At 48.0% G+C, this 288,358-nt stretch overlaps 1 protein-coding gene across 1 annotated transcript; it reads right to left on the bottom strand.

Annotated features, from left to right (window-relative positions):
* Positions 1 to 143,645: 143,645 nt before the first annotated feature.
* Positions 143,646 to 269,400, bottom strand: LOC140398054 (CMP-N-acetylneuraminate-beta-galactosamide-alpha-2,3-sialyltransferase 4-like). The gene is made up of 12 exons (XM_072486266.1): positions 269,367 to 269,400; positions 265,495 to 265,725; positions 261,820 to 261,907; positions 261,144 to 261,191; positions 250,040 to 250,099; positions 249,837 to 249,937; positions 247,371 to 247,431; positions 233,835 to 233,930; positions 214,889 to 215,078; positions 155,336 to 155,467; positions 148,973 to 149,122; positions 143,646 to 143,660 (listed from the first exon to the last, which is right to left on the bottom strand). Exons 1-12 carry the CDS (start codon positions 269,398 to 269,400, stop codon positions 143,646 to 143,648), a joined length of 1,206 nt encoding a protein of 401 aa, XP_072342367.1.
* Positions 269,401 to 288,358: the final 18,958 nt, after the last annotated feature.

The following is a 288,358-nucleotide window of genomic DNA, read 5'->3' as shown; positions in this document are numbered from 1 at the left end:
GTATCTGTCCTTAGAATGTTCTCTCCCACAATGATAGCAAACCTCTAAACTTTGTGAGTGCCAATCACTTTTCTTCTTTTCCGGCTCTGCCGCTCATTCACTTCGGGAACTTCAAGCGGTCGCCGCTTCCTGCCATAACTAGTTCACCTCGCTCTGCAAGCTTTGTAATTCAAAAGCACTTTGCTCAGCACTTTCAGTCACTTGATCCAATTCAACCGCTTTGACCAAGGAAATCTTGGTTTCTGTGAGCAACTTCTTCTGAATATTTAGTTGCTGACCCCACAGACCAACCGATCTCGCAAAATGTCACTGAGAGAAGTACCAAATTCACAATATTCCAACATTAGTTGAAGTCTGGCTATGAAAGCAGATACCGATTCACCCAGACCTCTAATCACTGTATGAAATTTATAGTGCTGCATAATAATGGAGGGTCAGGGATTGTAATAGTCCCTTACTAATTACACCAATTGATCAAAGGACTTGGAGTCCGGAGCCTCCGGAGATATTAAGCTTCGCACAAGGTTGTATGATTGTGGGCCGCAAACTGTAAACAGTAATATTTTCTGTTGGTCTTCTGCCATGATTTCATTGGCAATGAAAAAGTATGAAAGCCTTTTGACATATTGGCCCCAACTTTCAACCTCCGGATCAAATGGATCAATTTTCCCAAACAGTGGCTTCGCTATTCAACTGCAAACGATCTTTTATCTTTTCAGGATTCTGGGAGACTTTTCCCCCCCCCCTTCCAATTTTTGAAGAATTTCCTTCCACTGCTTGATTAATTCTCACCATCATGGTTATATTGTGAGGAGATCGACGAGGCAGTGTTAAATGACAAAAGAGGTTTATTGAACAAAGAACTATATACACAGGACATCAAAACTACTATACAGGTCTTGTTCCCATGACTCACGGGATACCTTTGACCAAGTCCCAACAATCAGATCTGCACCTCACCACATGATAGGCTAACGTTAGAGTGCTCCATCCCCATTGGCTCAGGGCCCATCATGTGGCTCATGAATGATCACCCCTTTAAGGGGGCCACGCTACCATATTAAGGTTCAATTCCCGGTTTGGGTCACTGTCTGTGTGGAGTCTGTACATTCTCCCTGTGTCTGCGTGGGTTTCCTCCGGGCGCTCCGGTTTCCTCCCACAAGTCGAAAGAAGTGTTGTTAGGTAATTTGCATTCTGAATTCTCCCTCTGTGTGCCCGAACAGGCACCGGAATGTTGATCCTGGGGACTTTTCACAGTAACTTAATTACAGTGTTAATGTAAGCCTACTTATGACAATAATAAAGATTATTATAACCATCTCCCTTGACATTCACTGTTTAATCCCAAGTATAAACATCCTGGGTAACATTAACCAGACCCTGAACTGAACTAACCTTTACATACTGTGGCTACAAGAGCAGGTCAGAGGCTGGGAATTTTGCAGAGGGTAACTCACCTCCTGACTCCCCAAAGTCTGCCACAATCTACAATCATGTAATAGAATTTAGGATCATAGAATTTACAGTGCAGAAGGAGGCCATTCGGCCCATCGAGTCTGCACCAGCTCTTGGAAAGAGCACCAAACCAAGAGTGTGTTGGAATACAGCTCCAACAACACTCAAGAAGCTCAACACCATCCAAAGCAAAGCAACTCACTTGGTTGGCACCCTATCCATCACCTTCAACATTCACTCCCTCCACTGGCAGCAATGTGTACCATCTGTTCCACGTTGTGTGTAAAATGGCTACTGCCATCAAACCTTCATTTACATACCATGACATCAGAGGTCACAGGAAGTGAAAAAAAAAGTATTGGAAATACTCAGCAGGTCTGGCAGCATCTGTGAAGAGAGAAAGAGTTGATATTTCGAGTCCAATATGGCTGACAACAACATCCTGAAGAAAAGTATATTCGACTGAAAACATTAACTCAATTTCTTCTCCACAGATGCTGCCATTCCTGTTGAGTTTTTCCAGCATATTCTGTTTTTATTTCTCATTTCCAGCATCTGCAATGTTTTGTTTATTTATTTCAGAAGTCACATGACTATGGCAAGCAACAATGCGCAATGGTATTTATCCAAACATCCCCCTTTCCATTAAAAAAGAAAAAAAGATTGCGTGCTCTATTTTTTGATACTTATGTTATTTAGCCAATGAAGAAATTGATCAGTCATAAAAAGAACTGTTACTCCTTTCTCGCCTGTTCCAATTTTGTCTCTCCCTATTTGTTTTGCGGCAGTGCAGGCAGCCCGTCATTCGCCGGCGGATCTTGTAGTCTCGCCGCTGTCAATGAGGTTTCCAGTTGTTCACAACCTCCGCCACTGGAGAACCCGCAACGGGGGCCGTCGTCAGTGGGACCAAATGATCTCACCAGCGGGAATGCCCAGAATGTCCCACCCATTATCTTTAAAGTGTTCAGGTCTTCTTGTGCTACACATGTAAGTGTTGATGGCTGTTCATCCGATTTCCGCTGGCTCCTGAGGTAACTTTGCTTTTATGAGGCATGCTGTTGCCAAGGCGAGTGTTTGTGCTAATCTGTTGCATTTGTTGCAGGACGGTTGACCTCTGGGACTGATGGTCATTCAATTCCTCACTCACTTGGCAAAGTCAAATCTGCCTGACCAGCTGCCTCTCTCCTGTGAGGGAACAGCTTATCCAGTTGCATGTAAATCTCTGTGATTGCGGAGATAGGTCTGACCATTCATGTTCACCATGTACAATCGAGGTGACAACCTCTCCACACAGTTCCTTAGTTGCTAAGTGAGCTGACTTTAGTTGAGTTGAATGTTTCCAATCTTACCTGCTCTCCAATTCTCTGCTCTGGCAATGCTTTGGCAATTTTATCAAAGTGAAATTTGGCTTTCTGTTGCTTCACTTTGATTTTGTCACTCATTCCTGCTACTGCTTCTAGCTTCAGTTGATTTTGGGATGTAGGAAGAATAGTTTGGGTGCGGCATGACATTAGTCATAGGACTGTACTCCTTTCCATGCCTTCAGTACGTGTGTTTCTCCGCATTAAGAATGCCTTGTGCCCATGTATACTGGGACTAGTTAATTTTTTTATTATCCTTTGGCAGTTTTCACTACTGTCTCAGCTTTTCCATTTGTTTGGGGATCATGTGGAAATGATGTGTTATGCTGAACTTCACAATCATTCATGAAGTGCCTAAATTCATTTAAAATGATTTGTTGACCATTGTCGCCCATCACCGTATCAGGAATGCCTCACGCAAGCATTTTACACTCTCACTGATTATTATTGGGTTTTTTTAAATTTAGAGTACCCAATTCATTTCTTTTTCCCAATTAAGAGGCAATTGAGCGTGGCCAATCTACCTCCCTGCACATCTTTGGGTTGTGGGGGGGCGAAACCCATGCAGACATGGGGAGATTGTGCAAACTCCACACGGACAGTGACCCAGGGCCGGGAGCGAACCTGGGACCTCGGTGCCGTGAGGCAGCAGTGCTGACCACTGCGCCACCGTACGCCCCCCGATTATCATTGATAACAATCTTCTATTCTATACCACCTCCTCCACTCCCTTTCCAACTAGATAATCCCCTATACTTCTGCCTTTTTTCAGTTCTGTAGAAGGATCATTAGATCTGAAATATTACATGTGTTTTCCTCCACAGATGCTGCCAGGCTTGCTGAATTTATCCAGCATTTACTGTTGTACTTCAGATTTCCAGCATCCACAGTATTTTGCTTTCATCATTGATGTCAACTGCTCTAACTCCTAGTCTAAATAGTATTCACCTGTGATAAAACACTCAGTCCCAGTGAATGTGAGGATGTCTGCTTCAAGCTCTCTTATGGTCTATTTGGGATGGTATGAGTTTACAAGCAGCTCTTTAGATTGATGTTCATAGATCATAGAATTTACAGTGCAGAAGGAGGTCATTCGGCCCATAGAGTCTGCACCGGCTCTTTGGAAAGAGCAGCCTACCCAAGCCCTCACCTCCACCCCATCCCAGTAACCCCACCCAGCACTAAGGGCAATTTTGGACACGAAGGGCAATTTAGCATGGCCAATTCACCTAACCTGCACATCTTTGGACTGTGGGAGGAAACCAGAGCACCCGGAGGAAACCCACGCACACACGGGGAGAATGTGCAGACTCCGCACAGACAGTGACCAAGCCGAGAATCGAACCTGGGACCCTGGAGTTGTGAAGCAATTGTGCTAACCACTATGCTACCATGCTGCCCCTTATACGCACTGTTCATTATATGCACTGCACCGAATGATATGGTCCTTGATCTCAATGTTCATGTTTGGTCAGTGGCCTATTTGATCGAATCCCTGCCGTGCAGAAGGAGGCCATTTAGCCCATTGAGTCTGCACCAGCCCTTGTTCCGATAGAACACCCTACCTCGGCTCAACCTTCGCTCCTATCGCCATAACCCTACCTAACCCTTGGACAATTTAGCACAGCCAATTCGCATAACCTGCGCATCTTTGAACTGTAGGAGGAAACCGGAGCACGCAAAGGAAACCCACAGTGTCCCTGGTACTGTGAGGCAGCAGTGCTAGCCACCGTGCCGCCCCAACAAATTCTATTGTCCCCCTTAGACCCCTTGATGGCTTGCATGGATGCATCACAAGGACCAGTTATTTGGGAACCTATCTCATTGCTGTTGCATTGTATAAACTGACTGCCAAAATAGTCTAGAAAATAAACCATGACACTTCAAAAAGCTCTTGTTATCTGTGAGGCACTTTGAAAGATATGAAAGTCAGAATATAAATACAAGTTCTTATTTCATAGACACCTTTGTCATTGCATTCATTAAATTTCAAATCATTATACAATAAAGTCTAGCCATTCGCCACTTCTTTATTCATGAATTCACTACGTAAAAGTCCGTGTGCACCAGGGGGCGGGATCTCCATTCCCCAGCCACGTGTTTCTCGGTGGTGCGCATTTCACTGATGGCGGGATTCTCTCTTCCCGCTACTTGTAAATTGGATTTCCCATTGAAGCCACCTCATGCTGTCAGGAAACTTCTGCCAGTGGGAAAAGAGAATCCCAATGGCCAGAGAATTCCAGCCCAGGTCACCCATTGTTGGCCCAAATATTCGCTTATCCAGGATTTTAAACGTAAAAAATAGAAGCCAATTTTAGAAATGGCTGAAAAAAGGAAAAACGCCTAAATAATGTTAAAAAATGGAAGGCGTGTGACAATGGACAGTGTGCGCTGCACGTTCATCTTCTGTTACTGTTTACACCTGGGTGTTCCTTGATGCTGCGGTTTAATTCCTGATCACAGCCATATTGCCTGCAGGTATTGTAAGTGTGATAAATTTTACATTGCTCCTGTTTTATTAAACAATTTCTCCAGTAAATGTCTCTGTAAATTTAAGAAGAGCATAGTTTTTATTGCCTTTTGATCTTTTATACATGTCACATTTTCAGATGGTTGGAACCCCTCTAATGGACTCCCATCGTAAAGTACGTTCGTCATTTGTGATTTTGCCATTTACGTGCAAACTTCAGGACTTTACTATACTTCTTACTTCTTAAAAATTGACTTTGTGCTGTGCTTTACCATGTTATGGGCAAAATCCCCTGATAAACTGCTCTAATTGATAAAAACGGCTGCTTACACCATTTTTCCAGGAATTCTGTCACTCTCCTGCCAGTGTTCTGGTGAGACATCGAGAAAACCACACAGAAATTTAAGTTTGGAATCTTAACCAGTACCCCTGTCTGTACTTTCTATTATACATTCAAATATTCCATCAGGTTCAACAAACATTACTTGATATTCACAACTTAATGCTGGCTAACTCCCAACATTTCATGTCCTAACAAGTATTTCTCACATTTGGTAAGGAAATCAAGGGTATTAAGGGATATTGATCTAAGATGAGCAAGTGGAGTTGAAGTGCAGATCACCCATCAGCTAATTGAATTGAAGGGTTGAATTGCCTAGTCCTGTTCCAATGTGCCGCCCAGTAATTTCCCACTATCTGACATAAAACTGACCTGTTCGCTCCATGTGAACAGAGACAGAACATTTCAGCACTGTAGGTGCTCTGGAACAGCAAACATCAGCATTGAATATTGAAAATTCAAGCTTGTTGGCTGTGACATTATCATGAATGTAAAGAACTGCAAGGGTTAATTCAATGTCTAAATCAACCCCTAGATGGAGCGAGATGTACAACTATATAAGGCATTGATGCTAAGACTTGTGGATGAGAGGTTGAGGAGAAAGCTAGAGTACAAACTGAAGGAAAGATAGTGTGAGTGAGAGCAGATCATAGTTAATGTAATAGTGTGGTGGTTAGTAGTGTAGATGAGTGTAGATTATATGTTTATTATCAACTGTGTATTATATAGGAGTAAGTGTCGAATCCAATTAAGTAGTGTTAATAAATTTATAGCTTTGTTCAATTTAAAAGCATTTGTGGTCTTTGTGAACACTACGGCAACCATCCTGAATTTAGCTACATGATGAACACCACATTGGTTTGTCAGGTTCCTCACAAAGTCCTTCAGTATTCTGTGGAGTCTACCATCTGGACTTGGACCTGTCCACCTTTCATGCGCCTGATCCCTGTCATGTAAGCATTAACAGAATATATATGATAATATGTGACATAAATGATGATATATCACTGAGATCAGTCAATCATGTGTTAGATGCTCTCTCCAGAGAGATACAGGTTGGGGCACCAGGTTCAGGAGCAGCATTCCTACTTTGAAACCAGTTTAGATGTGGCATTCATAAAACTAGCTCAAGCAAATGCCAGAGTACGCTTGCAATCTGTCGAAGGGAAGATAGTTCACGCATATCAGTAATCAAGAAACACACTACAGTCTACAGATCAGAGGGGACCATCCAAAACATATTGGTGACAGTGCAGCCAACAATATAAAAATTACATTAGTGCCATTGACAGCCAGTGAAGAAAAACTTGATAACAGTTGGAACTTAAAACTCGATGGAAGGAGGAGGCAACTTGGAGAGGGGTAGCGATGACTGTACCCAGTGAGCGGTCCCTATCCCCTACACTGTGTCGAGGGCCTGCAAAGAGGCCAGAAGAGGGATCTATGCAAATGGAATTTCTTTTGATACCGAACAGTATCAAGCCTTCATGCAAAGGAGCAGAAGATTCAAGTCAGTTCTTTCCCTTATGCTGCAGGTCCAGTAGCAGATGCCGTTCTCCTCAGGCAGAAGGTGGAGGAGTCCATCATGGACATTGATATCATTCCACAGCCTTTGACACCACTTTAGCCCAAAGCAAACTTTCGTAAGTAATAGCATGTTTTAACCAAAGGTCAAAACTAAGTGAGGAATTGATTGAATTATTTCTCACTGACCAACATTGCCTAGCTAGTTATAGTGGATACAATGCACTAAAGGTCTTGGATCTTCGAGATGAAATACTTTCTGATTTTCTACAGGCAAAAGATGACCTGACTTTGAACCTACAAAAATGATCAAGCAGTCTAGTATATGACGTTGGCTGAGCTTAGAGAATTTAAGCAGTCCATAATTCAGTTAATTCAGAGTCTTTACATGACATTGTTGATTGAGTAGGCCCAAGGGCAGCATCTCCACCCATAAGGAAGCCCAGCAAACCGGGCGAAAGGGCACAAAGCCCCACAGCAGCAGCCATTTTGAGATGCACACGTTGTGGAGCAAAGAACCAACAAAGATGCTAGGACTGTTCATCAGGGGGCGTGAAATTGCCCAGTGTGGGAACACTCAACAAGCAAGATTTTCCAGCCTTTGACACGTCGGTATCTTCCGGTCCTGCCGACAGCGCACCCATGCCGTGGATTTCCCGATGGTGAGGGGTGCTTTCAACGGGAAACGCCATTGACAAGGGTGGGACCAGAAGATCCCGCAGCCAGCCAATAGCAGGCTGCCTCCCACCGCCACGGAATATGCAGACGTTTGCTCGGTAAATCCCATCGTACATTTTCAACATTTCTACAAAGACTGCATTTGCTGCCAATGCAGTGCATGTATAGTTGTACCAAAGTGACATCATTGTGAGCAATAGGGTCTATTTGCTGGTGATTTCTGGGAAACCACTGCTTCACTGCTTTTCAGCAACAGTGTTGAGAGTTACTTTTCCTTCTTATGAACATACAAATTAGGCCACTCTGCCTCTCAAGCCTGCTGTTCAATTCAATAAGATAATGACTGATCTGATTGTAACCTCAACCCCATATTCCTGCCTACACCTGATAACATTTCTAACCCCTTGTAAATCAAGTATTTATCTAGCTCTGTCTCAAAAATATTCAAAGGTTCTGCTTCTACTTCCGTTTGGGGAAGAGAGTTCCAGATGTGACATTATACAAATGTACAGCATGTGAAGAGTTAATGTTATGTTATGCCTAGCCACTGGAGGGAGCTAAGGAACATTATTATAAATTGCACTGGCTCTTAAGCTAAGGGGAGGATATTAGACTGGAGTTGACAAAGATAAGATTCATATTGTATTGTAGAGTTAGTTAAGATATAATAGTTATAATTAGTAGATAGAGATAGTGTTAGTGAATGTAGTTTAATTCTTACATGTATGTTTACTATTCGATACGTGCAAACTCAAATTTAGTAGTGTTAATAAAATTAGTTTAGTTTTTCAAAAGAGCTTTGTGTATCTTTGTGATCACTACGCCTTCCATCCTGGAAACCGCTCACAAAGATCACCATACCAGAGATTCAGGAACCTTGGAGAGAAAAAGTTTCTCCTCATCTCCATTTTAAATGGGTGATCCCTTATTTTAAAACAGTGGCTTCAAGTTCTAGATCCTCTCTGTCAATACCCCTCAGGATGTTAAAAGTTTTGATCAAGTCGCCTCTTACTCTTCTAAACTCCAATGGATACAAACCCAACCTCTCTAACGTTTCCTCATAAGAAAACTCACCCATTCCTGATATTAGTCCAATGAACCTTCTCTGAAGCATTTATAATGCATTCTCATCTTTCCTTTAGATAAGGAGACCAATACTGTATACCAATACTCCAGCTGTGATTTAACCAGAACAAAATCTAAGTCCAATTTTGGGTATGTTTAGCAGGGTGTTTCTCAGTGGCTGCAGTTTCTCTCCACCGAGGCCGCACTTAGAGTCATTTCCTGCTGAAGAGCCCAGCACCCCCCCCCCCACCCATAGTTTCATATTGCTGTTTAAAAGTGGATAGCGTACTTGAGGGGAGGTGTAGTGTAAAGGTTAATGGAAGGGATATGCTAATGTATGAAGTCGATGATGATGTATCACTAACTTTAGACTCTCTTAAGAGAGATAGAGAGGGAGGGAGGGATAGAGAGAGTGAGAGAAAGGTTGGACATACCATATTCAGGAGCGACATGCCTTCTCTGTAATCTGTTTGGATGTAGTACTAATAGATCTATTTTAAGCAAGTGCCAGAGTACGATGACTATAGTCTGTCTAAAGGAAAATTGGTCACGCTCACCAGTAACCAAGAACCATCCAAAACTGTGCCTCAACATTATTTCTTACAGATAGATATCTAAAATTGCTCATCCACAAATTGGCCTTCACGCTCCTCTGTAAACACTGAAACAAAGTCATGCCCCTTTCTGTAACCAGGCGGCTAATGTTTTGTTCATTGTTTTTGATTCTTGATTGAAGGCAACTTCCCATTTTATTCTTCTTCGCAATGCTTCACCTCACACATAAGCCTAGCTGTCTATTTTCTCATCATGTCCGTATTCTACCTTCTAGTACCTGCAGGCAGTTTGCTAACCCACCCAATTTAGGAAAGCAGCAATCTTTGATACCACACCGTGCTGATTTTTCAATAGCCCCAAAACCTCCCTAATGACTCGTTGTTCCTCATGTATTTTATTCAAACCTTTGTAACTTCCTAACAAGCTGTACATTTTGTGCCTGCTCTCATCTTGCCTCAGTTTATATTCTTTCTGGTACACTTCCGTGCCGCCGGTCTGAAATATTGTGTGAGGGCGCCGTGATATCAGGATCTGCACCCAATGTCTTCTTGCGCAATTTTACACACTTTTGGCTGGGATGTGCGCCTGCCTGAGTAACATCAAACTCTGGTCTTTGTGTTTGCTTTCTATTGGTAGGGATTACTCTCATGATTCACCTCTACAGTCTGCTCTATGTTTGGGTTACTTCCCCCTGCCTAACGATTCCTGTACCTGTTGTTGACAACTTCTGAAATCTCCATAGAGGAACAGGAGCAAGGTCATTTAGCTGTTCGGTCCTGCACACGCATTCAGGTGGACAGCAGCTGGTCTGCACATCAATTTCAGTTTCCATCCTCATTCCCTTCATCACAGGATAGACAGTTTAGCAACAAAAGCTGCCAAACCTCCCTCACCTTGTGGCACCTAAGATAGGAACAGACAGATATCTGCCAACATGTACACCGAGCTCAGCTTGTTGAATGTGAAGCAATCTGTGCAAACTCACATGTGGAAAATAGACACTGGGACCAGTTATGGGGTGGGCAGTGGGGGGGGGGGGGGGGGTAATGTTTGAGGAGCTGTTCCTCAGAAAGGCGCAACAAGCTACTTAAAAATACATTTATATAGCACCATATACAATCTCAGGGCATCTCAAAGTACTTTAGCGGCAATGAAACACATTTGGGGTGTAGTTCCCATTGCAATGTAGGAAACACAATATTTACACAGTAAGCTCCCACAACCAGGAATCCTTTTCAAAATAATGTGGTGGGATCTCTTACACCAATTTGAAAAGGCATAGAATCCATACAGTGCAGAAGGAGGCCATTCGGCCCATCAAGTCTGCATTGACTCTCCGAAGGAGCATCCCATCTAAGCACGCCCCAGCCTTATCCTCGTAACCCCACCTGACCTGCACATCTTTGGTCACAAAGAGGAAATTCTTGCTCCCTAGCCCTGTGCTCCTGAAAGAGGCGAATCCTACCTTGGGCTGGACCCTTTATACCCGTCTCTGCTGCCCTCTAGTGATGCTGTGGCTGTTACATCTGTCTGCAGTCCCTGGTGTATGTGCAGATGTATGCACAGATGTACAGATCACTACAGTCATGTCTAAGATATTAAAGACGAGGGTGGTAATGTGTCCAGAGGTGGCGATTTTCGGGGTGTCGCAGGATCCGGGAATCCAGGAGGAGAAAGAGGCAGATGTTCTGGCCTTTGCTTTCCTGGTAGCCCGGAGGCAGATATTACTAGCATGGAGAGACTCAAAGCCCTCGCAATCAGAGACTTGGCTGTCTGACATGGCTAGCTTACTCTGGAGAAAATTAAGTTCGCCATGAGAAAGTCTCTGTTAGGGTTCGCCCGGAGGGGGCGAGGGGGTTAGGCTAGCATAGATTAGGGGGGTGAGTAATGGTGGGACCTGTGGGAGAGGGAGGTGGTATTTGCACTATGTTAATGATTTCCTTGTTATGTACATTGTTGATTTTGTTGCTGTTACAATGCCAAAGAAATACCTCAATAAAATGTTTATTAAAAAAAAAAAGAATTTCCTCTTTGTGACCAAAGATGAGCAGGTCAGGTGGGGTTACGAGGATAAGGCTGGGGCGTGCTTAGATGGGGTGCTCCTTCGGAGAGTCAATGCAGACTTGATGGGCCGAATGGCCTCCTTCTGCACTGTATGGATTCTATGCCTTTTCAAATTGGTGTAAGAGATCCCACCACATTATTTTGAAAAGGATTCCTGGTTGTGAGAGCTTACTGTGTATTTCCCACACTGGACTTTACCGAGTCCATTTGTCCACACAACGCCAGACAGTACTCTTGATGACATCGAACCATCATCCCTACTACCACCGTTAAGATGCTCCAGCAGAAGCTGTAAGGCATTTGACCGGCTAGATTTGTAACGACATTTCAACACACGCACAAGACGGATATGGACATTTCTCACGATGGACTCACAACGCAGTTAATTGTTTCTGTATTACTTTTATCATTTTCACAGTGTGAAGATTTGCATATTCTCACCATTTGTTATGTACAGTTTTCTTGAAGCCAGTCTAGAAAACATGTCCAATAAAAGGTGGGGGGGATGTAGTGAATTGTACATCTGTACAACCATCTGCACATACACCAGGGACTGCAGACAGATGTAACAGCCACAGCATCACTAGAGGGCATCAGAGACAGGTATAAAGGGTCCAGTCCAAGGTAGGATCCGCTTCTTTCAGAAGCACAGGGCTAGGGAGCAGCAGCACACGGAGACAGCTCAGCATAGGCAGTTTACGTTAGTTTCACTGATCATACCGCTTGAATGTATTATATCTAGTAAAGCTCTGGAAACAGAACAAACCCATTGAATAAAGTATTTGTGTTAGCTGGAAGTCTACAATCTTTATTCAGACTTAGAGAATAACATAATGGCATTGGCAAACCCCTGCCAAATTCCCCACAGTTTTGGACATGCCCAGAACATGTGGACATGGTAGGCTGCCCCCCCCCCCCCACCCCCCCACCCCCCGCACACCTCGCACACTTGTCTTCCACCCTGAAGAATCTGCTCATCCGGGCCACTGTCATGTGAGCCCGGTGAATGACCTTAAACTGGATCAGGCTGAGCCTGGCGCATGTTGCGGTCGCGTTGACCCTGCTCAACGCGTCTGCCCAAAGGCCCTCCTCTATCTCTCCCCCCAGCTCCTCCTCCCACTTTTGCTTCAGCTCCTCGGTCTATAAGACCATAAGACATAGGAGCGGAAGTAAGGCCATTCGGCCCATCGAGTCCACTCCACCATTCAATCATGGCTGATTTCAACTCCATTTACCCGCTCTCTCTCCATAGCCCTTAATTCCTCGAGAAATCAAGAATTTATCAACTTCTGTCTTAAAGACACTCAACGTCCCGGCCTCCACCGCCCTCTGTGGCAATGAATTCCACAGACCCACCAGTCTCTGGCTGAAGAAATTTCTCCTCATCTCTGTTCTAAAGTGACTCCCTTTTATTCTAAGGCTGTGCCCCCGGGTCCTAGTCTCCCCTGTTAATGAAACAACTTCCCTACATCCACCCTATCTAAGCCATTCATTATCTTATAAGTTTCATTTAGATCTCCCCTCAACCTCCTAAACGCCAATGAATATAATCGCAGGATCCTCAGACGTTCATCGTATGTTAGGCCTACCATTCCTGGGATCATCCGTGTGAATCTCCGCTGGACCCGCTCCAGTGCCAGTATGTCCTTCCTGAGGTGTGGGGCCCAAAATTGCTCACAGTATTCTAAATGGGGCCTAACTAATGCTTTATAAAGCTTCAGAAGTACATCCCTGCTTTTATATTCCAAGCCTCTTGAGATGAATGACAACATTGCATTTGCTTTCTTAATTACGGACTCAACCTGCAAGTTTACCTTTAGAGAATCCTGGACTAGGACTCCCAAGTCCCTTTGCACTTCAGCATTATGAATTTTGTCACCGTTTAGAAAATAGTCCCCGCCTCTATTCTTTTTTCCAAAGTGCAAGACCTCGCACTTGCCCACGTTGAATTTCATCAGCCATTTCTTGGACCACTCTCCTAAACTGTCTAAATCTTTCTGCAGCCTCCCCACCTCCTCCATACTACCTGCCCCTCCACCTATCTTTGTATCATCGGCAAACTTAGCCAGAATGCCCCCAGTCCTGTCATCTAGATCGTTAATATATAAAGAGAACAGCTGTGGCCCCAACACTGAACCCTGCGGGACACCACTCGTCACCGGTTGCCATTCCGAAAAAGAACCTTTTATCCCAACTCTCTGCCTTCTGCCTGACAGCCAATCGTCAATCCATGTTAGTACCTTGCCTCGAATACCATGGGCCCTTATTTTACTCAGCAGTCTCCCATGAGGCACCTTATCAAAGGCCTTTTGGAAGTCAAGATAGATAACATCCATTGGCTCTCCTTGGTCTAACCTATTTGTTATCTCTTCAAAGAACTCTAACAGGTTTGTCAGGCATGACCTCCCCTTACTAAATCCGTGCTGACTTGTCCTAATCTGACCCTGCACTTCCAAGAATTTAGAAATCTCATCCTTAACAATGGATTCTAGAATCTTGCCAACAACCGAGGTTAGGCTAATTGGCCTATAATTTTCCATCTTTTTCCTTGTTCCCTTCTTGAACAGGGGGGTTACAACAGCGATTTTCCAATCCTCTGGGACTTTCCCTGACTCCAGTGACTTTTGAAAGATCATAACTAACGCCTCCACTATTTCTTCAGCTATCTCCTTTAGAACTCTAGGGCCCGGAGATTTATCAATTTTTAGACCTCTTTGTTTCTCTAGCACTTTCTCCTTTGTGATGGCTACCATATTCAACTCTGCCCCCTGACTCTCCGGAATTGTTGGGATATTACTCATGTCTTCTACTGTGAAGACTGACGCAAAGTACTTATTTAGTTCCTCAGCTATTTCCTTGTCTCCCATCACAAAATTACCAGCGTCATTTTGGAGCGGCCCAATGTCAACTTTTGCCTCCCGTTTGTTTTTAATGTATTTAAAGAAACTTTTACTATCATTCCTAATGTTACTGGCTAGCCTACCTTCATATTTGATCCTCTCTTTCCTTATTTCTCTCTTTGTTATCCTCTGTTTGTTTTTGTAACCTTCCCAATCTTCTGACTTCCCACTACTCTTTGCCACATTATAGGCTTTCTCTTTTGCTTTGATGCATTCCCTAACTTCCTTTGTCAGCCATGGCTGCCTAATCCCCCCTCTGATAACCTTTCTTTTCTTTGGGATGAACCTCTGTACTGTGTCCTCAATTACTCCCAGAAACTCCTGCCATTGCTGATCTACTGTCTTTCCCACTAGGCTCTGCTCCCAGTCGATTTTCGTCAGTTCCTCCCTCATGCCCCTGTAGTTACCTTTATTTAACTGTAACACCTTTACATCTGATTCTACCTTCTTTCTTTCAAATTGGAGATTGAATTCTACCATATTATGATCACTGCCTCCTAAGTGCTCCCTTACTTTAAGATCTTTAATCAAGTCTGGCTCATTACATAACACTAAGTCCAGAATGGCCTGTCCCTTGTGGGCTCCATCACAAGCTGTTCCAAAAAGTCCTCCTGTAAACATTCAATGAATTCCCTTTCCTTGGGTCCACTGGCAGCATTATTTACCCAGTCCACCTGCATATTGAAGTCCCCCATGATCACTGTGACCTTGCCTTTCTGACATGCACTTTCTATTTTGTGGTGCATTTTGTGCCCCCGGTCCTGACCACTGTTAGGAGGCCTGTACATAACTCCCATTATGGTTTTTTTGCCTTTGTGGTTCCTCAACTCTACCCACACAGACTCCACATCATCTGACCCTATGGCATTTAGTGCTATTGATTTAATTTCATTCCTAATTAACAAGGCAACCCCGCCCCCTCTGCCCACCTCCCTGTCTTTTCGATAGGTTGTGAATCCCTGGATGTTTCAATGGCAGTCCTGAACCCCCTGCAACCATGTCTCTGTGAGGCCTACCACATCATACCTGCCAGTCACAATCTGGGCCACAAGCTCATCTACCTTGTTCCGTACACTGCGCGCATTTAAATATAGCACGTTTAATTCTCTATTGACCGTCCCTTTTTGTTTTCTTAGTGTGGTGGACCTTGGTTTACTGAGCCTTTCCATACACTGTCATATTTTGTGGGATGGGGACTATCGTAACCTCTCCTGAGTTTTGTCTTTTCGTGCTTTTTTGTATTCCTAAGCAGCTACGCTTCCCACTGATTACTTCACCTCTAGGTTCCCTGACTTTCCCTTCCCCCCCACAAGCATCCCGCTCTTCCCCATATTGAGCTTGTATCCCGAAAATCAGCCGAATTCCCCTAAAATTCCCATAATTTCTTCCATCCCCTCCATTGGGTCAGAGACATACAAAAGTAGGTAATCCGCATACAGCGAGACCCTGTGCTCCCCCCCCCCCCCCCCCCACCCCAGACCAGCCCCTTCCAGCCCCTTGAGGCTCTCAGAGCAATTGCCAGCGCCTCTATTGCCAGTGCAAACAGCAGTGGGAAAAGGGGACAACCCTGTCCCGTCCCCCGGTGCAGTATGAAATATTCCAAAGTCGTCCTGTTTGTCCGTACTTGCAACCGGAGCCCGGTACAGCAACCTAACCCAGTCAATAAAGCCCCTCCCAAAACCGAACCGCTCCAGCACCTCCCATAAATACTCCCACGTAACCCGGTCAAAAGCTTTCTCCGCATGCATCGCAACCACTACCTCCACCTACCTACTTTCCGGGGGCATCATGATCACGTTTAACAGCCTTCTTACATTGGTCACCAGCTGCCTGCCCTTAACGAACCCCATCTGATCCTCCACAATAACATCCGGTACACAGTCCTCAATCCTGGAGGACAGAATTGTGGCCAGAAGTTTGGCATCCACGTTCAACAGGGAAATCAACCTGTAAGACCCACATTGCTCCGGGTTCTTGTCCCGTTTCAGGATGAGCGATATCATGGCCTGTGACATCATCTGTGGCAGAACACCTCTTTCCTTGGCCTCGTTAAAGACCTTCCTCAGCACCGGCCCCAATATCCCAGAGAACTTTTTATAGAACTCGACTGGGTACCCGTCCGGTCCCGGGGCCTTACCCGACTGCATGGCCTTCAAACCCCCCACTATCTCCTCCAGCCCGATCGGGGCTCCCAGCCCTTCTACCAGCTCCCCAGCCACATCCAAGAAGTACCTCATCCCCTCCGGCCCCGCAGGAGGTTCCGACCTATACAGCCTACAATAAAAGTCCCGAAAGGCCTTGCTCACCCCACTGAGTCCCCTACTTTCCCCATCCCCATCAACCACTTTCCCTAATTCCCTAGCTGCCTCCCTCTTTCTGAGCTGCTGTGCAAGCATCCTGCTGGCCTTCTCCCCATGCTCGTAAATTGCCCTTCTCGCCTTTCTGAGCTGCTCCACTGCCCTCCCTGTTTAACAAGCCAAATTCTGCCTGTAGCCTCCGGCGTTCCCTTAATAACCCTGCCTCTGGAGCCTCCTCATACCTCCTATCAACTCGTAAAATCTCCTTTACCAGTCTGTCCGTCTCTGCCCTGTCCGTCCTGTCCCTGTGAGCCCGGATCGAGATCAGCTCTCCTCTCACCACTGCTTTCTGCGCTTCCCAGATCACCGCTGCTGAGACCACCACCGTATTGTTTACCTGCAGGTAATTTAGCGTGCACTTCCTCAGCTTCTCGCACACCGCTTTGTCCGCCAATAGCCCTACGTCCAGCCTCCATTGCGGGCACTGCTTGCTATCCATACTAACCTGCAGGTCCACCTAGTGCGGAGCATGGTCCAAGATCGTGATTGCCGAGTATCCCGTGTCTGTTTTGTTATGCTCTTGACGTAGCATAAACTGCTTCCTTGATGTGCACGCTGACAAAGGAAGGTTCAGACTTGGAGATAGCTTTAACACGTTTATTAAACTATTAACAATTCTCCGACTTGGATTCGACTCTACTGTTAATCCTGCTATAGCTACTCAGACTGACGAACCAGTCTGCTACAATCCACGTGGTGGATGTGATGTTCAATCAACCCTGTGTCTGTACTCCCTGAGTATCTCCACTGGAAAGAGACTGAGCATGTGTGCCGTGTCCTTATATATGGGTTAGTGTAATGCCCTCCTGTGGTAGTGTCACCTCTGTGTGTATCTTGAATGCCAATTGGTCGTGTCCTATCTTACTGACCTATTGGTTGACTGTCTGTGTGTCATGTCTCTGGTGCTCCCTCTAGTGTCTAGCTAGGTGTAGTGTATGTACATTAACCTTTTGTGTACTTGCAGTGATGTATATCACCACAGTGTCCACCACCCCAGCCAGTAGGGCCCTACCCAAAACAAAGAAATAGATCCGGGAGTAGACCTTATGAACGTGGGAGTAAAAAGAAAAAGAAAATTCCTTCGCCCTCGGCTGCCTAAATCTCCATGGATCCACACACAATCCCCCCCCACCCCCCCCCCCCACCCCCCAAATCCTCCCCCCCCCCCCCCCCCCCCCACCCCCCGACTGCTCCATAAACCCTTTCAGCTCCTTTGCCATTGCTGGCACCCAGCCCATTCTCGAACATGACCGGTCCAGGCCGGGATCATTCACAGTATTAAAATCCCCTCCCATGATCAGCTTGTGCGAGTCCAGGTCCGGAATCTTCCCTAGCACCCTCTTTATAAAATCTCCATCATCCCAATTTGGCACAAATACATTGACCAGAACTACCTTCATCCCCTGCAGCTTGCCACTAATCATGATATATCGACCTTCCACATCCGAGACTATTCTTCCCACCTCAAATGTCACCCGCTTGTTAATCAGGATCGCAACCCCTCTAGTCTTTGTGTCCAGCCCCGAGTGAAAGACCTGACTGACCTAGCCCTTCCTCAACCTTACCTGGTCCACTACTCTAAAGTGCGTCTCCTGTAACATTACCATGTCCGCCTTCAGTCCCCTCAGGTGCGCAAACACATGTGCCCTCTTAACCGGCCCATTTAGCCATCGAACATTCCAGGTGATCAGCCACCCCCTTGCTTGGGCCCGCCTCCAGCCTCTGCGCCGCACCTCCTCCGGCCCACCCCACGGGGGCCCCCACCCCCGACCTCCAAAGTGTCCCTCCACCGAAGCCCCTCCCTCGTCAGCAGAACCCATCCCCCCTCCCATGCCCAGCAACACTACTCTAAAACCTAACCCATCTAATAAACTAAACGTCTGCACACCCCCACTGTGCTTCCGTGAGCTAGCTCGCCCGCTAGCTTGGTGACTATCACCCCCGGCTCCAAGACGTCTCCCACCCATTGTTCCCTCACTCCCCTCTCCCCACTCGTGCAAACAAACTCCCTTATCTAACAATCCCCAAACAAATACCAAACAGCGAGAAAACACAAAAGAAAAAGCACCACCCACCGAAACTCAAACAGGCACATCTCCATCCCACAAAAGTGCACATCAATAAAAACAAAAGGGACATTGCCAACACCCACCGTGAAAAAGAGCCCAGAAACGAAAAGTCGACTTTCCCGCCCCCCCTCTATTTCTTAAATGGAACCCCCAAAACAGACACAAAGCAATAAGAGAAGGCATAGGCAATTTAAAACAGGAAAACAAAACCCCAAAACAACCAAGGGGAAAAAACAGAAAATGAATGGCCCAATGTAGGCCAACAAGTTGTCTCAAAGTTCAAGAGTTCTCAGACCCCCACCACTCCTTTTCTTTTTGCAAAGTCCAGCGCCTCATCGGGCGACTCAAAATAGTGATGCTGGTCCTCATGCGTGACCCAAAGACACGCCGGATACAGCAGACCGAGCTTCACCTGCTTCTTGAAGAAAATAGACTTGACTTGGTTAAAGCCTGCCCTCTTTCTCGCCACCTCCACGCTCAGGTCCTGGTATGCCCGCAGGATGCTGTTGTCCCACTTACAACTCCGCGTTCGCTTGGCCCACTGAAGAATGCATTCCTTGTCTAGGAACTTGTGAAATCTCACCACCATCGCCCTTGGAGTGTCCCCCGCTCGCGGCTTCCTTGCAAGTGCCCGGTAAGCCCTGTCCACCTTCAACGGTCAGGGGAATGCCCCCTCCCCCAGCTGCTTTTTGAACATACCCGCTACGTATGCCCCAGTGTCTGCTCCCTCAGCCCCCACTGGGAGCCCGACAATTCTGCCGGCGGGACCGCTTCTCAAGGTCCTCCACCTTCCCTAGGAGCCTTTTCTGCTGTTCCCGAAGCATCCCCACCTCCAGTTCCACTGCTGTTTGATGCTCCTCCTGCTCCGCCAGCGCCTTCTCGACCTCCTGAATTGCCCGATCCTGGGCGTCCAGTCTACGCTCTAGTCGATCGATCGATCCTTTAATTGGGTCCAAACATTCCCGCTTCTGCCTAGCGAAACCATCCTGGGTGGCCTGCATCACCGGGTCCAATGGTCGCTGCACTGCCACCCCAGAGGTCCAGTCCTCGGCCATACTATCTCCCGCTGCAGCTTCAACACACCTCAGGGCTAACTTCTTATTTCTGCCCTTTCTTGCGCTTCTGATCCTTTGCTCCATACACTAATACATGGAACGGTGCCCAATTGTCTCTGCTTTCAAGTCCACCGTTCAAAACCAAAGAAAAGTCCGGGGGAAAGGTCCAAAAGTCTGACCAGAGCGGGAGCCACCAAGCGTGCGACTTACTCCTCCATAGCCGCCACCGGAAGTACAAAGAGGAAATTCAGCATGGTCAATCCACCTAACCGGCACACCGACTGTGGGAGGAAACCTAAGCCCCCGGAGGAAACCCACGCAGACATGGGGAGAACGTGCATGCCACACTGACAATGACCAAGGCTGGAATTGAAGGAAGCTGAGACCTCAGTTTAATATCTCATTTGGAAGATGGCGCTCCCTCAGTGCTGCATTGGAATGTCACTCGAGGTTTTGTCAAAATGTGAGCTGAGTTTTCAGAGTACATTGTTGACTGTGGATTGGCCTGAAACTTCCTCAGTGAGATGAATGCTCTTCATAAAAATATTTATTGTGATTACAGAGCATCAACCAGGCAGAGGAAAGCCTCAAGGAAAATCTGTGGAACTGTAATAACATTGAATTAACACAGCATTGTGAAGGTATGTTGTCTACTAATTGCCCACTCCACTTGTTTATCATTGTCATTGCCCCAACTAATTCACAGGATGGAGCTGATTATTAAAAATGGATCATTTAATTCCATTTTTGGTCCTTTATTGATCTGTTCTTTTTTACCATCAGTTCTCAGTATACATATTGACCAGTGAGGAAGATGGTATTGATATGCGGCAATACCAATAACAGGATTAATGACCTGCCATCAACTTGGCACATTTACTGAACCTTCACTTCGGGTTCTTTGCCCAAAAAATGCTATCATCTTGATGTAGGCTGACTGGTTCAGATCTAGTAACAGATAACTGCCTGAAAACTGTCCTGGGAGGTGAGAGAATATCGCGGACAGGAGGAACAAGTGCATCAGATTCCCCAAATCCACCCAAAGCATGAAATCGGCAATTACAATATTTTCACAAATCTGCCTGTGGGTTCATTTGAACTGAAGGGAATTTGACAATTGAGCACAGCTCGAATATAAAATGGGAATACCAGCCAAGCACAAGATCGTTTTTTCCTGTGCCCCAGTTTACCGCTGGAACTATTTGCGGATTCTCCATCAGTGTGATCTTCCGCTTCGCAGGCAGCGCACTCACGCCCGCGGATTTCCCGACGGCGTGGGGGTGCCCAAAACGGGAAACCTCATTGGCCGGCTTCACAGGACAGAGGACCCTGCTGCCGACGGAGCTCACCGCACCAGAAAACGGTTGCGGCGGTACGGAGAAACCTGCCCTATATTTGTGCAGTTTTGTGTAAAGCTGTATGATTCAAAACTACTCAGTAGTGCCAAAGTCCTTCACGTGTTATGTGGAAATCCTCAAATTAACCGTAACATTGCTAAGACTCATTCACTCACCCATTCATTAATTCACTCACTCATTCATTCATTCACTCATTCATTAATTCATTCATTCCTTAATTCATTAATTCTGAGCAAATATCTAGCTGCAATCAGTGTCTACGTGGCTCAGACATAGCATAGATGAAGTAGGGATGACAGAGTGAGAGAAAGCCTTCAAGAGAAGGCCATTAATCAGCTCACTGGAATAGCAAATACCCGCCATCCCCATGGGTCTTGTAATCACTGTAATTACTAACATCAGGGATTTGACAAGGCACATTTTCCAAATCTGTGCACTCACCCTTCAGCCAGATTAGAAAGTTATGAGTCTCCCGCCATCCCCTCTGTTCTGTTAATCATAGGTCAAAGGTTAGTGCCGAGGGTTAACCTTCAAGTTAGTACTTACAGTTACATGCAGCTCTAAGATTCAGGCTCATGTTAGACAAAGTATTTAAGGTAGGGGCTGCAGGACCTTCAATTTCCTCAGGTCAGGAGTTTCAATGTAGACCCTTCCTCAAGTGTTTCGGAGCAAACTGAAGTTTAACTCTTTGAAGAACTGAGAAGCTTTTTCCCATTAAAGTAAAAATAAACAATAGGACAACAGAGTACAACCATTAAGAGCTAGTTTAAAATTTCACGCGCCAGTGATTCATTAACGCATTAATTTTATAGGCCTTCTAAAATATTAAGGAGAGGAATTTTCAATGGAAGCATTAGATTCTTGTACCACAGAAGCAGCTCGCACCTGAGATATGCACATAGCGAGCAGTTTCATCCTATTGGCCCCTACACACCGATATGATCTTACCTGAGCATAGATGTGATGGAAATGTTTTAAGTTATTATAGATTTGGACAAAATGGATCCAAGGAAGATTTTCATTGTTTACAGATCTTAAGCGCGAGGCACGACATTTCGAAATTGATCATTGATGCTGCACAGATGGAAACCATTCTGCCCATTACACCTGTACTATCTTTTTAAAAGAGTTACACAAATAGCCACATTCCTCAGTTTTCAATAACCCAACATTTTATTTTTCCTTTTTAGGTATTCATCTAAGTTATTACGCAGGGTTTTCCAGAGGCAACAGGGGACCAGTCACTGGACAGGCCAAAACTGGGATGATGGGGTGTTTGGGAATACCCCCGCATTGCCAGTCATTGAGACCCAGAGTCACATTTTATAGGTATCAGCCAAATACATGGTCACCACCAATTAAGGATGGCGACATTCCCCTGAGACTACCCACCCAATCAGAGGGCTGGCAGATCAGCAGCCACGGCAGTGCCAATGGGAGTGGTGGCCAATGCTTGCACTGCATCTGGAGGAGGAGGGTGCGCCGATGGCCGTGTGCTTTCAAAGTAAGATCAATCAGGCAGGCCTCGGTGGGGGATGGTGTGAGGGGGTTTCTGAGGACTGTTAGCACAATTCAATTGGGACAGCTATTACAACCTCTGTAGAGCTGTCATGGGCCAAAGAATGCCCAAACGTGGGCCCCCTCGCTCCAGCCCTCCCACCAGGTTTTAACTGGACATCTCCCCACTGCTGATAAAACCCCAGCAGAGCTAGGAGGAGGCCTTTCATTGACCACTTAAGTGGCTCAATTGGGCTCCAGATGGGTGAGCCACCTTTCCTGTGCTGGCAGGAAGTCACCAGGCACGCCACCCAACACCTCCATGTGTCTTTTTGCCAGCCTTTCTTTTTGAACCAGAGCCCAAAGCCCCATGAAATTCAGATCATTGAATCTGCTTCTACCTCCCCGTGCCACTCCCGCCAATGGGAACATTTCCTCATGATTTGCTCGAGCGAAATCCCTCACCATTTTAAACAGCTCTGTGAAATTTCCTCATGCCCTTCAGTTGCAGTCTGGATACTTGCTGAAATTGAATACATGTCATCCCATTGCTGAATTTGTCAGTGTCTCACCCAGTTTCTGGGGTTGGAGCGGATGCATTAGAATGATACCAGGATGAAAAGGGTTAAATTATGAGACGAGGCTCCATCGACAACTTTGCATTCCCTTGAGTGTAGAAGATTGAGGAGAGATCCCATTAAAGTGTTTAAGATGATTAATGAGGTTGATAGCGTTGATAAAGAGAAACTATTTTCTCCGGTGGGGAAGTCCAGAGTAAGAAGACAGAACCTTATAATGAAAACCAGGCTAAGGACGGATTGAAAGTGGTAAAGCCGGGATTGATAGATATTTGTTACATTCAGGGTTCTGGAGCTAAGGCAGGTAGATGTGAGCTCTGATCGGACCAAATGACAGAAACAGTTTGCCACATGTCCAAAACAGGGGAAAAATAGAGGAAGTTCAATAATCAACATCACAAAAACATACCACATTTTCCTGGATTCTGTATAGAAATTGACTGCTGTGTTTCCCATATTGCAACAGTGACGAGAATTCAAAGCACTTTGTTGACTGTAAAGAGCTTTGAAATATCCAGTGGCTATATAAACGCCAGCCTTCCTTTCTAACATCTTTGCTCCAGCTCATTACAAACAATTCTCACTGCCCCATGTTCTCCATGTGTACTGTTCTGCTGTGAGAGACTGTGGCTGGAAATTCCGGCCATTCCCGCCAGGGGTCTTCCAGTCCTGCCGACGGCGAAGCCCCGCTGGCCAGCGGCGCCACCAGAAGATCCCACCGCCGGCCAATAGCGGGCCCGCCTCCTCGGGGGGATGTAAAATCCCGTCCTCTATCTACCTGCTTGTTTGCATGTACATGTGTGTATATGTCTGTGAACATGTTTGTATGTGTGCACTATATGAATGTGGTAAGCTGAACTAATCGTTTGGAAATGCCAAATTGTTTTCGCACTGCCCCTTTAAGGGTAAGCAGACTGCGTACAGTCTGAACTCCCCAAGGCCACCATTGCCTCTTTTTAACTTCCTATGTCTGCTTCGCTGTGACCCTCAGATATTTGCTCGCCTCCTGCCCCGTACTACAGGCCTGTTCTCCATTTTCCCTGCTAATAGCCAGACTATGAAATCATCCAGTCAACTCCCCAGTCACCACAGTAGTCGTGACAAATTTCTTTCATATTTATGGCTGAGGCAGCCAGCAGATTGAGGCAGTGGAATATTGCCCAGTATTGTTCCCAGCCTCCCTGGGTGATTTAAATGTGAGGCCTGGCGAGGTCACTCCCTGTTTGTTGGCAGCTCCTCACTCTGACTCCAAGCCCATGTTGAACTTATTAGAGAGAAGGAAGTGAAACTTGACATCGCTGACACTTAGCACCCTCTCCATATCCTGTCTACCAGACGATAATAATATACCTACTATATGTTTAATGACACCGCCATATTTAGATCGTTTATTGAAAGCGAGATATCCTTTGCAGCTTGGTCTGTGTTACTTTCTCGCTATGTACAGGGCTAACAGGGTCTGACGGCAAGTTTCTGCAGGAAAACAAGGAGGAATGCATCCCGTTCACCTTCCCCCACCCCCCATCCCACCCCTTTCACCCCCAGAGTAGGTTGCGACCCAATGTAAACTGAACATTCCTGCGTTTTATAGGAACTTTGCCCAAGGGAAAAACTGAAGTTTAAACTCCCCCCAAAACACTCCTCACATTTTTAAGAATGGGTTTTGACAGTAAATACAGCATTTCTGTAACAATGCCACGATTGGGAGTCTACAGTTTTCAGTGAGTGTATAAATACACACATTAATTTCCTGGCTTACTCAGTGTTATAGATAGTGTCCTACTGCCCCCTGCTGCCCAACAATGAAGTGGAGATGCCGGCGTTGGACCGGGGTGAGCACAGTAAGAAGTTTTACAACACCAGGTTAAAGTCCAACAGGTTTGTTTCAAATCACTAGCTTTCGGAGCACTGCTCCTTCCTCAGGGGAATGAAGAGGTATGTTCCAGAAACATATATATAGACAGATTCAAAGATGCCAGACAATGCTTGGAATGCAAGCATTAGCAGGTGATTAAATCTTTACAGATCCAGAGATGGGGTAACCCCAGGTTAAAGAGGTATGAATTGTGTCAAGCCAGGACAGTTGGTAGGATTTCGCAGGCCAGATGGTGGGGGATGAATGTAATGTGACATGAATCCCAGGTCCCGGTTGAGGCCACACTCATGTGTGCGGAACTTGGCTATAAGCTTCTGCTCGGCGATTCTGCGTCGTTGCGCGTCTTGAAGGCCGCCTTGGAGAACGCTTACCCGGAGATCAGAGGCTGAATGCCCTTGACTGCTGAAGTGTTCCCCGACTGGAAGGGAACATTCCTGCCTGGTGATTGTCGCACGATGTCCGTTCATTCGTTGTCACAGCGTCTGCATGGTCTCGCCAATGTACCACTATTCGGGACATCCTTTCCTGCAGCGTATGAGGTAGACAACGTTGGCCGAGTCGCACGAGTATGTACCGCGTACCTGGTGGGTGGTGTTCTCACGTGTAATGGTGGTATCCATGTCGATGATCTGGCACGTCTTGCAAAGATTGCCATGGCAGGGTTGTGTGGTGTCGTGGTCACTGTTCTGAAGGCTGAGTAATTTGCTGCAAACAATTGTTTGTTTGATGTTGCGCAGTTGTTTGAAGGCAAGTAATGGGGGTGTGGGGATGACCTTGGCAAGATGTTCATCTTCATCGATGACGTGTTGAAGGCTGTGAAGAAGATGTCGTAGTTTCTCCGCTCCGGGAAAGTACTGGATGATGAAGGGTATTCTGTCGGTTGTGTCCGATGTTTGTCTTCTGAGGAGGTCGGTGCGGTTTTTTGCTGTGGCGCGTTGGAACTGTCGATCGATGAGTCGAGCGCCATATCCCGTTTGTACGAGGGCATCTTTCAACGTCTGTAGATTTCTGTTACGCTCCTCCTCGTCTGAGCAGATCCTGTGTATACGGAGAGCTTGTCCATAGGGGATGGCTTCTTTAATGTGTTTAGGGTGGAAGCTGGAGAAGTGGAGCATCATGACGTTATCCGTGGGTTTGCGGTAAAGCGAAGTGCTGAGGTGACCATCCTTGATGGAGACGAGTGTGTCCAAGAATGCAACTGATTTTGGAGAGTAGTCCATGGTGAGTCTGATGGTTGGATGGAACTTATTGATGTCATCGTGTAGTCATTTAAGTGATTCTTCGCCGTGGGTCCAAAGGAAACAAATGTCATCAATGTATCTGGTGTATAACGTCGGTTGAAGGTCCTGTGCTGAAGGTCTTGTTCAAACTTGTGCATGAAGATGTTGGCGTATTGGGGTGCGAATTTGGTCCCCATGGCTGTTCCGTGTGTCTGGATGAAGAACTTATTGTCGAAGGTGAAGACGTTGTGATCCAGAATGAAGCGGATGAGTTGCAGAATTGCGTCTGGAGATTGGCAGTTGTCGGTGTTGAGTACTGAGGCTGTTGCAGCAATGCCGTCGTCATGGGGGATACTGGTGTAGAGTGCCGAGACGTCCATTGTGATGAGGAATGTTCCTGGTTCAACTGGTCCATGGGTGATGAGTTTCTGTAGGAAGTCCGTCGTGTCGCGACAGAAGCTAGGTGTACCTTGTACGATGGGTTTCAAGATGCCCTTGATGTAGCCAGAGAGGTTACTACACCGTTCAACCAGACGAAATCGAAGTCCTCAGCAGAGAGCTCAATTTCTGCACCACCACCAAAATGGACCCCATCAGTCTCACGGCAGACACGGAAGAATTCTTCAGGCGAATGAGGCTCCGGGAATTCTTCCACAGACCCCAAGAGACCAACAGCGAACCCAAGCAAACTATCAATGAACCAGAACAGCAGACCGAGAGATCTGCGGTGCGGCAACCGAAGAGGAAAGAGTCGATTTGGACCCCTCCGGAAGGCCGCTGCCCTAGACTCAACATATATGCTCAAGCCGTCAGGAATCGCGTCAATGCCAGATTCATCAGTCGCATTCGCAAGACAGCCCCGAACGTCACCCAAGCACAACGCAATGCCATCCGCGCTCTGAAGACCAACCGCAGCATCATCATCAAATCAGCAGACAAAGGAGGTGCCACTGTCATACTGAACAGAATGGACTACTGCAAAGAAGTATACCGACAACTGAACAACCAAGAACACTACAGACAGCAGTTACCTGCAGATCCGACCAAGGAACACATACGCCAACTTAACAGACTGATCAAGACCTTGGATCCAGATCTTCAGAGCACCCTACGTGCTCTCATCCCACGTACTCCCCGCATTGGAGATCTCTACTGCCTACCGAAAATACACAAGGCCAACACACCAGGCCGTCCTATCGTTTCAGGCAATGGGACCCTGTGTGAGAACCTCTCTGGCTACATCGAGGGCATCTTGAAACCCATCGTACAAGGTACACCCAGCTTCTGTCGCGACACGACGGATTTCTTACAGAAACACAGCACTCGTGGACCAGTTGAACCAGGAACATTCCTCGTCACAATGGACGTCTCGGCACACTATACCAGCATCCCCCATGACGACGGCATTGCTGCAACAGCCTCAGTACTCAACACTGACAACTGCCAATCTCCAGACGCAATTCTGCAACTCATCCGCTTCATTCTGGATCACAACGTCTTCACCTTCGACAACAAGTTCTTCATCCAGACACACGGAACAGCCATGGGGACCAAATTCGCACCCCAATACGCCAACATCTTCATGCACAAGTTTGAACAAGACCTTCAGCACAGGACCTTCAACCGACGTTATACACCAGATACATTGATGACATTTGTTTCCTTTGGACCCACGGCGAAGAATCACTGAAACGACTAAACAATGACATCAATAAGTTCCATCCAACCATCAGACTCACCATGGACTACTCTCCAAAATCAGTTGTATTCTTGGACACACTCGCTCCATCAACGACGGTCACCTCAGCACTTCGCTTTACCGCAAACCCACGGATAACCTCACGATGCTCCACTCCTCCAGCTTCCACCCTAAACACATTAAAGAAGCCATCCCCTATGGACAAGCTCTCCGTATACACAGGATCTGCTCAGACGAGGAGGAGCGTAACAGACATCTACAGACGTTGAAAGATGCCCTCGTACAAACGGGATATGGTGCTCGACTCATCGATCGACAGTTCCAACGCGCCACAGCAAAAAACCGCACCGACCTCCTCAGAAGACAAACATCGGACACAACCGACAGAATACCCTTCATCGTCCAGTACTTTCCCGGAGCGGAGAAACTACAACATCTTCTTCACAGCCTTCAACACGTCATCGATGAAGATGAATATCTTGCCAAGGTCATCCCCACACCCCCACTACTGGCCTTCAAACAACCACGCAACCTCAAACGAACCATTGTTTGCAGCAAACTACTCAGCCTTCAGAACAGTGTCCACGACACCACACAACCCTACCATGGCAATCTCTGCAAGACGTACCAGATCATCGACATGGATGCCACCATTACACGTGAGAACACCACCCACCAGGTACGCGGTACATACTCATGCGACTCGCACAACGTTGTCTACCTCATACGCTGCAGGAAAGGATGTCCCGAATAGTGGTACATTCCATGCAGACCATGCAGACCATGCAGACGCTGCGACAACGAATGAACGGACATCGTGCGTCAATCACCAGGCAGGAATGTTCCCTTCCAGTCGGGGAACACTTCAGCAGTCAAGGGCATTCAGCCTCTGATCTCCGGGTAAGCGTTCTCCAAGGCGGCCTTCAGGACGCGCGACAACGCAGAATCGCCGAGCAGATGCTTATAGCCAAGTTCCGCACACATGAGTGCGGCCTCAACCGGGACCTGGGATTCATGTCGCATTACATTCATCCCCCACCATCTGGCCTGCAAAATCTTACCAACTGTCCTGGCTTGACACAATTCACACCTCTTTAACCTGGGGTTACCCCATCTCTGGATCTGTAAAGATTTAATCACCTGCTAATGCTCACATTCCATTGTCTGGCATCTTTGAATCTGTCTATATATATGTCTCTGGAACATACCTCTTCATTCACCTGAGGAAGGAGCAGCGCTCCAAAAGCTAGTGACATCGAAACAAACCTGTTGGACTTTAACCTGGTGTTGTAAAACTTCTTACTGTGCCCAACAATGAAGTAATGTCACAGCTTTCAAGGATGGATGATGACTAGTCCCCACACACTCCTTGCTTCCTGTGGGTTTGTGTATCGAGAGCTGGGTGCAGCTAATAACACCGACACTTTGTCATTTTGTACGTTGCTGCTCAGCTGTGGAAGTGAGGAGCATGTTTTTCAGAGTGGTTCAAAACAAAACAGCAGAGACATCACACTCCAGTGGCCTGCTGTACATTTGAATCATAATGCCAGACACTACATATACTATGTAACAATGCAGAATTAGACCCCAATTGGAGTATTGTGAGCAGTTTTGGGCCCTGTACCTAAGGAAGGATGTGCTGGCCTTGTAAAGGGTCCAGAGGAGGTTCCTGGAATGAAGAGTTTGCCATATGAGGAACGGTTGAGGACTCTGGGTCTGTGCTCGTTGGAGCTTAGAAGGATGAGGGGGGATCTTATTGAAACTTACAGGATACTGCGAGGAATGGATAGAGTGGACGTGGAGAGGATGTTTCCACTTGTAGGAAAAACTAGAAGCAGAGGACACAATCTCAGACTAAAGGGACAATCCTTTAAAACAGAGATGAGGAGGAATTTCTTCAGCCAGAGGGTGGTGAATCTGTGGAACTCTTTGCTGCAGAAGGCTGTGGAGGCCAAATCACTGAGTGTCTTTCAGACAGAGATAGATAGAGGGTGGCGCAGTGGTTAGCACTGCTGCCTCATAGCACCGAGTCCCAGGTTCTGATCCTGGCCCTGGGTCACTGTCTGTGTGGAGTTTGCACATTCTCCCCATGTCTGCGTGGGTTTCACCCCCACAACCCAAAGATGTGCAGGGTAGGTGGATTGGCCCATGCTAAATTGCCCCTTAATTGGAAAAAAATGAATTGGGTACTCTAAATTTATTTTTTTTAAAGACAGAGGTAGATAGGTTCTTGATTAATAAGGGGATCAGGGGTTATGGGGAGAAGACAGGAGAATGGGGATGAGGAAAATGTGATTGAATGGCGGAGCAGACTCGATGGTCCGAATGGCCTAACTCTGCTCCTATGTTTTATGGTCTTATTGTCTTATGGTCTAATTACTGTTTGTTCAGGGTAGGGGTTGCTCACTGCAACTATAGGGAGTCACTAGGTCCAATTTTAACTCACTCAAACCCATTTACCTAAACAGGTAAAATCAGCCCTTAGTTTATTCAGGATAAGGGTCCTACTGTTTATTCAGCAGAGTAAGGGTTACTCACCATGTAAGTGTACCACATTGTGTTTTAATCACTGAACAGTGTAATCATTTATCTATTTAACATACTTTCTCATTGCAGAGTTCATCCTGCTATTATTTTCAAAGTTATTAATATTAATGTAGATTGTGCTTTGCTGAATGACTCATTGGTTGAACCTCACAGTCGCTGGACACAGCTGCAATACACACACCATCTGGTGTTTTGCTGGGATCAGTGCTTTGTGTGAATGGAGCTGGATGTTGTTTTACTGGCGAAACAGTTTTAAAAGATTTGAAGTCAAACGTCATCTGTTCACCAGTGGGAAAAGTTATCCAGAATGTTTCCTATTGATTGTCGACCCTATTTCCGAATTGACGGCCCTTTGTTTGAGTCAGAGTACAGAGAAAGACGATTCCGTCAACCTGCTCAAACATTCTGTCACACACACAGTCCTGAGGATTCATCGGTTTCCCAACATTTTGCAGTAATCCAGAACAAAGTTACAGGCAGTTGATTTAAAGCCCCCCCCCCCGCACTCCCCCGCCCCGCCCCCCGCACCCCACCGAGCCACAAGCACCCACTTCCAATTACAGATGTGTCTTCAGGAGTTGACAAGAAAGGCTTCAGCTAATATTGCGCTTTGCAGCCAGTGGGCTCGATTCTCCAGCCTCGTTACGCTCTCGCTCAAGCGAAATGAGGCCGGTGAAAAGCGGGAGAGGCCAAAAATGAGAACCGCGACAAGCGCCAAATAGTTTGCCATGCAACCGGCCCTCTCCCGTAGGAGAAATCGGGATCCCGCTGTAGCGTGGCGAGAAATCAATTATCACCCCTTAACCTTATTTCCATACAATTAATGGGAGTCACCCCTTATCCAATGGCCTTCCGTGATTCAGCGGCCACCCCAGCAAGTGGTCACGCCGCCGCCGATTAATACTCCTTTTGAAAAACATGTACCTGGTGCAAGGGCTTTTGTGGGAAGTCGAGAGGATGCACAGCCACCTTTGCTCACAGGCAAAGAGCCTGGAGGCACTGGGCTTTCCACCCCAGTGCTCGGTGGAGAGTGGGGACCTCAGCTGCGAATGGGCGACACTCGGCTGGGCGTTAGGGACCCTCCACAGGGGTAGGTCACCATGGAAATCAGGGAGCAACCGCGTGCGGCACCACCATGCCAACTCTTGGATCGTGTACCCGTTCCGGGGGCAACCCTTGTCCTTGCCCCCCTGCTCCACCAACCATCCATCAACCTCCATCAACTGCCGAGGCCATTGGCTGAACACAATTCAAATGAAAATGAAAATCGCTTATTGTCACAAGTAGGCTTCAAATGAAGTTACTGTGAATAGCCCCTAGTCGCCACATTCCGGCGCCTGTTCGGGGAGGCTGGTACGGGAATTGAACTGTGCTGCTGGCCTGCCTCGGTCTGCTTTCAAAGCCAGCGATTTAGCCCTGTGCTAAACAGCCCAATTGCGGTTAAGTGAGCACTTCACCACATCCCAAGTGGATTCCCGTGGGTGGGCGGGCCAGGTAACATAAGCACCCCATTGCCTAGCATCCTAATCTGACCTTGCTGCATGGAAGCCATGATGTGGAGATGCCGGCGTTGGACTGGGGTGAGCAGAGTAAGAAGTCTTACAACACCAGGTTAAAGTCCAACTGGTTTGTTTCGAATCACTAGCTTTCGGAGCGCTGCTCCTTCCTCAGGTAATTCACCTGAGGAAGGAGCTGTGCTCTGAAAGTTCGTGATTCAAAACAAACCTGTTGGACTTTAACATGGTGTTGTAAGACTTCTTACTGATGCATGGACACTGCTTGAATACTGCGGGAGGCAACATCACATGCGCAGCAGCAAACATCCGAACACCCAGGGATAGCTCACAGTCTGGGGACATGTCCACGGCTGGAGGGTGTGTGAGTGCCTCGGGGAGGGGGGAGATGCCTGGTGAGATGGGCCAAGGGTTTGGAGGTCCGCATTGCAGATGAAAGTGACAAAGGTAACATACTAGTTGTGCACAAGGGTGTTTATTGTGTAATACAATTCCCCACTTTCCCGATAATGCCACCCCCTCTCCCCCACCACCCTTCACTGCCAACCTACCCCACCCCCATCTCATTCACGCTTCCTCCGGTGTCCTCAGTGATCCTCGACGTGCCTGGCCCTCCTAGCTCTACGACAACATCTAAGTGTGTCCCCAGGATGCACATCAGAGGTGGAGGCAGCCAGCTGCTTAAGATGTCCTGTGGCCTTCGATCCTGCTGGCATTCGCCCCCTGGTGTCTCTGGGGCCAGAGGGCCCGGGCTCACTTGTCGACAGCACATGCACAGCCCTGTCCAGTGTGTTGGCTGTCAGGCGTAGCTTCACCAGAGGGGTGAAACCCAGGGAGCTGGTGCCCACCCTTACCATTCAATGGGTCGAGTCCAGAATGGCACCCGGCACCCCCTTCTTCCGCTCAGTGTCCATAGGGCCCTAGGATTCACCTTTGGACGGAGTGGCAGCTGGTACGAGCCCCGGCTGTTCCTGCATCACCTGGCCCTGCCAGCCCTGGCGGTTCCCTGATGCCTGCAACATCGTGTCAACTCCTTCGGCGATGCTTCTCAGTGACTGGGCCATGCTCTGCAGTGCTTCGGCAATGCCCACCTGTGGCAGGGACAAACTCCGCAGCACCTCTGCCATTCCCATCTGAGAACAGAACCTCATCAAGGTCAGCCTGGTACTGGGTCATGTCCCGACAGTGAGTTGGACATTCCGCCGAAACCCTCAGCCATGGCCATCACGACTGTGCGACGCCTGGGACACATTCGCAAATGGTGCTGACATCGCGCACTAAGCTCTCCACTGCGGTTGCCACCCTAGCAGTGTCAGCTTCAGTGCCACTCATTGCCGGCGACATCTCCTGCACCCGAAGCCTCTGGGATTCCTCCAAGCGGTTATGGCCCATCTGGAATGTCGCTGACATCTCCCACTGAATGTCCCAGCCATTCCCTAATGTCTCCATCAGCTCCGGGATGATCTCTTCCACAGGCTCAGCATCAGGCTGGCTCCTGGGATCCAGCATATCTCTGATCGCTGCCTGCCTGGGGGTTCCTGCCTCCATCTGATGTACATCTGCAGCAATGTGGTGCTCACCAGATTGTGTCCCAGGACCCTGAACACTAACATTTCCCACAAAAGTGCGTGTATCTGCGCTGATGGAGGGTGGGGCTAACAGCTCAAATGCCTCAATCGTCTCTTCCTCAGAGCTCCCATCTGAGGTGATCTCGTGGGAGGCTTGCGAGGGTGCCGTCGGCTGAAGGACCTGCGGGGGAATGGACATGTGGTCAGTGGGAGGGATGGGTCAGTCAGGAAGGCAATAACAACTCACGATTGACAAGTCCTCCAGGTGGAGCCCAGTGGCTCCACAACTTGCGGCATCCACCAGCCTCCATGTGGGTGACCGCTCTGACCTCGTCATCCCCATCACCTCCAGGGCCCGTTCCTCGAAGGTGGTGAAGATTCTTATGTCCAGTGTTCCACCACCAGTCTGGACCCTCTCCCAGAGATTGTGGGAGAGCTTTTCCTGAGGAGACACAGAGAGGGACATCATTAGCCACACATGTGGTCCACAGTGAAGGAAGGGTTGGGGGGTGAAGGGAGAGAGGGAGTGGAGGGAGGGTTGGGAGTCACTTCCCTCTGGCTGACCCTCCGGGACCCTCGAGGGAACAGGCCACCCCTCCTGGCCTCTACTGCATCCAAGAGCCTCCCCAGATCTGCATCCGCGAATCTTGGGGCTGGTCTCCAAGGCGCCATTGTTGCAAGCTGGCTGGTGTTGGGCGAGCACGTGAAGCTTAAAAGCTGCTCGACCTAGTTAGCGGGGAGCTGGCGAGCGCGGTGCCGGCGAATCAGCTGGCGAGCCTTCATTTGCGGTGATAAGCCCATGGGGCATCGTTAAGTGGACCAATTAATGTTGAACAGTGTTGCCGGCCTCACTGGGCCGAACGTCGGGGAGCTCTCAGCAGTTCCCACTCGCTCGCTGCCAGACTTTGAAATCTTTCCTGAGAATCGCGCCCAATGAATTACTTTTTGAAGTGTAGGCACTGTTGTACTGCTGGAAACGCAGCAGCTAATTTTCACACAGCAAGATCCCACAAAAAGCAATGTGATGATGATTCGACAATCTGTTTTTGGGATATCGACCGAATATTAGCCAATTGATCGGGGATAAGTCCTCCTTCCTACCTACGTTCTCTTCGAAACTGTGCACAAAATCTTCAACATCCAACCTGAGCACGCAGATAGGGTTTAACACCTCATCTGAAAGACAGCGCTTCCAACAGTGTGGTGCTCCCTCAGCACTGCACCAGAGCCTGGAGTGTAATTCTGTCCAAGGCGAAGGCCCAAGGCCTGGAGTGTGATTCTGTGACTCAGAAATTCCCAACTAAGGCACTTCCGACATCAATGAATATGAAAACATTGAGAATGGTCTTTAAAAATGTTGATTTTGCCTTCACTGCCCAAGTTGAATTTTCAGCGTATGAAATTTCCATAATGTTACTCTCAGTTTAGTCAGCTCAACTGGCAGGGCAATTTTTAAAAATCAACATTAGGTCAGTCGTAGGAAGCTGTTCTCAATCAGATTAATCTGAAGTTCTCATTAATAAACAGAAGTAGCGAGACATGTAACATTCCAAACACATCAGGTCACCAAGAGAAGATGCCTCCCTTCACATGCAGTGAGTCCAGGGTTGGATTCTCCTCACAGAAATCAGCAGCCTGATTTGCATCTCTCGATTCTTATTTCCACTGAGGTAATTGGAAATAGAAATGGGGTAGATGTCAAAGTAAGGATCTAGACTCCAGGTGCCCAAACATGGGGCTGGATTCTCCGCCGTCGGGATGCTCCGTTTTGCCACGACGGCGTGGGGCTGCCCCACAATGGGAAACCCCATTGACAAGCCGGCGGAACGTAGAATCCCGACGGCGTGCTAAACCAGAAATCTGGCACGGCGGGACGGCGAAACCCGCCTAGTTTCTCAAAACCAGGTGAGAAAAGATAGCGACATGATTCAGATACAGTTTCTCCACTCTTCACTGCCAATGGGTCAAAATTATGGAGCTCCCTCCCTAACAACACTGTGGGTGTACCTACACCACATGGATGGCAGCAGTTCAAGAAGGCAGCTCACCACCACCTTCTCAAGGGCAACTAGGGATAGGCAATAAAATACACCGACCGAGCCAGCGACATCCACGTCCTGCGAAATAATTCAGAATAATTGTTTGACAGGTTGATTGGGTGGATTAGAGCTGGCAGCTAATTGCAATGATTCTTCCGATACATCAAACTCATGCAGGGTATTTCATTGTTTTAAAATTCAAGCTGTATTTTGATTAGAAATATTCAATACAACAGATGTTATATAGTCATGTTTCCTGAGGCGGATATGATTGGCGGAGTTTCCCAAAGTGGATTTATCCAGTAATGTGGCTATCCAAGTTTCCCATCAATAGGAGATAACAAAAACAGCAAGAAGTCAAGGTGCAAAATTACTGCAAATGCTGCATACCTGAAATAAGAAGGGAGTTAATGTTTCAGATCAGCGACATTTCATCAGAAGTGGGGGAAAGACAGTTCACCCCCCCCACCCGAAAACAAAATTGGCATGGAACATACCCTCTCCATGCCAACCTACCTGGCATCCATAAAACGCCACGGGCGGGTTTAACACGGCGGGTTTAACACGGGCGGGTTTAACAGAGGCAGTGGTGATCTCTGGGAAACCCTTGGTAGCTGCCGACCATCATTCTCGGCAGCATTGTTTTAACAATTGATTTTATAACAATCCTAATTGACCCTTGATTATATATAATTATATAATCTAAGGCTGAAGGGACGATCCTTTAAAACAGAGCTGAGGAGGAATTTCTTCAGCCAGAGGGTGGTGAATCTGTGGAACTCTTTGCCACGGAAGGCTGTGGAGGCCAAATCACTGAGTGTCTTCAAGACAGAGATAGATAGGTTCTTGATTAATAAGGGGATCAGGGGTTATGGGGAGAAGGCAGGAGAATGGGGATGAGAAAAATATCAGCCATGAGCTCCCGTTGTCCACGCTCTCACGCAGTTCCCATTGACTCGGAATGTAAATGATTCGCGTTCATAAGTAATATTGAATCTCTGACACTCAGGAGCTGCTTGAAGGGACTGTCAAATGGTCGGGGCCCCAGCATTCAGAACTGCTCTCATTGACTGACAAGGAGCCAATGACAGGTGCTGCAGCTCCACACCCCAAACTATTGGAAGCCCCATCTGACTGAGACACGGGGCGCAATTCACCCAAAGTATTTCCAAATCTGATCCGCTGCTTTAGGCAGGGTGTTTCTCAGAAGCTGAGACACCGCTATTCAACATCTTTTGGCGCCTCGGTGGGTTTCTCCCCATCTAAGCCATATTTAGGAAGTTTTCCTGCACTGGGAAGTTGAGCTCGTCAGCAAGACAGGCTGCTCAAAGATTGGGACGCCATTTTGAATGCCGACCCTGATCTCTACACCCCCCTTTCAGGACCACCCCCAACCTTTCTTTCGCCCCCTCAAAGCCCGCCCTCACCATCCCTTTCTTGGGCATGGCCCCCCCCAGGCCCCGATACCTGGCAGTAACAACCTGGCACCTGGGCACCTTGGCACTGCCAGTCTGGCACCCTGAGAGTACCCCTGATATTCTGGCAGTGCCAACTGGGAATCCCCACATTGGCACTGCCAGGTTGCCCGGGAAGCACTGCCGGGTGCCAGGCTGGCAGTGTCAAGGTGCCCATGTGCCAGGGGAGTGCCAGAGTGCCACCCTTCCCTGACAGAAATTATCTGAGACGCTCTAATGGCCTGGGAGGCCCCCCCCCAAGGTGTGATGTTCTTTGCTTTCTGAATGAGGATGGATTTGAAGTGTAGTGTCTCACAAAGAACATCAAGCTATGTTTTGAACAAAGCTAATTTATTTACACTACAACTAAATAGGTTTGACTTGCTTGCTCTGATAGAAAAGATAACAGATTAACTAAAACTATAATTCTAACTACAGAGCTCCTGATAACATGACTATTCTCTATCTCGCCTAACAACCTTTCCCCTGAATCAAGAGTATAACGTGATCCGCGTGTATGCGCTTGATTTCCATCTGGTAGTTTAATGCAGTTACCGTAAATTGTTAACCCTTCATTATTCTTGCAATATACGTATTGTCACATCACCCTTTCTTTGAAGTTGTTTGGATATGCCCATTCAAACATATTTACAGTACATGTTGCTTCTTAAGGTTATATATGGTTTCACTGTTATTGCCCAGTAGTTAACAATTGTTCCATTCTTTTTTCACAAATTAAGACTATTTGTTTTTTTTCTGAGGCGTGAAGATCTTTTCAGTGCAAACTTTTCTTGCAGTTGTGATTGTACCAATGCTGGTGTCATTGTGTTCTCGGCTGGAATGATGTCTTCCTGGCATACTGTTAGAGTTGCTTTGGGTAGCTCTGTATCTATTGTGATGTTTGGAAATGTGTGTTGAGTCATCTTCACCTTAAGAAGTGCTCTGTGGTTTCTCCTTAAATTAGAACCCTTTTCCGTTCATACTACATAGGAATGCGGAGCTGCCTGGAGTCTTACATGTGCCATGCTTGACCATCCATTCGGAAGTTGTGCTGTGGCAGCATCACCTTGTAGCGGTGATAGAATGTTTTGCTGTTCTATCATAGTACTTCTGCTGTTTCCTTTTGCTCTGTTTGATTTTTTTGGATTGCGACTTCGTTCTCAGGATTTGTTGTAGTAAGACACGGTAACATGGTACGTATCTTTAGATTCATCAGCAACTGTGCTGGCAAGCATCCTGTCAAAAGTGGTGTCGTTCTGTAGCTTAACAACGTTACGTTTGGGTTGCTGTTGGAATCCCAAGTATTCTTAAGTAACTTCTTGGCAATATGCACTCCCTTCTCAGCCTTTCCATTGGACTGTGGCTGAAGTGGGCTGGAGGTTACATGCTGGAAATCATACTGTTTGGAAAACTCAGTCAATTCGTTGCTATCAAAACGCGGTCCATTGTCACTCATTACGGTGAATGGGATGCTGTGCCTAGCAAATATTTCCTTTGTAGCCTTGATAACTGCCTTCAAACTTGGGTTGGGTAGCTTGATTATCTCAGGATAATTCGAAAAATAGTCAATGACTAACAAGTATTCATTGCCTTGAAAGAAAAACAGTTCAATGCCTACTTTTGACCATGGAGTTGTGATGATTTTGTGCATTGTCTGTGCTTCCTTCTGCTGATGGGACTGGTTCTTCCGACACGTTTCACATTGTGGAACTAGGTTGATACTGTCATTGTTGATTCCCGTCCAAAATGCGGACTCACGAGCTCTTCTTTTACATTTTTCCATCCCCAGTTGGCCTTCATGCACCTTGCTGAGGATCATTTGTCGTAAAGAAGTCGGTATTACAATACGATTTTGCCTGAGCAGGAACCCATTTTCACTGCTTAGTTCTGTACGTATGTTTCGGTAGTTGGAACAAGTTCCTTTCGGCCAACCATCTGCATGTACTTTAACACTCATTGGATAATTTCATCCTTATCCTTACATGTTTCTTCTTTGATTAATTTTGGCAACTAAAAAATCCTGGATGCATCTGGATTGGTAAAGATCATGGCACTTGACATTTCACCAGCACCTTCCTTCCTTTTAGAAATCGGGTAGTGTTCCCGCTTAATATTCTGATTCAGATTGATACAGATTCTCAGGTCACCATTGGCTTTCTTCACACAAACCATAGAATTGACCCAGTCAGTTGGTTCTTCCACTTTGGTGATTATCCAATCAGCACGGTAGCACAGTGGGTAGCACTGTTGCTTTACAGCGCCAGAGCTGAATTTGTTCCCGATCTGCATTGATATGCAGAGTGGTTTAGCTTATGCCATTTCGCACACGTTTTCGTATGCAGGGCATTTTTTGATCTCATGCACGATGATGCCACCAGTTATACGTCATGACGCTCATGATGTCATGCGTAAAATCGCTGGCGTCTGGAGCACGTTTTTTTTTTAGGTGCGCCACTGCATTAATGGTGTCGATCACGACGTTAATTTTCCCGCCACTTTCTCTGACTAACATTTCTGAGAATTGATTTCTGGCAAGTTCACTTGCTCTACACATACTGATTTTGCATTCTAATGTCAAATGCAAGAACCTTTCCTGCAGTTTGTCACTTATTACTCTGTAGACTACCTGATCTCGCAGAAGTGAGTCTGGGAGAATCAAAAAATTACGGGCTGGATTCTCTGACCTCGGGCCAGGTCGGAGGATCGCCGGGCCGGGCGCAATTCACGTGACGCCGCCCCGACGCCGGTACACCAATTCTACGGTCATCGGTCGTGCTCCCCCCCCCCCCCCCCCGGCGATTCTCCGCGCGGGATGGGTCGAGTGGCCGCCAAGATAGCCCGACTCCCGCTGGTGCCGTTCACATATGGTCTTACCCAACAGGACCTTGGCGTCCATCCTGCGGGGGGCGGCCTGGTGGGGGGGAGGGAGGATCCAACCCAGGGGGTGGCCTCCACTGTGGCCTGGCCCGCGATTGGGGCCTACTGATCGGAGGGCAGGCTTCTCCTGCTGGAGGCCTCTTTTACCCTGCACCGGCCCCTGTAGCTCTCCGCCATGTTGCGTCAGGGCCGGCGCGGAGAAGGAAGCAAGTGCACATGCGCAAATTCGCATCAGCCGCAGTGCGCATGCGCAGACCCGCGCGCCCGTTTGACGCCGGTATCGGCAGCTGGAGCTGCATGAGTCACTCCAGTGCCGTGCTGGCCCCCAGTGAGGCGCAAGATCGCTGTTCCTGAGGGCCTGTTTATGATGGCATCAACACTTAGCCTCACGACCAGAGAATCCCGCCCTGCATGTCTGTGCTTTAAGCCTGAGATCCTTTTTGCAGCAGTCAACCGTTTCACCTGCTCTTTGCACTCTTTGCCTGAACACATACCATTCAAACATTTCTGGCAGTGCTTGTCAAACTTTTCAATTACTTTGTTGTACTTTTTTTAACTGCCTCGTCCTCAAACCGGAACGATTTCAAGCGCTTGCGAGCCAGCCACTGTTCGAAACAATGCTATTTTGCACTGATCGATGGCTGCTTTTCAGTCTAGGGCAGAGATCTACAATTCAAACTGCTGCTTCAAATTGCGCCAATTAATGTCTACTTTACCTGAAGTACGAAATTGCCCTGGTGTTTGGAGATCTTCCATCTCAGCTTCAACTGGGATTTGCTTTGACGTCGTCGTTGAAGTCAGACACTGGTTAGAAATTTCAAGTTTTGTTTCACTGAAATGTTTGTAAAACTTCTCTTCTCTTGCTGAACCTTTCCACTTATCGTAAGCATGTACACGTGGTACTTTACGATGTTCACCCCTGGTATCATGTGATGTTCTTTGCTATCTGAATGAGGATGGCTTTGAAGTGTAGTGTCTCACAAAGAACATCAAGCTATGTTTTGAACAAAGCTAATTTATTAACCCTACAACTAAATAGATTTGACTTGCTTGCTAAGATATAAAAGATAACAGATTGACAAAAGCAATAATTCTAACTAGAGCTCCTGACAACATGACTATTCTTTATCTCGCCTAACAACCTTCTCCACGAATCAAGAGCATCACGTGATCCATGTCTATGCACTTGATCGCCATCTAACGGTTGGATGCAGTTACCGTAAATTGTTATCCCTTCATTATTCTTGCAATACACATGCAGTCACACATGCCTGATCCACGATTGTGGAAACCGGTGCTAAACAGCGCCCGATTCAGCCTATTGGCTCATTTAAATATAAATATCTGATTTACGCCACACCCCAGGTGACTCTTGCGAGATTTTGCGCCTGGCGCGAAGCCCGATTTGGGGCTCTCCCATGGTGGGAAGCTGCACCTAAGGAATGTTGTGCTGCTCAGGTGTTTCCTCTGTAAGAACGCGAACCTGTCAACATCCAGGCAAACTATTAATGGGGAAGTTAAGCAGTGGGCATCAAGGTGAATTCAAAGTGACACAGTTGGCAGTGGGGGTGGGTGCAGCTTACAGAGAATTGATCATCCAGCCACATCTTTAACACTGGAGTTCCCACTTGGAAAGTTATCAGCCAAAACTATCGATAAAAGTTCAGCATCAATCGACCAGCCTATAGAAGCTTTAGCACATCCCAAACTGTGACCATGTGATGTGGAGACTTCTCCATTTGCGCTATATGCCAGTCCAATGATTGCAAATATTTTGTTTATTAAATGGTCAAAGAGTCCAGGCACAGTTAAAGCACTTGCATCAAAATAATGAGATGAGATCATTTTGCAGATGTAAGCTGGCAATTGGGGTCCAGTTGAAGAGTAGTTAGATTGTTCCAATTATACACCACTGAGCTGAACGATCCGATCATGATCTGAATGGTCAGTACTAATTACTGAGTAGTCAGTACTAATTACTGAGTGGTCAGTACTAATTACTGAGTGGTCAATACTAATTATTGCTCATTTAAGTCTCAGAGAAATGCCGAAAACTCTTTGCAAATAGTTTAGCACCATAATTGACTACACCTGGTGTGGTGCTGGCTGCGGAAATTCCCTCTTTATTTTTGTGGTTAATCACAGATTGGATCAAATCAAAATGGCTTCAATTTATGGTTACAAATTGGTCCCTGACTGAGTTAAAGGTGATGGACACAGGGTCTGTGGTGGAGAAGTACTTATTGTAAAGGAGATTGTGTACAACCACTCACCGCCACCCCCCCCCACATATGGGACAGTTCCCCTTCCTGAATTTTGGAAATTAATCCGACTGTGAATTTAGGAGAAGGTGGGTGTTAACAGGATCTTGTTTGGTCAATGCAAGCTGCAAACATCTCACAGACCCAAGAACTCTGCTAGTCATCAGAGCTAACCTCCCCGTCCTACTGGCGGCCCTTAATAGTTAACCTGTAGTTCCAATGGTATTACTGAGGGGAAATCCTCTCGCACTTTGCAGATTAAACCTCTAACTGCTTTATCCTGCAAACACACAGCCTCTCGGATGATGGATATACTGAATATGTTCATTGTCCAGAAGAAGAGCAGTGAAGGAATATCCCATTAAATCAGCTGATTGATCCAGCTACTTACTCTGTCCTTCCTTTAAATACTGGCAAAGTGAAATCTCAGACACAGGACTAAGTAATTGCCATACTTGATGCTGTGATGGATTGTTCAAGAAACACAAACCTGCCTCAGAATTTTGCAGCGTTGATGAGTGGGTGATTTTAACCTAACTCCCCCTTGAGAAAGTGTAACCGGTGCCCAGGTTCTATTTCCCCTCAAGTTGATTTTGTATCTGATGCACGATCAATCACTACTGAAGTGAGATTGTAGTCCAATTGAAGGCTTTAATGAACAAGTAGTTACCCCAGCAGCTCCGGTACAGAATGACTGCTGTGGGTGAAACACAGACTCTTATGCTCCGCCTGCTGGGCGGAACCACTCATACTACAGTATAAGGTACATCCCACCTAGGTACCGCGATACCGCTAGTATAGCCGACCACATTCACCCCCTGTTTAAAAAAGAGTCCGGCAGGGGTGCTGGCCTAGCTTTTACAGTGGTAGAGGACTGCCTGTCGGTGCCTTTACATGCAATACGCATATTTACAGACAATTATTTACAAGTTCATTTCACAATGAAACTATCAGCCAGTCGGGGGCCCTGGTCATCCTCTGCGATCGTCGCAGTCCCGGCGGTGATGCTGGCGTAGGCTTGGGCATCTGTGGCTCTGGGAGCGTATCGTCTTCAGCTTCATCGCATCCGGATGGGGCCAGTGGGAACTCGGATCCTCCTGAGAAGGGGACTGCGGTGGTGTGCGCCGGTGAAAAAATGGTTGGGGTTGTTTGGCGGGGGTGGGGGGGGGGGGGGGGGGTGAGGGGGGGGGGGATGCAGCAGGGGCCAGAACCCGGAGGGAGACCTTGTCTTGTCAGCTGTCGGGGTGCGCCACATAGGCATACTGGGGATTAGCATGGAGGAGATGTACCCTCTCGACCAGTGGGTCCGACTTGTGGGGCCCGTACGTGTTTGCGGAGTAGGATGGGTCCGGGGGCTGCCAGACATGTTGGGAGCGAGGTCCCCGAGGAGGACTTCCTAGGGAAGGCAAGGAGACGTTCATGAGGTGTTTCGTTGGTAGTCGTGCACAGTAGTGATCGAATGGAGTGAAGTGCATCGGGGAGGACCTCCTGCCATCGGGACACTGGGAGATTCTTGGGCATTAGGGCCAGTAGGACAACCTTCCAGACTGTCCCGTTCTCCCTCTCTACCTGCCCGTTTCCCCGGGGGTTGTAACTGGTTGTCCTGCTGGAGGCAACGCCCTTGCTGAGCAGGAATTGGCGCAGCTCGTCACTCATGAAGGAGGACCCCCTATCGCAATGGATGTAGGAGGGGAAATCGAACAGGGTAAAGGGCTTTAATGACGGTGGCAGCTGTCATATCAGGACAGGGGACGGCAAAAGGGAACCGGGCGTACTCATCAATCACGCTGAAGAAATACGTGTTGCAGTCGGTGGAGGGAAGGGGCCCTTTGAAATCCACGCTGAGGCGTTCAAAGGGGCGAGAAGCCTTCTCCAGGTGCGCTTTCTCTGGCTGTAGAAGTGCGGCTTGCACTCCGCGCAGGTTTGGCAGTTTCTGGTTATGGCCCTGACCTCCTCGATGCAGTAGGACAGATTGCGGGTTTTAACAAAGTGGAAGAACTGGGTGACCCCCGGGTGGCAGAAGTTGTCGTGGAGGGTCCGGAGTCGATCTACTTGTACACTGGCACAAGTGCCGCGGGACAGGGCATCAGAAGGCTCGTTAAGCTTCCCGGGATGATACAAGATCTCGTAATTATAGGTGGAGAGCTCGATCCTCCACCGTAAGATCTTATCATTCTTAATTTTGCCCCGCTGTGCAATGTCAAACATGAAGGCTACCGACCGTTGGTCAGTGAGGAGAGTGAATCTCCGGCCGGCCAGGTAATGCCTCCAATGCCGCACAGCTTCGACGATGGCTTGGGCCTCCTTCTCGACGGAGCAATGGCGGATTTCTGAGACGTGGAGGGTGTGTGAAAAGAAGGCCACGGGTCTGCCCGCCTGATTGACAGTGGCAGCCAGAGCTACTTCTGATGCGTCGCTCTCGACCTGAAAGGGGAGGGACTCATCGAATGTGTGCATCGTCGCCCTGGCGATGTCTGCTTTGATGCGACTGAAAGCCTGGCGGGCCTCTGTCGATAGGGGAAAAACCGTGGACTGGCTTAGAGGGCGGGCCTTGTCCGCATAATTGGGGACCCACTGGGCGTAATAAGTAAAGAAGCCCAGGCAACGTTTCAGGGCCTTGGAGCAGTGGGGGAGGGGAAACTCCATGAGGGGGGGCATGCGTTCAGGACCTGGGCCTATGACTCCATCATGCAATACGTAGCCGAGGATGGCTACGCGATCGGTGCTAAACATGCATTTGTCCTTGTTTTCGGTTAAGTTAAGGATTTTTGCAGTATGGAGGAATTTGCGGAGGTTGGTGTCGTGGTCCTGCTGGTCATGGCCGCAGATGGTAACATTGTTGAGGTACGGGAACATGCCCGCAGACCGTACCGGTCAACCATTCGGTCCATCTCCCGTTGGAAGACCGAGACCCCATTTGTGACACCAAAGGCAACCCTTAGAAAATGGTAGAGCCGCCCATCTGCTTCGAACGCAGTGTACTTGCGGTTGTCCAGGCGAATGGGGAGCTGGTGGTAGGCTGATTTAAAGTCTACTGTGGAGTAAACCTTGTATCTGGTTGACCATTTCAGATATGCGGGGGAGAGGGTACACGTCGAGCTGCGTATACCTGTTGATGGTCTGACTGTAGTCTATGACCATCCTATGTTTCTCCCCGGTCTTTACAACCACCACTTGAGATCTCCAGGGGCTGTTGCTGGCCTCGAAAATGCCTTCCTTTAGTAACCGTTGGACTACCGACCTAATGAATGTCCGGTCCTGGGCACTCTACCGTCTGCTCCTGGTGGCAACGGATTTGCAATCGGGGGTAAGATTTGCAAACAGGGAAGGCGGGTTGGCCTTGAGAGTCGCGAGGCCGCAGACAGTGAGGGGGGCATGGGGCCGCCGAATTTGAATGATAAACTTCGCAGGTTACACTGGAAGTCCAGTCCCAGGAGTGTGGCAGCGCAGAGATGGGGGAGGACGTAGAGTCGGAAGTTATTGAACTCCACGCCCTGGACCATGAGGTTGACTATGCAGTACCCCCGGATCTCCACAGAGTGGGACCCAGAGGCCAGGGAGATCTTTTGTTCAATCGGGTGTAGAGCGAGGGAGCAGTGTCTTACCTCTTGGGATGGATGAAGCTCTCCGTGCTCCCAGAGTCGATCAAGCAGAATGTCTTGTGCCCATTGATGAGTACCGACGTCGTAGCAATTGAAAGCGTTCGGGGCCGAGACTGGTCCAGTGTCACTGAGGCAAGTTGTGGCAGAAGCTGAGAGATCTCGTTGGGCGACACGCGGCCACCCGAGTCGGGGTCCTGAGACGTCATCCAAGATGGCTGCCCCCATGAATCGCACATGGCCTGAGAGGAGAGGAATGGCAGCGGGCCCGGTTCACCTGTGGAGAAAGCGGCGGCCGACCGGGCCTGGCATACTGCCACGAGGTGCCCCCATCTTCCCGCAGCCCTTGCAGATTGCGGATCGGGCTGGGCAACGTTGGCGGGGGTGTTTGCTTTGCCCACAAAAATAGCATTGGGCCGCCCCCCCCCCCCCCCCCCTCCGCCCAGGGTTTCCTGGCTGCCGCACTGCACAAGCTTGTGGGGAATTTAGGGGTGCTTTGGAATCGGCTGGGGGTGGGGTTCACCCTGTTCATGCGGGTACCGCACAGTCGGGAACGTAGACCTGGGTGTTGTGGGAGGCTACATCTCGGGAGTGCGCAAGTTTCCGTGCCTCTTTAACCCCTAGCATGTCGTTTCCCAGCAGTCGCTGGCGGATTTTAGAGGACAGCATGCCCGCAACAAAAGCATCCCGTATTAATAGTTCGGTGTGGTCATTGGCTGAGACTTGTGGACAGTTACAGTTTCTACCTAACACTAACAATGCGCGGTAAAAATCGTCCAGTGATTCCCCTGGGTTCTGCCGTCTGATGCTGAGCGTCTACCTGATTCACAGTGCGGACGCAGTGCCCTTTTAACAAAATCATTGCGTCCTCGAAACTATCCGCGTCTTCGATAAGCATGTAGATTTCTGAGCTCACCCTTGAATGGAGGACTTGCATTTTCTGTTCCTCCCTGGGGTAGTCGGGGCCGTCCTGATGTACCCGTTGAAACATGCCAGCCAATGTTCAAAAGTTGCTGCTGCATTTGCCGCGTGGGGGTTGATTTGTGGACAGTCTGGCTTGATGCGGAGAGCAGCCATTCTTCAAATTTGTTCATTAAATTGATGCACGATCAATCACTACTGAAGCGCGACTGTAGTCCAATTGAAGGCTTTAATGAACAAGTAATTACCTCAGTAGCTCCGGTACAGAATGACTGCTGTGGGTGAAACACAGACTCTTATGCTCCGCCTGCTGGGCGGAACCAGCAGGCAGGTTCCATCACTCATGCTACAGTATAAGGTCCATCCCACCTCGGTACTGCGATACCCCTAAGATAGCCTACCACAGTATCAAAGGAAGGTATGAGTATGGAAGGAAGGATGGGGAAAGCATTGTAATCTCCCCGGTTCTCTCAGTGTGTCAACCAGCATCTTTGAGGAGGGGTCCGTCATCACTGTTTACAAATAGAAAGATTCCTTGATAATTATCAAACAAAGCAGATTTCTCAATCTGAGGTCGACATTGGTGACACACCCCTGCACACTACAGTCCAATGGGGGACGGTCTAGCTCGCTTGGCTGGATGGCTGGTTCGTGATGCAGAGCGATGCCAATAGCCCGGGTTCAATTCCCTCACCGGCTGAGGTTATTCATGAAGTCCTTGCCCCTTGCCTGAGGTGTGGTGGGCCTCAGGTTAAATCACCACCAGTCAGCTCTCCCCCTCAATGGGGAAAACAGCCAATGGTCATCAGGGACTATGGCGACTTTACTTTACTTACAGTTGCAGTTTAGGCACATACCAAACCCATACTCACCTACTCCAGATTCCACCCTGGGTACAGCTCAACAGTCCAGGCCTCCGGAGGTTTCATCTGAGGAGCGCCACACCTCAGTCAAGGGGCAAAGCTGAGAAAGTGGGGCCTTCATCACGAACCAGCCATCCAGCCAACTGGAAAACAAGAATCGGCCTGTTGGATTGACACCATAAATTACTGCAATGTGGGTGAACCCCAAGCTGCGAAATTCCTCTGGGGCAGATCGAACAATGAGGTCATGCAGCATTCTCTCACCGTTAGAATGGGTTCACATTGCTGGTGGACAACGCTAGTCTGGAAGAGTATCAATTAAATACATTCAGAACATTTACTCAAGGGAGCACAGCTTCACAACGGAAGGTATGGTCAGACAGTATAGAGGGAGCTTAATTCTGCTTCTTATTTTGAACACCTCGGTCAAATTCTCCCTGGACTTTCACTGCTGCAAGAGAACAACTCCAGTTTCTTTGGACTCTTCAGTCAAGTCCTTCCCGGGTGTCATTCTAGTGTATCTCCGCTGCCCCCTTCTCAATGGTCTTCAAATCCCTCCTAAAGTGCGGAGCCTGGGACTGAAAATAATATTCCATCAGGAGGGCTGCACCAAACTTGTAGAAATCCCAAGTGTGTCGATGATTCCAGAACATCCCTTGCGGCACTGAGAACTGTTTACCAAGACTCTGAATTGCAATTCGAAATGTAGCATCAATTGGAGAGAAAAGAGGAAACAAATCTCAGAGCCTGAGAGAGGGGGGGGTTTGAGGAAGATTGTGACCAAACTCTGCTCACTGGTTCAGAATGATCTAACCGACAGGCAGCAATGCTGTGCGCTGAATTCTCCATCTCAGCACCAAAGTGCCGGCTCAAACGGAGAATTTGTGGGAGTTTTACGACCAAACAATTGGCGCTGATCCCTCACCGATTGCGGGACCGGTGAGGGGCTAGCAGCAGCACCGAGTGAAACTCCCGGCTCCTGCGCCGAAAACCGATCCACACTGACCATCACTCACTAAAACACAGTCACTCAATGGCCCACATGGATTCACCAGCACACAATATCTGACAAACACAGACTGACCATATTCACTGACCGACACTAACTGGAATGGCAAGCTGATGTACCATCAATGACGACAGATGAGAGTCGGAAGAGTAAACTGTGCCTTTAATCAGCTGAAAGATACCTGCTGGCAGCCGGTCCCAGAATGAGGGCAGGGCTGGAGGTTAGCGACCTTTATACTTGAGCCCGAGGGGTGGAGCCAGCAGGGACAAACCCAGACATGTAACAAGCAGTAAGAACAGTAAGTACAATAAGTAAGAACAGCATGTACAATATAATACAGCGGTTTACCACATTCACCCCCTGTTGAAAACAAAAGAGTCCGGCGGGGGTGAAGAGGACGGGTTGAATTAGAGATCGAGTCTGTCGGGGGCTTTGACCTTCCGCTGTGATCGCCGCAGCTCCGGCTGTGGTGAGGACACTGGTGTCGGATGAAGTGTTGAGGCCTGCTGATCCAGGAGCGTGTCATCTTCCGGATAAGTAGCAACGGAGGAAGACGGTGTAGAGTCGTGAGTGGCAACAGAGGGAGACAGTGTAGAGCCGGGGGTAGTGGTGATGGTCGCTGGGGAACCTGCGGGTGCCAAGTCCCGAAGGGAGACTGTGTCCTCCCGCCCGTTATGGTGTGCCACGTAGGCATATTGGGGGTTAGCATGGAGGAGAAAGATCCGTTCAGCCAGGGTATCCGACTTGTGACTCTTTGCATGCCTCCGGAGGAGGACGGGCTCTGGGACCGTCAGCCAGGACGGGACGAGACCCCTGAGGTGGACTTCCTGGGGAAGACAAACATTCTCTCGTGAGATGTCATATTGGTGGCGGTACACAGGAGCGACCGAATGGAGTGGAGCGCATTGGCAAGGACCTCCTGCCAGCGACAGACAGGGAGACTCCTAGACCATAGGGCAAGAAGGACGGCATTCCAGACCGTCGTGTTCTCCCTCTCCACCTGTCCGTTTCCCCGGGGATTGTAGCTGGTCGTCCTGCTTGAGGCGATGCCCTTGCTAAGCAGGAACTGACGCAGCTCATCACTCATGAAGGAGGAACCCCGATCGCTATGGATGTAAGTGGGAAAACCGAACAAGGTGAAGAGGCCGTGCAGGGCCTCGATGACTGTGGCCGAGGTCATGTCAGGGCATGGGATGGTGAAAGGGAAACGTGAGTACTCATCAATAATGTTGAGATAATACACATTACGGTCAGTGGAAGGGAGGGGCCCTCTGAAATCGATGCTGAGGCGCTCAAAAGGGCGGGAGGCCGTTACCAGGTGTGCTCTATCTGGCCGATAGAAGTGCGCTTTGCACTCCACGCAGACCTGGCAGTCCCTGGTCATGGTCCTGACCTCCTCGATGGAGTAAAGCAGGTTGCGGGTCTTGCTAAAATGAAAAAAACGGGTGACCCCCGGGTGACAGAGGTCATTGTGGAGGGCCCGAAGTCAATCTACTTGTGCACTAGCACATGAACCGCGGGATAGGGCTTCTGGGGGCTCATTGAGCTTCCCAGGTCGATACAAGATATCATAATTATAGGTGGAGAGTTCGATCCTCCACCTTAGGATCTTGTCATTCTTGACCTTGCCCCGCTGCGTATTATTAAACATGAAGGCAACCAACCGTTGGTCAGTGAGGGGAGTGAATCTCCTGCCGGCCAGGTAATGCCTCCAATGACGCATAGCGTCCACAATGGCTTGGGTTTCCTTTTCGACGGAGGAGTGTCGAATTTCGGAGGCCAAGAGGGTACGGGAGAAGAAAGCCACGGGCCTACCCGCCTGGTTGAGGGTAGTGGCCAGAGCAAAATCAGACGCATCGTTCTCCACCTGGAAGGAGATGGACTCGTCTACTGCGTGCATCGCGGCTTTGGCAATATCTGTTTTGATGTGGTTGAAGGCCTGGCGGGCCTCAGCTGTCAGGGGAAAAATGGTGGATTTAATGAGTGGGCGGGCCTTGTCCACATAATTGGGGACCCACTGGGCATAATAGGAAAAGAACCCCAGGCACCTCTTCAGTTCCTTGGGGCAGTGGGGGGAGTGGAATTTCCAGGAGAGGGCGCATGCGGTCGGGGTCGGGCCCTCGGACTCCATTTTCCACGACGTAGCCAAGGATGGCTCGGCGGGTTGTGCGGAAAATGCATTTCTCCTTATTGTCAGGTTAAGGAGCTTGGCGGTGTGGAGGAAATGTTGGAGGTTAGCGTCATGGTCCTGCTGGTCATGGCCGCAGATGGTGACATTATCCAGATACGGGAACGTGGCCCGCAGCCTGTACTGGTCAACCATTCGGCCCATCTCCCGTTGGAAGACCAAGACCCCATTGGTGACGCCGAAGGGGACCCTGAGGAAGTGGTAGAGGCGGCCATCTGCCTCAAAGGCAGTGTATTAGCGGTCCTCCGGGCGGATAGGGAGCTGGTGGTACGTGGACTTCAAGTCAATAGTGGAGAAAACTCGGCACTGCGCAATCTGATTGACCATGTCAGATATACGGGGGAGAGGGTACGCATCAAGTTGCGTGTACCGGTTGATGGTCTGACTGTAGTCGATGACCATCCGGTGCTTCTCCCCAGTTTTGATGCCCACCACTTGGGCTCTCCAGGGGCTAGTACTGGCCTCTATGATCCCTTCCCGCAGGAGTCGCTGGACCTCCGACCTGATAAAGGCTTGTCCCGAACACTGTATCGTCTGCTCCCCGTGGCGACGGGCTTACAGTCCGGGGTGAGGTTAGCAAAGAGCGGGGGTGGGGCGACCTTAACGGTCGAGAGGCTACAGATGGTGAGAGGGAGCAGGGGTCTATCGAACACCAAGGTAAGACTTTTGAGGTGGCATTGGAAATCTAGACCTAGTAGTAGGGCAGCGCAGAGTTGAGGGAGGACGTAGAGCTTGAAATGTTTGTACTCGACGCCCCGTACTGTAAGGGTTACGACACAGTACCCACAGACTTCCACGGAATATGATTCGGAAGCCAGGGAGATTTTCTGGGTCGCGGGTAAAATTGGGAGGGAGCAGCGCTGTACCGTATCTAGGTGAATGAAACTCTAAATGCTCCCGGAGTCGAAGAGGCAGGTCGTCTCGTGGCTGTTGATCTGGACGGCCATCATGGATTTAGTGAGGTGATGAGGTCGAGGTTGGTCGAGGGTGATGGAGGCGAGCTTCGGAAAATGGGTGGGCTGATTGAGGGTAGCGGAGGCCATCGTACGATCTGGTGAGCAGGGGTTCCGGGAGGCGGAGGGGTGATTCCAAGATGGCGGCCCCCCGGGGTCGCACGTGGCGGATGGTGTCGAAGATAGCGGCCCCCACGGGTCGCACGTGGCGGGTGGCGTTGAAGATGGCGGCCAAGATGGCGGCCCCACAGGTCGCATGTGGCAGATGACATGGAAGATGGGGGCGGGCCACGCAGGCTACACGCAGCGCTGCTGGGTTTAGAAAAAGGTGGGGCCTGGCAGACTTTAGAGAAGTGGCCCTTCTTTCCGCACCCGTTGCAGATCGCGTTCCTCACTGGGCAGTGTTGTCTGGGTTGCTTACCCTGGCCACAGAAGTAACATTTCGGGCCACCGAAGTTGGTGGGTTGCTGCGTCGCACAGGCTTGCGGCGCCCCTGGGTCGGGTGATGGCGGTGCCCACGATGTCCACAAGGGTGCCGCGTGGTCGGAGGTGTAGGCATCCATGTGATAGAAGGCCACTTCCAATGAGTCCGTGAGTTGTACTGTGTTTTGGAGGTCGAGTGTCCCCCCTTCTGGTAGGCACTGGCGGATGTAATTAGATTTTATGCCTGCAACATAGGCGTCCCGGATCAGCAATTCGGTGAGCTTGACAGCCGATACCGCCTTACAATTGCAGTTCCGGCCGAGTACCCGCAAGGTGCGCAGAAATTCAGCTTGCGATTCTCCGGGGCGCTGTCGCCTCGTGGCAAGGAGATGCCTAGCGTACACCTCGTTGACTTCCTTAACATACTGCCCCTTCAACAGCGTTATCGCATCCTCGTACGAGGTAGCATCTCTATAAGAAGGAAAATTTGCGGGCTCACCCGGGAGTTGAGGACTCGCAGCTTGTGGGGTGGAGGAATCAATGCAAGATTCGAAGCAGCTTAGCCAGTGTTCAAACGTGGCAGTGGCGTCGGCTGCTTGGGGGTCCAGCTCCAGGTGATCAGGCTTCAGCGAAGGATCCATCTTAAAATTTTAGCTGATTAAATTGATTTGCCATCAATGAGGACAGACGAGAGTCGGAAGAGTAAACTGTGGCTTTAATAAGCTAAAAGATACCTGCTGGCAGCCGGTCCCAGAATGAGGGCAGGGCTGGAGGTTAGCGACCTTTATACTTGAGCCCGAGGGGCGGAGCCAGCAGGGACAAACCCAGACATGTAACAAGCAGTAAGAACAGTCAGTAGAATAAGTAAGAACAGTATGTACAATGTAATACAGTGGTTCACCACACAAGCACTCTGTCCATGATTCACTGACCCACACTCCCTGACCCACACTCACTGACCCTGGTGAGAGTGAGACTGTCTGGCCAGAGTGAGATGTCTTGATCTGCTGGAACAATCTCAGGTTGTAATATTGTCCAATCAAACATAAGCTGTTGTGTGAGTGTGTAAGTTGTGTAGATTGCGTAAGTGTGTAAGTTGCATGTACGTGTGTGAGTTGTGGAAGTGTGTAAATTGTGTAAGTCTGTAGGTTATGTAAGTGTGTAACTGGGAGAGTGTGTATGTTGTGTTAGTATGTAAGTTGTGTGAGTATGTAAGTTGTGCAAGTGTGTACGTGTGTTAGTTGTGTGATTGTATGAGTTGCATAAGTGTGAGTGGATATTTGTGTGAGTTGTGTAAATGTATGAGTTGTGCGAATGTGTAAGTTGTATTAGAGTGCAGCCAGTATGTGTGTGTAGGTTGTGTAAGTGTTTGAGCTGTGTGAGTTGTGTAAGTGTGTAATTTGTGTGTGTGAACTTTGTCAGTGTGTAAGTTGTGTGTGTGAGTTGTGCAAGTGTGTGAGGTAGTGTAGATGTATGAGTTGTGTAAGTGTATCAGGTGTGTAGGTACGTGAGTTGTGTAAGTTGTGCAAGTTATGTAAGGTGTGCATTTTGTAAATTGTGTATGTATTTGTGTAACTATTTGTATGTAAGTGTGGGAGTTGTGTAAGTGTATAACTGTGTAAATGTGAGTTTCATTTCTGATTTATTATTATTTTCTCCATTGCTCTATACTCTGAGCCACCACCACCCTCCTGTGACGGATTCCAGTAACTGCACCTGTATTTGTGAATCAAAATGTTACATCAAACTTTTGAACATATAATGACAGATACGATCCAATTAGAAGGCACAGAAATCTCAAGCAGTATTGTGTGCCTTATCAACATTGATTTACAAAAATAAAAATATTTTTGTTTGAATAGTTTATTTGATTCTTTAATGTCAGAAAGTTTTGCTTGGGCTGAGTTCTGGTTTAAAGTGTCAGGTGTATGCATCCACTAAACAACATTTTTAATTTGGGAGATTGGGTGGGACAGTGGAACTGATGCTGACTATTCAGGTTTTAGTGTCAGTTCCAGAATGGATTGAGGAAGGTTTCAATGAAATGAGCTTGGAATCTTGCATGGAGGTTGTTACAAAAACCGTACTTAACTTTTTGAGCTCAGAGGCCAGGAACTTCCACACCCGATTGGCTTAGAGGTTTTTGCACATAATGGGAGCGGGAGAGGGGACAGAGAGTGGCCCCAAAAGAAAGTCCCAGGTAGCAGAGAGCGACAGGTGACAGAAAACGGACCCAGGAGCAGAGAAACAAGCTCCAAATAGGAAAAGGGCTGCAGGGAGCAGACTCTAAGTTGAAAAATCAGCTAAGGTTTGGTGACTCCATCTTGCGGGGTCCTTTGGAACAGTAGCACCCGTTTAGCATGGTCCAAAACATGAAGTAATTTGTACCTGTAGTGCCTGGAATCCAGAGGAACAGAATGTCGAGAGGCGAGATTGAAATCCTACAAGGTGGGCCTCTGCTGATGACATCAGAATTGGAATGATTTTTGGAAAGAAGCTCAAGATGAGATATTTAAAGGTGATCACTGGAATCCCTCATGAGAGGGATTGGGTTTCAGTGAGATTGATTGACTCACAATGTTACTGTTGTCCGTGCGGATTTTCGAGTAATCCATGGACTCTGTTTTGGTTGCATTTGGTATTTATTATGCAATATTGTGTGTTTGTCCACAGTTTGGCTGTTAAATCATAGTGTACCTCACATTAACCCTGAATGTTAGAGTATGAGATAGATATTGTAGATTGTTTTAATGTTTTGACACTGTTTGTAAAGTTTATGTTTGTTTATTCGAAAAGCGTGACGTTTTGTAACTTGATTTAATGAGTGTGGGTCTCGAATCTCAAACGAAAGCAAAATATTGCAGATGCTAAATATGGATAAACTCAACAAGTCTAGCAGCATCTGTGGAGAGAGAAACAGTGTTAAAGTTTTGAGTCCATATGACCCTTCTACAGAACTGAAGATGTGTGGACAAGAGAGAATTGGGAAGTTGTCCCATAGACTAGTAAAGCAACAGCCTGGCATAATCAGACTCACAGTTCCTCCATCATGCACTCCTTCTGCTCACACTCTCCGGGTGGAATCTTCCTGGTCCCGCAGAGGCGGGCTCGAAGGCAGGACGGGAAGGAGATTTTGAAATGAAGGGGTTGGGTCAGAGGTCCAAGAGGACTCATCACCTGCCACTCGAGGAGCCTGGTGGAAAGCAGCCAGCCTGAATACCGTAGTTTCCGCCTTGTCAGCAGATTTGGGTAACTAGTGGGACCCCTGCAGTGGCAGAGGATCCCCCACTACAAGCCAAGCCCAGTGGGTATCTGCCGCCGGCTGTGGAGGGAGTCCCCCCCCATTGCCTTGTAAACTGACCCCTACAACAGCCCCCAATCGGAGCCACAGCCATTATCAGGCCTCTGCTGCTGCTGCCACGCTGTTCTGTGCAGGACGTCTCTTCCACAGCGATTCCCTGGCAACCTTCTTTGTAAAGTTGATGCTTTCTGTTACCTCCCCCACTGGAGGTGGTCAGAATCAATGGGAGGAATTCTTCATCCCGCCAGACCCGTTTTCTGCGCACCATCCCCCACCCCCCCGGCAGCGGGATCCTCCATCCCGGCAGCCGGCCAATGGGATTTCCCACTGTGGCCACCCCCACTCTGTTAGGAAATCCGTGGGCGTGAGTGCACTGCTGGCGAAGCGGAGAATCTCGCCGACAGAGAATCCTGCCGACGGAGAATCCCATCGACGGAGAATCCCATCGACGGAGAAACCCGACGACGGAGAAACCCGCTGACGGAGAATCCCGCCGACGGAGTATCCCATCCCGCCGACGGAGAAACCCACCGACGGAGAATCCCATCGACGGAGAATCCCCTCGACGGAGAATCCCATCGACGGAGAATCCCCTCGACGGAGAATCCCATCGACGGAGAATCCCCTCGACGGAGAATCTCGCCCAATGTTTTTGTTCCTTTAGTCAGTTTGTGAACAATATTCCTCAAAATCTAATGGACAATCTAATTTCAATAAAACCTGGCACACTCATGGCGCCGAGGTCCCAGGTTCGATCCCGGCTCTGCGTCACTGTCCGTGTGGAGTTTGCACATTCTCTCCGTGTTTGTGTGGGTTTCGCCCCCACAACTCAAAGATGTGCAGGGCAGGTGGATTGGCCACCCTAAATTGGCCCTCAATTGGGAAAAAATGAATTGGGTACTCTAACATTTTTTTTATGAGAAAAAAATATCTGGTAAGGAGACAGAGTATCGTCCAAAGCTGAACTGATAATTTTTTGGTAAAGCTGCAGTGGAAAGTAACTCTCCATCCCTCTCTCTGGGGCATCTCCTCATTGAGGGGTGAGAATGTGAGCTGTGTGTGAAGTGAAAATGGAAAATGCAGGAGGGAAGCAGAGAAATAAATCGAGCAGGTCTTGACCCTTCACTTCCATCAAACATCACTTCCAATCTTGAATCTCGATGTATCCATCGTTCAGTTTCCCCCTCACCGAAGATCCTCTGGGCAGCAGCACCTACCAAACCCACGACCGCCACCATCTGGAAGGAGAAGGGCAACTGACACATGGGAACAACAACACCGGGAGGTCCCCCTCCAAGTCACTCACCATCCTCACTTGGAAACATATCACATTGTTCCTTCACTGTCGCTGGGTCAAATTCCTGGAATGAAGACCATGAGGCATAGGAGCAGAATTAGGCCACTCGGCCCATCTAGTCTGCTCCGCCATTCAATCATGGCTGATATTTTTCTCATCCCCATTCTCTTGCCTTCTCTCCATAAACCCCTGATCCCCTTATTAATCAGGAACCTATCTATCTCTGTCTTAAAGACACTCAGTGATTTGGCCTTCACAGCCTTCTGCGGCAAAGTGTTCCACAGATTCACCACCCTGGCTGAAGAAATTCCTCCTCATCTGTGTTTTGAAGGATCGTCCCTTTAGACTGACATTGTGTTCTCTGGTTCTAGTTTTTCCTACAAGTGGAAATATCCTCTCTACGTCCACTCTATCCAGGCCTCGCAATATCCTGTAAGTTTCAATAAGATCCCCCCTCATCCTTCTAAACTCCAACGAGTACAGACCCAGAGTCCTCAACCATTCCTCATATGACAAACTCTTCATTCCAGGGGTTATTCTTGTGAACCTCCTCTAGACACTTTCCAAGGCCAGCTGTAAGAATCTCGGGCAACCCCTGGTCCCCTTGAACTGCAAAACCGGACTTTAGCCTCAGAAACTGTAAAATGGACACCTTTCTTGGCCAAATTTTTCCCAGCAAGCTTGGCTTGCAGGGCTGTCTGAGTGTGAAAGGAATGTTTGCAGCAACCCCCCCTGGATTTACAACTCATCAGTAGACAGACAGCACTAATTGGATCAGCAAAGAGCACAATGGGAATGCTAATAGCCCCGAAACTCCCCCAGCCAAGAAACAATGTGTTGGTAAGAACTCCTTACATATGATAATGACCTTGTCTCCATCGGAGCTGAAAAACCCATCAGCATAATCAAGTCATAATGGCAGCAATCTTGAGCGAATGGCAGACTCGAAAATCCCATCTTCTTTTTTTTTTAAAATATATTTAATTCAGGTTTTTTGGCCAAACATAACAATACGTAGTGTTTCTTTTACACAACAATAAAGCAATATAAATAACCGTGGCCAGTTTTAAACAAATAAATAAGTAATATATAAACAAAAACAAAAAACAAAACTAAATGGCAACTGCCTTGTCCAAAATAAATACTCTCCAAAAATACAATCCAACAATCCAATATACAATTACATATACCAAATACCTATACATATACAATAACATCCCTGAGAGTCCATCCGATTCCTCCCCCCCGCCCTACCCCCCCCCCCTCCCCCCTGGGTTGCCGCTGTTGTCTACTTCTTTTCCATTCCCTCTATCTTTCTGTGCGGTAGTTGACAAACGGTTGCCACCGCCTGGTGAACCCCTGAGCCGAACCCCTTAACACGAATTTAATCCGTTCTAACTTTATAAACCCTGCCATATCGTTTATCCAGGTCTCCACACCCGGGGGTTTGGCTTCCTTCCACATTAACAATATCGCGCCGGGCTACAAGGGACGCAAAGGCCAACACGTCAGCCTCTCTCGCCTCCTGCACTCCCAGCTCTTCTGCAACCCCAAATACAGCCAACCCCCAGCTTGGTTCGACCCGGACCCCCACCACCTTCGAAAGCACCTTTGCCACCCCCACCCAGAACCCCTGTAGTGCCGGGCATGACCAGAATATGTGGGTGTGATTCGCTGGGCCTCTCGAGCATCTCGCACACCTATGCTCTACCCCCAAAAATTTACTAAGCCGTGCTCCAGTCATATGCGCCCTGTGTAGCACCTTAAATTGTATCAGGCTTAGCCTGGCACACGAGGACAATGAGTTTACCCTACGTAGCGCATCAGCCCACAGCCCCTCCTCAATCTCCTCCCCCAGCTCTTCTTCCCATTTCCCTTTAAGCTCATCTACCATGATCTCTCCCTCGTCCCTCATTTCTCGATATATGTCCGCCACCTTACCGTCCCCCACCCATGTCTCTGAGATCACTCTATCCTGCACGTCCTGCATCGGGAGCTGCGGGAATTCCCTCACCTGTTGCCTCGTAAAAGCCCTCAATTGCATATACCGAAATGCATTCCCTTGGGGCAACCCATATTTCTCCGTCAGCGCTCCCAGACTCGCAAACGTCCCATCTACAAATAGATCTCTTAGTTGTACTACCCCAGCTCTTTGCCATGCTCCAAATCCCCCATCCATTCTCCCCGGAACGAACCTATGATTGTTTCTTATTGGGGACCGCACCGAAGCTCCCGTCCCTCCCCTATGCCGTCTCCACTGCCCCCAAATTTTCAATGTAGCCACCACCACCGGCCTTGTGGTGTATTTCTTTGGTGAGAACGGCAACGGCGCCGTCACCATTGTTTGCAGGCTAGTCCCCCTGCAGGACGCCCTCTCCAATCTCTTCCATGCCGCTCCCTCCCCTTCTCCCATCCACTTACACACCATTGAAACATTGGCGGCCCAGTAGTACTCACTTAGGCTCGGTAGTGCCAGCACCCCCCTGTCCCTACTACGCTGCAAGAATCCCCGCCTCACTCTCGGGGTCTTCCCAGCCCACTAAAACTCATAATGCTCTTCTCAATTCTTTTGAAAAAAGCCTTTGTGATCACCACCGGGAGGCACTGGAACACAAAAAGGAATCTCGGGAGGACCACCATTTGAACCGCCTGCACCCTACCTGCCAATGACAGGGACACCATGTCCCATCTCTTGAAATCCTCCTCCATCTGTTCCACCAACCATGTTAAATTAAGCCTATGTAATGTACCCCAATTCTTGGCTATCTGGATCCCCAGGTACCGGAAGTCCCTTGTTACCTTCCTCAACGGTAAATCCTCTATCTCTCTGCTCTGCTCCCCCGGATGCACCACAAATAACTCACTTTTCCCCATGTTCAGTTTATACCCTGAAAAATCCCCAAACTCCCCAAGTATCCGCATTATCTCTGGCATCCCCTCCGCCGGGTCCGCCACATATAGCAACAAATCATCCGCATACAGAGATACCCGGTGTTCTTCTCCCCCCCTAAGTACTCCCCTCCACTTCCTGGAACCCCTCAGTGCTATGGCCAGGGGTTCCATCGCCAATGCAAACAATAACGGGGTCAGAGGACATCTCTGCCTCGTCCCTCTATGGAGCCGAAAATAGTCAGACCCCCGTCCATTCGTGACCACGCTCGCCATCGGGGCCCTATACAGCAACTGTACCCACCTGATATACCCGTCCCCAAAACCAAATCTCCTCAACACCTCCCACAAATAATCCCACTCCACTCTATCAAATGCTTTCTCGGCATCCATCGCCACCACTATCTCCGCTTCCCCCTCTGGTGGGGGCATCATCATTACCCCTAGCAGCCTCCGTATATTTGTATTTAGCGGTCTCCCCTTCACAAACCCAGTTTGGTCCTCATGGACCACCCCCGGGACACAATCCTCTATCCTCATTGCCATTACCTTGGCCAGAATCTTAGCATCCACATTCAGGAGGGAAATGGGCCTGTATGACCCGCATTGCAGCGGGTCTTTTTCCTTCTTTAGGAGGAGTGATATCGTTGCCTCTGACATAGTCGGGGGCAGCTGCCCCCTTTCCCTCGCTTCATTAAAGGTTCTCATCAGTAGCGGGGCCAGCAAGTCCAAATATTTCTTATAGAATTCAACTGGGAGTCCGTCTGGTCCCGGGGCCTTCCCCGCCTGCATGCTCCCAATCCCTTTCACGACTTCCTCCGTCTCAATCTGTGCCCCCAGCCCCACTCTCTCCTGCTCCTCCACCTTAGGAAATTCCAGCTGATCCAGAAAGCACATCATTCTCTCCTTCCCGTCCGGGGGCTGCGCTTCATATAATCTTTCATAAAATGCCTTGAACACTCCATTCACTCTCTCCGCTCCCCGCTCCATCTCTCCCTCCTCATCTCTCACTCCCCCTATCTCCCTCGCTGCTCCCCTTTTCCTCAGTTGGTGAGCCAACAACCTACTCGCCTTCTCCCCATATTCGTACTGTACACCCTGTGCCTTCCTCCATTGTGCCTCTGCATTACCCGTAGTCAACAAGTCAAATTCTACATGTAGCCTTTGCCTTTCCCTGTACAGTCCCTCCTCCGGTGCCTCCGTGTATTGTCTGTCCACCCTCAGAAGTTCTTTCAACAACCGCTCCCTTTCCCTACCCTCCTGCTTTCCTTTATGTACCCTAATAGATATCAGCTCCCCTCTAACCACTGCCTTCAGTGCCTCCCAGACCACTCCCACCTGTACCTCCCCATTATCATTAAGTTCCAAGTACCTTTCAATACACCCCCTCACCCTTAAACACACCCCCTCATCTGCCAATAATCCCATGTCCATTCTCCAGGGTGGAAGCTGTTGTTTTTCTTCCCCTATCTCCAGGTCCACCCAGTGTGGAGCATGATCCGAGATGGCTATAGCCGTGTACTCCGTCCCCGTCACCTTTGGGATCAGTGCCCTTCCCAAAACAAAAAAATCTATTTGTGAAAATACTTCGTGTACATAGGAGAAAAACGAAAACTCCTTACTCCTAGGTCTACTAAATCTCCAGGGATCTACTCCTCCCATCTGCTCCATAAAATCCTTAAGCACCCTAGCTGCAGCCGGCCTCCTTCCGGTCCTGGGCCTCGATCTGTCCAGCCCTGGGTCCAGCACCGTATTAAAGTCTCCACCCATTACCAACTTCCCCACTTCTAGGTCCGGGATTCGTCCTAACATACGCCTCATAAAATTGGCATCATCCCAGTTCGGGGCATACACGTTCACTAATACCACCCTTGCAGTTTGCCACTCACCATCACGTATCTGCCCCCACTATCCGCCACTATAGTCTTTGCCTCAAACATTACCCGCTTCCCCACTAGTATGGCCACCCCCCTGTTTTTTGCATCTAGCCCCGAATGAAACACCTGCCCGACCCATCCTTTGCGAAGTCTAACCTGGTCTATCAGCTTCAGATGCGTCTCCTGAAGCATAACCACATCTGCCTTAAGTTTCTTTAGGTGTGCGAGTACCCGTGCCCTCTTAATCGGCCCGTTCAGCCCTCTCACATTCCACGTGATCAACCGGGTTGGAGAGCTCTTTACCCCCCCCCCCCCTTGACGACTAGCCATTTCCTTTTTCAATCCAGCTCCTCACCCGGTTCCCACGTAGCTGTATCCCCCCAACAGCGCCCCCCCGCCCCGACCCCCCCCCCCCCATACCAGCTCCCCCTTCTCCCCAGCAGCAGCAACCCAGTTAACCCCCCCCCCCCCCGCTAGATCCCAAGCTAGCGTAATTGCACCCCCCATGTTGCTCCCAGAAGTCAGCAAACTCTGGCCGACCTCGGCTTCCCCCCGTGACCTCGGCTCACACTGTGCGAGGCCCCCTCCTTCCTGCTTCCCTGTTCCCGCCATGATTACCATAGCACGGGAACAAAGCCCGCGCTTCCCTTTTGGCCCCGCCCCCAATGGCCGGCGCCCTCAGCTCCTCATCCTCCCTCACCCCCTCCCCCACGACATGGGGAAGAGAGAGAAGTTACAGGGTCGCAGGTTTAGCAACTTGGGAAGTCCTCTCTTCCCCCTTTTCCCCCCTTCATCCCACAAATTCACCCCCCCCACTTTTGTCCCAAACGTTCTATTTCTGGCCCGCTCACTCCAGCTTCTCCTCGACAATAAATGTCCACGCCTCATCTGCCGTTTCGAAGTAGTGGTGTTTCCCTAGATGTGTGACCCACAGTCTTGCCGGTTGCAGCATTCCGAATTTGACCTTCCTTTTATGCAACAACGCCTTGGCCCGATTAAAGCTTGCCCTCCTTCTCGCCACCTCCGCACTCCAATCTTGATATACGCGGATCACCGCATTCTCCCACCTACTGCTCCGAGTTTTCTTTCCCCATCTGAGGACCATCTCTCTGTCCTTATATCGGAGAAATCTCACCACTATTGCTCGAGGAATTTCTCCAGCCCTCGGTCTTCGCGCCATAACCCGATAGGCTCCCTCCACCTCCAGCGGACCCATCGGAGCCTCCGACCCAGTAATGAGTGCAGCATCGTGCTCACATATGCCCCGACGTCCGCCCCTTCTGCACCTTCGGGAAGACCAAGAATCCTTAGGTTCTTCCTCCTCGCATTATTCTCCAGCACCTCCAGCCTTTCCACACACCTTTTGTGTTGTGCCTCGTGCATCTCCGTTTTCACCACCAGGCCCTGTATGTCGTCCTCATTCTCAGCAGCCTTTGCCTTCACGACCCGAAGCTCCTGTTCCTGGGTCTTTTGCTCCTCCTTTAGCCCCTCAATCGCTTGTAATATCGGGGCCAACAGCTCCTTCTTCATCTCCTTTTTGAGTTCATCTACGCAACGCCGCAGGAACTCTTGTTGGTCAGGGCCCCATATTAAACTGCCTCCTTCTGACGCCATCTTGCTTTGTGCCTGCCTTCCTGGCCGCTGCTCTAGAGGATCCACCGCAATCCGGCTACTTTCCTCTCTTTTTTCCATCCGTGTCTAGGAGGGATTCCCTTCTGGTTTACCGCACAGTGTTATTTGCCGTTAAAATTGCCGATGGGGCTCCTATTAAGAGCCCAAAAGTCCGTTCCACCGGGAGCTGCCGAAACGTGCGACTCAGCTGGTCATCGCCGCACCCGGAAGTGAAAATCCCATCTTCTTAACGAGGTGTGGAAGACTGCGATCTCCCAGGACAATGGAGCGGGCAGGAAGCAGTTTACCCTGGAGGAAAACTGCCCGGAGACTGGAGCTGGCTACCTGGACCTATCAGGAGAAGAGGCGGGACCTGCGGGAACTTTGAAATGCTAACTGACATGCTCACACAAAAGAAGCTGGACTGGAGCGAAAAAACTTGGATTTTGGACTATAAAAAGGGTGGTCAAACGGCCATTCGATCTCTTAGGATCTTCTGCTCGTGCTGAACTCTCTGCTCCTACAACATCAGCCTTGGATTGTAAGTATCCCGCAGCAGCTTGCGAAGCTCCCGGGACTAGTATAGTGGTTGAGGCTTTGGGGAAAGGGGGTGCATGCTCCTATTTTGTCCTTCTAAAAGATTGCTAAAATTGTGTATGTACGTTTTACCTTGTGCTGCGATAGTATTCCTTCCATAGTAATAGTCATTAAAGTATAAGATAATTGTGTGTTTTCTGTATTTGGTGGTGGTTGATCTTGGCAATTAATAAATATATGTGTTTGGATTTTGGAATTGGAGTCTGTCTCAATTCCTTCAATCCCTCAACAACGAGCTCTAGCCAAGTCACTCTATTAAAATACCCCTTACCATAAATCCGGTGTCGAGAACTGAGGGAAATCCCTGGGCGATTCGAACCCGCTCACTCAGGAAAGGCTGCCAGGTACAGGTGGGCAGAGGTTTTTCTTTCCTCTCTCTCTTGGGGGCGCTGCTCAGGTGAAGCAGGCGCAGGTGGTAGCGAATCCACCGGTGAGAGAGAGGGTCACCCGGGCAGTGGTGGGGCTTGGACGACGGGGTGCCAAGCCTGGTAGAAGCCCACGGGGGTGGAGGTAAAAGGGGATCCCGCTACACAGCACATCCTTCCTTAGATACAAGGCCCAAGACTGCTCACAATACTCCAAATGGGGTCTGACCAGAGCCTTACACAGCCTCAGAATTACATCCCTGGTCTTGTATTCTAGCCCTCTTGACATGAATGCTAATATTGCATTTGCCTTCTTAACTGCCGACTGAACCTGCATGTTAACCTTAAGAGAATCGTAAACAAGGACTCCCAAGTCCCTTTGTGCTTCTGATTTCCTAAGCATTTCCCCATTTAGAAAATATAGCTAAATTCCTCCTTCCAAAGTGCATAACTTCACACTTTTCCACATTGTATTTCATTTGCCACTTCATTGCCCACTCTCCTAGCCTGGCCAAATCCTTCTGCAGCTCCCTTGCTTCCTCAATATTACCTGTCCCTCTACAGATCATTGCATCATTTGCAAACTTAGCAACAGTGACTTCAGTTCCTTCTTCCAGATCGTTAATGTATATTGTGAAAAGTTGTGGTCCCAGCACAGACCCCTGAGGCACACCACTGGTCACCAGTTGCCATCCTCCACCTGTTTGGTCACCTTCTCAAAGAACCCAATAAGGTTTGTGAGGCACGACCTACCCTTCACAAAACCGTGTTGACTATCCCTAATCAAATTATTCCTTTCCAGATGATTATAAATCCTATCTCTTATAATCCTTTCCAAGACTTTGCCCACAACAGAAGTAAGGCTCGCTGGTCTATAGTTACCGGGGTTGTCTCTACTCCCCTTCTTGAACAAGGGGACAACATTTGCTATCCTCCAGTCTTCTGGCACTATTCCTGTAGACAATGACGACATAAAGATCAAAGCCAAAGACTCTGCAATCTCCTCCCTAGCTTCCCAGAGAACCCTAGGCTAAATCCCATCCAGCCCAGGGGACTTATCTATTGTGACACTTTCCAGAATTGCTAACACCTCCTCCTTATGAACTTCAATCCCGTCTAGTCCAGTCACCTGTATCTCAGTATTCTCCTCGACAACATTGTCTTTTTCCTGTGTGAATACTGACAAAAAATATTCATTTAGCGCCTCTCCTATCTCCTCGGACTCCACGCACAACTTCCCACTACTGTCCTTGACTGGTCCTACTCTTACCCTAGTCATTCTTTTATTCCTCACAGACCTACAGAAAGCTTTAGGGTTTTCCTTGATCCTACCTGCCAAGGACTTCTCATGTCCCCTCCTGGCTCTTCTTAGCTCTCTCTTTAGGCCCTTCCTGGCTAACTTAGAACTCTCAAGCGCCCTAACTGAACCTTCACGTCTCATCTTTCCATAAGCCTCCTTCTTCCTCTTGACAAGTGATTCAACTACTTTAGTAAACCATGGTTCCCTCGCTCGACCACTTCCTCCCTGCCTGACAATACATACTTATCAAGGACATGCAGTAGCTGTTCCTTGAACAAGCTCTACATTTCAATTGTGCCCATCCCCTGCAGTTTCCTTCCCCATCCTATGCATCCTAAGTCTTGCCTAATCGCATCATAATTGCCTTTCGCCCAGCCAAAACTCTTGCCCTGCGGTATATACCCATCCCTTTCCATCGCTAAAGTAAACGTAACCGAATTGTGGTCACTATCACCAAAGTGCTCACCTACCTCCAAATCCAACACCTGTCCTGGTTCATTACCCAGTACCAAATCCAATGTGGCCTCGCCTCTCATTGGCCTATCTACATACTGTGTCAGGAAACCCTCCTGCACACATTGGACAAAAACTGACCTATCTAAAGTACTCGAACTATAGCATTTCCAGTCAATATTTGGAAAGTTAAAGTCTCCCATAACAACTACCCTGTTACTTTCGCTCCTATCCAGAATCATCTTTGCAATCCTTTCCTCTACATCTCTGGAATATTTCGGAGGCCTATAGAAACCTCCTAACAGGGTGACCTCTCCTTTCCTGTTTCTAACCTCAGCCCATACTACCTCAGTAGACAAGTCCTCATCAAATGTCCTTTCTGCCACCATAATACTGTCCTTGACTAACAATGCCACCCCTCTCCCTCTTATACCGCCTTCCCTGAGCTTACTGAAACATCTAAACCCCGGAACCTGCAACCACCATTCCTGATGCCATTCATGAAGACTGATACAAAGTAACTATTCAGTTCATCTGCCATTTCTTTGTTTCCAATTATTACTTCTCCAGCCACGTTTTCCAGTGGTCCAATGTCTATTTTTGCCTCTCTCTTACCTTTTATAGATTGAAAGAATTCCCTCCCTGACAGCACTGTGGGTGTACTTACACCTCAGAGCCTGCAGTGATTCAAGAAGGCAGCTCACGACCACCCTTCCAAGAGCAAATAGGGTGGGCAATAAATGCTGACCTAGCCAGTGGCCCCACATTCTGAAAATAATTTTTTTTTAAAAACGTTTTCTGTTTTTGTTCAGATTTCACAAACTCCCCATGGTGCTGCAATGCTGGGACTTGCCACTGGGTGGTGCTATTTGCTCAACGAATTATCGAATGTTTGATTTGATTTGATTTGATTTATTGTCACGTGTACCGAAGTACAATGAAAGTATTTTTCTCGGCCAAGGTTCTACGGTTAAAGGTACAGATGGAGGCTATTCAGCTCTCACTGCCTGTTCCAGCTCACTGCAAGAACAACTCAGTAAGTCTTTTCCTGTGGCCCTGTGAATATTCCTTTTTAAGGTCCTTTTGAAAGCCATGGTTGAATCTGCCTCTCACAAGGCAGCGCATTCCAGATCGTAACCACTCGCTTTGTCAAAAATATTTTGCCTCATGTTGGTCCTTTTCACCTTACATGAGCGTCCTCTCGTACTCGACCGTTCCGCCAGCGGGAGTAGTTTTTCTCTCTCTACCTATCTGGGCGGCACGGTGGCACAGTGACTAGCACTGCTGCCTCACAGCTCCAGGGACCCGGGTTCAATTCCGGCCTCGAATGACTGTGTGGAGTTTAGATTTTCTCCCCGTGTCTATGTGGGTTTCCTCCGGGTGCTCCGGTTTCCTCCCACAGTCCAAAGATATGCAGGGAGATGGATTGGCCATGATAAATTGTCCTTAGTGTCCAAAGTTTAGGTGGGGTTACTGGGTTATGGGGATAGGTTGGAGGTGTGGGATTAAGTAGAGTGCTCTTTCCAGGAGCAGGTGCAGACTTGATGGGCCGAATGGCCTCCTTCTGCGCTGTAAATTCTGTGATTCTATCTCGTCTGTCGAAACCCCTCGTGATTTTGAACACCTCTGTCAAATATCACCTCAGCTTCCTCTTCCCAAAGACCCCAGTTTTCCCAAATTATCCAGGTATTCACTCCGTCCCTGGATTTGTGAAGCCTTTTGCAAGCCTTCACACCATTCCTAAATTGTGGAAACCCACTGGATTCAATATTCCATTCGATGCTCTATGGTTCATTGTGACCTTTATTTCCTTTTCTGCTCTATGGCTCTATTTGTAAAGTCCAGGATCCCAAATAACAATTTGTGTGCACATATACCAAGGTTGAAAAGTGGATGGATAATTTGGCCATTGGCCAGATCCTGGACCTAGCCAAGGTGGTTATTAACAGGTCCAGGCAGCAGGTGGTTGATGGGGTTGCCCGATCCAATTGTCTGCCCCTCCGCTGCGGGTATGTTTGGGTCTGAGTGACCATGATAAGTGTCCACTGGTATAGACCCATAGAATTTTGCAGCGCTGATGGAGGCCATTCGGCCCATCATCTCTGCTCCAGCTCCCAAGAGAGCCACCAAGCTAGTCCCATTCCCCAATCCTGGGCGGGATTCTCCCATCTGGGGACTAAGTCTTCGTATTGTCTGCAAATTTACTGACCCACCCTTCAACTCCCTCATCCAAGTCATTAATGAAAATCACAAACAGCAGAGGACCCAGAACTGATCCCTGCAGTACGCCACTGGTAACTGGGATCCAGGCTGAATATTTGCCATCCACCACCACTCTCTGACTTCTATCGGTTAGCCAGTTCGTTATCCAACTGGCCAAATTTCCCACTATCCCATGCCTCCTTACTTTCTGCATAAGCCGACCATGGGGAACCTTATCAAATGCCTTACTAAAATCCATGTACACTACGTCCACTGCTTTACCTTCATCCACATGCTTGGTCACCTCCTCAAAGAATTCAATAAGACTTGTAAGGCAAGACCTACCCCTCACAAATCCATGCTGACTATCCCTAATCAAGTAGTGTCTTTCCAGATGCTCAGAAATCCTATCCCTCAGTACCCTTTCCATTACTTTGCCTACCACCGAAGTAAGACTAACTGGTCTGTAATTCTCAGGGTTATCCATATTCCCTTTTTTGAACAGGGGCACAACATTCGCCACTCTCCAATCCCCTGGTACCACCCCTGTTGACAGTGAGGACGAAAAGATCATTGCCAACGGCTCTGCAATTTCATCTCTTGCTTCCCATAGAATCCTTGGATATATCCCGTCAGGCCCGGGGGACTTGTTTATCTTCAGGTTTTTCAAAATGCCCAACACATCTTCCTTCCTAACAAGTATTTCCTCGAGCTTACCAGTCTGTTTCACACTGTCCTCTCCAACAATATCGCCCCTCTCATTTGTAAATACTGAAGGAAAGTACTCATTCAAGACCTCTCCTAACTCTTCGGACTCAATACACAATCTCCCACTACTTTCCTTGATCGGACCTACCCTCGCCCTAGTCATTCTCATGTTTCTCACATATGCGTAAAAGGCCTTGGGGTTTTCCTTGATCCTACCCGCCAAAGATTGTTCATGCCCTCTTTTAGCTCTCCTAATCCCTTTCTTCAGTTCCTTCCTGACTATCTTGTATTCCTCCAGCACACTGTCTGAACCTGGTTTCCTCAGCCTTACATAAGTCTCCTTCTTCCTCTTAACAAGACATTCAACCTCTCTTGTCAACCATGGTTCCCTCACTCGACCATCTCTTCCCTGCCTGACAGGGACATACATATCAAGGACACGTAGTACCTGTTCCTTGAACAAGTTCCACATTTCACTTGTGTCCTTCCCTGACAGCCTATGTTCCCAACTTATGCACTTCAATTCTTGCCTGACAACATCGTATTTACCCTTCCCCCAATTGTAAACCTTGCCCTATTGCACGCATCTATCCCTTTCCATTACTAAAGTGAAAGTCACAGAATTGTGGTCACTATCTCCAAAATGCTCCCCCACTAACAAATCTATCACTTGCCCTGGTTCATTACCAAGTATCAAATCCAATATGGCCTCCCCTCTGGTCGGACAATCTACATACTGTGTTAGAAAAGTTTCCTGGACACACTACACAAACACCACCCCATCCAAACTATCTGATCTAAAGAGTTTCCACTCAATGTTTGGGAAGTTAAAGTCACCCATAACTACTACCCTGTGACTTCTGCACCTTTTCAAAATCTGGTTCCCAATCTGTTCCTCCACATCTCTGCTACTATTGGGGGGGCGTATAGAAAACTCCCAACAAGGTGACTGCTCCTTTCTATTTCTCACTTCAACCCATACTACCTCAGTAGGCAGATACTCCTTGAACTGCCTTTCTGCAGCTGTTATACTATCTCTAATTAATAATGCCACCCCCCACCTCTTTTACCACCCTCCCTAATCTTATTGAAACATCTATAACCAGGGACCTCCAACAACCATTTCTGCCCCTCTTCTATCCAAGTTTCCGTGATCGCCACCACATCGTAGTCCCAAGTAACGATCCATGCCTTAAGTTCACCCACCTTATTCCTGATGCTTCTTGCGTTGAAGTATACATACTTCAAACCATCTCCGTGCCTGCAAGTACTCTCCTTTGTCGGTGTTCCCTTCACCACTGCCTCACTACATGCTTTGGCGTCCTGAATATCGGCTACCTTAGTTGCTGGACTACAAATCTGGTTCTCATTCCCCTGCCAAATTAGTTTAAACCCTCCCGAAGAGTACTAGAAATCCTCCCTCGCAGGATATTGGTGCCCCTTTGGTTCAGATGCAACCCGTCCTGCTTGTACAGGTCCCACCTTCCCCAGAATGCGCTCCAATTATCCAAATATCTGAAGCCCTCCCTCCTACACCATTCCTGCAGCCGCGTGTTCAACTGCACTCTCTCCCTATTCCTAGCCTCGCTATCACGTGGCACTGGCAACAAACCAGAGATGACAACTCTGTCCATCCTGGCTTTTAACTTCCAGCCTAAATCCCTAAACTCGTTTATTACATGCACACCCCTTTTCCTACCTACGTCGTTGGTACCAATGTGCACCACGACTTCTGGCTGCTCCCCCTCCCTCTTAAGGATCCTGAAGACACGATCCGAGACATCCCTGGCCCTGGCACCCGGGAGGCAACATACCTTCCGGGAGTCTGCCTCGCGACCACAGAATCTCCTATCTATTCCCCTAACCATTGAATCTCTTATTACTATTGCTTTTCTGTTCTCCCCCCTTCCGTTCTGAGCCCGAGAGCGAGACTCAGTGCCAGAGACCTGGCCTCTAGGGCCTTCCCCGGTAGGTCATTCCCCCCAACAGCATCCAAAACGGTATACTTGTTTTGAAGGGGAACGGCCACGAGGGATCCCTGCACTGTCTTCCTGTTTGTTTTCTTTCCCCTGACTGTAACCCAGCTACTCTTGTCCTGCACTTTGAGTGTGGTTACCTCCCTGTAACTCTTCTCTATAACCCCCTCTGACTCCTGGATGATCCGAAGTTCATTCAGCTCCAGTTCCAGTTCCCTAACACGGTTTCTGAGGAGCTGGAGTTGGGTGCACTTCCCGCAGGTATAGTCGGCGGGGACACCGGTGGTATCCCTCACCACCCACATCCTACAGGAGGAACATGCAACTGGCCTAGCCTCCATCCCCTCTTACCTTCCAGAATATAGCTGCCCTGTGGACCAACTGGACCTCCGCCCTCCGACTCTACACTCTCTGTAAACTCCTGGCTCCCTTCTCGCTCTTTGTGGAAATGTAGGAAACAAAATGAAAGGAGCACCTTACTCCCTCCTCACCTAATTCCCTCAGTCACCAAACTCTCACTATAGCACTCAGATGCACCAAATTCAGCACTCCCTCAGTCACCAAACTCTCACTATAGCACTCAAATGCACCAAATTCAGCACTCCCTCAGTCACCAAACTCTCACTATAGCACTCAAATGCACCAAATTCTGCACTCCCTCAGTCACTAAACTCTCACTATAGCACTCAAATGCACCAAATTCAGCACTCAGTTCAAATAAAGTCTGCACTGTAGGTGGGTCACTTTTATACTGTGAATCTAGCCTCTGAAAACTAGCCTAATCCAATTAACTAATTAACAAGCTCCAGCTGCAAGTACCTACAAGTAGAACCTTTGTTTAAAGCTTATTGAAAATTCACCTTCTTCTAAACCAAACAGCAACCTTTAAGTCAATTAACTAAATAAAAGAAAGACTAGACTTTAGATAAAAATGAACCCTTATACTCCCGCAGTCACCAAACTCTCACTGTAGCACTCAAATGCACCAAACTCAGCACTCAGTGCAAAAAAAAACATGGCGACAATCGCAGCAGGCTGCCTCCACTCCTGATATACCATCTGGGGCTCCACTGAGATATAGCGTTAGGGCTCTAAGGCCAGAAAGGTAGACACCAATTAAGTTGGCAAGGATGCGGGGCACAGTTTAGTGATACGGGTTAGGGCACGTATCTGGATATATTCAAGGCGGTACAGTAGTTAGCACTGTTGCTTCACAGCACCAGGGATCTGGGTTTGATTCCTGGTTTGTGTCACTGTCTGTATGGAGTCTGCACGTCCTCTCCGTGTCTGTGTGGGTTTCCTCCGGGTGCACCAGTTTCCTCCCACAATGTCCCGAAAGACGAGCTTGTTAGGTGAATTGGGCATTCTGAATTCTCCCTCAGTGAACCCGAACAGGCGCCGGAGTGTGGCGACTGAGGGATTTTCACAGTAAATTCATTGCAGTGTTAATGTAAGCCGACTTGAGACACTTATAAAGATTAATATTATGGAACATAAAACACCTGTGCACAATGTTACATCCTGTGTTGGTGCTCTGTCAGAAGGGTGCAGGGGGTGGGCGGGTCTGTGCTGGCCGCAGAGAGAGCGTGGGGATGGCGGGGGGGCGGAATGGGCAGACATTGGAGGTGATCGTGGCACAGGGACCGCCGTTCAGCCAGCGCTCACTGCTCCGGTGTCCCACCCCATTTCACAACCCCCCGCATCACAGCCTGGTATGGCAACTGCTCGGCCCAAGACCGGAAGAAACTTCAGAGAGCCGTGAACACAGCCCAGTCCATCACACGAAGCTGCCTCCCATCCATTGACTCCATCTACACCTCCCGCTGCCTGGGGAAAGTGGGCAGCATAATCAAAGACCCCTCCCACTCGGCTTACTCACTCTTCCAACTTCTTCCATTGGGCAGGAGATACAGAAGTCTGAGAACACGCACAAACAGACTCAAAAACATCTTCTTCCCTGCTGTTACCAGACTCCTAAATGACCCTCTTATGGACAGACCTCATTAACACTACGCCCCTGTATGCTTCACCCAATGCCGGTGTTATGTAGTTACATTGTGTACCTTGTGTTGCCCTATTATTATGGGCCAGGGTTTAGAGAACACCAAAGTATATCGTGGACGTTACCTGACCCACGACTTTTACTAGATTGTGGTATGGGGAGCACACGGCCCACTCTACAGGTGTGGTGCAGCAGAAATCTAAAAGTATTTTTTAAAGCAAAACAATGTTTATTCTATGAACTCAGTTAACCTTTTTAAAACATACAGTGAACATCTTAGCAACCATCAATTCAAATACAACCCCCAACGAATGCAACACTGTAAGTAATCCTTTAACTTTCCTTTTAACATCCATAAGACAAAAGCCCTTTTTACGGAAGCACATCAGGTTTAAATTCTCTACTGAGAGCAGTTATGAGGGGCATAGACAGGGTGGGTAGTCAGAGATTTTTCCCCAGGGTAGAGGGGTCAATTACTAGGGGGCATAGGTTTAAGATGCGAGGGGCAAGTTTTTGAGGAGATGTACGAGGCAAGTTTCTTATACAGAGGGTAGTGGGTGCCTGGAACTCGCTGCCGGAGGAGGTGGTGGAAGCAGGGACGATAGTGACGTTTAAGGGGCATCTTGACAAATACATGAATAGGATGGGAATAGAAGGATACGGACCCCAGAAGTGTAGAAGATTTTAGTTTAGACGGGCAGCATGGTAGGCACAGGCTTGGAGGGCCGACGGACCTGTTCCTTTTCTTTGTTCTTTGTTATCACTCTGAATTCACCAAATGATCTAGATGGCAGGGAAATCAAAATTATACCTTCTTTGGCTGGCTGCAGTTCCAACACTAAAACAAAACATAAAAAACACAAACACACCCAAGCTTTTCCTCAAAGCGAAACTAAAAAGCAGAGCCAGAAGTCAGCTCCACTCACACTCTGACGTCACTGCAGCCACTTGAGCAGACAAACATTTCTTCAAGTGACATTCCCATGACACCTCCCCACAAGAAAAATAAATAAACCATCAACTTCAAGATGGTTTCATTTTTCACCTTTTCACTATCCTTTAAGAAATGCACATAGTAAATATACTTTTTCGTTTAAAAAACAACACATGCAACAGGTATAATAACATTGTTCATTTTAGTTCTTCTTCCTCCACTGAACTCCTTCTCAATTAACAGTCTCTTTGAACAAGAAGGTCTCTGCATGATCCATCCATTTCTCTACGCCTCGGTATTTCTCTTTAAAGTCAGATACTTTAGTTCAATCTGATCACAGCGTCCCTTGTAATTCTCCAACACAGGAGCATTGGTTATCACAGCTTCCAAGCCTTCAAATGCCTGTTGAAACTCCGCTGTCCTGTGAAATTTTCGACATTTCTTCAGCAAGTCCATCAGTGGAGCAATCACAGTACACACATTTTGCACAAATGTTCGATCAAATCCACTCATGCCATGAAATCGCATCATTTCCCTTTGTGTCGAGGATATTGGAAACTTTTGTTTTCACATCCCATGGGACCATTTGACCCCGTCCAATTGTATGGCCAAGGAAAGTAACTTGGGCTTTTCCAAATTCACTTTTGGCTCGGTTTATCGCCAAACCCGCCTCCTGAAGTCGATCAAATTACTCCATCAGATGATTTAAATGTTCTTTCCATGTCTGGCTGAAAATTACCAGATCATCGATGTATACCGCACAATTGGGCAATCCGGAAACAACTTCGTTAGTTAACCGTTGAAATGTGGCTGGGGTGTTTTTCATGCCAAATGGCATAACTTTGAATTGGTATATACCATCTGGAGTCACAAAAGCTGAAATTTCCTTCGCCCTTTCGGATAAAGGTACCTGCCAGTAACCTTTAAGTAAATCCAGTTTGGAAATGAAAACTGATTGTCCCACCTTCTCAATGCAATCCTCCAAGCGTGGGATAGGACAAGAGTCCGTACTTGTAACTGCGTTAACTTTTCTATAGTCCACACACAACCGTTGGGTACCGTCTGGTTTCAGTACCATCACGATGGGTGAGCTCCATTGGCTGCAACCCACTTCAATTATGCCATTTTTAAGCATACTTTCAATCTCTTTGTTAACCTATGCCAATTTTAAAGGATTAAGTCTATATGGATGTTATTTAATTGGAACAACATTTCACACATCTACATCATGTATAGCCATTTTAGTACTTCCCGATTTATCTCCACAAACTTGCCCATGTGATAACAATATCTCTTTCAGGTCAGTCCGTTTTTCCTCTGGAGGGTAACTCAACAATTTATCCCAATTTTTAACAACATCCTCATTTTCCAATTTAATTTGAGGTATGTCAAATTCACAGTCATCTGGATTTGGTTCGTCACTTTGAGTTAGAATCATTAAAACCTCCTCCTTTTGCTCTCCTTCCCTTTCAAAGTACCTTTTAAGCATATTCACATGATACATTCGGTGAGTCTTCCTTCTATCCGGCGTTCTTACCACAGAATTCACCTCACTTAATTTCCTTTCAATCTGATAAGGTCCACAAAACCTTGCTTTTAAAAGTTCACCGACCACTGGTAACAATACTAAAACTTTATCGCCACAGTCAAAATTACGAACTTTGGATTTCTTGTCCGCTACCCGTTTCATCACATGTTGTGCACCTTTTAAATGCTGTCTGGCCAATTCACCTGCTCTATTTAATCGTTCCCTAAAATTAACACATAATCCAATAATGTAAGTTCACCTGCTCACTCACCAATTTTTCCTTAATCAATATAAGTGGTCCTCTTACCTCATGACCAAAAATTAGTTCAAAAGGACTGAATTTGGTTGACTCATTAGGTGCATCCCTAATTGCAAACATTACGAATGGAATTCCTTTATCCCAATCCTCTGGATAATCTTGACAATAAGCCCTCAACATTGTCTTTAATGTCTGATGCCACCTTTCTAACGCTCCCTATGATTCTGGATGGTCCGCAGTTGATTTAAATTGTTTTATTCCTAAGCTATCCATAACTTCTTTGAATAACTTTGAGGTAAAATTTGATCCTTGATCCGATTGTATTTCTGTGGGTAGTCCATATCTAGTACAGAATTTGCGTAACTCCTCCACAATCTTTTTAGCTGTGATATTACACACTGGAATGGCCTTTGGAAACTTAGTAGACACATCCATTATAGTCAAAAGATATTGATTCCCACTTTTCGTTTTAGGAAGCGGTCCTATGCAATCAATTAGGACCGTTGTAAAAGGTTCCCCAAATGCTGGAATTGGTATTAAGGGTGCTGGTTTTATCTCTGCTTGAGGTTTCCCTATCACTTGACATGTGTGACTAGATCAAGAAAATTTAACTACATCTTTATGTTATCCAGGCTAATAAAAATGTTTTTGGACTTTAGCTTGAGTTTTCCTTACTCCCAAATGACCTCCCACTGGTACCTCATGTGCTACTCGCAACACTTCCTTTCTATACCCTACCGGCAATGCTACTTGATGAACTTCTGCCCACTTTTCATCTGCCTGCATATGTACAGGTCTCCATTTTCTCATCAAGACATCATTTTTACGGGAATAACACTCTGGTATACACTCAGATTCCTCTTCCATGTATGCTTTCTGATGCATCCGGTTTATTTCTACATCTTTCTGTTGTAAGACCGCCAATTTTCCTGAACTAAAAATATCCGCCTCATCCTCCACCTGTTCTTTTCCAACCACCTGATCAAAAATCATTTCTAAAAATGGCACTTCACCTTTACTTTCACTCTCTGTTTTATACCACACCTGAAAAGCGGCCACAATATGCTCACCGCTCACCGTCTTTATTATAAATCTTTTTATTGGCATTTCCCATATTTATAAGCAGTTGTATATATACACATCACATATTTCTCGCCCGCGCTAATTTCCTATATTATACAGAGAGGTTTAGTTTGTCCTTCGTTCAACAGACCCTATGTGCATTTCATTGCCCACTGGATCGGTCTATGGTTCCCTCCCCTTCCCCGTTGTTCCCCCCCCCCCCCCCCCCCTCCCCTGGCTTCGGCTGTGCTTTTCTTTTATTTTCCGGACAGAGTGGAGAAAAAAAAAGAGAAAAAAGGGGGGGGGGGTAGCCTCGCCCCCACCTCTTGTGGTTCCCCCACCTTCCTTCCGCCTCCCCCCCCAACCCCCCCCCCCCCCACCCCGCCGGGTTGCACAGTCTTTTGGCACCTCATCTATCTTGGTGTTTTTAAAAGAATTCTTAATAGGTTACTCCTTGTTGCTGGTCTCAAACAGGTTTTGGAACAGCCCGACAAACTGCCCCCAAGAATCCAGGAAACCTTCCTCTGACCCGCGTGACGTACTTAATCTCCTCCATGTGGAGAAATTCCGAAAGGTCAGCGAGCCAGTCTGCAGCTTTGGGTGGTGCTGCCGATCGCCAGCCGAGCCGAATTCTCCGGTGTGCGATTAGGGAAGCGAAAGCGAGGGCGTTGGCCCCCTTCCCATGTGTAACTCTCGCTGCTCCGATACCCCGAAGATTGCCACTATTGGGCATGGCTTTACCCTCACCCCCACAACCTGGGACATTGCCTCGGTAAAGGCTGCCCAGAACCCAGCAAGCTTGGGGCAAGCCCAAAACATGTGGGTGTGGTTGGCCGGGTCCCTCTGGCATCGTTCACATTTGTCCTCCACCTCCGGGAAGAACCTGCTCATTCGGGTTCTGGTCAGGTGCGCTCTGTGCACCACTTTGAGCTGCATTCGGCTTAGCCTTGTGCAGGAGGAGGTGGAGTTCATTCTTCAGTGCTTCACTCCAGAGTCCCTATCTTACCTCTGTCCCCAGTTCGTCCTCCCATTTTTGTCTGGTCTCATCCAGTGGAGTCCGGGCTCTGTCCAGTAGCTGTCCGTATCAAGTCCTCTAGTAGTGTGGTTTCTGGGGCCCCGGGGTGCCCCACTGTCTCTTTACGGAGGAAGTGTTTTATTTGGAGGTGTCTCATTTCCTGTCCTTTTACTGGCCTCCACTTCTTCGTCAGTTTGTCCAGTATCACCAGTCTGTGCCCTACGTAGAAGTCCCCGACCGTCAATGTGCCCACATCCCGCCTCCATCTTTTGAAGGTGGTATCCAGTATGGCTGGGGGCAATCTGTGATTGCTGCATATGAGAGCCATTCGGGACATTTTGGCTATCCCAAAGTGTTGTCTCAGCTGGGTCCACGTTCTCAGCGTGGCCACTACCACTGGGCTCATTGTGTATCTTGTTGCGGAGGGTGGGAGTGCTGGTGTGGCCAGGGCCCGGAGGGTTGTTCCTTTACAGGATGCCTCCTCCATTTGTACCCAATCTGTGTCGGGTTCTTGTATCCATCCCCTCACTCTTTCTGCCGTTGCTGCCCAGAGGTAGTATTGTAGGTTTGGTAAAGCCAAACCCCCTTTGATTTTCCTTCTTTGCAGTGTCTGTTTGGGAATTCTCGGGTTCTTACCCCCGCCCCCCCACCACACACACACACACACACACACACACGCCATGATGAGACTGTCTACGTTTTGGAAAAAGGCCTTGGGGATGAAGATCGGAGTGGATCTAAACAAAAAGAGGAACCTTGGCAGTACGTTCATCTTGATCGTCTGCACTCTCCCTGCCAGGGAGAGTGGGAGTGAGCCCCACCTTTGAAGGTCTCTTCTTAATTCCTCCACCAGGCTGGTCAGGTTCCACTTGTGGATCTGTGTCCAGTCTCTGGCTATCTGGAACCCCAGGTAGCAGAATCTGTTCTGGGCTGTTTTGAACCGGAGCCCCTCCAGCTCTCTCCCTCCCCCGTTTGGGTTCACTGGGAATGCCTCGCTTTTGCCCAGGTTAAGTTTGTAGCCCGAGAAGGTTCCAAACTCTTTCAGCATTTGCAGTATTGCCTTCAGTCCCTCCTGTGGCTTCGAGACATAGAGGAGCAGGTCATCTGCATTGAGTGAGACTGTGCTCTCTGTCTCCTCCGGATTCCCTTCCAGCTTTTTGAGTCACGCAGGGTTATCGCCAGGGGTTCGATCGCTCGCGCGAACATGAGTGGGGACAGGGGGCAGACCTGTCTTGTTCCTCTCTACAGCTGGAAGTATTCAGAGCTGGTGGTGTTAGTTCGGACGCTCGCTTTGGAAGCGTTGTACAGGAGCCTCACCCAGGTGGTGAATCCCGCCCCTAGCCCAAACCATTCCAGTACCTCAAGGAGGTATTTCCATTCGACTCTGACGGAGGCCTTTTCTGCGTCCAGGGAGACGATCGCCTCTGGTGTTCTCTCCCCAGAGGGGATCATTATTATGTTCAGCAGTTACCTGAAGTTCGCTGTGAGCTGCCTACCCTTGACAAAGCCGGTTTGGTCCTCTGCGACCACCTCTGTTACACAGCCTTTTGGCCAGGACCTTTGCGAGCATTTTTGCATCCACGTTCAGCAGTGAAATGGGTCTGAATGATCCACATTCCATCAGGTCATCTTTTTTGGGTATCAGTGAAATTGTGGCCTACACGAGCGTGGGGGGCAGGGTGCCCCTTGCCAGTGAGTCCGCGAACATGTCCCTTAAGTGTGGGGCTAGGACTGGTGCAAATTCTTTGTAGAAGTCCGCCGTAAACCCGCCTTCCCCACCTGCATGGAGCTGATGCTCTCCATGATTTCTCCCAGGTCTATTGGTGCTTCCAGCTCCCCACCGCCTTCTTCCCCCACAACTGGTAGTTCCAGTCCGTCTAGGAACTGTTTCATCCCCGCGCCCCCGTTGGGGGGCTCGGAGCCGTACAGTCCCCGGTAGAAGGTCTCGAATGCCCGGGGTTGACCTCCTTTGGTTCTGTTACCAGTCTGCCTCTGCTATCCTTACCTGCACTATTTCCCTTGTGGCTGCCTGCTTTCTCAGCTGCTAAGCCAGTAGGCGGCCAGCCTTGTCTCCGTGTTCGTAGAAGGTCCCCCGTGTCTGGCAGAGTTGGTACACTGCTTTCCCAGTGGATAGCAGGTTAAAGTCCATTTGCAGCTTTTTTCTCTCCGCCAGCAGCTCTACAGTCGGGGCCTCGGAGTATTTTCTGTCGACTTCCAGGATGGAGTCCACCAGTTGTTGCCTGGCCTGTCGTGTTATGTACACTGGGACAACACAGGCTGCAATTGGATACAGCTTTAACCAAAAGATACTCCAGACCTTGAAGTTAGTTCAGTCTGATTTATTGAACCAGTAGCCCAGTTCTCTATGAGTTCAACTCTCTGCTAACCTAAGTGTGGTTACTCTATCTGACTGAACCAGACTAGCTCTTAGCCACGTGCTGGAGGTGTGACACTGTACATACACCCTGACTCACTCTGTAGATGTTCATCAGTGGGAAGAGGCGGAGTGTGAGTGCCCCGTGCCTTTTATAGTGAGATACCACCCCTGAGTGTCCTGCCTGCTCATTGGTCATGTCCTGTTCTCTGTGTTCATTATCTGCATGTCGGCATATCATGACATCTCCCCTTTTTTAAAATGTTTTGTTGGCACATGGGAACATACTAACATGTGGTGGCATATATTAACATATTTACAAGCGGTGGCATATGTGAACATATTTACATGTGAAGACAGCTGTCTAATGTGAGAAAACAGAACATAGCAAACAAAACAAATGTTCATAAGTCCAGTCTCTGGGGCTTGCGTCTGATCCTTGTCGACCGCAGGAGGGGTGGTGGTGGGGACGACGGCGCCTTGACAGGCGGGATGGAAGCCTGACTGGTGGCCTCGTAGTTCGAGGTATCAGGAGGTGGCAAAACAACGAACGGAAACGGAGAAGAAAGCGGTTGCGGGCAGGCAGCTTTGCTCAGTGCCCGTCTGTTTCGTCGCACAACAGAACCATCAGCCATACGTACAACATACGAGTGGGGCAGCCTGTCGAACAACAACAGCTGGAGCAGACCAGCCACCATCCAGTATCTTGATCCTGACAGTGTCAGCTGGGGATAACATGGGCAAATCGGTGGCATGAGCATCATAGTCCTGCTTTTGCTGGTTTCGGAGCCGCTGCACCTTCTGCAGCACCGGGAGGTGATCCAGGTTGGGCAAGTGTATGGCTGGAAGTGTCGCCCACACGTCCCTGTTCATCAGGAGTTGAGCCGGCGACATGCCAGTGGACAGTGGGGTTGCCCTGTACGCAAGCAGCGCGAGGTAGATGTCAGAAGCAGAATCCTTGCAGATGAGCTGTTTCACAATGTGCACCCCTTTTTCAACCTTCCCATTGGACTGCGGATAGTGTGGGCTGGAAGTGACATGTTTGAAATGGTATGACTTGGCAAACATAGACCACTCGTGGCTGTTGAAGCACGGGCCATTGTCACTCATGACAGTGAGTGGGATACCATGCCTGGAGAACGTCTCCTTACAGGCCTTGATGACGTCCGAGATGTGAGGTCTGAGAGCTTCACGACTTGAGGGTAATTGGAGAAATAGTCAATAATCAACACGTAGTCACGACCGTTCGCACAAAAGAGGTCGATGCCAACCTTGGACCACGGGGAGGTCTAGATTTCATGCTGCTGGAGCGTCTCCTTGCTCTGTGCTGGCTGGAAGCAGTAACAGGTCGCACAGTTGAGGACCATGTTCGAGATGTCCTGGCTAATACCGGGCCAGTAGACAGCCTGCCTGGCTCTGTGTCTGCACTTCTCGACGCCCAGGTGTCCCTCATGGATTTGGCGGAGCACCAAGCTCTGGAGACTGACTGGAATGACAATCCGGTCCAGCTTGAGGAGGATACCATCAATCACCGTCAGGTCGTCCTTTACATTGTAAAATTGAGGGCACTGCCCTTTCTGCCAGCCATTGGCGAAGTGGTGCATGACACGCTGCAAGACGGGGTCTTTGGCTGTCTCCTCGCAGATACAAACCACCTTCTCATCAGATGCCTGGTGGGTGCTAGCACACAGCTGCACCTGTGATTCAATCTGCCGGATGATTTCCAGCGGTTCACTAGGCAATGTGATGGAGCGGGACAATGCATCAGTGATGATGAGCTCCTTGCCAGGCGTGTACACTAAGTCAAAGACTTTGTGAGTTTGAGGAGGATGCGCTGCAACCGAGGCGTCATGTCGTTCAGGTCCTTGTGGATAATGTGGACCAGAGGCCTATGATCCGTCTCGACAGTGAATGTCGGCAGGCCATAGACATAATCGTGAAACTTGAGAATGCCAGTGAGAAGACCCAGGCATTCCTTCTCTATTTGCGCATACCTTGTTTCGGTGGGCGTCATGGCCCTCGATGCATAGGCTACCGGTGTCATCGCGTTGAAGCAGCACCGCACTGATGCCATCCTGGCTCGCATCTGTCGCGATCTTCATCTCCCTGTCTGTGTCGAAAAATGCCAAGACTGGTGCAGTGGTGAGCCTGGCTTTCAGCTCCAACCACTCTGCCTGATGTGCTGCCTTCCACTCAAATGCAGTGGACTTTTTTACCAGGTTTCCTAGGGCCATGGTGTGTGAGGCCAGGTTTGGGATGAACTTGCCCAGAAAATTGACCATGCCCAGGAAGCGCAACACCGCCTTCTTGTCTTCAGGAACCTTCATGGCTTTGATGGCCTTGACCTTGTCTGTGTCCGGGCGCATGCCCTGCTGAGAGATCTGGTCACCAAGGAACTTGAGTGTCGACATGCCAAAGCAACATTTGGACCTGTTCAGCTTCAGGCCATTGGCATGGACACGGCGGAATACCTGCTGGAGACGGGAAACATGCTCTTCAGGGGTCGTGGACCATATGATGATGTCGTCCACGTACACACAAACTCCTTCAATGCCCTCCACCATCTCCTCCATGATGCAATGGAAGATCTCTGATGCCGAGACAATGCCAAACGGCATGCGATTATAGCAGTATCTGCCAAACAGTGTGTTGAAGGTGCAGAGCCTTCTGCTGGACTCATCCAGCCGGATCCAACTGGGGCTATTTAGCACAGGGCTAAATCGTTGGCTTTGAAAGCAGATCAAGGCAGGCCAGCAGCACGGTTCAATTCCCGTATCAGCCTCCCCGAACAGGCGCCGGAATGTGGCAACTAGGGGCTTTTCACAGTAGCTTCATTTGAAGCCTACTTGTGACAATAAGCGATTTTCATTTCATTTCATTTTCATTTCATTTCATTTCATTTGCCAAAATCCATGTGAAGCATCTAACTTGGTGAAGAAACGTGCGTGTGCCATCTCACTGGTGAGTCCCTCCCACTTCGGGCTGGGGTAGTGTTCACGCATGATATTCTTATTGAGATCCTTGGGATCAATGCAGATGCGCAGGTCCCCCGAAGGCTTTCTAACACATACCATCGAGCTGACCCAGTCAGTTGGTTCGGTTACCTTGGAAATTATGCCCTGTTGCTGAAGATCCTTGAGCTGTGCCTTCAGGCGCTCCCTCAGCGGAGCCGGGACCCGGCGTGGTGCGTGGACCACTGGTCGTAGCAGAATCTTGTATCGATATGGCAGCGTGCCCATCCCGTCGAACACATCCGGATACTGAGTGAGGATGTCGTCAATGCCGGCCTGAAGATCCACATTGGAGGATGTCGTTGTGTAAACCCGCTGCACGAGGTTCAGCTGCTTGCAGGCATGCGCGCCAAGTAGGGATGCCCTGTCTGGCTTGACAATTTCAAAACGTAACCGTGCATGGGTGGAGACGAAGTGGTTGGAGACGACTAGATGGCAGGATCCCAGTGCCGTGATGGCATTTCCGTTGTAGTCCAGGAGTCTGCAGGCTGCTGGAAGGACCTTGGGGGGCTTCTTGATGCATTTGAAATCTGCCTGTGAGAGGAGGTTGGCAGAAGCACCTGTGCCCAGCTTAAACTGAATGGAGCAGTGGTTGACCTGCATCACCGCACACCATTCGTCTGCAGAATCCACAGCGAGGATGGATTGAATTTGTGATGAGTTGGATGTGGCAGATTCACATTTGGTAATGATACCCACACAGTAGGCGGAGTCCAGGCATTCTTCCTCTGGATCCATTGTGCTGCCAGGATCAGAATCCTGTAATCGTTGTTGCACACTCTGAACGCGCCCTCGTTGGAATTGGGAGCGCTGGCCCCTGACTGGTGGTGCAGACATTCACAAGGCTGCATAATGTCCAGGCTTCCCGCAGTTTAATCATCGCCTGCCTCTTGCAGGGCAGTGTTTCTTTAAGTGGGCGTTGCCGCAGTTCGAGCACGTCATGATGTCGGCGTCCTGACGCTCCGCGCGTCGTTGCACATGCGCAGTGCGGGTGTCGGCTGCTTCGTTATCCCGTTCGCATCACGCATGCGTGGGGCCCTGGGAAAAGCGCGCAAACTGTCCGCTTTCATCAATGCTGAGGTGCTGCATTGATGGCCTGCACCCTCTCTGCCTCGTGGGAGGCAAGTTTCCCATTTTCAGCTGATGTTTACTGGGCATAGCGATTGTTGGTGTGCTCATGCACTGTGCATGTTTCAATCGCGACTGGCAGGGTCATGTGCTTGATTTTCAGCAGCTGCTATCTCAGAGGATCAGAGTGAACTCCAAAAACGATTTGGTCTCTCATCATGGAGTCAGCAATATCACCAAAGTTTCAGGACAGCGCTAGCAGGCGGAGGTTAGTTAAGAAGGAGTTGAAAGATTCATCTTTACCTTGTGGACTCTGTTTGAATATGTAGCGCTCGAAGATTTCATTGGTGTCCATTTCACAGTGACTGTCAAACTTGTCCAGGATGGTCTGAAGCTTTGTCTTGTCCTGGCCTTCGGTGAAGTGAAAAGAGTTGAAGAGTTCGATGGCGTGATCACCCGCTGTTGAGAGGAGAAGCGCGATCTTCCTTGCATCAGATGCACCCACCCGCACCCCCACACCACCCTTCACCACCAACCCCCTCCCTCCCAGCCCACCTCCACTCCCCCCCCGGCCTGCTCTCTAATCATACATGTCGTCTTGTGTCTTGCAGGACCTGCTGGAGATGGGGCCGGTCCATCCAGTGTCCCCCGCCTCCAGCCAGAGCATCCCGGAGAGCAGAGCACTGACGGGGAGAGCAGCTCGAACACCAGAGCTCCGCTCAAGACTCAGGACACCCCGGGGCCCGGGTCAGAGGATGTCACTGATTTTACATCACAGCTGTCCCCAACACCCTCCACCATCGCAGAGACTCTCACCTCGGTGTGGTGATCCACTGTAATAGGAGATGTAAGGTAGGACCTGCACTACAGGTTCGCTGGCAGCTCCTGCCGGCTGGCTCCGCCCAGGGAGAACTGTATAAATATGCATGACCTCCAGTGCCCTGCCATTTCGCCAGCTGCAGCAGGAGGCCACGCACCTGACTGTAATAAAGCCACAGTTGTACCCAACTTTAGTCTTTGTGCAATTGATCGTGCATCAATTTATTACAGTCAGATTTTCCACAGAATGGATATCCGAATTAAGCCCAATCACCTGCAGCTGGATCCGCACTCGCCCGACGCCAGGAAAGACTTTACTCACTGGCTAGCATGTTTTGAGGCCTACATCAAGGCTGCGGACCCCGAACCAACGGAGGCTCAGAAGATAAACATCCTGTACTCCAGACTGAGCTCCAGCGTGTTCCCGTTGATCCAAGACGCCACGACTTACACAAATGCAATGGAACTCCTTGAGGAACAATACGCGCAGAAGGTGACCACGCTCTTCGCCAGGCATATACTTGCCACCCGCTCGCAACTACCTGGCCATCGAAGTCCATCGAAGACTTCTGGCGGGCCCTATTTCCACTTGTCTGGGACTGTGACTGTCAGGCCGTCACGGCCGCCGAACACGCAAATCTCCTCATGCGCGATGCCTTCGTGATGGGGTTTGCGTAGGACCGCATCCGAGAACGATTGCTGGAAGGGGCCACGCTGAAACTGGCGGAGACGAAAACCTTGGCGCTCTCCATGACGGTCGCATCCCGTAACGTACAATCGTACCTCTCCCGCCGCGCTGCCCACCCTTCTACCCCTTCCTACCCCTCCTGGACCCCAGCGACGACCTCCTCAGCCGGGGCCCTGCCTTCGCAATACGCCTGTGCCGTACGCCGATCCGCACACCTCGGGGGTCCTCGCTGCTACTTCTGCGGTCAGCAGAAGCATCCCCGCCAACACTGCCCGGCCCGCACTGTAGTTTGTAAAGCCTGCAGTAAAAAGGGCCACTTTGCGGCTGTGTGCCAGGCCCGCACAGTCGCTGCGATCGCGCCCGCTATCGCCCCTTCCCCCACGCCAGACGCACAATGGGAGCCACCATCTTCTCCTCCCGGGCCCATGTGCGACCAATGGGCACCGCCATCTTGTCCCCCTTTGGCCACATGTGTCCCATGGGTGCTGCCAACTTGTCCCGACACCGCAATGTGCGCACCATGGGCGCCGCCATCTTGTCCCGACCCCACAATGTGCGCACCATGGGCGCCGCCATCTTGTTCCCCACAGGGTCCCCAGTCATCCCGACATCGGAACTGCACACGCTCGCCACCCAAAGCATCCGATGGCTACCCGCAGCTCGCTTCGATGACACTGGACCAATCTCGCCCGCACAACCTGGCCACCGCGTCGACGACGGTTAAAATCAACGGCCACGCGACCTCGTGCCTGCTGGACTCCGGGAGCACCGAAAGCTTCATTCACCCAGATACGGTAAGGCGCTGCTCCCTCACGGTCCACCCTGCCAATCAAAGGATCTCCCTAGCCTCCGGATCCCACTCCGTCCCGATCCGAGGCTTTTGTACAGTCACCCTCACGTACAGGGTGTAGAATTTAGTAACCTTCCTTCCTAATCTCTGCGCTGCACTCCTGTTGGGCCTGGACTTCCAGTGCAACCTCCAGAGCCTCATCCTCAAATTCGGCGGGCCCTTCTCCCCCCTTACCGTTTGCGGCATACCAACCCTCAAGGTCGATCCCCCCTCCCTTTTTGCCAATCTAACTGCGGATTGCAAGCCCGTTGCCACTAGGAGCAGACGGTACAGCACCCAGGACAAAACCTTCATCAGGTCTGAAGTCCAGCGGCTGCTTTCGGAGGGTATTATCGAGGCCAGCAACAGCCCTGGAGAGCCCAAGTGGTAGTGGTTAAAACTGGGGAGAAACACAGGATGGTCGTGGACTACAACCAGACCATCAATTGGTACAAACAGCTCGACGCGTACCCCCTCCCACGCATATCTGATATAGTCAATCAGATTACGTAGTACCGGGTCTTCTCAACAATTGACCTGAAATCCGCCTACCACCAGCTCCCCATCCGGAGGTCGGACCGGCCATACACTGCCTTTGAGGCGGACGGTCGCCTCTACCACTTCCTTAGGGTCCCTACCGGAGTCACAAATGGGGTCTCGGTCGTCCAAAGAGAGATGGACCGAATGGTCGACCAGTACGGTTTGCGGGCCACCTTTCCGTACTGAGATAATGTCACCATCTGCGGCCATGACCAGCAGGACCACAATGCCAACCTCGATAAATTCCTCCGCACTGCCACTCGTCTCAACCTGACCTACAACAAAGAGAAGTGTGTGTTCAGCACGACCCCGTTCGCTTTTCTCGGCTAAATAGTCCAAAACAGACTTCTCGGGCCCGACCCCAACCGCATGCGCCCCCTCACCGAACTTCCCCTCCCCCTCTGCCACAAGGCCCTCAAACGCTGCCTGGGGTTCTTTTCCTACTACGCTCAGTGGGTCCCAAACTATGCGGACAAGGCCCGCCCACTCATCCAGTCCGCCCAATTCCCCCTCGCGGCCAAGGCACATCACGCTTTCGCCCGCATCAGAGCAGACATCGTCCTTGCCGGGATGCGCGCAGTGGATGAGTCACTGCCTTTCCAACTAGAAAGCGACGCTTCAGACGTCGCCCTTGCCGCCACTCTAAACCAGGCAGGCAGACCCGTGGCATTCTTTTCCCGCACCCTTCATGCCTTTGAAATTTGACACTCATCCGTCGAAAAGGAGGCCCAAGCTATCGTTGAAGCTGTGCGGCATTGGAGGCATTACCTGGCCGGTAAGAGATTCACTCTCCTTACGGACCAACGGTCGGTAGCCTTCATGTTCAATAACACACAGCGGGGCAAGATCAAAAATGATAAAATCTTGCGGTGGAGAATTGAGCTCTCCACCTATAATTACGAGATCTTGTATCGCCCCGGTAAACTCAACGAGCCCCCAGACGCCCTCTCCCGAGGTACATGTGCCAGCGCACAAGTGGACCAACTCTGGGCCCTACACGACAACCTTTGTCACCCGGGGGTCACTCGATTGTACCATCTGGTCAAAGCTCGCAATCTGCCCTACTCCATCGAGGAAGTAAGGCCAGTCACCAGGGACTGCCAGGTCTGTGCGGAGTGCAAGCTGCACTTCTACTGGCCAGACCGTGCGCGCCTGGTGAAGGCTTCCCACCCCTTTGAACGCCTCAGCGTGGATTTCAAAGGGCCCCTCCCCTCCACCGACCGTAATACGTACATTCTCAGTGTGGTCGACGAGTACTTCAGATTCCCCTTCACCATCTCATGCCCCGATAGTACGTCTGCCACCATCATCAAGGCCCTCAGCACCATCTTTGCCCTGTTCGGTTTCCCCGCCTACATCCACAGTGACAGGGAATCCTCATTCATGAGCGATGGGCTGCGTCAGTTCCTGCTCAGTAGGGGTATAGCCTCCAGCAGGACGACCAGCTACAACCCCTGGGGAAACGGGCAAGTAGAACGGGAGAATGGGACGGTTTTGAGGGTCGTTTAGCTGGCCCTACGGTCCAGGAACCTCCCAGCCTCTCGCTGGTAGGAGGTCCTCCCTGACGCTCTACACTCCATCCGGTCACTATTGTGCACCGCCACTAATAATACATCCCATGAACGTGTTTTCACCTTCCCCAGGAAGTCCACATCCGGGGTGTCGCTCCCGACTTGGCTCGCTGCTCCAGGGCCGGCCCTTCTCCGTAGGCACGTCCAACTTCACAAGGCGGACCCCTTGGTGGACAGGGTTCACCTGCTCCACGCCAACCCTCAATATGCCTACGTTGAGTTCTCCGACGGCCGCCAAGATACTGTCTCACTCAGGGACCTGGCACCGTCAGGTTCCACCGCAACACACACCCCCCCTACCAATGCGCCCCCCCCCCCCCACCTCCCACCGCGCCGCCAATATTGACCCCACCAGACCACCCCCGCCTCCCCTTTTCCGCACAAGAGGACGAGGAGGACTTCTGCACGCTCCCGGAGTTCCCCGATGACTGGCCAGCATCAGCACCGCCACCACCGCCATCGGTGCCACCTCCACCACCGCCAGCACCGACTTCGCCGCCACCGTTACGCCGCGCACAACGAAGCACCAAAGCACCGGACCGGCTGAACCTTTGACGGACTCCGGACCGTCAACATGGACTTTTCTTTCCCTACCACTGTACATAATTGCACTAATTGCATATAGTTTCACGTCACCCCTGCCGGAATCATTTTTAACAGGGGGTGAATGTGGTGATCCACTGTAATATGAGATGTAAGGTAGGACATGCACTATAGGTTCGCCGGTAGCTCCTGCCGGCTGGCTCCGCCCAGGGAGAACTGTATAAATATGCATGACCTCCAGTGCCCTGCCATTTCACCAGCTGCAGCAGGAGGCCACGCATCGGAGTGTAATAAAGCCACAGTTGTACCCAACTTTACTCTTTGTGCAAATGATCATGCATCACTCGGTTAGGCACTTAAGTGAAGAGGCTCCTGGGATACTATCTGGTGCGCAGCACACAGTTCATCCGGTACAACAAGTGGAGGTAGGAGCACCCGAGGGGCTGGACATTTGTAGGACAGGCCGGCCCCATAAAACCAGCTGCCATCCAACCGTGTGCAGGGGCAGGGGGTGGTGACGGCCATGCATGCCACCCAGGCCAACACCGCATGGGTGGCGTCCGCTGTGGAGGCCTTGGGGCGACGGTGGCCGAGGCCCAGGACTAGGCTGCCCTCTCACAGGCAGCCATGTGCCAGAGTCACCTGGACATTGCAGTGGCGCTCCTCGGCGTGGCCCAGTCACAACAGGCCATGGCTGGGAATGTCGGTGGCATTGCCCAGGCGCTGGCCGACGTAGTGCAGACACTGTACCGTCCATGAACCACCTAGGAGTAGCATTAGGGACAGTGTGGCCAGAACGTTAGACACCAGTTAAGTTACCACGGGTGTAGTCACGGGGGGGGGGGGGGCCGGGGGGCCTCGGGGGGGGGGGGGGGCGAGTGTGCCAGGATGAAGGCATCATGCACACTGCTCGGGTATCAGTCGCAGAGGTGCAGAGGTGTACGATGCATAGCTGATGGTCACAGACCAGCTAATCGTTCACTGAATGGAATCCCCTTTTGCTTTGTGTACAACGGCCTGCTATCCGCTGATGCCCGTGTGGCGACATGCATCCAGCCGATTGCTCCCTGGACCGGGGCAACCCGGTGATGGTGGTGAACCCCGCTGCTCGGGCATACTGGTGGGCTCGGTCCACATGGAAATGGATGTATTGATTCGCCTGGGCATATAGGGCCTCCGTGACGGTGCGGAAGCAGCTGTGCACCGAGGTCTCTGAGATACCGGACATGTCTCCACTCAGCAACTGGAAAGACCCCGTCACATAGACGTTCAGGGCGACAGTCACCTTGACGTATACCGGGAGCAGTTGTCCCTTCCCCCCACCCCCCCCCCCCACCCCCCCCGCCACCCCCCCCCCCACCCCCTGAGGTGCCAGGTGTGCCATCACCTGGTGATGTATCGCACTGTCTCCCTGCTCAGCCGGAGTCTTTCCCTGTCCAGCCGCTCCTCGAATGTCAGGCGGTTCCGATACACACAAGGCCTCATGTGGTGCCACCTTCGCACCTCTTTCCCTTCAGCTTGTTTTGCGGCTGGCTCTCCAACCTGGGTGACTGCCACCTGTCTCTCTGCTGCACACTCCGCTGCTACCCGCTCCACTGCTGCAGCCTCTATCTCCTTTTCGAGCGGCTCCGCCTCATACAGCCGCAGGGTGTCCCGCAGAGCTGCGATGACCACCAGGGCGGCCACCATTGCTGGTCGAACTCCAAAATCCATTGTCTGCAGGGGGTGAAAGGCCAACATGTTAGCATGGTGCTTACTCCCCTGCCCAACCAGTTTCGACGGGCGAGACGGTGGCCCCGGTTAGCACTGCGGGCTCCGCCCCACATGTCCCCCCCTCCCCACCCCACATCCCCTCAACCCTGGAGAAATCGGTGGCTGGCACCATGGGGGCATCCGGCCCTGGTGCCCATCGCTGATTCCAGGGCTATCATTGGCTGGCACTGCCCTCACTGGGGGTTGCCCAGGGTGGCACGCCGGTGGGTGGCGGTTGGTTGGGCGGGGGATTTGGGGTGGGGGTTGGCGGTGTGGTGGGAGTGGGGTATGGGGTGGGTGGGGATACTGACACGGCCTTGTCCCTGTGGGGGGGTCACCCCAGCAGCCCAGCTGTTCCTCCCCTCATCCCCCCTCCCCCAGCCCTGGCAGGGCCCCCGAACCACAGCCAGCACGGCGGCACGCTCCTCTCCATGTCCGACCTCCTCTCTCTCTCTCAGCGGCCACCATGCCAGGTTCACGACTTGTGAGAGCACACGTGGAACGCACCTTCGGGAACTCGCATGGTGCGCGGCGCCTTTACGCGGTTTTCAGGGTGACTGAGCATCGCGACTTGGCGTCAAACCGCCGCCTGCCGCGAGTTTGTCATCGGAAGCTATTCGCTGCCCAATCGCATTTTCCGATTTCGGCGTTGTTCGACGGAGAATCCTGCCCAAAGTTCCAAATTTAAAAAAAGGCGGACGTACCACCTTTAAATATGAACGATGGAGTCTTTCCACCTGAGGCAACAGCCGAGAGAAGGTCACGCACCCTGCACATATACTGATGCCACGCATCCTGTACATCCGTGATTTGGGAGCAAAATCGTGGAGAAGAGATTCTCCATTTTGTAGCTGCCCGCAAGCAAGCAACGGACTGTGTGAAGAACTGAAGATGGCTTATTTTGTAATAAAGAAGAGAGGGCTAGAGATGTATTATTCCTTGTGTCTGAATAAAGCTCGTAGTCTTACAGTTGAAGTAGGTGCTTTATTGTGTGAGTTTGTTCTCTCTCGAACACTTATACTATACATGACATCTGAGCTACCTGTCTGTGTCCTGCTCATCAGCTGCCATTCCTGTGTAGAGTGCCCCTTGACTTCCTGTTTTGATGATTATATATATCTCTGGTGCTCCCACTAGTGGTTACTTAGTTGTAGTGTATTTACATTAACCTCTTGTGTACATACAGTGATGCATATCACTACATACCCCCTTTTTTCTTTTTACATATTTTCTGTACGTTGTTAAAGAAAATTGTACAAGACAGGTAGATAAATGATATGTCCAAGTTGTGATGATATTGATGATTATACAGAGCCAATTAGTATTTATGAGTCCAATCTTAATTAAAAAATTTATGAGCCAAACTTTATGAATTTATTCGGTTGAGCTTTTTTTCTTCTTCTGGTGTTGACATGGTGATGTTGATATTGTAATTTCTTTGTGAATGTAATCAGTGTTCTTGTGTTTAAGTAACCAACAAGTCATCACGAGCTGTTTGAATGGTCGAACCACTGATGTTGACTGACGTGAACTTTTTTCTGTGCTTGTGGTATCGATTTAGTGTGTCATCTGCCTTGAAAGCTGGTGTGCTTGTTTGTTCTGGAGCAAATGTGAATTTGTGAGATTCGCTGTCATGCCATGGTATGTTTGTACTCTTGCCATTGTTTTGGACTGTACTGTTGCATTGTCCTTCATGTGCAGAGTTGTACCATGTTGTACAAGTCGTTATTTCATTGTTGTTGTTTCTGTCATTTCTGTCTTTGTTGTTTTCGTTGTTGTTCTTGCTGTTGTTTGTGTCGTACTTGGTGTTGTTGTTGTTGTCTTTTTTATGCTTCTTGTTGTTTTTGTTGCTGTGCTTGTCGTTTTTTGTTGTTGTTCTTGTTGTTTTTGTTGTTGCTGTTGTTGTTCTTGTTTCTGTTGTGCTTCCTGTGGTTTTTGTAGGTTGCGCTCAATGACTGTTCCTTGTGGATAATTTGAGTCATTCTCAAAGTTATTCGTGTCAGGGTCCTTTGTGGTTTCTGATGTTTCATTGTGCGTTTCTTCTTGAGGATTGTGAGAATGATCTGATGTTGAACTGATCTTGGTGACATCAGTCATTTGTGGTTCATTTGATTCCACTTTGCATCCTTGGTGCTCCTCTTCTGGTGTCAACATCGTCAAGATTTCAGTTTCTTGTAGGTTGTCAAGAGTAGATGAGGTTTTAATTGATGAGGTCTCACTAGACGCATGAGTGGTTGTGCTTTGATTGTCAAGTTCTTTTGTACAGACGAGCTGAGATCTGTCAGTCTCGCTGTGATCTTATGTATCTTGTCTGGGAATTGTGATTTCTTTGTCGCTTGTCTCACATACAGTGGGTAGACTTACATTGTCTTCTTGTTGATTATGTGTGCTGGGTAGACTTCCATAGTCTTTTTGATGTTCACGTGAGCTTGGTAGACTCATAGTCTGCTTCTGGTTGCTCAGATAAGGTGGATAGACCTTCATGGTCTTGTTCTTGCATGGTTTTCGCTATGGAGTCTTTAGTTGCTTCCATTTTGGAGTCTGTCAACGAGCTCTCTGTGGAGGCTTGCGTCACTCTCTCTGTGGAGTCTTTCATCACTCTCTCAATGGAGTCGGTCAGGACTCACTGTGTGGCGTTGTTTTCTTCTTGGGTATTTGACAGGTTGCTGTCATCCAATGTATCGATGACCTGCCATTGCATCATGGTATTGCATTCATCTACCATCAGTAATGTCATCTTGAGCTTTTGAACCATGTCATTGATGCTATGATTAGCATATCCGAATAACTCAGCCATGTCTGAATAGTATTTTTCGATTAGCAAATCATCTTTTTTTGTTTCGGATGTGTTATTGTGCTCTTCACGGTCAATGAAAAAATCTTCTTTCGTTTCGGATTTGTCATTGTGGTGTCACATTAGGTGGTGCAAACTGCTTGTTCCAGGATGCTGCAAAAGTTATTTTCAACTGCTAGTAGAAGTTCAGGCAATGTTGTGCCTTTTGAGGTTGAATTTTTTGGCTTTGTGCCTTTAAGAGTCTTGTTTGTGATTTTCGGGCATTTCCCCTTTAAGTGGGCATGGTCTGAGTCTTCTGACGTCATGACGCTCGTGACATGAAGTGTAGGAATCGATTGCGCATGCGCAAATCGATTTTCCTTTACTGTGCGCTTCTTCGCAAATTGCACATGCGCGGCTTTCGTATACACAGAACGATCTGCGGCCAAAACGTCTTTTTTCAATTGCGCATGCGCTGAACGGTCTTCGCGCAAAATGGCTATTTTCAATTGCGCTGTGGTTTCCTGCGCATGCGCAGAAGCAGATTTGCGTCTTTTGTTCCCCGGGCAGTTTAAAATGTGCTCCGAAGCCATTTTAATTGCTTTAGACCCGTGGAGAAGAACTTTTTCACTGTTCTTTCTAGGTCAACACTTAATGTTAGTTTTTTCTTGCGATCTGCACCTTTCAATCGCGATTTCCAGCATTAAACCTTTCTGTTCTGATAATGATTGTTTGAGTTTCGCATCACTCATTCCCTGTGCAATTTGGTCTCCGAGCATTGAATGTCTTAAAGCAGCATTGTTACTGGTGTTATAGTGATCTTCAAATTTTTTGAGTATTACTTCTAATTTGGTGTTGTCTTCACCTTTCAAGTAATTAAAGCAGTTATAGATTTCTCTAGCTTCATTTCCTGTTAGTAGCAGTGTTATTTTCATTTCTTCTGAGGCCATGCTCAAATCATTAGTTATGATATATAGTTCGAACATTTGTTTAAAAAATTTTCATCTATGACTTAAATTACCAGTTGTTTTCAGCTGCGGTGGAGTTCCAATGAGTTTCATCGACTCAGCGAAGTCTCCCCATGTTGAATGTCCGGTACAAGTTTTCTTCTGTTTTCGATCTTTCTTAGTCTGCACTTGTGTAATCTTCCAGTAAGGGCTATGAAGACTCCTGGTACCATGTATTATTCCGTGTGTCTGAATAAAGCTTGTAGTCTTACAGTTGAAATAGATGCTTTATTGTGTGAGTTCGTTCTCTCTCCAGCGCTATACGTTATACTATATGTTACATCTGAGCTGCCTGTCTGTGTCCTGCTCACCAGCTGCTGTTCCTGTGTAGAGAACCCCTTGGCTTCCTGTTTTGTCTATTATATGAAAAGAAAATCGCTTATTGTCACAATTAGACTTCAAATGAAGTTACTGTGAAAAACCCCTAGTCGCCACATTCCGGCGCCTGTTCGGGGAGGCTGGCATGGGAATTGAACCTGAGCTGCTGGCCTTATTCTGCTTTACAAGCCAGCTGTTTAACCCACTGTGCTAAACCAGCGCCATACATCTCTGGTGCTCCCTCTAGTGATTATTTAGTTGTAGTGTATTTGCGTAGACCACTTGAGTATGTACAGTGATGCATTTCACTACAAGAGACACAAACATGCCAGGATCTCACAACTGAATCAGCTGCAGAGAGATTCTCAGGAGAGTCCACGGCAGGACAAAGCAGTGCTTGTGTGAGGTGTATCTAAAGCTCCAGGGACTATGGTGAACAAACAACTAAGAAGAATCTGAAATCAGGAGCAGTAGAGAGATGATTTCTTGAGGTATGGCTTTAATTATGCCAATGCAAATCAGGATGCAAAACCAATGTGTGTTATATGCAGGGAAATACAGGCAAATCAAAGCTTAAAACCCGAAAATCTTCAAAGGCGTTTGAAGACGAAACATGGCGAGTTTGAGGACAAACCACCTATTTCTTTTCAACGGATGCAGGCAGAACTTAAATCGTCAGCTGAAGTCCTTCGCATTGGTAACATTGAATGACGAAGCACGTGAGATCGTGAGGACCAAGCAGACTCACCTGCCGGATTAAAGGTAAGCAATAATGGTGTGTCGCGGAGGTCGGCTGGCATGGGTCGCAAACGTCGGCCAATGTGAGTTCCGAAGGACCGCCAGTTGGTAGATGTGGGTCCCGGGAAAAACAGTTTGAAAAACACTGGGCTAGATTACTCTCATTCCATTCTTTTCCCTTTTAAGTCACTCTTTGGTCGCCCTTTGCTGCTTTTTAAACCTCTTGCAATACGTAAGCCTTCTCCGCCATTCCATGAGATCATTGGCTGACCCTAACTGTGGTCTTGACTTCACTTTTTATTTTTATTTAAAAAAAATTTTTTTTCATAAATTTAGAGTACCCAATTCATTTTTTTCCAATTAAGGGGCAACTTAGCGTGGCCAATTCACCTACCCTGCACATCTTTGGGTTGTGGGGGCGAAACCCACGCAAACACGTGGAGAATGTGCAAACTCCACACGGACAGTGACCCAGAGCTGGGATCGAACCTGGGACCTCGGCACCGTGAGGCAGCAATGCTAACCACTGCGCCACCGTGCGGCCCTTGACTTCACTTTTTTTTTAAATTCTCCCTGCCATAGTTCTCACACGAGGGGAAACCTCCTCTCAGCATTTGCACTCTCATACCCACCCACAGAATCTCATATGTTTCAATAAGATCTCTTCTCGTTCTCATCAATTCCATTGAATATGGGCTCAATCTGGCCAACCTTTCCTCATAAGACCAAGAAGCCTTCTGAACTGCCTCCAATGCAAGCATATCCCTTAAATAAACAGGCCAAAACTATAGAGAATTTTCTAGGGTTTGGTCTTACCAAAGTACAATACAGTTGCAGCAAGTCTTCCTTATTTTTATACTCCATTCCCCTTGCCATAATTTACCTCCTTAATTATTTGCTGTACCTGCATGCTACGGATTTGTGATTCCGTATACCCAGATCCCTCTGAACAGTGTCATTCTGTAATCTCTCCACATCTATACAATTTTCTGCTTTTCAATTCGTCCCACCAAAGAGGGTAATCTTATATTTTCCCACATTATACTCACAGAAACATACGACTTAGGACAGAAGCAGGTCACTTGGCCCCATGAGTCTGCTCTGCCTCTCGGTAAGATCACGGATGTTCTGATTTGTGGTCCCAAATCCATATCCTTGACTACTCCCCATAAACCTTGACCCCCATTGTCGGTCAAGCATCTATCCACCACTGCCTTAAAAATATCTAATCACCACTGCCTTAAAAATATCCAATCTCGCTGCCTCCACTGCTCCCCTTGGAAGGGAGTTCCAAAGACTCATGAATCTCTGAGAGAAAACCATTTCTTCTCATCTCTGTCAAACTGAGTTCCGTGGTGCCAATCTCTCCCAAACGACAAAGTTCCGGTGACGGTAATGTGCTGAGCGGCTCACATCAGGTGGCTCTCCTCCCACCTTGAGCCAAAAAAGTTAATTTCAGAGAATTTGGGCCTGAAAGCCCAACATAAACAACTCCCGAAGGTAAAGATTAACAGTGGTAAGGAGGATGCCGGCGAACGGGAGCTCGAGGGGTCGATGAGAGGGCAGAAAGGGGTGGAAAAGGACACGACCAACGGGCGGACGAGCCGGCGGAACCACGGGCGAGGTTGAAGCCCCGGCCGCCCAAGAGCGGGGAAGACCAGCAACCCGAGCATTGGCGCCGACACAAACAACAACCTCCCCACCAGGGGATGGATGGAGAAGCTTTCTAAAAAAGGAATTGGCCACCATGAAGGAGGCAATAAAAACGAGAATCCGCCTTCCGGTGGCTGCGATGTGCCAAGCGGACGCACATCAGGTGGCTCTCCTCCCAGTCGGACCCCATACTGTACATTTACGGGAGATTCTGGCCTAAAAAGCCTCCTAAATCCCACCCGAACACAAAAGACACAAAAGAGGATGGCGGCGAACAATAGATCGAGGGGACAGCGAGAAGTTAGGAGCAGCAGCGAAGAAAAGGGACAGGAACAATGGGCGAATGGACTGGCGGTCCCATGAGGCGAGGCGGAGATCCAGGCGAACCAGGAGGGGGAAAGATATCGGCAGCCTGAACAGCGGAACAGGAGCATACTACAACAATGCCCCCCCCCCCCCCCCCCCCACGCACACACACTCACACACACATACACAGGGGGACGGTTAAAAAAGGAACTGATTGCCATGAAGGAAGCGATCAGGATGGAGCTCCAGGTGATAATGAAGGAGTTGGTGTTGGAAGCGATATCCACCCTGCAGCGCAAGATAGAAGGCCTGGGACGGAAGGTGGAGGCCCAGGAAAGAACGATCCTGGACCTGGAGAAAGCATCTACGGATCAGAACGACAGGATTGTGGCTCTGGAAACCGAGGTGAAGAGGTTGGTGGCGGCCCAGGGGAGTCTAAAAGGGAAGGTTGAGGACCAGGAAAATATGTCCAGGCAACAAAACATCCGAATCGTGGGTCTGCCAGAGGGGATTGAAGGAAGGGACCCAACGGGCTAGATCGCCCAAATGCTGAGCAAGCTGGTGGGGAGGGAGGACTTTTCAAACCCCCCCGAGATGGACAGGGCACACAGGTCGCTACGGCCCAGACCCAAAACTGGGGAGCAGCCGAGGGCAATAATCGCGAAGCTGCACTGGTTCCAGGACCGGAAAAGAATCCTGAGAAAAAAATCATCTGACGGGCCATCAATCGAAGACATGCTCCTGGGAAGGGCATAGATTCAGGGTGTACCAAGATATTGGGGCGGACCTGGCAAAAAAGAGGGCCAAATTCAATAGAGCGAAATCGGTGCTCTACAAAAAAGGGGTGCGATTCGGAATACTATTCCCGCAGTCTCTGGGTGACATACCGGCTGAAAGAACATTACTTCAGCACGCCAGCGGAGGCCGACGAGTTTATTAAAATGAACGACCTAGAGGGAGAGCAGACACGGCAGCAATGAAAGGGAATGAGAGTGGAGGGCGGGCCGAAAACAAAGACTATGATATGGACTATGTTTTGACGCGGGACTGTGCTGCCTCGTTTTCGGGCTTGTCTCTTCTCACAGTTTGAAGAGTGGACCAGGGAAAGGGGAGCGAGAATAGGGAAAGCAGGCAAAGGGGTGAGATAAGGGGTGGAGAGGGATAGGTAAAACAGGGCCAGGGCTAGATCAGCACTGGGAGGGGACCAACATACTAGCAGAAGGCTAGCACGGGAAGACAGATAGTAAGGGAGGCCGTGACCAAAAGGGGGATGGGAACAGGGCAGAAGGGGGGGGAGAACACAGGGGCGTGGACAGGGGGGGAGGGGTATAGGGGAAGAGGAAGCGGGAACGGGGGGGAAGAGCAGGACAGAAAGGGAACAAAAAGATAGATAAGGGCAGGCAACGAGACAGACAAAGGCCTCAGCAGGCATGGAATAGGGCGAGGAACCGAGATGGCGCTGCAAGCAGCCACTTGGGACGTGGGCTCGGGAAGTAGCCATACTGATCAGCAAGAGGACGAGGTTTACTGAGACCAAGACGGTTATGGACCAAGGGGGACGGTACGTCATAGTCAGCGGTGTCCTGGAAGGGGCACCGGTTGTACTGGTAAATGTGGACGCTCCCAACTGGGACAACACAGAATTCATAAAAAAGACCATGGCGGAAATCCTCGACATTGACACGCACCGATTTATTAGGGGGGGGGGCGACTTTACCTGCGTGCAGGACCCACTGACTGACCGATCAAACCCACTGACTGACCGATCAAACCCCAGAACGGGGGGGAAAGACAGGCATGACTAGGGAATTGGGAGCATTCATGGAGCAGATGGGGGCAGTGGACCCAGGGAGGTTCCTACACTCGGGAGAAAAGGAGTTTCCGTTCTTTTCACAAGTGCATCGACTTCTTTGCAGTGGGGAAATTGGTGCTTCCAGGGATCATAAGAATATTCCGCGATCGTCATCTCCGACCACACTCCACATTATATGGACGTGAGGTTGGTGACAGGCCGCGCCCAGAGCCCCGCATGGCGGTTGGATGCAGACCTCCTGGCCGACAAGGCCTTCTGCCAAAAAGCATCACAGGCCATAGGCGATTACGTTAGTAACAACCAAAACGGGGAGGTCTCACCCTCCATGTTCTGGGAGGCACTGAAGGCCTTGGTTAGAGGAGAGATTATAGCCTACAAGGCAAGCAGAGATAGGGAAGAGAGGGTGGCCAGGCAGCAGCTGGTTGACTCCATTTTGGAAGTCGACAGAAAGTAGTCCGAGGCCCCAACCGTAGAGCTCCTGGCGGAGAGGAATAAGCTGCAAAAGGACTTTAACCTGCTATCCACCAGGAAGGCAGTGTACCAACTCCACCAGACACGGAGGACCTTCTGTGAACACGGGGACAACTCACCAGCTGAGAAAGCAGGCAGCCACGAGGGAAATAGCGCAGATAAAGAACAGCAGGGGCAGACTGGTAACGGAACCGAAAGAGGTCAATCAGGTTTCTACTGAGGACAGTACACCTCCGAGCCCGCCGACGGGGGCGCGGGGATGAAACAGTTCCTCGACGGACTGGAATTACCAGTCGTGGGGGAGGACAGACAGGGGGCTGGAAGCACCAACAGACCTGGGAGAAATCATGGAAAGCATCAGCTCCATGCAGGCGAGGGAGGCACCAGGACCCAGGCGTTCCCGGCGGACTTCTATAAAATATTCGAGCCAGCCCTGGCCTCACACCTAAGGGACATGTTCGGGGGCTCACGAGCAAGGGGCACACTGCTGCCTATGCTGACGTAGGCCACAATCTCACTAAACCCAAAACGGATAAAGACCCGGCGGAATGCGGATCATATAGACCCATTTCACTGCTGAATGTGGACGCGAAAATACTCGCAAAGGTCCTGGCCAAAAGGCTGGAAGGCTGCGTACCAGAGGTGGTCTCAGAGGACCAAACGGGCTTTGTCAAACACACTGTGAACATCAGGAGGCTGCTGAATGTAAGAATGACTCTCCCCCCCCACCCCCCCCGGACGCAGAAAAGGCCTTTGACAGAGTCGAATGGAACTACCTCCTCGAGATGCTGGAACGGTTTGGGCTAGGAGCGGGATTCACCGCCTGGGTCAGGCTCCTGTACAACGCTCCCAAGGCGAGCGTTCGAACAACCAACATCACCAGCGCTGAATACTTCCAGCTACAAAGAGGCACAAGGCAAGGTTGCCCGCTATCCCCGCTCATGTTCGTGCTAGCGATCGAACCCCTAGCGATAGCCCTATGGGACGTGAAAAGCTGGGAGGGCATCCAGAGAGGAGACAGAGAGCATAGAGTTTCACTCTATGTGGATGACCTGCTCCTGTATGTCTTGAAGCCGCAGGAAGGATTGAAAGCAATCATGCAGATCCTGAAAGAGTTTGGAACCTTCTCGGGCTACAAACTTTAACTTGTGCAAAAGTGAAGCATTCCCAGTAAACCCAAATGGGGGAGGGGCAGAGCTGGAGGGGTTCCCGTTTAAAACAGCCCAGAACAGAGTTATATTACGTTGTGTAATATCTTATTACTCATTTGCTTCTTTCCAAGATGATCCTTTACTCAATGTTTATTAACACTCGAAGTCTCCAATTAAAGCTAATTATTTGAGTAACATTAATAAATAAACTGTGAGTTTTTTCACTCTTCAACAACTAAACTAGAGATTAAATTAACAAGATTAAATATATATTAACTATTATTAACAACAACTGCACTCTGAGCTATCTCTCTCTACCTCTGGTCACTAGTCACTCTGTGGTGAACCACTGTAATAGGAGATGTAAGGTAGGACTTGCACTACAGGTTCGCCGGTAGCTCCTGCCGGCTGGTGCATCAATTTATTACAGTCAGATTTTCCACAGAATGGATATCAGAATTAAGCCCTATCGCCTGCAGCTGGATCCGCACTCGCCCGATGCCAGAAAATACTTTACTCCCTGGCTAGCATGTTTTGAGGCCTACATCAAGGCTTCGGACCCTGAGCCAACGGAGGCTCAGAAGATAAACGCCCTGTACTCCAGACTGAGCTCCAGCGTGTTCCTGTTGATCCAAGACACCATGAATTACACAAAAGCAATGGAACTCCTGAAGGAACACTACGCGCAGAAGGTGACCACGCTGTTCGCCAGGCATGTACTCGCCACCCGCTCGCAACTACCTGGTGAGTCCATCGAAGACTTCTGGCAGGCCCTAATTCCACTCGTCCGGGACTGTGACTGTCAGGCTGTTACGGCCACCGAACACTCGAATCTCCTCATGCGCGATGCCTTCGTGACGGGGATTGTGTCGGACCACATCCAAGAACGATTTCTGGAAGGGGCCACGCTCGAACTGGCAGAGACGAAAAGCTTGGCGCTCTCCATGACGGTCGCATCCCGTAACATACAATCGTACCCCTCCCACCGCGCTGCCCACCCTTCTACTCCTTCCTACTCCTCCTGGACCCCGCCGACAACCTCCTCAGCCGGGGCCCTGCCTTCCCAATACGCCTGCACCGATCCGCGCACCCCGGGGGTCCCCGCTGCTACTTCTGCGGTCAGCAGAAGCACCCCCGCCAACACTGCCCGGCCCACACTGCAGTTTGTAAAGTCTGCAGTAAAAAGGGCCACTTCGCGGCTGTGTGCCAGGCCTGCGCAGTCGCTGCGATCGAGTCCGCTATCGCCCCCTCCCCCACGCCAGACGCACAATGGGAGCCGACATCTTCTCTTCCCGGGTCCATGTGCGACCAATGGGCGCCGCCATCTTGTCCCCCATCGGCCACGTGCGCCCCATGGGCGCTGCCATCTTGTCCCGACCCCACAATGTGCGCACCATGGGCGCCGCCATCTTGTCCCCCACAGGGTCTTCGGACATCCCGACATCGCAACTGCAATCGCTCGCCACCCGAAGCATCCGATGGCTACCCGCAGCTCGCTTCGATGACACTGGACCAATCTCGCCCGCACAACCTGGCCACCGCGTCGACGATGGTTAAAATCAACGGCCACGCGACCTCGTGCCTGCTGGACTCCGGGAGCACCGAAAGCTTCGTTCACCCAGATCCGGTAAGGCGCTGCTCCCTCGTGGTCCACCCTGCCAATCAAAGGATCTCCCTAGCCTCCGGATCCCACTCCGTCCCGATCCGAGGCTTTTGTACAGTCACCCTCACGGTCCAGGGCATAGAATTTAGTAACTTCCGCCTCTATGTTCTTGCTAATCTCTGTGCTGCACTCCTGTTGGGCCTGGACATCCAGTGCAACCTCCAGAGCCTCATCTTCAAATTCTGCAAGCCCTTACCCCCCCCTTACCGTTTGCGGCCTCGCGACCCTCAAGGTCGATCCCCCCTCCCTTTTTGCCAATCTAACTGCGGATTGCAAGCCCATTGCCACTAGGAGCAGATGGTACAGCACCCACGACAAGATCTTCATCAGGTCTGAAATCCAGCGGCTGCTTAAGGAGGGTATTATCGAGGCCAGCAACAGCCCTGGAGAGCCCAAGTGGTAGTGGTTAAAACTGGGGAGAAACACAGGATGGTCGTGGACTACAGCCAGACCATCAATCGGTACACGCAGCTCGACGCATACTCCCTCCCACGCATATCTGATATAGTCAATCAGATTGCGCAGTAGTGGGTCTTCTCAACAATTGACCTGAAATCTGCCTACCACCAGCTCCCCATCCGGAAGTCGGACCGGCCATACACGACCTTCGAGGCGGACGGTCGCCTCTACCACTTCCTTAGGGTCCCTTTCGGTGTCACAAATGGGGTCTCGGTCTTCCAAAGAGAGATGGACCGAATGGTCGACCAGTACGGTTTGCGGGCCACATTTCCGTACTTAGATAATGTCACCATCTGCGGCCATGACCAGCAGGACCACGATGCCGACCTCGATAAATTCCTCACGCTGCCACTCTTCTCAACCTGACCTACAACAAAGAGAAGTGTATGTTCAGCACGACCCGGTTAGCCATTCTCGGCTATGTAGTCCAAAACGTACTTCTCGGGCCTGACTCCGACCGCATGCGCCCCCTCATTGAACTTCCCCTCCCCCACTGTGCCAAGGCCCTCAAACGCTGCCTGGGGTTCTTTTCCTACTACGCTCAGTGGGTCCCAAACTATGCGGACAAGGCCCGCCCACTCATTCAGTCCACCCAATTCCCCCTTGCGGCCGAGGCACAACATGCTTTCGCGCGCATCAGAGCAGACATCGCCAAGGCCGGGATGCGCGCAGTGGACTTGTCACTGCCTTTCCAACTAGAAAGTGACGCTTCAGACGTCGCCCTTGCCGCCATTCTGAACCAGGCAGGCAGACCCGTGGCATTCTTTTCCCGCACCCTTCATGCCTCGGAAATTTGACACTCATCCGTCGAGAAGGAGGCCCAAGCTATCGTTGAAGCTGTGCGGCATTGGAGGCATTACCTGGCCGGTAAGAGATTCACTCTCCTTACGGACCAACGGTCGGTAGCCTTCATGTTCAATAACACAGCAGGGCAAGATAAAAAATGATAAAATCATGCGGTGGAGAATTGAGCTCTCCTCCTATAATTACGAGATCTTGTATCGCCCCGGTAAACTCAACTAGCCCCCAGACACCCTCTCCCGAGGTACATGTGCCAGTGCACAAGTGGACCAACTCCGGGCCCTACACGACAGCCTTTGTTACCCGGGGGTCACTCGATTGTACCATCTGGTCAATGCTCGCGATCTGCCCTACTCCGTTGAGGAAGTAAGGCCAGTCACCAGGGACTGCCAGGTCTGTGCGGAGTGCAAGCTGCACTTCTACCGGCCGGACCATGCGCGCCTGGTGAAGGTTTTCCACCGGTTTGAACGCCTCAGCGTGGATTTCAAAGGGCCCCTCCCCTCCACCGACCGTAACACATACATTCTCAGTGTGGTCGATGAGTGCTCCAGATTCCCCTTCACCATCCCATGCCCCGATAGGACGTCTGCCACCTTCATCAAGGCCCTCAGCACCATCTTCGCTCTGTTCGGTTTCCCTGCCTACATCCACAGTGACAGGGGAGCCTCATTCATGAGCGATGAGCTGCGTCAGTTCCTACTCAGCAGGGGTATAGCCTCCAGCAGGATGACCAGCTACAACCCCCGGGGAAATGGGCAAATAGAACGGGAGAATGGGACGGTTTGGAGGGTCGTCCAGCTGGCCCTACGGTCCAGGAACCTCCCAGCCTCTCGCTGGCAGGAGGTCCTCCCTGACGCTCGGCACTCCATCCGGTCACTATTGTGCACCGCCACTAATAACACACCCCATGAACGTGTTTTTACCTTCCTCAGGAAATCCACATCCGGGGTGTCGCTCCCGACTTGGCTCGCTGTTCCAAGACCGGTCCTTCTCCGTAGGCACATCCGACTCCACAAGGTGGACCCCTTGGTGGACAGGGTTCACCTGCACCATGCCAACCCTCAATATGCCTACGTTGAGTTCCCCGACGGCCGCCAGGATACTGTCTCACTCAGGGACCTGGCACCATCAGATTCCACCCCAACACACCCCCCCACCAATGCGCCCTCCCGCCCTCCCACCGTGCCGCCAATATTGACCCCACCAGATCACCCCCCTCCCCTTTTCCGCACAATAGGACGAAGAGGACTTCGGCACGCTCCCGGAGTTCCCCGATGACTGTCCAGCATCAGCACCGCCACCACCGCCATCGGTGCCACCTCCACCACCGCCAGCAGCGACTTCGCCGCCACTGTTACGCCTCTCCCAACGAAGCACCAAAGCACCGGACCGGCTGAACCTTTGACGGACTTCGGACCGTCAACATGGACTTTTCTTTCCCTACCACTGTACATAATTGCACTAATTGTATATAGTTTCACGTCACCCCTGCCGGACTCATTTTTAACAGGGGGTGAATGTGGTGAACCACTGTAATAGGAGATGTAAGGTAGGACCTGCACTACAGGTTCGCCGATAGCTCCTGCCGGCTGGCTCCACCCACAGACAACTGAAAAATATGCATGACCTCCAGTGCGCTGCCATTTCGTCAGCTGCAGCAGGAGGCCACGCATCTGACTGTAATAAAGCCACAGTTGTACCCAACTTTAGTCTTTGTGCAATTGATCGTGCATCACACTCCAAACACGAAGAGGCGGAACTCGGCTTGAGCCTATTTTTTATACCCAGCTCTAGTGCTGCCATCTAGTGGTTGGCTCGCTGTTACTTCTGTATACTAACCCTTTATATACATACAGATATGCAGATCACTACATTCCCCTGAAGCAAGTGCCTTTTTCGACCACCAGGATTGTAGCTGACACTAACAGTCGGTATGTAATAGTGAGTGGATCCTCAGCAGGTACTCTGGTAGTTATGGTGAATGTATATGTCCCTAATTGGACATAAGGGGCAGCACGGTAGCATTGTGGATAGCACAATTGCTTCACAGCTTCAGGGTCCCAGGTTCGATTCCGGCTTGGGTCACTGTCTGTGCGGAGTCTGCACATCCTCCCCGTGTGTGCGTGGGTTTCCTCCGGGTGCTCCGGTTTCCTCCCACAGTCCAAAGATGTGCAGGTTAGGTGGATTGGCCATGATAAATTGCCCTTAGTTTCCAAAATTGCCCTTAGTGTTGGGTGGGGTTACTGGGTTATGGGGATAGGGGGGAGGTGTTGACCTTGGGTAGGGTGCTCTTTCCAAGAGCTGGTACAAACTCGATGGGCCGAATGGCCTCCTTCTGCACTGTAAATTCTATGATAATCTATGATAATTGGGATAATTATCAAAGGTTTTTCTATCCTCCACCCCTGATTTAGGCACACATCAATTGGTCTTGAGGGTGGGGGGGGACTTTTTTGACTTTGTTTTGGAACCGAAAATGGACCAATCAAGCCTAAATCTCTGGCTCTCTCGGCGATGGCGATGGTACTTCGAAGGTTCGTGGAGCAGTTGGGGGGAGCGGACCTGTGGAGAATCCTGCATCCACATGATCGGGAATTCTCATTTTTCTCACATGGACATAAGGTCTACTCAAGGATAGACTATTTTTAGTTTGACAAGTCTCTGCTCCTGGGAGTCAGACAAGTGGAATATTCGGGGATAGTGATCGTTGATCACACCCCACATTTGGTAGATCTGTAGCTGGAGAGAGATCCCATCCAGCGGTCTCCATGGAGATTAGATTGATGCTACTGGCTGAGAAGGGGTTCTGTGATAGCACAGCAGCAGACATGAAGGAGTACATCAGGTTTAACAGTAATGGATCGGACTCTCCCTCTACACTTGTAGCCGGTAATAAGAGAGGTGATCTCATATAAAGCACAGTTAGATAGGGCAGTGAGGGAGGAACGGCAGCGTTCAGTAGGAGAGATCCTGGAATCAGACTGCCGCTACTCAGAGGTTTCTCCCCCGGAGCTGTTTGCAGCCAGGAAACGGCTCCAGGTGCAGTTTGACTTGGTTTCCACTGGAAAGGCATTGAAACAGCTACGACACGCGAGGGGCACAGTATATGAGCACGGGGAGAAGGCAGGCTGTCTGTTGCCGTACCAGTGAAGGCGACAGGCGGCCTCTCGGGAGATTATGCAGATCAATCAAGGACTCGAAGGGTGGTTTAGTGGCAGCACCGAGAGAAGTAATTGCGGCTTTTGACGCATTCTCCAGGGATCTGTACAGGTAGGAGCCCCTGAGGGGGTGTCAAATAAGACTGAGCTTCAGGATAGGTTGCACTTTCCGAGAGTAGAGGAGGAGAGTGGGGAGGAACTGGAGGCAACGCTAGGACGAGATGCTACATGTGATTGGTTGATGCAGACGAACAAAGCCCGGGCCCTGATGGGTATCCTGTTGAAATTTACAAAACATCCTCTGACCAGCTGGTCGCAGTAATGGTAGATATGTTCAAAGATGTTGTAGCTCGAGGTTACTTGCCTGATTCGCAGGGTGTGCGGAGCACCTGGAGGAAACCCATGCAGACACGGGAGAACGTGCAAACTCCACGGTCACCCAAGGTCGGAAACAAACCCAGGTTCCTGTGAGGCAGCAGTGTTAACCACTGTGCCACCGTGCCGCCCAAGGCTTGAAGTACTGGCTATCATTCAGCCATTCCAGTTTCTAGGCAGCCCCTACAGTGCTTGTGGTTAAACAAAACAAAACAGCCTGCATCTGCGAGGACTATAAATTAACAGCAAACTAAACCACAAGGCTGAGCAGATGTCGTAGCTCAAAGTTAGAGGGTTTACATGTCAACCTGCCTGGAAGACATTCATGTATGAAATTGGATCTGACTAATGCATATCAACAGTTGACAGCTGAATTTAGATGAGGCCATGTAAATTTTAACACCTATAAAGGATTATATCAGTGTACACAGTTGCCTTTCAGCGTTTCATTAGCTTTCACCATATTTAATAGAACCATGGAAAGTGTATTACAGGGCTTGTCGCTTGTTCTTGTATATTTGGATGATGTATTGACTGCTGATGCAGCCGAAAAACTTGGTGAATCTAGGAAAAGCACTGAGAAGATTTCAGGAGGTGGACGTTTGCCTAACAGGAGACAAATGCACTTTCAGGCCAGCAAATTAGCTGATTGAGTTAGCGCGGCCCCTTTAAGGGGAAAGTCCTGGTGAGCCACATGACTGGCTTGAGGCGTATCACACGGGAACACCATGCAATGGGGGAAAAGCACAGGGATCTGGGAGGCAGAGAGAAAAGGCCTGTTTCATGACTCTGTGCCTGTGTATAGTTTACCTTTACTTCAAATCAATAAACCCTTCTTCAGTTATATTGCCTCAAGCCACCGCACTTAGCTTGGTTACCGCGTGGATGCCCAGGGATTGCATCGGAGGATGCTAAAAAAAAGTAGCTACAGAGATAGTGGATGGACTTGTTGTAATTTTCCAGAGATCCTTGGATTCTGGAAAAGTACCGGAGGATTGGAAAACTGCCAATGTTCACCCCTATTCAAAAAGGAAGGGAGACAAAAGCGTAACAAAAGGCCGATTAGCCTAACATGTATGCACATGGAAAATATATGCACCAATTCATGCCTAAGGGAAGAGGGGTTGAGCATCCGGTGTCCAAGCCGCCACGGATTTCCATAGGGCCGCCGGTGTGCGGTGCGAACCTTGATGCTGCTGCCAGCGGGGGACTAGAGCATAACGTTGGAATCGACGCCGGGCACCAATCCCGTTCTTTGCACTCTGCTGCTGGTGTTGGGCAGTGGACAATCCACTCCATTATTTCATTGGAAGCGGTTCAGAGAAAGTTCACTAGTATCTCCCAGTATGGAGGTAATATCTTATGAGCAAAGGTTAAACAGTTTGGGACTCTACTCACTGGAATTTAGAAGAATGAGAGGTGATCTCATTGAAACATGTGGGATTCTTAAGGGGCTTGACAGGGTAAATGCTGAGAGGATGTTTCCCCTCATGGGGGAGTCTACAACCAGAGGGAATATTCTCAGAACAAAGGGATGCAATTTAAGACTGAGATGAGGAGGAATTTCTTCTCTCACAGGGTTATGAGTCTATGAAACTCCTTGTAACAGAGAGCTATGGGGGCAGAGTCCGTGTGTATATTTCCACAAACATTGCACATTCACCTGATGAAGGAGCTGCGCTCCGAAAGCTCATGATTCGAAACAAACCTGTTGTGCTTTAACCTGGTGTTGGAAGACTTCTTACTGTGTATATTTCAGGTTGAGATGGGTACATTCTTGACCAGCAAGGGAATCAATTTTAATGGAGAAAGGGCAGTAAAGTGTATGTGAGGAATGTTGTGCCGTGGGGGCACTTTTTTCCTTCCACCTTCGCCATGGTCTCCACTATGGCGGAGACGGAAGAGACCCCCTCCACTGCGCATGCACGGGGATGCCGTGTGCGGCCGCTGACGCTCCCGCGCATGTGCCGCCCGGCAAAGTCATTTCCGCACCAGCTGGCGGGGCACCAAAGGCCTTTCCCGCCAGCTGGCGGGGCGGAAATCCGTCCGGCGCGGGCCTAGCCCCTCAAGGTGAGTGCTCGGCTGCTCAAGATGCGGAGAATTCCGCACCTTTGGGGCGGCGCGATGCCGGACTGATTCGCGCCGCTTTTGGCGCCGGTCGGCGGGCATCGCACCGATTGCGGAGAATCCCTCCCAGGATTTCCCTTTCATAAATCCATGTTGAGTCTAACATATTCCTGATTACTACTTGTTAGGCTAACTGGCCTGTAGTTCCGTATTTTCTCCCTCCTTTTTTAAATAGAGAGCTTACATTTGCCACCCTCAAACCTGCCAGAACTGTTCCAGAATCTATAGAATTTTGGAAGATGGCAAACAATGTATCTATTATTTCCAAAGCCACTCCCTGCGATGTAGTTTATCAGGACCCTGGCGATTTATCAGCTTTCAGTCCCATTAATTTATTTTCAGGCTACTTTTCAGTAATGCTAAATTCCTTCAATTCCACCTTCTCACTACACCCTAAATTCCTTTGATATATCTGGAAATGTATTTGTCTTTTCCTCCGTGAAGTCAGGACTCAAGTATTGTTAAATTGCTCTGCCATTTTTGTCCCCTATCATAAATTCTCCTGTTTCGGACTGTAAGGGGTCTATATTTGTCTACGTTAATGTTTTTCTTTTCACATACTTCCTGCCCCTACAGTGACCACTTCATCTGCTAAGAGGCTGCAGAGGTTGCAGAGCTATCAGCACCCTGGGCCAGCAACATTAGGAGCCTACGTCTTTGACTTAATTTGGCAGCGGGGCCCAGAGACATGTGCTTCTAGTGTGGGCTTGGGACCTGCTTCTCACCCCAATGTTGACACAGCACCACCTTCTACTAGCATTCCTCCATTTTACTTCACTGGAAAGAGGTAGCAGTGCTGAGGTACCCTCAATAATGACGCTCAGAGATTAAACTGTAAAGAAGGCTTTATTAGACGAATAACTATACTACAGCTAGAGACGAGAGCTGACTGTTACACAGACCATGAGGCAGGCCTTTATGTATGGCACCCAGATGGGCGGAGCCAGAGGCGGAGTCCCCAGGGTTCCAAGCCCGGTCTTAAAGGGGACATCACCTTACATGATGATAAGGCAGTAACCGTTCATCACATTCACCCCCTGTTTAAAAAGGAGTCCAGCGGGGGTGAAGTGCCATCATAGGTCCATCCGTCTCGGTGGCCAGATCGTCCTCCTCGACCTCCTCAATTCAGGTGGTGGTGCGGCGGGCACAGACGTCCCGGTTGAGGGCACATCCGGGAGCACAGCGGTCGGAGCTTCGGTCCGGGTCGAGGCAGAGGAACTAGGCAGGGCCAGGGGTAGCGGAGCCGGCGCCGGCGGGGTGTGTAAAGGGTAGGAGCTCACCAATGGGTGGTAGGGCCGGAAGGGGGTGTGTTGTAGGGGCCGAAGGGTCCTGTAGGGGCACAGCGCGGGAAGGGGCGTCTGTGGTGGAGGATCCAGCGGGTGCCAGATCCCGGAGGGAAGCCGTATCTTGCCTGCCGTCGGAGTACTCCACGTAGGCGTAACTGGGGTTGGCGTGGAGCAGTCGGACCTTTTCAACTAGGGGGTCCGTTTTATGGCTTCTCGCGTGCCTCCGGAGAAGAACAGGTCCCGGAGCCATCAGCCAAGGTGGAAGCGAGACCCCGGAGGTAGACTTCCTGGGGAAGAGAAACAATCGGTCGTGAGGGGTCTCATTCGTGGCCGTGCAGAGGAGTGACCTAATGGAGTGTAGGGCATCGGGTAGGACCTCCTGCCAGCGGGTGGTTGGGAGATTTCTCGACCGCAGGGTCAGAAGGACAGCCTTCCACACGGTCGCGTTCTCCCTCTCCACCTGCCCGTTTCCCCGTGGGTTATAACTGGTCGTTCTGCTCGAGGCGATGCCTTTGCTGAGCAGATACTGACGCAGTTCATCGCTCATGAACGATGTACCCCAGTCGCTGTGGATATAAGCAGGGAAACCGAACAGGGTGAAGATGCTGTGCAGTGCCTTAATCACCGTGGCTCAGGTCATGTCGGTGCAGGGAATGGCGAATGGGAAACGGGAGAACCCATCGATCACGGTGAGGAAATAGGCATAACGGTTGGTGGATGGGAGGGGCCCCTTGAAGTCCACGCTCAGTCGCTCAAAGGGGCCTGAGGCCTTCACGAGCCGAACCTTGTCTGGCCGATAGAAGTGCGGTTTGCACTCCGCACAGACTTGGCAGGTCCTGACCATGGCCTTGGCCTCCTTGGTTGAGTAAGGTAGGTTGCGGGACTTGATGAAATGGACGAGCCGGGTAACCCCCGGGTGGCAGAGGTCGTTGTGGATGGCTTGCAGGCGGTCCTCCTGCGCATTGGCGCATGTGCCGCGGGACAGGGCATCTGGGGGCTCGTTGAGCTCCCCTGGACGATACTTGATATCGTACGAGTAGGTGGAGAGTTCGATCCTCCGCCTCAAAATTTTATCGTTTTTTATTTTGCCCCGTTGCATGTTATCGAACATATAGGCGACCGACCGTTGGTTGGTGACGAGGTTAAACCTCCTACCGGTGAGGTATTGTCTCCAGCACCGCACAGCCTCCACAATGGCTTGTGCCTCCTTTTCGACTGCAGAGTGTCGAACCTCGGAGGCGGTGAGGGTTCGGGAGAAGAACGCTACTGGTCTGCCTCCTTGACTGAGGGTAGCAGCCAGCGCGATGACTGATGCATCGCTCTCTACCTGGAAAGGGATGGTTTCGTCCGCCGAGAAAATGGCGGCCTTGATGATGTCAGCCTTGATGCGGTTGATGGCCAATTGAGCCTCAGCCGAGAGGGGAAAAGTGGTGGTCTTTAGGAGTGGGTGGGCTTTGTCCGCATACTTGGGGACCCACTGGGCGTAATAGGAAAAAAGCCCCAAGCACCGTTTGAGGGACTTGAGGCTGCGGGGGAGAGGGAGTTCCTTAAGGGGGCGCATGCGGTTGGGGTCGGGACCTAGGACCCCGTCTTCCACGACATAGCCGAGGATGGCCAGCCGGGTGGTGTGGAAAAAGCATTTGCCCTCGTTATAGGTCAGGTTAAGGGCTCGGGCGGTCTGGAGGAACTTTTTGAGGGTAGCGTCATGGTCCTGCTGATCATGGCCGCAGATGGTGACATTGTCCAGGTACGGGTATGTAGCCCGGAAACCGTACTGGTCCACCATTTGGTCCATCGCCCTTTGAAAGACGGAGACCCCATTTGTGACACCAAAGGGGACCCTGAGGAAGTGGAAGAGCCGGCCGGCTGCTTTGAAGGCAGTATAGGGGCGGTCTTTTGGTCGGATGGGGAGCTGATGGTAGGCAGATTTGAGGTCGACCGTGGAAAAGACTCGGTATTGGGCGATCCGATTTACCATTTCCGCGATGCGAGGAAGGGGGTACGCATCAAGCTGCGTGAATCGGTTTATGGTCTGGCTATAATCCACGACCATCCGTTTCTTCTCCCCGGTCCGGACTACCACCACTTGCGCTCTCCAAGGGCTGTTGCTAGCCTCGTTGACCCCCTCTCCTAGTAAACGCTGGACCTCTGACTTGATAAAAGCCATATCTTGGGCACTGTAGCGCCGGCTCCTGGTGGCGACGGGTTTACAGTGAGGTTAGCGAATAGCAAGGGGGGTGCGACTTTCAGTGTCGCAAGGCAGCACACCGTGAGGGGGGGCAAGGGTCCGCCGAACTTCAGTGTCAGGCTTCAGTGGCTGCACTGGAAATCCAGTCCGAGCAGCAGGGGGGGACAGAGGTGAGGGAGGATATAAAATTTGAAACGGGTGTATTTGGCACCCTGGATCGAGAGATCCGCAATACAGTACCCCGTGATTTGTACCGAGTGGGACCCAGATGCGAGGGCTATGGTTTGGGATGCGGGATGGGTGCGTAGGGAGCAGCGCCTTACCGTTTCAGGGTGGATAAAGCTCTCCGTGCTCCCGGAGTCGAAGAGGCATGCAGTGTCGTGCCCGTTGACCTGGACCTTTATCATGGAGTTCTGCAGGTGTTTTGGCCGAGTTTGATCGAGGGTGATCGCACCCAGTCGCGGGTAGTCGGAGTCGTCAGCCGAGTCGGACTCGTAAAATGGCCGCTGCCGTCGGTCGCATGTGTCGGGTCGAGAAGATGGCCGCCGACCATATGGCCGCTCCCATGATTCGCACGAGGCTGATGACGCGTCAGAAGAGGGCGTATCGGGTCGGTGCGCAGCAGCATTGCGAGGCCTGCAGGCCTGAGAGCCTGATTTTCGGGCCAGCTGTTCTTTGTTTTTCTGGCCCCTGGATCTGGCCAGGCAGACCCTCGCAAAGTGCCCTTTCTTCCCGCAGTCGCTGCAGATTGAGGAGCGGGCTGGGCAGCGTGGGCGTGGGTGCTGGCCCTGCCTGCAGAAGTAGCATGGTGTGCCCCCATGGTGAGCGGGTCGCCGCGTGGCCCAGGCCTGTAATACGGTTGAGTCTGAGGAAGTCCGGGGGTGGCTGACAGAGTCCGCGGGGTACGTACCCAAGTTATGTCGGGCCACCTCCAGCGAGGAGGCGAGCGTTAGCGTCTCCTGGAGGTCTTTTGCCCCGTTTTCGAACAGCCGCTGCCAGATGTAGGTCGAGCGGATGCCGGACACGAAAGCATCCCTGATGTGCAGGTTCATATGGACTTCCCCTGTCACATCCTGATGCACACAGTCCCTGGCAAGCGCGGTGAGTTTTTCAACAAACTCGTCGAGCGATTCCCCCGAGCGCTGCCGGCAGGTAGAGAGCAGATGCCGGGCGTGCACCTCATTGACGGGTTTGACAAACCGCTTGCGGAGCAACTCAATCGCTTCCTCATAAGTCGTCGCCTTTTCGAGCGTGGCGGAGATTCTGTGACTCACCCGGGTGTGGAGTAGATGCAGCTTGCGTGGCCCTAGGATGGGAATCTCTGCGGAGTCCAGGTAGGCCTTGAAGCACCGCAGCCAGTATTTAAAAATGTCCTTTGCCTCCGGCGTTCGTGCTTCCAGATTGAGCTTCTCTGGTTTTAGGCCTGCGTCAATCCTGAATCTAGTTTAGTCTAATAAATTGAGGTACCCTCAATAATGACGCTTAGAGATTAAACTGTAAAGAAGGCTTTATTAGACTAATAACTATACTACAGCGAGAGACGAGAGCTGACTGTTACACAGACCATGAGGCAAGCCTTTATGTATGGCTCCCAGATGGGCGGAGCCAGAGGCGGAGTCCCCAGGGTTCCAAGGCCGGTCTTAAAGGGGACATCACCTTACATGATGATAAGGCAGTAACCATTCATCACAAGTGCTAAGATCCTGGATCAGACCTTAACATTTGTTAGGATACTGGACAAGAATGACAAACACTTTTTTTTTCAATTTGTAAAACTGTGAGAAAAGGATACTCTGCTCCAGGAGTGATTCCGCTGGCCAATAGTTATATGTTATATTAAAACAAACGTTATTATTAGCACAGGATTAAACTACATTAACTTCACAGAAAATAATTTACAATTGGCAGTTAAACAATTCTTTTTTTTGTTTGTATTGGTTTGTATTTTCTACTTACATTGCAGGGAACATAAAACAGTGACAAAGAGATCTTCACAAAATGACTATATATAAATATGTAGAAATTATTCTTGGGGCCCTGGTTATGGGGTCCCCTTATTTTGGCCACTCTCTCCGTGGCATTCTTATGCTGTGTGCATTGTCTCCTGGTGTTAGAACACATCAGGGGTGTTTTAGGTGCGACCTGGGCATACTGTTGGCAAGGTCATACCTTCGTGCTTCACTGCTATTTAGTCTATCTTGCTTTCCTACGTTCTGGCTGTTAATTTAATAATATTTATTGTCACAAGTAGGCCTACATTAACACTGCAACAAAGTTACTGTGAAAAGCCCCTAGTCACCACATTCCGGCGCCTGTTCAGGTACACAGAGGGAGAATTCAGAATGCTCAAATTAACTAACATCATGCCTTGTGGGAGGAAACCAGAGCATCCGGTGGAAACCCACGCAGACACAGGGAGAACGTGCAGTATCCAAACAGACAGTGACCCAAGCCGGGAATCGAAGCTGGAACCCTGGAGCTGTGAAGCAACAGTATTAACCATTGTGCTTTTGTGTTCTCTCCCCCCCTCCTCTTCTCCTGCCCACCCCGCGCCTTACCCCCACACCCCCTTCTTTTTGTTCCATTGGTAGCACCAGTTCTGGTTTTCTCCCCCTTCTGCCCATTGGTTGCTGGTTATGAACAGGTCTTGGGACAGGCTGGTGAATTGCTTCCACGTATTGTGGAAGCCTTCCTCTGATCCTTGAATGGAGAATTTTATTCTTTCCAGTTTGAGGAATTCTGCTAAGTCAGACGGCCAGTCCACAGCCTTGAGTGGCGCAGTGGATCTCCAGCCAAGCAGGAGTCTCCAGCAGGATATCAGGGAGACAAAGGTTAAGACATCTAATAATAATAATCACTTATTGTCACAAGTAGGCTTCAATGAAGTTACTGTGAAAAGCCCTGAGTTCCTCACCCTTTGAATACTTCTGGCTCTTCCGAAATGCCCAAGCCTGCCACTAGTTAGCAAGGCTCCAACCGCTCTCCCACAACCCTTGACATGGTCTCAAAAAGGCAGTCAAGAACCCAGTCAGTCTAGGGCAAGACCAGAACATGTGTATGTAGTTGCCCAGGCCTCCTTGGCACTGTTCAAATTTGTCCTCCACCTGCGGAAAGAATCCACTCAGGTGCGTTCTTGTCAAGTGCACTACTTTCAGCTGCATGCGGCTAAGCTCTGCGCATGAGGGGGTGGAGTTTGCCCTGTGAAGTGCTTCGCTCCAGAGTCCTCCCCCCATCTCTATGCCTTGCTCTTCCACGTATTCATGTCCAGTCGTGGGCTATTTGGATCCACAAGTATCGGAATTTGGTCTGGGCCAGCTCGAATGTTCAGTTTCCAGGCTCTGAATCCCGCCTGTAGGTTCACGGAGAATATCTCGCTCTTGTTCAGGTTGAGTTTGTAACCCGAGGAGGCTCCAAACTCCCTCAGGAGTTCCATTATTCCTCTATGCTGGCTTGGCGTTCGAGAAGTAGAGGAGCACGTCATTCGCGTAGAGTGAGACTCTGTGCTCTCTGTCTCCCCTGCGGATGCCTCTCCAACCCTTCGCTGATCGGAGAGCGATGGCAGTGGCTCAATTGCACAAATAGCTGTGGGGACAAAGAGCATCCCTGCCTCATGCCTCTGTGCAGCCAGAGCTGGTGGTGCTCATCCATAGGCTCGGCATGGGAACGCTGAACAACAGCATCGCCCGTGAAGTGAACCCTGGCCCAAACCCAAACCACTCCAGTACTTCCATGAGGTACCTGCATTTGACTCTGTCAAAGGCCTTCTCTGCATCCAGGGAGATCAACACTGCAATGAAGTTACAGTGAAAATCCCCTAGTCGTCACACTCCGGCGCCTGTTCAGGTACCCGCCGTAAAACATGTCGCCGGCCATGCGTGGACCCGACCTGCCAGATATTCCCCCGCTGGTCACTCCCTTGCCACCCCAAACCAGTCCCCCCAGCCCTCGCGGAAGCCCCCCAGGGCAGTAGTACGCCTCCCACCCAACTGTGGCAGTGATGGACATAGTCCGCAGCCTCCACGTCGGGTTCCCGCATGGCTGAGACCACACGTCAACCGCACGGTCGGGAACCCGGCCCATCGGGGGCGGATCATCAGGTGTCGCGCTCCATCCCAATGGCGTGGATCATGCACTGCGATTACGCTGTTTTGGAGCGGGCGAAGCATACAAAACCTGCGTCAAACAGGCGCCGACCACGATTTTGGTGTCAGAAGGGATTCCCCGGCCGATCGCCGATTACAAAATCGCCATCGGGGAACGGAGAATCCTGTCCCACATCTTTTGGGACTTGTGGGAGGAAACCGGAGCACCCGGCGGAAAGCCACGCTGACACAGGGAGTACGTGCAGACTCTGCACAGCCAATGACCCAGCCAGCAATCAAACCCAGGTCCCTGGCATTGTGAAGCAACAGTGCTAACCGTTGTGCTACCGTGCCACCCTTCCCGTGTCTCCTTCCCGGGTGCGGTGATGATTACGTTCAGCAAGCGTCTGATGTTCGCCATTAATTATCTGCCCTTGATAAAGCCCAACTGATCTTCTGCAACTACCTCTGGCACACAACTCTCCAGTCACCTTGCCAGGGTCTTCGGCAGGACTTTGGTGTCAGTGTACAGGAGTGAACACTGATGCCGTTGGGTCTTTTATAGGGAGCAGTATTATCGAGGCCTGTACCAGCGTGGGCAGCAGTGTCCCCCTTGATAGCGAGTCGTTGAACTAGCTCCTGAAGGTGCAGGTTCCAGTGCTGCCACAAACATTTTGTAAAAGTCCAAAGCGAATACGTTTGGACCTGGTTCCTTCCCCGCCTGCATGGCGTTAATGCTCTCCACGATTTCTCCCAGTTCTCGAGGTCCGTCCAGTCCCTGCTTTTGTCCCTACCCCACAACTGGCACTCCGGTCCGTCAAGAAACTGTCTGATCTTTACATGCCCATCTGGATGCTCGGAGGTGTACAGATTGTGGTAGTAAATTGAGAAGGCCTCATTGGCCTATTCCAGCTCCGTGTCTCCTGCCGTTTTATCTTTCACCTGCACTATCCCCCTTGTGGCTGCCTGCTTCTTCAGCTGGTGAGCCAACAGATGGCTGGCCTTGTCTCCATGCTCATCGAATGTCCCAAGTGACTGGTGGAGTTGCTGCACTGCTTTCCTAGTGGAGAGCAGGTCAAATTCCATTTGTAATTTCTTCATCTATGCCAGTAGTTCCACGGTTGGGGCTGTGGAGTACCGCTGATCCACCTCCACTACAGGTCGATCAGTCCTTGCCTAGCTACCCTCTCCTTCATGTCCCTGAGTGCCCTTATCACTGCTTTCAGAGTTTCCAGGAATGTGGAGGGCGAGACCTCCCCATTCTGGTTGCAGGAGACATTTCCATCGATGGCTTGTGACGCTCTCTCACAGAACGCCTCGTTGGTGAGGAGTGCTGTTTCCAGGGGGGTGCTGGGCCCGGCCCGTCTCCAACCTCACATCCACGTAGTGTGGTGCGTGGTCAGAGACTACTATTGCGGAATATTCCACTCCTACTACCCATGGAAGCACCGATTTCCCAACTACATAGAAGTCAATGTGGGAATTTATTTTATCAACTTCAGAGAAGAAGAAAAACAATGTTGGTTCTGAGGCTTTTCAGATTGGTGAAGATTCTGGATATTTTTACCAGTCCGTTGAGTCTCCTGGTGTACCAGGTGCCTACCTTGATGGGGGCTTTTATAACCCCCTCCTACAGGGTCAGCCATAACTTATCTCGTGGGAGAGACCATACACTCTGGGGAGCCATCCAAGATGGCCACCGTAACCTTCTTTGTTCCAGTCGCCTCCATGTGCGACCTGTTGTACCCAGCCTTCTCCCCTCCCCCCACCTGTTCCCCAATCCCCCCTACCTCCCCACCCCCACCCTCCTCCATGCCTCCCCTCCTGCCAGGCGCTGCCTCCCTTTTGATAGCTGCGCCATGCCCCCCCCCCCTACCCCCTCCCTTCTCTTACTTCCATATACCAGCATGTGTGCTATTATGGTGGCTCTCCCCCGGAAGCATTCCTTCCTACGCTATGCCCATTTTCTTTACCCCCCTCCACTCAGCTTGGAGTCTCTCTATCCTCTCCCCAACCTTTGAGGACATACAGGCGTTCTTTACATAGAACGACAAAAATGCAAGAGATAAATACATTTTTAGAAACAGAAAACAAAATTTAGACTGCTAGAGGAAAACTAGAGCAGGTACATTGTTCATGTGATGTATGTGTCCATCACTGCTGCTCTCCTCGCCCATTTTTCTGGACAAAGCTGTTTACTTCCCCCAGCATGTTGAAATAATGTTCTTTGTTGTGGTATGTCACTCAAAGTTTTGCTGGGCACAGCATCCAAACCATACCTTACTCTTGAATAGGGCTTCCTTACTCAATAAGGTGCTTGGTGCTTGGTTAGATCGGCCCCTTTGTCCTGGTAAATTCTGATCATGTGTCCTTCCCACTTGCAGGACCACATGGTCCTCACCCTGTTCAAGATTCTCAGGATTCGCTCCTCATCTTGGAATCTGTGGAACTTAGCGATGGTCATCCTCGATGGTACTCCTGTTTTGGGCCTTTGACGGAATGACCTGTGGGCCCTGTCTACTTCTGGGGGCTTGGGGAAGTTTTCTCCTCTGACCAGCTTCCCCGCAACAGCGCCACGTACGCTGTTGGGTTTCTGCCTTCCATGCCCTCCGGTTATCTGACAATCCTAAGATTCTGGTGGCGAGATCTTGGTCTTCCACCTACGCTTTGAGCACTCCCTGGGCCGCCACCCAACTTGCTGCTTCTTTTTCGAGCAAGACGAAAAACTTTCAACTGATACTTTATCTATCTCTGCTTGGAGAGAGAGATCTTGTCATGCAACAGCCTACAGATCTTGGATCTCTGTCAGACTATTGCTTAACCTGACAGCCTTTGGCAAATGCTGCTGCTTAGCACAAAACTCCCAGCAGAACAAAAACTAAACTTGCTACTACAGACCTATCTCCTCCCATTAAGTACATCATCTTTATCCCATTCAGATACGGTGATCTGCTTACCGAAGTCTAAACAAAAATTGTCTCAAATTATCTATTCTCCAGGGAATCTCCAGCAATCAGAACAAAATTCCATTCAGCCACTCTTTGTAAACACATACATGGTTGTAATGAATGATAATCTCACTTTTATGACGTCTTAATTGCTGCAGCCATAGAGTGGAAATGTTAACCTAGATTATTTAATTTTACACCTGCAACAGGTATAAAATACACTAAATATATACCAACTTCTCACATTCATCATAACACAAAATCCAGGTCCTTCCAGAGAGAAACAGGGATGAGTAAAGTGGGAACAATAGACACAGAGTGCTGAGTGTGTTAGAGAGAAAGGGAAAGGTATAGATACAGGCAAAGTCAAAATTCTTGGCAGCTTTGGTGAAAGCAAACAATCTCTGTCACAACCCCTGGGCTAGTGCGCAGTCAGTTCCAGTCCCACTTGACCCGAAATTACAATACACGTGAAATTAGATGTTATTTTAAAATACCTGAGGACCTTGGCTCAACCCAATAATGGGCAGGTTTGTAAATTTAATACAAATAACCTTTTTATTATTAAACAGTAATATAATTAAACTGACTATTTAATACCCCTTTCCAACTCACCCCACTCTACACCCACAGACAGACAGACAACATAGAGGGTAAGACTGATGGACAGGGAAGAAGGTAACAATTTTAAAAAGGATAAAGAGTGCTGATGCACTAGGATGGCTTCCAGTTAATGTCTTTCAGGAGTTCAAGCTTTTGCTTCAATGTTTCTTGTTTCCAGGCTTGAGGTGGACTTCTCAAGGCTGTCTCCTTCCTCTGGAGATTCAAGATCATATAAAGGAAAGACGTGCCAGGCACTCACTGGTTTTAGAACAATAAAGCAGTTCTTTACTTCAGCAGAGAGAGAGAGAGAGAGGGGGGGAGAGAGAGAGAGATTTTGCGTATCCTTTCAAAATCTTATCACTTCTGCCCAGCTCTATTAGAAGCATTACTCAGGAATCAATCACTGACTTGTCCACCAGAACACTGTCCTTGGCCAACCCACAGGTGGCCATCCAGTCAATCGAGCCGGCTTCCTCCAAAGTTAGTTCTTAAAATTCACCTGGCACAACGAGCATTTTGATCTTCTCCAAAATATAAAACCTGGAATACATGGTCCTTATCAGCAGGCTTTTTCAGCTTGAGTCCCCTACTTAAAGGCACATTCTAATTATGGAACCACAGTCCCAAAAATAAAAAAATAAAATAAAAGTTCATAGGAAAATCAAAAGGAAGGACTTTAACGTCTCAAAAATGATGTTAAGTGAGATATTTGACAATTCCAGCATTCCTGAGTTTCTTCAAAAACAGGTCTTCATGGGTGACATTGTGCACATTTGTCTGAAAAACAAAAGTAATCAGAATGATTCTTCAGTTGGCCACAAGCTCAAAAGTATAAGTGATGAATGACAAATAGAATAGAATAGAATTTACATTGCAGAAGTTGGTCATTCGCGTCTGCAACGACCCTTGGAAAGAGCACCCTACCCAAGCCCACACCTCCACCCTATCCCCACAACCCAGTAACCCAACCTAACCTTTTGCAGAAAGAGGCCATTCGGCCCATTGAGTTGCACCGACACTTCAAAGGACCACCCTACCTTGGCCCAATCCCCTGCCCTAAGGGACAATTTAGCATGGCCAATCCACCTAACCTGCACATCTTTGGACTGTGGGAGGAAACCGGAGCACCTGGAGGAAACCCACGCAGACATGGGAAGAACGTGCAGACTTCGCACAGTCTCCCGATCCCCATAACCAAGTAACCCCACCTAACCTTTTTGAATACTAAGGGCAATTTAGCATGGCCAATTCACTAACCGGCACATCTTTGGACTGTGGGAGGAAACCGGAGCACCTGGAAGAAACCCACAGATACACAGGGAGAAGATGCAGACTCCGCACAGACAGTGACCCAAGCCGGGAATCGAACCTGGGACCCTGGAGCTGTGAAACAACAGTGCTAACCACTGTGCTACCATGCTGCCCTGTAAAGAGACTGAAGAAAACAAAAAAAGTAGGGGGGGGGGGTAGTGGCACAGTCGTTAGCACTGCTGCCTCACAGCATCAGGGACCTAGGTTTGATTCCGACCTTGGGTGACTGCCTGTGTGGCGTTTGCACATTCTCCACTTGTCTTGAGCCCCTGCAGTCTATGTTGAGTAAGTGCACTCACAATGCTGCAGGAGAGGGAGGTCCAGGATGTTGACCCAGCGACAGTGGAGGAACAGCGAAATAGATGCAGATCAGGATGACATGTGACCTGGCGGGGAACATGTGGGTGGTGATGTTTCCATGTATCTGCTTCCCTTGTCCACTTAGACGGTAGAGGTTGCAAGTTTGGAAGGTGCTGTCAAACGACCTTGGTGAGTTGCTGCAGTGCATCTTGTATATGTTACACACTACCGCCACTGTCACTGTGTGATGACAATGATCCTGTCATCCTGGGAACGAATACAAAAAATTCATTTTCAACAACTGCTTCTTTTCAAACCCACATCCCCCAGCCGCATATTTCTCAATGGCGCACCGTTTGCTGGCAGTGGGATTTCCCATTGAAAACACCCCCCGCCCAAGGGAAACACACAGGCTGGACTACGCAACTACCGGATAATTCCACCCAATACCCTTTAATAACATCATGGGCTCAGCTTCCACATAACCCCTAATCACAGGCAGCTAAACCTTGCCACCAACTCCCTTTCTCTGTAATGCAAGACTATCTGATCTCTGCCTTTGGATGAACAATGGAAAGACCAATGTCATCATCTTCTGCCTCCACCACTAAGTCCACACATTCGTTAGCAAATCCATCGTCCTTTCTGACCACTGTCTCAGGCTGGAAACAACTGCGCTAACCACTCTGCTACTGTGCTGCCCATAATTCTTAGACACCCCTCAGGTGTCCGGGGGTTTACATCATGTTTGACCCTAAGCTGAGTTTTTGATCCTGTTCGCCCTTCACCAGAAATTGAACCAATCTCCATTTCTGCTCTTACCACAGCCCAGGAACCACTGAAACCCTCATCCCCACACCGCACTATTCACTGTCATGGTTGCTGACCAGCTACACAAACTGTGTGCCATTTCAGGCAATAAGTGTTGCAATTTAATGCTCTTGATTTTTAAAAGGCCAGAGGCCAATAATTCCAGCTGCGTTTGCATTACATTTTTAAAAAGATTTCTTCCTGTTGATTCTCTTAATTCCCATTTCTTTTGTTTTGCTATTATTATTTTATCCATGGATGTTTAATGGACATATACCTTTACATCGAGCAGAGGAATTCAAAAGTCACAAAATAGTACACGGTGCCAGCTTTCGAACAGCAGATCTCAGACTTTATGGTACCCGAGAGACCAGAGGAACTCGGTTCGATTGTTTGGCTGGTGGCCAATGAATTGGCCAAAAGGACGTATTCTGCTCAGTAACAGGCGGCGATTGGGTCGTAGCCAAGTGGGATGGTTTTCAGAGAACCAAGGGAAAGACATTGGGTCCTTGATGCTCAGAGAAGATGCTGCGAGTCTCTCTATCTCTTTCTCCAGAAAAGCTGCACAGCTACTGTTTGACTGAACCTACTGAGAACCCAATGAATCTACAGTAAAACCCATTCCAGACTGAAAGCAGAAACCTCAAACTCAAAGCTTAAACTGAGGAAGGTGTGATAGAAGACAACCATCTGAAACAAAGACTCTTATCCTTTTTACTTTCATTATTATTTTTACACCCCTATTTTCCCTTCTGTGTTTGTTTGTCTGTCTTGTGTGTAGGGGGTGCAAAAAAATTACAGAGAGAATTCCAGCTTAATGCACGGGAAATTAAACGGGAGCTGCCAGGTGCTAGAGGGGAGCTTAATCCCAGACCGTAACCCAGTTGCGATATATTTAAGTTTATACAGCCCCCGAAAATTTGAAGAAAGGGAAGTGGTAATTTCCTTTCGGGCATTTGAGAAACCAGCAACCCAAATGGAGTGGCCGAAAGAAAAGTGGACATTACCCATTAAAAGTAAATTGACGGGGCGGGCACAGGAAGTTTATACTTCCCTGTCAGTGGAGGGGTGTCTAAGAATTATGGGCAACATGGCAGCACAGTGGTTAGCACAGTTGCTTCACAGCTCCAGGGTCCCAGGTTCGATTTCCAGCTTGGGTCACTGTCTGTGCGGAGTCTGCACATTCTCTCCGTGTCTGCATGGGTTTCCTCCGGGTGCTTCGATTTCCTCCCACAGTCCAAAGATTAGGTGGATTGGCCATGTTAAATTGCCCTTAGTTTCCAAAAAGGTTGAAGTGGGGTTACAAGGATAGGGTGGAGGTGTGGGCTTGGGCAGGATGCTCTTTCCAAGAGCTGGTGCAGACCCGATGGGCCAAATGGCCTCCTCTGCACTGTAAATTCTATGATTCTATGACGAGGTAAAAAAGACTATTCTGTTTGCATATGTATTGATTCCCGAGGCATATAGGCAAATGTTTAGGAATTTAAGGAGACATCCGGGACAGACATATGGAAAATTCGAAAGGGTTACTCAGAAAAATGTTAATAGGGGGATAAGAGCATTGGGAGTTGAGACTACCTGTGAGGCATTGAGAGAGGCGATTCTCTTAGAAGAATTTAAGAATTCACTATCTTCTGTGATAAGAACCCATGCTGAACCCAAAGGGTGAAGACCATGCAAATAGCAGCAATAATAGCTGACGATTATGAGCTGATCCATAAATTTAAACATTTGTTCTGGCGCCGCTATAATTATGAAAAGGGTAGGAAATGGCAGTGTGAAAGGAAGGCAGGTAGCCAAGGTAAGGAATGGACAGCTGAGAATTCTCCAAGATCTCCTCCTCAGACCAGGAGGAAGGTACTGAGGGCGAAGGTGATATTCGAAGGCCTACATTTTACCATTGTAGTCCAATGGGATATGTTCAGCATATTGGAAGTTGTGAGGAAAGCCTATGGGACTTGTTGGAGTTCACAGGAGGATGCTGAAAATAGAACAAAAGTGGAGAATAGTACACGGCAGGCAGTAGCTCTAACTGGACTTAGGAGACGGGATTCTCCAATAATGGGGCTATGTCCCCACTCCAGCGTGAAAACGCGGGAGAATCACTCTGGAGTTTCCTGAAGAAAGTCCAGGGTGATTCTCCTACCTGAAGGGGGCTAGCAGGGCCCCGGAGTAGTCGTCGCAGCTCCGGCTGCCGATATGGGGCCCTGCACTTCTGGTCAGGGGTCTGCGTATGCACCCGCGGCGACCTGCGGCGGCAGACCCGCGCGACATGGCGGACCCACACCACGGACCAGCACCAAAAAAATAGCCCCCTCCCCCCGAGATCACGCGCGCCCACGGATCAGTGGCCCCCAATTGATAGCCTGACCATCTGTGAGGCCCTCCCCCAGTGAAGGATCCCGCCACCCCCCACCAGGGCGGCCACGGACTGAGTCTGTAGCCGCCACGCCGAGTTCCCGAAAGTTGGGACCATGAGAGTACCACGCCGTCGGGAGCTCGGCCAGTTACACTTGGAGAATCGCCGTGGGGGCCTCTGTCAATGGCCCCCTACCCGCGCCATGTAGACCAGATTTTGGCATCGACGCCCATTCTCCGCCCCCGCACCGATCGCGATTTCGCACGGAGGCTCGGAGAATCCCGCCCCTGAGGTAAACACGGCTGTGGGAACAGGTGTGATTAATGAGATAAATGAGAGATATACAGGGTTTTTGTCTGAATGGAGAACCACTCCATCTTCATCACCTGATGTAGCCAAACACACAACTATTTTAATGGACACAGGTGCTACGCAAACTCTCTTGCTGGAGAGGGATTTGTTTTTCCCTCCAGAGAGTTCAATGAAAGCTAAGGGAGTAGTGGACGGGATGTGTGGAGATTATTTGTGGGATTCTCCATCGGCGGGATCCTCCATCCCGCCGGCAGCACACCCATGCCCGCATTTTTCCCGATGGCGTGGGGTGATCCACAATGGGAAACCCTATTGACCGTCTATGCAAATGAAGAATCCCGCTGCCGGCGGGGTCGTGCTGCGCCGAAAAATGGGGCTGGGGGGGACTGAGATCCCAGTTCCACTGTATAAAGTACAATCGGAGTGTGATTTAGTATTAGGTCCAATAGTTGTCGGAGTGGTTAAGAAGTTACTACTGGACAGAGTAGACTAAATTTTGGGGAATGATTTGTCAGGAGTGAAGGTTGTAGCTTCACCCATGATTCCAGTGAGTACGAGGGAAGATAAGGAGACAGGACAATTACAGGAACAATTTCCAAAAATGTTTCCATTGTATGTGGTGACCAGGGCAATGGCTGAACAAAGTTCACCACCAGAGATTAAAGACATGGCACAATCAGATGGTTGAGTAGCTGAAACTATCCTTGAGAATGAGTATTATTGTGATGGAGTGTTTGTAGGCCTTCTTTAATTGAGGCCCAGGAAGTAGATCCAGCGATACATAGATTAACACAGTCACGTCTCAAAGATGTTGAGGCTGAGGGCATTCCAGTGGACTATCACATTAGAAACGGAGTTCTGATGAGGAAGTGGAGATATCCTCATAGACTAGCTGATGAGGAATGGACGGTTGTTCATCAGGTAGTAGTACTGCCCAAATATCATAATATCGTAGGGAATTACTGCAGATAACACATGAGATACCAATGCAGGATGTGTGAAAATTTGGAAAACTCTGGCCAGCTGCGTTTCAGCGGACAAGGTATCTATTGCTGATAAACTTCAGATGGGTAATGGAGAACGTGCAGCGATTCATCCAACAAATTTGCAAGATGACTTTTAGGAAACAAAGCTGCTTGTATATTGCAAACAAGGGAGGGAGGTATGTAAGCCCCCTTCCTGTTACCTCCCTTATTTCGCTTTTTGTTTATTTCGTCGTTATCATTTTTGATCCATGGATGTTTAATGGACATATACCTTTAAGGCGAGCAGAGGAAGTGAGGGATTCAAAAGTTACAATATAGTACACTGTGCTAGCTTTCGAACAGCAGAACTCAGACTTCTTGGCACCCAAGAGCTCGGAGGGACTCGATTCGATTGGTTGGCTCGTGGCCAATGAACTGGCCAAAAAGTCATATCCTGCCTGGCAACAGGCAGTGAGTTGGTCCTATCCAAGTGGGATGGTTTTCAGAGAACCAAGGAAATGATAGTCTGGTGCTGGATGCTCAGAGAAGAAGATGTGAGTGTCTCTCCCTCTTGCCAGGATAGCTGCATATTTCTCTTATAATAATAATAAAAATCACATATTGTCACAAGTTGGCTTCAATGAAGTTACTGTGAAAAGCCCCTAGCTGCCACATTCCGGCACCTGTTCGTGGAGGCCGGAACAGGAATTGAACCCGCGCTGCTGGCATTACAAGCCAGCTGTTTAGCCCACTGTGCTAAACCAGCCCCATTTATATACACTTTATTCTAAACACAATCAATAATACAAACAATCAACAACCAAATACCATCAGGTTTCAAATAGTTCGCCATTTTCTCCTTTTACTCCACTAAATAACCCCAGCATACCCTTCCCAATCAACTCCCCCCCCCCCCCCCCCACCCATGCTACCCACTGGCGACAGATCCTCAAATAGAGACAGAAAGAACTTCCATCTTATGTAGAACCCCTCTTCCCCCCCCCTCCGAGAACGAATCTTCTCCAATTGTGCAAATTCCGCCAAGTCCCCCAACTACGCCGGTACCTTCGGTGGCACGACTAACCTTCAACCCAGTTATATTCGCTGCCGGGTAATCAGAGAGGAGAAGGCCATGGCTTTCACTGAACCTTCTGGAGGGGAAAACAAATCCATCGCCCAGCAAGAGAGTGTGTGTAGCACCTGTGTCCATTCAAATAGTTATGGGTTTGGCTACATCAGGTGATGAAGGTGGGGTGATCTCCCATTTTGACAAAAACCCTGCATATCTCTCGTTTACCTCAATCATCACACCTGCTCCTACAGGGCAGTACGGTAGCATAGTGGTTAGCACAGTTGCTTCACAGCTCCAGGGTCCAAAAAGGTTAAAGTGGGGTTACGGGGATAGGGTGGAGGTGAGGGCTTGGGTAGGGTGCTCTTTTCAAGAGCCAGTGCAGACTCAATGGGCCGAATGGCCTCCTTTTTCACCATAAAGTATATGATGACATCACCCCTCTTGCCCTCTAGCAGTTCCAGCAGCTCTGAAACACCGAAAATCACCATCAAAGGGCACAGCATCATCTTCACCCTCACAATTTCAGACATGGTCTCGAAAATCGATGCCCAAAATCTTTCCCAACTTCAGGTACATATTGGGCCAATACCGACATACCCCCTAAATTGAAGTGCTGCCTTAGCTGGTTCCATATCTTGAGGGATGACACCACAACGGGACAGTTAGCATACCTACCTGGGGAAAACAGGAGGGGAGCCGTTGTCAGGGCTCTCATCCATGCCCCCACACAGGTGGCCTCCTCCACCTGCACCCACTGCAACTCCCCCCACTAGCATCACACCTTCACATTTGCCGCCCAATAGTAATACAGCAGATTTGGGAGCGCCTACCCCCCACCCACCGCCCTCTCTGCAAAAAAGCCCTCCAGATTCTAGGCATCTCACCTGCCCGCACAAATTCCAAAATTAATTGATCCACCCTCCAGAAGAACGCCTTTGAAGGGATTATCGGAAGGTCTGGAAACAAACAAAAACCTTGGCCAAGTGTTCATTTTTACGGTCTGTACCCTCCCCGCCAAGGACAGGGGTAGGACATCCCACCTCTTCAAATCACATTTAACACCCTCTATCAAACTGCTCACGTTCCACTTAAGCATTTTGGCCCAGTCATGGGCCACCTGAATACCCAAATATAGAAACCTTATCTTGGCCAGCTTAAATGGCAGGGTGCCCAAATTCGCACTCCTCCCCCGGACATTTATCGAAAATACCTCACTTTTTGCCACATTCAGTTTTGTACCCAAAAACGACCCCAAACTTCCCGCATAGGTCCACTATTTTCCCCATACACTCCAGCAGGTTTGAAACATGTGACAACAAATCATCGGCATACAATGACACCCTGTGTTCACTACCGGCCCTTACACTGCCCTTCTGCTCTCTTGACACCCGAAACGCAATAGACAACGGCTCAATGGGCAACACAACAACAACGGGGACAGCTGACTATTATACACCCCGATGCAGTCCAAAGTATCCCGGATTCATCGTATTTATTCTCACATTTGCCGCGGGGGCGGCATGTAGCAACTGCACACACAAAATGAATGTTGGCCCATACCCAAACCGCCCAAGATCTCAAACAGGCACCTCCATTCTAGCCAGTCAAAAGCCTTCTCCGCGTCCATTGATATAATAACTTGCAGCGCTTTATCTCTTGACGGGGTCATCACCACAATCAACAGCGGAGGCAGTGGCATAGTGGTATAATAATAATAATCTTTATTGTCACAAGTAGGCTTACATTAACACTGCAATGAAGTTACTGTGAAAAGCCCCCAGTCGCCGCATTCCAGCGCCTGTTCGGGTGTACAGAGGGAGAATTCACATTGTCCAATTTACCTAACTTCACTTCTTTCAGGATTTTTGCTGGCCCAGCCAGCGACGCCCACATCCCGTAAACAAATAAATAAAAGAAAACCCCCTGATGTTGCTTGACAACTGTCGCCTCTTGAGAAACCCCATCTGATCCTCGTAAACCACCTCTGGCACACATCCTTCCAGCAGCCTCACCAACACCTTAGCCAGCAACTTCACATCAATATTCAGCAGGGAGATGAGCCTGTAAGACCCACACGCTGTCGGGTCCTTATCCTTCGTTGGGATCAAAGAAATCGATGCTTGTGCCAGCGTGGCCGGTTGCAACCCCCGTGCCAGCGACTCATTAGAAATCCCCAGGAGATGGGGCGCCATCTCTGCGAAAAACTGTTTATAAAATTCTACCGGAAAGCCATCCAGCCCTGGTACCTTCCCCACCGCATTCCATTATCTTCTGTAATCCCCATTGCACCTCCAATCCCTGCCCCTTCTCTCCTTCCACGTCCGGAACACCAACTTGTCTACAAAATGCCCCATCTCCACGTCCTCCTGCAGGGCTCCGATAGAAAGCAACCCTCGATGCTTCATTCATTTGTTCCAGCATCACCACCAACCCTGTTCCCTCACCTGCGCAACCTCCCCTGTAGCCGCCTGCTGCCTCAACTGATGGGCTAGCAGCTGACTTGCCTTCTCCCCATATTCATAAAGCACCCCCTCAAGCGACAAAGCTGACCCACTGCCTTCCCTGTCATCACCAGGTCAAAGTCCCCCTGCAACTTCTGTTCTGTCAACAGCTCCTTGGTCCGGGCCACCAAGTACCGTCGATCCACTTTCACAGTGGCATCAACCAACCTTGTCTATCCACCCTCTCAACTTTGTCCCTGTGGGCATTGTCAGATATAACCTCACCCTGGGCAACTGTCTTCAATGCCTCCCAAAAAGTAGAGGTTGAAACCTCCCTGTTCTGATTAAGCTCCACATAGGCCTCTATCACCGGGCCACCTTCTCGCAGAACTTCTTACCTGCCAGGAGCGCTGAATCAAACCTCCGCCCAGATCTCTAAGCTCAGTCCGTTTCAAACTCACATTCACATAATGTGGTGCATGGTCTGAAATCACTATCGCTGCGTATTCCCTCCCCACAATCCCCGGGAGTAGAGAGTTCCCCATCACAAAAAATCAATATGGGAGTACACCCGATGTACATGGGAGAAGAAGGATAACTCACTCTCTCCCGGATGCCTAAACCTCCACAAGTCCACCTGCCATCTGGTCTATAAATACCCCCAGCTCCTTCATCATACCCGACCTGGCCATTGACTTGGGTCTTGACCTATCCATCCTGGGGTCTAACACACAATTGATATCACTCTCCATTATCTGCTGATGTGAATCCAAGTCCGGGATGGACGCCAACATTTTCTTAACAAAGTCCGCGTTGCCCCAGTTGGGCGCATAGACATTTAGTAACATAACTGGCGCCCCTGCCAAGATCTCACTCACCATCACGAACCTCCCTCCCGGGTCCGGCACTAACCTGCTCTCCCCAAATATCGCCTTTTTACTGAACAGGTTTGCAACCCCCTTTGGCTTAGAGTCAAACCCTGAGTGGAAAATCTTCCCCACCCAACCTTTTCTTAGCCCTTCACCCACAGATGTGTCTCCTGAAGGGAGCCCACATCCATCCGCAAACATTTTAGGTGTGCAACACCCGGGACCATTTAACCAGACCATTCAGCCCCCGCATATTCTATGTCACTGTGTTCACTGGGGGTTTCTGACTGACACCGCCACCACCCACCCCCCCCCCCTCCCTCTATTAAGGTCCACCATCCCTGACTAGCTCAGATCTCTCCCTGACACCAAGCTCCCCTCTAGCCTGGGCCACCCAAAATGACCACCCCTGTGGTCATCTTTGTGAGCCGTTTCCAAGATGGAAGGCGTAGTGATCATAAAGACACAAAAAGCTCTTTTGAAGAACTAAACTAATTTTATTATCACTACTAAATTTGAGTTCGACACTTATTCTAAATAGCAAACATACATGTAAGAATTAAACTACATTCACTCACACTATCTCTGTCTACTAACTATAAATATTATATCTTAACGAGCTCTGCAATACACCATGAATCCTGTCTTCTTCAGCTCCAATCTAATCTCCCCAAGCCCAAAAGCCAGTGCAATTTATAATACTGTCCCTTAGTCTCCTCCAGTGGCTAGGCTTACCATAACATTAACTCTTCACATGCATATTTGTATAATGTCACATCCCCCTTTCTTTGAGAAAAAGATGTTCCATTTTTGTTTTTTCCATACAAGGTTGGATGGCTGTACATTTTCTTGTTTAAAGTATCATACAGCATGTCAACAATGATAGAACTAATGTTAGATTTATAGATTTACAGATTTAATCTATTTGGAGGTTTCCTACGTCTTGTAGACCTTCTTAATGTTACAACATTGTTATTTGAATTGTCTGGTACATTTGACAATATAGCTTTTGGAAAATCATTTGTAGGAAATATGAGTTGTTGACACGTGGTAGCTGATTCTGTGAATGTAGCAGGTTGTTTAGGTTTCAATAGATCTCTTCTGTTTCTATGAAAACTCTTTCCAGATTCTCTTCTGATCATGTATGATCTTGGTGTGAGTTCATTGCGTACTTTTGCAATGTCTATCCATCTATCTTCAGGATTACGAATGCGTACAATATCACCTTCTTTGAGTGCAGATAGTGGTTTGAAATTTTTGTCGTAATACATTTTGCTTGTTCTTCAGATGCTCCATTTTTGACTTGTTCATTTTTGTTTGGAACAATTAAAGTTGGTAACGTAGTACGTATTTTTCATCCCATCAATAGTTGTGCTGAAATGGTGCTGGTGAATGTATATGCCCCGAACTGGGATGACTTGAACTTTATGAAGCGTATGTTGGGGAGCATTCCCAGACCTGGAGATGGGAAAGTTGGTAATGGGGGGGGACTTCAACACGGTGCTGGACCCAGGGCTGGACCAGTTCAGATCTAGGACCGGGAGGAGGCCGGCAGCGGCCAAGGTGCTTAAGGGCTTTATGGAGCAGATGGGAGGAGTGGATCCCTGGAGATTTACTGGGCCAAGGAGTAAAGAGTTTTCCTTCTTCTCCCATGTCCACATAGTGTACTCCCGGATAAACTTCTTTGTCCTGGGAAGGGCGCTGATCCCGAAGGTGGCAGGAACGGAGTATTCGGCTATAGCCATTTCAGGTCATGCCCTACATTGGGTAGATACATAGATACATAGAACATACAGTGCAGAAGGAGGCCATTCGGCCCATCGAGTATGCACCGACCCATTTAAGCCCTATCCCTGTAACCCAATAACCCCATCTAACCATTTTTTTTTGGTCACTAAGGGCAATTTATCATGGCCAATCCACCTAACCTGCACATCTTTGGACTGTGGGAGGAAACCGGAGCACCCGGAGGAAACCCACGCAGACACGGGGAGAACGTGCAAACTCCACACAGACAGTGACCCAGCGGGGAATCGAACCTGGGACCCTGGCGCTGTGAAGCCACAGTGCTATCCACCTGTGCTACCGTGCTGCCCACATGCTACCGTGCTGCCCACTGGAAGTAGGAGAGGAAAAGGAACAACGCCCACTCTGGAGATTAGATATGGGACTGTTGGCGGACGAGGGGGTATGTGTTAGGGTGAGGGGATGTATTGAAAGGTACCTAGAGATTAATGATGACGGCGAGGTCCAGGTGGGAGTGGTCTGGGAGGCGCTGAAGGCAGTGGTTAGAGGGGAGCTGATCTCCAGAAGGGCCTATAAGGGGAAACAAGAGGGTAAAGAAAGGGAGAGATTGTTGAGGGAGATTTTGAGGGTGGATAGGCAATATGCGGAGGCTCCAGATGAAGGGCTATACAGGGAAAGACGGAGATTGCACACGGACTTTGACTTGTTGACCACGGGTAAGGCAGAGGCACAATGGAGGAAGGCACAGGGAGTGCAGTATGAATATGGAGAGAAGGCGAGCTGGCTGCTGGCCCAACAACTTAGGAAGAGGGGGGCAGCGAGAGAGATCGGAGGGGTTAGAGACGAGGAGGGAAAGATGGAACGGGGAGCGGAGAAGGTGACCGGGGTGTTTAAGGTATTTTACGAGAGGCTATATAAGGCTCAACCCCCGGAAGGGAAAGAGGGAATGATGCGTTTCCTAGACCAGCTGGAGTTCCCGAAGCTTGAGGAACAGGAGATGACAGGACTGGGAGCGCAGATTGAGGCGGTAAAAGGAATTGGGAACATGCAGGCAGGGAAGGCCCCCGGGACCGGCTGGGTTCCCGGTGGAGTTCTATTGGAAATATGTGGACCTGCTGGCCCCACTTCTGACGAGAACCTTTCATGAGGCTAGGGAAAGGGGGACACTACCCCCGACGATGTCGGAGGCGACGATATCGCTGATCCTGAAAAGAGACAAAGACCCGCTGCAGTGCGGGTCATACAGGCCTATTTCCCTCTAGAACGTAGATGCCAAGCTTTTGGCCAAGGTGATGGCGATGAGGATAGAGGACTGTGTCCCTGGGGTGGTGCATGATGATCAAACAGGGTTTGTTAAAGGGAGGCAATTGAATGCTAATATACGGAGGCTGCTGGGGGTGATGATGATGCCCCCACCGGAGTGGGAGGCGGAGATAGTGGTGGCGATGGATGCAGAGAAAGCATTTGATAGAGTGGAGTGGGACTACCTGTGGGAAGTACTGAGGAGATTTGGATTTGGAGAGGGGTTCATTAGATGGGTTCAGCTCCTGTACAGGGCCCCGGTGGCAAGTGTGATTACAAATAGGCAACGATCTGACCACTTCCGACTATATAGGGGTACAAGACAGGGATGTCCCCTGTCCCCGTTACTGTTTGCGTTGGCAATTGAGCCACTGGCCATAGCGCTGAGGGGCTCTAGGAAGTGGAGGGGGGTACTTAGAGGAGGAGAAGAGCATCGGGTGTCATTATAGGCGGATGATTTGTTGTTGTATGTCGCGGACCCAGTGGAGGGGATGCCTGAGATAATGCAGACATTCAGGGAGTTTGGAGATTTTTCAGGATATAAATTGAATATGGGGAAGAGTGAACTGTTTGTGATGCACCCCGGGGAACAGTGCAGGGGAATAGACGATTTACCGTTGAGGAGGGTAACAAGGGATTTCCGGTATTTAGGGATCCAGGTGGCCAGGAACTGGGGAACCTTGCATAAGCTTAACTTGGCACGACTGGTAGAGCAGATGGAAGAGGACTTTAGGAGGTGGGACATGGCGCCCTGTCATTGGCGGGCAGGGTGCAGGCGGTTAAAATGGTGGTCCTTCCGAGGTTTCTTTTTGTGTTCCAGTGCCTCCCTGTACTGATTACAAAGGCCTTTTTTAAGAAGGTGGACAAGAGTATTATGAGCTTTGTGTGGGCTGGAAAGACCCCAAGAGTAAAGAGGGGGTTCCTGCAGCACAGTAGGGACAGAGGGGGACTGGCACTGACGAGTCTAAGTGATTATTATTGGGCCACCAACGTGTCAATGATATGTAAGTGGATGAGGGAAGGGGAAGGAGCGGCGTGGAAAAGACTGGAGATGGCGTCCTGTAGGGGAACTAGTCTAAAAGCACCGGCGACGGCGCCGTTACCGTTCTCCCCGAAAAAATACACCACAAACCCAGTGGTGGTGGCAACTCTGAAAATTTGGGGGCAGTGGAGACGACATAAGGGAGTGACGGGTGCCTCAGTGTGGTCCCCGATAAGGAACAACCATAGGTTCGTCCCGGGAAGGATAGATGGGGGATTTAAATCTTGGCAGTGAGCAGGAATTGCGAAATTGAAGGACTTGTTCTTAGACGGGACGAGTCTGGGAGCACTGACAGAAAAATATGGGTTGCCACCTGGGAATGCATTTCGCTATATGCAAGTGAGGGCATTTGTGAGGCAACGGGTGAGGGAATTTCCGCAGCTCCCGGCGCAAGAGATCCAGGACAGATTGATTTCGGGGGCATGGGTGGGTGATGGTAGGGTGTCAGATATATATAGGGAAATGAGAGACGAGGGGGAGACGATGGTAGAGGAGCTGAAGGGAAAATGGGAGGAGGAGCTGGGGGAAGAGATTGAGGAGGGGCTGTGGGCAGATGCCCTAGGTAGGGTAAACTCTTCGTCCTCGTGTGCCAGGCTCAGCCTGATACAATTCAAGGTTCTACACAGGGTGCATATGACTGGAGCAAGGCTGAGTAGATTTTTTGGAGTGGAGTTTAGGTGCGGGAGATGCGCGGGAAGCCCGGCGAACCACACCCACATGTTTTGGTTCTGTCCGGTATTGCATGGGTTCTGGGTGGGTGTGGCAAAAGTGATTTCAAAGGTGGTGGGGGTCCGGGTCGAACCAGGCTGGGGGTTGGCTATATTTGGGGTTGCAGATGAGCCGGGAGTGCAGGAGGCGAGAGAGGCCGATGTTTTGGCCTTTGCATCCCTAGTAGCCCGGCGAAGGATTCTACTTATGTGGAAAGAAGCGAAGCCCCCGGGTGTGGAGGCCTGGATCAATGACATGGCAGGGTTCATAACATTGGAGCGGATAAAGTACGCACTAAGAGTTTCGGCTCAAGGGTTCACCAGGTGGTGGCAACCGTTCCTCGACTATCTCGCAGAGCGATAAGGGAAAATAGGAAAGGTAGCAGCAGCAGCCCAGGGGGAAGGGGGAGGGGGGGGGCGGGGAGGGCTCATTTGGGTCCTCAGGGGTTTTATGTGTGTGTTTATATATTAGTTATTTATATTAGATGTTACGAAGTTACTATTTTAGTTACTATTTCTGTTGTTTTTTATTTTGTTGTTGGCAGTTGCCGTTAGTTAGCATATTATTTATTTAAAAAAACGATCAATGTATATATTATTACAAAGTTGTAAAATGGGAAATCTTTGTTTGATCGAAAAACTTTACTAAAATATATTTATTTTTAAAAAATAGTTGTGCTGAAAAAAAAACCAATGACAATGGTGTAGCCCTGTATGGTAACAGTGCTAAATCAAAGTCCTTCATGTCATCCATTACTTGCTTGCGAAGCTGCTTCACAATTCCCACCCCTTTTTAAGTTTTCCCGTTTGCCTGTGGGTCCAGTGGGTTAGAAGTTACATGTGTGAAGTTATATTCGTTTACAAATTGTAACCACTCCAGGCTGCTATAACACGGTCCATTGTCTGTGACAGCAGTAACTAGTATGCCTTGTCTGGCAAATATCTTTTTCATTGCCTTGACAACTGAAGGCGTTGTTGAGTCGGCTAACTTAACAACCTCCGGAAAATTTGAGTAATAGTCAATGATTAACAAATAATCATCGCCTTGAAAATAAAATATATCCAAGGAGACTTTTGTCCATGGTTGAGTAACTAGTTCGTTTTCCATCAAGGTTTGCTTATATTGTGCCAGTTGGTGCATTTGGCATACACGACACTGTTGAATGTAGTTGTCTATATCCTTGTTGATTCCCGGCCAATCCACCGATTGCCTTGTTCTTCTTCTACATTTCTCCATGCCTTGATGTCTTTCATGGATTTGTGTGAGAATGTCTTGTCTAAGACATGATGGAATTACAATGCGGTCCCCTTTCAACAGAAAGTCGTCTCTGATTGTCAGGCCTTCTCTGATGTTGCGAAGGTTTGCACATTTCCTTTTAGTCCAGTCAGTGTGTAGATATTGTATCACTTGCTGAAGTGACGTGTCTCGTAGAGTTTCTGCCTTGATTATTTGTAGATTAGCATCTGTGACAGGTAGCATTGCTGTGATGAAGTTTCTTTGTGCTTCAATACTGAGTACAACGTCAACAGCTTTGATATCCTCATGCATTGTGGTTCTGGATAACGTATCCGCAAATACTAATTCTTTTCCTGGTGTATATATTAGCTCAAAATCATATCGACGCAGCTTCAGCATCATGCGTTGAAGTCTTGGCGACATGTCATTTAAATCTTTCTTGATTCTTTTCACCAGCAGATGGTGATCTGTTTCCATGAAGAAGTGTGGCAGTCAATAGACATAGTAGCGAAATTTAGTGATGGCAGTCAAGAGACCTAGGCACTCTTTTTAAATTTGAGCATGCCTTTGCTCAGTTTGCATCATGGAGTGAGATGCATACGCAACAGGCTTCCACGAATCATCATCTGCTTGTTGGAGTAGAACTGCGCCAATACCATTTTGACTTGCATCTGTTGATATTTTGGTTACTCATGTTGAGTCGTAGAATGCTGGAAATGGTGCAGTGATTAAAGATAACTTCAGATCTTGCCATTCTGCTTCATGTGGAGTCCAGATGAATGCAACATTTTTCTTTATCAGGTTTCTTAATGCAGTTGTCCTGCTTGATAAGTTCGGAAAAAAATTCCCCATTAAGTTGACAACCCCGAGCATTCTTGATATGGCTTTCTTGTCCTTTGGTGTTTGCATTTGACCAACAGCTTCAACTTTTGGCTTGTCAGGTTTTTGAGATGACATCTCCCAAAAATTTGTGGTAGTATGTATTGGGGGTCATGTGGGACTGGAAGCCCTAATGTCATTGGCTGACAGATCCCGGGTCCTGGTTGGCCGTTGACCTCATACTCCGCCCTGAAGGCGAAGTATAAGAAGCCGGTGCCTTCCCCCGCAGGCCAGTTTACTATCGGGCTGCGGGGAACAGACACGCTTAATAAAGCCTCATCGACTTCACTCTTTTCGTCTCATGGAGTCTTTGTGCGCTACAATTTATTAAGCGTGCCTAAAAAGGACTATGGAGCTCAGGATCATTCGAGAATGCCTGAGGATCAGCCCCCACGCAGTGAATGCGGCAGCAGCCTTCAAACACTGGCAGACTTGCTTCGAGGCCTACCTCAGACCGACCACTGGCCGGGTCTCAGACGAACAAAAACTGCAGGTCCTGCACTCGAGGGTGAGCACGGAGATTTTCACCCTCATTGAAGACACTGACGATTTCCAGACGGCGTTCGCAGCACTGAAAAGTCTCTATGTCCGCCCAGTTAACCAAATCTACGCTCGCTACCAGCTCGCGACGAGACGGCAAGCTCCCGAAGAATCGATGGACGAGTTCTACGCCGCGCTACCCGCGCCTACAGCCCCGACCGCGCGGCAGGCCATTGGGCCCCGTACGTACCCGTCGCGGCAAACCCCCCCCCCGGACACCCCACAGGCTTGCGCGGCCCAAACGCCGAGTCGCACCGGGGGCGCCCGCTGTTATTTCTGCGGCCAGGCGATTTTAGTTTTTGAATACCAAACTGGCATTTGTCCTTATTTTGTTTGAGTCCATAGGAGTTAATTCTGTTGAGAACTTTAAGTAGTCTCTCACAGCGTTCTTCCTGTGTGTTGGACCATATGATGACATCACACGTACACTTGGAATGCCTTCAATGATTGTTTCCATGGCACGGTGAAATATTTCAGAAGCTGAAGTGATGCCGAAGGGCAGTCAATTAAAACAACATCGACTATAAGAAGTATTGAAAGTGCAGAGTCGTTTACTCTTTTCATTCAGACATAGTTGCCAAAATCCCTTAGACGCATCAAGCCTGGTAAAGATCTTGGCATGCACCATTTCCGATGTAATTTCTTCCCATTTTGGAATCTGATAATGTTCCCTTTTGATATTATCATTTAAGTCCTTAGGGTCGATACAGATTCTCAGGTCGCCATTTGATTTTTGTAACACATAGACCATTGAGCTTACCCAGTCCGTTGGGTCGGTAACCTTTGATATGATGCCATTCTGCTGCATCCTATCTAGTTTTTCCTTTAGTCATTCTCGCAGAGATGCTGGTACTCATCTGGGAGCATGAATAACAGGTTTAGCATTCTCTTTTAACTTGATGCTGTAGGGAAATGGTAATGTCCATTTAATTCCATTAAAAATATGCATGAAGTTCTCAAAATGGATTCAATGTTGTTGTTTAGCAAATCAGTGAAAAATTTGACAGTGTGAATTCTCTGAATCGGGTTTAGCTGGATACATGCATCTACTCCAATAAGTGAGGAGTTTGTGTCATCCACATTTTCAAAATCAAGTGGAATTTTAATGTCACCACTCTGAACAATGAGGTAGCGTGAACTTTTTGTCGCGATTTCATTCCTATTGTAATCTGTTAACCTACAATGTATCTTTTTGTATTTTGGATGGGTTTCTACTTTGCCCAGATCTGATTCTGTTATCAGGTTAGCATGTGTGACAGTGTCCAATTTAAACTGTACCTCTGATCCATATATGATCAATGTTTCTATCCAATCTTTATTTCTATCAGATAGTTGCTAATTGGTTTATCAGCAGTAGCGTTTCCCCGAATCCCAAACCCCATCCCCCTCTCCCCTTAATTCCACCTGCGCAGTCCACCACCCTCCCCAGCACCCTGTTACCTAACCACTCTCCACCCCCCCCCCCTCTCTGGTTATCCGCCGCAGCCCTGTCCCCCACACTTCTTCCATTTACTTGCATCTACTACTGGTAAGGATGCTCTCACATGGAGATCAACACGCTGGACCCCACCCAAACTGCCCAAACCACCCTTCCCCACCCACTCTGCTTCTTCCACCTCATTCCGTCGAAAAGCCCCTGCCTTCCTACCAGAACCCCCTCCTCCCCTCCCCCAGCTCCAGCATGTAAAAGAAGCCCAAACTTTGGAGCCAACCCCTCATTGAGCAGGGCAAAAGCAAGAGCAAGATGTACAAAAGACAACATAACCCTTACAATACTTGTATATACACATAGAGCCAAAAACATAAAAGTTCCCACCATTAATAATCAGAATAATCTTTATTATAGTCACAAGTCGGCTTACATTAACACTGCAGTGAAGTTACTATGAAAATCCCCTAGTTGCCACACTCCATTGCCTGTTCGGATACACAGGGAGAATTCAGAATGTCCAAACAACCGAACAAGCACGTCTTTCGGGAATTATGGCAGGAAACACCCAATGGAAACCTATGCAGACATGGGGAGAACATGGGCAGCTCGGTAGCATAGGTGGTTAGCACTGTGGCTTCCCAGCGCTACGGTCCCAGTTTTGATTCCCCGCTGGGTCACTGTCTGTGCAGAGTCTGCACGTTCTCCCCATGTCTGCGTGGATTTCCTCCGGGTGCTCGGGTTTCCTCCCACAGTCCAAAGACGTGCAGGTCAGGTGGATTGGCCATGATAAATTGCCCTTAGTGACCAAAAAGGTTAGGAGGGGTTATTGGGTTACGGGGATAGGGTGGAAGTGAGGGCTTAAGTGGGTCGGTGCAGACTCGATGGGCCAAATGGCCTCCTTCTGCACTGTATGTTCTATGTTCTAACGTGCAGCACAGACAGTGACCCAAGCGGGAATTGAACCTGGGACCCTGGTGCTGTTCTGTGAAGTAACAGTGCTAACCACTATGCTCCAGCCCTCCCCATAGAATCATAGAATCATAGAATTTACAGTGCAGAAGGAGGCCATTCGGCCCATCGAGTCTGCACCGGCTCTTGGAAAGAGCACCCTACCCAAGGTCCACACCTCCACCCTATCCCCATAACCCAATAACCCCACCCAACACTAAGGGCAATTTTCCCATGTTTCTTGACAAAGTCATTTGCCTCCTCAGGCATTGTAAAATAATTTTCTTTGCCCTTGAAAGTCACGCAGAATTTGGCTGATTACAACCCTCCTAATCGGATCTTGCTCGAAAAGAGAATCACCTTGGCCTTGGTAAAGCCCAGCCATCATTTGGTAAATCAGCCAATGTCCTGGTAAATCTGCTACAGCTACAATATTGCGCCAAGTTTGTTAACCTCAGAATTCTCTCCTTCTCCTGAAACTTGTGCACCTGGACAATCACCACCCACGGCAGCTCCCCCGCTCTCGGAATGTTGTAATGACCTGTGGACACAATCCACCTTTGATGCCTTATTGAAGACCCCTTTCTCAACCAGCTTCCTGAATATTTTTGATACATAGCCCAAGGCACTCATGCCCGCCAGGTCTACCAGCAGCCTTACATTTCATAGATTCTGCCACCTGGACTGTTTATCCTGGTCATCCACCTTTGCCCTCAAGTCACCTTGCAAGCCCCTCCCAGCATCATTCTCTTTGCCTACAATGACACGATCCGATCATGGTGATCTGTCCTTTCGACCTCTCGGATCTTTGCACCTTGCGACTCCAGGTGCTTCACCACCCACTCCAAAGTCCTTCGAAGAGGGGCTACTGCTCCCTGAACTGCCCTGGACCAGTCCTCATGCATCTCTTTTCGATGATGCCAAAACGTCCCCTTTAAAAAATCCATCAGCTGCTCCACAGGCAGTCTGGGAGGCGATGATGATGCACCCAACTCCACCATTTTTCAGTTGCTGTGCCAAGTGGATCCTCGACCTCTTGAGCCAAGGCTTTACTTGACGTAGCCCACTGACATACCACTTTGGAGGAGAAACTCACTCGCTTCACTTATTCTGCACTTTTTATAACCAAAGTTCCCATTAACCGGGCAGAAGGACCAAAGCCAAAGCCTCTAAGCAGGAGCCACCTTATTTGCAACCAATCAACTCATGGCCACCACTGGAAATCTGCTGCTATCTGAACCTACAGAGAACCTGGATGAACCTATAGTGAAAACCATTACAGACTGAAAGCAGAAACATTGAGGTGAAAGCTTAAGATGAAGGTAGATGTGCGAGAAGACAACCATCTGAAACAAAGTCTCTTATATTTTTCACTCTCAGCATTATTTTCTTCCCCCTCTTTTCCCCTCTATGTTTGTTTTGTCTGTGTCGTGTGTGTTGTGTGTGTATAGAGGGTGGGATCAAGTTACATAGGAGGGGTTAGGAATTAGATAATAGTTAACCAGTTGTTTTTGCTGCATTTAATTATAGATTGCGATTAATAACATTCATTATGTTTAAATTTACAAACCTGGTGACTAGTTATTGGGCAGCCAAAGGCCAAAGACTTCAGCTGTTTTTCTAAGAATTATTTGTTAATTTTAATAGTGTTGCAACTGACCATGCACCAGCCCAGGGAATCGTAACACTTTTCATTTTAAAACTCCTTAAAGTCGTACATTTCAGATTTCTTCTCCTGATTACTTCATAATTGCAAACATTAAAATCCATTTCAGTGAAGTTAAGTTCCCTTGTGTGTGCCTTACTTTTCGCTGAACACATTTTATATAGATTGTGTCTATAATTGGCTCCAACACTAAATTTACTTCATGTTTAATAGTTGCCTAATGGTCATTTTACTACCAATCTCCCAGTCTCACTCTCTTCAATAAACTTAAGTTTGAAAGAAGCTCTGAATAAATGAGGTTGAGGTAACACACCCTAGTTTTCAACTGCTAATCTACTCTCCATCGACCGTTCAAATACAAGGTAAGGCAGTGGGATTGGATGGTTTTATCAAAGGGCTGGCACAGCCACAATGGGCCAAAAGGTTTCCCTTTGTGCTTTCTCATTCTCTGATGCTGTGTGGTTTCAGTCACTATCCTGTATCAAGACTGGTTCATCCAAAACTCATCCAAAGCTGCCCATATCCGATCCTGCACCATCGCCCAGTCACTGGCAATTTGGACCTCCTTGATCTACTCTGCCCCCTGGTGTTCCATTGTCTTAAATTTAAAATTAATGTTGTGTTTAAGTGCCACAGCGGAATTTACCTACCCTAACCCTGTAACTGCGGTATTTTTAAAGGATAGACTTGCAGACTATGAAGGTACAAACAAACAAGAACTTGATTGGAAAGATATTTACTTAACCAGCTGTGTGGATAGACTGACTGTGAATCTGCCCAAACTGTTAATCATTTATCAATACATCACGTGATCAAACTCTTAAAGTGACCTTATTCCAACTGGGAACAAACATGAATACACAACACTTTCCTCTCCCTTTAGATCAGAGATCCCTGCAATGAAACACAATATAATATCAACAATCAAAATTTACAATATGAACATTGAACAAACACAACTGTCAATAAGTTAGGGGCTGGATTCTCCAATTATGAGACTATGTCCTCACACCGGCGTGAGAACGGTGGCGTTTTACGCGTGAAAATTCAGCGCAAAACAGCCACTGATTCTCTGTGTAGCTGGGGGCCAGCATGGCAGCAGCGTAGAGCACCCGGCTCGAGCTGCCGATACGGCCTGGAGAATTGCTGGGTCCATGTGCACGGCGGTGACCTGCAGAAGCCGGGCCGTGCAACATGGCGCCGGCCACTCGTGGACCCGGCATGCAAACTAGTGCCCCCCTTTGGCCGGCTCACAATCCCCAGACAACCCCACAACAGTGTCCCCAGCCCCTGCCCGCGGATCGGCCCTCTCCTGACTGGCGGCGCTGGACTGAGCCTGTAACCGCCATGCCGAGTTCCCGATGGGTGAGACCATGACAGACCCATGCCGTCGGGAACTTGGCCGGTTGGGGGCGGAGCATCGGGGGTGGGCCTCAGGGAATGTCCTGAGCGCGTTGGTACGCCGCTTTGGAGGGGCGATTTGTTCATGAACGCGGATTTCGGGCCGATCGTCGAACATGATTTCGGCATCGGCGACCGGGAATCCCGCCCTAGATATTTGGGAGGACATCAATTCATGTGTGGTTGTCAGCGAACCTCAGGCATGTTTTTTTCTTTGTCTGTACTCTCTGTTTTTTTGGTGTAGTTTGGACTTTTTTCATTGTTGCCTCAACCGGTGTCAACATCTTGTACAGAGTTGACTCAGTGTTAAAATGTCCACAACAGTGGTACTGTCTTCCGAAGTCGTTTCTGCTATTGTCAGGTTCTCAGGCATGGCTAGGTCTTCACTTGGCACAGTTTGTTGCGGACTCTCGGTTGACTCTGTCTCTGGCAAACTAATTTTAATTTCTAAAAGTTGATCAGCACGTCTTCTCCATACTACATCATCCTGAGTTTGAAAGGTGTAGGAGACTCGTCCTGTCTGTGCCAAGACCATGGCAGGCATCCACTTCTCACTGGTGGTATAGTTCCTTGCCAGTTATTCATGAAGGCCTCACCTTCTCAACCTTGCCCCTCGCCTGAGGTGTGGTGATCCTCAGGTTAAATCACCAGCAGTCAATGCACACCCTGAAAGGGGAAAGCAGCTTATGGTCATCTCAAATTATGGCAATTTTACCTTACCTTAGTTCCTTGCCAATACTTCCTTACCTTTCAGTAAAACGTAGCATTTAGTCCTGTTCTCATGTTGCAAAACCTGCCTTTTCTGGTGCCTTTCAATAATCTCTCTTTTCTTAGGTGGCTTCAGCAGATAATGCAGGAGAACTTTGGGTTGTCAAATGTGTTGTATTCATGTATATCATAGGAATTGGCTTAGTCGTTTAGACAATGATCCTTGCTCCTGAGTTACCTTCAATGAATGCTTCATTATTTGAACAATCCTTTCAGCCAGCCCATTTATGACAGGATAATAAGGAGGGGTTCAGATATGTTGGATTCCATTGTCCTTTAGATAATTTGTGAGTTTGTGCGAAATGAACTGTGACCCATTGTTGCTAAGAAGTTGTTCAGGATAACCGAATCTTGCAAAAATCTCACCCAGTCTTCCTATTCTTCTCTCTGAGGACACAGTCTTCATAATGGCAATTTCCGGCCATTTTGAGTGCACGTCTACTACAATGAAAAACATTTGTCCTTCAAATGGTCCGACAGGATCTATATGAACCCTTTTCCATGGCCCTTCTAGCCATTCCCATTCACAAACCTGTGGCGACAGGTTTTGGACCTTTGCACAAGCCGGTGCTTATGTAGTTACATTGTATACCTTGTGTTGCCCTATTATGCATTTTCTTTTATTCCCTTTTCTTCCCATGTACTTAATGATCTGTTGAGCTGCTCGCAGAAAAATACTTTTCACTGTACCTCGGTACACGTGATAATAAACAAATCCAATCCAATCAAACAACATATTAATGATGAGGCAGGAGGACAGCAGAAAAGGAAAGAAGGGAAGAAAATCCTGCATTCTGGATTTCACTACCTCATGGGACCTCCTGCTCTATTTGGCAAGTAGAAACACCAGGTGGAATGCAGATACTCACAGGGGGGCAATGAGATGAAAAGTGGTTCATGTGATAACCAGAAGTCATTACTCCCAGACAAAAACAATTAATTATTAGTAGTTTGTCAGGATATTTAGAAAGGCATGGTTTTGGAAAACCCTTTGACCTTGGTGTGCCTGTGAGGTGGGCACAGAGAGAGAATCTTTTTAAAAATGGAACACAGATAGCACAGAGACTGATACACATTTGGAACTGGAGGGAGAAAATGTTGTTCGCTCGGTGTCCCTTTGACTCTGTAGATTCCCCGGGGGTAAACAGCACCCTGGAAACAACCCATGCGGATTCCTCCAGCGATATCACTGAACAAAGCCGCACAGGTCATGTAGATAACTGCTCCTGCTCTGGATCCAGGAAGGGTGGCAACAAATGTCTGCCAAAGTCAAAGAGTCCATAGTGAGAGTGGTTCCATCCTGGGCTTTACAGCAGGACACAGAGAGATTCCTTAAATTGAGTAACGTCATCCAGTGATGTTTGTCACATACATAGAACATAGAACATACAGTGCAGAAGGAGGCCATTTGGCCCATCGAGTCTGCACCGACCCACTTAAGCCCTCACTTCCACCCAATCCCCGTAACCCAATAACCCCTCCCAACCTTTTTGGTCATTAAGGGCAATTTATCATGGGCAATCCACTTACCCTGCACATCTTTAGGCTGAGGGAGGAAACCAGAACACCGGGAGGAAACCCACACAGACACGGGGAGAATGTGCAGACTCTGCACAGACAGTGGCCCAGCGGGGAATCAACCTGGGACCCTGGCGCTGTGAAGCCACAGTGCTCTCCACTTGTGCTACCGTGCTACTACCCCTTTTACTGTTGGATCATTTCTTGGATGTTAAATTGCACAGACTGAAGTCAATAACCATGTATATTTCACCAGACTGGAATAAAGCAACTTCAAATACAAAGTTCATCTCATCCATTGTTTCTTTTTCTTTTTTTTAATTTAGAGTACCCAATTCATTTTTTCCAATTAAGGGGCAATTTAGCATGGCCAATCCACTTAGCTTGCACATTTTTGGGTTGTGGGGGGTGAGACCCACGTAGACACAGGGAGAATGTGCAAACTCCACACAGACAGTGACCCAGAGCCGGGATCGAACCTGGTAGCTCAGCGCCGTGAGGCCGCAGTGCTAACCCACTGCACCACCCCTATCTCATTCATTGTTAACCCGGTACATCTCGAATAGCTGGATATTCAGGAGTTCTACTATTGTTGCCCTGAGGTCTCTGTGTCACTCAACAAGATCAAGTGCAGAGTAAGTCATCATCCATAAAAGTAAAATGTTCAGACAACATAAGGTATTAGAGGTTCTTCCGGGAGTAAAGATTAGAGACATAAACTTGGGATACACTGATGATACAGAGTGGCTTGCAGCTCAGAAGGTGCCCTACTAACATACAAAATACAAAGCAGCTTTATTGGCACCCCATCCACCCCACCAACATTCACTCCCTCCACAACCATTTCACAGAGGCAACTGTGTATACCGTCTACATGATGTAATGCAGCAACTCACCAAGGTTCCTTTAACAGCACCTTCCAAACCCTCAAACTCTACCACCAAGAAGCTTATGGAATGGCAGCATACACATGGGAACACCACCACCTTCAGGTTCCCCTCCAAGCCACACACCATCCTGTCTGCACTGTGCCTTTGCTGTCACTTGTCAAAACACTTGCCCTCCATTCCTGACAGCACCCTGAGGGTTCCGACAACAAATGCACTGCAGTGGTTCAAAATGGTGGCTCACCATCACCTTCTCAAGGGAAATTAGAGGTGGGCAATAAATGCAGGTCTAACCAGTAGGAGGTATGCATTCGTAAAAATTAGAATGAAGATTGAAGTGGATGGTGTCAAACTGGAACAAGTGGATAAGTTTGTATATTTATGACAAACCATACAAGATGCTCGATGTGAGGCCAATTCACCTAACTGCACATCTTTCGACTGTGGGAGGAAACCGGAGCACCCGGAGGAAACCCACGCAGACATGGGGAGAACGTGCAAACTCCACACAGACAGTGACCCAAGGCTGGAATTGAACCCAGATCCCTGGCACTGTGAGGTAGTAGTGCTAACCACTATGCCACTGTGCCACCCATATAAGAGTGCCATGCAGAAAAGAAAATGTCAGCATTTTGGCCATCTGATTAGAGCTGAATCTCTTCCAGAAAGCAAAGTGGAGGATCAGCAGAAAGATGGGTCGACTTCAGCATAGTTGGATGACGGATGTCATACAGCGGTTGCAGTGGATGCAGGACAGATGAGTCTGACATGCCATGACAGCAGATATCCTGGTCGGAGTAGCTACAAGCAGCAACAGTAAGGCTTTTTTAATTCATTTTTTACGGGATGTGGGCTTGGCTGGCTTGGCCAGCTTTTGTTGCCCACCCCTAATTGCCTTTGAAAAGGTGCTGGTGAGTTGCCTTCTTGAACCGCTGCTCTTTGTGTGGTGTAGGTACACCCACTGTGCTGTTGGGGGAGGGAGTTCCAGGAAGTTGCCCCAGCGACAGTGATGGAACAGCAATATATTTCCAAGTCATGGTGGTGAGTGACCTGGAGGGGGATCTCCAGTTGGTGGTGTTCCCATGTATCTGCTACCTTTGACCTTATAGATGGTAGTGGTCATGGGTTTGGAAGGTGCTGCCTAAGGAGCCTTGATGAGTTCCTGCAGTGTATCTTGTAGTTGGGGGTGGAGGCAGTGAATGCTTGTGGAATGGGTGCCAATCGAGTGGGCTGCTTTTTCCTGGATGGTGTCGAGCTTCTTGAGTGTTGTTGGAGCTGCACTCATCCAGGCAAGTGGAGAGTATTCCATCATACTCCTGACTTGTGCCTTGTAGATGCCAGACAGGCTTTGAGGAGTCAGGAGGTGAGTTACTCACCGCAGGATTCCTAGCCTCTGACGCGCTCTTGTAGCCACAGTATTTATATGGCTAGTCCAGTTCAGTTTATGGTCAATGGTAACCCCCAGGATGTTGATAGTGGTAGATTCAGTGATGGTAATGCCATTGAATGTCAAGGGGCGATTGTTTGATTCTCTCTTATTGGAGATGGTCATTGCCTGGCACTTGTGTGGCACAAATGTTTGAATGTATAACATGAAACCATCAACTGGGATTGTTTCCATCAGATACTTACAGACATCTGCTTCATATTAATTCGATCAAAATAATGAATCAGTCCGTTTTTTTGATTCAGCGGATAACCAAATCCAGCAGCGTGAACTTCATCACAGTAGTTCAGTCCCAGTGTGATGGCTAAAAGCCCTGTGGTTGGATGGGATCCTCTCTGTGGATGTAGAAAAAAAAATGGATGGAAATCTGTAACAAAGCAAATGACATCAACAGAGTATGAACATGCAAGAGTGAATGAGAGAGAGGGAGGAAACAGAGAAGACCAAAGGGAATGAGGGAAATTTCTAAATTTGAGTTCAATAAAAATCTGAAATTAAAAGTCTAATGATGATTGTTGAAACGATTGTCGTTAAAAACCCATCAGGTTCGCTGATGTCCTTTAGGGAAGGAAATCTGCTTCCCTTACCTGGTCTGGTCTACATATGACTCTGGAACACAGCAATGTGGTTGTCTCTCAAATGCCTTCTGAAGTGGTCCAGCAAGCCACTCAGTTCAAGGGCAATTTGGGATGAGCAACAAATGTGGGCCCAGCCGGCAATGCCCACATCCATGAATTAATAAAGCAAATGAAGGGTTTGGGGAGATAGGGGGATAGTGAGGGGCATTGGAGGGAGTCAGGGGTTGGTGGGGTAGTTGAGTGTTCGGGGAAGCTCGTCAGATAGTTGGCGGGGGTAGTTTGCTGGTCAGGTGGGAGTCGTGTGGTCAGAGGTTCATGGGGGAAGCTGGTAGTTAGGGCATAATCCGGCATGGGTGGTGGTTGTCAGGATGGGGTGTTGGAGTGTTGGGGGTGGGGGTTTGTCAGTTGGAGTAGACACAGGAGAGTCACAAGGTCAGTAGGATACTTATCCACCTGTCATCCTACCCAACCTACTGTAAGATTTGACCCCATGTCAGAGGACAAATCTCACTCTTCTGAGGAAAGTTCTCTTCCGAGGAAAGTTCCAATGAGCAATCCCCATAATAAAGATAAGAAACAAGGAGGAGAAGTTGTGTGCCATGGTATGAGACGAGCACTGAAGACTTGGACGCATTTCTGTTTTATTTTTATTTGTCCTGGAAAGTAGAGAATATTAGCAAGGCAGCATTTATTGTACAACCCTATTTGCCCTTTGGAAATTAAGAGTCAACCACACAATGTATGATTGGAGTGATGCTTAGGCCACACAAGGAAGGAATGGAAAATTTCCTCCTTGAAAAGATATTATAAAGTGGTTAGTATTTTTAATGACAATCCAGCTGCTTCACGCAAATATGCGCGACACAGTGGCACAGTGGTGAGCACTGTTGCTTCACAGCTCCAGGGTCCTAGATTCGATTCCCGGCTTTGGTCACTGTCTGTGAAGAGTCTGTACGTTCTCCCCGTGTCTGGGTGGGTTTCCTCTGGGTGCTCCGGTTTGCACCCACAAGTCCCGAAAGATGTGCTGTTAGATGAATTGGACATTCTGAATTCTCCCTCCGTGTACTCGAACAGGCGGCGGAATGTGGCGACTAGGAGCTTTTCACAAACTTCATTGCAGTGTTTTTAAAAAATAAATTTAGAGTACCCAATTATTTTTTTTCCAATTAAGGGGAAATTTAACATGGCCAATCTACCTAAGCTGAACATCTTTGGGTTGTGGGGATGAGACCCACGCAGACACGGGGAGAATGTGGAAACTTCACAAGGACAGTGACCCAGGGCCGGGATTCGAACCCGGATCCTCAGTGCCGTAATCCCAGTGCTAATCACTGCAACACATGCCACCATTCATTGCAGCGTTAATGCAAGTCTACTTGTGACAATAAAGATTATTATAAAGATTATTATTATTCTGGTGCCAGATGGTGATGGGGGGATTTGAACACATGGGTTCAACTCAAATCCAGATGCCCATCAACGATTTGCAGCACAGGCATGATGGGCTGAATGCCCCCCCCCCCCCCCTCTCTGTGCCATGAATATTAGGTTTCTATGTTTCAACTGCAACTTAACTAATCACTAGTTCAGTAACAAACTGTTAAGCCACCACAGCCTATTTGTAGCAAGTAAATAGTCATTAACAGAGTCATAGTCACAGAGGTCTACAGCACAAAAAAGGCCCTTCGGCCCATCACGCTGCACCAGTCAAAAACAGCCAATCATCCCCTCCAAACCTCCAGATCCTTACCTTAAATATGGCCCATGGTCATTGATCCCTCCACAATGTCTACTCTATCTAAGACCCTCATAATTTTATACATTTCAATCATGCTCCCCACTCAGTTTCCTCTGCTCCAAGGAAAGCAACTCCAGCCTATCCAAACTCTCTTCATAGTTAAAACTCTCAAGTCCACACAACATCCTGGTAAATCTCCTCTGCGCCCTTTCCAGTGCTGTCACATTCCTCGTATAATGCAGATTCCAGAACTGCACACAATATTCTCGCTGTGGCCTAACCAATGTTTTATACAGTCCCAGCATAACTTCCTTGCTCTTAAACTCGATACCTCTGCAAATGAATGAAAGTATACCATGCACCTTCTTATACACTTTATCCACCCCCCTGCTACCTTAAGGAACTGGTGTACATGCGCACCAAGGTCCACCTGATCCTTGGTGCTTCCCAGGATCCTGCCATTCATCATGTATTCACTTGCCTTGTCTGTTCTGCCCAAGTCCATCACATCACAATTATCCGAATTGAATTCCATTTGCCACTGATTAGCCCATCTACCCAGCCCACCTATATCCTCCTGTAATCTAAGGCTATCCTCCGTACTATTTCCATATCATCCGTGAATTTACTGATCAAACCTCCGACATTAAAGTCTAAACCATTTATATGAACAAGAAACAACAAGGCTCCCAACACTGATCCCTGCGGACCCCACTGGACACAGGCTTCCAGTCAGAAAAACAATCCTTGACAATCACCCTCTTCTTCCTGCCACTCAGCCAATTCTGGATTGAATTTGCCAAATTTTCTTGGATCCCATGAGCTCTTACCTTCACTATCAGTCTCTCATGTGGGATCTTATCAAAAGCCTTGCTGAAGCCCAAGTAGACTACCTTAAATGCATTGCCCTCATCAACACATCTGGTCACCTCTTTGAAAAACTCAATCAGTTGGCCAGACATGACCTCCCCTTCACAAAACCATGCTGACTGGTCTTGATTAATCTCTGCCTCTCTAAATGCAGATTGATTCTGTCTCTCAGAATTGCTTCCAACACTTTCGCCACCACTGAGGTTCAACTGATTAGCCTGTCATGGTTTGTCCCTTCTTGAATAATGATACCACATTGGCTGTCCTCCAGTCCTTCGCCACCTCTCCTGTGGCCAGAAAGCAATTGAAATTATTGCCAACGCCCCTGCTATTTCCTCCCTTGCCTCATTCATCCTGGGATACATTTAATCTGGCCCTGGATATTTAACTACTTTTAAGCCTGTCAGACCACTCAGAACCTCCTCTCTGTCTATGTTACTTTCTTTAATTTTATCACAGTCCTTCTCCCTGATCCCTGACCTTTAGCAGCCAGTAAACACTTGATATGAAAGAGTATTTCAGACTTTCTGAAGGCAACTTTTGTAAATGAGGAGATAATGAGAGCTTCTTTGGGATGAGGTGAAATTTAATTTGGACAAGTGGAAATGCTCAAAGGAAGGAAACATGGGCAACGCACCAACTCCTTTAATGGGGTTGAAAGAGCCAGAATGAAGTTTAAAGAAACTCTGGGACCTTTGTTGATTGGAAGCTCAGTCCAATAAGTGTCAGAACAATAATCAATAAAATCAACAAAATGGTGAACTATAATAGACAAAACAGAAGAATAAAAGACAAAGTAAGTCATTTAATGCTGATGGTTCCTGTCCTGCTCGTCAGAATACATGGAAGATAGTGAGGCATTAAGGCTACCACAGGAAAGAGCTTTGTGTTGGATGTCTGAGTTATGAGAAGTGAACAGAGAAATGTGACCTCTTTGCCCATGAAACAATGCACCTCAGAGGCGATTTTCTAAAGATTTATAAGATTGTGATCAGTTTGGAAATAGTAATGTGAGAAAATAACTTTGCATTGAATACTGAATGTGGTTTAAGGGATCAGAGATTCAAAACAGTAAAAAGACGAATTGAGCATGTTATCAATAAGTTGCTCTTTATAAAGAGGGATCAAAACAAAACACTCAGAAGAACATGAAGCACATGAAGACAACCTATTGGAGTCTTGAGGCACATTCTGATTGGTTGGGTTTAAGGTTGAATTGCAGTAACTTCCTTGTGATCAAGAGAGATAGTGAAACAGTTAGTGGTATTGCCAAAGATTAATTACAGACTGATATTGCAGTTTGATCTTAGAATTCCAAGGCATAACTCGAGCGGCCATCTGAGATGCTGCTCGGTTAACCTCTCTCAGTGAATGGCATCCCTGTGTCACACCTCCTTTTATACATGCTCAGCAACTATCATTAGGGTTAACCCTCACTCTACTCACACACATTTGAATACTGTTACACCTTCTGTGCTCTTTGTTAATCCTCCCTTGCACTCTTTGATCCTCTGACTCTTCAGTGATGGTCCCTTAAAGGGCAACACAAGCCAAGCAATCCTTAATCTGCTGTGTGGCCGTTAAAGGGACAATCACAACATTCTCTGAAGTTTTGTACAAGTTTGTCCTCTCTTTATCCTACCATTCTGAGCTGGGTCTCTGTTGCCTTGAGCCCTCTCCTGTTATTCCCCACATAACTTTTCCAGTTCTATATATCTCTCAACCTTTAACAATATTCTCAAAACACATTTTCGACCAATCGTTGGGTGGCCTCTCTCCAGACTCTCACACCATCATTCAGAAGAGGAACGTCACTTCAAGGTTTCCCTCCGGTCACACACCATCCTGACTTGGAGAAATATCAGCCATTCCTTCAGTATCATTGGGTAAAAATTCTGGCACTCTCTCCCCAATTACACAGCAGGAGAAACTGCACCACCTGGATAGCAGTCAAGAAGAAGGCCCACCCCTCCTCAGGAAAACCAGGAAATAGTCATACCATTATGCGACACCCACATCCCATGAGAATATAAAAAATAACACATTTTTTAATTACTTTTTGATTTTTTTTTCTTGCTGTTCATGAGAAATGACGTACGACATTCTTGATGTTAAACAGGAAATATAAGCTATTGCTCCTGATTGGTAATTGTTTCAATGACTTTATTATCAATTAGCTGAGTTTGACAGCAATGCAGTCCTTCTTTGTCCCAGCTTATGACTGCAAAGGAGATACTAAACCTTCCAAACTTATTTTAACTTAAAGCAACTCTCATTTCATACATCCACAGTGACTGTACCTCATTGGCAAAAGGTGCTTTGGGTCACCCTGGGGTCATGTAAGGACCAATTTATATGCAAGTCTTACTTTGTTTCGATGAGCAACCGAAGAACATTTCATTGCAGTGTTAATGTAAGCCTGACACTAATAGAGATTATTATTAAAACCCTGAAACACAACATTGCAAGTCTTCCCTGATACTTTGAGCTGAGCATCCCTTTCTAATCATCCTACTACTAATTCTTGGTGCTCCTGAAGAAGGAAATGAGCTGGCCTTTGGCTGTGCTTCTCCATAAGTTTTCTGAGATTGAGTATGGCTGGTTACCTCCCTCAGCAGGGTTAGAAGATACGGGATGCTGAATGAGGCCTGCATGAATTCTTTGGGCGGCTTGGCTAGATGCTGAGTTACTGTGAGAGACTCTTCCTCATCCCTGTTATGAACTTATTGCTGCAGGTCTCTGTCGCTTGGGGGAAAATTACAGGTCAGGAAAGGACACAGAATCCCCCATGAATCCTGTGTCCAGATGATCCATTAGCTTTCACAATACCCGATCACTTATTACTCAGGGTGAATTGGGAGCTTCAGTTCAAAGCAACCATTTTATCAGCCTCAAATACTCCATGTGACTACAAGTTCCACATTCACACCGCCCCCCTGAGTAATATGTTTCACCTGAAATCTGTATTGTTTTGTCTTAACACCATGCTCTGATGCATGTACTGAAGCTTTGCTATATTCAAAACACGATGGGCGGAGAATTCGGTCCCCCTGCCGCATGTTTCTCAGCGGCATGCCATTCACTGGCAGCGCAATTCTCCACTTCCGCTGCTTGTCCATGAGGTTTCCCATTGAAGAAACCCCACAACATCGGGAAATCTGCTGGCGGGGACTGCGCTCCCGGCGGGAACAAAGAATCCTGATGACCGGAGAATTCCGGCCTTTCTCATAACAAGTCTACAACAGAGAGAAAAATCTACAACCTTTGCTCTACTGTTAATAACCTTTCCATGTTTTGGAAGGTGAGATTTTCTCTGGAATTCACAACTCTCTTTACAGATCAGAATAGAAACACATCCTTACCTTTCTGATCATCTCCGGTTTTCCCAGGAATTGTATCGCAGCTTGACTTATATAAAAAGGGTTCAGCATCCGCACCTTAGCAGGATTCAAATTCTTCAAAAAGCCTGGCCTCTTCCAGAATCCTGATGTGACCTAGTGTGGGAAATATTCCTAGTTTAGGTAAATTTATTAAAAAGAAACATTAAAATATGGAGGCATATTCCGGCGTAACCTCTCATCCAAATATTTGAATGCAACTTGAAGATGGGAGCTCAACGAAAGCTTTTCAAGACCCTTATCTCAGGTGCTTTCATACATTGCTACACATGTACCACCACCTGAAAAGCAGTGTCTGTCTTCCAACTGTGATGAAGTGTGCATCCCCCCTGATATTGTTGTGAACTGAAGCCAGGGTGAGTGGATGATGCCCGCCATCAGGTCTCCAGCTAAATGGCCATGGCTGTCCCTGACCATCAAGCAATTTGTTACCAGACCAAGGAGCTTATGTTGCCACTCGATTGTTCACCTGGAAGTGTCAGAGTGGTTGCCCTGGTTACAATGCTGGTTCACTTATGGTTGGATTATATTTTCTTTCCCCACCTGAGGTACTCTTTGATTCATTTTAAAAACTTGATTAACAATATTTACCTCCTCCCCCCGCGGTTTCTTTGCGCATGTCCAAGGCACCGTGAGGTTGTATTCCCATTAGATAGAAAGGGGAGGACAATCCCGCTGAGAACAGAGCATCTGCCCGAATTGAGGGTGTTATGGACCAAGGTTTAGAAAACTCCAAAGTATATCATGGAGTTCACCTGACCCACAACTGTTTAATGAATGTGGCTAGGATGAGCACAGAGCCTGCCTTTCAGGTGGTATTCAAGAGAGTTCTTATGCGATTAGAATCAAAAAAACAAACTTTATTCCACGAATTTAGTTAACATTTGTATAAACACACACATGCAAGAATTTTTATCCACAACAAAAATGCTCCATCCACACAATGACATCACTGAAGCCATGTGATAAGACAAAAACATTTCTTAAAGGGACACTCCCATGTCAAGGGTATTATAGAAGGGAGCGAACTATCCCAATCTTTGCCATGCTCCCATACAAATTTCACAACTCCGCTGAACTCTGTTGCAAAAGTCTGAAATCTCTCCAATATAAGTAATTTACACAAATTGTTTGTTATTTGCAATGTAAATAGTGCATTGATTGATGAATGGTTTTTTTTGACAGTCCATCCTGAGAAAACACACCAGCTAAAACATTTTTCATGAAGTATTATGCAGCCAAATAGCCTTGTATTATCTGGCTGTATAATCTACTGATATCCATAGCTGACCTTTGGCTGATTTCTCTAAAGGATCTACGAGACCCATAACCAATCTTTCAAAAGGCACCTCAATCTGGGGACATGGCTACAAGGGGAACTTTCAATGTGGGATGAGGTGATTCTAGATAACAGTCTGCTCCCTCGCCAATGTGAGGCTGAATGTTCTTGGAATCGCCGCACCAAAAAAATCTTTGCAAAGTCTTTGCCCTTACTTTTTAACGTTGAGCCACAATGAGCCAATCTCGAGACTGCAACACAAAAGGTTTGTGGAGATCAATCACTCATTGGTCACAAGTTTGTTCAGTCGCTAATCATTCAAAGAAGATCATTTTTTAGAGTAAAATAGGTGAACTACAACATTTCATATTCTTTCAGAACCTCACCATTCGCTGACAGCAGTGAAAAAACTTCAATTGGATTGGATTGGATTGGATTGGATTTGTTTTAGTGTCACATGTACCGAGGTACAGTGAACAATCTTGTTCTGCGTACAGTCCAGACTGGTCATTCCATACATGAAAAAACATAGGACATGCATAAATACACAATGTAAATACATAGGCACAGGCAACAGGTGAGCATACAGAGTGTAATACTACTCAGTAGAGACGTTACGCGAAGAGATCAAGTCAGTTCATAAGAGAGTCATTCAGGAGTCTGGTCGCAGCGGGGGAGGAGCTGTTTTTGAGTCTGTTCATGCGTTTTCTCAGACTTTTGTATCTCCTGCCTGGTAGAAGAAGTTGGAAAAGTGGATAACCCGGGTGGGAGGAGCTTTTGATTATGCTGCCCGCTTTCCCAAGGCAGCGGGAGGTGTAGACAGAGTCAATGGATGGGAGGCGCGTTCCCCTGTTGGACTGGCCTGTGTTCACGACTCTCTGTAGTTTCTTATGGTCTTGGGCCGAGCAGTTGCCATACCAAGCTGTGACTCTGCCAGACAGGATGCTTTCTATGGTGCATCTGTAAAACTTGGTAAGAGTCAATGTGAACATGCCAAATTTCCTTAGTTTCCTGAGAAAGAATTGACGCTGTTGTGCTTTCTTGGTCGTAGCATCAACATAGGTGGACCAGGATAGATTTTGGTGATATGCACACCTAGAAATTCAATGATGGATCACTTCCATCCTTACAGATATGTTTAACCTCAAGCAGGAATGGATACCATGACACCATCGCTGTTGTGCCAGCTATAGCTCAGTAAGTGGCATTCCAGTGGAGTTGTTAAACTGAGGCCCTTTCAGGTGAACATAAAGGACCCCAAGGCATTACTTTCAACAAGGTCAGGGGAGCTCTTCTGGTCATTATTTTACCCTCAGCCACCTCATTGAAACACGTCTGGTCATTATCACATGGCTGTTTGTCCACAATAAGCAGGGCAAATCTAACCCGGCCACTTACCGTCCAATCAGCCTACTCTCGATCATTAGCAAACTGATGGAAGCTGTCATCGACATTGCAATCAATTGGCACTTACTCAGCAATAACCTGCTTATTGATGCTCAGTTTGGGACAGGGTCACTCAGCTCCCGACTGCATTACAGCCCTGTTTCAAACATGGTCAAAAGAGCTGAAATCAACAGGTTGAGTTGAGAGTGACTACTCTTGACATCAAGGCAACATTTGATAGAGTAAAACATCAAGGAACCCGAGGAATACTGGAGTCAATGTGAATCAATGTAAAAATCTCCAAAGTTTAGAGTCATACCTTGCACCAAAAAAAATGTTTGTGGTTGTTGGAGGTCAGACACCTCAGCTCTGAGACATCACTGCAGGAGTTCCTCAGGTTAGTGTCCTAGGAAACTACAGAGGGTCGCGAACACAGCCCAGTCCATCACGCGAACCCGCCTCCCATCCATTGACTCTGTCTACACCTCCCGCTGCCTTGGGAAAGCGGGCAGCATAATCAAAGACCCCTCCCACGCAGGTGATTCACTCTTCCAACTTCTTCCATTGGGCAGGAGATACAAAAGTCAGATTCAAAAACAGTTTCTTCACTGCTGTTACCAGACTCCTAAATGACTCTCTTATGGATTGATCTGATCTCTTCACACATCTTCTCTACTGAGTAGTACTACACTCCGCATGCTTCACTCGATGCCTGTGCCTATCTATTTACATTGTGTATTCATCTATGTCCTATAGTTGTTTTTATGATCTGTCTGGACTGTACACAGAACAATACTTTTCACTGTACCTTGGCACACGTGACAATAAAACAAATCCAAATCCAAAGGTCCAACCATCTTCAGCTCCTTCATCAATGACCCTGCTTCAATCATAAGCTCAGAGATGGGGATGTTTGCTGATGGTGGCACAATGTTCAGCGCCATTTACAACTCCTCAGATACTGAAGCAAACCATGACCAAATGCAGCAAGACCTGGACAATATTCAGGTTTGAGCTGATAAATGGCAAGCAACATTCAAACTACACAGAGTGGACCTAACTATCGCCATTGCCATTCAAAGGTATTGCCATCGCTGAAACCCCAATATTGACATCCTGGAGGTTACCAGTGACCAGAAACTGAACTGGTCCAGCCATATATATTCTGTGGCTACAAGAGCAGAAAAAAGGTTGGTAATTGTGTGGAGAATAACTAACCTCCTAACTCCCAAACTCCTGTCCACTATCTAAGGCGTACAAGTTAGGAGTGTGATGGAATATTCCCCACTTGCCTGGATGAGTGCAGCTCCAACAACATTCAAGAAGCTTGAACCATCCAGGTCAAAGCAGCATGCTTGTTGGCACCCATTCTACCACCTTAAGCATTCAATCTCTCCATCATCAACATACAGTGGCAGCAGTGTGTACCATCTACAAGATGCACTGAAGCAACTCACCAAGGCCCCTTCGATAGCACCTTCCAAAACCACAACCTCGAACATCTAGATGGACAAGGATCTCAGTGCCAGGCTGGCACCCAGATGGCACTGCCAGGGTGCCAGACTGGCACTGCCAGTGTACCCATGTGGCACCAGCAGTACCAGGGCACCACCTCGCCCAAAGGGCATGGAACTGTGGTCCTCCAATTCCCTTGGAGACCCCCATGAGTGCCGTTCCACCTGGTTCCTGTTTGTAGGGCTCAGTATCCCAAAGTCTCACGTTCCTCGGGAATCTGCACATTGCAGTAAAGCTCACTGCCTCGCTCTAATATGCAGATTTGCCAAAAGGTGATCCCAGCCATTGTGGGCGGGATTCAGCTTGCAACATCTCTCTAGATTGCGTTGAATCTCACAAGGTGTTGCGAGTCTGGTAGTTCCCTGGAGCGGGGTCTCCTGGTTTTCAACGGCCACACTGCGCTGCGGCGAGCTGCCTTTCCGGCGCAGCATGACCAGAGGATCGCGCCCCCTGTGCCCAACATTGAGGAGATTTGTCACATGACCTCCCTGAAGCTGCATTGATGGAAATTTCTGTGTGAAAATTTGAAGGAAAAAAAAATTCCCTTTGGGATCTATGGCCTTTCCATCGGGAGCTGAGCTGAGCGGGGGAAACCCAGTGAGCAGCCTGGGAAAGTGAATGTTCCAATTGAGAAAAAAGAAAAAAAGTGACATCCTAGGAAGGCTGTGACTTGATTGGCTAATAGGGAATCTGTGCTAAATTTGAATATCCATTTTAAATTACTGTTTATAAGTTGCTTTCAGATTTAGGTAGTAAGCAGAGATTTTAGAAAGTTAAATTTTTTTTAAAACAAATTAAAAACTAATTAAATAAAATAGAGTTGGAGAGTCAGGTGATGTGTTGTTCCTGCATGATGTGGGAGCTGCTGGACCCCATTGTGGTTCCCAGTGACCACATCTGTAGTAAGTGTTGGTTGCTCGAGGAACTCTGGTTTACAGTTGATGAGCTGGATTCTGAACTTCGGACTCTGCGACACATCAGGGAGGGGAAGTGGTACCTGGACACTGTTTTTCAGGAGGTAGTCACACCCCTTCGACTAACTACCTTGAATTCAGTCAAATGCCATGGATAGGAGGGTGTGGCTTCGAGTGAGGCAGGTAGAGGGATTCAGGAGATAGGATTGCAGGAACCTCACTCCTTGACCTTGTCCAACAGGTTTGAGATTCTTGCTCCCTGTGTGGACAGGAAGGGGGACTGCAGGGAGGATGAGCAAACCAACTACAGCACCATGGTGCAGGGTGCCATTCACGTGGGGGGAGAGAAACTAATCTACTCCTACTTGGGGATAGTATAGTTAGGGGCATAGACACTGTTCTCTGTGACTAGGATCGAGAATTCCGAAGGTTGTGCTACCTGTCTGGTGCTCGGGATATCTCATCTGGGTTGCAGAAGAACTTGGAGTGGGAGAGTAAAGTTGTTGTGGTCCACGTCAGCACCAATGACATAGGTAGAACAAGGATAGAGGTTCTGCTGAAGGAATATAAGCAACTAGGTACCACTATTACTTCACAGCGCCAGGATCCCAGGTTCAATTCCCGGCTTGGGTCACTGTCTGTGCAGAGTCGGCACGTTCCCCCTGTGTCTGTGTGGGTTTCCTCTGGGTGCTCCGGTTTCCTCCCACAAGTCCCGAAAGACGTGCTTGTTCGGTGAATTGGGCATTCTGAATTCTCCCTCTCTGTACCCGAGCAGGCGCCGGCATGTGGCGACGAGGGGATTTTCACAGTAACTTCACTGGCATGTTAATGTAAGCCTACTTGTGACAATAAAGATGATTTTTTAAAAATAGGGGCTAAATTGAAAAGCAGAACCAAAAAGGTAATAATCGCCGGATTACGACCTGAGCCACGAGCTAATTGGCTCAGGGTCAATAAGATTAAAGAGGTAAATGCGTGGTTCAAAGATTAGCGTGGGAGAAATGGATTTGAATTCACGGGACATTGGCACCAGTACTGGGGAGCTACTCCGATGGGACGGTCTTCAGCTGAATCAAGCTGGGACCAGAGTCCTGGCGAATGGCATAACTAGGGCAGTGGATAGGGCTTTAAATTAAATTGTGGGGGTTCAGTTGTATGGAAAATTATAAAATCAAAGTTAAAAGAGAAGGTTAATGATGAAGACTTTAAACGAGTTAAAGCGGCTGAGGGCTCAGGAGAGGTTAGTAAAGTTTCCGGAACAAGTAGTAGAACAGAAAGTATGGAAAGTGGCAGGAATCTAGGGCGGGATTCGCTAATCCCGCGGCAGAGTGCCACGCCGTCGTAAACGACGGCGCGTTTTACGACGGCATGAACAGGCCATGCTGAGGGATAATTCTGTCCCCTACAGGGAGCCAGCACGGCACTGGAGCAGGTCACTGGCGCGAACTGGGCGGCAAGGGATAAGTGCATGCACAGTGGTGCCAGCGCCAATGCGCGCATGCGCAGTGGCCTCCTTCAACGCGCCAGCCCCGTCGCAACATGGCGCAAGGCTACAGGGGTCGGCGCGTAGGAAAGAAGGTCCCCAGCCAGTGAGGCCGTTCCGCCAATCGGTGGGCCCCGATCGCGGGCCAGGCCACTTCGGAGGTTCCCCCTAGGATAGGACCGCCCTCTCCCCCCACCTCCCCCCCCCCCCCCACAGGCCGCCCCCCCCCCCCCCCGCCCCCCCCGACCATTCAATGGCGAGTTCCCGCCGGCTGAGAGCAGATGTGGACGGCGCCGGCGGAACTCGCCGTTTTTACGACGGCCGCTCGGCCCATCCCGGGCCGAGAATCGGCGGGCCGGCCGTGTAGAGCGGCCCCCGACCAACATCACGCCAACCATGCCAGCGCCAATGGTGCCGATTCTCCGCTCTGCAGAGAATCGCGTGCCGGCATCGGGGCGGCGTGGCACGATTTGCACCAGTCGCGGGGATTCTCTGGCCCAGGGCTGAGGGAAACCCGCCCCCCACATTAGGCACAGCAAAAAAGGGGACAACTATGAGAAGGGAGGGCAGTCCACACGGGACTGACGATGTTGTACCTAAATGCGCGCAGTATATGAAACAGGGTAAATGAGCTTGTTGCGCACATTGAAATTGGCGGGTATGATGTTGTGGGCATCACAGAGATGTGGCTGCAAGGGGATCAGTGCTGGGATCTAAATGTCCAAGGATATGTGCCCTATCGAAAGGACAGGCAGATGGGCAGAGGGGGAGTGGTTGCATTGTTAGTAAGGAATGAACTTAAATTGATAGCAAGAAGTGATATAGGGTCAGAGGGCATAGAACTTGTGTGAGTAGAGTTGAGGAAACGCAAAGGAAAAAAGACCCTGATGGGAGTTATGTACAGGCCCCCGAGCAGTAGTCAGGATGTGGGGCAGAAAATAAATCAGGCGATCGAAAAGGGATTATAAGAAAGGCAATGTTACAATAACCATGAGGGACTTCAATTTGCAAGTGGACTGGGAAAATCAGGTTGGTAACGGATCCCAAGAAAAGGAACTTGTGGAATGTCTACGAGTTGTTTTTTTTTGGAGCAGCTTGGAACAGAGCCCACTAGGTAAGACGCTATTCTGGATTTGGTGATGTGTAATGAGGCAGACTTGATTAGGGAACCTAAGATGAAGGAACCCTCAGGGGGCAGTGACCACAATATGATAGAATTTGAGAGGGAGAAGCTGGAATCAAATGTAATGGTTTTACAATTGAATAATGGTAACGACAATGACATGAGGGAGGAGCTAGCCAGAGCTGATTGGAATGGAAGACAGCAGAACAGCAATGGCAGGTTTGGGGGTTATACGGGAGGCACAGCAGGTATTAATCCGAAGCAGGAGGAAACATGTTAAGTGGAGGACAAGGCAACCATGGCAGACAAGGGAAGTCAGGGACAGCATAAAAGTAAAGGAAAAAGCAAACAATGTGGTGAACATTAGTGGGAAGCCAGAGGATTGGGAAGCCGTTAAAAGCAAGCATTGGACAATGCAAAAGGCAATAAGGGGGAGAAGATGAAATATGAATGTAAGCTGGCTAGTAACATAAAAGAAGATTGCAAGAGATTTTTTTTGATATATAAAAGGTAAGAGAGAGGCAAGAATGAACTTTAGACTGCTGGAAAATAAGGTTGGAAAAGTCATAATAGGGACCTAAGAAATAGCAGAAGAACTGATCAGGTACTTTGCATCAGTCTCCACAGTGGAAGACACCTGTGGCATGCCAGAACTTCAACATAGTCAAGGGGCAAAGGTGAGTGTAGTGGCTATCACTAAGGAGAAGGTGCAGGGGAAAATGAAAAGTCTAAAGGTGATAAATCACATGGACTGGATGGACTACACCCCAGGATTCTGAAGGAGGTAGGTGAGGAGGTTATGGAGGCATTGGTAGTGACCTATCAGGAATCACTGGAGGCATGGAGGGTCCCTGAAGATAGGAAATTATAGGCCAGTTAGCCCGATTTCGGTTATTGATAAGACTTTACAGTCTATTGGTAAGGATGAGAATTTGGGGAACATAGAAACGGGTACATGTTGGAAATGTCTGTGCTTTATTTTGATGAATATGTCTGTGTGAGTTTGTGATGGAAATGTCTGTGTAAGTTTGTGATGGAAATGTCTGTGTGAGTTTGTGATGGAAATCTCTGTGTGAGATTTTGATGGAAACACCTGTTTGAGTTTGTGATGGATATAGCAGTGTGAGTTTGTAATGGAAATGTCTGTGTGAGTTTGTGATGGAAATATTTGTGTGAGTGTTTGATGGAAATGTCTGTGAGAGTGTTTGATGGAAATGTCTGTGTGAGATTGTGATGGAAATGTCTGTGTGAGTTTGTGATGGAAATATCTGTGTGAGTTTGTGATGCAAATGTCTGTGTGAGTTTGTGCTGGAAATGTCTGTGTGAGTGTGTGATGGAAATGTCTGTGTGTGTTTGTGATGGAAATGACGGTGTGAGATTGTGATGGAAATGTCTGTGTGAGTTTGTGATGGAAATGTCGGTGAGAGTGTGATGGAAACACCTGTTTGAGTTTGTGATGGAAATGTCTGTGAGTTTGTGATGGAATTGTCGGTGAGAGTGTTTGATGGAAATGTCTCTGAGTGATTGATGGAAATGTCTGTGTGAGTGTTAGATGGAAATGTTTGTGTGAGTGTTATATGGAAATGTCCGTGAGTGTTTGTGATGGAATTGTCGGTATGAGTGTCTGATGGAAATGTCTGTGTGAGTTTTTGATGGAAATGTCTGTGTGAGAATGTGATGGAAATGTTTGTGTGAGGGTGTGATGGAGTTGTCTGCGAGATTGTTTGATGTAAATGTCTGTGTGAGTGTTTGATGGAAATGTCTGTGTGAGTTTGTGATGGAAATCTTGGAGTGGTTTTGTGATGGAAAAGTCTGTGAATTTGTGATGGAAATGTCTGTGTGAGTTTGTGGTGAAAATGTCTGTGTGAGTGTTTGATGGAAATCTCTGTGTGAGTGTGTGATGCAAATGTGTGTGTGCTTGTGATAGAAATGTCTGTGTGAGAGTGTGATGGAAATGTCTTTGAGTCTGTGACGGAAATGTCTGTGCGAGTTTGTGATGGAAATGTCTGTGCGAGTTTGTGATGGAAATGTCTGTGTCAGTGTCTGATGGAAATGTCTGTGTGAGTTTGTGATGGAAATCTGTGTGTGAGTTTGGGTTGGAAATGTCTGTGAGAGTTTGTGATGGAAATCTCTGTGAGATTGTGATGGAAACACCTGTGTGAGTTTATGATGGACATGTCTGTGTGAGTTTGCGATGGAAATGTGTGTGTGTTTGTGACGGAAACGTCTGGTGATTGTGCAATCGAAATATCTGTGTGAGTTTATGATGGAAATCTTTGTGTGAGATTGTGGTGGAAACACCTGTGTGAGTTTGTGATGGAAATGACTGTGTGAGTTTGTGATGGAAATCGTGGTGTGATTTTGTGATTGAAAAGTCTACGAGAGTGTTTGATGGAAATGTCTGTGTGAGTGTGTGATGGAATTGTATGTGTGAGTGTTTGATGTAAATGTCTGTGAGAGTGTTTGATGGAAATGCCTGTGTGAGTTTGTGATGGAAATCTTGGTGTGGTTTAGTGATGGAAATGTCTGTGAGTTTGAGAGTGAATTGTCTGTGAGACTTTGTGATGAAAATGTCTGTGTGATTGTGTGATAGAAATGTCTGTGTGAGTTTGTGATGGAAATGTTGGAGTGGTTTTGTGATGGAAAAGTCTGTGAATTTGTGATGGAAATGTCTGTGTGAGTTTGTGGTGAGAATGTCTGTGTGAGTGTTTGATGGAAATGTCTGTGTGAGAATGTGATGGAAATGTTTGTGTGAGGGTGTGATGGAGTTGTCTGCGAGAGTGTTTGATGTAAATGTCTGTGTGAGTGTTTGATGGAAATGTCTGTGTGAGTTTGTGATGGAAATCTTGGAGTGGTTTTGTGGTGGAAAAGTCTGTGAATTTGTGATGGAAATGTCTGTGTGAGTTTGTGGTGAGAATGTCTGTGTGAGTGTTTGATGGAAATCTCTGTGTGAGTGTGTGATGCAAATGTGTGTGTGCTTGTGATGGAAATGTCTGTGTGAGAGTGTGATGGAAATGTCTTTGAGTCTGTGATGGAAATGTCTGTGCGAGTTTGTGATGGAAATGTCTGTGCGAGTTTGTGATGGAAATGTCTGTGTCAGTGTCTGATGGAAATGTCTGTGTGAGTTTGTGATGGAAATCTGTGTGTGAGTTTGGGATGAAAATGTCTTTGAGAGTTTGTGATGGAAATGCCTGTGAGTGTGTGATGGAAATGTCTGTGTGAATGTTTGATGGAAATGTCTATGAGACTGTTTGATGGCAATGTCTGTGAGTGTGTGATGGAAATGTCTGTGTGAATGTTTGATGGAAATGTCTATGAGACTGTTTGATGGCAATGTCTGTGAGTGTGTGATGGAAATGTCTGTGTGAATGTTTGATGGAAATGTTTGTGCGAGTGTTTGATGGAAATGTCTGTGAGTGTTTGATGGAAATGCCTGTGTGAGTGTTATATGGAAATATCTGTGTGAGTTTGTGATGGAAATGTCGGTGTGAGTTTGTAATGGAAATGTGTGTGTGTGACGGAAAAGTCTGTGTGATTGTGCAACCAAAATATCTGTGTGAGTTTATGATGGAAATATTTGTGTGAGATTGTGATGGAAACACCTGTGTCAGTTTGTGATGGAAATGTCTGTGTGAAGGTATGATGGAAATGTCTGTGTGAGTGTTTGATGGAAATGTCTGTGAGAGTATTTGATGGAAAGGGCTGGGAGAATGTTTGATGGAAATGTCTGTGTGAGATTGTGATGGAAATCATGGTGTGGTTTTGTGATGGAAATGTCTGTGAGTTTGTGAGTGAAATGTCTGTGAGTTTGTGAGTGAAATGGCAGTGTGAGTGTTTGATGGAAATCTTTGTGTGAGTGTGTGATGGAATTGTCTGTATGAGTGTTTGATGTAAATGGCTGTGAGAATGTTTGATGGAAATGTCTGTGTGAGTTTGAGAATGAAATCTTGGTGTGGTTTTGTGATGGAAATGTGTGTGAGTTTGTGAGTGAAATGTCTGTGTGAGTGTTTGATGGAAATCTCTGTGTGAGTGTGTGATGGAAATGTGTGTGTGTTTCTGACGGAAATGTCTGTGTGATTGTGTGATAGAAATATCTGTGTGAGTATTTGTTGGAAATGTCTGTGTGAGTGTTTGTGGGCAATGTCTGTGAGAGATTTAGATGGAAATGTCTGTGTGAGAATGTGATGGAAATGTCTGTGTGAGGGTGTGATGGATATGTCTGTGTGAGTTTGTGATGGAAATTTCGATGGCATTTTCTGATAGAAATGTCTGCAAGAGTGTTTGATGGAAATGTCTCTGTGAGTTTGATATGGAAATGTCACTGTGAGTTTATGATGGAAATTTGGGTGTGATTTTGTGATAGAAATGTTTGCGAGAGAGTTTGATGGAAATGTCTGTGTGAGTTTGTGATGAAAATGTCTGTGTGAGTGTTTGATGGAAATGTCTGTGTGAGTTTGTGATAGAAATGTCTGTGTGAGTTTGTGATAGAAATCTGTGTGAGAGTTTGGGATGGTAATGTCTGTGAGAGTGTGTGATGGAAATGTCTGTGAGTGATTGATGGAAATGTCTGTGTGAGTGTTATATGGAAATGTCTGTGTGAGTTTGTGATGGAAATGTCGGTATGAGTGTGTGATGGAAATGTCTGTCTGAGTTTGTGATGGAAATGTCTGTGTGAGTTTGTGATGGAAATGTCTGTGTGAGTTTGTGATGGAAATCTCTGTGAGTTTGTGATGGAAACACCTGTGCGAGTTTATGATGGACATGTCTGTGTGAGTTTGTGATGGAAATGTCTGTGTGAGTTTGTGATGGAAATCTCTGTGAGTTTGTGATGGAAACACCTGTGCGAGTTTATGATGGACATGTCTGTGTGAGTTTGCAATGGAAATGTGTGTGTGTTTGTGACGGAAACGTCTGTGTGATTGTGCAATCAAAATATCTGTGTGAGTTTATGATGGAAATCTTTGTGTGAGATTGTGATGGAAACACCTGTGTAGTTTGTGATGGAAATTTCTGTGTCAGTTTGAGATGGAAATGACTGTGTGAGTTTGTGATGGAAATCTCGTTGTGATTTTGTGATTGAAAAATCTCCGAGAGTGTTTGATGGAAATGTCTGTGTGAGTGTGTGATGGAATTGTCTGTATGAGTGGTTGATGTAAATGTCTGTGAGAGTGTTTGATGGAAATGCCTGTGTGAGTTTGTGATGGAAATCTTGGTGTGGTTTAGTGATGGAAATGTCTGTGAGTTGGAGAGTGAATCGTCTGTGAGAGTGTGTGATGAAAATGTCTGTGAGAGTGTTTGATGTAAATGTCTGTGAGAATATTTGATGGAAATGTCTGTGTTAGTTTGTGATGGATATCTCGGTGTGATTTTGTGATAGAAAGGTCTGCGAGAGTGTTTGATGGAAATGTCTGTGTGAGTGTTTGATGGAAATGTCTGTGTGAGTGTTATATGGAAATGTCTGTGAGTGTTTGTAATGGAAATGTCGGTGTGAGTGTGTGATGGAAATGTCTGTGTGAGTTTGTGATGGAAATGTGTGTGTGAGTCGTGATGGAAATCATAGTGTGGTTTTGTGATCGAAACGTCTGTGAGTTTGTGAATTAAAATGGCAGTGTGAGTGTTTGATGGGAATGTCTGTGAGACTGTTTGATGGAAATGTCTGTGTGAGTGTTAGATTGAAATGTCTGTGTGAGTGTTATATGGAAGTGTCTGTGTGAGTTTGTGATGGAAATGTTGTCTGAGTGTTTGATGGAAATGTCTGTGTGAGTGTTTGATGGAAGTGTCTGTGAGTGTTTGATGTAAATGCCTGGGTGAATGTTATATGGAAATGTCTGACTGTGTTTGTGATGGAAATGTCGGTGTGATTGTATGATGGAAATCTCTGTGTGAGATTGTGATGGAAACACCTGTGTGAGTTTGTGATGGAAATGTCTGTGTGAGTTTGTAATGGAAATGTGTGTTTGTGATGGAAAGGTCTGTGTGATTGTGCAATCGTCATATCTGTGTGAGTTTATGATGGACATCATTGTGTGAGATTGTGATGGAAACAACTGTGTAAGTTTGCGATGAAAATGTCCGTGTCAGTTTGTGATGGAAGTGTCTGTGTGAGGATGTGATGGAAATGTCTGTGTGTGTTTGCGATCTAAATGTCCGTGTCAGTTTGTGATGGAAGTGTCTGTGTAAGGATGTGATGGAAATGTCTGTGTGATTTTGTGATCGAAATGTCTGTGTGAGTTTGTGATGGAAATCTCGGTGTGATTTTGTGATAAAAAAGTCTGCGAGAGTGTTTAATGGAAATGTCTGCGAGAATGTTGGTTGGAAATGTCTGTGTGAGTTTGTGATGGAAATCATGGTGTGGTTTTGTGATGGAAATGTCTGTGAGTTTGTGAGTGAAATGTGTGTGTGAGTGTTTGATGGAAACCTCTGTGTGAGTGAGTGATGGAAATGTGTGTGTGTTTGTGACGGAAATGTCTGTGTGATTGTGTGATTGAAATATCTGTTTGAGTATTTGATGGAAATGTCTGTGAGAGATTTAGATGGAAATGTCTGTGTGAGTGTGTGATGGAAATGTCTCTGTGACTTTGTGATGGAAATGTCTCGTGAGTTTGTGATGGAAATGTTTGTGTGAGATTCTGATGGAAACACCTGTTTGAATTTGTGATGGAAATGTCTGTGAGTTTGTGATGGATATGTCTGTGTGACTGTTTGATGGAAATGTCTGTGTGAGTGTGTGATGGATATCTGTGTGAGTTTGGGATGGAAATGTCTGTGAGATTGTGCAATCGTCATATCTGTGTGAGTTTATGATGGACATCATTGTGTGAGATTGTGATGGAAACAACTGTGTAAGTTTGCGATAAAAATGTCCGTGTCAGTTTGTGATGGAAGTGTCTGTGTGAGGATGTGATGGAAATGTCTGTGTGTGTTTGCGATCTAAATGTCCGTGTCAGTTTGTGATGGAAGTGTCTGTGTAAGGATGTGATGGAAATGTCTGTGTGATTTTGTGATCGAAATGTCTGTGTGAGTTTGTGATGGCAATCTCGGTGTGATTTTGTGATAAAAAAGTCTGCGAGAGTGTTTAATGGAAATGTCTGCGAGAATGTTGGTTGGAAATGTCTGTGTGAGTTTGTGATGGAAATCATGGTGTGGTTTTGTGATGGAAATGTCTGTGAGTTTGTGAGTGAAATGTGTGTGTGAGTGTTTGATGGAAATCTCTGTGTGAGTGTGTGATGGAAATGTGTGTGTGTTTCTGACGGAAATGTCTGTGTGATTGTGTGATAGAAATATCTGTGTGAGTATTTGTTGGAAATGTCTGTGTGAGTGTTTGTGGGCAATGTCTGTGAGAGATTTAGATGGAAATGTCTGTGTGAGAATGTGATGGAAATGTCTGTGTGAGGGTGTGATGGATATGTATGTGTGAGTTTGTGATGGAAATTTCGATGGCATTTTCTGATAGAAATGTCTGCAAGAGTGTTTGATGGAAATGTCTCTGTGAGTTTGATATGGAAATGTCACTGTGAGTTTATGATGGAAATTTGGGTGTGATTTTGTGATAGAAATGTTTGCGAGAGAGTTTGATGGAAATGTCTGTGTGAGTTTGTGATGAAAATGTCTGTGTGAGTGTTTGATGGAAATGTCTGTGTGAGTTTGTGATAGAAATGTCTGTGTGAGTTTGTGATAGAAATCTGTGTGAGAGTTTGGGATGGTAATGTCTGTGAGAGTGTGTGATGGAAATGTCTGTGAGTGATTGATGGAAATGTCTGTGTGAGTGTTATATGGAAATGTCTGAGTGAGTTTGTGATGGAAATGTCGGTATGAGTGTGTGATGGAAATGTCTGTCTGAGTTTGTGATGGAAATGTCTGTGTGAGTTTGTGATGGAAATGTCTGTGTGAGTTTGTGATGGAAATCTCTGTGAGTTTGTGATGGAAACACCTGTGCGAGTTTATGATGGACATGTCTGTGTGAGTTTGTGATGGAAATGTCTGTGTGAGTTTGTGATGGAAATCTCTGTGAGTTTGTGATGGAAACACCTGTGCGAGTTTATGATGGACATGTCTGTGTGAGTTTGCAATGGAAATGTGTGTGTGTTTGTGACGGAAACGTCTGTGTGATTGTGCAATCAAAATATCTGTGTGAGTTTATGATGGAAATCTTTGTGTGAGATTGTGATGGAAACACCTGTGTAGTTTGTGATGGAAATTTCTGTGTCAGTTTGAGATGGAAATGACTGTGTGAGTTTGTGATGGAAATCTCGTTGTGATTTTGTGATTGAAAAATCTCCGAGAGTGTTTGATGGAAATGTCTGTGTGAGTGTGTGATGGAATTGTCTGTATGAGTGGTTGATGTAAATGTCTGTGAGAGTGTTTGATGGAAATGCCTGTGTGAGTTTGTGATGGAAATCTTGGTGTGGTTTAGTGATGGAAATGTCTGTGAGTTGGAGAGTGAATCGTCTGTGAGAGTGTGTGATGAAAATGTCTGTGAGAGTGTTTGATGTAAATGTCTGTGAGAATATTTGATGGAAATGTCTGTGTTAGTTTGTGATGGATATCTCGGTGTGATTTTGTGATAGAAAGGTCTGCGAGAATGTTTGATGGAAATGTCTGTGTGAGTGTTTGATGGAAATGTCTGTGTGAGTGTTATATGGAAATGTCTGTGAGTGTTTGTAATGGAAATGTCGGTGTGAGTGTGTGATGGAAATGTCCGTGTGAGTTTGTGATGGAAATGTGTGTGTGAGTCGTGATGGAAATCATAGTGTGGTTTTGTGATCGAAACGTCTGTGAGTTTGTGAATTAAAATGGCAGTGTGAGTGTTTGATGGGAATGTCTGTGAGACTGTTTGATGGAAATGTCTGTGTGAGTGTTAGATTGAAATGTCTGTGTGAGTGTTATATGGAAGTGTCTGTGTGAGTTTGTGATGGAAATGTTGTCTGAGTGTTTGATGGAAATGTCTGTGTGAGTGTTTGATGGAAGTGTCTGTGAGTGTTTGATGTAAATGCCTGGGTGAATGTTATATGGAAATGTCTGACTGTGTTTGTGATGGAAATGTCGGTGTGATTGTATGATGGAAATCTCTGTGTGAGATTGTGATGGAAACACCTGTGTGAGTTTGTGATGGAAATGTCTGTGTGAGTTTGTAATGGAAATGTGTGTTTGTGATGGAAAGGTCTGTGTGATTGTGCAATCGTCATATCTGTGTGAGTTTATGATGGACATCATTGTGTGAGATTGTGATGGAAACAACTGTGTAAGTTTGCGATGAAAATGTCCGTGTCAGTTTGTGATGGAAGTGTCTGTGTGAGGATGTGATGGAAATGTCTGTGTGTGTTTGCGATCTAAATGTCCGTGTCAGTTTGTGATGGAAGTGTCTGTGTAAGGATGTGATGGAAATGTCTGTGTGATTTTGTGATCGAAATGTCTGTGTGAGTTTGTGATGGAAATCTCGGTGTGATTTTGTGATAAAAAAGTCTGCGAGAGTGTTTAATGGAAATGTCTGCGAGAATGTTGGTTGGAAATGTCTGTGTGAGTTTGTGATGGAAATCATGGTGTGGTTTTGTGATGGAAATGTCTGTGAGTTTGTGAGTGAAATGTGTGTGTGAGTGTTTGATGGAAACCTCTGTGTGAGTGAGTGATGGAAATGTGTGTGTGTTTGTGACGGAAATGTCTGTGTGATTGTGTGATTGAAATATCTGTTTGAGTATTTGATGGAAATGTCTGTGAGAGATTTAGATGGAAATGTCTGTGTGAGTGTGTGATGGAAATGTCTCTGTGACTTTGTGATGGAAATGTCTCGTGAGTTTGTGATGGAAATGTTTGTGTGAGATTCTGATGGAAACACCTGTTTGAATTTGTGATGGAAATGTCTGTGAGTTTGTGATGGATATGTCTGTGTGACTGTTTGATGGAAATGTCTGTGTGAGTGTGTGATGGATATCTGTGTGAGTTTGGGATGGAAATGTCTGTGAGATTGTGCAATCGTCATATCTGTGTGAGTTTATGATGGACATCATTGTGTGAGATTGTGATGGAAACAACTGTGTAAGTTTGCGATAAAAATGTCCGTGTCAGTTTGTGATGGAAGTGTCTGTGTGAGGATGTGATGGAAATGTCTGTATGTGTTTGCGATCTAAATGTCTGTGAGTTTGTGATGGAAATGTCTGTGTGAGTGTTTGATGTAAATCTCTGTGTGAGTGTGTGATGGAAATGTGTAAGTGAGTGTGTGATGAAAATGTCTTTGAGTGTGTGATTGAAATGTCTTTGAGTCTGTGATGGAAATGTCTGTGTGAGTTTGTGATGGAAATGTCTGTGTGACTGTTTGATGGAAATGTCTGTGTGAGTGTGTGATGGATATCTGTGTGAGTTTGGGATGGTAATGTCTGTGTGAGTGTGATGGAAATGACTGTGTGAGACTGTGATGGAAATGTCTGTGTGAGGGTGTGATGGAAATGTCTGTGTAAGTTTGTGATGGAAATGTCAGTGTGAGTTTCCGATGAAAATTTTGGTGTGATTTTGGGATTGAAATGTTTGCGATAGTGTTTGATGGAAATGTCTGTGTGATTGTATGATGGAGATGTCTGCGAGAGTGTTTGATGTAAATGTCTGTGTGAGTGTGTGATGGAAATGTCTGTGTGAATTTGTGATGGAAATGTCAAGAACAAGAACAAAGAACAAAGAAATGTACAGCACAGGAACAGGCCCTTCGGCCCTCCAAGCCTGTGCCGACCATGCTTCCCGACTAAACTACAATCTTCTACACTTCCTGGGTCCATATCCCTCTATTCCCATCCTATTCATGTACTTGTCAAGATGCCCCTTAAATGTCACTATCGTCCCTGCTTACACCACCTCCTCCGGTAGCGAGTTCCAGGCACCCACTACCCTCTGTGTAAAAAACTTGCCTCGTACATTTACTCTAAACCTTGCCCCTCGGACCTTAAACCTATGCCCCCTAGTAATTGACCCCTCTACCCTGGGCAAAAGCCTCTGACTATCCACTCTGTCTTTGCCCCTCATAATTTTGTAGACCTCTATCAGGTCGCCCCTCAACCTCCGTCGTTCCAGTGAGAACAAACCGAGTTTATTCAACCACTCCTCATAGCTAATGCCCTCCATACCAGGCAACATTCTGGTAAATCTCTTCTGCACCCTCTCTAAAGCCTCCACATCCTTCTGGTAGTGTGGCGACCAGAATTGAACACTATACTCCAAGTGTGGCCTAACTAAGGTTCTATACAGCTGCAACATGACTTTCCAATTCTTATACTCAATGGCCCGGCCAATGAAGGCAAGCATGCCGTATGCCTTCTTGACTACCTTCTCCACCTATGTTGCCCCTTTCAGTGACCTGTGGACCTGCACTCCTAGATCTCTCTGACTTTCAATACTCTTGAGGGTTCTACCATTCACTGTATATTCCCTACCTGCATTAGACCTTCCAAAATGCATTAGCTCACATTTGTCCAGATTAAACTCCATCTGCCATCTCTCCGCCCAAATCTCCAAACAATCTAAATACTGCTGTATCCTCTGACAGTCCTCATCGCTATCTGCAATTCCACCAACCTTTGTGTCGTCTGCAAACTTACTAATCAGACCAGTTACATTTTCCTCCAAATCATCTATATATACTACAAACAGCAAAGGCCCCAGCACTGATCCCTGCGGAACACCACTGGTCACAGCCCTCCAATTAGAAAAGCATCCTTCCATTGCTACTCTCTGCCTTCTATGACCTAGCCAGTTCTGTATCCACCTTGTCAGCTCACCCCTGATCCCGTGTGACTTCACCTTTTGTACTAGTCTACCATGAGGGACATTGTCAAAGGCCTTACTGAAGTCCATATAGACAACTTCCACTGCCCTACCTGCATCAATCATCTTTGTGACCTCCTCGAAAAACTCTATCAAGCTAGTGAGATACGACCTCCCCGTCACAAAACCATGCTGCCTCTCACTAATACGTCCATTTGCTTCCAAATGGGAGTAGATCCTGTCTCGAAGAATTCTCTCCAGTAATTTCCCTACCACTGAAGTAAGGCTCACCGGCCTGTAGTTCCCTGGATTATCATTGCTACCCTTCTTAAACAGAGGAACAACATTGGCTATTCTCCAGACCTCCGGGACATCACCTGAAGACAGTGAGGATCCAAAGATTTCTATCAAGGCCTCAGCAATTTCCTCTCCAGCCTCCTTCAGTATTCTGGGGTAGATCCCATCAGGCCCTGGGGACTTATCTACCTTAATATTTTTTAAGACGCCCAACACCTCGTCTTTTTGGATCTCAATGTGACCCAGGCTATTTACACACCCTTCTCCAGACTCAACATCTACCAATTCCTTCTCTTCGGTGAATACTGATGCAAAGTATTCATTTAGTACCTCGCCCACTTCCTCTGGCTCCACACATAGATTCCCTTGCCTATCCTTCAGTGGGCCAACCCTTTCCCTGGCTACCCTCTTGCTTTTTATGTACGTGTAAAAAGCCTTGGGATTTTCCTTAACCCTATTTGCCAATGACTTTTCGTGACCCCTTCTAGCCTTCCTGACTCCTTATTTCCTTCCTACTTTTCTTATATTCCACACAGGCTTCGTCTGTTCCCAGCCTTTTAGCCCTGACAAATGCCTCCTTTTCTTTTTTGACGAGGCCTACAATATCTCTCGTTATCCAAGGTTCCCGAAAATTGGCGTATTTATTCTTCTTCCTCACAGAAACATGCCGGTCCTGAATTCCTTTCAACTGACACTTGAAAGCCTCCCACATGTCAGATGTTCATTTGCCCTCAAACATTCGCTCCCAATCTAGGTTCTTCAGTTCCCGCCTAATATTGTTATAATTAACCTTCCCCCAATTTAGCACATTCATCCTCAGACCACTCTTATCCTTGTCCACCAGCACTTTAAAACTTACTGAATTGTGGTCACTGTTCCTGAAATGCTCCCCTACTGAAACTTCTACCACCTGGCCGTGCTCATTCCCCAATACCAGGTGCAGTACCGCCCCTTCCCTAGTTGGACTGTCTACATATTGTTTTAAAAAGCCCTCCTGGATGCTCCTTACAAACACTGCCCCATCTAAGCCCCTGGCACTAAGTGAGTCCCAGTCAATATTGGGGAAGTTGAAGTCTCCCATCACCACAACCCTGTTGTTATTACTCTTTTCCAAAATCTGTCTACCTATCTGCTCATCTATCTCCCACTGGCTGTTGGGAGGCCTGTAGTAATCCCCCAACATTGTGACTGCACCCTTCTTATTCCTGGCAACAACATCATAGTTCCAAGTACTAATCCAAGCTCTAAGTTCATCTGCCTTACCCGTAATACTTCTTGCATTAAAACATATGCACTTCAGGCCACCAGACCCGCTGTGTTCAGCAACTCCTCCCTGTCTACTCCGCCTCAGAGCCACACTGTCCCTATTCCCTAGTTCTCCCTCAATGCTCTCACCTATTGCTCCCGTGCCCACCACCCTGCCATACTAGTTTAAACCCTCCCGTGTGACACTAACAAACCTCGCTGCCAGGATATTTATGCCTCTCCAGTTTAGATGCAACCCGTCCTTCTTATATAGGTCACACCTGCCCCGGAAGAGCTCCCAGTGGTCCAGATAATGGAAACCCTCCCTCCTACACCAGCTGTTTAGCCACGTGTTTAGCTGCTCTATCTTCCTATTTCTAGCCTCACTGGCACATGGCACAGGGAGTAATCCCGAGATTACAACCCTAGAGGTCCTGTCTTTTAACTTTCTGCCTAGCTCCCTGAACTCCTGCTGCAGGACCTCATGCCCCTTCCTGCCTATGTCGTTAGTACCAATATGTACAACGACCTCTGCCTGTTTGCCCTCCCCCTTCAGGATGCCCTCTACCCGTTCGGAGACATCCTGGACCCTGGCACCAGGGAGGCAACATACCATCCTGGAGTCTCTTTCACGTCCACAGAAGCGCCTATCTGTGCCCCTGACTATAGAGTCCCCTATTACTATTGCTCTTCTGCGCTTTGACCCTCCCTTCTGAACATCAGAGCCAGCCGTGGTGCCACTGCTCTGGCTGCTGCTGCTTTCCCCTGATTGGCTATCCCCCCGACAGTATCCAAAGGAGTATACCTGTTCGAGAGGGGGACAACCACAGGGGATTCCTGCACTGACTGCCTGCCCTTTCTGGTGGTCACCCATTTCTCTGCCTGCACCTTGGGTGTGACCACATTTATATAACTGCGATCTATGAAGCTTTCCACCACCTGCATGCTCCTAAGTGCATCCAATTGCTGCTCCAACCGAACCATGCGGTTTGTGAGGAGCTCCAGTTGGGTGCACTTTCTGCAGATGAAGACATCCGGGACGCTGGAAACCTCCCAGACCTGCCACATCTCACAGTCAGAGCACTACACCCCTCTAACTGACATTGCGTCAATTAATTAGGAAATTAAAATTAAAAGTTTTTTTTAAAATTGTTTTCAAGTTACTGTTAACTATCTGTTTCCTAGCACTAGATTTCTACTATAAATGTGAAAGCTAAATATAGTACTCTCTGATCTCTGGCTTAGATACGCCTCTAAATTATATTGAAGTAATTATGTTTAATTAGTTACCAATGCTTAAGTTTTTTAATTTAGTGTAGATTCCCAACCAGCCACTCAGGTCACAGCTTTTCTGCAATGTTACTTCAGTTCCCCCCCCCCCCCGCCCCCCCCCACACACAATTTGAAAAGGTAATAAAAGTAAATATGAGTAAAAATCATTTACTTACCTTCTTACCTTCTGAGGGTCTTAGATGTTCTCAGGTTCTCTCCCTGACAGAGACTGCTCCTCCTCCTCTGAACGGCTCCCGAAATTAGGCCGCGATCTTTTTAAATCTCCGCTCTGACTCGCAGCTCCAGCTCTTTTTAAATCTCCGCTACGACTCGCAGCTCCTGCGCTTTGTAAATCTCCGCTCCGACTCGCAGCTCCCGCTCTTTTTAAATCTCCGCTCCGACTCGCAGATCCCGCTCTTTTTAAATCTCCGCTCCGACTCGCAGCTCCCGCTCTTTTTAAATCTCCGCTCCGACTCCCACCTCCCGCGCTTTCTATATCTCCGCTCCGACTTGCAGCTCCCGCGCTTTTTAAATTTCCGCTCCAACTCGCAGCTTTAAAATCTCCGCGTGAATCTGTGTGAGTGTGTGATGCAAATGTGTGTGTGATGCAAATGTGTGTGTGCTTGTGATGGAAATGTCTGTGTGAGTGTGTGATGGAAATCTGTGTGTGAGTTTGGGATGGAAATGTCTGTGAGAGGGTGTGATGGAAATGCCTATGAGTGTGTGATGAAAATGTCTGTGAGACTGTTTGATGGAAATGTCTGTGTGAGTGTTTGATGGAAATGTCTGTGCGAGTGTTTGATGGAAATGTCTGTGAGTGTTTGATGGAAATGTCTGTGTGAAGGTATGATGGAAATGTCTGTGTGAGTTTGTGAAAAAAATGTCTGTGTGAGTGTTTGATGTAAATGTCTGTGAGAGTATTTGATGGAAAGGGCTGGGAGAATGTTTGATGGAAATGTCTGTGTGAGATTGTGATGGAAATCATGGTGTGGTTTTGTGATGGAAATGTCTGTGAGTTTGTGAGTGAAATGTCTGTGAGTTTGTGAGTGAAATGGCAGTGTGAGTGTTTGATGGAAATGTCTGTTTGAGTTTGAGATAGAAATGTCTGTGTGAGTGTTTGATGGAAATATCTGTGTGAGTATTTGATGGAAATGTCTGTGTGAGTGTTTGTGGGCAATGTCTGTGAGAGATTTAGATGGAAATGTCTGTGTGAGAATGTGATGGAAATGTCTGTGTGAGGGTGTGATGGAAATGTCTGTGTGAGTTTGTGATGGAAATTTCGATGGTATTTTCTGATAGAAAGGTCTGCGAGAGTGTTTGATGGAAATGTCTGTGTGAGATTGATATGGAAATGTCACTGTGAGTTTATGATGGAAATTTGGCTGTGATTTTGTGATAGAAATGCCTGCGAGAGAGTTTGATGGAAATGTCTGTGTGAGTTTGTGATGGAAATATTTGTGTGAGTTTTTGATGGAAACACCTGTGTGAATTTGTGATGGAAATGTCTGTGTGAGTGTTTGATGGAAATGTCTGTGTTAGTTTGTGATAGAAATGTCTGTGTGAGTTTGTGATAGAAATCTGTGTGAGAGTTTGGGATGGTAATGTCTGTGTGAGTGTTATATGGAAATGTCTGTGTGAGTTTGTGATGGAAATGTCGGTATGAGTGTGTGATGGAAATGTCTGTCTGAGTTTGTGATGGAAATGTCTGTGTGAGTTTGTGATGGAAATCTCTGTGAGTTTGTGATGGAAACACCTGTGTGAGTTTACGATTGACATGTCTGTGTGAGTTTGCAATGGAAATATGTGTGTGTTTGTGACGGAAACGTCTGTGTGATTGTGCAATCAAAATATCTGTGTGAGTTTATAATGGAAATCTTTGTGTGAGATTGTGATGGAAACATCTGTGTGAGTTTGTGATGGAAATTTCTGTGTCAGTTTGAGACGGAAATGTCTGTGTGAGTTTGTGATGAAAATGTCTGTGTGAGTGTTTGATGGAAATGTCTGTGTGAGTTTGTGATAGAAATGTCTGTGTGAGTTTGTGATAGAAATCTGTGTGAGAGTTTGGGATGGTAATGTAGTGAGAGTGTGTGATGGAAATGTCTGTGAGTGATTGATGGAAATGTCTGTGTGAGTGTTATATGGAAATGTCTGTGTGAGTTTGTGATGGAAATGTCGGTATGAGTGTGTGATGGAAATGTCTGTCTGAGTTTGTGATGGAAATGTCTGTGTGAGTTTGTGATGGAAATGTCTGTGTGAGTTTGTGATGGAAATCTCTGTGAGTTTGTGATGGAAACACCTGTGTGAGTTTATGATGGACATGTCTGTGTGAGTTTGCAATGGAAATGTGTGTGTGTTTGTGACGGAAACGTCTGTGTGATTGTGCAATCAAAATATCTGTCTGAGTTTATGATGGAAATCTTTGTGTGAGATTGTGATGGAAACACCTGTGTGAGTTTGTGATGGAAATTTCTGTGTCAGTTTGAGATGGAAATGACTGTGTGAGTTTGTGATGGAAATCTCGTTGTGATTTTGTGATTGAAAAGTCTCCGAGAGTGTTTGATGGAAATGTCTGTGTGAGATTGTGATGGAAATCATGGTGTGGTTTTGTGATGGAAATGTCTGTGAGTTTGTGAGTGAAATGTCTGTGAGTTTGTGAGTGAAATGGAAGTGTGAGTGTTTGATGGAAATGTCTGTTTGAGTTTGAGATAGAAATGTCTGTGTGAGTGTTTGATGGAAATCTTTGTGTGAGTGTGTGATGGAATTGTGTGTGTGCTTGTGATGGAAGTGTCCATGGGAGTGTTTGATGGAAATGTCTGTGTGAGTGTGTGATGGAATTGTCTGTATGAGTGTTTGATTTAAATGGCTGTGAGAATGTTTGATGGAAATGTCTGTGTGAGTTTGTGAATGAAATCTTGGTGTGGTTTTGTGATGGAAATGTGTGTGAGTTTGTGAGTGAAATGTCTGTGTGAGTGTTTGATGGAAATCTCTGTATGAGTGTATGATGGAAATGTGTGCGTGTTTCTGACGGAAATGTCTGTGTGATTGTGTGATAGAAATATCTGTGTGAGTATTTGATGGAAATGGCTGTGTGTGTTTGTGGGCAATGTCTGTGAGAGATTTAGATGGAAATGTCTGTGTGAGAATGTGATGGAAATGTCTGTGTGAGGGTGTGATGGAAATGTCTGTGTGAGTTTGTGATGGAAATTTCGATGGTATTTTCAGATAGAAATGTCTGCGAGAGTGTTTGATGGAAATGCCTATGTGAGTTTGATATGGAAATGTCACTGTGAGTTTATGATGGAAATTTGGGTGTGATTTTGTGATAGAAATGTTTGCGAGAGAGTTTGATGGAAATGTCTGTGTGAGTTTGTGATGGAAATGTTTGTGTGAGTTTTTGATGAAAACACCTGTGTGAATTTGTGATGGAAATGTCTGTGTGAGTTTGTGATAGAAATCTGTGTGAGAGTTTGGGATGGTAATGTCTGTGAGAGTGTGTGATGCAAATGTCTGTGAGTGATTGATGGAAATGTCTGTGTGAGTGTTATATGGGAATGTCTGTGTGAGTTTGTGATGGAAATGTCGGTTTGAGTGTGTGATGGAAATGTCTGTCTGAGTTTGTGATGGAAATGTCTGTGTGAGTTTGTGATGGAAATGTCTGTGTGAGTTTGTGATGGAAATGTTTGTGTGAGTGTTTGATGGAAATGTCTGTGTGAGTTTGTGATAGAAATGTCTGTGAGTTTGTGATAGAAATCTGTGTGAGAGTTTGGGATGGTAATGTCTGTGAGAGTGTGTGATGCAAATGTCTGTGAGTGTTATATGGAAATGTCTGTGTGAGTTTGTGATGGAAATGTCGGTATGAGTGTGTGATGGAAATGTCTGTCTGAGTTTGTGATGGAAATGTCTGTGTGAGTTTGAGATGGAAATGTCTGTGTGAGTTTGTGATGGAAATCTCTGTGAGTTTGTGATGGAAACACCTGTGTGAGTTTATGATGGACATGTCTGTGTGAGTTTGCAATGGAAATGTGTGTGTGTTTGTGACGGAAACGTCTGTGTGATTGTGCAATCAAAATATCTGTGTGAGTTTATGATGGAAATCTTTGTGTGAGATTGTGATGGAAACACCTGTGTGAGTTTGTGATGGAAATTTCTGTGTCAGTTTGAGATGGAAATGACTGTGTGAGTTTGTGATGGAAATCTCGTTGTGATTTTGTGATTGAAAAGTCTCCGAGAGTGTTTGATGGAAATGTGTGTGTGAGTGTGTGATGGAATTGTCTGTATGAGTGTTTGATGTAAATGTCTGTGAGACTGTTTGATGGAAATGTCTGTGTGAGTGTTTGATGGAAATGTCTGTGCGAGTGTTTGATGGAAATGTCTGTGAGTGTTCGATGGAAATGTCTGTGTGAAGGTATGATGGATATGTCTGTGTGAGTTTGTGAAAGAAATGTCTGTGTGAGTGTTTGATGTAAATGTCTGTGAGAGTATTTGATGGAAAGGGCTGGGAGAATGTTTGATGGAAATGTCTGTGTGAGATTGTGATGGAAATCATGGTGTGGTTTTGTGATGGAAATGTCTGTGAGTTTGTGAGTGAAATGTCTGTGAGTTTGTGAGTGAAATGGCAGTGTGAGTGTTTGATGGAAATGTCTGTTTGAGTTTGAGATAGAAATGTCTGTGTGACTGTTTGATGGAAATCTTTGTGTGAGTGTGTGATGGAATTGTGTGTGTGCTTGTGATGAAAATGTCCATGTGAGTGTTTGATGGAAATGTCTGTGTGAGTGTGTGATGGAATTGTCTGTATGAGTGTTTGATGTAAATGTCTGTGAGAGTGTTTGATGTAAATGGCTGTGAGAATGTTTGATGGAAATGTCTGTGTGAGTTTGTGAATGAAATCTTGGTGTGGTTTTGTGAGTGAAATGTCTGTGTGAGTGTTTGATGGAAATCTCTGTGTGAGTGTGTGATGGAAATGTGTGTGTGTTTCTGACGGAAATGTCTGTGTGATTGTGTGATAGAAATATCTGTGTGAGTATTTGATGGAAATGTCTGTGTGAGTGTTTGTGGGCAATGTCTGTGAGAGATTTAGATGGAAATGTCTGTGTGAGAATGTGATGGAAATGTATGTGTGAGGGTGTGATGGAAAAGTCTGTGTGAGGTTGTGATGGAAATTTCGATAGTATTTTCTGATAGAAATGTCTGCGAGAGTGTTTGATGGAAATGTCTGTGAGTTTGATATGGAAATGTCACTGTGAGTTTATGATTTGGGTGTGATTTTGTGATGTAAATGTCTGCGAGAGAGTTTGATGGAAATGTCTGTGTGAGTTTGTGATGGAAATATTTGTGTGAGTTTTTGATGGAAACACCTGTGTGAATTTGTGATGGAAATGTCTGTGTGAGTGTTTGATGGAAATGTCTGTGTGAGTTTGTGATAGAAATGTCTGTGTGAGTTTGTGATAGAAATCTGTGTGAGAGTTTGGGATGGTAATGTCTGTGTGAGTGTTATATAGAAATGTCTGTGTGAGTTTGTGATGGAAATGTCGGTATAAGTGTGCGATGGAAATGTCTGTCTGAGTTTGTGATGGAAATGTCTGTGTGAGTTTGTGATGGAAATCTCTGTGAGTTTGTGATGGAAACACCTGTGTGAGTTTATGATGGACATGTCTGTGTGAGTTTGATATGGAAATGTGTGTGTGTTTGTGACGGAAACGTCTGTGTGATTGTGCAATCAAAATATCTGTGTGAGTTTATAATGGAAATCTTTGTGTGAGTTTATAATGGAAATCTTTGTGTGAGATTGTGATGGAAACATCTGTGTGAGTTTGTGATGGAAATTTCTGTGTCAGTTTGAGACGGAAATGTCTGTGTGAGTTTGTGATGAAAATGTCTGTGTGAGTGTTTGATGGAAATGTCTGTGTGAGTTTGTGATAGAAATGTCTGTGTGAGTTTGTGATAGAAATCTGTGTGAGAGTTTGGGATGGTAATGTCTGTGAGAGTGTGTGATGGAAATGTCTGTGAGTGATTGATGGAAATGTCTGTGTGAGTGTTATATGGAAATGTCTGTGTGAGTTTGTGATGGAAATGTCGGTATGAGTGTGTGATGGAAATGTCTGTCTGAGTTTGTGATGGAAATGTCTGTGTGAGTTTGTGATGGAAATGTCTGTGTGAGTTTATGATGGAAATCTCTGTGAGTTTGTGATGGAAACACCTGTGTGAGTTTATGATGGACATGTCTGTGTGAGTTTGCAATGGAAAAGTGTGTGTGTTTGTGACGGAAACGTCTGTGTGATTGTGCAATCAAAATATCTGTGTGAGTTTATGATGGAAATCTTTGTGTGAGATTGTGATGGAAACACATGTGTGAGTTTGTGATGGAAATTTCTGTGTCAGTTTGAGATGGAAATGACTGTGTGAGTTTGTGATGGAAATCTCATTGTGATTTTGTGATTGAAAAGTCTCCGAGAGTGTTTGATGGAAATGTCTGTGTGAGATTGTGATGGAAATCATGGTGTGGTTTTGTGATGGAAATGTCTGTGAGTTTGTGAGTGAAATGTCTGTGAGTTTGTGAGTGAAATGGCAGTGTGAGTGTTTGATGGAAATGTCTGTTTGAGTTTGAGATAGAAATGTATGTGTGAGTGTTTGATGGAAATCTTTGTGTGAGTGTGTGATGGAATTGTGTGTGTGCTTGTGATGGAAATGTCCATGGGAGTGTTTGATGGAAATGTCTGAGTGAGTGTGTGATGGAATTGTCTGTATGAGTGTTTGATTTAAATGGCTGTGAGAATGTTTGATGGAAATGTCTGTGTGAGTTTGTGAATGAAATCTTGGTGTGGTTTTGTGATGGAAATGTGTGTGAGTTTGTGAGTGAAATGTCTGTGTGAGTGTTTGATGGAAATCTCTGTAAGAGTGTGTGATGGAAATGTGTGCGTGTTTCTGACGGAAATGTCTGTGTGATTGTGTGATAGAAATATCTGTGTGAGTATTTGATGGAAATGTCTGTGTGTGTTTGTGGGCAATGTCTGTGAGAGATTTAGATGGAAATGTCTGTGTGAGAATGTGATGGAAATGTCTGTGTGAGGGTGTGATGGAAATGTCTGTGTGAGTTTGTGATGGAAATTTTGATGGTATTTACAGATAGAAATGTCTGCGAGAGTGTTTGATGGAAATGTCTGTGTGAGTTTGATATGGAAATGTCACTGTGAGTTTATGATGGAAATTTGGGTGTGATTTTGTGATAGAAATGTTTGCGAGAGAGTTTGATGGAAATGTCTGTGTGAGTGTTTGATCGAAATGTCTGTGAGTGTTTGATGGAAATCTCTGTGTGAAGGTATGATGGAAATGTCTGTGTGCGTTTGTGAAAGAAATGTCTGTGTGAGTGTTTGATGTAAATGTCTGTGAGAGTATTTGATGGAAAGGGCTGGGAGAATGTTTGATGGAAATGTCTGTGTGAGATTGTGATGGAAATCATGGTGTGGTTTTGTGATGGAAATGTCTGTGTGTTTGTGAGTGAAATGTCTGTGAGTTTGTGAGTGAAATGGCAGTGTGAGTGTTTGATGGAAATGTCTGTTTGAGTTTGAGATAGAAATGTCAGTGTGACTGTTTGATGGAAATCTTTGTGTGAGTGTGTGATGGAATTGTGTGTGTGCTTGTGATGGAAATGTCCATGTGAGTGTTTGATGGAAATGTCTGTGTGAGTGTGTGATGGAATTGTCTGTATGAGTGTTTGATGTAAATGTCTGTGAGAGTGTTTGATGTAAATGGCTGTGAGAATGTTTGATGGAAATGTCTGTGTGAGTTTGTGAATGAAGTCTCGGTGTGGTTTTGTGAGTGAAATGTCTGTGTGAGTGTTTGATGGAAATCTCTGTGTGAGTGTGTGATGGAAATGTGTGTGTGTTTCTGACAGAAATGTCTGTGTGATTGTGTGATAGAGATATCTGTGTGAGTATTTCATGGAAATGTCTGTGTGAGTGTTTGTGGGCAATGTCTGTGAGAGATTTAGATGGAAATGTCTGTGTGAGAATGTGATGGAAATGTATGTGTGAGGGTGTGATGGAAATGTCTGTGTGAGTTTGTGATGGAAATTTCGATGGTATTTTCAGATAGAAATGTCTGCGAGAGTGTTTGATGGAAATGTCTGTGTGAGTGTTTGATGGAAATGTCTGTGTGAGTTTGTGATGAAAATTTGGGTGTGATTTTGTGATAGAAATGTTTGTGTGAGTTTTTGATGGAAACACCTGTGTGAATTTGTGATGGAAATGTCTGTGTGAGTTTGTGATGAAAATGTCTGTGTGAGTGTTTGATGGAAATGTCTGTGTGAGTTTGTGATAGAAATGTCTGTGTGAGTTTGTGATAGAAATCTGTGTGAGAGTTTGGGATGGTAATGTCTGTGAGAGTGTGTGATGGAAATGTCTGTGAGTGATTGATGGAAATGTCTGTGTGAGTGTTATATGGAAATGTCTGTGTGAGTTTGTGATGGAAATGTCTGTCTGAGTTTGTGATGGAAATGTCTGTGTGAGTTTGTGATGGAAATGTCTGTCTGAGTTTGTGATGGAAATGTCTGTGTGAGTTTGTGATGGAAATCTCTGTGAGTTTGTGATGGAAACACCTGTGTGAGTTTATGATGGACATGTCTGTGTGAGTTTGCAATGGAAATTTGTGTGTGTTTGTGACGGAAATATCTGTGTGATTGTGCAATCAAAATAACTGTGTGAGTTTATAATGGAAATCTTTGTGTGAGATTGTGATGGAAACACCTGTGTGAGTTTGTGATGGAAATTACTGTGTCAGTTTGAGATGGAAATGACTGTGTGAGTTTGTGATGGAAATCTCGTTGTGATTTTGTGATTGAAAAGTCTCCGAGAGTGTTTGATGGAAATATGTGTGTGAGTGTGTGATGGAATTGTCTGTATGAGTGTTTGATGTAAATATCTGTGAGACTGTTTGATGGAAATGTCTGTGTGAGTGTTTGATGGAAATGTCTGTGCGAGTGTTTGATGGAAATGTCTGTGAGTGTTTGATGGAAATGTCTGTGTGAAGGTATGATGGAAATGTGTGTGTGAGTTTGTGAAAGAAATGTCTGTGTGAGTGTTTGATGTAAATGTCTGTGAGAGTATTTGATGGAAAGGGCTGGGAGAATGTTTGATGGAAATGTCTGTGTGAGATTGTGATGGAAATCATGGTGTTGTTTTGTGATGGAAATGGCTGTGAGTTTGTGAGTGAAATGTCTGTGAGTTTGTGAGTGAAATGGCAGTGTGAGTGTTTGATGGAAATGTCTGTTTGAGTTTGAGATAGAAATGTCTGTGTGAGTGTTTGATGGAAATCTTTGTGTGAGTGTGTGATGGAATTGTGTGTGTGCTTGTGATGGAAATGTCCATGGGAGTGTTTGATGGAAATGTCTGTGTGAGTGTGTGATGGAATTGTTTGTATGAGTGTTTGATGTAAATGTCTGTGAGAGTGTTTGATGTAAATGTCTGCGAGAGAGTTTGATGGAAATGTCTGTGTGAGTTTGTGATGGAAATATTTGTGTGAGTTTTTGATGGAAACACCTGTGTGAATTTGTGATGGAAATGATGTGTGAGTGTTTGATGGAAATGTCTGTGTGAGTTTGTGATAGAAATGTCTGTGTGAGTTTGTGATAGAAATCTGTGTGAGAGTTTGGGATGGTAATGTCTGTGTGAGTGTTATATGGAAATGTCTGTGTGAGTTTGTGATGGAAATGTCTGTGTGAGTTTGTGATGGAAATCTCTGTGAGTTTGTGATGGAAACACCTGTGTGAGTTTATGATGGACATGTCTGTGTGAGTTTGCAATGGAAATGTGTGTGTGTTTGTGACGTAAACGTCTGTGTGATTGTGCAATCAAAATGTCTGTGTGAGTTTATAATGGAAATCTTTGTGTGAGATAGTGATGGAAACATCTGTGTGAGTTTGTGATGGAAATTTCTGTGTCAGTTTGAGACGGAAATGTCTGTGTGAGTGTTTGATGGAAATGTCTGTGTGAGTTTGCGATAGAAATGTCTGTGTGAGTTTGTGATAGAAATCTGTGTGAGAGTTTGGGATGGTAATGTCTGTGAGAGTGTGTGATGGAAATGTCTGTGAGTGATTGATGGAAATGTCTGTGTGAGTGTTATATGGAAATGTCTGTGTGAGTTTGTGATGGAAATGTCGGTATGAGTGTGTGATGGAAATGTCTGTCTGAGTTTGTGACGGAAATGTCTGTGTGAGTTTGTGATGGAAATGTCTGTGTGAGTTTGTGATGGAAATCTCTGTGAGTTTGTGATGGAAACACCTGTGTGAATTTATGATGGACATGTCTGTGTGAGTTTGCAATGGAAATTTGTGTGTGTTTGTGACGGAAATGTCTGTGTGATTGTGCAATCAAAATATCTGTGTGAGTTTATAATGGAAATCTTTGTGTGAGATTGTGATGGAAACACCTGTGTGAGTTTGTGATGGAAATTTCTGTGTCAGTTTGAGATGGAAATGACTGTGTGAGTTTGTGATGGAAATCTCGTTGTGATTTTGTGATTGAAAAGTCTCCGAGAGTGTTTGATGGAAATGTGTGTGTGAGTGTGTGATGGAATTGTCTGTATGAGTGTTTGATGTAAATGTCTGTGAGACTGTTTGATGGAAATGTCTGTGTGAGTGTTTGATGGAAATGTCTGTGCGAGTGTTTGATGGAAATGTCTGTGAGTGTTCGATGGAAATGTCTGTGTGAAGGTATGATGGAAATGTCTATGTGAGTTTGTGAAAGAAATGTCTTTGTGAGTGTTTGATGTAAATGTCTGTGAGAGTATTTGATGGAAAGGGCTGGGAGAATGTTTGATGGAAATGTCTGTGTGAGATTGTGATGGAAATCATGGTGTGGTTTTGTGATGGAAATGTCTGTGAGTTTGTGAGTGAAATGGATGTGAGTTTGTGAGTGAAATGGCAGTGTGAGTGTTTGATGGAAATGTCTGTTTGAGTTTGAGATAGAAATGTCTGTGTGAGTGTTTGATGGAAATCTTTGTGTGAGTGTGTGATGGAATTGTGTGTGTGCTTGTGATGGAAATGTCCATGGGAGTGTTTGATGGAAATGTCTGTGTGAGTGTGTGATGGAATTGTTTGTATGAGTGTTTGATGTAAATGTCTGTGAGAGTGTTTGATGTAAATGTCTGCGAGAGAGTTTGATGGAAATGTCTGTGTGAGTTTGTGATGGAAATATTTGTGTGAGTTTTTGATGGAAACACCTGTGTGAATTTGTGATGGAAATGTCTGTGTGAGTGTTTGATGGAAATGTCTCTGTGAGTTTGTGATAGAAATGTCTGTGGGAGTTTGTGATAGAAATCTGTGTGAGAGTTTGGGATGGTAATGTCTGTGTGAGTGTTATATGGAAATGTCTGTGTGAGTTTGTGATGGAAATGTCGGTATAAGTGTGTGATGGAAATGTCTGTCTGAGTTTGTGATGGAAATCTCTGTGAGTTTGTGATGGAAACACCTGTGTGAGTTTATGATGGACATGTCTGTGTGAGTTTGCAATGGAAATGTGTGTGTGTTTGTGACGGAAACGTCTGTGTGATTGTGCAATCAAAATATCTGTGTGAGTTTATAATGGAAATCTTTGTGTGAGATTGTGATGGAAAGATCTGTGTGAGTTTGTGATGGACATTTCTGTGTCAGTTTGAGACGGAAATGTCTGTGTGAGTGTTTGATGGAAGTGTCTGTGTGAGTTTGTGAGAGAAATGTCTGTGTGAGTTTGTGATAGAAATCTGTGTGAGAGTTTGGGATGGTAATGTCTGTGAGAGTGTGTGATGGAAATGTCTGTGAGTGATTGATGGAAATGTGTGTGTGAGTGTTATATGGAAATGTCTGTGTGAGTTTGTGATGGAAATGTCGGTATGAGTGTGTGATGGAAATGTCTGTCTGAGTTTGTGATGGAAATGTCTGTGTGAGTTTGTGATGGAAATGTCTGTGTGAGTTTGTGATGGAAATCTCTGTGAGTTTGTGATGGAAACACCTGTGTGAGTTTATGATGGACATGTCAGTGTGAGTTTGCAATGGAAATTTGTGTGTGTTTGTGACGGAAACGTCTGTGTGATTGTGCAATCAAAATATCTGTGTGAGTTTATAATGGAAATCTTTGTGTGAGATTGTGATGGAAACACCTGTGTGAGTTTGTGATGGAAATTTCTGTGTCAGTTTGAGATGGAAATGACTGTGTCAGTTTGTGATGGAAATCTCGTTGTGATTTTGTGATTGAAAAGTCTCCGAGAGTGTTTGATGGGAATGTCTGTGTGAGATTGTGATGGAAATCATGGTGTGGTTTTGTGATGGAAATGTCTGTGATTTTGTGAGTGAAATGTCTGTGAGTTTGTGAGTGAAATGGCTGTGTGAGTGTTTGATGGAAATGTCTGTTTGAGTTTGAGATAGAAATGTCTGTGTGAGTGTTTGATGGAAATCTTTGTGTGAGTGTGTGATGGAATTCTGTGTGTGTTTGTGATGGAAATGTCCATGGGAGTGTTTGATGGAAATGTCTGTGTGAGTGTGTGATGGAATTGTCTGTATGAGTGTTTGATTTAAATGGCTGTGAGAATGTTTGATGGAAATGTCTGTGTGAGTTTGTGAATGAAATCTTGGTGTGGTTTTGTGATGGAAATGTGTGTGAGTTTGTCAGTGAAATGTCTGTGTGAGTGTTTGATGGAAATCTCTGTATGAGTGTGTGATGGAAATGTGTGCGTGTTTCTGACGAAAATGTCTGTGTGATTGTGTGATAGAAATATCTGTGTGAGTATTTGATGGAAATGTCTGTGTGTGTTTGTGGGCAATGTCTGTGAGAGATTTAGATGGAAATGTCTGTGTGGGAATGTGATGGAAATGTCTGTGTGAGGGTGTGATGGAAATATCTGTGTGAATTTGTGATGGAAATTTCGATGGTATTTTCTGATAGAAATGTCTGCGAGAGTGTTTGATGGAAATGTCTGTGTGAGTTTGATATGGAAATGTCACTGTGAGTTTATGATGGAAATTTGGGTGTGATTTTGTGATAGAAATGTTTGCGAGAGAGTTTGATGGAAATGTCTGTGTGAGTTTGTGGTGGAAATGTTTGTGTGAGTTTTTGATGGAAACACCTGTGTGAATTTGTGATGGAAATGTCTGTGTGAGTTTGTGATAGAAATCTGTGTGAGAGTTTGGGATGGTAATGTCTGTGAGAGTGTGTGATGCAAATGTCTGTGAGTGATTGATGGAAATGTCTGTGTGAGTGTTATATGGAAATGTCTGTGTGGGTTTGTGATGGAAATGTCGGCATGAGTGTGTGATGGAAATGTCTGTCTGAGTTTGTGATGGAAAGGTCTGTGTCAGTTTGTGATGGAAATGTCTGTGTGAGTTTGTGATGGAAATGTTTGTGTGAGTGTTTGATGGAAATGTCTGTGTGAGTTTTGATAGAAATGTCTGTGTGAGTTTGTGATAGAAATCTGTGTGAGAGTTTGGGATGGTAATGTCTGTGAGAGTGTGTGATGCAAATGTCTGTGAGTGTTATATGGAAATGTCTGTGTGAGTTTGTGATGGAAATGTCGGTATGAGTGTGTGATGGAAATGTCTGTGTGAGTTTGTGATGGAAATGTCTGTGTGAGTTTGTGATGGAAATGTCTGTGTGAGTTGATGATGGAAATGTCTGTGAGTGTTTGTGATTGAAATGAATGTGTGAGTGTGTGATACAAATGTCAGTGAGAGTGTTTGCTGGAAATGCCTGTGTGAGTTTATTATGGAAATTTCTGCGTGAGTGTTTGATGGAAATGTCTGTGTGAGTTTGATGGAAATGACTGTGTGATTGTCTGATGGAAATGTCTGTGTGAGTGTGTGAAGGAAATGTCTGTGTGTGTTTATGATGCAAATGTCTGTGTGTGTGTGATGGAAATGTCTGTGTGAGTGTGTGATGGAAATATCTCTGTGCTTTTGTGATGGCAATGTCTCTGTGAGTTTGTGATGGTAATATCTGTGTGAGTTTCTGATGGAAATGTTTGTGTGAGTTTGTGATGGAAATGTCTGTGTGTGTTTGTGCTGGAAATGTCTGTGTGAGGGTGTGATGGAAATGTCTGTGTGAGTTTGTGATGGAAATGGCTATGTGGGTTTATGATAAAAATGTCTGTGTGAGTGTGTGATGGAAATGTCTGTGTGAGTTTGGGATGAAAATGTCTGTGTGAGTGAGTGATGGAAATGTCTGTGAGCGTGTTTGATGGAAATGTCTGTGTGAGTTTGGGATGAAAATGTTTGTGTGAGTGTGCGATGGAAATATCTCTGTGCTTTTGTGATGGAAATGTCTGTGTGAGTTTGTGATGGTAATATCTGTGTGAGTTTGTGATGGAAATGTTTGTGTGAGTTTGTGATGGAAATGTCTGTGTAAGTTTGTGATGGAAATGTCTGTGTGAGTTTGTGATGGAAACGTATGTGTGAGTGTGTGATGGAATTGTCTGTATGAGTGTTTGATGTAAATGGCTGTGAGAATGTTTGATGGAAATGTCTGTGTGAGTTTGTGAATGAAATCTTGGTGTGGTTTTGTGATGGAAATGTGTGTGAGTTTGTGAGTGAAATGTCTGTGTGAGTTTGTGATGGAAATGTCGGTATGAGTGTGTGATGGAAATGTCTGTCTGAGTTTGTGATGGAAATGTCTGTGTGAGTTTGTGATGGAAATGCCTGTGTGAGTTTGTGATGGAAATCTCTGTGAGTTTGTGTTGGAAACACCTGTGTGAGTTTATGATGGACATGTCTGTGTGAGTTTGCAATGGAAATGTGTGTGTGTTTGTGACGGAAACGTCTGTGTGATTGTGCAATCAAAATATCTGTTTGAGTTTATGATGGAAATCTTTGTGTGAGATTGTGATGGAAACACCTGTGTGAGTTTGTGATGGAAATTTCTGTGTCAGTTTGAGATGGAAATGACTGTGTGAGTTTGTGATGGAAATCTTGTTGTGATTTTGTGATTGAAAAGTCTCCGAGAGTGTTTGATGGAAATGTCTGTGTGAGTGTGTGATGGAATTGTCTGTATGAGTGTTTGATGTAAATGTCTGTGAGAGTGTTTGATGGAAATGCCTGTGTGAGTTTGTGATGGAAATCTTGGTGTGGTTTAGTGATGGAAATGTCTGCGAGAGTGTTTGATGGAAATGTCTGCGTGAGTGTTTGATGGAAATGTCTGCGTGCGTGTTATATGGAAATGTCTGTGAGTGTTTGTAATGGAAATGTCGTGAGTGTGTGATGGAAATGTCTGTGTGAGTTTGTGATGGAAATGGGTGTGTGAGTCGTGATGGAAATCATAGTGTGGTTTTGTGATCGAAACGTCTGTGTGTTTGTGAGTGAAATGGCAGTGTGAGTGTTTGATGGGAACGTCTGTTTGAGTTTGACATAAAAATGTCTGTGTGAGTGTGTGATGGAAAGGTTTGTGTGAGATTGTGATGGAAACACTTGTGTGAGTTTGTGATGGAAATGTCTGTGTGAGTTTGTGATGGAAATCTGTGTGTGAGCTTGGGATGGAAATGTCTGTGAGAGTGTGTGATGGAATTATCTGTGTGAGTGTTTCATGTAAATGTCTGTGAGTTTGTTTGATGGAAATGTCTGCGAGAATGTTTGATGGAAATGTCTGTGTGAGGGTGTGATGGAAATGTCTGTGTGAGTTTGTGATGGAAATGTCTGTGCGAGTTTGTGATGGAAATTTCTGTGTAATTTTGTGATAGAAATGTCTGCGAGAGAGTTTGATGGAGATGTCTATATGAGTGTGTGATGGAAATGTCTGTGTCAGTGTGTGATGGAAATGTCTACGTGAATTTATGATGTAAATGTTTGTGTGAGATTGTGATCAAAATGTTTGTGTGAATTTGTGATGGAAAAGTCTGTGTGAGTTTGTGATGGAAATGTCTGTGAGAGTGTTTGATGGAAATCTCTGTGTGACGGCATGATGGAAATGTGTGTGTGCTTGTGATGGAAATGTCTGTGTGAGTGTGTGATGGAAATGTCTGTGTGAGTTTGTGATGGAAATGTCTGTGTGACTGATGGATGGAAATGTCTGTGTGAGTGTGTGATGGAAATCTGTTTGTGAGTTTGGGATGGAAATGTCTGTGAGAGTGTGTGATGGAAATTTCTGTGAGTGTGTGATGGAAATGTCTGTGAAGCTGCTTGATGGAAATGTCTATGTGAGTTTGTGATGGCAATGTCTGTGTGAGTATTTGATCGAAATGTCTGTGTGAGTTTTTGATGGAAATGTCTATGAGTGGTTGCTGGAAATGTCTGTGTGTGTTTGTGATGGAAATATCGGTGAGAGTGTGTGATGGAAATGTCTGTCTGAGTTTGTGATTGAAATGTCTGTGTGAGTTTGTGATAGAAATGTCTGTGTGAGTGTGGAATGGAAATGTCTGAGTTTTCGATGGCAATGTCTGAGTGAGTGTTTGATGGAAATGTCATTGTGAGTTTGTGATGCAAATGTCTTTGTGAGTTTGTGATGGAAATATTTGTCTGAGTGTCTGAAGGAAATGGCTGTGTGAATTTGTGATTGAAATGTATGTGTGAGTGTGTGATGCAAATGTCTGTGTGAGTTGCTGATGGAAATGTCTGTGAGTGTTGGTGATTGAAATGAATGTGTGAGTTTGTGATACAAATGTCAGTGAGAGTGTTTGATGGAAATGTCTGTGTGAGTTTGATGGAAATGACTGTGTGATTGTCTGATGGAAATGTCTGTGTGAGTTTGTGATGGAAATGTCTGTGTGTGTTTATGATGAAAATGTCTGTGTGTGTGTGATGGAAATGTCTGTGTGTGTTTATGATGAAAATGTCTGTGTGAGTGTGTGAAGGAAATGTCTGTGTGTGTTTATGATGCAAATGTCTGTGTGTGTGTGTGATGGAAATGTCTGTGTGAGTGTGTGATGGAAATATCTCTGTGCTTTTGTGATGGCAATGTCTGTGTGAGTTTGTGATGGAAATGTTTGTGTGAGTTTGTGATGGAAATGTCTGTGTGAGTTTGTGATGGAAACGTCTGTGTGAGTTAGTGATGGAAATGTCTGTGTGAGCTTTTGATGAACACTTCTGTGGGAGTGTGTGATGGAAATGACTATGTGAGTATGTGATGGAAATGACTGTGTGAGTATGTGATGGAAATGTTTGTGTGAGTGTGTGTTGGAAATGTCTGAGTTTGTGATGGAAACGTCTCTGTGAGTTAGTGATGGAAATGTCTGTGTGTTTGTGATGGAAATGTCTGTGTGTTTGCGTTGGAAATGTCTGTGTGTTTGCGTTGGAAATGTCTGTGTGATTTTGTGATGGAAATGTCTGTGTCAGTGTCTGATGGGAATGTCTGTCAGAGTTTGCGATGGAAATGTCTTTGTGAGTGTGTGATTGAAATGTATGTGTGAGTGTGTGATGGAAATCTCTGTGAGACTGTTTGATGGAAATGTCTGTGTGAGTTTGTGAAGGAAATGTCTGTACGAGTGTTTGTTGGAAATGTCTGTGAGTGTTTGATGGAAATGCCTGTGTGTGTTATGTGGAAATATCTGTGTGAGTTTGTGATGGAACTGTCGGTGTTAGTTTGTAATGGAAATGTGTGTGTGTGACGGAAAAGTCTGTGTGATTGTGCAATCGAAATATCTGTGTGAGTTTATGATGGAAATATTTGTGTGAGATTGTGATGGAAACACCTGTGTCAGTTTGTGTTGGAAATGCCTGTGTGAAGGTATGATGGAAATGTCTGTGTGAGTGTTTGATGTAAATGTCTGTGAGAGTATTTGATGGAAAGGGCTGGGAGAATGTTTGATGGAAATGTCTGTGTGAGATTGTGATGGAAAAATCTGTGTGAGTATTTGATGACGGAAATGTCTGTGTGATTGTGTGATAGAAATATCTGTGTGAGTATTTGATGGAAATGTCTGTGTGAGTGTTTGTGGGCAATGTCTGTGAGAGATTTAGATGGAAATGTCTGTGTGAGAATGTGATGGAAATGTCTGTGTGAGTTTGTGATGGAAAAATCTGTGTGAATGAGTGATGGAAATGTCGCTGTGAGTGTGTGCTGGAATGTCTGTGAGTTTGTGATGGAAATGTCTGTGTGAGTGTTTGATGGATATGTGTGTGAGTGTTTGTTGGCAACGTCTGTGAGTGTGTTTGATGGCAATGTCTGTGTGGGGCTTTGATGCAAATGTCTGTGTGAGTGTTTGATGGAAATGTCTGTGTGAGTTTGTGATGGAAATGTCTGTGTGAATGAGTGATGGAAATGTCGCTGTGAGTGTATGCTGGAATGTCTGTGAGTTTGTGATGGAAATGTCTGTGTGAGTGTTTGATGGATATGTGTGTGAGTGTTTGTTGGCAATGTCTGTGAGTGTGTTTGATGGCAATGTCTGTGTGGGGCTTTGATGCAAATGTCTGTGTGAGTGTTTGATGGAAATGTCTGTGTGAGTTTGTGATGGAAATGTCTGTGTGAGCTTGTGATGTAAATCTTGGTGTGGTTTTGTGATGGAAATGTGTGAGTTTGTGATGGAAATGTGTGTGAGATTGTGATGGAAACACCTGTGTTAGTGTGTGATGGAAATGTGTGTGTTTGTGATGGAAATGTCCGTGTGTGTGTGTGATGGAAATGTCTGTGTGAGTGTGTGATGGAAATGTCTGTGAGTGTTTGATGGAAATGTCTGTGTGAGATTGTGTCGGAAATGTCTTTGTGAGTCTTTGATGGAAATGTCTGTGTGAGTTTGTGATGGAAATGTCTGTGTGAGTTTGTGATGGAAATCTTGGTGTGGTTTTGTGATGGAAATGTGTGAGTTTGTGATGGAAATGTCTGTGTGTGTGTGTGTGTGTGTTGGAAATGTCTGTGTGAGTGTGTGATGGAAATGTCCGTGAGTGTTTGATTGAAATTTCTGTGTGAGTGTTTGATGGAAATCTCTGTGTGAGTTTGTGATGGAAAAATCTGTGTGAATGAGTGATGGAAATGTCGCTGTGAGTGTATGCTGGAATGTCTGTGAGTTTGTGATGGAAATGTCTGTGTGAGTTTGTGATGGAAATGTGTCTGTGAGTGTGTAATGGACATGTCTGTGTGAGTGTTTGATGGATATGTGTGTGTGTGTTTGATGGAAATGTCTGTGTGGGGTTTTGATGCAAATGTCTGTGTGAGTTTGTGATAGAAATCTGTGTGAGAGTTTGGGATGGTAATGTCTGTGAGAGTGTGTGATGCAAATGTCTGTGAGTGTTATATGGAAATGTCTGTGTGAGTTTGTGATGGAAATGTCGGTATGAGTGTGTGATGGAAATGTCTGTGTGAGTTTGTGATGGAAATGTCTGTGTGAGTTTGTGATGGAAATGTCTGTGTGAGTTGATGATGGAAATGTCTGTGAGTGTTTGTGATTGAAATGAATGTGTGAGTGTGTGATACAAATGTCAGTGAGAGTGTTTGCTGGAAATGCCTGTGTGAGTTTATTATGGAAATTTCTGCGTGAGTGTTTGATGGAAATGTCTGTGTGAGTTTGATGGAAATGACTGTGTGATTGTCTGATGGAAATGTCTGTGTGAGTGTGTGAAGGAAATGTCTGTGTGTGTTTATGATGCAAATGTCTGTATGTGTGTGATGGAAATGTCTGTGTGAGTGTGTGATGGAAATATCTCTGTGCTTTTGTGATGGCAATGTCTCTGTGAGTTTGTGATGGTAATATCTGTGTGAGTTTCTGATGGAAATGTTTGTGTGAGTTTGTGATGGAAATGTCTGTGTGTGTTTGTGCTGGAAATGTCTGTGTGAGGGTGTGATGGAAATGTCTGTGTGAGTTTGTGATGGAAATGGCTATGTGTGTTTATGATGCAAATGTCTGTGTGAGTGTGTGATGGAAATGTCTGTGTGAGTTTGGGATGAAAATGTCTGTGTGAGTGAGTGATGGAAATGTCTGTGTGAGTTTGGGATGAAAATGTTTGTGTGAGTGTGCGATGGAAATATCTCTGTGCTTTTGTGATGGAAATGTCTGTGTGAGTTTGTGATGGTAATATCTGTGTGAGTTTGTGATGGAAATGTTTGTGTGAGTTTGTGATGGAAATGTCTGTGTAAGTTTGTGATGGAAATGTCTGTGTGAGTTTGTGATGGAAACGTATGTGTGAGTGTGTGATGGAATTGTCTGTATGAGTGTTTGATGTAAATGGCTGTGAGAATGTTTGATGGAAATGTCTGTGTGAGTTTGTGAATGAAATCTTGGTGTGGTTTTGTGATGGAAATGTGTGTGAGTTTGTGAGTGAAATGTCTGTGTGAGTTTGTGATGGAAATGTCGGTATGAGTGTGTGATGGAAATGTCTGTCTGAGTTTGTGATGGAAATGTCTGTGTGAGTTTGTGATGGAAATGTCTGTGTGAGTTTGTGATGGAAATCTCTGTGAGTTTGTGATGGAAACACCTGTGTGAGTTTATGATGGACATGTCTGTGTGAGTTTGCAATGGAAATGTGTGTGTGTTTGTGACGGAAACGTCTGTGTGATTGTGCAATCAAAATATCTGTTTGAGTTTATGATGGAAATCTTTGTGTGAGATTGTGATGGAAACACCTGTGTGAGTTTGTGATGGAAATTTCTGTGTCAGTTTGAGATGGAAATGACTGTGTGAGTTTGTGATGGAAATCTTGTTGTGATTTTGTGATTGAAAAGTCTCCGAGAGTGTTTGATGGAAATGTCTGTGTGAGTGTGTGATGGAATTGTCTGTATGAGTGTTTGATGTAAATGTCTGTGAGAGTGTTTGATGGAAATGCCTGTGTGAGTTTGTGATGGAAATCTTGGTGTGGTTTAGTGATGGAAATGTCTGCGAGAGTGTTTGATGGAAATGTCTGCGTGAGTGTTTGATGGAAATGTCTGCGTGCGTGTTATATGGAAATGTCTGTGAGTGTTTGTAATGGAAATGTCGTGAGTGTGTGATGGAAATGTCTGTGTGAGTTTGTGATGGAAATGGGTGTGTGAGTCGTGATGGAAATCATAGTGTGGTTTTGTGATCGAAACGTCTGTGTGTTTGTGAGTGAAATGGCAGTGTGAGTGTTTGATGGGAACGTCTGTTTGACTTTGACATAAAAATGTCTGTGTGAGTGTGTGATGGAAAGGTTTGTGTGAGATTGTGATGGAAACACTTGTGTGAGTTTGTGATGGAAATGTCTGTGTGAGTTTGTGATGGAAATCTGTGTGTGAGCTTGGGATGGAAATGTCTGTGAGAGTGTGTGATGGAATTATCTGTGTGAGTGTTTCATGTAAATGTCTGTGAGTTTGTTTGATGGAAATGTCTGCGAGAATGTTTGATGGAAATGTCTGTGTGAGTTTGTGATGGAAATGTCTGTGTGAGTTTGTGATGGAAATGTCTGTGTGAGTTGATGATGGAAATGTCTGTGAGTGTTTGTGATTGAAATGAATGTGTGAGTGTGTGATACAAATGTCAGTGAGAGTGTTTGCTGGAAATGCCTGTGTGAGTTTATTATGGAAATTTCTGCGTGAGTGTTTGATGGAAATGTCTGTGTGAGTTTGATGGAAATGACTGTGTGATTGTCTGATGGAAATGTCTGTGTGAGTGTGTGAAGGAAATGTCTGTGTGTGTTTATGATGCAAATGTCTGTATGTGTGTGATGGAAATGTCTGTGTGAGTGTGTGATGGAAATATCTCTGTGCTTTTGTGATGGCAATGTCTCTGTGAGTTTGTGATGGTAATATCTGTGTGAGTTTCTGATGGAAATGTTTGTGTGAGTTTGTGATGGAAATGTCTGTGTGTGTTTGTGCTGGAAATGTCTGTGTGAGGGTGTGATGGAAATGTCTGTGTGAGTTTGTGATGGAAATGGCTATGTGTGTTTATGATGCAAATGTCTGTGTGAGTGTGTGATGGAAATGTCTGTGTGAGTTTGGGATGAAAATGTCTGTGTGAGTGAGTGATGGAAATGCCTGTGTGAGTTTGGGATGAAAATGTTTGTGTGAGTGTGCGATGGAAATATCTCTGTGCTTTTGTGATGGAAATGTCTGTGTGAGTTTGTGATGGTAATATCTGTGTGAGTTTGTGATGGAAATGTTTGTGTGAGTTTGTGATGGAAATGTCTGTGTAAGTTTGTGATGGAAATGTCTGTGTGAGTTTGTGATGGAAACGTATGTGTGAGTGTGTGATGGAATTGTCTGTATGAGTGTTTGATGTAAATGGCTGTGAGAATGTTTGATGGAAATGTCTGTGTGAGTTTGTGAATGAAATCTTGGTGTGGTTTTGTGATGGAAATGTGTGTGAGTTTGTGAGTGAAATGTCTGTGTGAGTTTGTGATGGAAATGTCGGTATGAGTGTGTGATGGAAATGTCTGTCTGAGTTTGTGATGGAAATGTCTGTGTGAGTTTGTGATGGAAATGTCTGTGTGAGTTTGTGATGGAAATCTCTGTGAGTTTGTGATGGAAACACCTGTGTGAGTTTATGATGGACATGTCTGTGTGAGTTTGCAATGGAAATGTGTGTGTGTTTGTGACGGAAACGTCTGTGTGATTGTGCAATCAAAATATCTGTTTGAGTTTATGATGGAAATCTTTGTGTGAGATTGTGATGGAAACACCTGTGTGAGTTTGTGATGGAAATTTCTGTGTCAGTTTGAGATGGAAATGACTGTGTGAGTTTGTGATGGAAATCTTGTTGTGATTTTGTGATTGAAAAGTCTCCGAGAGTGTTTGATGGAAATGTCTGTGTGAGTGTGTGATGGAATTGTCTGTATGAGTGTTTGATGTAAATGTCTGTGAGAGTGTTTGATGGAAATGCCTGTGTGAGTTTGTGATGGAAATCTTGGTGTGGTTTAGTGATGGAAATGTCTGCGAGAGTGTTTGATGGAAATGTCTGCGTGAGTGTTTGATGGAAATGTCTGCGTGCGTGTTATATGGAAATGTCTGTGAGTGTTTGTAATGGAAATGTCGGTGTGAGTGTGTGATGGAAATGTCTGTGTGAGTTTGTGATGGAAATGGGTGTGTGAGTCGTGATGGAAATCATAGTGTGGTTTTGTGATCGAAACGTCTGTGTGTTTGTGAGTGAAATGGCAGTGTGAGTGTTTGATGGGAACGTCTGTTTGAGTTTGACATAAAAATGTCTGTGTGAGTGTGTGATGGAAAGGTTTGTGTGAGATTGTGATGGAAACACTTGTGTGAGTTTGTGATGGAAATGTCTGTGTGAGTTTGTGATGGAAATCTGTGTGTGAGCTTGGGATGGAAATGTCTGTGAGAGTGTGTGATGGAATTATCTGTGTGAGTGTTTCATGTAAATGTCTGTGAGTTTGTTTGATGGAAATGTCTGCGAGAATGTTTGATGGAAATGTCTGTGTGAGGGTGTGATGGAAATGTCTGTGTGAGTTTGTGATGGAAATGTCTGTGCGAGTTTGTGATGGAAATTTCTGTGTAATTTTGTGATAGAAATGTCTGCGAGAGAGTTTGATGGAGATGTCTATATGAGTGTGTGATGGAAATGTCTGTGTCAGTGTGTGATGGAAATGTCTACGTGAATTTGTGATGTAAATGTTTGTGTGAGATTGTGATCAAAATGTTTGTGTGAATTTGTGATGGAAAAGTCTGTGTGAGTTTGTGATGGAAATGTCTGTGAGAGTGTTTGATGGAAATCTCTGTGTGACGGCATGATGGAAATGTGTGTGTGCTTGTGATGGAAATGTCTGTGTGAGTGTGTGATGGAAATGTCTGTGTGAGTTTGTGATGGAAATGTCTGTGTGACTGTTTGATGGAAATGTCTGTGTGAGTGTGTGATGGAAATCTGTTTGTGAGTTTGGGATGGAAATGTCTGTGAGAGTGTGTGATGGAAATTTCTGTGAGTGTGTGATGGAAATGTCTGTGAAGCTGCTTGATGGAAATGTCTATGTGAGTTTGTGATGGCAATGTCTGTGTGAGTATTTGATGGAAATGTCTGTGTGAGTTTTTGATGGAAATGTCTATGAGTGGTTGCTGGAAATGTCTGTGTGTGTTTGTGATGGAAATATCGGTGAGAGTGTGTGATGGAAATGTCTGTCTGAGTTTGTGATTGAAATGTCTGTGTGAGTTTGTGATGGAAACGTCTGTGTGAGTTAGTGATGGAAATGTCTGTGTGAGCTTTTGATGAACACTTCTGTGTGAGTGTGTGATGGAAATGACTATGTGAGTATGTGATGGAAATGACTGTGTGAGTATGTGATGGAAATGTTTGTGTGAGTTAGTGATGGAAATGTCAGTGTGTTTGTGATGGAAATGTCTGTGTGTTTGCGTTGGAAATGTCTGTGTGTTTGCGTTGGAAATGTCTGTGTGATTTTGTGATGGAAATGTCTGTGTCAGTGTCTGATGGGAATGTCTGTCAGAGTTTGCGATGGAAATGTCTTTGTGAGTGCGTGATTGAAATGTATGTGTGAGTGTGTGATGGAAATGTCTGTGAGTGTTTGTTGGAAATGTCTGTGAGTGTTTGATGGAAATGCCTGTGTGTGTTATGTGGAAATATCTGTGTGAGTTTGTGATGGAACTGTCGGTGTGAGTTTGTAATGGAAATGTGTGTGTGTGACGGAAAAGTCTGTGTGATTGTGCAATCGAAATATCTGTGTGAGTTTATGATGGAAATATTTGTGTGAGATTGTGATGGAAACACCTGTGTCAGTTTGTGTTGGAAATGCCTGTGTGAAGGTATGATGGAAATGTCTGTGTGAGTGTTTGATGTAAATGTCTGTGAGAGTATTTGATGGAAAGGGCTGGGAGAATGTTTGATGGAAATGTCTGTGTGAGATTGTGATGGAAATCATGGTGTGGTTTTGTGATGGAAATGTCTGTGAGTTTGTGAGTGAAATGTCTGTGAGTTTGTGAGTGAAATGGCAGTGTGAGTATTTGATGGAAATCTTTGTGTGAGTGTGTGATGGAATTGTGTGTGTGCTTGTGATGGAAATGTCCATGTGAGTGTCTGATGGAAATGTCTGTGTGAGTGTGTGATGGAATTGTCTGTATGAGTGTTTGATGTACATGTCTGTGAGAGTGTTTGATGTAAATGGCTGTGAGAATGTTTGATGGAAATGTCTGTGTGAGTTTGTGAATGAAATCTTGGTGTGGTTTTGTGAGTGAAATGTCTGTGTGAGTGTTTGATGGAAATCTCTGTGTGAATGTGTGATGGAAATGTGTGTGTGTTTCTGACGGAAATGTCTGTGTGATTGTGTGATAGAAATATCTGTGTGAGTATTTGATGGAAATGTCTGTGTGAGTGTTTGTGGGCAATGTCTGTGAGAGATTTAGATGGAAATGTCTGTGTGAGAATGTGATGGAAATGTCTGTGTGAGTTTGTGATGGAAAAATCTGTGTGAATGAGTGATGGAAATGTCGCTGTGAGTGTGTGCTGGAATGTCTGTGAGTTTGTGATGGAAATGTCTGTGTGAGTGTTTGATGGATATGTGTGTGAGTGTTTGTTGGCAACGTCTGTGAGTGTGTTTGATGGCAATGTCTGTGTGGGGCTTTGATGCAAATGTCTGTGTGAGTGTTTGATGGAAATGTCTGTGTGAGTTTGTGATGGAAATGTCTGTGTGAATGAGTGATGGAAATGTCGCTGTGAGTGTATGCTGGAATGTCTGTGAGTTTGTGATGGAAATGTCTGTGTGAGTGTTTGATGGATATGTGTGTGAGTGTTTGTTGGCAATGTCTGTGAGTGTGTTTGATGGCAATGTCTGTGTGGGGCTTTGATGCAAATGTCTGTGTGAGTGTTTGATGGAAATGTCTGTGTGAGTTTGTGATGGAAATGTCTGTGTGAGTTTGTGATGGAAATCTTGGTGTGGTTTTGTGATGGAAATGTGTGAGTTTGTGATGGAAATGTGTGTGAGATTGTGATGGAAACACCTGTGTTAGTGTGTGATGCAAATGTGTGTGTTTGTGATGGAAATGTCCGTGTGTGTGTGTGATGGAAATGTCTGTGTGAGTGTGTGATGGAAATGTCTGTGAGTGTTTGATGGAAATGTCTGTTTGAGATTGTGTCGGAAATGTCTTTGTGAGTCTTTGATGGAAATGTCTGTGTGAGTTTGTGATGGAAATGTCTGTGTGAGTTTGTGATGGAAATCTTGGTGTGGTTTTGTGATGGAAATGTGTGAGTTTGTGATGGAAATGTCTGTGTGTGTGTGTGTGTGTTGGAAATGTCTGTGTGAGTGTGTGATGGAAATGTCCGTGAGTGTTTGATTGAAATTTCTGTGTGAGTGTTTGATGGAAATCTCTGTGTGAGTTTGTGATGGAAAAATCTGTGTGAATGAGTGATGGAAATGTCGCTGTGAGTGTATGCTGGAATGTCTGTGAGTTTGTGATGGAAATGTCTGTGTGAGTTTGTGATGGAAATGTGTCTGTGAGTGTGTAATGGACATGTCTGTGTGAGTGTTTGATGGATATGTGTGTGTGTGTTTGATGGAAATGTCTGTGTGGGGTTTTGATGCAAATGTCTGTGTGAGTGTTTGATGGAAATGTCTGCATGAGATTGTGATGGAAATGTCTTTGTGAGTCTTTGATGGAAATGCCTGCCTGAGATTGTGATGGAAATGCCTGTGTGAGTTTGTGATGGAAATGTCTGTGTGTGTTTGTGATGGAAATCTCGGTGTGATTTTGTGATAGTAATGTCTGCGAGAGTGTTTGATGGAAATGTGTGAGTGCTTGATGGAAATGTCTGTGAGCGTTTGTGATGGAAATGTCAGTGTGAGTTTCCAATTGAAGTGTCGATGTGATTTTGTGATTGAAATGTCTGCGAGAGTGTTTGATCGAAATGTCTGCGAGAGTGTTTGATGGAAATGTTTGTGAGGGTTTGTGGTGGAAATGTCAGTGTGAATTTTTGATGGAAATGTCGATGTCATTTTGTGATGGAAAAGTCTGCGAGAGTGTTGGATGGAAATGTCTGTGTGAGTGTGTGATGAGATGTCTGTGTGAGTGTGTGATGGGAATGTCTGTGTGAATTTGTGATGGAAATGTCTGTGTGAGTGTGTGATGGACATTTCTGTGTGAGTGTGTGATGAAGTGTGTGTGTGAGTGTCTGTGTGCTGGATTGGCCAGATGATGGCAGGGTGGCAGAGGCACCACCCGGCTGCCAGGCTGGCATTGCAGCAGCTTGGCACTAGCATGGATTAGAGACTGTGGAGGACCATGCCCATGAAAAGGGTGTTGAGAAAGGTGGGTTGGCGAATGGGCCCCCGAAGAAGGGGCCTCATAAAGGCTGGGAAGAACAACAAAGAACAAAGAAAAGTACAGTCCAGGAACAGGCCCTTCGGCCCTCCACGCCCGTGCCGACCAATACTGCCCGACTAAACTACAATCTTCTACACTTTCTAGGTCCGTATCCCTCTATTCCCATCCTATTCATGTATTTGTCAAGATGCCCCTTAAATGTCACTATTGTCCCTGCTTACACCACCTCCTCCGGGAGCAAGTTCCGGGCACCCACTACCCTCTGTGTAAAAAACTTGCCTCGTACATCTACCTTGCCCCTCGCACCTTAAACCTATGCCCCCTAGCAATTGACCCCTCTACCCTGGGGAAAAGCCTCTGACTATCCACTCTGTGTATGCCCCTCATACTTTTGTCGACCTCTATCAGGTCGCCCCTCAACCTCCGTCGTTCCAGTGAGAACAAACCAAGTTTATTCAACCGCTCCTCAAAGCTAATGCCTCATAGGAGGTTGAAGGGGGCCCTGAAAGGAGGGGTTCCGAAAGGGGTGTGTGTGAGCCTATATAGGGAGGAGGCACAGGAATCTCATAGTGGGATGTCCTCACTTGGGGTGAGGGGGTAATGCCTAATTTTGTTGGGAATTGCTTTGCCCATGGATGGGGGATGTGTGGGACTGTCAAGCTCACTTAGAGATCCGGGCACCCTTTCAAATTGTCTCTCCAGCGGGTTTAGCACCCCACTGCTGTAAACATTTCAAAGTGTGGGTGAGACTGGGGAGAAACTCCCCAAGGCCCAAAATGTGACTGAGGACACGATTCTCTGGAAAAATTTCCAAGTGCTGCAGCGAGCGGAAATTTGCGCATGTTTTACCGCACTCGGCCGAGAGAGGCCGGAGCACTGTTCAATGTCAATTGGTCCACTTAATGAGGCCTCACGGGCTTCAGGCCCGAATGTGGGCTCGCCAGCTGATTCGCTGGGACAGCACTCGCCAACCCCCCACTAACAACACCGAGCAGCACTAAAGCTGCACTTGCTCATCCAACCCCATCCAGCTCGCAACAATTGCACCGAAGAGACCAGCCCCAAGAAATGGGGATGCTGACCTCCGGAGGCTCCTGGACGTGGTGGAAGGCAGGGGGGATGTCCTGTTCCCCCGAGGGTCCCGGATGGTGAGCCACAAGGCAGGCAGTGCTACCTGGGATGAGGTGGCGGGAGCTGTCAGCTCGGGGAGTGTGACCAGGAGGACTGGCCTCCAGTGTCAAAAGGGCAACGAACTACATCGGGCAGTACGAGTTAGCTGACACCAACATCCAACCCCGCCAAGGGAGCTTCCCCCCAGCCGGCCCCCAGCCCTTCCTCCATCCCCCTCCCTCTTCAGCACTCCCTCCAGCACTTCCTCCATCCACCCCTTCAATCCTCCCTCCATCGCAACCATTCCTTCGCACCCGCCCTCACAACTGTGAAGCATGCGTGTGGCTGATGATGTCCGCTCTGTGTCCCCTCAGGAAAAACTTTCCCAGAATCGGTGGGATAGGGCCCAGACTGGCGCTGGGGTGCCAGACTTGAGAATCCTCACCTCCTTCAGGGAGCGTGCCCCAGAGGTGACTGGTGTGGCCGAGGACAGGGCAGCCACCAATGCGGAGGGTGGTGGGCGCCGCAGAGGTGAGGGACCACCAGGCTCCACCCGGGGGACCTGTCAAACGTGACTAGTTATTGCCTTACTGACTGACCCATCCCTCCCACTGACCACTTGTCCATTCTCTTACAGGTCCAGCAGTCGAAAGCGCCGGCCTTCCCGGGCGGACTCCTCCCTGGCCCCGGGGTGAACACCTCAGAGGAGAGCTGTGAGGATGCATCTGTTATAGTCGTGGCACAGCTGTTATCCCCACCCTCCACCAGCGCAGATACACTGGTAGTGGTGAGGCTTCTGGGGCAGAATCTGGGGAGGACTACTGCTGCTGATGTTCATCTGGTGGAGGCAAGAACCCCCAGGAGAGACAGGAGTTGGAGGTCTGCTGGATCCCTGGACACAGCTGGGTCCCGGCCTGATGCTGAGCCTCTGGAACAGAGTTACCCGGGGTTGTTCAGGACAATAGGGACCAAACAGGACGTCCAGAGGGAGATGTCAGTGTCACTCCAGCAGTGGCTATGGGTGCAGGAGATGGCGAAGCAATGCGTGGCACCCAGGCCAACACTGCAAGGGTGGTGACTGCAGGGGAGAGCCCGGTGCATGACATTGGCACCATTAGTGAAGGTATCCAAGGCATTGCGGAGTCGGTGACGGCCATGGCTGAGGGTCTCGGCAGTATGTCTGCCTCAGATGGGAATGGCCGAGGCACTACGGAGCCTGTCACAGTCGCAGGTGGACATGGCTGAGGCACAGCAGAGCATAGCTCGGTCACTGGAGGATGTGTCTCTGTCACTGAGGAACATTGGCAAGAGCGTCGACACGATGGTGTGGGCCTTGGGGAACCACCAACTCTGGCAGAACCAGATGATGGCAGGGGCAGCCGGGGCCCGAACCAGCTGCCCCTCCATCCCAAGGTGAACCCCAGGGCCCTATGGGCACTGATCGGGAGGAGGGGGCGCTGAGTGCCAACCCGGGCCCGCCCCATGGGGTGGTGGCGATGGCCACCAGCACTCCTGAGTTCCACCCCTCTGATGAGACTGCGACTCGGGGTCAGCACACGGGGCAGGGATGCCCGGCTGTGCATGTGCCGTTGACAAGTGAGCCGTGGCCCTCTGGCCCCAGAGCCCCCAGAGGATGTCCGCCAGGGGCATCGAAGGCCACAGGTCGAGGTAAGCAGTTGGCTGCGTCCACCTCAGATGTGCATCCTGGGGAAACACCATAGTGGCAGAACTAGGAGGGCCAGGCACCTTGAGGATCACTGAGTGCACTGGGGTAGGGGGAGGGGTTAAGTTGGGGGTGGGGAGGGGGTGGGGTTGCGGACTGGGGTGGTTGGGGGGCTGTACTATCGTGAATGGGGTATTGTACAGCACATTAAACAACATTTTGTACAAACGTTATGATGCCTCTGTCACTTTCTTCCGTAATGCAGGCTGACCCCTGGACCCTTTGCCCATCCCTCCAGGAAACCCCCTGATCCGTGGCACCCACCCACCCTCCGGCCGTGGTCATATCCCGGGAGCTGTGTCCCATCCCCTGGGTGTTCGGATGTTGGCTGCTGCGTGTGTGGTGTTGAATCCCACACAGTGTCCAGGCTTCAAGGTGCAATCGGAATGCTAGGCAATGACTCCCACATGCCACATGGCCCGTCTACCCACGGGAACCCACCTGAATCAGGTTTGCGCAATCAGGAAAGTTCCCCAATGTTTAATGGAGATTTCTGTGTTGGTGTGTAATGGGGATGGAAATGTTCAATGCCTTCACTAACCCTCACCAATCATTTGATGGTATGAAACTTCTTGCAGCACTGAATCCACGTCTTCGAGCTTCACCAGTGTCATTGATTGGAACAGCCATTTGCTCCCATTGCTCTCTGAGCCTTAGTCTGGATGGGGACCGTGACCTCCTGAGGGAAGAGTGTCTCTCTCGTCTGCTGCATCTCCTGCAACAGTAACTCTCGAGCTGAAAATCCTGGGCATCCCTCTCTGGACTGTTGCACCATGTCACGTCTTTCCTGAATGTTGTCCAAGTAGGTTCAGCCCCTGCTGCAATCGGAATCCATCCTCATGTTGAGAGGGTGCAGTTTGACTGTCAGAGGTGTAGGTTAACTTCAAGTGGCACCTCTCTGGCATGAATGTGGTTTCCCTGGTGAGGTGCACAGCCACTCAACCGTGTGCCCAGCTCTGGGCTGCATGCCACAATCATGCAAATCAATGGGCAACATAAGATTTACGTGGTGCCTATACTGTTTTGATCGAGCACTGGGTAATCACGCTTCACAATCCTGTGTTGATATCTATAAAGCAATCTTGTAAATGATAACATGCACAACCTGCGACCAGCAGGTGGCAGTGTAAACCTACCACGTGATTCTGTGCCGGGGGAGTTGGGAGTAAGTCCTGTTGGTGGATCGATGTATTTTGCAGTAGCTCTAGAGTAGTTAGTTAGTGTTAGTAGTTTTTTATACATTTATTCCAGTTTTCTTTACCACGCAGTTATTTCATAATAAATTATTTGAACTAGATGTTCTGGAGTGCATCATTCATATTGGCAAGACTACAGAATATGACAAATCCTAGCTCGGAACTCAGGAGCAATCCAATTCATCCCCCTCACTCCTTCTTAGGTTAATGTTTATTTCCAATCTATATTTTAAATATGAGGACACACAACAATCTGGCAATAAAGATGCACCATGTTGGTGCTCTGTAGTTCATGTAAATTAGTACTGAGGAAAGGTGTCACAGGTTTCAGTAGCTCTGGGCAGTATTGAGCTTTCTTACCACTGAGGGATTATCCTGGTCTGTTGCAGCACTGAGATATGAGTGTTTGCCTATGCAAATGTGAGGGCGCAGCAAGAGGACAGCTGTCCTTCAGCTCAGCGGCAATGTGGAGCAGGAACCTGATAGAAATGTCACTTGGGACAATATTACTTTCACTGGCTTCTAAATATCAGGGCTAGATCGTAGAATCTACAGTGCAGAAGGAGACCAATCAGCCCACCAAGTCTGCACCAGTCCATGGAAAGAGCACCCTACTTAAATCCACACCTCAACCTGTCCCTGTAACCCCACCTAACCTTTTGGACACTAAGGGGCTATTTCGCATGGCCAATCCATCTAACCTGAATATCTTTGGACTGTGGGAGGAAACCGGAGCATCCGGTGGAAACCCACACAGACAGGAAGAAAGTGCAAACTCCACACAGACAGTGACCCAAGGCTGGACTTGAACCCGGGACCCTTGAGCTGTGAGGCAGCAGTGCTAACCATTGTGCCACAATGCCGCCCAGCTACATAAATAATTATACAGAGCGCAGTGTTAGTGGTGCTCAGTAAACGTCATTGCTGCATCCTGGGAATGTGAGGATCCTGCACATGCTCAGACTACACAGCCAGCCCTCTGCAGACAACAGAAATGTCCTGGGTTTCATAAGGACACAGGGAGACCACACCAAGTAAAATAAAGAACGTTGATTTATCAACAATTACGGTATATATACTTCCCAGTAGATCCTTACCAGGTCTCTATCTGGTTGGTGCTTTACCAGCCGACCTTTTATACAATGCTCAATGGAATTCTCCCGCTCTTCAGCGGGGAACTCATACTCCGCAAGAAACACGGAAAAGATAATCATTCTCGTCCTGTCAGTCCCGTGCAGGATATTACACACGGCTTCTGTCCTGAAATTCATTTTCACTCCCTTTGACTGTGAGCAGCCACTTGCTTCACAGCTGAAGGCTATTTCAAATGCGGAATTAGGCTTGCTAGTTGTGACAGCACTTCACACTCCTCAAATCTCAAGTGCATCGTTGAGGGCACTCGTGCTATACCTCAGAGGATGATTGATGCATTGCATGTCCAGCAAACATGGCTGAACAGTGTGCCTAAACTCTGAGCGTCAGCACTGTAGAAGCAGCTGCTAACAATCAAACGCTTATGAGCAGGACTTCACCTCTGAGGATCCTCTCGCGGCTAAAGGGATGAGTGGCGGGTAGTGAGCACGGTCTCCCTCATGTTCCCAGCAGAGGTCTGGAGTCCAGGGCTCCTGATTTTGCTGGGTATGAGTGCGCAGAGCAAGGTTTTCCAGTGCGACTGGCTTGCTGGATGACACTCTGAGAGAAGGAGGGATAGGTAAAGATGAGGGAGGCTTGGGAGATTTTGGTGTCCTGGGGTTGAAGGTCTAATTGATTGTTGATCTCTCTCCTTCTCCAATTCCTTCCAGACAAAGTGATGTTTGCTGGGGTCGATCCCGCGGAGGCTATCTTGCGTTGCTTGTGGCAGCCGAGCCAGGCAGACACTGCATATGGCAGCAATGCCAACACAGGCTGGCGACAGCATTATATATGCAAGGGGTCGCCTCACACCCTGAAGACCTGGCTCCCCAATATGCTGAGGAGGGACCCAGAAGGGGAGGAGAATGATGGCCCAAAGTGTCCAGGCATCGTTGGATGACCTGACGGACATCATTTGCCACGGAGGAATGCATCTCAGCAGGGAGACAGTGTGGCACCTGTGCCATGTCCTCGCAACCACGGAACCCCATGGAGGAGGAGGACACCCGCTCCCGGTGGCCGTGAAGGTCACTGCAGCCCTGAACATTTATGCCACAGGGTCTTTCAAGGGCATCTGTGTGTCATCTCCCAATCGTCAGCACACAGGGGCATCCGGGAGATGATGGATGCTCTGCATGCCCGGGCATCAGACTATATCATCTTCCAGCTGGATCTTGCGCACCAAGCTGCCCGGGCTGCAGGATTTGCTGCCATCACCAGGATGCTCTTGGCCCAGGGGGCAATCGATGGCACGCCTGTCGCCTACGAGAACCAGGGCATTAGTGTCTGCCTATATTAACAGGAAGGGGTTCCGTTCCTTGAATGTTCAGATTGTGTATAACAACCACCTCTGAATTATGCACATGTGTGCCCGCTACCCAGGGAGCGTGCATGACAGCTACATCCCCGGTGAGGAAGTGGAGACATCCTCATGGACCTGCGGACGAGGAATCAGGTAGGGGTACCGCCCAAATATCGTTGGGAAATACTACGGGTGGCACATTAGTAGGACATGTGGGAATTTGGAAAACTCAAGCAACAGCAACTGACATTCTTCCTGGCCAGGGCTGCACAAGGATGTCATGCAATTCTGTACATGGGCGGCAAGGTAGCATAGTGGTTAGCACTGTTGCTCCACAGCTCCAGGGTCCCAGGTTCGATTTCCGGCTTGGGTCACTGTCTGTGCAGAGTCAGCATCTTCTCCCCGTGTATCTGTGGGGTTTTTCCAGGTGCTCCGGTTTCCTCCCACAGTCCAAAGATGTGCCGGTTAGTGAATTGGCCATGCTAAATTGCCCTTAGTATTCAAAAAGGTTAGGTGAAGTTACTTGGTTATGGGGATCGGGTGCAGGTGTGGGCTTAAGTGGAGTGCTCTTTCCAAGGGCCGGTGCAGACTCAATGGGTCAAATGGCCTCCTTCTGCACTGTAAATTCTATGATTCTACGTCATATCTGTCAGGTAATAGGTAAATCACAACATGTGATTAGACCTAAACCTTTGATACACATAGCAGTGTTTGAAGACCAATTCAGTCAGCTATTGATGGATTGTATAGGACCATTGCCTAAAACAAAGGCAGGGCATCAGTACATTCTTATGTCATAGGTGTGACCAACCGAGTTCCGGAATTACAGCTAAGCAAGTTCCGGAAAAGTTAAGGCAGTTCTTCACAACCAATACCGTATCCTTAGAAGTACAATCTCACCAGGGTTCTAACTTTATGCCTAAAATTTTCCAGGGCATAATTCGTAGTTTTGGTGTCAAGCAAATAATGTCAACTGCCTTTCACCCATAAACTCACAAAGCTTTGGAAAGATATTATCAGGCTCTCAAAATCATGATTATGGCCTATTGCCATAAATGTTCAAGAGATTGGGACAAGGGATTGGATTTTTTACTATTTGCCACAGGGATTCTCCGAACAAATCTACTGGGTTTAGCCCATTTGAATTGGTTTTGGGCCATGAAGTAAGGGATCCATTAAAGTTGATGCAAGAGAAGTTTCTAAAACAAGAAGACAAATCTTCATATGTTGGATTACATGGTCCACATTTCAGGAAAGATTCACAGGAGCTTGTCTGGTAGCCCAGGAGCATTCAAGGGTTTCAGGAGCAAGAATGAAAGTGTGGGCAGACAAACATGCCAGGTCCAGAACATTTCAAACTGGAGTTGAGGCACTGATACTGTTGCCTTTGCAGGGTGAATCTCTGAAAGCAAAATTCAGCAGCTCCTACAAGGTAATTAGGAGGGCGATTAAGGTGAATCACCTGATAGATCCTCCAGACTGTAGGAACAAGGACCGATTTTGCCACCTTGATATGTTGGAGAAATAACATTGTAGGCAAGAAAATAGTAAGGAACCAGTGTGTCAGGTGGTAGGAGTAGTGAAAGTGGACAGAGATGGAAAGAGTGAGGTAGGGTAAGAGGTTGACAATTTGCAGAGTGATCCTCCTGTGGTACGACGAGCAAATGCGGTAATACTAGAAAAGTTAGATACTGAGTTTGCACACTTAGCAGAAGAGCGACGTAAAGATCTCATAAGGATACTGCAAAAGCATAAGAAGATTTGGAGGGAATCACCGGGGTGCTCTACATTAACCGAACATGGTGTAGATGTTCAAACAGCATCCATACCAACTGAACCTACAGATACTATCTCAGATAGAAGCAGAAATGCAATACATGTTGGAGGATCATTTAATTGAGCCACGTAAGAGAAACTGGAGTTCGCCGGTCGGTTAGTACCTCAGCCAGATGGGAGAACCTGGTCCTGTATAAACTACCCTCAGGTCAATGCAATCACCAAAATGGATACCCAGGTTGGAGGACTGAAATGATAGGATAGGCTGTGCCTCATGCCTTTCGTAAATTGATTTATTAAAGAGACATTGGCAGTTTCCTTTAAATACCAGGGCTAAAGAGATATCTGCCTCTGTGACTCCAAGGGGATTGTATCAGTGTAAAGTAATGTCATTCAGGTTTAAAGACATACCAGCTACATTTCAACGACCCATACATCAAGTAGTGCCTAGGGTGCCCAACGGTGTGGTCCATTTGGATGACGTGGTAGTTTACAATGCCACATGGAAGGAGCAGGCAGGACAATTGGAGGAGTTATTTTTTTGTTTTATAAATTTAGAGTACCCAATTCATTTTTTCCAATTAAGGGGCAATTTAGCATGACCAATCCACCTACACTGCAAATATTTGGGTTGTGGGGGCGAAACCCACACAAACATGAGGAGAACGTGCAAATTCCACATGAGACAGTGACCCAGTGCCGGGATCGAACCTGGGACCTCGCCGCCGTGAGGCAGCAGGGCTAACCCACTGCACCACCGTGCTGCCATGGAGGAATTATTTAAACAACTTCCGTTGGTCGATTTAGTCATCAATTTGACCAAACACAAGTTTGTCAAAGCAAATGTGACCTATCTGTTGTGGGACAGGGATGAGTGGTACCCACAAGAGCCAAGGTAAAGGTATTACTCGATTTCCCCTTTTCAAAAACAAAACGGGAGATAATGAAGTTCCTAGGGGTCTATGGAAAATGTGTATCCAACTTTAGTGCCATCGCGGTACCTTTCACTAATTTATTACAGAAACAAACAAAAATGGTATGATTCACAGATTGCCCAACAACTTTTGAGAAAATGAGGGCCATATTGGTAAGCGAACCAGTGTTGGTCACCTTGATTTTTCAAAACAATTTAAAGTGGCCATGGTTGCCAGTGAGTTGGGGTGGGAACAGTGTTACTACAGGATGATGAGTCAGGAATAGAGAGGCCGGTGGGATACTTTTCACAGAAACTAAGTATGTGCCAAAGAACGTGCTCCACCATTGAGAAGGATGCCTTAGCATTGCTATTTGCCTTTCAGCATTTTAAAGTTTATGTCCAGCATGATAATTAGCAAAGCCATAATCTCTTTACATTGGCAGGAAAATGTTAAACTCGGAACACGTGATTGTTCTTTTGGAGTTTATTGTTGCTGCCTTTCAACGTACTGCATATTCCCGGAAAGGACGATATTATCGCGGATCCATTATCATAAGTGGCAGAAGTAAGAATTGGGGGGAACCGTACGTAGTAGGAAAGGAAGGATGAATGGATGTGTGTTTTGTATTGTCCTTGCCGAAATGTTTCATATTCTAAGGGGGACGTATGTAAGAGTCCTTCCTGTTAGTTACTTTGTTCCAATTTCTTTATTTGATTTACCCTCCAAACTTCCTCTGGGTGTTACCTGGTCTCCAATAACCAATGCGACTGAGTCAGCATCTCATTGCATAAATGGGTGTACATTCACCCCACCATTTCATGATGCAGCAACTGAGGCACTTAAGAAGATCCAGTGAGAGTTTTAGAGCACCAATATTTGGATGCAACTCTTAACCACTTCATGAGCTCACAGAGCAGAAGCACCCCAGTGATTCCGAATGTCTCTGTCTCTGGATGTGGCCCGTGAGAATCATTACCGTTCCGATCCAGGATACCTACTTTTGTTTCATTGTACACGATCGCCTTTAACCAACGGACGTCAACTGTCTTAAATGGTACAAACACAAAGAGCGTGTCGAGATTGTTTTCAGCAATGGTATTTTCAGTTGCTGATTCCGGGTAAAATATCCTTAGAGTTGTTTTGTTGCCAACATCCTTTTCATAGCCTCTCACTGGGGCATTGTTTAACCTAGGAACAGAGAGAGCATTTTAATAGAAATTAAGATTACATTGGAATGCCTGTAACAGTGGAGTTCTGAAGAATAACATTCGCGATTTTCATTTCATTTCTTTTGCCTTATCGATAAAAACCGGAAGAGGTGTGCTTGACTGAACTCCACTATGTCCATCCTGTGAGGAATCATAGAATCAGAGAATCCCTCCAGTGCAGAGAGAAACCATTCAGCCCATCGAATCTGCACCGACCCTTCGAAAGACATCCTACCTCGACCCAGTTCGCTGTCCTATTCCTGCAACCCCACCCTAAGGGGCCATTTAGCATGGCCAATCCACCTAACCTGAACATCTTTGGATTGTGGGAGGAAGCCGGAGCACCCGGAGGAAACCCACGCAGACACAAGGAGAATGTGCAAACTCCACAAAGACAGTCACCCGAGGTCAGAATCGAACCCATGTCCCTGGCGCTGTGAGGCAGCAGTACTAACCACTGTGCCACCCACGGTATTCCTTAATGGGGTTCGAAGTTGTAAAACCACCCAAGTAAAGTCTAAACTAAATGAAATGAATGTCACCATAGCTCCAGAGGCTGCTCTCCCCTTTTGAGAGAGAGCTGACTGGAGGTGATTTAACCAGAGGATCACCACACCTCAGTAAGGAGCAAGGTTGAATAACTTCAGCCAGTATGGGAATTGAACTTACATTGTTGGCATTGCTCCACATCACAAACCAGCCGCCCAACTGACTGAGCTAATACTGCTGTTCCTAATGTACTAAATAGAAAGGTCAAGTAATAGTAGATATGATTGAGATCATTTAAAAAGGATTGGCCTATTGGACACAATTACTGGGATGTACTGGGGGAAGCAATGATGTGTGCTACTTTCTCTAGATTGGTAATCCAGAGACCCACGGTAATGCCAGGTTTCAATTGCTGAAATTTGAATTCAATAGAAATCTGGAATTAAAAGTCTAATGGTGACCATGGATCGAATTTTGATTGTCGTAAAAACCCACCAGGTTTACTAATGTCCTTTTGGGAAAGAAATCTGCCATCCACACCTGGTCTGGCCTACATGTGACACCAGACCCACAAAAATGTGGTTGACTCCTAACTGCCCTCTGAAATGGCCGAGCAAGTCACTCAGTTCAAGCGTAATTAGGGATGGGCAACAAAGACTGGCCCAGCCAGCGATGTCCACATCCCATGAATGAATAAACAAAACACCAGCACTGAAATTCATACACCACGCCGCTCACAAGGTGGGCGCAATGTCCTTTTGGACTGATAGCTTCATCCTATTATTGGAAAATACCATTCACATAGTCACTGCACAGTAGCAGCATGAAATGGCTTCCTTAACAGTGCTCAACCCAGCAACCTGTCTCCCTTCTCAGGAATATTAAAGCTCTGTAGAAGCCATTGGAGTTAGGCAAGGATGGAATCAGGAAGGAGAACTCACAGCCAGAGGTGGCGCTGTTGGAGGAGGATAGTGTGGTCAACCATCTCACAAAGACTGCCGAAAGATCGAGAAGGTGGAGGAGGAACAGTTCGCCACAGTTACGGTCACAAACGAAGCAATTTGTGACTTTGATAAGGACTCTTGCATTTTTCTGGCTGAGAAGGTGAAACTTGGTTGGAGGGATTTGAACACGGTGTTGGGATGAAAATGAAAATGGATTTGGGAAGTGACAACACAGTGATGAACTCAGAAGAGGAGAGGGAGATTGTCATGGTACGGTAGATTGCAAGGAGAGAGAGTTAAGGATAGTTTTTTTTTGAGAGGAGTGTGCTGACTGCAAATTCGAAGGAGAGGGGACAATAAATGAGAAAAGGAATTGCTAATATAAGACGGGGTGTGGTCAGCAGTTTGGTGGAAATAAGTTTAAGGGGCAGGAACGGAATCTTATGGGTAACATGGACTGGAATTCTCCAGCCGTTGGGATTTTCTTTTCCAGTTAGCAGTGCACTCTCACCCATAGGTTTCCCAGTGACGTGGGGTGGGTTCCATGTAAAATCCCTTTGATAAGTGGCGGGAGAAGAGAATCGTGCCGTCATCTAATGGTGCACTGCGGAGAAACATCCAACTGGGGGAACATAAAATCCAGCCCATGAGCTCAGGGAGGTCATATGGGGAGATAATAAGGGGAAGTTGAGAAGGATACAAACTCAGAGTGAGCACAGGGGGAAACCTTGTTTGACATGGTGGGCTGGGGGAAAAGGAAGAAAACAGCAGAGGCATCTGAACAGATGGTCTCAGTTTTAATAACACAAAGTCCATGAGGTTTTCCCACTTGTTATTCGAAGTATGGGGTGGAGGAGGGAGGAGAAAGGGGGTCAAGAAGATTGTTTGTACTGAGGATGATCCTGGAAGAGGAAGCAGTTTTGATAGATATTCATTTATTCGTTCATGGGATATGTAGCCATCTGGAATGGCCACTTCCAACTAGGTGCAGAGGAATTTGCAAAGACTGGTGGGTAAAATGGACAAGCCAAGAATCAGGCAGGCTCAGAGCCTGAAATGCATATTTGTCAGCAAAGGTCCAGACGGTATCGAAACTCTGTCCCATTAGCATGTTAACCAGGCCAATCAGCATTTTGATGGCCCATCTTCACCAAAACAAAGGACTGGTACTCAAGCAACCGGGAAAGTTCCAGATATTTCGGCGCCACTCCCTGTTCAAGGGAAATGCAAACAGTGACCATGTGGGACATGCCCAGCTATTCAGATCCCCACCCACTTATTGGTTAAGGAATCGAATGGAGTGATCAGGGATCACCCAATTAGTAAGGCCCAAATCGAAGGACCGCCCAAAAGAGCGCAAAACCCCCCCGAGTATAAGAAGAAGAGTTCGCCATATGTTCGCTCCCTTTTGGCCTTGGTTAAGTACAGGTTATCTTAGTCGATAGGTGTAGTTAACTAGTAGTGTTTATGTTGCATGACTAATTGTGTGTAAATAAAGTATCCTTAACCTTGAACTAACTAACTGGTGTTTGGCTCTTTGATCGATAGCCAGTTGAAACTTGTGGTGGTATCATTTGATACCTGGCGACTCTAAGCATTCGGACATAGACAGCATAGAAAGAAAGGCAAATTCACTCATTGCCCTAATTGGAACAGAGCCACAGAAAAGACCAAGTAGAAAAAGAATCGGCAACAGCTATTGGCAACTCCGCCGGGACTCGACCCAGAAGTGACCATGTCACTCCGAGAGACCCCACAAAAGCATTTGAATTAGAATCCAAATTGGCAAAGTAAAAGAAACCACAAGCGAAACCAGTATCGATCAAACCTCCAGGGGCACCAATATCCTGGGAGGGAGGTTTTCTAGTACTCTTCGGGAGGGTTTAAACTAATTTGGCAGGTGAATGGGAACCGGATTTGTAGTCCAGCAACTAAGGTAGCCGATATTCAGGGCGCCAAAGCGTGTAGTGAGGCAGTGGGGAAGGGAACACTGACAAAGGAGAGTACTTGCAGGCACGGAGATGGGTTGAAGTATGGATACTTCAACGCAAGAAGCATCAGGAATAAGGTGCGTGAACTTAAGGCATGGATCGGTACTTGGGACTACGATGTGGTGGCCATCACGGAAACTTGGATAGAAGAGGGGCCAAAATGGTTGTTGGAGGTCCCTGGTTATAGATGTTTCAATATGATTAGGGAGGGTGGTAAAAGAGGTGGGGGTGTGGCATTGTTAATTAGAGATAGTATAACAGCGGTAGAAAGGCAGTTCAAGAAGTATCTGCCTACTGAGGTAGTATGGGTTGAAGTCAGAAATAGGAAAGGAGCAGTCACCTTGTTAGGAGTTTTCTATAGGTCCCCCAATAGTAGCAGAGATGTGGAGGAACAGATTGAGAAACAGATTTTGGAAAGGTGCAGAAGTCACAGGGTAGTAGTCATGGGTGACTTCAACTTCCCAAACATTGAGTGGAAAGTCTTTAGATCAAATAGTTTGGATGGGGTGGTGTTTGTGCAGTGTGTCCAGGAAGCTTTTCTAACACAGTATGTAGATTGTCCGACCAGAGGGGAGGCAATATTGGATTTGGTACTTGGTAATGAGCCAGGGCAAGTGATAGATTTGTTAGTGGGGGAGCATTTTGGAGATAGTGACCACAATTCTGTGACTTTCACTTTAGTAATGGAGAGGGATAGGTGCGTGCAACAGGACAAGGTTTACAATTGGGGGAAGGGTAAATACGATGTTGTCAGACAAGAATTGAAATGCATAAGTTGGGAGCATAGGCTGTCAGGGAAGGACACAAGTGAAATGTGGAACTTGTTCAAGGAACAGGTCCAGGGTCCCAGGTTCGATTCCGGCTTGGGTCACTGTCTGTGCGGAGTCTGCACGTCCTCCCCGTGTCTGCGTGGGTTTCCTCCGGGTGCTCCGGTTTCCTCCCACAGTCCAAAGATGTGCGGGTTAGGTGAATTGGCCAATGATAAATTGCCCTTAATGTCCAAATTGTCCTTGGTGTTGGGTGGAAGTGTTGAGTTTGGGTAGGGTGCTCTTTCCAAGAGCCGGTGCAGACTCAAAGGGCCGAATGGCCTCCTTCTGCACTGTCAATTCAATGTTAATCTATGATTAATCTAGGACAAAGGTTCGGCACAACATCGTGGGCCGAAGGGCCTGTTCTGTGCTGTATTTTTTCTATGTTCTAAAGGGTTATAAGGTAAACTCGAAAGATTTTGTTGCGTGAAACTTTCGGGAGTTGCGTAAACCGGAAAATAGCTTAAGACGTACCCGTGTTTGCACCACCGCTTTATTCCCCCTTGTTCCAAATTTCCGGTAAGAGACAGAAGAGTATTTGTAGGGATGGCCCTGAAGGCAATGGAATGCCTTATGTATCCACAAGAGCCCGAGGTCGCAGCGACCAATAGATCAGAACAGTGTCCCGTATGGGAAGAAGAGATCAGGAAGTAGCTAAAGGGGAAAGGATGGCCCCTATGGTCTGAGTTTTGTGTTAATGAAGAGACAGGTCCTGGCAGTATAGGACAGACTTGGTGGGACAGCCTGACCGAGATCCATAAGAAGAGAGTGACTAAGGTTCGTAAGGCGACGGGAATCGTGTCCTCTCTGGCACAATTGCGAGGCACAGAGGAGGTCATGAGGACGCTCCACAAGCAGCTAGAGGAGAAGGAGAAAAGTAAAGAGGGAGATTTAAGTGAAAGCGATAAATTAAATGTACAGTTCCGGGAGCAGTTAGCAATGAAGGACAAGGAAATGGATGATGTCAAGAGGGCACATCAATCCAGTCTCGCCCACCTTAGCAGCTTCCAAATCCAATATGACAAGGCCTACCAGGACACACAACGTGCTGTACTGGTAAGAGAAGAGACAGAGAATCAGGTACAGCAGCTAAAGAAACAGTGCGAGGACCTAAAGGCAGCCCTCCGAGCACTCCACAGTTCCACCACGGAACAGAGACAGAGTTCGGTGGACTATGCCAAATGCAGGCCCCAATTTGCAAGGTTGCAATCCCTGCAATCAGTTCAAAATGGGTTCAGAGACACCTTTGGCCCACAGCTAGACGAGGAAGACAGCCCCGATTGGCAGGAACTAAGTGAAACGGCCCAACGGTACGTAAGCGAGACCGAGAATCAAAATAGAGCCCCCTAGGCCCCGAAAAGAAAGCACGCACACCACCAACTGCACAGGCAGCACCCACCCAATGAACCCCATTGCCACGCAGCGCAGGGTTACCACGGCAGGCCAACCCGATTTCGTGTACACCACCCCATTAACCATCACCCAGTTCAGAGATGCCCGCGAGAAGATAGATACTTTCCACCCCACATCGGACCCACATCACTTTTTCGAGTTAGTGAAACAACAAACCCTCATGTACAGTTTAGACGAGCCGGAGCAGGTCAAGCTTATAGTTATGTGCATGGACCCCCTCAGTTAGTTCAGCCCTTCCCGACCCACAAAATGTAGGATGAGGTAGCCTCCACGAAATGAAAACGGCCGTTTTAGACGCCATAGGATACAACAGAGGAGACCCGGTAGACGGACTCAACCGGTGCAGGCAGAAAAAGGGAGAGCATCCAACAGCGTTTGCTGGATGCCTTTGGATCCATTTCACTGCAGTATTCGGTGAGTTAGCCCGCGCCCATTTATCAGCAGACAATACAGCCAAATGGACCCGTACGTTAGTGCCCCATGCCACAGAGGCAGGACAGAAGGCATGCGCCAGTTATGGCCCCTCAGACCCAGCACACAATGAAGAGTGGGTTCTGAAACAATTGTCCAGAGCTTGGGAACAGTCCATTCAGAAAAGGACAGAGCATGAGAGAGTAGATGCCATAATGAATCCAGTAAGGGCACACCAAGACCCCACATGGGTAAATGAAGGCAGAGGTACAGCGCAACACCCCAAGACACAGGAATGTTATAGTTGCGGACACGAAGGCCATTACGCGCGAGAATGCAATGCCCCCCCGAAGCAGCAAAGGAATCAGCACCCAAACGCCCCCTCCCCCCCCCGCCCCCCCAGAAACAATACCAGACCCATTCACAGCTTTACCGCCCAACCAGATAATTCGGCCACGAGTGGCACTGATTGACGGTGTTCGGGTCCCCAACTTGGGTCTGCGATACCCTTTGGGATAAGTCCGTAAGACCGGTAATTGCAGGCACAGTCCGGGGACACCTTGTAGAGTTCCTTTGGGACACAGGAGGGTCCTGAACCATGTTAAACTCCTCCATCATGTTCCAGAAAGAGATATGGCCCACTACGGATACCATTACCCTTAGTGGCTTTACAGGTCACCTCCAGCAGGGACACATCACAGCCCCTGTGGACGTACAGCTCGGTAATATTAGGACAAAACATTTGGTTGTTTTAGCAGACTTGCCCCAGGCAGCAGAACACATCCTAGGCATCGATTTGATGAGCGCACACAAACTTTCATTCGACCCAGTCACCCGATAGATCTGGAAAATGGCTAGCGCAGCGCGAGCCCCCGCCACACTCACAGTAGGAGATTATGCCCATAGAATCAGCTCAGTAGGAGAGTACTGGTTTGATCCACAAACCATTACCACAGACAAAGCGGTTAGAGAGGTCTTGAAAAGACACAAGACAGCATTTGCCCAGCACAAGCACGACTGCGGTAAAATCCCAGGTGTTGTAAACATTACAGGTCCTGATCCCAAGCCTCAGAAGCAGTACGGCTTCCCCCAGCAAGCCGAGGGAGAGATAGCCAAGCTAATTCAAAGTTTATTGAATCAAGGCATGATTCGACCCGTTACATCGACAAATAATGCCCCGATTTGGCCAGTAAGAAAACCTGATAGATCATGGCGACTGACCATCGACTACAGAGAATTGAACAAAGTGACTCCCCAGCAGCCCCCACCATTGCCACGAGTCCCGAGACCATGTTGAGACAGGGACTCCAGTCGAAATGTTTTTCCGTATTAGACATCAGTAATGGCTTTTCGTCCATACCACTGGACAAAGCATGCCAGTATAAATTTGCGTTTACCTTCCAGGGACAGCAGTACACATGGACGTGCCTTCCACAAGGCTTCCACAACTCCCCCTCCATTTTTCACAGACAATTGGCAAACGGGTTATCTAAATTTTCCCGCCCTGAATGCCTTGTTCAGTATGTGGACGAGTTGCTCCTACAGACTGACACCAAGGAAGAGCACATCTCGCTTCTTTCTGAATTATTCGAACTGCTCACAATAATTGGATGCAAAATTAACCCCAAGAAAGTCCAAATCTTTCAGGAAAAAGTCACATATCTAGGCATGGTCATCAAGCATGGGAAGTTATTGTAAATTTGCCCTTGCCCCAAAACGTTACAGCACTCCGGTCATTTTTAGGACTGGTTGGATATTGTCGGAACCATATCGACGGATTCGCCACAAAAGTAGCCCCACTTTCCGAGCTACTGAAGAAACAGGCACCATGGAAATGGCTTCCACAGCACATGGATGCTGTGGATGCATTGAAATGCACCCTGAGCACAGCCCCCACTTTGCAAGCCCCAGATCCCTACTCCCCATACGCGATAGAGGTGGCGACCACCGACCGAACCCTTTCGGCCGTACTCCTGCAGGAAAGGCACAATCGTCTAGGACCCATAGCCTATGCCTCACGAGTCCTAGATCCAGTGGAACAAGGGTTTTCAGCCTGCGAGAGGCACCTATCAGCAGTTTTCTGGGCGGTCCAGTACTTCTCGTACATAACCGGACTCAACCCAGTAACCATTTTGACCGAGCACACCCCAACACAGCTTTTATTGGACGGCAGACTAAAAGACGGCACAGTAAGCCAAATTTGAGCAGCGCGATGGACCCGACTCCTATAGGGGCGCGACATCACTGTAAAACGGACAGAAACGCACACGTTTCTGGCCAATAATTTGCATTCTGCAGGGACCACACATGAGTGCGAGATCATAGCCCCAAAGCACACCACGGGACCCTTGGTTCCCAAGTCGGTACCAAGAAAGACAGGTATCGGGCCCCAGCCCACAGACAAAGCACTGAGAATTTATGTTGGTGGCTCCTCCACAGTCCTTGAGGGAAAAAGGATAGCAGGCTGTGGCATTTATGTAGAGGACGCACAGCGACGCGCTTTAGAAGAGATAGCTTTAAAATTGCCTTGACAGTTAGGGTCGTAGGCAGCCGAGTTAGCGGCCATTGCTTACATTGTCCAGCACCCCGATTCATTCCCGACCCCTGTGGGAATCGAGAGGATTTATTTCCACAGACGGAAAACCTCTACCCTCAGCCCCACTGCTCAAACATATCCTTCAGACAGCTAAAGGCAGAAAATACGGCATCGTCAAAGTAAGAAGCCACCATCGTTCCTCCCCGCCCAGTAATGTGAAAGCTGACACCCTAGCGAAGGCAGGCTCACGACATGGCCACTTTTGGCAACCCCCCGAGAGTGCCTCGGTATACGCAGTTCAGGTCTCACAGACCAACATCCAAGACCTAGCCCAGGCACAGAAAGAAGACGAAGCGTTAAAAGACATTTTAAAAGGGAATTTACCAGCTCCCTAAGAAAAATTTAGAAATTCTTTGACGGTCCATGAGGGAATTGTTTTAAAAGATGGAATTTATGTAGTCCCCACCCAGGACAGGAATGAGATAGTTTGTAAGTTCCATGACGGACATGGACACCAAGGGATTGAATCCACCCTTGCCCACCTCAGACCCCTTTGCTGGTGGCCCGATTTGAAAACCAACGTGTCCCATTACATCGAAAACTGTTTAATTTGCACTCAAAACAACCCCGATAGGTATGCGAGAAAAGCCCAGCTATGACACAACCTCCCTGTAAATGGCCCGTGGACAAACCTTCAATTAGATTATATTGGTCCCCTTCCCCCCCATCAGAAATGGATACAAGTATGTGTTAGTGGTGATAGACACATTTAGGAAATGGGTCGAAGTGTTCCACTCGAGAACAAACACAGCCAAGGCCACCGCAAAGATCTTAACAGAACAGATTTTTATAAGATGGGGATTCCCCCGTAGTATTGAGTCGGACCAAGGTTCCCACTTTATGGGAAGGGTTATGAAAAATGTAATGACGATATTTGGAATTAAACAAAAGTTCCACATTGCCTCTCACCCGCAGTCCAGAGGCATTCTGGAGCGCATGAATCGGACACTAAAGGCCACCCTTAGGAAAATGGTGCAGCAGCACAATACAACATGGGACACAGTGCTCCCATTCACACTGATGTTTATTAGGAACACAGTGTCGAGCTCAACAGGATATACCCCCCCATAACCTCATGACCGGACGATCAATGAAGGGTACCGAATACTTATGCGGACTTGATTTGGCCAGCCCTGCAGTCACCGCCCTGACCCATAACGGTGCAGACTCGATGGGCCGAATGGCCACCTTCTGCACTGTAAATTCTATGAAAAGCAGTCCAGCACATGGTAGAGAATATTAAAGCAGCACAGCTCGCTGCAGCTGTTTGACTAGGCGCTAAACAAAAGCAGAGTAAGGCCTGCTTTGATAAAACAGTACACCCGACTGAGTATACAGTCGGAAAGCAAGTAATTATCACCTTATGCAACCCTAGCTCATTCCTCTCCCCGAGATTTGCAGGACCCAATTCAATCTCAAAATAAGTCCCTCGGTTTATAAAATCACGTTTCCAAACGGTAAATCAGGATGGTTCCATGTAAACCAGTTTAAGGTCTATGGAACGCAGTGCAGCCACTCGCACCACCTCTCATTGGCGATGGCAGACAATGAGGACCCGCCCACTGACAACCCGAGTTCCCCCCCCCCCCCAGCAACAGCAGCACGCCCACGGACACGACCTTGACCATGCCCCCAGAATCAAATTTCACCCTGACGCTTGATTTGGCTGCTAGCGACAGCAACAGCGACAGCACTACTGAAGCCCCTGAGAGACCCGAACAGAGATCCCACAAAACAGGCCCCAGTCACTACAGGCCCAAACACCCCAACCACGATACGCTCAGCCTCTTTGAAACGATTTATTTGCCCACACCGGAACCTGACCCGCCACCCAACGATAGGGACACCCCCCTTGCAACCTCCCTACGGACCATGAAGCACTGGCATTGCGACAATTCCTGTCGTTTGTCGAGAAATTACGAAATGGACCCCACATCGGCACACGCCACGTTAGCACGCAAAATCCAGGAAAGAGTTGGGCACCCGGGAGATGGTGACAACTCCCACCATGGTAACCCCTTTGCAAATCTTTTCGAAATGGAATCTTGAGGTGTCCAGATGATGAGAGTCAGGGACCGATGGAGATTTACGGTGTCCTGTACCCTGATGGAGCCTGCCCGCTTTTTCTTTCTTTAATTTGTTATTTGTAAATGCTGAATGTTTGTTCTTCGTGCGACTATTTGTGTCGATCGCACTGAATTTCTTGAAACAGTTTATTCTTTTGGCCTCACACCAAAATTCTTGATGCAGCCATAATTACTCGTCTGACGCTACATGGCAGCTAGTGAAACAGGTTTGTCTGAAGCCCATATAATTACAAATTCTTACCGCTCTTCGAAGGTCACTCAGGGAGTGGAGTAACGGCACTGATCCCCACCCTGCCTGGGGACCCCCAATACATCTGGTCAGCCAAGATTGGGTAGTGGAGCAATGGCACTGATCACCGCCCTACCCGGGAATCCCACCCATTCTTGCCCTGCCACGGATCATATGCATCACCCCATTCGGATGCTTCTTTTCAAAACTCTTTTTCTGTTCTTTTCTAGTCCTGTGGTTTAAAGAATGCTCTTTGCCACTACTTTTGCCCTTCCCGGCAACTCTTTGGTTGCTATTCTCCCACATACTATTTACATGTAAGAAACACTTGGTTGGAAAAACAAGTTTGCAGAGGACGGAGAAATTGTCCGCCCACTCAGCTCATCGACCACAGGCTGCGAGCGTGCTCGCGCTGTGACACATAATTTTTTGGGATGTCTTGTCTCCACAAATGGTTGTTTAAAAAAAAAATGAGGGAGTCACATATGGTGACGATTATAATGGGAAAATTGACGTTATGGAGACACAGTCAGACATACGAGATGTTAAACAACACGATTATAACAGATACTATGCTTGGTCCCCCAGGAAGATAGGAAGATACTCGACGGCGAAGGAAAGCCGAATAAGATGAAGACGACCCCGATGATCGGCATCATGATCGTCGCTGGAACAGCCCAGTTGCACGCGTTACCTACCTCTACCCCCCTCACCACACAGACCCTGAACACGACCACCCAACACAACACCCTCAGCCCAGACACTACACCGCACACACACCCAGCCACCGATACCCCCACGTGGTGTGAGAACCTCGTCAAGTGGTATTCACTGTCCTACACAGTGGAAGCCTTACTAGTGATAACCATATTGTACCGTGTCATTCAGACAATTAGATTGCGGAAATGGAGACGGAGAGCCTCCCGCCCTCCAGTATACACATTTAGAGCCCCCTTCCTCGGACTCCAGAAAACACTACACTCTTTCTGAACCTCTCTCTTCAATAAATTCCGCGGTTGTTGTTTTGTTAATAAAGTTTATTTTCTGTGTATGCATGTCAGTGATAGGAAGAAATGTGATGCTGCTATTGGATAATTTCTGTATTGTAAGATAAGTACTTTGATTGTTAAATAGCAGCATGAGTGCAGTCTAGTTAGAGACAGTTAGAGATTCCCCTTTTCGGAATGTTAAATGGCACCCTAGGAATTTTTAGACATGAGTTGTTTAGGGAAATTAGGTAAATGTGTTTGGACCCATAGGACAGAGTAGAGTAGAACCTGTCCTTGGTACCTGGCATTCCAAGAGAACAAAGAATATCCAGTATTGTGATTCTTCACGCTTCGCGTTGAGGATCAAGAGGACGGGGTGTAGCCATCTGGGATGGCCACTTCCAACGAGGTGCAGAGGAATTTGCAAAGACTGGCGGGTAAAATGGACAAGCCAAGAATCAGGCAGGCTCAGAGCCTGAAATGCATATTTGTCATCAAAAGTCCAGACGGTATCGAAACTCCGTCCCATCAGCATGTTAATCAGGCTGATCAGCATTTTGATGGCCCATCTTCCCCAAAACAAAGAACTGGTACTCCAGCAACCGGGACAGTCCCAGACATTTTGGTGCCACTCCTGTTCAAGGGAAACGCAAACAACGGGGTCAGTGACCACTTGGGACATGCCCAGCCATCCAGATCCCCGCCCACTTATTGGTTAAGGAATCAAACGGTGTGATCAGGGTTCACCCAATTAGTAAGGCCCAAATCGAGGGACCGCCCAAAAGAGCGCAAAAAACCCCTGAGTATAAGAAGAAGAGTTCGCCATATGTTCGCTCCCTTTTGGCCTTGGTACCCCGGTCACGGTCATCGCCAAGTGCAGCAACACCAGAAGCGAGTCCAAGTTCAACGCCCGCCACCAGGCGGATGAGCCCAGCTGAGCAGCAGTTACTCCTTCAAGCCCGAGAGATCCAGAATTGAACAGCGGCCACTGTTTTCTCAACTAAGCCGGGTGCCCAAAGTTAACTCCAGGTTGTCTTAGCTGATAGGTGGAGTTAACTAGTAGTGTTTATGTTGCATGACTAATTGTGTGTAAATAAAGTACCCTTGACCTTGAACTAACTAACTGGTGTTTGGCTTTTTGATCGATAGCCGGTTGAAACTTGTGGTGGGATCATTCGATACCTGGCGACTCGAAGCATTCGGACATAGACAGCATAGAAAGAAAGGCAAATTCACTGATTGCCCAAATTGGAACAGAGCCACAGAAAAGACCAAGTAGAAAAAGAATCGGCAACAGATATGGGCGTCGATGGCTGGGCAAAGCATTTATTGCCATTCCAGAGGTCATTTAAGAGTCAACCACACTGGTTGTGGATCTGGAGTCACATGTAGGGCAGACCATGTAAGGACGGCAGATTTCCTTCCCTAAAGGGCATTAATGAACCGATGGGTGTGTTTACAACAAGGGCTTCATCATCATCTTTAGACTTTTCATTCCACGTTTTGTTATTGAATTTAAATTTCACCATCTGCCCTGGCAGGATTCGAACCCGGATCTCCAGAGCCTGGCTCTGGATTACTCGTCCAGAAACAATACAACTACTCCTTTGCCGCCTCAAGGCAGCAAGACCTGGCAGAACCTCCAGCCAGAGAAGGTAGTGAAGGGCTAAACTGCCTGCTATCAATGTTTATGTCAAAACCATTGGGATTAAGGGATGGGGATAAGCACAACACCAAGGGAATAACCAGCGCGGGAGAGAGTAAGAGTGGAGACGAGAATGTGATTGAGAAAATGGTATCTGCATAATGTAATGGCGAATGGAGGGCCAAAAAGTTGAAAATTTGAAAGAACCATCATGAGTGATTTTTGGGAGAGTTTCCTTCAGGGCAGACACAGGAGGAAAAGGGATTGGAAGGGAGGAAAGGAATGTGAGTGGAGAGTAGTAAAACAAGGAAGTTGTGCAGCCACCTGCAAAGCTAGTGAACAAAATACTCTTCATTAAAAGTCCTTGTTTTCTGTGATTCAGGAACCTGACACATTTACATTCAGATTGTCTTCTCTTGCTGCTCAGCTCTTTCAGTCACACAGTGAGATTGATATGGTGTTGCTTTGTACCGATCAGCCAGTGCCCATCTGGACAATTCCCACTCCCACTTAAACAGAAGGCCATTTGTGCCAGGAAGTAGAGTATTCAGCATTTGTTTATGTGAACTTAGAAATCAGACTCAGAGATACTTACATAGGAGACATAAAGAATACTGAGATACAGGGGAAGATTTTGAGCACAGTCAATAAGCTGACAGGAAAGGGAACCTACGATGAGGTCACATTCATGGAAATGGCAGTAAGAGATACGTGCTGATTGCAGTGGACTTCTCTCCCATTAAGCTAAACAAATTGTTTGTTCTCTTATCAAATAACCTCACAGTGTACAGGTGTCCTGTTAATGTTTAAATGTGTTCCTCGGACAATATTCGGTTTGCTTAAGCTTGACGTCAATAGTCAAATAAGAGATCAGGCGCCAGCTGAACATGATCATGATCCCGTCTGGGGAGAGAACACCAGAAGTGATCATCTCCCTGGACGTAGAAAAGGCCTTCGACAGAATCGAGTGGAAGCACCTCATAGAGGCACTGAAGCGGTTTGGGTCAGGGTTCATCTCCTGGGTGGAACTACTGTACAGCGTTCCGATGGCGAGCATACGGACAAACAGCACCAACGCCGGGTACTTCCAGCTGCACAGAGACACGAGGCAGGGATGCTCACTGTTCTTGCCACTGTTTGCTCTGGCAATTGAGCCAATGGCGATCGCACTCAAAGCAGCGAAGGGGTGGAGATGTATCCAAAAGGGTGTCAGAGAGCATAGAGTTTCACTCTATGCAGATGACCTGCTCCTCTACATCTCGAACCCCCTGGCCAGCATGGAAGGAATAATGAAACTCCTGAAGGAGTTTGGAGCCTTCTCAGGTTACACACTTAACCTGAGTAAGAGCAAAAGTGTCCCTGTGAACCCGCAGGGGGGAGGTGCAGAACTGGGGGGACTGCCGTCCAAACTGGCCCAGGCCAAATTCCACAACCTGGGGATCCAAGTAGCCCATGACTGGTCATGGATCCACAAGTGGAACCTGACGAGTCTGGTGGAAAAAGTTAAAAAGGACCTGCAGAGGTGGGGCTCACACACACTCAGGGAGAGTGCAGACAATAAAAATGAACATGCTGCCCAGGTGCCTCTTCCTGTTCAGATCCCCCCGATCTACACCACCTTTTTCAAATGATAAGTTAATCGTGGCGTTTGTTTGGGAGGGAAGAACTGGAGGATTAGAAAGAAGGTCCTGCAAAGGAGGAAACAGGTGGGAGGCCTAGTTCTCCTGAACCTCCAACTCTACCACTGGGCAGCCACCACAGAAAGAGTACCGGAATGGATCTAGGAACCGGGAGCAGTGTGGGTGAGGACGGAGGAATGTTCCTGTGCAGCGACATCCCTTTGAGTGCGAGCCAAAATCCCATTCCCATCCCCCGGCCAGATACTCAAAAAGCCCAGTGGTAGTAGCCACGCTCCGAACGTGGAATCAAATGAGGCAGCACTTCAACTAACAGAAATGTCCACCATGGCCCCCATCTGGTTCACTCAAGAAGTGGAGACAGGACGAGGGGGCACTGACGGTTATGGACATATACACGGATGGTAGAGTATCGACCCTGGGGGATCTCATGGAGAAGTTTCCGCTCCCGAGATGGAACAACCTGAGGTGCATACAGGTCAAAATCTTCCTCTGCAAGGAAATGACGATGTACCTCAGATACCGGGACAGTCACTACTAGAAACACTATTGAGTGTGGACGACCTCGGGGAGGGGAACTTTCGTACATGTATGGATGACACAAAGAAGGAGTGGGAGGAAGAACTAGGCAGGGTGTTAGGGAGAGGACTTTGGATCGAAGCACTACACAGGGCAAACTTCACCTTCACATGCGCAATGCTGAGCCTCACGCAACTAAAGATGGTGCACAGGGCACACCTAATGAGAACACGAATGAGCGGGTTCTTCCCGGAGATGGAGGACAAATGCGAATGCCAGGGAGGCCCGGCCAACCGCACTCTCATTTCTCTGGTCGTGCCTCAGACTTGTTGGGTACTGGACATCCTTCTTTGAGGCCTTGTCAAGGTTGTGGGAGTGAGGGTGGAGCCCTGCCCACTAGTAGCAGTCTTCGAGAGCTCTTCACTGGGAGAGAGGCTGACGCCCTAGCCTTTGCCTCCCTGATCGCCCGCCAGAGATTTCTGCTCAGTAGGCGATTAGTAGCACCACCCAAGGCTGCAGACTGGTTGTCCGACCTGGCGGAATTTCTCAGGCTGGAGAAAATAAAGTTCACCATCTGTGGGACGGAAGAAGGCGTTCAAAAGACGTGAAAGCCATTCACCATCTTGTTTCAAGACCTGTTCATAGCTAGCAACCAAAAAAGTAAACTTGGGGTCGTGGGGGGGGGGGGGGGGGGGAGGGGACATAGAGCAAGTCACGGAACAAGGAAGAGAGAGAAAGCAGGGGTAGGGCTCAGGAGGGGGACGGGGGGACCAAAATCACCCAGGAAGAACATGGGGGACAGGCAGAAGGGAGGAAAACTGCAAGAGACTGGTTTGCTGGCAAATTAATACCTGAACTACACTGTAGATAAACAATTGTAAATATGTGTTTTGGGCAAGTCTGGTAATGTAAAGGTTGCAAGAGAAGTATTTTCATTTCGAGAGGGCTATTGTTACAGTCATCAGTTGGAACTTCTTCTTTTGTTGATACATGAGTTGGTTTTGCTCAGCCCCGTGAATTTGGAATATAAAATGTAAAAAACTCAATAAAAATATTTTCAAAAAAATAGTAAATTAAGAGAAGCAAAACTAAGTGACAATGAGTCAGGATACAAGAGGCATGAGACATAGAGTCTAATGCTCGTCAGAAGGTCATAGAATCAGGGTGGCATGGTGGCGCAGTAGTTGGCACTGCTGCCTTACGGCACCGAGGACCCTAGCTTGATCCCGGCATCGGGTACTATCCATGTGAGTTTGGAAATTCAGCCCGTGTCTACGTGGATCTCACCCCCACAACCCAAAAGATGTGTGGGGTAAGTGGATTGGCCATGCTAAATTGCCCCTTAATTAGAAAAAAATAAGTGGATACTCTAAATTTTTTTTTTTTAAAAGGTCATAGAATCCCGACAGTGCAGAAGAACCATTTGGCCCATCGAGTCTGGACCGACCTTCCAAAAAAACACTCTACCTAAGCCCACTCTTCCCCACACATCCCTGTAACACTGCACATTGATCATGGCCAATCCACCTAACCTGCACATAGTTGGACTGTGGGAGGAAGCTGCAGCACCTGGAAGAAACCCACACAGACACAAGGAAAATGGACAAACTCTGTTGTGTTAAGCACGTTGAGATAACACGGGCTGCAACTGGATGCAGCTATTACTCAAGTAGACTCCAGACCTTGAGTTTAGTTCAACTTGATTTAGTGAACCTGTCACACAGTTAGCACAGTTCTATGTGAGTCCGACACTCTGCTAACCTAGCTGTGATTTCTCTATCTAGACTGAACCAGACTAGCTCTTCTCCACGTGCTGTATGCATTACGTGATTATGTACACTGGACTCACTCTGTAGATACCTCAAGTGGAAAGAGGCGGAGTGTGAGTGCCTCGTGCCTTTTAAAGTGGGAAACCACCTCCCAAGTGTTCTGCCTGCTGAATGGTTATGTCCTGTTCCCTGTGCTCATTAGCTGCCTGTCTGTATCTCATTAAGTGCCTGTCACCATACCATGACAATCTCCACACAGTCACCAAAGACTGGAATCGAACCATGGTCCCCGGCGCTGTGAGGCAGCAGTCCTAACCACATGCCACCGTGCTGTCATAATTACAAGCCACCAATGTGATAAAGAGAGGTATAATTGGATTGTTGGACATTCACGTAACTGGTGAAGATTAGAGAGATACTCTATTTTATGTAGATCATTTGCTTGAAAGGGAAATCTCACAAAGGGAGAACATGATAAACCTCCTATAGCTCAAATTCCTCATAAACTCCAAACTGAAATTCCAAAATAAAATGAAAATTAAAAAGAAACTGAATATTTGTCAACATCACAGAAACCATTAGTAGAGCATGGTGAGTCAGAATCATTGATAAAAACCAATTAATCAATGTCACAGTCCCAATCATTGAGGGAGTGGCAGTCAAAGCCAAATTTCAGGGTTCCCAAAATCAAAGATGTTCCATTGAACTATGGAAATGGAAGGAGATAGCCAGACAGAAAGAGAAAGTCAGGTCGACAATGGAACGTATATATCATGGCACAAGACAAAAGCTATTCTTTTCATTATTTCTAATCAAATTATGATAGTTTTTGTTAAAGGCATACTGGTGTTAAACAAAAACAATTATCAGCAAATGATAAAGTTACTCTGGAGAGACTCATATATATTTTAGTTGCAATTTCAGTGACAACCAATTTGGAGCCCAATTTATTCAGCTTGTTTTATCAACTGTGGCCCAGCTGGTAACAACTTTGCCACTGAGTCAGAACGTTGTAGGATCAAGTCCCACTCCAGACTGGGCATAAAAATTAAGGTTAGTATGACAGTGCAGAACTGAGGGAGTGCTGCATTGTGGGAGTTCCTCCTTCACTATTTCACTGAATGATGATCTAGCAGTAAGAGTACAATGTCTGAGACTCGGTTGACACCAAAATTATATCGTTCAATCAGCAGCTGCACATCACTCACCGAATAACAACATCGTATTCATTGATTGTTTGCCCGATGGAACTGTTCCTCAGGGTGTTCCCGTTGCCAATAATAACACATCGTTTACAGTTCAACCTGACAAGATAAACATTTTCATTAAAGCAGGATTAGTAAATATCGTGACTGAACATTGCAAAGCGCCACTCATGAGAAAGCCCGTTAAACTGGCAAATTAGCGCCTTGGAGCATGCTATGTTCAACAGCGTTTGACAGGTAAAAAGATAATTATTATAATCACTTATTGTCACAAGTAGGACTCAATGAAGTTACTGTGAAAAGCCCCGAGTCGCCACATTCCGGCACCTGTTCGGGCAGGCCGGTACGGGAATTGAACCCGCGCTGCTGCCTTGTTCTGCACTACAAGCCAGCTGTTTAGCCCACTGTGCTAAACCAGTCCATAATTGTACAGGAATTGGGTTAGATTCCAACAGAGCATGCCAACTATTTTAATCTAATTCTCTCTGTGGTTGCACCTGGTATATCAGTGTATATTCTCCAAGTCAATCCAAATTCCCTAATGTACAAGAGGCTAGTCCTTAGCCACTAGCCTCTTGTGACTAAATGGGAATTCAGGGATGGCTAATTAAGTTTTTAAATACTAAATTAAAATGAGTAACAGATACCATCATTGGTCATGTGATCTCAATGTGTATACTCACCCGCTTGCCGACTTCAAACTTTCTGTGTTGAGGTATAAAGCAAATTGTGCAAATGCTTTCTGATTTTGTGCGTGATTTACCTCCTTTGTACTGGTTAGCTGCCACAACAGTGTGCAACACAACAATACCTACAACAACAACCTATTACCTATTTATATTGTGTCTTCAGCATAATGAAACATTAGAAGGCACTTCACAGAGGCATTAAAAAAACAATGAGCCACATGAGGACACATTAGATCATATGACCAGAAGCTTGGCCAGAGAGGTTTTTAATGCATGCCTTCAGGAGGAAATAAGTAAAAGAGATGCGAGGGATTGGAAGGGAATTCCAGAGCTTAGGGTCTGAGCAGCAAAAAGAACACCCACCAATAGTGAAGAAATGATAGACGTGATCTAATCAAATTGGAACGGAGTCTTGTGACGAGCGTGTTTAGCCGGGTGTTTCCCAGTGCTCGGAACAGAGCCAGTGTAGATCAGTGAAGAAGGGGGCAATTGGAGAGAGAATGGAACTTGCTGTGAGTTAAGACATGGGTAGCAGAGCTTTGGATAAGCTCAGGTTTTTGGAGGGTAGAATGTGAGAGATCAGCCAGGAGTGCGTTGGAATAGTCCAGTCTATGGACAATGGAGGCATAATGAAGGGCTTCAGGAGGAGATAAGACTGAGATGGGGTGGTCAGCCAATGTAATGGAGATGGAAATAAGTCATCTTAGTCATGGCAGGAATATGAGTTTGGAAGCTCAACTCTGGATCAAGTGAGACACCAAGGATGTGAGCACTGGTTTAATCTCAGATCTCTCCCTCTTTCAGGCCACAGAAAGGGTTAGAGTCGTTACGAATTGGAATTTAGAGTGGGGATCGAAAGCAATGGCTTTAGTTTTCCCAATAGGGGCAAGATACTGGCATGGATAGAGGACTGGCTGACTGGTAGAAGGCAGAGAATGATGATAAAGGGGTCCTTTTCAGGATGGCAGCTGGTGACGAGTGGTGTTCCACAGCAGTCAGTATTGGGACCACAACTATTCACAATCTGAATTAACGATCTGGAAGAAGGGACTCCAATCCTAGAGTGTAATACTGAAGGAGCACCACATTGTCAGAGGGGAATATGGAGGGTGAATTGGATTAATGGAGAGTCATTCATTAGGGAGTGCTGTATTGTCGGAGAGTAAGCTCTTCAGAAACACTACACTGTAGGAGGGGCAGTACCAAGGCAATGCTGCGTTATCAGAGGGGTAGTATTGAGAAAGTGCTGTATGATCGGAGGTCAGCACTGAGTCAACACTGTGTTGCCGCAGTACGAGAGAAAGTTGCACTGAACTGAGAGAGTACTGCATTATTGGAGGGTCAGTACTGAAAGAGTTCTGCACTATTGGAAAGTCGGTACTGCTGCAGCTTCAATGGGTCAGTACAGAGGGAGCACTACACTCTTGAATGGTTAGTGCTGACTGAATGCTGGATGGCTAGAGGGTCAGTATTGTATAGAATCTTGATTAGGTGGTACTTGGAGTGTTGTGTGCAGTTTTGGTCCTCTTACTTTAGGAAGGATGTTAATGCCATAGAGGGGGGCGTAACAAAGGCTCACCAGCCTTGTTCCCTGCATGGCAGGACTGTCCTATGAAGAGAGATTGGGGAAACTGGGCCTGTATCCTTTACAATTTCGAAGAATGAGAGGTGATCTCATTGAAATGTACAAAATACTTAAAGGAATAAGTTGTTTCCCCTGTTTGGGGTGTCTAGAACCAGGAGACACAATTTCAAAATAAGGGGTAAGGACCAAGTTGAGGAAAAATGTCTTTAGACAGAAGGTTGCGAATCTTTGGAATTTTCTATCCCAGAGGGCTGTGGAAGCTCCGTCTTTGAGAATGCGGAAAGCAGAGATTGATACATTTCTCAGTACCAATGACAACAACGAATATGGGAATAGTGGGGGAGAAAGACATTGAAGTGGATGAATCGTATAAAATAGCAGAACAGCCTCGATGGACTGAATGGTCTACTCGTGCTCCAATGTTGCTAGTACAGAGCGAGTATTGCACTTTTGGAGCTGGTGTCTGTAACATGTAAGTAAACCATGAACTATCCTGGCGAAGAGCAGGAGGAACAATCCGGGAGAAGAGCAGGAGGAACAATCCTGGAGAAGAGCAGGAGGAACAATCCTGGAGAAGAGCAGGAGGAACAATCCTGGAGAAGAGCAGGAGGAACAATCCTGGAGAAGAGCAGGAGAAACAATCCTGGAGAAGAGCAGGAGGAACAATCCTGGAGAAGAGCAGGAGGAACAATCTGGAGAAGAGCAGGAGAAACAATCTGGAGAAGAGCAGGAGGAACAATCCTGGAGAAGAGCAGGAGGAACAATCCTGGAGAAGAGCAGGAGGAACAATCTGGAGAAGAGCAGTAGAAACAATCTGGAGAAGAGCAGGAGGAACAATCCTGGAGAAGAGCAGGAGGAACAATCCTGGAGAAGAGCAGGAGGAACAATCCTGGAGAAGAGCAGGAGAAACAATCTGGAGAAGAGCAGGAGGAACAATCCTGGAGAAGAGCAGGAGGAACAATCCTGGAGAAGAGCAGGAGGAACAATCCTGGAGAAGAGCAGGAGGAACAATCTGGAGAAGAGCAGGAGGAACAATCCTGGAGAAGAGCAGGAGGAACAATCCTGGCGAGAGCAGGAGGAACAATCCTGGAGAAGAGCAGGAGGAACAATCTGGAGAAGAGCAGGAGGAACAATCCTGGAGAAGAGCAGGAGGAACAATCTGGAGAAGAGCAGGAGGAACAATCCTGGAGAAGAGCAGGAGGAACAATCCTGGAGAAGAGCAGGAGGAACAATCCTGGAGAAGAGCAGGAGGAACAATCTGGAGAAGAGCAGGAGGAACAATCCTGGAGAAGAGCAGGAGGAACAATCCTGGAGAAGAGCAGGCGGAACAATCCTGGAGAAGAGCAGGAGGAACAATCCTGGCGAGAGCAGGAGGAACAATCCTGGAGAAGAGCAGGAGGAACAATCTGGAGAAGAGCAGGAGGAACAATCCTGGAGAAGAGCAGGAGGAGCAATCCTGGAGAAGAGCAGGAGGCATTTTCCCAGCCATCGTTAAATTCTCAACCAACATCATTAATAAAACAGGTTAACCAGTGTCTATCATGTTGTTGGTTTTGGAAACTTGTTGAACATTAATTGGGTGTCGTGTTTCCAATATTGCAACAGTGACTATACTTCAAAAGCTGTAAAGTGATTTGTGGTGCCCGAAGGCTGTGAAAGGCATTATATAAATGTGAATTGTGTCTTTTTCTTTTTAACCCATCAAAGTGTCTTTCATTCATACTCTTTCCTGTAGTTTCACACACAAACAATCGTGGAGACGGTAGCTTGTCAGGTTAGTGTGTAAACATTGGTGTGTCTCAGTGAGCTGTGAGAAGCTTGAAAGAAAGATATCCGATGTTAAGCTCAGGGTGTCTGATGCTCATCCAATGGACTGTCTGTTTGTAAGTACTGTGTCTTGTGTTTTTGCAATAAAGTACTAAAGTGGTGGAAACTCAATGCCTAAATGTATTCATTAATAGGATGAAGCAGAGGTGGAACCTGCCAAATGTCCATTGCAAACAATCCCTGACCATCCTATGGAAAAAAAAAACAATGAGGGCATCTGGGGTCATTGTAAACTTGAACCATTTTTATCAGAGAATTTCCCACTTTCTAATTGTTCAAGAGCAGCAGTTGGAGCCCCTGTTCATTCTCCGGAAGCCTGGAAATTATTGCTGTGAATACCAGTGGAGTGAATGCTCGATGCATTGGTGGATGTTACTCTGTCAGTTGAATGGAGGTACTAGTAACTTGAAAATAATCATCAGTTAAAGCTTGGAAACCAACAACATTCTGCATTTATGTAGCACTTTTAACATAGCAAATCATCACGATCCATTTCACAGGAGTGTGACAGACAAAAAACATTGACACCAATCTGAAGAATCAGACATTAGGACAGGCTGCCAGAAGTCTGGTCAAAGAGTTAGAATTTAAAGAATGTCTTAAGGGGAGCAAGTGAGGGGAGGGGGAGGGAAGAGGCTTAGAGAGTGAATCCCAGATCTTCGGGCCCAGGTAGCTCTGAACACAAAGCCCTCAATGGTGGGGGGAAGGAAGTAAGGGAAAGGGAGCAGACTTGGAGGATCACAGGGATTCTGGAAAGTTCTAGGGCTGTTTGTTTCTCCGATATTAAAGGCCGATGCTCTGCGCAGATGTATTAAACAGTGCTTAGTGTCAAACAGGTGGCGGGGAAGGATGGGCATTGTCAATACACATTTTGAAACTGGTGTCTGTGACATTGGATGATAGAATTAACTCCTGTCAGAGTCAACTTGTGCAAATAAAACATTGGAGCCAAACATTCAAAAGTTGTTACAAACAATATGAAAACTCCATTGTTAAAATGGGTCAATTCACATGAACGTTTGCCAATAGATATGCCCCGAAAGATCAGTGCTTCAGTGCTTGAATAAAGGATTACAACATGAACAAGGTGAAGGGTGGTAAACTGACAAGTAAAGCTTCGGCACAAGGTTTGAATCAATCCTGTTGTGAATCTATGAGGAAGATGGCAATTGAAACCTCTGGAAATCTGCCAGTCACATTTACTGTATCGATAATAGAGACCTTGGCACAGTTAAATATTCCTCTCTCGTGATGATTTTGGAGGTGAGAGGAGGGTTTGGGGGTAAGTGGGGGGACCCCACAGCCACCCCCCCCCCCCTTCTCCACTCGACTGAGTCTGGAGTAAGGGGCGAAATTCTCCGTTATCGGCGGAAGGTCTGCCGATCGGCGCAAAAAACGGTGCAAATCCGACTTGCGTCACGTCGGAAAAAAGGGTCGAAGTCTCCGGCCCGAAATGGGCTAGCAGCGACGTAACGGGATCCGCGCTTGCGCAGTGGTTCACGCCGTGCAGCGTCATACGCGCCGCACGGCGTGACGACTCATAAGGCCGCGCTGCTCCCCCCCACCCGACCGGAACACCCGACCGGAACACCCGACTGGATGGCTGGCCGCCGCTCAGCCCCGAGGTTCGAGTCACGGGATGTGGAGGCGCTCCTGGACGCGGTGGAGCAGAGGAGGGACGCCCTGTATCCCGGGCACGGCCGCAGAGTTGCCCCACGCCACAGCCGGCGTCTGTGGAGGAAGTGGCAGAGGCCGTCACCGCTGCGGCCCTGACACCACGGACAGGCACCCAGTGCCACAAGAAGGTGAACGACCTCGTCAGAGCAGGCAGGGTGAGCCTCCCCCATCCCCCATCCCCCCTCCCCCATATCCCCCCTCCCCCCATATCCCCTCTCCCCATATCCCCCTCCTTCCCCCATATCCCCCCTCCCCCATATCCCCCTCCCCCATATCCCCCTCCCCCATATCCCCCCTCCCCCATATCCCCCCTTCCTCCATATCCCCCCTTCCTCCATATCCCCCCTCCCCCATATCCCCCCTCCCCCATATCCCCCCCTCACCCATATCCCCCATATCCCCAAGTGAATCCAGCCCTAACCTTAACCTCTGCAATGCACGCGCAACCGATGGCGTGCATTCATATACCTGCCTAACAGTGTTGCCTTTTACCCCTGCCACCCCCCCCCCCCCACAGGAGAAGCGCGCACACAACAATAGGGAGCATGTGAGGACTGGAGGAGGCCCCGCTGATGAGAGGCCACTGACCGAACACAAGGAAAGGGCCCTGGAACTGGCTGGCGGACCTGACGACCGGGAGGTTGCTGATGCAGAGGTCGGGGGCGTACTAGCAAGTGAGCCACCGACAGCCCGTCCCCATATCCCCCCTCCCCTATATTCCCCTCCCCCATATCACCTGATCACTGCCTGATGTCTAACCATGCATGCTTCATTGTGTATCGCAGGACCAAACGTCCAGGCACCCATCCCCGCAGATGCAGACCGCCCGCAGGATGTCCCTCGGAGGCCACGGGAGACGGAGAGACACGGACCCTCCAGCATGCGACGCCCGCAGGATGCCCCTCGCACACCACGGGAGACGGAGAGACACGGACCCTCCAGCATGCGACGCCCGCAGGATGCCCCTCGCACACCATGGGAGACGGAGAGGCACGGACCCTCCAGCATGCGATGCCCGCAGGATGCCCCTCGCACACCACGGGAGACGGAGAGACACGGACCCTCCAGCATGCAACGCCCGCAGGATGCCCCTCGGAGGCCACGGGACACGGAGAGACCCGGACCCTCCAGCATGCGACGCCCGCAGGATGCCCCTCGGAGGCCACGGGAGACGGAGAGACCCGGACCCTCCAGCATGCGACGCCCGCAGGATGCCCCTCGCACACCACGGGAGACGGAGAGACCTGGAGCAACAGGGAGACGACACCCACGTCACGTGCGGGAGCGACCACCCAGCGGCGAGGGGGGCAGCCACAGGCCCCCGTCACATCCGAGCCAGGACACCACTACCCAGGACACCACTACCCGGGACACCACTACCCGGGACACCACTACCCGGGACAGCACTGCCCAGGACACCCCTACCCGGGACAGCACTACCCAGGAAGACGAAATACCGGACAGTGACTCAGAGTGGATGGGTGGAGACGAACCCCCACCCCAAAGTGCCATGGACTCAGAGTGGGACGAAGAGCATGACACAACGCCACTGCTGTCACCAACACCCTCCACCATCGCAGAAACACTCACCTCGGTTGGGCACTTTAGTGATGAGGCGTCTGCTACACTCACTGGTGCGCACAACACAGCCGTCCCGGTACAGCAGGTGGAGGTAGGAGCAGCAGAGGGGTCGGGCGGTCGGAGGGCAGCCCAGCCCAAGCGAACATCTGCCGCCCAGATGGATCCCGGGTTCCTGGAGTTACCACACCCACACATAGATCCGAAGCAACCACCGACCCGGAGACGAGCGAAGAGGGTGACGGCCGGCTTGCGGCGACTGCAGTCGCAGGTGGAGGAGTCCACCCACGTCCAGGCGCTGGGAGTAGTGCCGGTCATGCGTGCCACCCAGGCTGACACCGCACGGGTGGCGTCCGCGGTGGAGGCAATGGGTGCGACGGTGTCAGACATGGGAACGGTTTGCGAGGCCTGGGGCTTTCCCGTGCAGGCGGCGTCTGTGGCCCAGGACATGGCTGCCCTCTCACAGGAGGCCATGAGCCAGTGCCAGCGCCAGATGGCAGAGGCGCTCAACGCCATAGCCCAGTCTCTGCAGGCCATGGCCCAGTCTCAGCAGGCCACGGCCCAGTCTCAGCAGGCCATGGCCCAGTCTCTGCAGGCCATCGCTGAGGGCATCGGCACCAGTGGCCATGTGCGAGCCGACGTCGCACTGTCACAGACAGGGTTTGCCAACCCCCTGGGCTCCATGGCTGCAAACCTGCAGAACCCTGACGATACCAGCACGGGCCTCCAGGACTGGCAACGTCAGATGTCGGGGGGGTGTCGGATGGCCAGTCCGTTCGCATCCCCCACCCATGTAGAGGCCTGGGGGCCATCGGGCACCCGAGGGAGGAGGAGGTGGTGTGGTCCGTCCCGGCTCCCCCTGTAGGGGAGGACCCGGTACACCGCGACACCTTGGACTCCCCCCCCTTCCGTCCCAGGTGCATCGGGTGGGCAACGGGCAGGACAGCCTGGCAGCTCGCCATCCCAGTCGCCCGGGCTGCAGCCTGGCCCATCTAGGCCAGGACGCCCCAGGAAACGGCCGCCAAAGGGATCCAGTGTCAGAGGGCAGGAATCACAGGAGTCCACCTCCAGTTCTGCTGTACCGTCTGGGGAACCACGTAGACGTAGTCAAAGGGCCCGTAAGGCCAAACAATTAGACACTGAGTAAGTTGGCACAGGTGCAGGGCACAGATGAGTTTTAGGGGGATAGGGCACGTTTAGTTATTAAAGTCAATGTTACACCTACAGAAGCTGCCTTTGTGCTCTGTCCAAAGCGTGCGGGGGTGTCATGTACGTTGAGCGCAAGTGTGTGTGTGAGGGGTGGTCTTACCTCAGCCCCAGGTGAGTCTGCCCCCTTCCCCCTGGGCCGCCATCAACATCCCCTGGGCAGAGGACGGGACGTGCGCTGCAGTGTCACAGCCGCATGCTGGGATGGTCCGGGTGGATGGTGGTACTGTGGCCATGGGTCAGACATAGTCCAACGATGTGGAGCCAGGAGCTCATCGCAGGGCGGTTGTCATCATCCTCCATGGCCTGCAATAGACACGCGTCCACCCGCAACTGTGTGAGCCCGGCCCGTTGTGCCGCAGGTGGATCGGCAATGGGGGGGGGGGGGGTGTGCATGCGGATGGGGTGGGTGGGGTTGGGAGGGGGGTGAGGGTGCTGGGTGGGTGGATGGGTGAGGGGTGTGGGTGGTCAGCTGTTGCCATGGTGTGCGGTCTGTGGCCATACTACCCGATTCCCACGCCCATCTAGTCAGTGAAGCGGGCGGCTATCAGCCTGTCCCGTGCCCCGCTGAGCCAGCCGGTAACGGTGGACAGCCACCCGCCTGTGTCTACCCCATCTGCCCTGACCATTACCCCCATCCCCCTCATCTGGGGAGGACTGCGCCTCTTCCTGCTGCTCCTTCACTCCGCCCTCCTCTGCCTGCGGCACATCGCCCCTCTGCTGGGCTATGTTGTGCAGGACACAGCACACCACAATGATGCGGCCGATCCTATCTGACCGATACTGGAGGGCGCCCCCAGAGAGGTCCAGGCACCTGAAACGCATCTTCAGCACGCCAAAGCACCTCTCTATCACTCCCCTTGTCGCTACATGGGCATCATTGTAGCGGTTCTCCGCCACATTGCGTGGCCTCCATATAGGCGTCATCAGCCACGATCGCAATGGGTAGCCCCTGTCGCCCAGCAACCAGCCCCTCAGCCGGGGATGGAGTCCCTCGTACATGCCGGGGATGGATGACCGCGACAACACGTATGAGTCGTGTACACTGCCTGGGTAACGGGCGCAGACGTGCAGGATCATCATGCGGTGGTCGCAGACCACCTGTATGTTCATCGAATAGGTCCCCTTCCTATTGGTGAACACGGCCCTGTTATCTGCAGGTGGCCGCACGGCGACGTGCATCTCATCGATCGCGCCCTGGACCATGGGGAACCCGGCCACGGCAGAGAAGCCCACGGCCCGGGCATCTTGGCTGGCCCAGTCCACGGGGAAGCGGATGTAGCGGTGCGCCATGGCATATAGGGCATCTGTCACTGCCCGGATGCACCGATGCACCGATGTCTGCGATATGCCGGACAGGTCCCCACTCGGTGCCTGGAATGACCCCGTTGCATAAAAGTTCAGGGCCACCGTAACCTTGACGGACACGGGGAGAGGGTGTTCCCCGCCAGTGCCACGCGGTGACAGGTGTGCCAGCAGGTGGCAGATGTGTGCCACGGTTTCCCGCCTCATCCGGAGTCTCCTCCTGCATTCCGGGTCCGTGAGGTCCTGGTATGACTGCCGGGGCCGGTACACACGGGGCGCCCTCGGGTGCCTCCGTTGCCGTGGGGCCGCGACGTCCTCCTCCCCCTCCTCGTCCTGTCGGTCAGGTGTCCCTCCAGCCTGGGCGGCTGCCACCTGTCCCTCTGCGGCAGCCTGCGCCGCCTCTCTGGCACGCTCCTCCTCCTCCTCCTCCTCCTCCTCCTCCTCATCCAGGGCAACATAGACATTAGCGGCTGCCGCCACGGCGGCCAACATCGCAGGATGAGCGGAAAACATGACGGCCTGGTGGGGGGGAGGGGACGACGACATGTCATCATTGCCCATATCCCCTCCTCCCCCCAGCCAGGTGGCATGGACCGCATGGGTCCAACTGTTGGAGGCTGGCACCTGGCCAGGTGGACCAACTCACTTGCCCTCGCATCCCCCTCACCGGCACGGACCCCCCATCCCCCTCCCCGCCACGGACCCCCCCCCCAACCTCCACCCCGGCACGGACCCCAACCTCCTCCCCGGCACGGATCCCCCCCCATCCCCCTCCCCGGCATGGACCCCCCCCCCAACCTCCACCCCGGCACGGACCCCAACCTCCTCCCCGGCACGGACCCCCCCATCCCCCTCCCCGGCACGGACCCTCCCCCAACCTCCACCCCGGCACGGACCCCCCCATCCCCCTCCCCGGCACGGACCCCCCCCCCCAACCTCCACCCCGGCACGGTCCCCCCCCAACCTCCTCCCCGGCACGGACCCCCCCATCCCCCTCCCCGGCACGGACCCCCCTCCCGGCACTCCCCCTGAGCCCAGCCCACTCTTACCACCCCCCCCCCCCCCGCCGCACACACACACACACAACCCAAGACACACCTCTCCTCACACATTCAGACTGCGGCCACGCCATCGCCTGCCCAGAGCCAACCCCCCAGGCCGTCACTCACCTCCACGCTGGTCGGCGTGAACCTGGAGCACAGGGTCATGCCGATGAAAAGGAGGTTTAATTTACGTCGACGTGAACGGTCATCACGTCGACGGGACTTCGGCCCATCCGGAAGGGAGAATATCGGAAGGCCGAAAATCGGCTGCCTTGCGCAGACCCGTGACATTCTCCGCGGCAGCGGAGACATTAACGCCCCGCAGACCTTTCTCCCTTCGGAGACTTCGGCAACCGGCGGGGGCGGGATTCACGGCGGCCAACGGCCATTCTCCGACCCTCTGGGGGGTCGGAGAATGACGCCCAAGATGTCTCATGGATGCTCTTCCTGCGCAGATGCTAACGGGGCAACTTAATTGGGTGATTAGTACCTAATTAAGGCCTCATTCCACCTCCAATTATATTCTTATCCTAATGACAACTTCTTCTGTTAGCCGAGAGCACACCTCCTATCTTTATTTTCGTAACATTTTGCACCAGAGGTAAGAGTTATTATCAGCTGAAGCAAATTTATTATATTTTCCTAGAATTTGCGAGACAACTCCCGAGTAGATGATTCTTGACATGTGTGAGGTAACATTTGGCATTAACTATAGTGATTGCTGATTAAATTTATCTTCAACAGATTGTTTTCCTGTGTTCCACCACTCCTAGTTCTTTGGAAATTGATAAATAAAATATTGCACAATCAAGTCATATAATATTATTTCCTGAATCATTCTCTTCAAAATACCTGGTTAATTTTTATTCTCCGAAGTCTTTCTGAGAGTGTTTTATGAAAATGGTTACTGTATTTATTTTGCATTCAACTCTCATGCAACCTTCAAACCCAATTAAGTTCATTATAAGCCCGAGCTCCGAAGAAGAGTCCTACCGATTTGGACTGTGAACTGCGTTTCTCTCACCACAGATGCTGCCAGGCCTGCTGGCTGAAATTTTCCAGCCATTCCTGCCGGCGGGATATTCCCTCCGCTGGGGAGGCTGCAAACAACAGAGGATCCTGCCACTGACTTAATAAATGAGATCAGGGGTTATGGGGAGAAGGCAGGAGAATGGGGCTGAGAAAAATATCAGCCGTGATTGAATGGCGGAGCAGACTCAATGGGCCGAGTGGCCTAATTCTGCTCCTATGTCTTATGGCCTTATGAGCTCCTCCGCTGCGAATCGCCGCACCACGGGGGTACGGCATCTTCCGTTTTTATTTCAGATTTGCAACATCTGCAGTATTTAAACATATATAAGAATTCTGCAAAGACCTGTGAGACAGAAACGTTCCAGAGTGATTGCAGTGTGGCGTTATCCATTCTCATTACAGGCCCAGGAAAACTCTCAATGGTCAGACCAACTAAACACCCAGGAGGTAACCGCAATGCCTCCAATAAAAGAGGTGAAATCGGGGGCAGCTCGGTGGTGCAGTGATTAGCACTGTTCCCTCACGGCGCCGAGGATCCGGGTTCAACCCCGGCCCCAGATCACTGTCCTTGTGGAGTTTGCGCATTCTTCCCAAGTCTGCGTGGGACTCACCTCCACACCCCAAAGATGTGCCGGGTGGGTGGAATGGCCACACTAAATTGCCCCTTAATTGGAAAAAAAAAGAATTGGGCACTTTAAATTTTTAAAAAACAAGTGAAAGAGATTGAGCGGCATTTCAAGGCACCTCTACTCCACAACCCTGACAATGGTACAGCAGGTCAGCATAGGCTGCGACCGCAGCCAGCATGCCAAAGCCACAAGAGAAGCAGGAGCGGCCGTTCATGGCTCACAATGGAAAGCGTAATGTGAGCTCACAATGTGAGCATAACACGGTACCTTATTCTCACCAGAGGAATACTTTTCCTCATCCATAGAGGATATCGAGACGACGCACAGATCACAACTTCTTTAAGTGTGTAAGTTAATGAGGCCTGATAGACTTTCCAAGGAGATGTTGTCCTGGTTGTATCCTCCATCACGCAACATGAATGCATTTGGAAATATCTGACAGAGGCAATGGTGGCCCTGTGCTGGATTTTCTGGTTGCCCAGCCACGTGTTACATAGAACATAGAACATACAGTGCAGAAGGAGGCCATTCGTCCCATCGAGTCTGCACCGACCCCCTTAAGCCTTCACTTCCACCCTATCCCCGTAACCCAATAACCCCTCCTAACCTTTTTTGGACACGAAGGGCAATTTAGCATGGCCAAACCACCTAACCTGCACGTCTTTGGACTGTGGGAGGAAACCGGAGCACCCGGAGGAAACCCAGCGGGGAATCGAACCTGAGACCCTGGCGCTGTGAAGCCACAGTCCGTCGGCTTGGGTGTGTTGCCAGAGGGAAAAGTGAATTGCAACTGCCTGCGAATTCCAGCTCCTATTACACATTAACCTTAACTTACTGTCCCAAAGTGCTGTATAAAGGCATTCTAATCTCTACACACGATCTGTTCACTGACATTTCTGCAATGGGAGGTCAAAAGTAATAAAACATATTGAGAACATTGCCCTGAAAAGTTGGATCCCAGAATTTACCTGTCTATCTCATCTGGCATGTGGGATTCTGTTCGGACCAATATCTTTTTGACAATCACTTCTGGAAGATAAAGAAAATGTTTACCCTTACACAAAAATGTTTTAGGGTGTGTGTGACTCCCCCTCTCATTGCTCCTTCCCATTACACAAACATCAAGGTTTTGAGAGCGCCCATCACATTTCAGACTTGACACACGAGTCGACACTCTCGGGATACCATACCAAAGGCATCACATCCCAGATGTTCCATTTCCAAGATTTAAGGAGGCTTTCAAAAAAAGGGAAATGAAGACGAGCTGTTTCTATTTTGACTTGGAGCCATTTTATCTTCAAACCTCAAAAGCAACAGATTAATTTGGGACTCCTAATGGCTTTTCCACAATGATTACTGGGTGAGATTCTCAGTCAGCATGTAAAGCCCATTCAACGACTGACTAGACAGCTTAACGGTGGTTAAAACTTAAAATCACCTAACAGAGCGTCATTGTGTAAGCAGGAAATTTTCAAGTAATTGCACAGGTTACCCGTTGCTATTTAATCAGATAATAGCCCAGAATTTACTGTAGATATAACTGAGCCTCACAGTTATTTGTGTATAGTTACACAGAAAATTCAGTCAAGTCGGTGTCAAAATGCAGAAATCCAGCTACACTAGATTCTGACTCAGCTGACAGCATCACGAGTGGAACTTACCAAAGGCAAAGATATTAATGTCACAAATAGAAAATGAAAAACATTGTTGGAAGGGATATTAAGTCACTTAGTATGTCAATCTGACCAGAGACAGTGGTGTAAAATGTGCACTGTAGGATTAGCTCACCTGGTTGAAGTCAGTGGAATTTAAAATCGGGACAGATGTACCAGGCCTTTAAACCTGTAATGTCGACACTAGGGCTGGATTCTCCCGGCCCGCCCGCCGCAAGAACGCTATGGGTGAGACGCCGATAATGGAACATCCATTTACCTCGGGCGGGATTCTGCGGCCAACTGCCGACACCAACGGAGGGATCCGTGCCTTTTCACAACGGGAAAATCGGTGCAAAACCCTCACCGATTCCGCTACCGGTGAGGGGCTAGGACCGGCGGCACGTGAAACACCCCTGGAACGCGGGGAAAATGGTTGGAGAATCGCCGGGTCCTGTGTTGCACATACGCAGGGCCGACGAGCTGCAGCCACGCATGTCTACACTCTCCACAACGCACTGGTCGCCCCGGAAAATATTGCGGCGGCCATGCTGGACTGCGTACCCGCCCACCCCGACCCCACAGCCCACCTCCTGGCCACCCCACACCACTCCCCCCAGCCCTGGCAGAAGCCCCCCGGCCAGCGGCCAGGATCTTGGCCAAGTGTGGCAGCGCTGAACACTGTTCGCATGTCCTCTCTCTCTCTCTCTCCGCAGCCAGCACGCCAGGCTACCGACCACTGGAACCACACGTGACATTCCAATGGGGTTGTGACTGCACATGGCACGCTTCTGGATGACACCGATTTTGAGGGGGCAGAGCATCACGATCCGGCACCTGCCTCGATTACGGCGTTGGGAGCCATTCTCCTCCCGATCACCATTCCCGATTTCAGCGTCAGGCAGCGGAGAAACCCATCCATTGTGTTTTATCTGAACCGTACACATAACTTCATCAAATTACACATTGTCATCAAAGTATTGGGTGTGTATTGTTCTCATCGTTCCAGTTTGCGAGATCGGAAATGTTAACGTTAACAAAAAATAAACACATGATAATAATAATAATCACTTAATGTCACAAGTAGGCTTCAATTAAGTTACTGTGAAAAGCCCCTAGTCGCCACATTCCGGCGCCTGTTCGGGGAGGCCGGTACTGGAATTGAACCCACGCTGCTGGGCTTGTTCTGCATTACAAGCCAGCTGTTTAGCCCACTGTGTTAAACCAATCCCAGGCATGCAGGTCAATAGGAGTAAAGCTTGCATTCATATCACACACTTTGCAACCTCTGTAAATCACAAAAGGCTTTTGAGCCAATGCAGAGCTTTCTGAATTCTCATCACAGTTGTATGAAATACAGCCGACCAAATCACCAAAATCTACATCCCACAAGTGTAGAAGCTTCCAGCTCAAAAGGAGACCATTCAGGTTGTCATATCTATACTGGCTCTTCACAAAAGTAAAACTAATCCCACTTTCAAGCATTTCGCTCTCGTCCTGCATCCTCCTCAAGTTTGAATATTTTTTCCTTTAAAAGGTGGAAGAATTTATGGTTCATCTTCCTTGTGGCAAAGGGTACAATGCCTGTGCGGCAAAACATCTGGAACCCTTCTCCTCTTATGAGCAATATTAAATTGATGACTAGCCCACATCCCACCCCCTCTTCAATGAGTTTCCATTGCTGTTCACCTTACCAAACCCCTTCCTAGTTTTAAAAAATCTTTCTCATTTGGTTTGTGAGGTTTGATTGTGGACTGTCATAATAATTTAAAGGTTACTCACCATTTCCCTTAATCCCATATGGGAATGTGTGAAACAGATAGTTCGGTTTCTTCCACCAATCACCATCAATGCTTAAAAATAAATTGGTATTGCGAATAAATCTGAAAAAGAAAACACAAGATCAGGAGGCAAGAGATTAGAATGTAGCAAACAGTCAAAATGTGGAACGGCTGAAATCCCGAGGAAATGAATAGGCGGCTTACTTTGGGAGGATTTGTTCACTGCGATTGTTTGACTGCCAGGTTGAACATTGTGTGGCTTGTCTATAATAAAACACAGACAGGTTTTTGTATAAAAGAGATGATGCTTCATATTTGGTATCATAAATTAGACGTTTTAACCACAATTATCTTCAGCAGAACAAACCAGCTCCCATTTCTAAGCTGTGGAGCAACTGCTGGCATTATCCAGCAAGATTATGAGGACAATGGGCAGAATCTTGCCAATTGTTTGCCAAAGTGTCATCTCGGGTGGGAAAATCACAGGGGGCGGCATTCCCTGTCCCACCGCACACGTTTTCCGGTGGGCGCTCCCCCGCCAGCAGCAGGATCCTCCATCCCAGCAACTGACCAATTGGGTTTCCTATTGTGGGAACACACCAGTCGTCAGGAAATCCGCGGGTGTGAGTGCGCTGCCGGTGAAGCGGAGGATCCCGCCGACGGAGAATCCAACCCCAGGTTTCCCGTTGGCTATGCTGCTGGCATTTCCAACTGTATTTTTAAAGATTTTGTCAAAAAAAAAGTGAAGGCAGCGAATCCCACCATGTCAACCTGATGGGGCGAATGCAGTTTATAAAAGCTCGGGGTGCTGTTTTTTTAAGGGCAGCCCGATTTTAAAAAGTAAAAATGGAAACCACCCCGCCCCACCACCAAAAGAACTCCACCCCCACATGCTTCACCTCGGAACTCACCCCACCCCAACCTCCAAAATGTGCCCTGACCACAAAGTGAATGGACAACTTAACATGGGGGGAGGTTACAATCAGGCGTAAATCCCTGATACGCAGATTTAAATTGATGCAAATGAGGATCCCAACTCTTAAAGTCAGAATTCCCATTGCATTATTGACAGGGGGCTGTGAGGGGGAGTGGGGGGGAGAGGGGAGAGGGGGGGAGGAGGGGGGGGAGAGAGGGGAGAGAGGAGGGAGGGGGGAGGGAGGGGGGGAGGGAGGGGGGAGAGAGGAGGGAGGGGGGGAGAGAGGAGGGAGGAGGGGGGGAGAGAGGAGGGAGGAGGGGGGAGAGAGGAGGGAGGAGGGGGGAGAGAGGAGGGAGGAGGGGGGGAGAGAGGAGGGAGGAGGGGGGGAGAGAGGAGGGAGGGGGGAGAGAGGAGGGAGGGGGAGAGAGAGGAGGGAGGGGGGAGAGAGGAGGGAGGGGGGTAGAGAGGAGGGAGGGGGGGAAGAGAGGAGGGAGGGGGGGGGAAGAGAGGAGGGAGGGGGGGGAGAGAGAGCGGAGTGGGGGGGGGGGGGTGGCAGAGACAATCAATCAGGGAAACCCCACCGGCGTAAAAGCATTTTGGAACCAATCGATAAATCAATCGGGAAAGAGGATTTCTAATTGTTAAATATCTTCTGATTACCCGGAGCATTCCCCTGAGCAACTCAGAATGTCCATCCTACTACAAGGAGCTCTGCAATATTGACAATGGCGGCTTGTGGCACGGTGGCACAGTGATTTGCACTGCTGCCTAACAGCTCCAGGGACCCAGGTACAATTCTAGCCTTGGGTGACTGTGTGGAATTTGCACTTTCTCCCCCTGTGACTGCATGTGTTTCCTCAGGATGCTCCGGTTTCCTCCCACAGTTTAAAATTGTCCAGATTAGGTGGCTTTGCCTTTGGACTGTGGATAATTTTGTCTTGAATTATTGTTCCCAAAAGCTTCCCCACCAGCGAGATTAATCTGGCCTGCCCATAATTGCTATATCTACCTTTACACCCTTTTGATTGCAATTCTCCAGTCCCTTGACACCACCTTGAGTTTAAGGAAGACTCAAATATTAGGGCCGGTGCTACCACAATTTCCACTCTCACTTCCTTAATGTTCCTGGTTCCATCCCATCTGGTTAGGTTCCTCATCAATGTTTAAATACAGACAGACCATCCAATGCCTTCTCCTTATCAATTACGAATCCTTCAAATATCTGAACTTTTTTCTTTTTAAACATGGCCTAGGTAGTATCTGTTCCTTGGTAAAGACAGGTGCAAAGCATTCATTACATAGCTCAGCTCTGCCCCATGCCTCTGAGTATAAATCCCATTTGGTCCCCAGTCGGCACCACTCCTTTTCTTCCAACCTTTTCATACATTGTCTTTGTTTCTCTTATTTGATTTTGTCAATTGCCCTCTGAACAATTGTATTATCCACATAACACATATCATAAGCACTATTTGTCTGCCGTTCATAGAAGTTAAATATTAACTGCGTTCTATCCATCTTGGCTTTAAAGGTAGCCCTTTGTTCAGATACAGTTTTGCCTGCTAATCTTTAATTCAAATTTATCTGGGCCAGATCCATCCTTATCCCATTGAAATGTCTTTCCCCCAGTTAATTATTATTAATCTGGATTGCTCATTGCCCTTTTCCATAACCAACCTAAACCTTATGATATAATGATCACTCTTCCCTAAATATTTCCCTTCTGAGACTTGATCCACTTGACCCACCTCATTCTCATGGATCAGGCCCAGTATTGCCACCTTTCTCATTGGACTCCCGACGTTTGGCTGTGAAAAAATGCTCCTGAACACACGTCAGGATTTCTTGCCCCTCTCTTCCTTCTACACTACTACTATCCTAGTCTATGTTCAGATAATTTAAATATTCCATTATAACTACCCTATAATTCTTGCACTTCTCTGTAGTTTCCTTGCAAGTTTCTTCCTTTGCGTCTTTCCCACTAGGCAGAACCCCCGAGACTACACTGAGAAGTATATTTGCAACATTTTTGTTCCTTCGCAAAATAGATTCTACCCTTGACCCCACTGGGACATATTCTAACTCCAGCATTACCTTGTTAGAAAGAACATCAGGGAATGACTAAACAGTTACTCAGGAGAAAAGAATTAGAGTGCGGGAGGAAGTTTGCAAGAAATGTAAAACTTATATTGCAAACGGATAGATTCTTACACGTATCAAAAATGAAGGGAGTAAATAAAGAGAGTGAGAATGGTGAGTTAAAAATAGATAATAAGGAAATGGTGGATGAAATTAACAAATATTTTGTTTCTGTCTTCATTATAGAAACTACAAAATGCATTCCAGTAATAGCTGTAAATCAGGAGGTGGAAGGGAGAGAGGAACTTGGTGAAACTGCAATCACTAGGGAAGTGGTACTGAGCAAACTGATGGAGCTCCGGGGTTGGGGGTGGGGTTGTAAAAGTATTTTGGTCCTTGTAGATTTCATGTCAGGTCTTAAAAAGATGGCTAATGAGGCAGTAGATGAGTTGGTGTTAATAGTCCAAAATCCACTACATTCTGGAAAAGTTCCATCAAGAGGTATAGCTGGGTACTTAGAAAAACTCAAGGGAACCGGGAAGAGTCAGCTTGGTTTTGTGCAACGGAAATCATGTTTAACCAATTTATGGACGTTTTTTGAAGGCGTGCTGTGGATAAAGGGGAACCTGTAAACATGCTATACTTGGATTTCCATCAGGCATTTGATAAGTTGCCACATCAAAGATTACTGCAGAACATGGAAACACATATTGTGGTGGGGAACATATTGACCTGCATAGATTAGCCGATTGGCAGAAAACAGAGAGTATGCATAAATGGGTCTTTTTTAAATTGCAGGATGTGAGAAATGGAATTGTGCACCAGTTTGTGCTGGGGTTGAGGGGAAGGAAAATACATTGTGTGGAGGACATAAGGAGATTGCAGACAGATATGGATCAATTGAGTAAATTGGCGAAAATCTGGCAAAGTATAATGTGGGAAAATATGAAGTTGTTCACTTTCGCAGGAAGAATAAAAAGGCAAATGTTACTTAAACTGAGGCTGGCTGCAGAATGCTGAGGTACAGAGAGATTTAGGTGTGCGAGTGCATGACCCACAAAAAAGTTGAAATGCAGATTGTTAAGGGCCAGGGTTTAGAGAACCCCAAAGTATATCATGGAGCTCACCTGACCCAAAACTTTTAATAGATTGTGGTATGGGGAGCACATGGCCCACTCTACAGGTGTTGTACAGCAGAAATCGAAAAGTAATTTTTAAAGCAAAACAATGCCTATTCTAAGAACTCAAGTTAACCTTTTTAAAATATACAGTGAACATCTTGGCAACCATCAATTCACATAGAACCCCCAAAGAATACAACACTAAGTAATCCTTAAACTTTCCTTTTAACATCCATAAGACGTTTTTAAAAAAACTTTAACAGAAGCACATCAGGTTTAAATTCACTACTGAGAACAGTTATCACTCTGAATTCACCAAATGATCAAGAGATAGTCTTTACATGGCAGAGAGAACAACATTACACCTTCTTTGGCTGGCTGCATCTCCAACACTGAAACAAAACCAAAAAACACAGACACACCCAAGCTTTCCTCAAAGTGAAACTAAAAGTTGACAGATAGCCCAGCTCCACCCACAGTCTGACATCACTGCAGTAATAAACACCCATTTCTTAAAGGTACTCTCACATGACAAGATACAACATATAGTCAAGAAGGCTAATGAAATGTTATCCTTTATTATAAGAGAAACTGATGTTATGCGTCAGTTATATAGGGCATTAGTGAGACCACAGGGTGGATTGTCCACCACCTGCTGCCTGTAGCAGGGTTCCCAATGTGGTGGAGAATCAAACGTCAGGCTAAGGCGCCGATCCCGTTCTAATGCTCCGGCCCCTCGCCAGCGGCAGCAGGGGGCTACACGTCCCACACCGGCGGTAACATGCAAATGGATCATTCAAACCCTGTACCTGATTAATGAGCTGGAAGCCAGATTCTCCCTCCCTCCATGATGCTCCGACCAACTTGCCTGGGATTCATGCGCGCAGAAATTGAAGCAAGTATTTTCAAACGGGATTCTGACATGGTGGACCCCATGGTGGGCCAAGGGGGTAAGTATGTGAGACTTGTGATGATGGGGATGTGCTGAGCAGATGCACAAAAGGTGGTTCTCCTCCAAAGTAGCTATAATTAGTCTCTTTTACTCAAAATAGCCACAAAAACAGGGAAAAAAAGTATCAGCACAAGAGTCAATGCTGAGCAAAAGTAGCTCCAGAGGCCACAGAGAAACATAAAGCAGCAGGAGCCAGGAGGAACAGGCGGTCGAGTCGATGGACACACGAGGTGAGCAAGTGCTGGCCATACCAGAACGAGAGAGGCCAGCAAACCGCACACGGAGCTCCCCCACTGGAGGTTGGATGGAGGAAGTTCCTCATGAGAAAGTTAAGGGAGCTCAAGGAGGAAATCAAGACTGTGATTAAAGCTGTGGTCAGGGTGGCAGTCGCGGAGGCCCTGGCCACCATGCTGGTGTCCCTGGACAAAGCAAAGAGACAACTGGAGGCCCAGGGGAACAGCATCAAGGAATTGGGAAAAAGCCTCAATGGATCAGAGCGACCGCATCGTTCCTCTACAGAGGAGATAGTGAGGTTGGTGGCGATGCAGGGAAGTTTAAAGGGGAAAGTAGAGGATCAGGAGAACCGGTCATGGCACCAGAGCTTAAGGATAGTGGGCCTGTCAGAGGGAACCGAAGGCAGGGACCCCACGGATTATGTGGCCCAAATGTTGTGAAACCTGGTGGGAAGGGACAGCTTCCTCAACCCACCAGATATAGACAGAGCTCACCGGTCGCTCCTATCGAAACCAAGACCAGAAAGCAGCCGAGGGCGATAATCACAAAAATGCATCAGTACCTAGACCAGTCATAGAAGTACTGGATAGGTTTGGGTTCACCGCCTGAGTGAAATTTCTGCATAACAATCCCATGGCCAGCATGCAGACGTACGTCACCAGCTGCACAGAGGCACAAGGCAGGGATGCCCGCTGGCCCCGCTCCTATTTGCTCTGGCGATCTAAACACTGGCGATCGACCTCAGAGTGGTGAAGAATTGCAAAGGGATCCAGAGTGGGGGCAGAGAGCACAGAGTCTCACTCTATGCAGGTGACCTACTCCTCTACGTCTCAGACTCCCAAAACAGCCTGGAGGGGATGATGATGCTCAGGAAAGAGTTTAGAACTTTCTCGGGCTGCAAACGCAACTTGAGCAAAAGTGAAATCTTCCCAGTGAACCCGCAAGAGAGAGGGACAGAGCTGAAGGGACTGCCGTTGAACACGGACAAGTTAATTCCGCTACCTGGGGCTCCAAAATGCCCACGACTGGAAACGTATCCACAAATGGAACATCACTACTCCAGTGGAGGAGGTAAAGAAGGACCTCAGAGGTGAGACACACTCCCAGTCTCCCTGGCGGGGAGGATGCAGGCGTCAAGGTGAACGTTCTGTACAGGATACTCTTCTTGTTCAGATCCCCACGGCCTTCTTTACCACAATAGACAGAATGATCATGGTGTTTGTGTGTGTGTGTGCGGGTGCAGGGGGGGGGGGGGGGGGGTGGTGAGGGGAAGAATCGAAGGATCCCCAAAAACATTCTAAAGAGTAAGAGAAGCATGGGATTCCTTGCCCTCACAAACTTGCAATATTACTATTGAGTGGCCACAGCGGAAAGAGTGAGGGGATGGGTAAGGGAGCCCGAAGCAAAATTGGCAAGGATGGAGGATAGTGCCGGGACGTCCCTCCGGGCTCTTGCCACAGCAACACTCCCACCCCTGTCAAACCCAGTGCAAATAGCCATGCTCCAGTCATGGAACCAGCTAAGGCAGGACTTCAGCCTGACTGAAATGTCCACCATGGTCTCCATCTGCAACCATCACAGGTTAACGTCAGCTGGGAGCGAGGTTGCTTGTGCATGTTCATAATGTGGAGGTGCCGGCGTTGGACTGGGGTGAGCACAGTAAGAACATCTTACCATGTTCATAATGTTATTCATCTGTTGATTGTATATATTTGACCCATGGATAATGTTGATAAATTGTTTATAGCTTTTTGCTGCAAGTGTTCTTGTAATATAAATCAAGCTATCAGACAAGAACATTACACAGAGGTTTACTACATTGACCTTGGGTAGGGTGCTCTTTCCAAGAGCCGTTGCAGACTCGATGGGCCGAATGGCCTCCTTCTGCACTGTAAATTCTATGATTCTATTCTATGATTTAAAAGCAAAATACTGTGAAAGCTGGAATTCTGAAATAAAAACAGAAAATCCTGGATAAACTCAGCAGGTCTGGCCCCATCTGTGGAGAGGGAAGCAGCGTTTCCGCTTCAAGTCCGTATGACTTCTTCAGAACAAAAGAGAGGGAGAAATGTGATGGATATTATACTGTTTTCAGAGGAAGTGGAGTCGGTGGAGCAAAGTAGAAGGTCAGGGATAGGTGGGAGCTCAGAAAAGATCAAAACATTTCTAGCTGTTATTTCCGGGACTGTCTAAACGACGTTGCAGAGGCTGAGCACCAACTCCGAGACTCCTCTGACGATCTCCTCCTGGAGCAGGACCCAACCACTGAAAATACATAGACATAGACATAAAACATACAGTGCAGAAGGAGGCCATTCGGCCCACCGAGTTTGCACCGACCCACTTAAGCCCTCACATCCACCCTATCCCCATAACCCAATAACCCCTCCTAACCTTTTTGGTCTCTAAGGGCAATTTATCATGGCCAATCCACCTAACCTGCACGTCTTTGGACTGTGGGAGGAAACCAGAGCACCCGGAGGAAACCCATGCAGACACGGGGAGAACGTGCAGACTCCGCACAGACAGTGACCCAGCAGGGAATCGAACCTGGGCCGCTCCCGCTGTGAAGCCACAGTGCTAACCACCTGTGCTACCGTGCTGCCCTGTTCAAGCCACTGTTTCCAGGACTGTCTAAAGAAACCATGAACTCTCTCCTCCATCTTGATCCCCTTTTCAAATCCAATCTTTTTAATCCATTCACCCCCACCTACTGCCCTCACAACCTTCCCCCGCCAAACCACCACTGCTCCACCCTCTCCACAGTGTCATCTGTCTCTTCTTCTTAAGTTTGGCTTTCAGAGACCGCTGACTTTGTTCTGTTGTTGGCACATTTTGCTATCTTACCTTAATGCCACTCTCAACACCTTCTTTAGTCTTTAACACTGTGTTAATTACCATTAACACTCCTTTTGTCTTGTGCCCATGACGGCTTTGTCAAATCTCTACTGACTTCCCACCTATCATTGATCTTCTATTTTACTCCACTTGCTCCACCGATTCCAGGTTAGACCCCCAAGATGTTAGTATTATTGGGTTAGGGACTGTGGTATTCTTTGTGTTGCTTATTTCAGGATGGTTGGCGTAGTGTTCACAAAGACCACAACATGGCTTTAACTTAAACAAAGCTATGAATGTATTTACACTACTAACTTGGATTTGACATGTGTTCCTTAAGAATATACAGTTGATTAATAACATCTAACTCCACTCATCTATAGCTAATCTCACTACTGGTTTAAACTATGATCCACACCCACTTGCACTGTCTGCTCTTCTGACTTTCACCAGCTGTCTCCTGCATACACTCCTCCCCTAAGGTCTCACATCACTGATTTATATAGTTGTAATGTAGCCCTCTCTAGTGGTGACTCTGAACACTACATTAACCCTTGCAATGCTGATAATTATGACAATACTACAGGGACCCATAATGTTTTGCTTAAAGTAGATGAAATTTGAGGTTCAAGGCACTTGCTCAGTTAATAAAGCCACAAGGTTCCAAACAGAAATAAACTGCACAAGGTCAGAAAGATAAAACAATTTAGGATATTTATCCTTGCTCTAATGTTCAATGTTAATATGAGTTACATTATGAATTAACAGACAAACTGCGGTTGAACACACCACACTGCATAATAAATGCCAAATGACACCAGGAAAGATGGTTTGTCAACAACCCACCCGGATGTCAGTGACACTGTGAGTCAACCAATCTCATTTGCCTCTCTCAGTACTGGAAGATCCTGCCATCGACTAATGATGGGGTACCTTCGCCGCTGCAAAATATGCTACGGTTGCAGTGGGGGTGTGGGGGTGGGGGGGTGGGGGGGTGGCAAGGGGGGCGGTGGTGGAAAATGCTGTCCGGAGTCAATGAGTGGGATTTTCCAATCCCTCCAGTGGTGGGCATTGCAGTGGTTGGGACTTTACTTTTGCCACTCTCCAAATCTGCCTGTGCTGCCCCTAACTGTGCCCACTGCTGGCAAGACTGGAAATTCCCAGGAAATGTGTTCTTCATTGAGAATGGGGAGTCAGGAGGTGAGTTACTCAACAAAGTATTCCCAGCTGCTGACCTACCTTTGTAGCCACAGGCTGGAACAGTTAGTTTTCTGGTCAATCGTAACACCACCCCCTTCCCACTCTCCTCCCACTATTCCTGGCAGGTGACTGGTAGTGAATCCCGCAATAGTAATGTCATTGAATGTCAAGGGGAATGATTAGATTCTCGCTTGCTGCAGATGGCTATTGCCAAGCATTTATGTAACATGAATTTTACCTGCCACTTATCAACCCAAACCAGAATGTTCTTCAGGTATTGCTGTAAATGGATACGGACTACTTCAGATTTCAGGATTTACGATTGGTACTGAACATTGTGCAATTGCCAATAAATATCTGACTGCTATATATTGTGACCAATGCCTCGCTGGATGGTATGTCACATGAGTACGTGGTGACATCATCAAAGGCACTTGGGAAAGTTTCCTTCTCCATTTTAGACTGAGCAAGCAAAGCCTCTGCAATAAACACTGACAACTGGCTAACTAACTTACAGTGTGCCAATGTGGTTCTCCTTTGTCTACACTGAGCAAAAGTAAAACCTCTGAAAACAACTGACCATACGATGGAGGGAAGGTCATTATTGAAGCAGATGAATATGGTGGGGCTGAGGACTGAGGAACTCCTGCAAGTTGAGATGGTTGACTTCCAACAACAAAAATCATCTTCTTTTGTGCAAGTTATGACTCCAACCAGTGGAGAGTTTTACCCCTGATTTCCATTAACTTCAATTGTACCCGGGCTTCTCAAGGCCAAGCGGCACCAAATGCTGCCTTGATGTGACTCAATTTACATATTTCTCAGGAGCCCAACCCTTTGGGCTCATTCCCAGGATATTATTTTGTGCAAAGGGAAAATAATGAAATACACCTTTGGAACAAAAGGCGTGTAAGCTTGATCCACTGTTCGGAAACAACAAGAAGAGGACAGAGACCAGCAAAAACATAGGGGGCGATTCTCCGATATGGAGGCCAAGTGTTTGCGCTGTCGTGAACGTCGTTGTGTTTCATGACGGCGCGAACAGGGCCCAGGCACGGCCTATTCTGGCCTCCACAGGGGGCCAGCACGGCACTGGAGCGGTTCACGCCGCTCCAGCGTCCTTACGCATTGCCAAATGGGCGCCGCGCCAACCCGCGCGCATGCGCAGTTGGGGCATCCCAATTCTGCGCATGCGCAGTTGGGCCGTGCCATCCTGCGCATGTGCAGGGAATGTCTTACGCACGCCGGCCCCTCACCAACATGGGACCAGTGTTCTGGGGCCGCGCGCGGAAGGAGGTAGGCCCGGGGGGGGGGGAGAGGCCGGCCCGCCCAGTGGGCCCCGAATGCGGGTCATACCTCATCGGAGGCCACCCCAGTGAAGGAGCCCCCTTCCCTCCCCCACAGGCCGCCCCCCCCAGCATTCCCGCAGAGTTCCCGCCGGCAGCAACCAGGGGTGGACGGCACCGGCGGGAACCTGTCGTATCGTAGCGGCCGCTCAGCCCATCCGGCTGGAGAATCGCCGCTCGCCGGTTCTCCGAGCGGCCTGGTGCGAATCGCGTGCTGCTGGTTTCCGGAGGGTGGGAGAGTTGCGTGCGGGGGTCGGGGCGGCGTGGCGCGATTCGCGCGGCGCCCCGGCGATTCTCCCACCCGGCGTGGGGGGGGGGGGCGCGAATAGCACCCATAATGTTTTATTTCCAAAGTATAAGGAAATAGTTAGTAACCCGGAAACTTTGAGAGAAGTCAAAAGGAATGTTTGGCTACATAGTTCATCCAGGAGGAAGGAGACTACAAAATCCTCTATTTTCCTTGTTCATTTAGCTTCAAATTCTGAGGAGTAAGCTGAGCTCAGGAGCAGGACGGACTGCAAGATTCTATGTATACACTTATCTTCAATATGTCTATTGTGCTGGATGTACAAAGTTTATAAACAGCTATGGCAAGAGGCAAGCAACCAAACTTGTTTTTACTCACATTGGGAGCGAGACCTTCATGTGGAATTTGGCCAGCTGAAGAGAAATCCTAAAACACACCAAATATTGTCCGTCAGACACAAGTTACATAAGTGAGACAAGAGCAAATTTTAATTTTGCATTAAATAGCAACAAAGAGTCCAAAACATATCTCACTGGTACATTCAATAATTTCCCCCTCAGAATTACAGATTCCATTGACCACCTATTGTACAAAGGACCTAAAGAATTGTTTTTTAATTGATTTGTGCAAATTCAACAGTAGAAAATTGATGGTAACCTGGTAGACCGCCTTACTGGTCAGGAAATAGCTTGGGAGGTGGGGATGGCGATGGGCGAGTGGGACAATTATAGAGATAAATAATAATGAACAGAGTGTAATACGAAAGACAAAGAGCAAGTTTTTCATATTTAGTGTGACAATAATTCTCACCACTTTGGCTTCAGTGGGTAATTACTGAAGGCTGGAAATGAAACCAGGGTTAACATGAATCTCTGCTCATTATTATATACCCTTGTTGCCAAGTCAGCTTCTGAAAAAATACTTCCTGATGTGTAATTATCAAAAATTAACAGAGGTTTTGCTGAAACATACATTTAACCAGTACAATCATTATTTCCACTCCGCGCCAGAAAGGGAAATGTTTATGGATGGAGACACATTTGAAACGACTTACCAAAGGAACCCATTCCAATGAAAGGTCAAAATTAATAAGATCAGTACGACAGAGACAAAGCGAAAGAGACGTTTATTCTTATTCCAACCTATAAACAACGGGAGATAAATAAGTTACTTTGTATTGCCACTCACGCTCTTCCATATCGCACTCCTTACAGCCACAGACAGACAATGAGCAGGACAACCCGTACATTAACATTACAGCACCATAATGTGTGAGGGCACATCTCCTTGAACATTGAACTGCAATTTGTCCACTTCACATCATGTTGATTGGAATGGGAAGGGATTTGGAAGTGAAATGAAAGCAGGAGGTCTGATTCGACTCTGAGTAAATTGAGAATGAAAATATGTGACTTCAGATCTCACCCATCAACAACAGCAACTTGTATTCATATAGCACCTTTAATGCAATAAAATGTCCCAAGGTGCTTCACAGGAGCAATACAGAACAAAACGATTCAAGGCGCACAGGAAATACTTGGCCAAAGCTTGTTCAAAGGGAAAGGTTTGAAGGAGCTTCTTGAAGGAGGAAAGAGAGGTGGAGAAGTGGCGAGGTTTAGGGAGGGAATTCCAAAGCTTAGAGGTTCAGCAACTGATGGGATGGCCCCAATGTTGGAAATTAAAATAAAGAACACTTAAAAGACCAGCAGCAGGCTTCTCCGTTTCTGAGACTACTGTTGACGCCAACGCAGAATTCATGGGCTTTCACGACAGCAAAACTGTCGCCACTCCTGGACCAACGCTGCTACTGTTAAGGCACGTGGAACAAAATCGATTCCAATGAGAAATGGTGTGGGATTCGCCAGTTTCGCAATTGACACTCAGGAGGCTGACAAGCTGCAGTTGCATATACGCACTGCACTCCCCACACACACGCCATGCCAGCCAACAAGATGGCAGTAAGATGTACAGCCCCACGTTTTGCAGACGCAGAGCTGGAGATCCTCCTGGACACCGTGGAGGACAGGAGGATGACCCTGTACCCCAACCCAGGTAGGAGGATGGCAGCTGCCGCCATTCGTCGTGCCTGGGCGCAGGTGGCAGAGGCGGACGCCACCATGGGCAACGTAGTCCGGACTAGCCAGCAGTGCAGAAAAAAACTGCATGGCCTCCTCACAACGGCCAGGGTGAGTAGGCAGCACTGTGCCCCTGGTACCAACCCACGTCCAACGCATCTGTAACCGGACCCACCCCCCGCCCCCACCGGGAGGGCTGCCAAACCACCACTCTGCACCACATGCCATACCCATACTGACCGCCTGGTCATTGAGGCCACCAGCGCCCACCCCCTGGGCTGCATGAGTCAGACTCTCTAACACTGTCATCATCTTTTTCTCCCCCCCCCCCACCACCCCCAGTAGAAGGCCGCGTACAACCGGCGGGAGTGGGAGAAGACCAGGTGGGGGACCACCAGACCTGCGACCCCTCACATAGGAGAGCAGAGAGCCCTGGACGTGGCCGAAGGAGGAAAGGGAGGTCGCCGAGGTAGAGTTCGGCCGAGGGCGAGAAAGTGAGACCCCGCTCAGTTGCGATCCCCATGTCACATGTGCCAACCACACCCCCCAACACCACCCCCACACCACCCTCACCTCCACACTACCCTCACCCTACACCACCCTCACCACCACACCACCGCCACCCCACCCGCACCCCACCCTCACCTCCACACCACCTCACCCTACACCACTCCCACACCACCACTCCCTACCCCCACCCATATGCCCACCCCCACTCCCACCTGCCCACTTGTGTCTTAAAGGACCTGTGTCTTGTGTCTTACAGGACCTGCTAGACCAGCCAGTGCCACAGACGGAGCTCCCACAGGGAGCCAAGCAGCGATGGGAGTAGCTCGGACACAAGCCCTCCGTCCGAGACTCAGGTGATCCCAGACCTCCAGTCGGAGGATGACCGTGATTTCCCATCCCAGCTGTCTCCAGCACACTCCACCATCCCAGAGACACTCACCTCGGTTGGGCACTTTAGTGAAGATGCTCCTGGGACACTCTCTTGTGCGTACCACACAGCTGATGGGGTTCAGCATTCCAAGGCCTGAGGAATTCGGTGAAGGTGCTGGTAGAGGCCCAGGACAGGGTTGCCGACTCACAGGCAACCGTGTTCCAGAGCCACCTGGACATCGCATCGCATCGGCTCTCCTGAGCGTGGCCCAGTCACAGCAGGCCATGGCTGGGAATGTCAGCGGCATTGCTCAGACGCTGGCCGCATGGCGCAGACCCAGAGGGAGGTGGCCCAGTCGCTGGCTGATGTGACACAAATCCAGAAGGTGGTGGCACAGTTAATGGGTGATGTGGCGCAGTCCCAGACGGAGATGGTCCACTTCCTGTGCTCCATGGCCATGAATGTGCAGACCCTGATCGAGACCAGAGTGGGCCTCCCGGACTGGCAACTGCAGGAGGCTGGGGAACCTCAGGGGATAGCTCCTCTCACACCCGTGCCCCGTGGAGACACCCGGGGGCCATCGGGCACCCAGAGAGAGGAGGTGGTGATGGGACCTGTACCAGTGGCTCCCACAGGGGAGATGCCGGAACACTGCAGCACATCGGACTCCCCCTCCCTCTCTCTGCCCTGGTGCGCAGTGGGTAGAATGGGATGGCAGCACATCACCCGGGACACCCGAGCAGCAGGAGTTAGCATAGCTTTAATATTATTTATTTTCCTTGTATTGGGACATATGCCTGCATTGGAATAAATAGAACCAAAGTCTGCGGAACAGCAATTGATCATTGTGTGTCACTTACATCAGTAAGTGCAGATTTTGGCCACATTCTTGCTTTGTTCTTCTCACAACAGCGATGTCATCAGTGATACAGATGCATCCTGATTCAGTGCAGGTAATGTGGTCCATGTGAGTTTGAAAGAAATCCTGGCTAACAGTTAGCCCAAAATTCAATTATTGAAAAGAGTATCATCTGAATGTGGTTTGAAATGTATGAGATAAGCTCTTGAGCTTTCTCCGTAAGATGTACTTACTTGGAGACATGCTTGGCATCAGACTTTGAGAAGAAATTTGCACCAGCAAATCTAGGATTTATCTCTTCTGATGTTGTCATTTTGCAAGGACACGATTTCAAATCTGCATTTAAATGTTGTTGATCAGGGTATACTCTCAATGATCCATCTTTCTGTGTGGCACATGGGATTAAACTGCACCAATTGGTCCATTCTTGTACTCTTCCAATGATGCTGCTTTCTCCATTCTATCTGATAATTGGATGTTGCAGTCCCATGGTAGATCAATTGATAGACTTGCAATCCCCTGAAAGTGTAATGTTGTAGCTCCCTTGAAATTGCCAAATTTGCCAAAACATATTGGATATTTTGATGTTAGTTTGTAAACTGAGATAATTGGAGGAGTTTCTAAGGTTCATTTGCCATGTGAGATCTGACAGATTCCATAGATTGTCATTATTGTGGGGCCTTCAGCGTTCACAAAGTAGGATAATTGTGACACCCAGGAGGATTGATTATGTTTGCATTCCAGGCCAATGGACCCTGCACATGGAACTTATGAACAGTTGTGAGCTGAAAGCTGCACAGCACCAGGTTTCACCATGGCCTTCCATGTCTTATAGAGTCTGTGGAGATAACATGTTGACACGAACCCCTGTGTCAATCTTGGACAGTCATAAACAGTGAACAACCTTCTTAGTACAGGTCATTTTAATTGTGATAAACATTTTGAATGGTGTGACAGCGTCTGTAGTTCCCATGAAGTTGAAGTTGTGAATCATGTGTTCACCGCTCTCCACCTCCTCATCCACAGCATCGCCATTTTCTGATTTGTCAGTCACCTCATGCACATATTTCTGACAGGTTAGCGGATGGTTTTGACTATCGTTCTCAGCAATAATCAGATAAGTTGAATCTACGAAGGTTCCTGATTCTTAACAACATTCATAGTCTTTTATTACACTCCTGTGTAATATCTTGATATACTACGGAGTATAATATGTGTTACACAAACCTTGCTTACTGATGAGGTCTACTGAATCTCGATGATGAAGACTCGAACTCGTCCAGTAGTAACAAAAGATTTATTGAGTAACTATAATAATAATTGCATGAGTTCTTTACTTTAACATTGATACTAGTGATAAGGTTAACAAGATCTAACTACAGTAACTACACGTAACGCCACTAACCATCTGAACTAATCTGATACTCCTGCCCTTGTCACAGTCCATCCAAAAGAGAGGGAGAGAGACCCAATGTGGTTTCTTTTATACCCCTGTTGGTCCGGCCCTCTAGTGATAATGTGGTGCTACTGATTACACATTAACTCCTTATGTACATGCACATACAGAGATCACTACATCCCCCTTTTTTTCTTGTGTTACATATTTTCTGTGTGTTGTAAAGAAAATTGAACGAACATAATGGATGCAGTTTGCAAATGCATTACATAACATCAATGAAGTAATCAGTCAAATGTTAATACATTCAGTCTCTTCGGGGTTTTTTTTCATTTGCTTGAAACAGGTAGATAAATGATGATATGTATAAGTTGTGATGATATTGATGATTATACACAGCCAATTAATATTTATGAGTTCAATCTTAATGAACTTATTCGGTTGAGTTGCTTTCTTCTTCTGTTGTTGAAGTGGTGATGTTGATGTTGTCATTTCTTTGTGAACGTCGCCAATGTTCTTGTGTTTAAATAACCAAGAAGTCATCATGAGGTGTCTGACTGGTCGAATCACTTTGTTTTCTGATTTTGACTTTTTTTTCTATGCTTGTGGTATCGATTCTGTATTACATCTTTGTTGTCTGACCTGGACATTTTCCTGTGCTTGCGGTATTGATTCTGTGTGCCATCTGCCTTGAAAGCTGGTTTGCTTGTTTGTTGTGGAGAAAATGTGCATTTGTGAGATTTGTTGACATGCCATGGTATGTTTGTACTCTTGTCATTGTTTTGGAATGTACTGTTGCATTGTCCTTCATGTGCAGAGTTGTACCATGTTGTACAGGTCGTTGTTTCATTGTTGTTGTTTCTGTCGTTTCTGTCTTTGTTGTTTTTGTCATGCTTGTTGTTGCTGTTGTTGTCTTTGTTTTGCTTGTTGTTGTTGGTTTTGTTGTTGTGCTTGCAGTTTTTGTTGATGTTCGTGTAGTTTTTGTTGTTGTTCTTGTAGGTATTGTTTCTGTTTTGCTTCTTGGGGTTTTTGTCGTTCTTGTTGCGCTCAATGACTGTTCCGTGTGGATAATTCAAGTCATTCTCAAAGTTATTTGTGTCAGTGTCCTTTGTGGTATCTGATGTTTCATTGTGCGTTTCTTCTTGTGGATTGTGAGAATGATCTGATGTTGCATTGATCTTGGTGACATCAGTCATTTGTGGTTGATGTGATTCCTCTTTGATTTCTTCATGCTCCTCTTTTGGAGTCATTTCAGGTTCACTTGAATCATCATTGATTTCTTGGTGCAGCTCTTCTGTAGTTATTTCTGGTTAATTTGAATCATCTTTGGTTTCTTGTTGCTCCTCTTCTGGAGTCAAAATCTTCACGATTTCATTTTCTTGTGGGTAGTTTAGAGGAGATGAGGTTTAAATTGACGTGGTCTCACTGGACTCAAGAGTAGTTTCACTAGAGTAGTTGAGTGCTTTTGTACATACGAGCTGAGATCTGTCAGTCTCGCTGTGATCTTGCACATCTTATATCACATTGTCACTATTCACACATACATAGACATTCAGTGACTTCTTGTTGGTTAAATAAGCTGGGTAGGCTTTCACAGTCTTTTTGTTGTTCACATGAGCTTGGTAGACTTTCATAGTCTGCTGCTGGTCACGTAGATAAGGTGGATAGACCTTCATAGTCTTCTTTGTGCAAGGTTGTTACTCTGGAGTCTTTAATTGCTTCCATTCTGGAGTCTGTCAATGAGCTCTCTGTGGAGTCTTGCGTCGCTCTCTCTGTGGAGTCTTTCATCGCTCTCTCTGTGGAGTCGTGCAGTGTTCTTTCTTTGGAGTCGATCTGTGCTCTCTCAATGGAATTGTTCTATGCTCTCTGTGTCGTTTTCTTCTTGGCTGATTGACAGGTTGCTGTCATCCAATGTTTCAACGATCCACTATTGCATCATGGTATTGGATTCATCTACCATGAGTAGATTCGTATTGAGCTTTTCAACCATGTTGCTGATGCTATGATCATCATATCTGAATAACTCAGCCATGTCTGAGTAGTATTCTTCAATATACAAATCATCTCTTTTTGAACGAATCATCTTCTTTGGTTTCGGATTTGTCATTGTGCTCTTCACTTTGGGTGGTGCAAACTGCTTGTTCCAGGGTGCTGCAGAGGTTATTTTCAACTGTTGGTAGAAGTTCAGACATTGTTCTGTCTTTCGAAATAAAATAATTGGGTTCTGTAGCTTTAAAACTCTTTTTTCAATTTTCGGGCATTTCCCCTTTAAGTGGGCGTGGTCCGGGTCCTCTGACATCATGACGCACGTGACGACATGCGTAGGACTCGGCTGCGCATGCGCAATCTGAGTTTCCTTTACTGTGCGCTCTCTTCGCAACTGCGCATGCACGGCTTTTCGCGCATGCGCACTGTTTTGCTGGTTTGCGTCTTTTATGGAAGTGCGCATGTGCAGACTGGTCAGACTGCACATGCGCAAGATGGCTGCCGCTCAGAACTTCCGTCTTCTTCTATTTGAATACAGGGAATACTCTGCCTCGTGGTGAGTATTCGTGCCATTTTTACGGATTTTGTTTTCTAGATACTGATTCTTTGTTTGGTAAAGACTCAAAGTATTAATTTTGTTTTTGTTTGTAAGCAAGACATTTTTGTATAGCGATTTCTAGAGTTAGATACTTATTTTGTGAAAGTCCTTCCCTCAAATCTTTTTCAGATAGTCCATAAATTAATTGATCCATTATCACAGTGTCTCTGAAATCACGCTGCTGGAATGCCTGTCCCGCCAGCATGGATTAAACCACCTTTTGAATGGCGGGACAAGGCGGCGCGGGCAGGCTCCGGGTCCTGGGGGGGGGGGCGGGGCGATCTGGTCCTGGAGGGGTGCCCCGTAGGTGGCCTGGACGCGATGCGGGCCTGTGCCGTGGGGGCACTCTTTTCCTTCCGCCTTCGCCATGGCCTTCACTATGGCAGAGGCGGAAGAGACCCCCTCCCCAGCGCATGCACTGGGATGATGTCAGCAGCCGCTGACGCTCCCGCGCATGCGTCGCCCGGCGAAGACCTTTCGACCCCGGCTGGCTGGCGTGGCGCCAAAGGCCTTTCCCGCCAGCCGGCGGAGCGCAAACCACTCCGGAGCGGGCCTAGACCCTCAAGAGACTTCCGCACCTTTGGGGCGGACCAACGCCAGAGTGGTTCCCGCCACTCCATTACGCCGGAACCCCCTGCCCCGCCGGGTAGGGGAGAATCCCGCCCATCATGTCAGATTGGTCATCATCTCATCGAATGGAGGAGCAGACTCGATGGACCGAATGACCGACCTGTGTCTTATGGTCTTGTGCTTTGAGTACACTTGCCTATATACGCCATCCAGCTCATTTTCCTTTTCCTCAGTTACCTTTTCCGTTCACTTTAGTATCATCTGCAAACATGACCCATTAGCACTGGGCCCTCGAAACCAAGATGCCAATGTAATACTTACATCAACATCAAACAGTAAGAAGTCTTACAACATCAGGTTCAAGTCGAACCGGTATATTTGGAATCACTAGCTTTCAGAGAGCAGCTCCTTCATCAGGTACATGGTCCAGGGGATGGCATGGTGGGCCCACGGGCGGTGGGACACCTGCCCTTTCCCCTGAGCCCACCGTGGCCACGAGCAGCCACCACCACAGATCCGCAACCCCCTCCTACTGATGGCGGCCCACCCCGACCACGCACTGGGGGCAGCAACCTGTTGAAGGAGCTGCGCTCCGAAAGCTAGTGATTCCAAATAAACCTGTTGGACTATAACCTGGTGTTGGAAGACTTCTTACTGTCCCCACCCCAGTCCAACGCTGGCATTTCCACATGATCAATATCGAAGAAATCTCATTCAACTCATCCTCCATTCTAACATAGTTATTCTAACTCTATTCTTATGCTTCAGACAGGTTCTTAACCCTTCCCAAGATTTATGAAAACTAACTTTTCATGTAGAACTTAGTCAATGCCTTTCAGATGTTTGGTGCACCATGATACACTATTTTCAATATCCAATGGAGAATGTCACTGAGTCAAAGAAATCACGGAGGTTAGTCAAGGAGACTCCCATCAGCCTTAGGCTATATTAAAAATAGTGCGCAATTTAATGGCTGTGTTGCGCTTAAGCGAGAGCGCAATGAGGTTGTTAAATCACGGGAGAGGCCGGAATCGAGAATCGCGATTGAACCGGCCCTCCTATTGGTGACATCCGGAACTCGCCTGAGCGTGGCGAGAAATCAATAATCACTACTTAAGCTCAATCTCCATACCAGTAACAAACCCCTATCTAAACCCCTCCCCAGCAAGCGGTCACGCGGGCATCGATTCATACTCCTTTTAAAAATGTGAAGTTGGCGGAAAGGTTGCTGCGGGGACCTAAGGAGGTGAGTAGCCATCTATGCTCACAGGCAATGAGCCCAGGGGCACTGGGGTTGCTGCCCCCATGCTTGGTCGGGATGGGCCTCCATCGGTAGGAGGGGGGTTGCAGGGCTGGGGTGGTGGCTGCCTGATGCTCGATCAATAACTCCAGAAGCGCGATTGGATGACAATTGAAGGCTTTATTGGACTAGATGTTTCCCCCAGCAGCGCAGATACAGAATGCAGCTGCTAGGGAGACACAGGCTATTATACTCCGCCTTACTGGGCAGAACCAGCAGGCAGGCTTCACCAATGATATTGCTGTCACAGGTACCTCCCACACCAGTGGTCTTACAGCATCAACTTGGGTACCGTAATACCCCTAATACCGACTACCACATTCACCCCCTGTTAAAAAAAAGAGTCCGGCGGGGGGTGGTGGTCTCGCGTTATACAGTGGTAGAGGTTGAGGTTATGGTGTTACTCGGTATTCATTAGTACAGTGTTTTGCCTCATCACATGTCGCAACTATTTACAGTATTTATTTACATTCAAAAGGAAGCAATTAGTCGGTCAGGTGCCCTGGTCGTCCTCTGTGATCGTCGCAGTTTCGGCGGAGATGCAGGTGCCGGCTCGGGCATCCGTGGCTCCGGGAGCGTGGCTTTGGCTTCTTCGGCAGCTTTATCGCCCCTAGATGGGACCGCTGGAGGACCGATCCACCTGGGAAGGGGCCAGCTGTGGGGTGCGCCGGTGGGAGGGAGGGTGGGGTTGGTGGTGGGGGTGTGGTTGGGGATCCAGCGGGCACCCGCAGGGAGACCGTATCCTATCGGCCGTCGGGGTACGCCACGCAGGCTTTTGAGGGTTAGCGTGAAGGAGGTGGACCCTCTCGACCAATGGGTCCGACTTGTGTGCCCGCACGTGTTTGCGGAGCAGGATGGGTCCAGGAGCTGCCGGCCAGGTTGGGAGCAAGGTCCCGGAGGAGGACTTCCTAGGGAAGACAAGGAGACGTTCGTGAGGTGTTTGGTTGGTCATGGTACACAGCAATGATCGGATGGAGTGGAGAGCATCCGGAAGGGCCTACTGCCAGCGGGAGACTGGGAAATTCCTGGACCGTGGGGCCAGTAGGACGGTCTTCATGACCGTTCCGTTCTCCCTCTCTACCTGTCCGTTTCCCCGGGGGTTGTAACTGGTCATCCTGCTCGAGGCAATGCCCTTGTTGAGCAGGAATTGACGCAGTTCGTCGCTCATAAAGGAGGACCCCCATCGCTGTGTATGTAGGCGGGGAAACCGAACAGTGTAAAGATACTGTGGAGGGCTTTTATGACGGTGGCTGCGGTCATGTCGGAGCAGGGGATGCCGATTGGGAACCGGGAGTATTCGTCAATCACTTTCAGGAAGTACGTGTTGCGGTCGGTGGAGGGGAGGGGCCCTTTGAAGTCAATACTGAGGCGCTCAAAGCGATGGGAAGCCTTTATCAGGTGCGCTTTCTCTAGCCTGTAGAAGTGCGGCTTGCACTCCGCGCAGATTTGGCAGTTCCTGGTGGCGGTCCTGACCTCCTCGATGGAGTAGGGCAGGTTGCGGGTCTTGATGAAGTGGAAGAATCGAGTGACCCCCGGGTGACAGAGGTCCTCGTAGAGGGCCTGGAGTCGGTCCACTTGTGCGTTGGCACATGTGCTCAGGATAGGGCATCAGGAGGCTCGTTCAGATTCCCGGGACGATACAAGATCTCATAGTTGTAGGTGGAGAGCTCGATCCTCCACCGTAAGATCTTATCGTTCTTTATCTTGCCCCGCTGTGCATTATCGAACATGAAAGCCACCGACCGTTGGTCAGTGAGGAGAGTGAATCTCCTGCCGGCCAGGTAATGCCTCCCCACAGCTTCTACTATGGCCTGGGCCTCCTTTTCAACGGAGGAATGGCGGATTTCTGAAGCGTGGAGGGTGCGTGAGAAGAAGGCCACGGGTCTACCCGCTTGGTTGAGGTAGGCCGCCAGAGCTACATCGGACGCGTCGTTCTCGACTTGGAAGGAAAGGGATTCATCGCTTGCGTGCATCGTGGCCTTTGCAATGTCTGCTTTGACGCGGCTGAAGGCCTGGCGGGCCTCTGCCGACAGGGTAAAAACCGTGGATTGAATTAGTGGGCGGGCCTTGTCCGCATAGTTGGGGACCCACTGGGCATAAATGAAAAAAATCCCAGGCAGCGTTTCAGGGCCGTGGAGCAGTGGGGGAGGGGAAACTCCATGAGGGGGCGCATGCGTTCGGGATCTGGGTCTATAACTCCATCATGCACTATGTAGCCGAGGATGGCTAGACGGTCGGTGCTGAAAATGCATTTGTCCTTGTTGTAGGTTAGATTAAGGATTTTTGCAGTATTGAGGAATTTTCGGAGGTTGGTGTCGTGGTCCTGCTGGTCGTGGACGCAGATGGTGACGTTATCGAGGTACGGAAACTTGGCCCGCAAACCGTACCGGTCAACCATTCGGTCCATCTCCCGTTGGAAGACCGAGACTCCATTTGTGACACCGAAGGGAACCCTTAGGAAGTGGTAGAGCCGCCCATCTGCTTTGAATGCAGTGTATTTGGGGTCGCTAGGGCGGATGGGGAGCTGGTGGTAGGCGGATTTTAGATCCATCGTGGAAAAGACCTTGTATTGTGCAATCTGAATGACCAAATCAGATATGCGGGGGAGAGGGTATGCGTCGAGCTGCGTATACCTGTTGATGGTCTGACTATAATCGATGACCATCCTATGCTTCTCCCCAGTCTTTACAACCACTACTTGAGCTCTCCAGGGATTGTTGCTAGCCTCAATAATACCTTCCTTCAGTAACCCCTGGACTTCCGACCGAATGAAGGTCCGGTCCTGGGCACTGTACCGTCTGCTCCTGGTGGCGGCGGGTCTGCAATCCGGGGTGAGGTTCTCAAAAAGGGAGGGCGGATCAACGTTGAGGGTCGCGAGGCTGCAGACAGTGAGGGGGGGTATAGGGCCACCAAATTTAAAAGTTAAACTCTGGAGGTTACATTGGAAGTCTAACCCTAGGAGCATGGCAGCGCAGAGATGAGGGAGGACGTAGAGGCGGTAATTTTTAAATTCCCTTCCCTGGACCGTGAGGTTCGCTGCGCAGAACTCTTTGATCTCTACAGAGTGAGACCCGGAGGCCAGGGAGATTTTTTGGTTAACTGGGTGGATGGGAGGAGAACAGCGCCTTCCCGTGTTGGGATGTATGAAGCTCTCAGTGCTCCCGGAGTCGATCAGGCAGGATGTTTTGAGCCCATTGATGAGCACGGTCGCCGTCACGGTCGAGAGCGTTCGGGGCCGAGACTGGTCCAGGGTCACCGAGGCAAGTCGCGGCAAAAGTTGGAGGTTTTCCTCGGGCGATGTGTGGCCATCCGAATCGGGGACCTGAGACTCCAGCCAAGATGGCGGCGCCCACTGGTAGCACATGTCTAGGGGGGTGCAAGATGGCGGTGCCCATCCGTCGCACCAGGTCCCTGGGGAACAAGATGGCGGTGCCCGGGACCTGCACGTGGTTCTGGAAAAGGAAGATGGCGGCGCTCTCTGGCCGCAAGTGGCTCGTGGAGAGAGTTGGGGTGGCGGTCCCAGTTCGCCCTGGGAGACCGCGGCAACCGCCCGGGCCTGGCATACCGCCACGAAATGGCCCTTTTTGCCGCACCCTTTGCAGGTGGAGGAGCGGGCCGGGCAGCGCTGCCGGGGATGCTTGGCTTGCCCGCAAAAATGACAGCGGGGCCCCCCGTGGTTGCCTGGTAGTCGCGCAGCACAAGCTTGTGGGGGGATGGGGGATGCATCAGAGTCGGTTGCGGGGGGGGTTTCCACGCTGCCCAAAGGGCTGCCACGCAGTCGGGAACGTACGCGCAGGCGTTTCAGGAGGCCACATCCAGGGAGCTAGCAAGGACCCGTGCCTCCTTGAGGCCTAGTGTCTCTTTTTCTAGCAGGCACTGACGGATTTGGGAGCACAGCATACCTGCAACGAATGCGTCCTGGATCAATGGTTCTGTGTGGTCGCTGGCTGAAACTTGCGGGCAGTCACAGTTCCTACCTAATACCAGGAGCGCACGGTAGAAAACCTCCAGCGATTCCCCAGGGATTTGTCGCCTCGTCGCTCGCAGATGGCGGGCGTAGACCTGGTTTACTGGGCGAATATAGTGTCCTTCCAGCAGGGTCATTGCGGCCTCGAAATCGTCCGCATCCTCGATGAGGGTGTAGATCTCTGGGCTCACCCTCGAGTGGAGAACATGCAGTTTTTGGTCCTCCGTAGGTGCAGCCGTGGCCGTCCTGAGGTATCCTTTGAAGCACGCCAGCCATTGTTTGAAGGTTGCCGCTGGGTTTGCCGCGTGGGGGCTGAGTTGTAGACACTCCGGCTTGATTCGGAGCTCCAATCTTTAAAATCTAGTCCAATAAATTGATGCTCGATCAAGAACTCCAGAAGCGAGATTGGATGACAATTGAAGGCTTTATTGGACTAGATGTTTCCCCCAGCAGCGCAGGTATAGAATGCAGCTGCTAGGGAGACACAGACTCTTATACTCCGCCTTACTGGCGGAACCAGCAGGCAGGCTCCACCAATGATATTGCTGTCTCAGGTACCTCCCACACCAATGGTCTTACAGCATCAACCTGGGTACCGTAATACCCCTAATACTGACTACCACACCGCCCGTGGCCTGTGCTGGGCTCAGGGGAAAAGACAGGTGTCTCCCCATCTGCGAGCCCACCATGCCAACCCCGGACCATGTAATCCCTTTCTGGGGGCTACCCCAGGCCCTGTCCACCTGCCCCACTGACCGCGGAGGCCTCTGGTCTTGCGACTGAAGGCTATTGCTAATTGGAGATTGGCAGTCATAGTTAAGTGAGCACTTCACACATCCCAAGTGGATCCCCATGAGTAGGCGTGACATGTAGCATGTGGGAGTTATTGCTAGTATCCCAATCAGACAGTGATGCCTGAACGCTGCATGAGGCAACATCACGGATGCCGACCAACATCTGAACAACCAGGAGCTGGACCCCACCACCACAGACATTCCGCCTCCAGGGAGTGGGTGAGTGTACCAGGCAGGTACCAGCCCCTGCTCCAGGTTACGTTATGTGCAAGTGTCTGGGGTACAGGGTCTGAGGCCGGTGAGCAGGGACCACACCCGCTGCGGCAGTGGGTGCATGAGCAGGGCGGGTTGTGGGTAGAGTAATGAGGGAACTGGATTATCCCGGGTGGAAGAAACCACTGGTTGTCATTCTCACACCCTCTCCCAATTCCTTACCGATATTACACGGGATGGACGATATCTTGGACCCTGCGGAAGTTGGTGCTGCTGGCAGGCCGGATGGCCAGACAACGGAAATGGTGGCAGCAGCTGCGCCGACAGAGGTTCGAGGTGGCGACCCACGTGCAGGGCCCCGCCCCAGAGGCTGAGGGCACGGCAGCCCATCAGGCCAGGGAGGGACCCCGAGAGGGAGGCCCGTGATGGACCAAGGTGTACAGTTATTGCAGGTCTTTCGAACAGATGACGGACAGCGTGTGCCGCCCGCAGGAAGTTCTGCCTCAACAATAAGACAGTGCGGCACTTCTGCCATGTCCTCGTGTCCTGGTACCACCTGGAGGATGAGGACACCCGCTACCAGTGGCCGTCAAGGTCAGCGCAGCCCTGAGTTTCTACACCTCAGAATCACTCCAGGGCTCGAGTGGGGACTGGTGCAGAATATCACAGGCTACAGCCCACAAGTACAACCATGTGGTCACGGATGCCCTGTTTGCCCGGGCAACGAACTATATAAACATTGACATGGACCAAACCCAACAAGACCCCGGGCAGAAGGAATCTCCACCATCGCCAGGATGCCCCACGATGCCTCCATGAGGTAGTGGATGGCATTCATGTCGCCTTGCGCTCACCAGGCCATCAGGGAGTGCCCTGCTTCAACAGGAAGGGGTTTACTCCCTGAATATCCAGCTCATGTGCGACCACCACATGAAGACCATGTGTATGTGTGCACGCTTCCCAGGGAGTGTGGATGACAGCTACACCCTGGGGCATCTTCGAGGACCACCATGGATGGCCGGTTGGCACTTGGGGGAATAAGGGGTACACACTCAGGATCTGCCTGATGACACCAGTACGGAGGTCGGTGACCAATGCGGAGACCCGGGACAATGAGGCTCTTGTGGCCACCCAGGCTGTCATTGAGCGGTACATCGGGCTGCTCAAAATGCGGTTCCATAGCCTTGACAGCTCTGGTGGTGTACTGCAGTACACCCCCCGGAGAGTCACCTGCTTTGTGAGGGTCTGCTGCGTCCTCCATAACCCGGCATAGCAGCGGGGTAATGTGCTGGGGTTAGAAGGGGAGGAATATGTGGCCACCTCTGAACAGGAGGACGGGGAAGAGGAGGCAGCGGACTAGGAGGGGCTGGAGGACCGGCCCAGGGAGGACCTGCAGGAGTAGCTGGATGATGAATAACAGGCGGAAGCGGCAAGGGTCTGGCAAGCCCAGAACGCCAAACAGGCCCTCATTCTCGCCGCGCTTCACATAGGACGTGACCTCCTTTCTGCCCTGACCCAATGTCCTCTACATTCCACCCCCCCGGCATTCTCATCCTCCCAGGGTCTGTGTAACATCACTCCAGGATGATGTGTGTGTGTGTAGGGAGGGGGGGTAGAGAGAGAGAGAGAGAGAGAACCAGGGAGATGGGAGATGGGATTGGTGCTTGGCCTGCATTGCTGACCAAAGTACTGATCGAGGCCAACAGACTTTAATGGTGAACAAGTGTTCCTGACTGACTCACTCGCCCTATGGTGCAGCCACATTGACCCTTACCCTCCCAGACCCACAACCCACCTTTCCCCCCGCACCTTCTTACCCCCTACCTCACTTACCCCCACTTACCCACAGCCCCCTGTACCCTTTACACCCCCTACCCCCTGGTGCCCTCTCAGTGATCCTCGACGTGCACTATGCACTAGTGCTGTGTCCAGGTGTGTCCCACGGATGCACATCAGAGGTGGAGCAACCTGCTGTCTACTGCATCCCATGGCCTTCGATACCTCTGGCTGGCATCCTCTGGTGACTGTGGTGCCAGAGTGCCCGGCGCTCTTGCTGTCAGCACATGCCCCGCCGTGCCACACACTTCCGGGTGCTGACTGCGTGATGCACCGTTATCAGGAGGTTGGAATTCGGAGGAGCTTGTGGGCGCAGTCACCACTCCATAGGATGGCTCTGGGCTGACACCCAGCGCCCCCTCCTCCCAGTCGGTGTCCATAGAGCCCTGGGGTGCACCTCAAGATGGCGGGGCAGCTGGATCGAGCCCCGGCTGGCCCTGTGTCATCTGGCTCTGCCAGCCCTTGCGGCTCCCCGATGTCCGCAGCACAGTGTTGATGCCTTTGGCGATGCCCCTCAGTGACTAAGACATGTCCCCCAGTGATTGGGGCATGCTCCACAGCGCCTCGGCTATGCCCACCCGAGATTGGGACATGCTCTTCAGCGCCTCAGCTATGCGCACTTGGGAGGGACATGCCCCGCACCGCCTCATCAAGGTCCACCTGGTACTGGAGGATGTCCCCCAGCAACAGGGACACGCCGTCACTGACTGAGCCATGCCTTAGACACCTCCATCATGCTGCTGACGTCGTGCACCAGGCTGTCCACTGAAGTCGCCACCCTAGCAGTGTTGGCCTCGGTGCCACGCATTGCCGGCGTCATCTCTTGCGCCCGTAGCCTCTGCGACTCCTCCAATAGAATATGGGCCTGCTGGAGGGTTGCTGAGATGTCCCTCTGAATCTCACAGCCGCACCCTCGTATCTGCATCAGCTCCGGGTAAACCTGTTCCAGAGGCTCAGCATCTGACTGGGATCCAGCAGACCTCTGACTGCCGTCTCACCTGAGCATTCCTGCCTCCACCTGATGTGCATTAGCAAGTGTGTGGTGCTCACCAGACCACGCCCCAGAAGTCTGTCCACAGCTTCCACCCACTGAGGTGTGTGTCTCTGCGCTGGTGGTGGGTGGGGATTAGAGCTGTGGAGGCATCCTTGGATCTCTCACCTGAGGTGTTCTCTTGGCTGGGGGCCACCCCGGATGGGCCAACACCACCAGCTGGAGGACCTGCGAGATAATGGACATATTGTCCTTAGGAGAGATGGGTCAGTGTGTATGGCATTAGAAACTCAGGTTTGACAGGTAATCTGAGTGGGGGCCACGAGGATCCTCACCTCTGCATAATGCGCCAACCTCTGCGGTGGTCACCATTCAGTCCTCGGCCACCCTGGTGATCTCCAGGGCCCGTTCCTCAACGCGGGGTGAGGACCCTGATATCCTGCACCCCACCGCCCGTCTGGTCCCTCTCCCACCGGATTTGGGCCAACTTCTCATGCGGGGACGCAGAGGGGGCATCGTTAGCGTGGTTGCTCTCAGGGGTGGAGTGCTTGGGTGTTGTGTGAGGGGGCTTGGGGTGATAGGGAGTATGGGGGGCATGGGGAGTATGAGGAGGGATGGGGTGTTTGGGTGGACTGAAAGTTTGGGGGGGGGGTGGGCAGCATGGGGCAGGTGGCGGGTGTCCGGTGCAAAATTACCCGTGCGGCCTGGTGCAGATGGTTGACCTTTTTGTGACACTGGGTGTCAATCCTGGTCACGCTCCCCGAGTTGATGGCTGCTGTCACTTCCTTTCAGGCATGGTGGCTGCCCTGTGGCTGACTCTCCTTGACCACCGGGGAAACAGGGTATCCCGCTTGGCCTCACCGCATCCCAGGTTGGCGTCATCAAAGTGTGGGCCGGGCCATCATGGCAGCATGACTATGAGCGGAGTGGGGTTAGCTGTGTAGGAGCAGTTCAAGTGCTGCTGTCACTTGTCAGCTGGGGTTTGGTGAGTGCGGTTCCAGTGAATCAACTGGCGAACCATGATTTGCGGCGTGAATCCCGTGGGACCTCGTTAAGTGGACCAAATAACATTTAATCGCGGAGAGGATAAAGTTTGCCTTGCGAGGGTCTGTGCAGGGGTTCTCCAGGCGGTGACAACCGTTCCTAGACTTCCTCGCGGAATGCTAGGTGGAGGTCGTAACAGCAGCAACCCGGGGGGGGGAGGGTTTGATTTATGTTTTTGTTAAAAGGGGGCGTTTTCTCCACTTTTGTATTTATTGGTTAAATGGGGTTAATGTATCCTTGTTTGGTTTCCTATGTACAATTTTGTTTTTCTTTCTTTCTTTCTGGAGTGTTTGGTTGAAAATTGTTGAAAATTTTGAATAAACATTTTTTTTTTTTAAACATTTAACCGCGGCGATGGCCTCGCCGGACCGAACGTCGGGGAGCTCCCGCCAGTTCCCGCTCGCTGCCACACTGAGAAAATATTTGGTTAAATGTTTGAAAGGCTTGAATATGTTGTGGCCTACAAAAGCTTTTAGGAAGATCTATGGTTGCATGAAGGAAATGGTTGGAAACCGCTGCATTAGATGGCAGAGTTGTCAACAGGGAATTGAAGATTAATCCTCAGGTTACTGCGAGTAAACCTGGAGAAAAATCATGAGAACAATTAACTCGAGTGTGGCTTTTAATGTTTCTGTTTGACATCTTTGTTTAGTCGTTCTAGAAATAATAATAATCTTTATTGTCACGAGTAGGCTTACATTAACACTGCAATAAAGTTACTGTGAAAATCCCCTAGTCGCCACATTCTGGCACCTGTTCAGGTACACGGAGAGAGAATTCAGAATGTCCAAATTACCTAACAGCACGTCTTTCGGGACTTGTGGGAGGAAACCGGAGCACCCGGAGGAAACCCACGAGACACGGGGAGAACGTGCAGATTCCGCACAGACAGTGACACAAGCCAGGAATCGAACCTGGGACCCTGGTGCTGTGAAGCAACAGTGCTAACCACTGTGCTACCGTGCTGCCCAATATTGGAGTTGGATAAATGAAAGTGCTTCGCTTATGATAAACAAGATTCAATTGTTCAATTTCCAATTGGTAAGGGGGAGTTGGGGTAGGGAAGTGGTGAGGGAAGGCGGGGATGAGGGAAGGGGGTCATGGCAGGGCGTGAGGAAAGGGTTGTGGGGGGGGGGGGTTGGAGGGAAAGGGAGGAGGGACGATCAGAAGACAGAGCGAGGGGAGATGATGGGGGAATGTTATGTGGGGAGGGGAGGGGTAGCAATGAGGGGATGGGGGTTAAGGGCAACTATGTGTGGAATGGGTGTGAGGAGCAGAAACCATCAATAATTTCAAAAGGAATTTGGATGGGTACTTTGGAAAAATACCTTTCAGGATTGAGTGAAGGAGTGGGACTCACTGGATTCTTCCGCTGGGGGCCGATATGGATCCAATGGGCCTCCTTCAGTGCTGCAATTAGCTCTGTGGAGAAGGGAGTGTCGGACGGTCCAAGAGCCTGTCTTTTATGTGAGATATTGGACTCTGTTTACCCTGTCATCTGTAGGTAAAGTAACAGCCAGTGGTAAGTTCAAAGAACCACAGCGGAGTTCTCCATCGTCTCCTGGCCAATATTCATCCCTCAACCAAAAATCAGTAAAATGGTCTACCTGGTCATTATCACATTGTTGTGTCGGAGCTTATTGTGATCAAATAGACTGTGGCATCTCCTACATTACAACAGTGGGTTCAATTCAGAAAGTATATGATTGGCTGTGAAGCACTTGGGGTATCCTGAGGTTATGATAGGCGCTATATAAATGTAAGTTTAACATTTCTTTCTCTATTACAATGCCACATTTGTCCCCAGCCCCATCTCATAGCTGAAAGGTAACAACCTGCTCCACATGTGTCACCATGGTTATCCGTACGGTTTGGATTACTAGACAAACTAATGGATGACAAAACTCAGAGGCTGCGTTGCACAAGAAAATCTTCCTACTTGCTCTACACTTCATGCTGATCAGCCAGCCAAGCAACAACAGAGTTCCCACGTCTTTACAGGAGATTTCACCTGGAAAAGAAGAAAGGGGTTTTAATTAAAAATGTTGCTTACAAAAGCATAACAAAATTTTATGAATCACAGCGTCATTGAACAATAGAGTCATTTACAACAGAGAAGGAGGCCATTCAGCCCATAGGCCCATGCTGGCTCTTCACAGAGGAGTCCAGTCAGACCCACTATGTCCCTGTATCCTCACAGATTTATTTCCTCCAATTTCTTTCTGAAATCATTGATTTTTTTTCTGCTTTCACTGGGGGTTCCAGGTCATTACCATTCACTGCGTAAGAAAGTTCCTCCTAAAATTCCCCTGCGTGTCTTGTCCAAAACCTTAAATCTTGGCCCCCTCGGCCTTGTACCATTAGCTGACGGGAACGGTATTTTCTTATCCTTCTCATCCAAACCTGTCTTTATCTTATACACCTCCATCAAAATTCCCCTCAATCTGCTTTGCTCCAAGGTGAACGACCCCAGCTTCTGCAGCCTAACATTGTAACGAAAATCCGTCAACTCTGGCCATTCTGGTAAATCTATCCTGAATACACTGAGGAACCTGTACATCCTTCCTAAAGTGTGGTACCAGGACTGGATGCAATGTTCTTGTCACAGCCTCACCTGCCATTCATTTGCCCATTCTGCTAAGCTATCTAAGTCACGTTGCAGTTGATTTGTGTCAATACTCCAAAGTTGGGTATTGTCAGAAAATTTTGAAATTTTACTCTGTATTCCAAGATCCAACTCATTTATATAAAGCCGAAACACAATTGAAACTCTGAAGCCTTGGGGAACACCAATGTCTATCATCCGCCAGTCTGAGAAATAACCATTTACCTCCACTGGTTGTATTCTGTCCTTAAAGCAATTCTTATTCAATTGGACACTGACCCTCCTATTCATGAGCATCAGTATTTTCAACCAGCCTCTTACATTGTCAAATACTTTCTTAAAATCCATCGAGATAATATTCATTGACTTGCCTTCATCAACCATCACTCATGTTTCATCAAATAAATTTCAATTAGGTTAGTCAAGCACGGCCTGCCTTTTACAAATCCATGCGGGCTCCACTTAAATAACTCAAATCTCTCCAACTGCCCCTTGTTTTGTTTTCCTGACTATTGTTTGTAGAAAATTTCCCACCACTGATGCGGTGACACAGTGGTTAGCACTGCTGTCTCACAGCACTAGGGACCTGGGTTCGATTCCGGCCTGAGATGCCTGTCTGTGTGGAGTTTGCACGTTCGCCCCATGTCTGTGTGGGTTTCCTCCGGGTGCTCTGGTTTCCTCCCACAATCCAAAGATGTGCAGGTTAGGTGGGTTGTGCATGCTAAATTGCCCCTTAGTGCCCAAAGGTGTGCAGATTAGGTTATGGGACTGCAGGGATAAAGTGAGGAAATGGGCCTAGGTAGGGTGCTCTTTTGGAAGGTCAGTGCAGACCTGATAGGCCAAATGGCCTCCTTCTGCACTGTCGGCATTCTATGGATAAACTGACCAGACTATAGCTGCTAGGACTGCTCTTTCTTCCTTTTTTGAATAATGGTCAACATTTGCCGCTCTCCAATCCTCTGCCACCTCGTCTGTATCGAGGGAACATTGGAAGATCATGGCAAACCCTTCCATTACCTCCAACCACACTTCCTGCAGCAACCTGGGATGAAAGCCATCTGGGCCAGCAGAATATTTTTTTTAAAAGGCACGAAACTTCTAAACCTGAAAGTTCAGAGGGACTTGTGTTTACTCGCACATGGAACACAGCAAATTAACACGCATGTACAGCAAGGACTGAGAAGGCAAGTGGCAAGTTGGCCTTTATTGCAAGTGGCCTGGAGCACAGTAATAAAGAAGTTTTCTACAGTTTAGGGTTTTAGTGAGACCGTATCTGAAACACTGTGCTCAGTTTATGTCTCTATATTTAACGAATGATATACTTTAATTGGAGCCAGTGCATAGAGGTTCACTAGACTGGACCCTGGAATGCGTGGAGAGGAGGCCTCCTGCAAGGGGACCTCTCTCTGGGCCCTCGCCATGGTGGCACTCCCATCCCCGCCCAAGAAACACTCCAGCAGCCCAGTGGTGATAGATTATCATAGAATTTACAGTGCAGAAGGAGGCCATTCGGCCCATAGAGTCTGCACCGGCTCTTGGAAAGAGCACCTTACCCAAGGTCAACACCTCCAGCCAACACTAAGGGCAATTTTTGACACTAAGGACAATTTATCATGGCCAATCCACCTAACCTGCACATCTTTGGACTGTGGGAGGAAACCGGAGCACCCGGAGGAAACCCACGCACACACGGGGAGGATGTGCAGACTCCGCACAGACAGTGACCCAAGCCGGAATCGAACCTGGGACCCTGGAGTTGTGAAGCAATTGTGCTATCCACAATGCTACCGCGCTGCCCAAAGATAGCCACCCTCCAGGCGTGGAACCAACTATGGCAGCAATTCGGACTGACCAAAATGTCCGACAAAGCCCCATCTTTGTCCAGGGGCTGGTTTAGCACAGGGCTAAAGAGCTGGCTTTGAAAGTAGACCAAGGCAGGCCAGCAGCACGGTTCAATTCCCGTACCAGCCTCCCCGAACAGGCACCGGAATGTGGCGACCAGGGGCTTTTCACAGTAACTTCATTTGAAGCCGACTTGTGACAATAAGCGATTTTCATTTCATCTGCAATAACCACAGGTTCACACCAGCACTCACCGATGTCACCTTCAAAAGGTGGAGACAGGACGGGGGGACATTGACAGTCAGGGACCTATACACTGATGGCAGGGTCACAACACTGGAAGAACTGACGCAGAGATTCCAACTAGCTCAAGGCAACAAACTCAGTTACCTGCAGCTTAAAAACTTCCTACGAAAGGCGACAAGGGCATACCTGCGACCACCACGACAGCCACTATCAGAAGGAGCTACTGGACGTAGACATCCTAGGTAGAGGGAACCGTAGTGACATGTATGAACGACTGCTAGAGAGGGCCGACACTGAACTGGATATGACAAGAAGGAAATGGGAGGAAGACTTGGGGCTCGAAATAGGATGGGGATTCTGGAGCGAAGCACTGCACAGGGTCAACTCTACCTCCACATGCACGAGGCTCAACCTAACGCAGCTGAAAGTGGTACCTAGAGCCTACTTCCCGGAGGTGGGGGATAGTTGCGAACAGGGCCAAGGAGGCCTGGCCAACCACACCACATGTTCTGGTCTTGCCCCAGACTTGCTGGGTACTGGACAGCCTTCTTCAAGGCAATGTCCAAAGTGGTGGGGATGAGGGTGGAGCCATGGCCGAAAGTGGCGGTCTTCGTGGTATCAGACCAGTCAGATATCTTCGTGGGGAGGAGGGTGGACGCCCTTGCCTCTGCCTCCCTGATCGCCCGCCGTAGAGTCCTGCAGGAGAATTCAGAATGTCCAGGTTACCGAACAGCATATCTTTCAGGACTACTGGGAGGAAACAAGAGCACCCAGAGGAAACCCACGGAGCCACGAGGAGAACATGCAGACTACACACTGATAGTGACCCAAGTCGGGAATCGAACCTGGGACCCTGGAGCAGTGAAGCAGCAGTGCTACCCACAGTGCAATTGTCGTGTTAACACAAGGAATCAGAGGTATAGAAAAGTACACAACAAAAGCTACATCCAAATTCCCCCTGAATCCCCCTTAGCTATTCCATAATCCCGAACTACCCCACCACCCAACAGCTGATAGTATTTAACTCTTTGAAGAAGAGATAAATGACTGCCACCTCAGGTAGAATCCCTTCACCGATCCCTGATGGAGTACTTCATGCTTCTGGCTGCTGTTGAGTAAAGAGTCAGAGTTTCTGCTCCTTTCCCAAATACTTTTATTTTCCTTCTTCACACCCTATACAAAACTCTATCACCACAACACAAGTGCAACCTGAAACCGCTTTACATATCAGTGTCAATTATTGGATACTTAAAATCAATTTGACATGTAATTGGACTGTCTCTTAACCCATTCCTAACACTTAACCTTTTCCACGTATAAAAAGTCGATAAGGTCACCCAATCAGGCCGAGGCACGAAATGGAGTGGACGCTCTCCATCCCAGCAGAACTCATCCTCTGACTATCAGTAAGGCAAAGGTGAGTGCACCCACCCTTACCCCTGTCCGAAGCCCGGGTGAGTCCGACACCCCGAAAATGACCACCAACGGACAAGGCTCCATTTCAACGCTAAGAACTGCTGACACAGTGTTAAAGAAGGAGACCCAACAGCTCACAGTCTTTGGACAAGACCAGATTATGTGGGTATGATTGGTGGGCCCACGAGAGCACTGCTCGCACCTGCCCTTCACTCCATCAAAGAACCTGCTCATCCTATTTTTGCTTAGATGAGCTCTGTGAGCCACTTTGAATTGGAGGAGGCTGAGCCCCGTGCAGGCTGTGGTGAAATTTACCCAAGAAAGGGCCTCATTCCACACTTCCTCAACTAAGATGGGTCCCAATTCCTCCTCCCACTTTGCCTTCACCTGATCAAGCAGCGAAAATTCCAATGAGATGGTCCGCTCATAGATGTTCGAGATCCCCCCCCCACCCTCCCCAGTCCTTGCCAACCGTAAGATTTCCACCAACAATGACGGCTTGGCGCTAAGGGAAACGCATGGCAAACCCCACGGACTAAGTCACGCAATTGAAAATATCGAAATAGGTTTGACCCTGATAGTTGGAATTTCGCTGAGAGCTCCTCCCAACTGGTGAACCGTTCACCTGTGAACAGATCTCTAAAGCACTCAAGCGCCATCCCTTCCCATGCCTTAAAAGTCGAATCCAAACCCAATGGCGGAAACAAATGGCTACCACTTATAGGAGCCAATAATGACATGGCACTCAGCTTCTAATGTTGTCTGAGCTACCTCCATATCTTCATGGTGGAGATCACCACTTGTTCACTCTAGCAAAGAACGATTTAGCAAGTAAAATAGGAAGGCATTGGAAAAGAAACAGAAAACCCGACAGAATGTTCATGTTAATGATTTGAACTCTGACTGTCAGGGACAATGGAAGGCTACTCCATCTCTGCAAATCGAGTCTCACCTTATCTAACAAACTTATAAAGGTTAACTTATGAAGCCTATGCAAATCACATGTCACTTGAATGCCCAGATTCCCCAGATTAGATCCCCTCCCTGGGGGGTAAACCGGAAAGTACTCACTTTTCCCCAGGTTTAATTTATAGCCAGAGAAGGAGTCAAAGCCACTCAGCAGTCTCACAATCTCTTCTATAGAGGATCCGTAACATATAGGAGCAGGTCATCAGCTTAAAGTGACACCCCCCTCCAATCAATCCCCCTCCATCCCCAGAAGCCCTCAGTACCATCACAGAGGTTCTATCGCCAGACACGGGCAGTACGGTAGCACAGGTGACTAGCACTGTGGCTTCACAGTGCCAGGGCCCCAGGTTCGATTCCCCGCTGGGTCATTGTCCGTGCGGAGTCTGAACGTTCTCCCCGTGTCTGCGTGGGTTTCCTCCGGGTGCTCCGGTTTCCTCCCACAGTCCAAAGATGTGCAGGTTAGGTGGATTGGCCATGCTAAATTGCCCTTAGTGTGGAAAATGTTAGGATGGGTTATTGGGCTATGGGGATAGGGTGGAAGTGAGAGCTTAAGTGGGTCGGTGCAGACCTGATGGGCTGAATGGCCTCCTTCTGCACTGTATGTTATATGTCTATGTTTAACAAAAAGGAGCATAGACAATGGGCATCCCTGTCCTGTACCCCTGCTCAGAGGAAATTATCCCGATTTTGTCACATTGGTATGAACAAGGGGTTTCGTGCACGGCAGATGCACCCATGAAATGAATTTCTGCCCGAATCCAAACTTCCCAAGTACCTCAATGAGCTAATTCCACTCCGCTTTGTCGAATGCTTTCTCTGCATCCACAGCTATAATCACCTCTGGCTCGGGGGCCAAAGAAAGCGAGAGGACAACATTCACATCCTGCCGTATATTAGAGGTCAGCTGCCTACCCTTCTCAAATCCCATCTGGTCTTCTACCACAATATCTGGGACACATGGCTTGAACTGCAAAGCCAGCACCTTAGCCAATACCTTGGCATTCACATTTAGCATGGGCTTGTAAGAACCACAGTCTGTGGATAAGGGAGACGGAGGCCTGTGTAAGCGGATCAGGCAGGTAACTGCGAGCGAAAGTGTCATTGAACATATCTACCATTACTGCTACTAGCTGGTCAGAGAATGTTTTGTAAAATTCAATAGGCTACCCATCAAGGCTCTGGGCTTTGTTCGTCTGCATCACACCAATCGCCCTTCTCGCCTCATCAGAGCCTGACAGGACCTCCAGCTCCTCCCTACTCTTCTTGTCTACTCTTGGGAAGGACAACCTATCCAGAAACCCCGTCACATATGACAATCCCTCCGGTGGTTCCGACCTGTACAGATCCTTGGAGAACGCCTCAAAAGCAGCACTGACTTCTCTTGGTGCTGTCACTAAACCACCCTTCGAGTTCTTGACCTTCATAATCTCCTGAGAGGCCACCTGCCGCCTCCGTTAGTGTGCCAACAGACAACCTGCCTTCTCCCCGTGCTCATATACGTCCCTCGCACGTCGTAGCTGCTTCCCTGCCTTTCTAGTGGAAACCAAGTCAAACTGCACCTGGAGCCGCTTCCTGGTTGCAAATAGCTCCGAGGTAGGAGCCTCCGAGTAGCGGCAGTCTGATTCCAGAATCTTTCCTACTGAACGCTGCTATTCCTCCCTCACTGCCCTATCTAAGTGTGCTACCTTCTTAATACCAGCTTAAGGGCCTCCTAAAGTATAGAGGGAGAGACCGATCCATTGCTGTTCAATCTGATGTACTCCTCAATGGCCGTGGCTATGCGATCGCAGAACCCCTTCTCAGCCAGCAGTGCCACATCTAATCTCCATGGAGCCTACTGGATGGGATTTGTCTCCAGCTCAAGGTCCACCAAATGTGGAGCATGGTCAGACATCACTATCCCCGAATATTCTGCTTTTCTGACTCCCAAAAGCAGAGACTTGTCAAACTAAAATAGTCTATTCTTGAGTAGACCTTGGGCGAAATTCTCCCCCAACGGCGGGATG

This window comes from Scyliorhinus torazame, chromosome 21 (genome assembly GCF_047496885.1).
Source record: "Scyliorhinus torazame isolate Kashiwa2021f chromosome 21, sScyTor2.1, whole genome shotgun sequence".
Taxonomy (NCBI): domain Eukaryota; kingdom Metazoa; phylum Chordata; class Chondrichthyes; order Carcharhiniformes; family Scyliorhinidae; genus Scyliorhinus; species Scyliorhinus torazame.
This window is presented reverse-complemented; position numbering and strand designations above follow the sequence as displayed.

What these genes read in the sequence shown, in the direction of transcription:
- LOC140398054 (XM_072486266.1), bottom strand. Translation starts at nt 269,400, where the DNA reads ATGTTTGCAGATGATACTAAAGTGAACGGAAAAG. An exon ending in CATTGGAATGGGTTCCTTTG is followed by an intron (nt 261,192 to 261,819) that starts GTAAGTCGTTTC and finishes GGTGTGTTTTAG; the next exon opens with GATTTCTCTTCAGCTGGCCA. An exon ending in ATGAAGGTCTCGCTCCCAAT is followed by an intron (nt 250,100 to 261,143) that starts GTGAGTAAAAAC and finishes GTTTTATTATAG; the next exon opens with ACAAGCCACACAATGTTCAA.